Source organism: Poecilia mexicana, unplaced genomic scaffold, assembly GCF_051168715.1.
Source record: "Poecilia mexicana isolate PSO_F unplaced genomic scaffold, ASM5116871v1 scaffold_18, whole genome shotgun sequence".
NCBI lineage: Eukaryota > Metazoa > Chordata > Actinopteri > Cyprinodontiformes > Poeciliidae > Poecilia > Poecilia mexicana.
Genome location: NW_028263387.1, coordinates 2,296,400 through 2,584,757, shown reverse-complemented (window position 1 = coordinate 2,584,757; position 288,358 = coordinate 2,296,400). Strand labels below are relative to the sequence as shown.

General features: G+C 38.9%; 10 protein-coding genes, 2 long non-coding RNA genes and 1 pseudogene across 19 annotated transcripts in view; 7 read left to right on the top strand and 6 right to left on the bottom strand.

The window, feature by feature from the left end:
* sf1 (splicing factor 1) overlaps positions 1-2,690 on the top strand; it is a 12,990-nt gene extending 10,300 nt beyond the window's left edge. The window contains exons 10-12 of the mRNA XM_014988089.2: positions 46-265; positions 501-665; positions 1,610-2,690. Coding sequence (XP_014843575.2) covers positions 46-265; positions 501-665; positions 1,610-1,941 — 717 coding nt within the window. The 3' untranslated portion in view covers positions 1,942-2,690. The remainder of the gene's footprint in view (positions 1-45; positions 266-500; positions 666-1,609) is intronic.
* LOC148153861 (uncharacterized) overlaps positions 1-67,829 on the bottom strand; it is an 82,039-nt gene extending 14,210 nt beyond the window's left edge. The window contains exon 1 of the long non-coding RNA XR_015766001.1: positions 67,638-67,829. This is a non-coding gene — a long non-coding RNA (uncharacterized LOC148153861). The remainder of the gene's footprint in view (positions 1-67,637) is intronic.
* On the top strand, positions 4,523-23,589 carry LOC106918387 (glycogen phosphorylase, muscle form-like). 2 transcript variants are annotated; one of them, XM_014988090.2, is made up of 20 exons: positions 4,523-4,889; positions 7,467-7,568; positions 10,639-10,717; positions 10,785-10,888; positions 12,013-12,144; positions 13,991-14,102; positions 14,233-14,315; positions 14,807-14,950; positions 15,230-15,322; positions 16,578-16,724; positions 17,886-18,049; positions 19,136-19,250; positions 19,905-20,006; positions 20,090-20,237; positions 20,318-20,376; positions 21,111-21,252; positions 21,395-21,602; positions 21,891-22,025; positions 22,183-22,249; positions 22,507-23,589. In XM_014988090.2, exons 1-20 carry the CDS (start codon positions 4,647-4,649, stop codon positions 22,654-22,656), a joined length of 2,529 nt encoding a protein of 842 aa, XP_014843576.1. In that variant the 5' UTR covers positions 4,523-4,646; the 3' UTR covers positions 22,657-23,589. The 2 variants fall into 2 exon arrangements, with proteins under 2 accessions (XP_014843576.1, XP_087871499.1); XM_088015373.1 differs by lacking the exon at positions 4,523-4,889 and adding an exon at positions 4,968-5,852.
* On the top strand, positions 24,594-30,628 carry LOC106918388 (protein C-ets-2-like). The gene is made up of 8 exons (XM_014988091.2): positions 24,594-25,216; positions 26,793-26,912; positions 27,012-27,209; positions 27,638-27,709; positions 27,799-27,972; positions 28,950-29,171; positions 29,253-29,371; positions 30,292-30,628. Exons 1-8 carry the CDS (start codon positions 25,192-25,194, stop codon positions 30,514-30,516), a joined length of 1,155 nt encoding a protein of 384 aa, XP_014843577.2. The 5' UTR covers positions 24,594-25,191; the 3' UTR covers positions 30,517-30,628.
* Positions 35,608-38,927, bottom strand: LOC106918392 (bolA-like protein 2). Of its 2 annotated transcripts, none has more exons than XM_014988104.2 (4): positions 38,838-38,927; positions 38,574-38,638; positions 37,154-37,251; positions 35,608-35,852 (listed from the first exon to the last, which is right to left on the bottom strand). In XM_014988104.2, the coding sequence occupies exons 2-4, from the start codon at positions 38,634-38,636 to the stop codon at positions 35,753-35,755; spliced, it is 261 nt and encodes an 86-aa protein (XP_014843590.1). In that variant the 5' UTR covers positions 38,637-38,638; positions 38,838-38,927; the 3' UTR covers positions 35,608-35,752. The 2 variants fall into 2 exon arrangements, with proteins under 2 accessions (XP_014843590.1, XP_014843587.1); XM_014988101.2 differs by having other exon boundaries at positions 38,574-38,642; positions 38,838-38,923.
* slx1b (structure-specific endonuclease subunit SLX1B) lies at positions 39,206-41,755 on the top strand. Of its 4 annotated transcripts, none has more exons than XM_014988098.2 (5): positions 39,206-39,566; positions 39,664-39,715; positions 40,875-41,201; positions 41,274-41,489; positions 41,564-41,755. In XM_014988098.2, the coding sequence occupies exons 1-5, from the start codon at positions 39,391-39,393 to the stop codon at positions 41,591-41,593; spliced, it is 801 nt and encodes a 266-aa protein (XP_014843584.2). In that variant the 5' UTR covers positions 39,206-39,390; the 3' UTR covers positions 41,594-41,755. The 4 variants fall into 4 exon arrangements, with proteins under 4 accessions (XP_014843584.2, XP_014843583.2, XP_087871467.1 ...); XM_014988097.2 differs by having other exon boundaries at positions 39,664-39,739; XM_088015341.1 differs by having other exon boundaries at positions 40,875-41,489.
* On the bottom strand, positions 42,133-50,414 carry LOC106918391 (uncharacterized). Of its 2 annotated transcripts, none has more exons than XM_014988100.2 (7): positions 49,967-50,414; positions 47,781-47,902; positions 47,580-47,690; positions 46,424-46,477; positions 44,717-44,887; positions 44,409-44,531; positions 42,133-42,949 (listed from the first exon to the last, which is right to left on the bottom strand). In XM_014988100.2, exons 1-7 carry the CDS (start codon positions 49,971-49,973, stop codon positions 42,902-42,904), a joined length of 636 nt encoding a protein of 211 aa, XP_014843586.2. In that variant the 5' UTR covers positions 49,974-50,414; the 3' UTR covers positions 42,133-42,901. The 2 variants fall into 2 exon arrangements, with proteins under 2 accessions (XP_014843586.2, XP_014843585.2); XM_014988099.2 differs by having other exon boundaries at positions 47,781-47,908; positions 49,967-50,412.
* On the bottom strand, positions 55,012-62,492 carry cd68 (CD68 molecule). Its single transcript, XM_014988096.2, has 6 exons — positions 62,385-62,492; positions 60,828-61,285; positions 60,601-60,720; positions 58,386-58,455; positions 57,946-58,116; positions 55,012-57,233 (listed from the first exon to the last, which is right to left on the bottom strand). The coding sequence occupies exons 1-6, from the start codon at positions 62,431-62,433 to the stop codon at positions 57,094-57,096; spliced, it is 1,008 nt and encodes a 335-aa protein (XP_014843582.2). The 5' UTR covers positions 62,434-62,492; the 3' UTR covers positions 55,012-57,093.
* Positions 67,830-68,486: 657 nt separating the features above from the next.
* ing2 (inhibitor of growth family, member 2) lies at positions 68,487-71,794 on the top strand. The gene is made up of 2 exons (XM_014988106.2): positions 68,487-68,783; positions 70,540-71,794. Exons 1-2 carry the CDS (start codon positions 68,639-68,641, stop codon positions 71,238-71,240), a joined length of 846 nt encoding a protein of 281 aa, XP_014843592.2. The 5' UTR covers positions 68,487-68,638; the 3' UTR covers positions 71,241-71,794.
* A 2,331-nt stretch (positions 71,795-74,125) lies between these two features.
* On the bottom strand, positions 74,126-78,261 carry rwdd4 (RWD domain containing 4). 2 transcript variants are annotated; one of them, XM_088015530.1, is made up of 7 exons: positions 78,060-78,261; positions 77,634-77,714; positions 76,501-76,610; positions 76,023-76,173; positions 75,623-75,731; positions 74,778-74,827; positions 74,126-74,658 (listed from the first exon to the last, which is right to left on the bottom strand). In XM_088015530.1, exons 1-7 carry the CDS (start codon positions 78,081-78,083, stop codon positions 74,548-74,550), a joined length of 636 nt encoding a protein of 211 aa, XP_087871656.1. In that variant the 5' UTR covers positions 78,084-78,261; the 3' UTR covers positions 74,126-74,547. The 2 variants fall into 2 exon arrangements, with proteins under 2 accessions (XP_087871656.1, XP_087871657.1); XM_088015531.1 differs by having other exon boundaries at positions 75,623-75,728; positions 78,060-78,259.
* Positions 78,262-96,590: 18,329 nt separating this feature from the next.
* On the top strand, positions 96,591-271,576 carry adam19a (ADAM metallopeptidase domain 19a). Its single transcript, XM_088016099.1, has 23 exons — positions 96,591-96,804; positions 120,069-120,148; positions 176,436-176,512; positions 213,798-213,879; positions 216,799-216,875; positions 222,003-222,186; positions 225,897-225,962; positions 228,542-228,613; positions 229,258-229,424; positions 234,964-235,048; positions 236,824-236,966; positions 240,102-240,279; positions 243,534-243,623; positions 244,473-244,668; positions 244,921-245,029; positions 247,287-247,491; positions 257,754-257,831; positions 262,765-262,873; positions 263,384-263,525; positions 266,710-266,809; positions 267,362-267,613; positions 268,797-269,002; positions 270,708-271,576. The coding sequence occupies exons 1-23, from the start codon at positions 96,678-96,680 to the stop codon at positions 270,754-270,756; spliced, it is 2,874 nt and encodes a 957-aa protein (XP_087872225.1). The 5' UTR covers positions 96,591-96,677; the 3' UTR covers positions 270,757-271,576.
* On the top strand, positions 168,198-169,753 carry LOC148153860 (uncharacterized). The gene is made up of 2 exons (XR_015766211.1): positions 168,198-168,718; positions 168,771-169,753. It is a non-coding gene; the product is annotated as an uncharacterized LOC148153860 (long non-coding RNA).
* LOC106911886 (uncharacterized) lies at positions 249,121-250,940 on the bottom strand (annotated as a pseudogene).
* Positions 271,577-288,358: the final 16,782 nt, after the last annotated feature.

Sequence of the window (288,358 nt, the reverse complement as noted above, 5' to 3'; positions counted from 1 at the left end):
GATTGGCTCAGAGGAGTGTGTTCATTGACTCGTTTTGTTCTACAGAACCGGCCGCCATGGATGAGCTCTGGTCCCTCTGAGAACAGGAACTATCCTGGCATGGGAGGGCCCACGGGGCCTGGAGGCCCTCAGAGCTTCCCTCCTCCCATGCCCAACATGGGAGGACCACCTATGCCTCCCAACCCTAATGGCATGCCTCCACCCTGGATGCAGCCCCCTCCACCTCCAATGGGTCAGGGACCGGCTCCTCACGGACACCCCATGGGTGAGACTCTCATATTCTGCTACATTAGTTTCATTTTTGACGGCATTTTGTATTTAGAAACTATAAGCAGATCTGAGGGCCGGGCCATGGCTTCAAGCAGCGGACCTCTGAGATACATTGCTCTTAGTTTTGTGTTGAAAGGTCAGAGGTCAGCCACAGAGCAGAGGCTGTGGAGCTGAAACTCTGGTGTGTTTCATTAGAGGGAATTAATCGTGACTTTTTCTCCTCCATTCAGGTCTGCTGCCTCCTCCCATGGGTATAATGCCACCCCCACCACCCCCTCCTGGCAACCAGCCCCCTCCTCCTCCGTCTGCTCCCCTGCCACCATGGCAGCAGCAGGCTCCACCCCCACCCCCTACTAGCAGCATGGCAACAAGTACACCTCTACCTTGGCAACAGAGTAAGAGTTTCCACACTGTTATCCAGAAATCAGGTTGAGAGTATAGAATTGTGTGCTGCTGTTACACTGGGACTTTATTATGAAATAAAGGAGCACATGTGAAATTATTCTGTAAATATTGTAAATGTACTTGCTGTCAAATTCATGTCTGATCAGAGCAGCTCAGCGGTCTGTGAAATAATCTAGTAAAAATCAGATCACTTCTGGTCTTTGAGCTGACTGACATGGCTAGCTAACGCCTGGTTCACATGGCAACAGCTTCAGAACCTGAGACCACATGGTGATCGAACATTGTAGCTATAACAGAATCAGTTTTAAAGTATGTGGTGTTCAGTCACATGGCAGGAGCAACATACCAACTGGTTTCACTCACCAACATTCATGTCACACAGGAAATCTGGCAAAACCTCTTGAGACTAATGTGAGTTTAGAGTAAACAAACATGGCCGACTAGGAAGAAGGAATGGCAATAGTTTGTGGATGAGAACATAAAAAACAATACAAAGACGTCTCCAACGTCCACTGGACTTGCAGTTGTTTTGTCTCTGTGTTGGATTCCCACACAAACAGTGTGTGATGTTCTGCGCTCAGAACATCACACACTGCGCCATCAGGCCAAGACATCCAACATGTTCATTATCCGCAGTTTGAGATCCTGCCAAGCAGACCAAATCGCACTCAGCTCACCACACACAGCAAGAAAATCTTTTAAGATTATCCAGACGGTTGGTCGTCGGACTTCTCCCTCTTCCTGTCAGATTGTTGGCAGATGAAGGCCATTAGCACTGAAAAATTTCTAAAAATAAAATGAAATAAAATCTTTAGAGCCGTCTTAATCAGGGTGTCATTGTCAGAAGATCAAAATTGGGTCTGAAATCATCATAAACATTTTGTATGTGTTCAGGCCCAACCTGCAGCTCACATCATCTCTGATGTTTTTACAGATACCACCACCACCTCCAGCCCCGGCTCCAGCAGCCTGCCACCATGGCAACAGCCCCAACAGCCTGCGGTGTCTGCAGCCCAGCCGCCGCTACCCATGGGAACCCAGTCCATGGTTCCACCTCCCCCTGGAGTGCAGCCCCCACTGCCCCCTGGAGCCCCCCCACCGCCACCTCCTCCACCTCCAGGCTCAACCGGCATGATGTATGCCCCCCCACCACCACCACCACCCATGGACCCTTCTAACTTTGTCACCATGATGGGCATGGGGGTACCTGGCATGCCGCCCTTCGGCATGCCCCCAGCCCCCCCTCCACCTCCTCCACAGAACTAATCCTGCCACAGAAAAGTTTTCACACCCCCTTGCAGAACATTACGCACCAGCTATCAACTGACTGATGCTTCATCCTGAACGTCCAAGTACTCAAAAGAAAAATCTACAAGCAGTGCTCTAATTTTATTGGTCCTCCATTTTGTTGCTGAAACAACAAAGGTTCTGTTCATAAAGATTGTAAAGTTGTGGAGTTTAGTTTATTCTCTGTTTTTAAAAATGGAACACGGGTTTTTGTGTGGATGTGAGCACAGGTTTCACCAAGCAGTTAGTCGTCATCTTTCTCTGCTGAATCCATCAGACCGGGTTCTGCAGTCAACTTCCTCTGGTTTCAGCTTGCATGATTCACCTGAGACGCCTCATACTCTGAAGTGACAAGTTTATATTTCTGTCCTGGCTTTGAGCTGAATAAGATGAATATTTTTGTAATAAGTGAAGTGTATGTTACTTGTGTAGACCATTTGTAGTTCTGAGTGGTTCTGAACAGGAAGGAGAGTCCAGTGTTTTGATGTTTGGTTCCATGGTGATGTGATGTGGCGTCCTGCTAACATCCAGCTGTCTGAGAACGTTCTCGGTCCAGCAGCTCTGCTCTGACAACAATGTTCACTGTCTTTCTGTCGCTTGTGCAAAAACCTGAATGTTTTTGTCCCTCAGGTTGATGGAGGAATTTTTGTTTTTCTGGCATAACCCTGTGTTTTGAATGAAAACCTGTTGAAACCCTGCTTGGTTTAGTAATAAACTTATCAAAGTAACCTTTTTGTGCCCCTGGTTTCTCTTTTCATCCTTGTAAGGTCCTTTGTTTGCTTGCCAAGGATTTTTCCCCCCCTTTCCTCTTAAGGAACTCTTGGCTGCCTTTCCAAATGTTATGTAACAACAGGAATAGTTTTCTCTGTTCCTGTTGCTTTTTGACAGCAGACTTTGATTTTCATTTTGAAGCACTTGCCTCTTCATCAAACCATGTCAACCTAAACTACATAAAGAATGATTACTGACACTTTTTGTTTTGACAATGTGTGAAATAGCTGCAGTGACCTCAGATTTAAGTTCTGATTCTTATGACTGACTTACTTTTTGGATATATTTCCAGTGATTTCAGGCTTAGTTGATTTAGTTATACAAATACATAAATTTGAGCATTTTGAGTAGATAATTTATTTCAACAACTTAATCACCAAGTGAAACACATTGTACACAGACTGATTTAACACTTTTTTCTGTTAATGATATTCTGCTAACGGTTAATGAAAATATGACATTTACAGTTAAAACTGATACCTTGGAAATCAACTCATGAACTGAAAGCAGATGGGGAATTTTAATGCATAGATGCCCTCATGTGCTGCTCTGTTGACCAGCTGCATAGGCACAGTTGGGGTTGCAGAGAAAGATGTGGCAGATGAAGCGGTGAAGAAAAACATAAATACTGACATGAAGCAAACATGTCTCCCTGTTTCAGGTGTTGTAGACATGCTTTGTTCAGAATATTTTCAGCAACAGACTCCCTCAGATTCTCCAAGTGTGCCACAACAAAAATTAAACCTATGTAAAATCTCTTTAAAATCACATTATTAAATGTAATGTGATTTTTGGTGATTATTTCCCCAAAGTTTTTTTTTTTTTTTCACACCTGACAGCTCAGTTCCCAGCTCCTACTTAGGGAACCAATCTTTGGTTCTAAATAAAACATCTTCGCTCATTTGCTGGGTTCCTTGATATTTATGTCCGTTTATTAATGTTTCCTAACAAACCTTTACTGCATAATTCTGATTCTGATCTAATTACACACAGGAGGGCTACATTTACTAATTAGGTGACTTCTGAAGAAAATGATTGGACTTGGTTTTATTTAGAGATATCAAAGTAAAGGACATTGTTGATGCTTCTCTTCATTTTTATTTGTGAAAATATTTGACAAGCATGTTTCCAGTACCAACATTCACCCACCATTTTCTTTCTACTTCATAATAATGTTAATCTGTGATCTTCTATGATATCCAATCCTACAAATTAATATATCAAGAGATGGCCACATGAAAAAGAGGGTCAGATTTGGCCCTTGGGCCTTGAGATTGACACATAAATAATAACCTTCAAGGTAAAAAAATAAAAATAAAACTTTTTTTTTCATAGTCGATCAAAAATTGTATTTTTCCAGAAAAGCAGAAACTATGGATAGTGAAGAGTGACAAATTATAAGTAGATACCTAAAATAATGCAGTCAGCAGCCCTGATCCCGCCCACTGAGTTTGATGGGTAACGTTGGCATCTTAATTCATGATGTGTTTCATGAAGTAAGTTAAAAAATTATATATAGGTTGTTTTTTTAATGAAATACATTTAAATAAGGCACATGTAATTAATTGTATGTTTCAAAAATTTATTCTGTATTTATTTATAGATTTAAAAAATTGACACATTTAAATTATTTCATAATTAATTTATTCAATGTAATTTGTAACCTTTTACTCTCCTTAAAAACATAATTCCGCCTTACGCCTTTAATAATTTAGCTTTATTGTGAAAGGTTTGCCGGAAAAGCTTATGCTTTTCTTGTCAACTTGACACAAAGGTTATAAATACAGCAAAAGCGGAAGGTTCCACTGGCCGGTTGCTGTCATTTAGGAGTCAGGGAGGACAGGGCAGTTGTTCAGTCGAGGATTAGCTTCACATTCAGTCTAAAGCAGGTAGCACCGAGCGAGCCTCCAGCCATGGCCAAGCCGCTGACAGACCACGACAGGAGGAAGCAGATTTCAGTCCGGGGACTGGCCGGGGTGGAAAATGTAGCGGACCTGAAAACTAATTTCAACAGGCACCTCCACTTCACCCTGGTGAAGGACCGAAATGTTGCAACCAAACGGGACTATTACTTCGCCCTGGCCAACACGGTCCGAGACCACTTGGTGGGCCGCTGGATCCGAACGCAGCAGCATTACTATGACAAGGACCCGAAAGTAAGCAGCTGATGCCGCAGTCTGCTCCGGCACGTACACACAGCTGATGAGATGAGCGGTGGGAGGGGCTGAGGGACCGCGCGCTGCTGCTGCATTGTCACTATTAGCTGTGCGCGTGAGATGTTTTATGTGTTTGAGTACGTGCGCGTGTATGATCTGCTCCTTGCATCCATTTATAGTCATGCGCGGACTTCCTGCTGTTGACGCATGTGTGTGTGTGTGTGTGGTGGGGGGGGTGTGTGTGTGTAAGCAGCTCAGGTACATGCAGACGCCTTCTCTCTCCATCGGCCTTTCTAACCTTCAAAAGACCGTCTTCTCCACCTTCCCTCCCTCTCTGTCAGGCACGCACGCACACACTGCTGCTAAGGACAGTACAAGTAGAAATCCGCGGCGAGTTCCGGTAGAGACGCAACTGGTTGTTGGAACGTGATTGCGTAACAGCGTTCATCCATCCCCCCCATGAGCGACCGCATCACAAAATGGCCTCGCCACAATGCTGTTTGAAGGACTGTTTGAGATCAAATCTATTTTTCTATTAATAGATGCTGTCATCGACAGAACTCTCCGCTGCCTCCTGTAGTTGGTGACAGTTGAATCCAGAGGGTTTCCTCTTGATTGAAGAGAATGACTCGCTCATGTGCAAAGCATAATTTAATGTGCATGACTTGGATCTCAGAGAAGAATCTTAGTGTTTTGTCATTTGTGTGCAGCTGTAATATGCTGTAATATTTTTTATGAACAGTTTAATTGTTGATCTCATATAAGTGGGGTTTACACATTTTTGTTAATTGATTCCTATTCATCTAACTTGTTTAGTTTGGATTATGGTGCACGGTTTACCTCCGTTTTTCCAAAAGTTAACTTTGTAGGACATACAAGGACAATCTTTCACCAGCCAGCGAGTGTGACCCAGCTTTTACCGTGAGGGAGGGGTCCTTTAAAAGGAGGACAAAGCCTTTGAAGGTGGGAGGTGGTTTCACCTTACATCTAATTTAAAATATCATGAACCATTTATAATGTGCTGTAAATACTACTGGAGTTTATGCATGATCAAGCTCACACTGATGCTCAGTTTTCTGAGTCTGACCTGCTGATTCTGATATTGACAGGTCTGTTTTTTATTCTACAGACTTTAAGACATAAAGGAACAAGAAGTCATCATATTCCTTGATTGTTGTTTTTCAATTTCAAAATGAACGCTAACTTAAAACTGGTTCTCAAACCTTTTTAGGCTCATTTTGCAGTTCCCAAACCACCTTCTTACTGAAGTACACACAAGCACAAAAAAACCAGTGCATCAGAAAAAGGCAACAATAATAGAAAATGGAAGAAAAAACTTAAAACCTACAAATCAAATGCAAAAGAAAATTCTGCCACCACAGGAAATGGAATCAAATGGCAAAAACAGCAGCAAGTATGAAGCGCTGCAAACTGGCTTCACAAAATGGAAGTCTTCCAGACCATGAGGGGAGTATGATATAATATTACCAAAGTGAATACTGTAATTTTGTAAAAGACTTCATATTTGAAATGAAGAGCATAATGCATGCTTTCTTTCTTCCTCCAACTTTCTTCTGGACATCCAGTTGAATTATGACATCCTGTCTTTACTGAGGTTCTGGTCCCATATGTTTTTGAGGTTGACTCCCCCTAGTGGTCTGGAGCACTTCCAGCTTATGGGACAAGTTTACGATGTTTTAAACTTGGTGTTTTGCTATTTACAGCATTTTCCCTTTTGCAACATTTTGCCTCTTATCACAACATTTTTAGTTTGCAGTGTTTTTTTGTTGCATTTGTTTTTTATGTTTTTGTGTTTTGGAGTTTGCATCATTCATGTGTTTAGTTAAGTAATAAGAATTAAGAAAAGTGACATAATGAGTATAAAATATATCAAGTTTCAGCTAGGTGCTGTAACTGTGTTGCACCTTGTCATATCACCATGGAAACGGCTTTGAATGAGTAGTGCGAGAGCAAGTTTGCATTGCAACACTGGACTTTACATTCCTGCTTTCAGTGTAGATATTAGGAAAGGACTTACCACATGTTGAAACTTTGTCTGAAGATAGCGTTTTGACCTTGGCTCCTCTACAGCCCTGCTACACATGCATCAGCTGCTCTTGTTCCTGAACCTGAGAAGGTCATCTATTGTATGAGCCAGGCATTTGTTTCACAAAATGTTGTGCATGCTTGGTATGTCACTTATTTTGCTGTTTTATAAATGGCAAATGGCTATTCTTTAACTTTTGTTTCTTGTTTTATCTCCACATCCTTCAAAGATGACAGGAAATCTTTTTAATGTATGTGCTGCATATAATATCAGTAACACATCTAGCTGCTTCTACCAGTATGAAAAAATTTCTGAGGAAACAGAAGGATGTTCCTTTGATGCAACTGATACTGCTCTAACTAAACTTAAATACTGACCAGTTTTTACTCTGTGTAATGATAATAATAGTGATAAATAATAATTGGATAAAAGTGTAGATATTTGCTATTAAGTCGACTCTGTTCTTTATACTAGAGTTATAACAGATGGGATTGGAATAAACCTACTGGTTGTTCTCTGGTTTTCTGCAGCGTGTCTACTACCTCTCCCTGGAGTTCTATATGGGTCGGACTCTGCAGAACACCATGGTGAACCTGGGCCTGGAGAACGCATGTGATGAGGCTACCTACCAGGTAAAGGAAATCACTGATTTCCAGCCATGTCTACCTGCATTTTGACAAGCATGTTCAAAACTAAACTTCAGCTTTGAGGAAAACTATCATCTATAAGAAGCATCTGAGAAACACCCTAAATTCATAATGTTCTGTATTACGAGACAAACATTTAAGCACCTGACAGTTTTCTTCAGTCTTCTCTAAAGGCTGTAGTCTTTCTGAACAGATGATGTTGAGATGTTTGCTACCTGAACCGTGTCAAACATTTACAGTAGCATAGAAAAGGATCATAACCAATGACTCTTTCCACTTTTTATCATGTTTGCAGCAATAACGAACCAACCTTGCACATACATACATTCACACATATCACAGTGCAGCATGCCATCATCATGGCATTGTTTAGAGCTGGAATAATCTTTAACACTGCCAATGATGATCCTGCAGTTGCTTTAACTTAGGGGTTTTCAACTCCAGTTTGCATCACCAGTGTCCTGAAACTTTTAGATGCATGTCTACTTCAACATACCTGAGTCACAATCTGAGGGAGCAGGATTCTGGTGACTTTAACTGCACCAAGGAGGTGATTGAGGTGTTTGACTGAAGTGTTGGACCAGGAATCTGGAGAGCCCATCAATGTTCTATCATGCCCAAATACAATGTTTATGACTATGACGCTGTTCTAATAAACTGTTTATAGACATGCCATAGTTCTTGAAACTAATGATTTCATTTCACTAGTCTAGAATGTAATATGTTTTAAACTGAATGCTGTGCAACAGGGTCAACCACAGCTCATTACTAAGACAGGAAGTTCAGTCGTCTCCTCGCTCAGTCACGCTCAGCAGCTGACTGAATCACTGTTAAGCTAGAACTCCTTAGCAGGAACTTGTAGGCTTAGATATGAGCTCTCTGAGAGAACTCTGAGAGTCTTTGAGAATATGGACCCTGAGATTTATGAAGATGGGACAAGAAGAAAGAAAGTCATAAGATGAGCAGTTTATTAAAAGCTGTATAAAAGTGGAAATCGGTTCACTAGTTCCATTGCAGCTTCTTAATTTCCCGTTTTAAACAGAAACAGTTTCATTCTTTAGGTTATTGTTAACTGTAGGAACAAAACAGACACTTTTTAAGTCATATTCAGGAAGATCAGCTACCTGCTTTGACTTTTGATTGAGATAACAGGAAAAAAAGGAATGGGAAATACCCTCAGAAACCCCAAACAAGAGTCATTTTGTTGTTGTTTTTCTTTTAATGGTTGAGTAGTAAGATTCTGTATCTGAACCAGGAAGAGAAATGCAAACATGTTGGGATGAGACACATAACACCATGCAAATATGTTATAGATGAGGATAAATAAACAGAGGGGAGGCACAGCAGATGGGGTGGAGTGGAGGGCCAACGGCAGGGCTGTGAGCCATGAGCAAATGCAAGCTTTATCAAAAAGGAAGTTAGATTACACACGTGTGTTTTTGCAGAACTCTAGGAGTTCTGCAAAAACAGGTGCAGAACAGGTGCAGAACGCCAACAGGTGAGGCGCTCTGCTTCTCATTCTGCCTTCAGAAACCACTAAACTTTTAAGGGGCATTATTATGTAAAGCTAAATATTATGTCTTCACCAAAAACATAACTGGAATGTTGCCTCGACTATTTCATGCATGTTTTAGAAATCCTTTAATCTCCATTTCAACCATTCACTGTGTAAATTCACTGGGTGGAACCAAATGGCTCACAGAGCAACCCTACCCCATGACTCCCTCACTTGACTCCTTCAGACTAGCCAACAGCAATTAGCAAATGCGTCTGCCGAGCTCTTTATAGGAGCTACTTCTTAGTGTAATACTGGTAAAAACACTGCTAAAGTGTTAATAGAGGAGCCATGTTGCGATGACTTCCTGAAGGCAGAGTTTCAGAAAGAGCTGGGGATCTTAAAGAGACAGAGGCCCAATTACAAGGTGTTCAATTACATAATAAAATTTTTTAAGTCACATTTGATGTATTTCTATAACAACTACATTTAATCTTCATTATCAACCATTTTCTTCTATCCTTCCTTGTGTCCTTTCTTCAATAGTTACTTGATTGTGCTACAAAATGGCACTTTGTTGCCGGAAAACGCACAGTACTGCTCCTTTAAAAGGCATTCAAGGTTAATAGGTTTCTATACTGTCATCTGATAAACTAATCATGAATGTCAGGGCCCATATTCACAAAGAATTCTAAGGCTAAAAGTAGCTCCTTGTGACATAATATTAAGAAAAATCTTAGAATTTTACCTTGGTAAGATAAATGTTATTTGCAGTGCATTTTAGGCCTTAAGAAAGCTGCTGCAGTGAGGAGTCTAAGAATGTGTGAAAAAGGAAACATGGTGTAAGGTCTGCCAGAAGAGCTGTAAAATGGATAGAGGTGTGCCATCAGCAGGCTCTTCTCCTCTGTCCTGTTTTATTTTCTCACACTTTTTTTCTGTTGGTCATTTTGCCAGATAAAAACAAGCTTATAGAAGCAGCCAATCACAATGAACTGCTGACAGCTGAGCCTCCAAATAAAATCAAACAGATAAAATGACCAGCATAGAGAAAAGCTGTGATAAATTATAAATGATGATGTAAATGAAGTGTTGATGCAGTCAAGTAATTGAATTCTGCAAACATTAATCATCATGACTCACTTCTTTTAATCCAGTCTAGATTCTATGATTGGTTAATTTCTATCAAGTGATGATGGGGGCATTTTTTTTTTTTGAGTGTTTTGTTTAGTGTATCAACCAATCACAGTCCCTAGAAGACAGCATATCCCCTAGCAACGGGTCAACCACACCTCCTCATTAAGAGGAAGTTGTCATCTCCTCGCTCAGTGAGTAGGACTCACTGGAAGGCTGAGTGAGGAGCACTGAGAGGACTCTGAGCATGTTTCTCTGGTGTTTCTTTGTTCAGTAGCTCCATGCAACATTAAAGCTGAATAGACCAGTGAGCCTGAAGTATCTTCTTGTTTACCATGTAGACCTGAACAATTCTTAGAGCTCTGTCTGGGTAATGGTGTCGGGGCAACACAGTACCTGGTTCTGCTGTAACAATGTGTTGTTCCTCAGCTGGGTCTGGACATGGAGGAACTGCAGGACATCGAGGAAGACGCCGGCCTAGGAAACGGAGGCCTGGGCCGCCTTGCTGGTGAGTGTTGGGTTAAATCCTGACGGACGTCTTCCAGCTCACAGACTCCTGCTTGTGTTCTCTGCAGCTTGTTTCCTGGACTCCATGGCCTCCCTGGGGCTTGCGGCTTACGGATATGGAATCCGTTATGAGTTCGGTATCTTCAATCAGAAAATCATCAATGGCTGGCAGGTATGGACCAAAGATGAATGATTCTTTTTTCATTCTTCTGGACCAGATGAAGAAGCATCACACTCAGCTTGTCAGAATTCATATTAAGCTTTGTAACATAACTAAATTCACATAAAACAATTCACATAAAACAACCCCCCAAACAAACCTCTTACATAAGAGGTTTGTTTTCATAATTGTTATATTTTTATATTTTTAAAAGTTCATGTTATTTCCTTTAATGACAGCTGATTTCTGTTTCTTAGAACTCAGTTTAGCATGCTTGTCCCATTATACAGGAATAAATCTGTTTCTCAGCAGTAATAGTTAGTTTTCATCTGTCCACTCTTCACGCTGTGACAGGAGATAAATAGTCACACTTGATTCCACAGACACACTGAATGTAAGAGGTTTTCAACCTTTGTAAGAAAAAGTTTTTAGTCCAGATTGTTTCTACATCATCTTTACTGGACATTTCTAGTTATTTACTTGATCAATATTTGGTTGAACAAATGTATGAACAAATTGAAACCAGAAATCTCACTTCATTCGCTCACATCTGAACTTCATTCACATCTCTGAAGAAAACCAGAGGGACATCCTCCAAACTGGTTTTCTTCTATCCTTCCTTGTGTCCTTTCTTCTTTCCTCCTCTCTCCTAACCTTCCTTTTGCTGTATCCTTACTCGTTTTAGACCTTCCTTCTGTCCTTAATGTGTTCTTCCTCTCTCGCATCCTTTATTCTCTCCTTTATTCTGTCCTATTTTCCTTCCATCCATGTGTCCTTTTCCTACTCTGTCCTTCCTTCCTTCCTTTTTTCATTTCAGTTTGAAGCATACTGCCTGTAACATATCGAGTGAACTTTTGAACCGGTAGTTTATATTTTGTGCTGGTAGTTTGTATTTTAAAGTGGTCATTAAGTAGAAAGAACTCCAAAGATTTGAGTTTGTGAAAGTCTGGAATATCCATGTGGAAATGAAGGGACCAGGATATGTGAGTGGGTTTAATGTTTCACTCACTGATCCAAACTTCTGTGGTGAGGTGTCCACTGGACCACTGTAGCGCGTGAAAGGCAGCATGAAGACATATCAGTAGTGAGTGTGCAGCAGTAACAGCTCGTGGTGTTTCCTGACTCCCTATCCACAGGTAGAGGAAGCGGACGACTGGCTGCGCTACGGGAACCCCTGGGAGAAGGCTCGCCCTGAGTACATGCGTCCGGTCCACTTCTACGGCAGGGTGGAACACACACGTGAAGGAGTGAAATGGGTCGACACACAGGTTGGTTGGTGCAGACACAAAATGGTGCAGACACAAAAGTCACACAAGTTCTGGATAAAAACTGCTCCATTTGTTTTTTATTCTGCTATAAATCACTTGTCTTCAGAAAAAGAGAAAAAGTTGAATCTGTTGTTTGTGATTTAGGATTATGAACTGGGCTACAGTCGGTATCCATTCCCAGATAGTTTATTTTGGGCATCATGTTTCTAACATCTGAACTGACTTTAAGGTTTGACAGAAATAACTGGAAACACACCAAGACAGTGTCCTGCTGGGATCTAAACCAAATCCTGGTATACTGATTCTGCTTCCACAAACAAAGAATTTCAGTGTACTTTTGTTTCATGTGATGCTGATATTTCTGGAGTATCATCATCTCACCCAAAAAGAAACTTCATTAGAAAGAGCCCTTTCAAATCCATGGCTCTGGTTGCATTGAAATAAAAGAAAGAAAAAAAAAACTTCTCCACAATAAGATATGCTTTTTATATCCAGACATTTATAAATGCCAGACTTTTAACTTTTCTGCCAGAAGGACATGGAATAGCTCAGATAAGATGTTGGACTTGCTCACCTTCACCCTCATGCAGTGATGGACAAATGTTTCTAACATACACAAAAGCCTCTGGACTGTTGAAGGACAAATGCCAAACCTGTACCGGTAACACTTTATTTGAAGGGATGTGCATAAGACTGACATGACACTGTCATAAACATGACATAACACCTGTCATGAACATGGAGAAGTCTTTATGAATGTTTATGACAGTTGTCATGAAGTGTCATTCAGTAAATGACACTTTTAATGCAAAGTTGCTCTAAAAGTTGCATTGAAAGTCCATTAAAAATGCCAACTTTGCATTAAATTATCATAATTTACTAAATCATGGAAACGGCTACCCCACACAGTAAAGCATTAACAATGGCATCAACAGTTCAACTGATTTTTCTTTAGTCTGCGATATAAAATAATTGCATTAGATCAACTACACTATGCTATTATTCAAACTGATTTTTTTAATATTGTGTAATAAATTCCTGAGGGTGAGACACAACCTCCTGGCTCTGATGGCTGTGAATTCCCACAGAATAACAGAGTTTCAGCTCCATACATCTTGATGGCTCAATTGTGTTGTTAATCAATACAGTGTTGATAATAATGGGCCTGACATAGAATATCTTATCAGCAAACTCACCCGACCTTAACACCATATGCTTTAACAAAGCTTCATTGTCAGGTCAGGTGAAACATTAGAATATTTTTCTGATTGAGCTGCCTGGCTTTACATTTTAGTGATGTATCTAATGTACATTAGATGTATCTAATGTTCTATTCCAAAGTCTTGGAATAGAACTTTGTCCTATTTCAAGACAAAGTTGTTTGAATGTTTGCAAATTTAAAACTTATTCCTTGAAACCACTTACATTTACAAGTGTATAGTTTATGACTGGGTTTGACTTAAAGAACAGGCTCCATAGGAGAGAATCATCAACTAATTTTGGAAAGAATTTCATGGGGCTTAATAAAAACACCCAAATTATTATTATTATTTTTATTTGGGAATTATTATTACATAAAATTGTATTTCAAAGCACCATCACAACAGTTCTGCTTAACAGTTTGAATCTTGGAGATGTGACACATGGGTTTATGGGAGGATTGTCCCTTTACTCAGAATTGGTGTATAAATACAAATTCAGTGGTAATTCAGTTCTAATTGTAGAAAGATCATGTTAAACCTTTTCTCACTGTGATCCCAGATGACTCCCTAAGATCACACTTTAGCTCACTGCAGAGAGCAACAGAATAGCCAGAGTAATGGTTTCTGTTGTTGTTTCCTCCCAGGTGGTTCTGGCTCTGCCCTATGACACCCCGGTTCCTGGCTACAGGAACAACATCGTTAACACCATGAGACTCTGGTCCGCCAAGGCTCCCTGTGAATTTAACCTCAAAGACTGTAAGCATTGTTTGCATTAATGCAGAGGTTCCATAACATGACATGCTGAAAGCCTGCTCAGTGAAACATCTGAGGATATGTGGCTGGTACTGAGAGGAAAACACTGACCTGCTCTGCTACTGCCCCACAGTTAATGTTGGTGGTTACATCCAAGCTGTCCTGGACAGAAACCTGGCTGAGAACATCTCCAGGGTTCTGTACCCCAACGACAATGTGAGTCATTTTATTGTTTCTCGGACACAACCCAGCAACCCCTTTTCATTGTACGTTAAAAGCATGACATTGCTGCAGGGATGCACAATATATCGGCACTAACATGGGTGTCAGCCAATGTTAGTCATTTTTAGCATATCATATTGGTCCAGTAAATAAAACTGAACTGATATTAACCCCCTAACTGTTGTCCTCAAAATACTTGCATATTATCCACTGGGTCCTCATGACAGCTTTAAATTTTTTGAGGTTTATAACAGTAAGGGAAAGTTGATTTGATATGATTGTGGATCAGTGCTGCCCCCAGTGGCCTAATGTCATTAAATATTTCAGTCATATTACCAACACTTGATTCAGAAAGAATCAATAGCTATAAATCCAAAGCAGGTTTGTTAGCACAGTATATGGGATGTTCATTTATATATGCTGCTATATATTTTTCATGAAAGAGAAAATAATGTGATCATAACAGCTCTGTGTTGGTTGCTCAGTTTTTTGAGGGGAAGGAGCTGCGTCTGAAGCAGGAGTACTTTGTTGTAGCAGCAACTCTTCAAGACATCATCCGGCGATTCAAAGCCTCCAAGTTTGGCTCCACAGAGTTTGTGCGATTAGACCTGTCTAAGATGCCAGACAAGGTGACGGCCTCATCACATTCTCACATCCATCCTTGTTTATCCATTACCTTTTGAGATATTCCACTTACAATATAGATACAATATAGATATTGTATTGTTCTTGGTCCTAATGCTGCTTTTTCTTTGTGAACTACATGGATAAATCTTAACCATTCCGTATGTTTCTTTTGGGATCATCAAGCATATTTAGCTCCACATGCTGTCAGATGTGACATTCACATTTGATGTGGTCCATAATTATCTGTCCTCTTGTGGTTTGGTTGTGTGTTGTGTGTGTAGGTGGCCATCCAGCTGAACGACACCCACCCTGCTCTCGCTATTCCTGAGCTGATGAGGATCCTTGTGGATATTGAGAAACTTGAGTGGGAGAAGGTAGATGCCATTAAGGGGATGTTCTGACACTAAATTTCAAACTGGAAAAGTTCCTGATACTTGATTAGAGTTCTGTCTAATAATGAACTTAAAATATAATCAATTCCAGCATGATCATTTAAACGCCTTAATTATTTAAGGCTAGAAAAATCTAATATAAAGATGTGGGTATGACATAAACAGCAACATAGTGGGAAGATGACACTCTTCTCTCAACATACCATTTTAGACGAGTTTTAAACTTCCAGCAGCAGCTGCTCACTATCTTGATTCTGAGGTATGATGCTGCAGGGAGGGATGAGGAGCTCAGTGTTTGTGTGTGCAGCACTTTTAAGTGAAGTTGTGTTCTGCCCTGGGAAAAAGGAAATAGTTCACTTTGTTTGAACTTTGAGGCAAATCAGTAAATGTAAGGATGTATATTTTAATATAATTTTTTATCAAAGCATTATTTATTTTGACAACTCTATTGGAGAATAATTTCCATTGGTTTTACAAATCATGAGTTAATTCCACAGCTTATAGGCTTATTGGATCTGTATCATTTTAACAGTTTATTCTGTTGTGGAGTCATTTGGCTGCTTCACAACAATTCTGTATTTCTACCAGGTTAAGGTCAGCAGTATAACTGGGCCTTTGCAGCACTGGTTCAACTATACTGCTGGAGATTTGTTGTTGTGCTTCAGTATTGCCTTATTACACGACCCTATATGTACAAAATGTTTCACACGTGGATACAAGAACCTGACTTGGCACAGATGATACCATCTGTACCAAAAAAAGTTCTCATTTTCAATTTTGGCTTCAGATTTTGCTACATATTACTTTAAAGTTGCATGACCATAGTAAAAAACATATGATGTGACATGAAGTTCACCCAAGTTATGAAAATGGGTAACATTTTATCACAATAATTGGTTAAAAAGTTCAAAAACGGCAGCCGTTTTGAAAAATGGCCATCATCCTGGAATTCAAGTGGCTAATGTAAAATGAAAAACATATGATCTGAGAGGTCACGCATAATAACTGTTATACTTGTATCCTCAGTTGGATACACTGAAAACCTAAAATCACTAAAATCAGTGAATGCTACATGGCTTTCTCTGGAAATTCCTCCAGAAATCTTGTTTTGTTTTAATGCAACTTTGAACCATATATTCATGCTGTTGTCTTTTGAAGGGTCTTCCTTAAACCTTTCCGTATAATCCGTACAATTTTAGCCTTCCTGACTGCTCTGTCATACTGTCATGGTTTGCAGGCTTGGGACATTGTGATTCGCACTTGTGCCTACACCAACCACACCGTCCTGCCTGAAGCTCTGGAGCGCTGGCCTGTCGACTTGTTCCAGAACCTGCTACCTCGACACTTGGAGATTATTTATGAGATAAACAGGAGACATCTGGAGGTACTGGGGGAGGCGCAGATGTAGTAGGACTTTAAAAATTAGTGATCCCGGGGTGTTGTGGTGGCAGAGGGGTGAAGCACAACCCATATGTGGGTTGTGCTTCACCCCTCTGGCTGGTGACCTTTGCCGGATGTCTTCCCCCTTCTCTCATTACCCACTTTCCCGTCAATTCACTATCAAATAAAGGTCACTAAACCCACTAAAACCTAAAAAAATTGTGATCCCAGTCTTTTACTAAACGAAATGCCTACAGTATACTTAACTGTTATTTGAGGCTGATTTCTTTAGCACCAAAAGCCAGACCAAGCTACCTTCAGAACAAAAAGTATTTTCTTTTTAGTTATACAGTGCCATTTCATAATAAATATAATCTCAAGGCACTTAACAAAAAAAGTAAATTCAATCCAGACATACAGATTAAAAGTTTGTTACATCCATGCCAATTGATTCTAGTAATCAAACAATGCAGTCAAGTTTAGTTTATTGCTCAAATAGGTTAAAAGAGTTTTGTAAGTAAACGCCAAGGATTGCATCGAGCCTCTGACTTGCAGAACCAGCACTGAGCCAAGGCTCAGACTTGGCTCAGTGTGACCAGGCATCTGCCATCACTGACCAGGGCAGATGCACAGAGCATACACAAAAAAGATGCAGAAGCACTGATCCAGGAGTACTTTCAACGTTAAAAAGAAGATCAGATGGCAGTAGCAGCTCCTTTAGCGGCTTCATCTTGGACGAGTCAAGACAGAAGTCATCCTGCTATTAATGCAGAAACAGAGGAAAGTAGAGCATACATAAGAGTGTGACATGAGACAACACCCTGCATGGTCACGTGTTGACACCAGCACTCATTATAGACTGCAGTCCATAGGTGACACACTCTCAGCACCAAAATAAAGTGTTAAGTAGAAACTTAACACTTTATTATTGCAGTCCTTTTCCACAGAAAAGGACTGCAATAAATAAATCCAACCCTTCTACTGATTTACACCCCTCTATTTGGTCCTGTTCCATATAGAAATGGAACATAAAAAACAATCTTTTGATTGGTAATTTTGGATTTTTGGATCTTTACAAAATCAGGTTACAAAATGGATCTGGTTCTAACTTTTGGCAGAGGTTAATGCAGAGTGATATAAAATCTCTATTCTTCTTCCCCTGTAGCGCATCTCTACCGTCTACCCTGGAGATCATGACCGTCTGCGCCGAATGTCTTTGATCGAGGAGGGAAACGTGAAGAAAATCAACATGGCTCACCTGTGCATTGTGGGGTCTCACGCCGTCAATGGAGTGGCCCGCATCCATTCAGAAATCATCAAAAACACTGTGTGAGTAATAAAACCTGAGTCCATCTTCCTCTGTAATTATCAAGTCTTTGAATTTGATGAACAGTCATGACCAAAGTTTAGACAGTGCAACGGTTGTGGTTGAATATTTTTTTCAAATGTGAATAAAATGAGAATAAAATACTAAAAATACAACTTTTTATATTTTTTCAAATGACTTTTATTTGTAAATGCATCAAATGAATGAAAAGAGAAGGATTATATTGATAATTTTTCATATTCTGTAATTTGTATCACTGGTGATCCTGCTGTGGTTTGTGTTTATTCCAGCTTCCACCTACTTTTAGAGAACTGGCCACAGATCGTCAGTGATGTTAAGATCTGATATTTGTGACAATCTTCTCCATCATGTTGGAAAAATACGGATCATCAGATTGTTCCTGGATTATTTGTAGATGTTGTTCTTGGAGGATCCCACTATTGGAGTTGTGAATCAGGCCACTCCCTCAGATAAGAAGCAACTCTGAACTGTTCGTTATTCAATCTGAACTGGTGTTGGAATGACACAGGATTTGTGAACTTTTCTTCTCTGACAAGTGATATCCAGACTTCTCTAACAACTACAAAGATGATTCGTCAGACAAACTAAAAACCTGACCATTCTTCTGCTGTCTATCTTTGTACTTTGTACTGGATTTCAGTCTTTCCTTGGTAGATTCTTAGACAGAAGTTAGTCGCTGCCTTTCTTGTTAAAAGGCTGTTTTCCAAAGGAGCCAGTGTGCCTGGAGAGAACCCCATATGCACAAGTGGAACATGCAGAAACTCCATGCAGAAAGACCTACTGCTGCAGTTCAGTGCAAGATTTATTCACCCTCATGGGACAATTATCTTCAGACCTTCTTCTGTGTTGAAACAAAGTGATGATGGCTGCATGATTTAGGAAACAACTATGGCTAACACAAGAAAACTGATTTCAAGCACATCTTTTGTATCTAATTAGACTGAATAAGCTTCATCTGGCCTGATGACATGGACTTTTGGCCATGGCTCAATTTTTTTTTATTTTCTTAATATTTTGACCTTATTTACAAAGAAACACATCTGAGTGTGGTTGGACCTCTTCTCCAGGTTCAAGGACTTCTACGACTTGGATCCTCAGAAATTCCAGAACAAGACCAATGGGATCACACCCAGGCGATGGCTGGTCATGTGCAACCCGGGCCTGGCTGAGGTCATTGCTGAGGTGTGTGCTGATGATCTCTCAGGATTATATGGAAAGTCATTTTAGTTTAATATTTGAGTAATTTACCTAAAAAAATAATCGAATTCTAAATCAAAGCCTTTTGGCTAACAATTGGTTATTTTCTTCCACAAAAATTATATTGAAATATGAATAATAATGAAGAGTTGACAGAGTGACAGCATAATGTTTTTAAAGGATGAACGAACTGTGTGAGTTGACCCCAGCTGTTGCTTTATCTTGGGAAGGTGTTCCGTCTTTGTAGACCAATGACATGATGATGATCTGTATCATCTGTTAGAGAACTACAGGAATTTCCTTCTTCAGTTCGACTCATAAAGTTCTTTACATGTGCCTATATCTTTGAGTTAATTTTTTTTTGTGTAAGGTAATTTTATTTATATAGCACATTTTCAGCAACAAGGCAATTCAAAGTGTGAACCTTTCTCAGGAAATCTATCTCTGTATTGGTTTTATAATTTTATGATTAATATTTTGAATGAGTTTTTATTGGTTTTACTTTAGTTAAGGTTTTTATTGTAGTTCTGTCGTACTTTGAGATTTACGTGTAAAGTGCATTATAATTAAAATCGTTTTATGTTACCGTGTTATTATTTAAATTTTTTTGACTCACTCTCTGACCTGCTTAACTTCCAGAGGATCGGTGAGGATTACATCCGTGACCTGGACCAGCTCAAGAAGCTTTTGGATTTTGTGAATGATGACGCCTTCATTAGAGATGTTGCAAAAATCAAACAAGTAATTGCTGAATAATTAAATCAGGGTTTATTAAATTTATTCTGTTTGGTTTTTACATTGTGTCTGTCTGCTTGAACCTTAAGGAGAACAAACTGAAGTTTGCTGCCCACCTGGAGGAGCACTACAAGGTGAAGATCAACCCCAACTCCATGTTTGATGTGCAGGTGAAGAGGATCCATGAGTACAAAAGGCAGCTGCTCAACTGTCTGCACATCATCACATTCTACAACCGTAAGCTGTGCAGAAATGAATGTAGGTTTTTTATTTGAGGAGAAAAAAATGTAATGTTAATGGTGGTTTTTTTCAATCAGGTATTAAAAACGAGCCCAATAAGTTATGGACCCCTAGGACTATCATGATTGGAGGAAAGGTGAGCAGCTCTGTTCTTTTCTCTGAAATATACTCGCATGATAGTTGCAGAAGATTAGTAATTAAACATAATCAGTGTCTGTCCCCACTACATGCAGGTCAGGTCCCCTGTCTATAACCCCGTCCCCTCAGAAACCTGAAGCCTTTACTCCAGTTTTGATACCTTCAGTTATAGTCAGCACTGTTAGATATTGGTATGTTTCAGTTTTCCCATCACTATGTAAAAATAATTTCATGGACAAGTAAGATTTGTACTGTGTTAAATCTTACTTGGTCTGAACTGGTTTGCTGCATTTTTCAGTTGCATATCTGAGCAGATGGTGCCTCCCTAATTGGCCTAGTTAAAACCAAATGCTGTATAGAAAGACACATGACATTTTAAAGAAAGTTTATTCCAATTTAATGTCAGACATTGAGAATAAAATGGCTGTATGTCTTTTAGTCAATACTTGTAAATCCCTGCTTTCTGTTCTACTATACATATTTAATATATGATCATTTCCTAAATATAGGCTATGAGACTGCCTGCTAGCCTACACCAAGCTAAGCTAAATGTCTCTGTAGATCATTTTTAACTAACCAATATTACTGGCTTCATTTCAAAGTTTTGAACCTTTTTCAGGAACATATTACTGTACAGTTGAGCACAGAATAGTTGATCAGTTTTATCTGTCTGACCTGTTGTGATGCTTTGTCTTTATTGTTTTCCATTATTTTTGGTTGCTATGTTTCCAGGCAGCTCCAGGCTACCACACTGCAAAAATGATCATCAGGCTGATCACAGCCATCGGGGATGTTGTCAATAATGACCCTGTGGTGGGTGACCGCCTTAAGGTCATCTTCCTGGAGAACTACAGAGTCACTCTGGCTGAAAAGGGTAATTAATAAGTGGTGCTTTAAAATATAGAAATCCATATCTGTTATTTAGTTGGCAGCTGCAGTACACAGACTGGTCCTGTCTGTGTTGTCTGGCTCCTGTGGAAGCCAGAGTTAACTACAGTGTGTTCCATACGCTTCAGTCATTCCCGCTGCGGACCTATCAGAGCAGATCTCCACAGCTGGCACTGAGGCCTCTGGCACTGGGAACATGAAGTTCATGCTGAACGGCGCCCTCACCATCGGCACCATGGATGGAGCCAATGTGGAGATGGCAGAGGAGGCTGGAGAGGAAAATCTCTTCATCTTTGGCATGAGGGTGGAAGATGTGGAGGCAATGGACAAGAAGGGGTGAGTCTCAGCAGGGTCTGTTACCTTGAATAAATATGACATCTGGTCATAAAAAAACGGGTATCCTTGAAGTTTTTATTTATACTTGGAGTTTTATTCTCCTGTCTTTGGAAATACAGTAATAGATCAATCTAATCTATATTTATTTTCTCCAACAATCTGGACTCTGTTTGGATGCTTTATGATTGACATGTTTGTGTTTCTTTTGTTTCCATATCTGAATATTGATGTCTTGTCAGATGACATGCCATGACCTTTTGGTTTGCTTTGTCTGTGTCTTGTCCTCAGCTATGATGCCATCTGTTACTACAACCGTATTCCTGAGCTGAAGCAGGCCATGGACCAGATATCTGCAGGCTTCTTCAGCCCTGGAGAGCCTGAGCTTTTCAAAGACCTGGTCAACATGCTGATGCACCATGACAGGTAATGTGGAAAATCTGTGGAAGTTGTTGGTCACACGGCTACTTTTGTTGAATGTTATCAGCAATGTGAAATGGCATGAAATGATCATCTAAAATCATGACGAACATTTGAATAATTTGGCCCACTTCATGACTCTCCGTGGTTGCTTGTGCTGCAGGTTCAAAGTGTTTGCAGACTATGAAGACTACATCAAATGCCAGGAGAAGGTCAACGCACTCTACAAGGTCAGTGGGTCAACACTTAAAGAAATGTCTTCACTAGGGCTGGACCGACCGCAATTATAGATCAAAGCAGAGTCTTGCGTAAAAATGGTCCAGTCAAAGTCTAGATCCAAACTCAACTGGGAATCTGTGGAAAGACCTAAAAATTGATATTTGTAGATATTCTGTCTAATGTGAAGGACTTCTTGTATTTCTGTTAAATAACACTCACACACAGAGTAAGTGTTGTTTTTGATGTCTCCCTCCTCTCTGTTTACCAGAACCCTAAGGAGTGGACCAAGAAGGTGATCCATAACATCGCTGGCTGTGGAAAATTCTCCAGTGACCGCACCATCTCCCAGTACGCAAGAGAGATCTGGGGGATGGAACCCAGTTTGGAGAAGATTGCTGCCCCAGATGACCCTCGCTAAAGCGCGACAGCTGCTTCTATCCTCCACTGTAGCTTGCCATGTGCTTAGCCTCCCCCCACACCCAGCCCCCACCCTGTAGCCTCCTCACTTTGCACTGTGGCATTGCTTCCTGACAGGATGAGTCTGTCCAGCCTCAATGGTTCCTGTTTTCTCTCTTCACTGGAAGAACATCTTACTAGGCAGAGAGAGACTTAGTTTTTAACTTTGAAGTGATTTCAGTAAGATGATAGAAACTTTGCTAACTTGAGTTGTTGAAAATATCCTCTATCTGTTGTTGTTATTATTATTACAACAGGAACAGTAAAGACTTTCTTCCCTTTTCGGTGTTTTTGGTTAAACACAGGGACGTTTTGACCTGGATTCCCACATTCCTCCACTGAAAGCCAGCAGATTAACCTCAACACTTTTCTTCCAAACATGTTATGTCTTGTTGTAGACCAAGGAAGGGAGGGAAAGGTCAAAGGGCATCCCAGTCACATGACATTACAGTGACTGGATGGCTTTAAAGGAAGCCATTTTTCCATATTTGCAGCATGTCCATGTTTATGTGAGGACTTCATATTAAAGAAATATTGACTGTTCAGTGTTTTCTGGTGTTAGCTGAATGTAACCATTTCTCTGTAATGATATGAATATATAACTATAGAGGAGAGCTTTACTGTATTTAGGTTGTGATCTCATCAGCATGTTTGTGTGGCTCATTCATGTTGTCTTCCTAAAAGTGATCCGTTATAAAATAAAACTGCCTTGTTTAACAGTTTTCCTTTGGAAGATGTGTGTATTATCTACTGTTGGTGTGTGTGTGTATGTGTGAAACGGCACACTGTACTGTAACTTCATTCTGTTGTACCTTTGCAGCTTCCACTTGTCTGTCTGCTGCAAAATGGCTAAACAATCAGAAATCTGTTTTGTTTTAATAAATGATGAAACTTGGAGGACTAGTGGACTCACATTTCAACACTAGGCTACTGATTTTTGTGAAACTCCTGAAATTAAATCAAAACATGGAAGATTTCAAAAGTAAAGTAAAGCCAAATATTTCAGGATCTCAGTCAGGCTAATCTGACTTCTGGAGAGCGTGTAGCTTTGACCCAACGATGGGATGTTACCGAATCTGATATCTGATCAGTTTTCACATGGGTTAAATTAGTTTAAATATGTAAAACATTTTATAAATTCAAAAATAACTAAATGATAGAAAGTTGTCTTGATTTGCTTTCTGAAATTTGAACCAATTTACAAGTTGGAGAATCCTACTACATTTTCATCTCTTTATCAATCTCTGTTAGCTTTTCTAGAGATGTTTTTTTTTAATGAATTTCTATGTCTGTAAAAATCTGCAAAATTTTATATCAAACAGGAATAAATTTGTTCATAAACAGACATAATTAGACGCTGTACTTCAACACTGTCGATCCTTTACCATGAATTGGAGCGCTCATAGAGATTGTCTTCTCACCTGTTTAATTAAAAGAAATATTTCTCTTTGCTCACTTGTGCCAATGTAACCTGAAATACTGATCGACTCACATACACAGAGAGCTTGTTCACATCAACCACATTTAACAATCAGGTGCTGAAGGTGAGTCCTGCTGGTTCTTTTTAGGCAGCAGTACCAGTCTTACCTTCTAACATAATCATCCAGGCAGGAGCAGGAGAGGAAGAGAGAAGTAGGAGACACAGAAAACAAAACCTCTCCAGAACCACAGTGATCAAGACAACTCAGATCTGTTGATGATGCTCTTGAATCTCCCTTTAATAAAACAGAACCTGTAGCTGAGGCTGGCCTGCTTCAGTCAAACAATTGAAAGAGAAACTGCTTCTTAGACACTATGATTTCATCTTCTTTGATTCTTTTACTATCTGAGTTTTTATTAGTTTTATTTCTTTCTTTTTCCTTAAAAAAAAAAATATATATATATATATATATATTTTTTTTTTTTTTTTTTTTTTGCATTGCTGTATTTCTATTATACAACATTTTGGATTAATTAAAACAGTCAAGATGCACTTTTTCACTGCTCAGAATATTAATAACTGTTGGTTTTTAAACTGAATTTTGTTCAGTTCAGTTTATTCACAGCACAAAGCTAAACCAAAGTACTCACTTTGGTTGAAGATAGTAACACAAAAATCATCAGAAGACACTTTGCAGGTCAAAAACAAATGAGTCTCCTACAATATATGTATCTCCTAAATAATAAATCAAAAATAAATTAAAAATTACCCTTAAAACTCTTTACAATGTGGACTTGAGGATAAAATAGTTGATCAATCATCAGAATAGAGATTACTAATGATTTTTACCATATTTTCCCATCATTCTGGGGACAAAGGTATTAATCAAATCATGACATCACATCATATTCCCTCTTTGGTTTCCAGGATCTTCACTTTGCTTTAAATCTTTGCCTTTAGTCCTACCCACATGTGGATGACTGAGAGTCACAGCCTGTCCCCACCTTCAGACCCCACGCTCAGATTAAAGGCTCATTCCGCCCTGCAGGATCTCCTGCTTCCCTCCACCTGATCTCCATGGAGATGGACTGCCATGCTTATGGTAAGACTTATCTCTTTCATTTCATTTCCATAGGATAATGCATTTAAGATAAATTTCACATTATTCATAGTCTACAAAATGTTGAGCAACAGACTGCTTATGGATCATAATAATAACACTAAACTATGCAAACTGTTTCAGAATAGTTTTTACCAGTTTCACCTGGTAGTGCATTACATCATCATCATCAAATATTAAATGATGATTAATATCATAACATCAGGAGTGTTTTGCAGTGTTGACCAGGTTGTGTGTGTGACTGTTTTACACACTGACAATAAAAAAATCATTTCATTAGAAGTTTAATGCGTCACTCTGCTGATGTTGTGAGAACGAATCTGCTCTTTCAGCCTGTATTAACGAAACCAATAAATTAACATAACTCACACTGTTAAATTTTTTAAACAATTTCTAGGTGTTTTATATTGAAAATAAAAAGACAGTGGTCAGTTTTTATGTTGGGACTCAGTCAATAAAAAATATCTCTAGATATTAGAGTGATTAAAAAAAATCTAATTAATTGCAGGCTTTGGAATTAAAGAATCATAATTCATCACACTTAGCTAATAGCTATTTAAATTCAGTTCAGTTTTGTTCCACTGCTGAATCAATAAACAGAAATATGTTCATCAATGTTTACAGTGGAAAGTGGAATTTGTAGTTTTGTTTGCATGCAGCGGTTTGTCCAACCTTCAACAAACAGATGTACCTATAATGAAAATGTCTAACATAAGTAAAGTTGCAGTTTTACTCTTCATATATTTCTAAATCATCCAACTATGATAAGAAAATATTATTTTGTAATAATGGTGCAGTCATTACAGACACTGCATTTTATTAGAAATGTGAGATTACAGGTTTCCTTTCTTCTCGGTCTGAATGCTGCATAATTACCCAAAAGGCAAAATAAAAAAACAGAAATCATTCTGCAATAAAAGCATGATAACATAGCAACACTGGCCTGATCATCCTAAACTCTGTTTTCTCATCTTGTCATTGTCACCACATATATCAGATTTGAAATGTTGTGGCTTTGTGGTAACATTTACTTATAAAATCTACCCTCACATATGCCGTTATTCTTATGATCATGTTGATCATCTCTCCATCCATCACTGTGGTTCATAGCTTCATGGCTTCATGGTGTTCTGCACCGGCCATGGATCATAGATCAGGCCAGTCTATCTATATTATATTATATTTATACTGAACATTTTATTTTTATCACCATCTTTGTACACCTGTAAATACATATTTATACCCTGTATAGCACTTTTGGATAGATGCAAACTACATTTCGTCCCTTGTACTTGTGACGGTGCAATGACAATAAAGTTGAATTCTATTCTATCATTTATTTACACTTGAACATCTGAGGTTTACATATTCAAACATTAATTCAGATGTTATATTTTTACACTCTTCAGTATGATGAAATGCATTAACTTTTTTTTAGTCTATTATAAAAAAGAATATTCTTTAGCAATTAACTAATGAGAATTGATGGGTGAATGTATAATGGCTGATTCACTCAGCTGCCTGGTACCCTGTCTGGTTGTTTTTTCTTGTATCCTAGAGCTAGACTCCATAGATGTCCCTCCTCTCACCCCAACCAGTAAGGAAGTCCTGAGCAAGGCTGTTCAGGCCAGTTTCTCTGGTTTTGCCCAGGAGATTATCAACCACCACTTTCCACAGGGTAAACTTTCTACAACCTCAACTTGGTTTATTTCTGGGTTGTTCTATTTAAATTGATTTGTATTAAGACATTATGTACCTCATGTATCTACATGTCTAGATCCAAGCTTGTGGTCAGAATGGGAGGTGAGCCACTGGTTGGACTGGTGCCAGGCTGAGTTCGGCCTCCATGGCTCAGAGCTGAGGGGTCTGCAGGGCAGCCAGCTGTGTGGGCTGGACAGGGAGGCCTTTCTGGGCCTGATGGCTGACTGCACTGCAGGAGAGATCCTGTGGGAGCACCTGGAGACCCTGAGGGGGGGTAAACAGTTCTCAACTCAACACATCAAGCTGTTCACCAACAGCTGGGCTGCATGTTCATACAAATATAAATGACTGATTCTGCTGAGTCCCACTGCAATGACAGGACTGCAATCTTATCATTGAAATGACAAGATTTGTCACAACAAACACATGATGATGTTTTCCCTTCTGCCATCTTGATAACATATAGCATATATAATAGATAGACAGACAGACAGACAGACAGACAGACAGACAGACAGACAGATAGATAGATAGATAGATAGATAGATATTCTCCAAATCATAGTACCAGACATTTTATTTCATCATTTCTTTGTATTAAACTCTAAATCATTTTTTAAAATCTGTTTAAAGTTGCTGATGTTGCTGTGAAAGCTATGAGGATCACAGTGCAGCTGTTATTGTTTTAAAATAACTCCTCCAGAGAACGACCATAACTTCAGCTCTTCATTAAGCAGCAGCAGAGCGTCATGTTCCTACCAGCTTCAGCACACAGGTAGCTCTAGATTTCTCTTTCCTTCTGGCTGTCAACAGCTCGTAGCTGGGCTCTGACCAGCGTTACAGTTCAGTATCTTTTCCCCTCAGAGAACTACTCAGACTACATCCAGGATCAACAGAATGAGAGACTTCACTATCATTCAGCTCACAGCTCAGACCTCCACACTCTGGATCCAGTTTCTGCCCCACGTGAAGGTCACAGTCTGATGAACGCAGAGGAATCCATCAGTTCTGCTTTTCTGATACCAGAAATACACAGAGGTAAAAAAACCATCATTCATAAAAAAACCCTCATTATTATTTCATTGTTGTCATTACAGAAGGGCTACATCACTTTCTACAGTGAGACTGTTCACTTTCAGCTAGGAGAACTTTGTTACTGTTGCATGTCTGAGTGTGATAAAATCAGCACAAAGCAGAATAGATGCAAGCTTAACATTTACTTCACCAACATGCAGAAAATCTTCATGCTGACGGACATCTTTTATTTACATTCTCCTCCCAGCCTCCAATACACGAATCTTAGCATTTGCCTTTTTTGTGCTACATTGAAAATAATAAGATTTTTTGCGATCCTTTAAGTAGATTTAAAAACAAAGTTAATAACCTTCAGCTGCTGATTTGGCTTTTGAAAACCTCCAAGTTAACAGCTACAAAAGTAATGAAAATAAAATGGAATTTAATTTAGTTCACACTTCCATTGCATCTGTCCCTGCAGTCTGACTCACTTCTCACATAAAAATCACTCAACACAGTTTGTCATGAGGTAAGAACATTTGATGAAAACATGCAAAAGCACAGATCGGAACGTCAGGGACACATCATTCATGAATTTAAATAAAGAACAGTCCTGGTGGAAAACCTGTTAGATGATCAGGTTCAGCAGGAGAGTAACCTTAAACATACAGACAGAGTTAGAGTGAAATGTTAGATCAAAATAAATGTATGTGTTAGAGTGGCCCAGTCAAAGTTCAGACATTAATTCAATTGAAAATCTGTGGAAAAACTTGCAAACTGAGAAAAATGAACAAAGCCCAGAGGTCGTCTCCCTCAGGTTAACAGCTAAGTGCCTCAGCTGGAGTTTCTCAGTTAGAGAAGAGAAACATCACATTAACAGAACTTTACATAATTCTTTCAATAAAAATAGCATTTTTAAAGTTTTATTCTTTGAACCCATATACTTTATAAAACAGTGAACTCTGACCATATCTTGTGTTTCTGTCCCTGCGTTCTTGCAGAAACACACTTGGAGGAGAGGGTTGCTGCCAGCAGACGGCCCCCCACCGTCAGGCCACGGGCTTTGACTGTTCCCCTCACTGATTTACAGCCTCTGGACGACAGAGTGCCTGATGATGCCTTCATGCTGCCGCAGAAACACGGGAGCTTCAAAGACTATGTAGGCAGCAAAACACATGTGGGCAAAGCTGTGATACCAGCAGCCATTTTAGCTGGTTACACTGGTTAGTACAGCTGTGGGGACAGAGACACTCATTTTGTCTGTCCAGGTTTATGCATTGATCAGCTGATCCTTCCTCCCACAGGTAGTGGGCCAATCCAGCTGTGGCAGTTTCTGCTGGAGCTCCTAACAGATCGCAGCTGTCAGTCCTGCATCAGCTGGACTGGAGATGAGTGGGAATTCAAACTGACCGACCCTGATGAGGTAAGAACCTGCTGATCTTCCTGTTGGTTCATCTAACCATCTCTGCTGATCAGTAACAGGAAGGTGACTCAGTTTAATGTAAAACAGAGACTCCTATCAGAGGGACTGAACAGCTTCACATAAATACAGAGAGCAATGGATCCAACAGTGATAGTTGAGATATTTCTTTAGGTGGGGTTCTGTGAGTAGCTATGAGTAGTCAATAGCCTCTTTCACAAAACATTCCTGTTGTAAACCTGATGCCTGAGGTTCCTCTGGCCATCCATAGCAAACAGGTGGAGCTTCTGAAATGAGCAGGTCTGCTTCTCATGCCGGCCATTTTACAGTAACAATGGAGGCTGAAGTCAGTTTAGTGGAACTAAACTGACCAAGTGCTTCTAATTCCTTCTAGTTCTAATTCTAAAACTAAAATATGTTTTCCTTTCAACTCTTCTCATTGGATTCTGAGTTTTGTTTGTGCTTTCAATAAGTTAGCTGATGTTAGTCAGACTTTTCTAGAGGCAAGCTAGCTTCTGCAGGTTCAAGTCAGTTAGCCTTTACACTCTGGACCTCACTTGGTGAGTCTGACCCATCAGATCTTACCCAGAACACAAGCAGACGAGATACTGAAAGGTTCATTAAAGTGTTTTGGTGGAAGGAGCTAAAATCTCTCTTAGTATCCCCTCTTCTGCTGAGCAACAAGACTTTTTCATTAGATTCTCACCACCAACCTGTGACTACAAAACTTCACTGTGCTGAACCACACACATTGTTGAGGTGACCAAACCATGATCTAAAACAGTCACAACAATTTAAAAATTAATAAAAATGAAAAATAAATAAATAAATAAAGTAGTCTAATTGCATTGTTCTTGTACATGACGGACACAGATTGCATTTGTCACATTGTGGATGTTCTCTGATGACTATTTGTTTCCCAGGTAGCTCTGCTTTGGGGAAAGAGGAAAAACAAACCCAAGATGAATTATGAGAAACTCAGTCGGGGCCTGCGCTACTACTATGACAAGAACATCATCCGCAAGACAGCCGGCAAGCGCTACGTCTACCGCTTTGTGTGCAACCTGCAGGGCCTGCTGGGATACGAGCCAGGGGAGCTGCATGCCATGTTGGACGTCAGCAGCAAGACGAGCTCAGGAAGGCAATAACCAGAGACCAGACCAGCAACTCTTTTTCTAATAATATTTTATTATTTTTATATGATTGTTGGCAGCAGAAGTGGTGGATCAACATGCTCAATACATACTCTCTCTTTCACTGCAAAAATGTCCAAAGAAATAAACATATTTATATTCATGTGGCATTATTTTTTGGGGTGAAGTTGAAGTAAAAAAGTTATCATATCATAATTATTATTATTGCAGGAGTTCCTATGTCCCTATGTAGAGGGATCCCTGCTCCAACACAGCTAAAACAAATAGCTGAAATATTTCCTCAGCATGAAGTCAGGTTATGCAGAGGTCTGGTCATTTGACTGAAATGTTCAGGAGAAGAGATGCAGACAGCAGCAGCTACCATGTCGCCTTTTATCATTATTTTGACTGACCAGCTACGATTATGAAAATTATTTTATTAGCTAGAGGCTAAATTAAGAAAGACACTTTTTGAAGTGTTTCTGAAGTGAAATTCAGGGGTTGTCTGAATTTCCACAATATGTTGGACAGTCGGCTTTTAAACTATATGACAGGTAAAATATTTAGAGTTCCCTTCCACAAGGTTTTCATAATAGTTGCTGGAATTTAAACACACTCCTCTGTACAGAACTGGTGGAACTGGGTTAGGTTTGTAGGTCACTTTCCTCACACACTCCTTAAGCTCTGTCTGCAAGTTATTCATGGGAATAAAAATCAGTACTTCGTGTTGGAGTGGCTAATTTTTTAAATCTTTTCTGGCTTGAGACGTTGCTTCACTATAATTAGATCCAATTCAATGCACTTCATTATACCAATTCACAACAAATGTCAAGGTCCCTTACAAAAAATCACTTCAATTCAATCACACATACATTCCAATTGATCCTAGTTATCATACAATATGCTTATTTAATTATTCAAAGCAGATTCAAAAGTTACTATAAGGAAACCCAGCAGAGCATCAAGTCTGACCTGCAGGGTTCAGTCATCCTGGTTGAGAGAGACAATCACTTGTGTTGTCTCATTGACTTTACAGCAATCCCTCATACAGAGCGTGCATGTGGTGACAGTGGAGAGGAAAAACTCCTATTTAACAGGAAGAAACCTCCAGCAGAACCAGAACCTGGCTCAGTATAAGCAGCAATAAAATATATTAAGGTAAATATTATAGATCTCTCTCATTATTTTTAGCATTTAGGAAATAGAAATAAAACTTTTTGCAGTCATAGCTAATTTAAAACAGAAACAGTTTAATATAAACTAAAGTAACAGAAATATGATGTGTGAATATTTCTGGGTTCCAGTTTTTATGAATGTGGCTTAGCAAAAAGGGGTTGCCGCTTTGTTTATAATTTTTTGCTTGTTTTTCAGTGTAAACATTCGTTCCTAAACTTAAAGACTTTTGTACATCCACCCAGGGTGTCAGAATGATGGAAGAGTTCTGCATGAGGGTGGAGCACAAATCAAGGGAAAGGAAAATGTCTGAATGCAGTCATTTATGATAATGAATCCTTTATTCTGTTTATTCAGTGTCTACGCAGCCGTATGGAGAGATCAGAATGTCTTATTTTAAAGTACCAGCTGACTTGTGATGTGATTTTCTCCATCACAGAGCAGGAGAACTGAAACAGGCGGAGGGAGGATTACTTCCACCACTCACCCTGCCAAGAGCTGCTAATGGAAGAGCCGAGTGTCTGGTGGTCAGCATGGCTGCCACTCAGAACGGAACAGAGCTGAACAATCACATCATCCATGTCATTTACTCTAAAGGAGGGGGCCGGGGGGATCTGAGTCACAGCAGCAACAAGAGGGAACCACAGAGAGGAGCTAATGTTATCCAAACCATCTCTGGTTTTACCTCATGATGACACATCACTACATGTACCTGTAGAGCACACAGTAAGGCCCAAAGGTATTCCTCCCACAGAGGAATTAGATTTAGGTTTAAAGTAATCTTTTAATTTGTCCACAATGTGTCTTCTGACTGGAAATAATAGTAATGTTTTGGAACGAGAGAGTGGAATCTAAAAGGTAAAGATAGCGCCGAGCCTCAACGTAAATCCAGGTAAATAATCACAATACCAGTGGAAACATTCAAACAGGAAACATTCAAACAGGCGTTTCTATTGATTATTGAGAAAGGTATTAATTAATTTTGACTAAATAGCATGTAATCAAAAATAGTTACTTTAGTTTTTTCGTAACTGCTCTTTCTTTTACGATGTTTTATCATCTTTGAATAAATGAAAATCATTTTAGGGGAGGTTCTCCTTCGACCCCAAACATACAGGGAAAATTTAGATCACAGCAGATTAATGTGTTCAAATAATGTAGTCAGAATCCAGATTAAACCTGTAATTTGTGATAAGACCGTAATGATCACAGATGCTCTACATCTGATATCTATCTAAAACCATGAAGACTTATAATGTCTCTGCAAACAGCAGAAAGCCTCTGGGGGTTTAATTAAGCAGTTTATAGCTAATATAGTTGCTGAAATAGTCACTGGCCGCCTCAGTCTGTCCAAGTCAGCTGGCACAGAGTAAGGCCCTGAACAACCAGACTCGTTTTGGGGTCCGATCAGGTCGGGTGATGGATGCAGCAGTTGGTACCTGTTAAAGTTAATGATCACTAACTGTGACCCTGTGACTACAACTGCTTCTCCAACTGACGTCTTTCCTAGTTGGAACTATGCAACAAATTGATGGCATGAGTGACACTAAGTGCGACATGGAGGTAAAACACACCCACTTTGGGGCAAATACAAACCAAAATCTTTTACTTGCAGAAAAGGTAGTGTGCTTATCCATGCTAGCAGTTCAGAAGTACAGAAAAAAATGAAAGAGTGAAACAGTGATGTTGTTTAAGCAGCTTTGAGTTTACTGCTGGACTGGCTTGTTTACATACTCTCACATGAATTGTTATTATTGTTGAGTTGATGGACAGTCCAGTTAGGGACTGTGTGTCAGATCGAAATCAAAATCTGATCAGATGCAAACTGTGTGTTTTGGGCTTAAAGGTTGAAAAAATGGCATTTTCATTTCTGACATCTTTAAGGTCAGAGTATTTAGCAGAGATTCAGGTTCGATTCCCGGCTGAGCCAGGTACAGCTGGCTTTTCTCTTACTGCCTTTATTCCTGTTCAGTTAAAGTTGAATAAAGGCCACTATTGCCATAAAAATCTCACTTTAAAAAAATGTGCTGTATACAAAATTGGTAAAATGTTTGTCTGCAGGCTACTGCAGATAAACAGTAGCCTGCAGATCAAGATTTTTTTTATCAAGAGTTTTCAGGAGTAAAATGAGGCACCAAAATCCACAGGTGGAGAAATGAACCCATGCTGTATTATGTGTTAGAGGGCAACAAATCAATAAAGCAGCCTTGCCGTTGTCTCGGGTATTAAATGAAACTGCTTGGGCTCTCTGCAGGAGCTGCTGGTTGCATTCATCCAACACAAACAGCCACATCAGCACTGAAGTGAAAATCAGTGAATTGACTGAACCAGTTAGGTTCCATTAGTTCAGCCACCACCAGCTGATCTCACTGAGCAACCACTCTGGCTTTCTGAGCCCCCTGAGTCTCAGCAGGGGGTTCGCCTCATGCGGTTATTTAGTTTCTGGCAGGGATCACTAATGTTCATCACATTCACAGTGGAAGATCTGCTGTCAGCTGGGACATGGGATGAACAAGTCCCACTTTGTTAAAGAGCTTTAAGCACTCAGCCTTCCTGACAGTGAGTCCTCCATAGAGCTGCACTTACTGTTTCCAGTTCAGCTTATTGTCTGCTGGCAGTATCACAGCAAACAGGAAGTATATTTAGTAGCATGAATAAATACTTCTGCATCCAGAATCTCTCCAGTAAGATAACATAGTGACCCATGTTAACATATGAGCCATCCAGTCCTGAGCCATGTGTTGGATGGTGAGTCAGTTACTGTCTGGGTTCAGGTGTTGGTCAGGAGTCTCTCTGCATTTAGAATCAGAATCAGAAATCCTTTATTGTCATTGTGCAAGAAAACAACAAAACTTTAGAAATAGCTTTAAAAAATGTGGTATTCATATTCCACAGGCAGAGCAAAAGGCCCCATATTTACCTGTGAATAAACAGATGTGATTTATATTGTAGAGTATTTTGACATTAATATTTATGATCCTTTTAGCATGCGACTAAGACGACTGTAACAGCATAACAGTATAAAAGCTATTTACAGGTTTCTGAAGACAAAGCATGGCTGCACATCTGAGATGTGAATGTTGCTGTTGCATCATTTCCCAAAGATTCTCTATTGGACTGATCAGGAAGAGATGAACAAGGTCGACAACGATACTCAGGACATCAGGTTAGCTGTTTAAGTGATGCTAAAATGGCCCACAGCACCTGCAGCCTCAAGATGGATACATGTCTTTGCTTTTATGCTAAACTGGGACACAAAGATCTGAATGATCTCCTATTGTCAAGTTTTAGTGAGTCTATGGAAACTGCTGCTGTACTTCATCTGCTTCAAGGTTCAAGATGCTACAAGATCAGATATGTTTTAATTTATTTGTATTTCTGGTCAAGTGCCTTGACACTATATTTGCTGTGAATTAGCACTACATAAATACACCCGACTCCTCTGAGCTCTGACATCAACCAGGCAGATTCAACTGCAAAGTTGCTGCTCAAACTACATTTCCCTCTTTTGGACCAACTTGAGACGGTTGCTGGTGAAGACCTCAGCCAATCATCAGTTTGTGAAAGAACTAAACCAGAGGATCCGGACAGATTTCCCATGTGGCAGTCAAAGCGACTGAGATATAGATAACTGTATTTTTATGCTGTAAATTACTTTTAAATATTCTAAAACACACTTTCCTTCTTAACATCTGATAATTTGATAATTTTTATTTAATATGTATTTATAATATGAAACATATGTTTCAATTTATTCTAAATGGTATTTGCTGTTTATAAATCAGTTTGTATCCCTGCTGTTACAGTCGCCTTCCCTGAGGTGGCAGCAGAGAGCACAGACAGATCCAATCATTCCATCAATCCATTATGAAAGATTTACTGAGTGGGTCTGTTCTTCCTTCACTAGAAAATGAATTTAAGGATTTACCCAAGTGCAGAAAAAGGAAGGAAAGTGTTTTATTTTCATTTGCAGTAGATTAGTATCAGTGGGACAGACGAAGCAATTAGGTAGTTGGACCAGTTGGACATTTTCACATAATCCAAAAACAAGAAGCAAACGGAAGCAGGTGGAAATATGTCACTGTTGCTTCATCTTGTCCCAGTGTTCTGGTGTGAGGGTCTTCTGTTCAAACGCATGGATTGCCTTCAGCTCCTCTGCAAGACACATGTTCACCATCCTGGAAACACAGACAGCACCAGTTTAAGGTTCCCAGGGAGAACGGCTCAAAGTGAGATGAGTGTGTTTACAGCAGAGCTCAGCAACAAACACCTGCAGCTTTTAGTCAAACTTTGAATGTTTTCTTCTGTCTGACAGAGACTTCTCTAGAGTCATCCTCATACTCTGGTTATTCTGCAGGATGGTGAACAAAAGCTGCAAAGCACACGCTTGCTTAGCTTGATGATTTTAGTGTTTTAGATCACAGCATTTCCTTCAGAAGCAGACAGTGAGGAGAAGTAGATCACAGCTGTAAATAATGTGTAAATGAGGCTGGGTGGACCTCAGGGACTTCTTTAAATTTGCTTAAGTGGAGTAAAACATTTAACTGAACTTCAGAAAGAAGGCTAATAACACGTTAATCTCACATCACAGATCTTACCCTCTGATTAACTGATTTCTAATCCAGTCCAGAATCCTAAAACCTTCAGAACGCCTCCTGTCTTTTCTTTTATCTCCAAACTACACACACTTCCAGCTTCACCAGGAAATGAGCAAACCACTGGATTCTGCTTCAGGTTAGGCATTTTTTAACATATTGGTCTTATAAATAAAACTGGCAGGACATTAACAACCAAAGTTTTTTTTTCTACCCCGTTGCCATTTGTTGGGGGGCTGGCTGGACTGTGGGGAGTTAAACTGAAGCAGAGAAGAAATGTATAGTTTGATTCCAACTGTTGAGACCTTTGTTGCATGTCTTCACCGCTTCTCATAAATTCAGGTCTTTGGAATTTATTCCACATCTCTCCTGATTTTTGCAGATTGTGAAGGAAACCCAGGTTACATCCTGGCAGGTTTCAGTACCATCATGTAAACCATGTCATCCTCTCCTCCCTGTGCATCGTCTGTGGCTCTGGATGGATGAGCTCAGGTATTTAAACCAGAAACTTCCTCTAATTAATTTTAACATTTTATTTCCCATTGGAATGACTAAAAACATCATTATGAAAAAATCTGAAACAAGGATTTGAACTAAACGTGAACGGTAGCTTAGATCGTTGAATGAGCTATCTAAGCTAACAACGTACTTGCAGATGTTTGGGATGTTGCCCTGGAGAGACATTTGAATTATGAGCTTTAAATCTCTACTGATAAATGGACTGTGTTTGCTATAATATTCTGGTTCATACACAAATATTTTATTCTAGCATTGATCGTAATGCACATGGAGAACTAGATTTGAAATGTGTAAGTAACCTTCCACCATGTAGATATCAGAAACTAATAAAACGTTCCAGCAGCAGCAGCTCCGCTGAATCCCACCTGTGTCTTTGTAACAATGGTTTCCCCTCAAACTGCGCCGACACCACCAGGACTTTGAAGCTGGCTGCACATCTTTCTGGTGAGGTATCCTCTACGTCCTGAAAAGCACAACATCAACACTTACTTCACTGACCAGCATCAGAAAAACAGACAATATGATCAGAAATCTGGTTACTGATTAGATAAACTGTCCATAGAAATGTTCCCTTTGGGAAAAAAATAGTTACTGGAAAAGTCTAACTGAACAATCTTTGTGTTTATGGGATAAAAAAAATATTCTATTTTTTTTATTTAGCCAGTAATTCCACACAATAAAGCTGCCATGTTTACAACAGAGGATGAAGGAAAAGGCTGCACAGAAGCAGCTGTCAGGTTCTCTTATCACCAGGGTGCTCCCCAAAGTCAACTATGTATTTGCAGGATGCAAGTAATGCTGCAGCTCTGCATCTCTCACTCACCATTTTCCCTACTTTGTATATTAATTCCTTCAATTCATTAATACTTTATTTTTTTCAAAGGAAAATTAAATATTGCTGTAGCTCATGACATCTAAGGATCTTTTCCTTCCAGCTCTCAGTGCAACGTTTTTTCTCTGCTCCTGCCTCATTTGCTTTGCCTCTCCTCTTTAAGTCTCTGGCTGTTTGATTAGAGAAATGTTGGAGTCCAGGGTAATGCCCAGATGTTAATTTTACAAACGCTGATCAAGATCAACGGTGTTAGAATATGACAGACAGACAGAGCTTATATAATGGTTCCCGTAAAGGAGCTTGCTGTTGTTGGGTGCTGCTGACTGAGGGAATATGGAATATGGAGAACTGGTCCGTTTTACAGGTAATCAAGTTTGAATGTCCCCAAAGCGAAAATTGTCCAGATGGCACACACTGGCACAATGTTGACAGTTCAGATTGGACTCTGCCAGGCAGAGTGGCAAAATCTAAATCCAATTAAATACATTAAAGCTCATTTATTGTTTAAATTTAGCATGTTGCTTTTAATTCTTCCAGAATGGACATAGAACACCGCATGCTACAGGACTGGTGATCGTCTACCCAACCTACATAGGGCAGAATAAGTCTGAGATGTTTACATACAAGCACTCACTGAGGATTGATGATGTATCAGGTTCTGAAGGGAGCAGCCCATTTCTCAGTGGGATAGTCAAAGTACGAGTGAATTTGTGTGCCTAGATGCATGGGAAAGCCAAGTGTCAAGCGTTCCTTTGGAAATGGGATTCAATCCAAAACCCTGAACAGCAAGCCAGAAAAAGATTACAACCAAAGGGTTGTTGTGACCCAGTTAAAGCCACAACTCAATCTGATTGGCTAAACTATTGCTATGATGACTACTGAGTCTGATGGTAGTGACTGAAGCAGCTTAACCACACATACAACAATCAAAGAAATTACAGAGAGAGACCTACCACATGCACTGCCTCGAGCTCCTTAATTAGCTTCTCCCGGATGTGATCTGCTGACACTGCCATGTCTATCTGAAACAATACATACAGAAATACTGACTGTAGATCAGCTTAAATATATTTAATACGGTTTTATTCAAGACACAAACAAACAAACAAAAAATTAGAAAGTCAGCGTCCAAAGACTTCCTGTATTAAACAATTTACATGACAGTCCATGTGTGTGGCTCTCATAGCACAGTAGAAGCATACATAACTAAACGCTACCTGTGATCTGCTGATTTCATCAACTGGACACCGTACAACCGGTTACGTTATTATGGCCCAAAAAGAATATCCAATTGACTCTTGGCTATGACCATTTTTAGCCAATCGGTAGCCTTCTAAGCCGTGACGCTATTTTCAAAACAACAAATGATCATCGAAATAGGAGTCCATACACAAAAGACAACAAAATTCTTTTTAGTGATTGTTGTAAGAATAATTTTAATTACGTATGTTGACAGCAACGTGAGAGTATACTTTAGATACTTTTTTAAAATAATGGGATTTTTTTTCTTCTGCACATAGAGGGGGTTATTTCCAACGTATTTGATCAGGCACCGTAACGGTCCACTAAAGGCTGACAGGAACTGAACAGGAACTAATAGTGACAGAACTGATACAGAAGCAAAACATTATGACATTACCATAACATGTTATTAGCTTTTAACATTTCCCCTAACTTTGTGAACATTATTTCACTCGTTCATCAACTATAGCCATGGGCCATTTCAATTAACGGTTGCCACCGTCTCATACGGAAGTTATTAAGGTTTTCATGATGGTCGTGGAGGTGGAGAGCTTCTTCGGTGTGTACATGCTTTACTGCACTAACCCAAAATTTAAAGGCCGTATCTACATCGGCTTCACGGTCAACCCTGAGCGGCGGATTGGACAACACAATGCCGGGAGGCACAGAGGGGGTGCCAAGAGAACCAGTGGCAGGGGACCTTGGTAAACATACTGTTATTCAGTTGAATTGTGTTTACAGTTGGTAATATTTAAGAATGACCATAACTCTAATATGCACCTGTTCCTCTGTGTTGCTTAGGGAGATGGTACTCATTATCCATGGATTCCCTTCAGATATAGCTGCCCTGAGGGTGAGTCCAGGTTCCAGAGTTCAGGTCTGCATCACATTACAGTTAGTGATGTCCAGTGTAGGAGATACACACTGTTGCTCCGATTGCATCTTTTACAACCCAACAATCTCTGCAGGAATTTACACTATGCCAGAGAAAACCAGCTTGTTCATCTATCCATTATCTATCAAGTCCAGCATATGTTCCCAAATGTCATCATCACAGTGACTCTACTGTGTTCTGTAAAATTTTCCTACATATTCTGGAAAAGCCTTTAAAACAATTGTCTCATTCATTCATTCATTCATTCATTCATTCATTCATTCATTCATTCATTCATTCATTCATTCATTCATTCTAACCCTGTAAGATCCAGTGTTGTAATATTACAGCATCTCTATTTCCAACACAAAAATGAACAATGTTTATCCAAACTTAGAAATTCAATCATATTCTTGGAATATTATTGAATATGAAATGTACATATTTCCCCACACATGATCAAAAACTACCACACCTCCAAAATCTCCAAAAATCTGAGTGACTGTGCCACATTAATCAAAAAGGTTGTAGATAGGATGTCTTGGTTTTTTGTTGTTGTTGTTGGTCATTACAATGTCTTGAACATATGCATGTGTAATTTTTGTGCAAGTTTGTACAAAATATTTTTTTAAAAGTGTACAAAAAGTTTACTTCATGCCTTTAATTTTTAGCGTGACTCAAAAATAATTATCCAACTTCCTTAAGTCAGCACAGGGAATCTGTTAAAACTAAAGATGAACTTTTGTCATTTAATGCAGTTATTGTGTGTTGGACTGATCTCTAATCCACGCAGGATCAAATTATGCAAACAGGTTAAATGTCCATTAGCACAATCTTGAGAACCCTAATGGAGCAGATCCTGTATCATGCTGTATAGTTCAGTTTGAATTTGTATTTGTTTTTTTCTTGATTTGCATTCTTTCAGATCACAGTGAGTTAAAACTTGCTTAACTGATTGACAGGAACACTGGTCTCTGACCTTGAAATGGATAAATCAGAAAAACACTGAGATTGCCTGGATCATAATCCTCATATATAGTTATATAGTTTAACTTGTATGTGTAATATTGACCATGTGTGGAGAAAATGTGGAAAACTAAAATTTTTGTGATTAGTTCATGTTGTCTTTTCCTGGCAGTTTGAGTGGGCGTGGCAGCACCCTCACTCTTCCAGACGACTTTCCCATGTCTCCCGACGTTCCAAAAGAGAAACAAGCCTGCAGTTCCACTGGCGCGTCGTCTCCAACATGCTGCGGGTGGCGCCATGGAGCAGGCTCCCTCTGACTGCCCGCTGGCTCAGACAGGAGTATAGGATGGACTTTGACCCCGGCCTGCAGCCCCCACTGCACATCCCCATCGCCTTCGGCAGCGTGAGGGCCAAACAGAAGCAGTCGCTGCCATCTGCAGGTGAAGATGAAGATGAAGATGTGATGTCTGTGTGTTTCCTTTGCAAGGCGATGGTAAAGGTAAGAAATGTGTCCTCAATAAGCTATTTATCCACGTCTGGCTGGTTTGCTCCATCCTGTCCTCCTCCTCAGGCGTCAGAGAAGCTAAGCTGTTTCCTTCCTTCCTGTGGGATGGTCAGTCATGTAGTTTGCCTGGCCAAATATTTTCTGAGGTCCGAGCCGTCCCACCTCCTGCCTGTAGAGGGACAGTGTCCTTCCTGCCATGGCTTGGTGCTGTGGGGGAGCCTCATTCGCCATAAACACGGCTGCCTCGGAGACCTGGAGGAGGTCATTTCCTCCACATCACAGGTCAGATTGGTACTTCAGTGAAACCCCTAAAGGCTGTGTGTTTGCTCACTAACTGGTGTTTGTTGCTCCTACAGAGCCACTGGGCAGATGAACTGCAGATGTGAAGAAAAGGAGGCTGCAGTAGAGACTATAAGAGTGAACGCCTGCCATTAGTGCTGAAGAGTGTATATAAATTTTACTGTCTCATCATGAGGTTTTTAATTCTTTCTTAGCTTTGTATTATGAACAATCATTAAATTTTCCCACATAAAAGATTAAGGAAATAATTTTATTGCTTCATTTCAACAGGATGTGTTCTATAAAGCTCTGCTGTTGAACATGTTTTCTATAGCTAATGTGAAACATGTCTTTTTTTGTGTTTTTGTTGTTTTCGGGACCTGAAAAGAATAATTGAACATTTTCTTTATTTTGTCTGCTTCTCTATTTAAATGTATGTATATAACTTTTATTGTAAAATAAGTTTTTAAAATATTTGTTAAACTATCACCATGTTGTGACAATATGAGACAGTGCTACACTGTAGCACTCGTCCCAGTGTTACAGTGGCTGTCTGAAGAAACGCACCGCTTCCAGTCAAAAACAGCCAGGGATTAGCATGTTGGATGGATGGATGGATGGATACTCAGATATTCACTGTTTCACATTTCAAGTATCAGATCAAAAGTTCATTTGCAATATCAATGTTTGTTTATAATACATAGTTTTCATCTTTTACTGGGCACACCCTGCACAGGATGCCAGGGCATTCTGTGCATGGGCCTGTAATGTCCATGTTATTTTGGGCATTACAGGCCCAAAATAAACATGACATTTATTTATATTGATACAAACCTCAGGTTAGAATGGTAAATGAGACGAGGTGAATGAAAAAAAGTTACAAGAGTTATTGGGAACTGTGTATGCATAGAGACTCATTATTCTTTCAGCTGACTGTGTTTAACAGAAATTTAAACAAAATTTTCCTGCGGAGGAAATGGGCTCTCCCTTAGAGATGGGGTGAGAAGCTCGGTCATCCGGGAGGGACTCAGAGCATAGCCACTGCTCCTCCACGTCGAGAGGAGCCAGTTGAGGTGGCTCGGGCATCTGATCAAGATCAATCTGACTGAATGCAGACCTGTTTACATCCATCTTACAAAGGAATATTTCCTGCACTTAGCGCAAGCTGCATTCCATCAGGCCATTTCAAAACATCTTCAGTGTTCAAATGTTATGCACTGTGTGTAGACTTTCTAAAAGACTGAAAATGGAGAGCAAAAAAGGTAAAGTTATATGTGGGGTAAAAACTATAAGTTCGATATTTATATGTTTTAGGAGTGCATTAGTGGTTTGACTTTAAGCAAAATAATTAGAACTATAGTTGGCATAAAATAAGGATTAGTTGAGCTTTAAATCTGCAGCTGCACATAGTCTGGTCATCCTTCTTTCTGCTGGTCGGCTGGTGATTGGATCGTGATCACTGGCTGCGGAGGCAAAAAGAAAAAAGAACATTTGAGTCTTATAATAATATTGTTAGCTTAATTTTGTTTTTATTTCTGAAAACTAACATACAATACCTTTAAGATGTTTTTATACATCTAGAACATATCTACATTTAGGTTTAACTAGAAAATACATTGAATACTTAGAATATTAGATTTTATGTTAGACAGAGCAGTAAATAATTGTAATTTCAATTATTTTTTGAGAAAAAATAATTAGTGGGATGAATGAATATGTATTTTGTTTAATACAGTGGAATGTTTGTCAATTGTTTTCCTGAACCTGAGATGTTTGAAGGTTTACATTCTGTTTGATAAACCAAACCAGCTTTAACTCACAACCCTCTGCCTGAGCTGTGTGTTCAGCTAACCGGGGTAAACCAGCTTCAACTCTGGAACACATGGCTACGGTGTTCCAGATTTTTGCCTTCAGCTAAAAATCACATTTTTGATTATATCTGTTAAAACACTTCATTTTCCAGCAGTAAATAAACAGGATTAGACATTAATATGTGTGAGAGGGCTTCCTATCTTTTCCTGTGACTATATTGAAATTAAAGTGACCCTCAGGCAGACACTCTTATCTCCAATTACGTCACTTCTGAAGTGAATTGGTTGCATTGAATTTTTATTTTAATAAAGGGGGCTGAGTCAGCAGTATATAAATCGAAATGAATTTAAAGCCAAACAATTTTTAGATTTTTATTTGTAGTAAAATTTCAAAACCATGCAGTCATTTTCCTTTAACAATGTTGGAGTGCATTGGAGTACACTGTTGCTCTGACACAAAATAATCCATTTAAGTTTGGTAATGTAATAAAATAGGAAAGAAAAAGTCAAAGATTATGAATATTTATGAAAGATACTACAAGTCTTCCAGGAAATGTGGATGTGCAGCATGAGTGTTGTTTTAGAGGAGAAACATTTCATTATATTTCCAGTATTCAAATGTTCAACAAAATCAGGACAAAAAGTGTTGAAAGGCCCTCTGAATATGGCAATGCATGTTAATTATATATTTGTGTTTTGCTTGTTGAAAAAAGCAGTTGGTGAAGCAGTTTATTTGTTATTCTTTGATCAACAATTACCAAAGTGACTGGACCAGAATATGAAATGGACCAGTCCGATGGATGCTCCTACAAAAACCACTGAATGCTGAAAATGTGTACACTACAGCTTTTTATTCTCTTAATATTTACAAAAAATATAAGTAATCAAATATCAGTTTTCAGTTGGAATGTACAGAACAAATATCACAGGAGAAATAAATAGCCCTGAAATGACTAATTATGCCCTCAGTTTTTCTAACCTGACATTTTAATGGGGATTTGTTTTTTTCTTATCTTTCCTCCTGAAAAACAAATAGTAACACTGAGCATAAACAATCTACCTTGGGAATCTTCATTATTGGTTTACTAAGTCAGTTGGTTTGTGAACTCACCATTTTGCTGGCTGCTCCACAACAGTTGACCACCTTGCAGCAGTAGGCAGCCAGGGTGGCAGAGATGGCCAGCAGACAGGCCTGGATTAGAATCCCTCCAGCAAAGAAATGGGAATGGATGCTCTGAAAGTGGATAGAATGAGTCAGCATGAACTACAGCTAAACTCCTGAACTCAGACATCAACTCCTTTCATATGTTACACAATATCAGTTAACATCCAACATTCATTCTTCAATTCCTAAAACTGGACTTTACTTCTCATATGAACTTGAGGGTGTGGTTTTTAGGAATATTATTCAGCCTTTACCTCAACCTGCTGACAGATTGTGTTGTAATTATATGTACTGTTGACGGTGTTTCTCTCAAAAGAATTAAACCAGCAGTTGGTGGACGGGACTCCCAGCAGTATTATGGTGAAGATCATGTTCAAGAAAGAGGCAACACATGCCAAGATCTGCATCACCAAACAGGCCGTGAGCTGTCACAAAAGAAAGGTTTTATACATAAATATAGATTGCTTTGAACACATTCACATATTAAACAGCAAAAAAGAATGAACCTCTCACAGTAAAGCCATCATATAACAAGAGTCAGTGTCACCATAAGTTTCACTTCTGTTTCTCCTCAGCAGCTGGTTGCTGGAAACTGCTGGTGTCAGTTAGTGGGTTTTTCACAGTACTCTGATTTGCAGCAGTTTTGCATCCTGTTCCGATCATCTCTGGTTGCACAAGATTACCAGTACCAGTACTGCCAAATAAAGGAAGATGACTGCAGAGTCTTTTTAATAGATGCTCTATTAGTGTCAAGAAACACTTTTTCTGTGTTCAAAGACAAACAACAGCTTGTACAGCTTGGCATCTTATTGTTCATTTGTTGATATTTTCATATGTAAATCTGACCTTTCCTGTTCTGAGGCCAGTTCATCTAAATTTGTTTCATTTACTGAATAACAGAAAAATAAGACACAATACAAATTTTCTTAGAGTACGGAAGTTTAAATACTTACAATTTGGTGGATTGCATTAACTGTTAAACTTGTGTCAAACTTTTCAGATATCCTTTAATATTTGAGATCTTCCTCTCAGCCTCAGAAGCTTCCTTTTTTTTTAGTCCATTTTAGTCCAATTACCCACCAGAACAGGATAAGGTTTTTGCTCCTGACAGTATTTTCAAAGTGTAATCTGGCTTTTTATGCTTTTGCTGAATGTAACATGTAAAACATTTACAGAACACAAATCTAGTTTTGTGTTGCAACACACAGAAAAGAAAAATTACTTCTGCTATTTGAAAAATCTTTAGTTGACTTTCCTTCTTTGTTTCAAAAGACAAAGATCTGAAGAGGGATGTAAATTGTATACAAAGTGAAGCAATCTGAAATGTCAAATTAAAATTTAACAATAACAAAAACTAAATTTGTCAAGCTAAAAAAGTGCAGGAGCAAGATTGCCATGAGAGGTGGTTACAATAAATTGTAACCTATGTAGAAATTACTAATACCTTTTAGCAAATACTGTGCCTTAAACTACATTCCCAGGTGTGCCCTAATTGGACTTAAAGCTGTAAATTAGCCTGCTAAGCATTACAGAACCAAAACATCATCATCATAACAAACTATTTTAAAGACATCTTAATGTATGTAAGTTCCAGAAGTCAAAAAGGAAATGTCTAAAAGGACTCTAGTTATTCTGGCATTTGGCCAAAAGAAATTGTTTTGGTAAAATCAGGAATGGGAATTCATTTATTATTCCTCCAAAACATGGACGACCATCGGATCCAGACCAGCAAACAGTCATAGAGTTTGGATGATTATTTAATAACAGGTATTATGTAAACATGATGAAATTTCAGCTCTGCTTTAAGGAGGGAAATTGTTAAAAATGTAATAGCAGGAGGAAGGAATGTTAAAGGTGAAACTTTGAGGATTTTGACAAGTGTAACTGGTGAAGTTAATGACATGAAAAGTGACAAGAAGAAGAACATCAAGCTACGCTGCATTTGTTCAGCAATGACTTACTGTTGGCAGATGTAGGTTCTTTGCTGCAACAGCTACACTCCCAGCTACAATTACCTGCAATGACGAATCATGATCATAGATAAATTTAACATTTTTCTAGTTAACCCATCATCATAGCATTAAGCAGAGGAACACAGCAAAATATTGCATGCTTGGGGTGATGGAAGCATTATTGTTGGGAAAAGTGTTCATTATTCTCAGTGTAGTTGGGCACTATCATCCACTGGTTGAGGAAATCAGAACATTCACTTTGACGTTTTTGCTCAATGTACTGTCAAAATTATATTTCTTGTTAAATATACTTGTTTAAAATTTTTGAATTTCAAACTGAGAGCTAATTTTTCTGGAGTTTTGGGAGAACTAAAAAAAACCCTCCAAGGTGCATCCCACATTAAAGTATATAAGTACGTAACTAAACAGCGCTTATAGTCGGCACCAGGTGTTTGCTAATTGTTGCTGCCTCTAGTACATACTAGAGGGGGAGTTTTGTGGAAATAGGTGGCGCTTTGTGAGAGCAAGTGTTTAGGCACCCCCGAATGGTTGCCATGGGATATTCAAGGACTCCACAAACATGCAGGATGAACCAAAGCAACACTCCATCTGTGTTTTGATGAGGGAATAACATTATAACATGATATAAAGGACAGAAAAGTATATTTTATATAATGCCCCCTTTAAACCCTGACCTGCTTCCATGTCCTTGCTCAGTAACAACATCCCCATGGAAACGTGCAGTGTTAGTTTGGCATGTAGGCCAAATCATTTATTTTGGTCTCTAGAACTTTCGCCCCATATTCCCTATATCTCTGGGTCATATGACTATATGACTACTACTGTAAGGCACTGTATCCACTGTACCATTGCCAATAAACACCTTGTGCTAGTATCTGAGTGAGATTATGTCCAAGATGACTGGTTTCCATCTGAAAGGATGAAAACTATTATCATGCATTATTTTAGAATTGAATAACTTTGGATGAAAGCACCGTCTGTCCAACTCGTACTTATAAACATCAGAGTAATAAACAGTTTTTCTGCAGCTGTCATGTCTGGATGTGTGAGGTTTCTCCAATGGAAGTGTGTGGCTGCATGTGCATCAGTAAAGAACAGTAGAGGCTTCAGGTGAACCTCCAGTTTGATTCTACTGGGCACTTACCAGCAGGGAAAAGACGAGTAAAGGAATATCTGATCCAGAAGAACTCAGACCTTTAGCCCTAAACAAACTGAGACTGATGATCATATACACACTGAAGCAGATTTGAGTTATCTGTGGAACAAAGAAAAAGTAGTTCAATTAAGGCTGGAAAATAGTTGAAAAGCAAAGACTTAAACATACATAGACCCTCACACAGCATACCCCAAGAACTTTAGGCTCAGCTTCCAGATATTTCTCCTTCCTTTTGGCATTCCTCTGAAACGTGACGGCAACCAGCGGGCTCTGGGCTGGGTTGGCCCCTTGCTCCACAGCTACTGTCTCATCTGAAACTAACACTGCCACGTTTAGTCAACAGCCTTAATTGCAATGTTTGATACTTTCACTGTGCATATTGTGGAAATTGATATGATTAATTTCAGCTTAGTTAGTTTAACACCACCATAGAACAAATATTGATCGAACCATTAACAAGACAAATAAGATGTCATAACATGCAGTTGTGATGTCACTTCAAAATGGGTGTCATTTTTTCATCCAGGTTGAAAAATGTTTCATTGAGATGAAAATATATTTCTGGAGAAGCTCTTGGACACAAAGGCAGCAACACACACAGCACTCTACGCTGTCAAAAGTTTCTGCTCGTCTACCTCCGCAACTTGAGTTTCATTCTATTTTTATTCCATAAGGTTTCATGAGATGTTAGTGTAATAATTTCTTCTGTAACAACTTCAGCTCTTTTGGAAAGGCTTAGTTTGTAAAAAAAAAAAAAAAAAAAAAATATATATATATATATATATATTCTTCTTGAAGTGTATTTCTTTTTTTTAATTGGCTTTAGTGGATCTATTTTGAGAGTGGTCAGACAGAGAAATGGGTAATGAGGCCGAAGATATGCACACAGGTCATCAGTTTGGGACTCAAACCTGTGACCGCTGCATCGAGGACTAAGGCGTCCATACATGGGCGGTGCTTCACCTCTGTGTCACCACAGAACCTTGAAGTGTATTTATAAGGTGCCACTCTGATGTTCCATAAGAAAGCCCTGTCTCTTAGGTCAGGACTCTGCACAGGTCAGTCAGTTTTCTCAAACCTCAAACTCACTCATTCATATACTGGCCCTGCTTTGTGTGCTAGTATAAGGAAGGGGTCACCTCCAACTGGGCCCCAAAATTTGGGAGTATAATGTTGTTTTAAAACTGTATTGGTATGCAGAAATGTTTAGATCTGTTCCTAATACAAGCAAGCGGCTGATCGCAATTCCTGGAAAAAAAACAAACTAGCAGGATCATCCCTCCATCAAACTTTATCCTTAACACAATTTCAGTCATGCAAGAGGTGATTTCATGATAATTGCCAAACTCCAGGCTTGTTGACTGGATTAGCAGACAAGAGGCATGATGCAACATTTCAAAGAACATGTCTCTACTGCTATGGATTCTGGTGATTATATACTTTACATCAAATTTCCATTTGGAATCACTAAAGTATTTTTGAATTTACATTTGAGACTGTGCATTGCCTTGGTTATGCAAGGCTGAAATGCAGCAGCCTGGCCAATGAAACCCGCTGCATGAGGCTCTCTGCTTTTCTCCAATCTAAAGGCCATATGACGTTTGGAGGACTGAAGTTACTGACTGCAAAAAGCTGGTGACCTCTACACAATAATCTGTGATTTTACATGGCTGGGCTGCTGTTGTTCCCAACTGCTTCCACTTCCACAACAAAAACAGTTGACAGGATTATTTAGCAGTTAAATTTAATTCACAATTGGCATCCTATCACAGTAGCTGGAGTTCACTGAGCTGAAGCAGGAGGGCCACAGCTGGATTTTATCCAACTGTGGCCATGGAACTGATATTTCTACTGATGTAGCAATAGTATAGTAAAACTGATAATCTGTTACAAAACAAATGCAGATGATACAGGTACAGTCTAACAAAAGTATTCATAACCCTATTCCATATTTTGTCACATTACAACCACAGGCACAAATCTATTTTATTGGAATTTTATGTGAAAGACCAAAAAAAGGTCATATACATCTAAGAGGTAGAAAGAAAATTATACATTTTTTATATTGGTAAACTGATGTAAAAATACAACTTGACAGCCATGTACTTTTCTGGTCAGTCACGTAATATTTCAACATAATACATCGTTACAGACGTAGTAATTGTATTGTATTAACAGTAGAGGGTCTTATGACGGCCTGATTAGTCCATTATCATCCAGCATGAACCGTTATCTGAAACAAGAAGCAGTTCATAACAACAGCGACAGAGCACAATCTCTGGAAAACAGCGGAAACTAAGCGTCTCAGTTTCTCCAAACAAAACAAAAAGTTTCCCTCACTGGTATCTGTAGCAAGCGCGAATTCTCCTTTTTACCTGCCATGATCACAGAATTGGACTTCGCCCCGGTCGCCTTTTTCTTGTCTTCTGTTTAGATGGAAAAGCTGCGGGTGTTTTTCTGCGTTGATCTTCGCTTCCAGTCGAAGGTTTTGCAATCTTTGGCTGCGGATGTCTGTGGGACACGGAGTCCACGCCCCGCCGCCCCACGTCGGGGGAAGAGAGGAGCCCACTCTCAGCTGGGAACCGAGACTTCTGCTTTCTGATGGTTCGACTGCACAGCCTGTTCAAGTTCCTAACTGACATCTGGTCACTTATAGTCACACTGCTTACACACCTCATTTTACACAGAAGCTATTATAAAATGCTCCATACCATCAGTGTCTATGAAAAGTATTCACCCCCCCAAACTGTTCTACCCTTTTATTACTTTTTACAAATCAATTATGATAAACAAAACTTGACTTTTTTGACCAAAAAAGACAAAAAAACAAAACAAAAAAAAAACAAACATATTAATGTCAAATTCAAAAGGATTTTTTTTTACAAAAAATAATGACAAATATAAATATGTAACATACATATTTACATATCTGTTCAAGTCAATTTAACAGATGCACCTTTGACTCCAGTCCCAGCAGTGAGTCAATGGCTGTCAGTCTTCTGGGCGCTGCAATTTTCCTCCATTCTTCCTGTTAAACTCTTGCAGCTCTGTCGGGTTGGGGTGGATCACCTGTTAACAAGTCCAGTCACATTTTCTCTATCAGATTTAGATCTGACCTTTGACCTCTCTCAAGCCTCATTCTAGCCTCAGTAACTAAAGAGGCTGAGGTGTCTCTTTAGTTATGCCACTAGGCTGCTGGAGGAAAACTTACCACTTTTCCTCACTCTGCTACTTCTTTCTTCTTCTACTCTTCTTCAGTTTGTATTATTTTCTCTTATTTCAACTGTTTAAGTTTTCTCTAAGTTTTTTTCTCTCCATAGAAGCTACATCTGGTCTGGCATTGTCCAGCTGTGGTTTCATCCTAAAGGAGAATATCAGCTGAGATAAAAAAGTCAACAATTGTTCACCCAGGTGGATAAAGCAGAGAACAAAATGTATTCTAGCAACGTACTTCAATACTGCCAACAAAAAGTCTCAGAGGATGAGACTTTTTGATTATAATGTATAATAATTAGAATGTCTGATTTATGTTTCTAAAAATTATATACAGGTGCTGGTCATAAAATTAGAATATTGTGATAAAGTTCATTATTTTCCATAATGTCATGATAAAAATTAAATTGTCATATATTTTAGATTCATTGCACACCAACTGAAATATTTCAGGTCTTTTATTGTTTTAATTTTGATGATTTTGGCAAACAGCTCATGAAAACCCAAAATCCCTGTCTCAAAAAATTAGAATATTATGAAAAGGTTCTCTGAACGAGCAATAAAAATAATCATCTGAATCAACAAAGTAACTCTAAACACCTGAAAAAGATTCCTGAGGCCTTTAAAAACTCCCAGCCTGGTTCATTACTCAAAACCGCAATCATGGGTCAGATTGCTGACCTGACTGCTGTCCAGAAGGCCATCACTGACATCCTCAAGCAAGAGGGTGAGAAACAGAAAGACATTTCTGAACGAATCGGCTGTTTGCAGAGTGTTATATCAAGGCACCTCAGTGGGAAGTCAGTAGGAAGGAAAAAGTGTGGCAGAAAACGCTACACAACGAGAAGAGGTGACCGGATCCTGAAGAAGATTGTGGAGAAGGGCCGATTCCAGACCTTGGGGGAAGCAGTGGACTGAGTCTGGAGTAGAAACATCCAGAGCCACTGTGCACAGGCGTGTGCAGGAAATGGGCTACAGGTGCCGCATTCCCCAGGTCAAAGGTCAAGCCACTTTTGAACCAGAAACAGCGGCAGAAGCGCCTGACCTGGGCTACAGAGAAGCAGCACTTTGGACCACTGTTGTTCAGTGGTCCAAAGTACTTTTTTCGGATGAAAGCAAACTTTGCATGTCATTCGGAAATCAAAGTGCCAGACTCTGGAGGAAGACTGGGGAGAAGGAAATGCCAAAATGCCAGAAGTCCAGTGTCAAGTACCCACAGTCAGTGATGGTCTGGGTGCCATGTCAGCTGCTGGTGTTGGTCCACTGGGTTTTATCAAGGGCAGGATCAATGCAGCAGCTATCAGAAGATTTTGGAGCACTTCATGCTTCCATCTGCTGAAAAGTTTTATGGAGATGAAAATTTAATTTGGTCTGGAATCGGCCCTTCTCCACAATCTTCCTCAGGGTCCGGTCACCTCTTCTCGTTGTGTAGCGTTTTCTGCCACACTTTTTCCTTCCTACTGACTTCCCACTGAGGTGCCTTGATATAACACTCTGCAAACAGCCGATTCGTTCAGAAATTTCTTTCTGTTTCTCACCCTCTTGCTTGAGGATGTCAGTGATGGCCTTCTGGACAGCAGTCAGGTCAGCAGTCTGACCCATGATTGCGGTTTTGAGTAATGAACCAGGCTGGGAGTTTTTAAAGGCCTCAGGAATCTTTTTCAGGTGTTTAGAGTTACTTTGTTGATTCAGATGATTATTTTTATTGCTCGTTCAGAGAACCTTTTCATAATATTCTAATTTTTTGAGACAGGGATTTTGGGTTTTCATGAGCTGTTTGCCAAAATCATCAAAATTAAAACAATAAAAGACCTGAAATATTTCAGTTGGTGTGCAATGAATCTAAAATATATGACAATTTAATTTTTATCATGACATTATGGAAAATAATGAACTTTATCACAATATTCTAATTTTATGACCAGCACCTGTATTAAAATTTAAACTGATGTGTTCATTCTGGTATTTTTAAATGACAAAATTAAAACAGGCAGAAAAACAAATAATAGAGATTTTTCACAAACCAAAATCTTCAGTCACTTTTTATTTATGTTTGAACAAAACATGTTTCTTCTTCTTCTTCACTTAGTGAAGGAAGCAGAGGCATAATCGCCAAAACATTGAGCTAAAGTATTGTGTCTTTAAAATAATGTTGATGTAGGTAAAAGAGAAAAAAAATGAAGCAGCAAAACTACTTATCCTAAATCTACTCATGTAACTTTTGTAGACTATATGTAATCCTGTAAAATTCGCTGTCTCCAGAATTAGAATAGCGGACGAATGGAAAAGATTTTAATCTAGAAAAGCAGGCCTTCTCAACAGTATGTGTATGTTCCATATGTATTCAGTACTGGCTCAGGGTTCTGCTGCAAGCTGTGGTTCTGCTGAGGTGTAATGGAAGTCCAGCTTGCTTTAACAGCTTCCTTCCTCTCATCTGCATTGTTGGCTCTGCTCTCTCTCGTCTTCTTCTTGGTAACAGTCCATAGATCCCCGTAAGGCAGCTGTCTTCTGTTTCTCCCTGTTCCCTGGACAACTTCTACTAACACACACTTTCCTTCTAGCTATACATTTATAGTGCTAATTTACAATGTTAGCAAAGGAAATATTTCAGTCCAGTTCAATATATTGCACCAGTTTGAAACAAATGTCATCTCAAGACATTTATCTACTTTACTATTTAGACTATTTGTCTACTTTACGAGACAAATAGATCAGGGCCCATTGTCTCAGAGTGATTTTGGGGCTGGGGATGGGAGACTTCTGTCCTCTGGAGGTTTTTTATAGATGGATTTTGCTTTGAAAATGTGATCCGATAGCTGCTTTTTACTTTTAATAAATCTTTTTATAACCACAAATCCTAGCATCTGAGAGTTTTAGTTTGATAAGTGTCCTTCAGTTTATATCACAAATTTTCTGGTTCATGACTGAGTCATTATTAAAAAGCATGTTCTGAGATTTTAACTCTACTTTTATTTTTAAAGGGTCAAAATCCTTAGAGTAGCTTTGTGTTAATGAACCCCACTGCTCCAGTAAACTTGTTTGGGATTAATGTCCTTCTTGTATGATTGTAGAATATATGGAGCTGGTCAACCGCAAGGCCTTTCAGCATTAACTGAATAACAAAAGCACACAAGGGTTAAATTTGACAGCAAGGGAGGGCCTTGGGTCAAATAGGGCCGTAGTGGCTGACTTGACAATTTTGTACATTTGGTTATATTTCTTTGAAAACTAATTAGATGCCATTCTTTACATTGTTTATGATTTACATAAACATGTATCTATCTTGCCCTGCGACAGACTGGTGACCTGTCCAGGGTGACCCCGCCTCTCGCCCAGAATGTTAGCTGGAGAGGCACCAGCAACCCTCCCGACCCCACTAAGGGACAAGGGTGTACAGAAAATGGATGGATGTATCCATCTTTAAAAGGGATTAAAATACTAACAAAAACCAAACTGTTCGGTTTTATGTTTGTTTGAACTTGAAGAAGACTTCATTGGACATCTGCTACATCAGGAAGTGAAAGTATTTTTCATGTCAGTCAGAGAAACTTCTCCAAAGCAGAGCATTGCTTAGTCAGCAATGCTCTGCAGAATCAGCAGTCAATTTCTTGATTATTTTAACACAAAAAAATAACTTAACTAATACAATTATGGTATGATCCTTAGGTGTTAGAATTTTGGTTTCCATTTAAGTTTCTGTTTTTGATCATGCTTAGATTTACCATTTTAGTTTATCGCCTGTTCATGTATTCTTATTTTCCCTTACATTCATGTTTCTTTCTGTTTATGTTGGTTTCAGGCCTTTCTCCTTTCAGTTCTCTCTGCTTTGTTGATCTTTCTTCTTTCCCTCAGCCTGACACTTGCTCCCCTGCTCAGCTGTGTCCTATCTCCTGATTTCCCCTGTCAGCTTTCACACTCCTGCTTTTCCTTCTCATCTACTTTGGCTTTGTTGTCACTTCCACCGCTCCCTTAGTATTTAAGCTCCTCAGTTTGTCCCATTCCTCACAGGGTCCTTCAATCCTCACCTGTTCTCCAAGCCGGCCCATTGCCCTGTAAGTGTCTTGCCTTATTTCATTAAACCATGCATTCCATGGACAATCGTAAAACCTTATCAAGCAGAGTTTGATCCTATAAGCTTACCAAACATTGATCCATTATTACACGCATCATTTTACATCTGAATGTCTCACAATAAACACAAACACTCTTTAGAAATATTTGTTTTTATTGGCAAAGGAAGCCAGGAACTGATAATACAGTTCATATGCAGCAAATACATGATCATTGCTGACATACTGTAAATCCAGTGGGGATCTGTACACATACCTGCATCACAGTGCATCAACTTCAGGACCTGGAGGGTATTAATAGTGTAGCATCAAGATGTTTACAAGAAGAACGTACATTGTCCCAAACCACAGCATGCAAGATTTCTATTATATGTAACAATTCAAATGTTCTCAGTGAAAATGACGCATCATGGCTTAGTTTCATAAAACATATTTTAGAAGAGCCACCTAGGGACTTTCTACATTCAAACACGACACTTTCTTGAATCTCACAAGAAAAATTCAGAAAGCATTTGATTAGAAATTATAAAAGCTTTTTATTCAGATGATTTTTTTATTTGTTTGATTTTTCCCTTTTTAAATGAATGACAATTGGAATGATTCCTTGCAAGAAATTCCCTTCAGAGTTTGTTAGTGGATTTTTACAATTGCATGTAGAATCTTCTTCATTTGATCCAACAGTAGAAAGCCAATGATACATCAGCTGATGGAGATAATATGCTGCATCAGTCCTTAGAAATACATTTTCTGCTGTGTAATATTTTCTCCCATGATCAATAATTTGGAGCGAAACATGATGTGTCTGTATGAAAAACTTTCATCTCGAGAGGAAAATGTAACTATCTAAAGCCAAAAACAATTTGACCAACAAAAACTAGATCAAATATGCATTAAATGGCATTCTGGGGCAAACACAACCAAATAAAAATCATATGCAAATTAACACTCTAGATTTAAAAAAAAATGGATGTGAAGTTTATAAAATGACATGTCTGACTGCATGGAAGTGTTTGTTTGATTGGATTCAGACTGGCTCAGGCTTCAACAGTCCAACACTTCCTGCCCTGCTTCCTGCTTTCCTGCCTGGAAGTGGAGGGGGGGAGCAGCACCAGATGTTAGCAGGAAAGCATTTCTTAGATCATCAAGGCAAATTTCCAGCACATTCATTTTTGACTGACAAAGAAAAGATGTTGGAAACTGTTAGAATGTTCTGCAGCGAGCACTGGAACCAGAAACGGTTAGTTAGAAAGCTTGGAATCACAACTTTTCATTTGAACATTTTCATTTCTTACTACTTGTAAAATCATGAGTGCAGTCTCACTGACTAACCTCAAGTCGTCCTAAAAACATCTATACCTAGACTGGATTTTTTTTTTTACATTACAAGTTACAATTTTAAAATAAGGATAAGATTTTGCAGCAGGCAATGCTCTTTAAGATTAGTCACAACATTTAAATGAAAGGACAGTATAACTCCACAGAAGACAAGTGAACAGCAATCAGTGCAATTAACGTCAAAATAATCCCTTTCAGTTTTCTCCTTAATGTTAGTTATTATTTCACAAGTGTAAATCAACCCACTTATGTTCTGAATGCCCAATGATTACAAACAGGAAGTTACCTTTAAAAAAAAATCAATAGATTTAAGGAGACAGTTAATCAGGAATATGCTCATTAAACCTGGTTGTAAATTCTGGATTAAAATTTAATAAATTTCACCTTTAAAGGTATAATGCTCAGGACAGCAAAAAAAGAGCATTAATGTTACATCCAAGAATTTAATGAATCCCTTATTGATCTGTTTTTTAGTAAAACAAAAATGGTAACTGGAGTCTTTTACTTTGACTTCTCAGTCAGTTTTTATGACAGTGTCAGTTTAAAGAGAATTTAGTGTCTCATAAAGTTGTACATTTTCAATTTGATGAAATTTGGGCTCAAACTTGTGTAACATTGTGTGGTTGTATGTAAAAACATATAAAAGTTATCTACATGGATTCATTAAAGAGTCTATAATTAAGTGTGTGAGTTATTTTTGACCTGTGTGTTTAAAGTTGTATTGTATATCTTTGGTTCAAATGTTATCAATAGTAATACATCAGAAAAACAGCAACAAATAGGCTTAGTAAAAGGGGATGGGAGGCGGCTCAGTGGAAGTGCCTCTTTACCCACAATCCCTCATTCAGAAGGTCACTTGTTTTAGACCTACGGCCGGTCAGTCCTCAGAGCGACTGGTAGCCAGCTGTCCTCTTTCTGCGGCCCAGCAGGTACACTATCAGCACAATGACAATGAGCACCAGCAGAGTCACTCCCACTGCGATGGCAACGCGGTAGTCAGGCTGGTCAGCTGGGCAGGGGTCAGCTGGGCGAGAAACAAAAGGCACAAAAACTCGGTGATTTCATATGAGTGCTTTAACACCAACATCAGAAACCTAACTTAACATCTGATTGTCCCATTTAAACTATGGTTCAATGTGTGGGTGAATATTAACATGGAAGATCCTTCTGAACTTAACATGCCAGTCAGAAGATTTTTTTTGGCAATCCAGTTGCTAATAAAAACAAGCTCTGTGAAGAGGCTATGAGCAGTCACTATCTTACCAAGATCAGACAACACTCAGCCAACCTGTTCACCTTCTCACCTGTGGTGGCATTACGCCAAGAAACACTGAAGGAAGTGACACAAAAACCTCTGAAGAAGATCCTGAACCTAAGTTCAACTCATGTAAACAACAAGTGGAAGGCTTAGAGACTGGTTGACTTGTTAAACCCGCTTTTCCTGAACTGCAGCATTTTGTCCAAAGTGTCGCAGATCATGAGACCGTCAGAGCAGGCAGCACCTCCATGAAGCATTGCAAGAAGCAAAGCCCACTCAGTTCTGGCCTGGGTTCACGTTTACATATTTTGAAATATTATTTAACATGATGAAGGGCTTCAAGACATCAGCAGGTAAATTACTGTTTAGAATTGGTATTATTCATTCAAATGGAAGGGAGTGAATCATAATGTAAATGTATAAATCACAGTCTCATAGCTTGGGTTTTGAAGAAGCTGTCTTTTTGTGTTTCACTTACGACGGCCAAATTCATTCTTAGTGACATTGAAGGCTTGCAGTCTGTTGTTAGAGACTTCAAGGCTCAGTCCGTTTCCCATGAAGATAGATTCATCCTTGCAGGAGTAGGAGTGTCCGATCTTTGCAGCAAACAGATGCACCGAGTCATTCTTTGCACTGTACTTCTGAGTTTCTGCAACATCATGACAAGGAAATTCTCAGGTGCCGGTCGGAGATAATATAATGATGAGATGACATTTAAAGCAAACTTGTTGGACTACAAAAAAGGTTGATAGTTACTGGCATCACATGCTTTTCAGACACATAACAGAGAAAGTCTAAATTAAGCCACAAACACAAACCAGGAAGAAAGCTGACTTTTTTTTTATCCTGTTGAGAATGCAGTGAACAAATGCAAAAAGTCCAAAGTCTAATCAGCATGACGGAGTGTCTTCAACTCACCTGACTTTGTCAAGGGGTAGGACAGACCGAAAGACACAGCATTTAGATAGGCGGTGTTATTAGCAACACTCTGAGGAAACAAAAGAGAATAACTCGTTATTATTGCTTTTGTACACATGAAATTCAGAGGCTGATAAAATACTGGAGATGCTAATTAAAAATAAACAAGCCGTTTTTGAAATTAAACTGAAATCCAGGGAATCTACGGTCCAGGATTTCAAATTTTAGTTTATTCTTATTTCTTTACATATTTTTCAAAAATGTATACAGAAGTTTATATTTAGTCTCTCTCATACAGAGATAAAAAGTAAAAAATTAGAAGCTGGGATTTTAAGCCCCTCTGCTGGAACAGAACAGAACTTCCCTTTCCACAGCTCTGCAGAGTGACCTGCCCATTGTCCAGGTAACCGTGGTTCACATTTTACCCACATAGCGAGGTGTTGTGAAAGGTTTGTCATCACAACATTCTGTCTGTGTGTTTAGACTAGAGGTCAGAGAGCATTACAGCCAGAGCAGCCATTTTTGCCTTGGGTACAGCAAAATAAAATGTGAGTAGACCTACAAAGGCAACACAATCCTTCAAAACTAACAGCTTATTTTTAACATTTTAGCTATAGGAAATTTGCTTAGATATTTAAGTAAAAGAATAATAGTTATATTTTAGTTATAAGGTTTTAAAATCAAGAAAATCGCAAAATTCTTACATAAATAAATAATTTTTCTTTAACTGATTGTTCAAATTTAATAGAAAATGACATAAAATGACTAAGACCTAACAGGCCCACACCCCCAGTTTAGGCCAACATTCTGTTATCCTCCCATCGGCTGCTACACCAAACGATGACCAGGAGTTATCTTAAAACAATTCTCTGTTTTCCTAAAGAAAAAAAAAGAATGAAAAAAATGTATCTAATCTGTGTTGACAGATTAGGTAGCCACAGCTGTGGCTACTGATCAGTAGCTTGCCACTATCAGTGTGTGAATGTGTGTGTGAATGACTGAATGTAGTATGAAACACTCTGGGGGTTCTCTGGACCCCCAGAGACCCTGGATTTCAGGGTTCTCAAAGAACTATACAAATAAAAGCCATTTACCATTTTCTCATATTAATAATCAGTTATCCTTAAAGAGTTTTCTCATCAAATAGTCTTATGTCTGTGGAATAATGAGCTTCAGGAACACATTTAACACTAAATCAGCTCAACTAAAGTATAAAATGCACCTGTAGCTCTCTAAACAAAGTTAGTTAATGATAAGGTCAACTGCTCCACACACAGTTCCTGTTTACAGATGTCAAGTTGAGTTCCTCCTCAGCTGACCTGTTACTTCTGGAATCTTTTCTTTCATGAGTTCACGATTCATTTGCTTGACTGAATTCTACTTTACTGAATTGATATCTACTTGACCCCAATGTGTTTCAACCAAACTCCAGCACTGAAGCAGTCAGGAACCTGTTTTTCTTCTCAAGCACAGTGGCTTCACCCAGTAGTATCATCTCTCGTGTTGTTTCTTGTTTGATTGGAACCCAACCAAGCTTCTCACAACAGAGAATGGAGGAATGAAGAAAACCTGCTTACAGTTAGGGCATAGGATCCTTTATCCGGGAAACACAAATAGCACAAAAAAATTGCCTTTTTTCATCATAGTGGAAAAAAATCAGTGTAACCTTTTAAAGCAATTAATTTCTCAATGACATATAAGCAAAGAGCTACCAACTTTTATTCAGACTGGATTATTTAAACCACTGAGTGAATCCCAGAGATCATTGAGGATAAAGCAGTTTGCTGTAGCTTTGCCTGCGTGTGTTTTTAGAAGCAGTTTGCCAAATGTACTTCCCTTTTTTTAAAGCATCTTTCTCTAATTCGAGTTTCTATGAAATAATCTGTTACAAGTTGGCTTGTCATCATCATTTATTTACATAGATGAACTTCTGTAGTCAAGCTACAATATACACCAGCTTAGTGGTGAAGGTTGATTCTCTCAGAAACACCAACTGGTCCACCAACTTTCTGAAAACCAAACCTGATCTTTACAGTACACTCACTACTCCTACAATCTCCATATCTAGGGGTCACAAACATTTCCATTTTACGCTAACAGTACTAATATGATTCTAAAGCTGGAAGTGGAGTCTAAAGAGCAAAAAACAAGGGATGTCTTAACAGAGTCTAATGACTTAATGAGACATAAAAATGAAAGAGTGAATATTAAGTACCTTATTGAAGAGGAAGGTGATGAAGCCCTGTTGAAAGGTAAGGGTCAGGTTGGCTTTGGTTTCCTTGCATTCACCACTTGCCGTAGTTTGGTTTGGTTTGATAATGAAGGTTCCATTGCCCTGAAAAAGATGAAAATGATTTTTAAAAATCCTTTTTGATTTTGAAGACTTAAATTAATTAAAAAGACTTTAAGCAGTCTTTGTTAGTAATAGTTGATGAAACAAACCTTCTGTGAGGAAAGTTTGATCTTTAGCGCCATCTGAGCCATCAGACAAACCACTCCTTTGTCTTTGGTCAAATTGTAGTTTCCTTCAGTCAGATTGGTAGTTGGAGTAGGTGTAGGTGCTGCTGTGGGAGTGGTTTTAGGAGTCGTGGGTTTAGTCGTGGGCTTAGTCGTGGGCTTAGTCGTGGGCTTAGTCGTGGGCTTAGTCGTGGGCTTAGTCGTGGGCTTAGTCGTGGGCTTAGTCGTGGGTTTAGTCGTGGGTTTAGTCGTGGGTTTAGTCGTGGGTTTAGTCGTGGGTTTAGTCGTGGGTGTAGTCGTGGGTGTAGTCGTGGGTGTAGTCGTGGGTTTAGGAGTCGTGGTATTAGTTAAAGGTTTAGGAGGACTTGTATCTTGAAATGACGCCGCAGAACTCATAGTAGAAGATGGTTTGGATTCATTTGTGTCTTTGGCCAGTGACAGTGCTAAAAAGATAGAAGAAAATAATTTTCAGTTCACCTGACATTTAACCTGCTGAAGCATAAATTGTGAAGTGGCAAACATTTAGATAATGCAGAAACTAGGTTGGCCATAAATTCCCTATGCACACATCATCTTTGTTACAGATTTCTGATTGCATGAGGCCATAAATGTCTGTTATGTTCAGTTGAATAACTTTCTCATACAGGTTTTCTTTTACATTCTCACAGAGTATCTGCCTGATGTCTGATCTTGACAGCAGACAGTGAAAGGAGGCAACATTTCTTCTAGACTGTACAATTTACAAAATTGTAATAAAACATGATGAAAAGAGTAAACAATGTACTTTGATTTTGTTTATATCAGCGACAAAATGTCCTGTATTTATTCAGAACACTGAATGCATTAACTACGTGACAAGCACATTTATGACAATGTTTCTTAATAGCACAAGGTCAGTCTATTTATGGTAGCTGAAGTGCTCAAGTTTATGTTGCCACTTTCCTGTGAGGCAGACAAAGATTCTAAGCATAGGAGAAAAGTAAATAGAAACTAGTTCTGCATAACAGACCAAGATGAAAAATGTCAATTCCTTTCTAGAAGATGACTTCACTTAGCCTGAGCAATCTGGATAGAGGTGAAATAAAGAACAGCTTACAGTAGACAATTCCATGTTGAATTTGACAGTCAACATGGAATTGTCCACTGTAAGCTGCTCTTTATTTCACTCCTACGACATCAGCAAAACAAGAACACTGATGCAGAAACAAACATCACTCATCTCCCAGCAGTCATGTGACTCAGAGCTGTGACTCCAAACGAAAGACTGCAGAGCTCAGAGTTTTAAACAATCCAGGAAGTCACAGAGGGGTCTGCTATCATCTCAGGCATAAGTTCTTACAGCAAACATATCAAACTCTGCCATACAGTAATGAAACTCCAGCACCGGCTCACTACTCTATAGAATCACACAATATGTCAGGTATTCAGTAAAGTAGCAGAATATTCTGGTTTTACCTGTATACCATTCCACCAACTTTTTACTATTTGTTTTTGATATTTTTACTCTTTTCTGGCCAAATGGACCCAGAAGTTTCTCCTTACCTGTGAGAGCACAGCAGGCAACAAGGATCAACACAGCAACTCTCTGCATGGTGACAGGTCTTGACTGACGGCCTTGTTCACTGTTCTTCACGCCAGCCTGATATGCAAGAAGAGGGAGGCACCTCTTTCCATAAATACACGCCTGAGTCAAGGCAGTGCAACCACAGAGGAAGCACAAACAGCATCCTTCAAAATAAAAGCAACACCCGTTAATGTGAGCTGTTTTAAGTTTAATAGCTTTGTTGCCTATTGCAATAAAACTTCTCAAAATTAAGGATGGAAGTGCAGACTAGGTAGAGTTAAAATATCCATTGGTTACCTTTTAGTACATTTTGATTTATTACTTTTGTCAGTTTCAAGTTACAGCAGTGACTTTGGTAGGCTTTTCAGTCACACACTCACACTCTCTTCCAAATATTGCTCTTAACGTTACTTACTAAGCGTTTTGCTGTAAGTTATTGTTTGCTGTTTGTCACTGTACCTTGATTACGGTGCAAATGATGGAAACTCAAATCAAATTCTTTGTTTGTATTTGCAATGCAGTTGATTCTCATTCTGATTTACAAAGGGGTACCAACAATTTTGTCCACATGTGTAAAAACTCATCAATTTGATACTTATTTTAAAACAATACACTTAGGTAGATCTATAAAGCTCATTATAGTCAAATTTAATTAATGAACTCATACAAAGCATTCTGAGCCACTCCACCTATCCTGTCTTTCAACAAACGCAGCCACTTAATAGTGGATTAGAATATCTAACTTAGCCATAGTAAACAGTGCATATCAGTATTTCAAATGTAGAATGGTGTCTTTAGCTCCTCAGAGTTAGAAACAGATCGATTCCAGTTACAATGCAATCCAGTCAGATTAAGTAAATTATGAAAGGTCCTTTAGTAAAAATCTGTCTGAGTATGAAACAAACTGAATCTTAACTTTGTTCCCCCTACCTCATTCTGAGCAGGTTTGGGGCCACAAAACATGACATGAAGTTCTCGACTGTACATTATAGAGAGGAAAGTGAGCATGGCAGAGTCAGCTGGTGAAGCCACGAGTCTCAGTCCATGTTTTCTCTTTTAATTCACTTGATGGCAAATAAAACAGACGGGGTCCTCTTGAACAGGTTCGGTTGTTTTACTTCAAACTAGAAAAGATACAAATGTAAATTATCATCAAAAACCAATAAACAGTAACAGAGTCACATGAATCAGGTAAAGACTGTGTAGCTCCACTCCAACTGCCCGACTCACTTCAGTATCACCAAACCTCAATGGCCATCTAATAAACAATTAAATATGCAAGTTTACTAGAAGGCATTGAATAGTTTCCAATATTGCAAATCCTTATGCATAAGAGTTTTTTTGACTTGTTAAAATATCATCTTGTACACATTTTAACTTGGAAATTATGGACTTTAAAATTAGATCTCTATAAGATATACAAACTTAAATTATTATTCAAGTTTTAATAAACTGAAGATAGGGTCCTATGCCCTCATTAAAATTTTAAGTGATAAACCAAACTACAGAACTTTCCTTTTGTTTCTCTCATTATAGACACTCATCAATCTGAGTTTACAGCTGCTGTTTTGCAGACTAATAAAAAAACGCTCATTAAAATCCATGAAGTTCTGGGTTACTCTAGAAGGTAAGACATATTTTTACTACCTCTATCAAGTTTCTCTTTTAATGATATCTAAAAAAAGAGTAAAAATGTACATATTGCTATGATGTAATAGTGTAATTTTAAGTGTTATGTTTTTATTAGCTGAAAGTGAAAAATCATGTTTCACCTAGGGCTACATTTCCTAAAATAAATGGGCTTTTCAATAATATTTTCATTTATCAAATGGGTCTGTACATATTACAGTAAGGTGTCATGTGTCATAATTGAGGAGCTTTTATTTTGACAGTGCAGAAAAGGAAGTTCCTCTGCTCATTCTGAAGTTCCAAAAACATCCGAAACTCTTCAACAGACAGCAGTATTGAAGAATCGAAACCAGAGTGAGAGCAAAAAGGGCAGGAGGAGAAGCTTTCAATGAAATGAAAGTGGACTGAATAAACCAGAAAGTTTCTCTGGTCTCCTCACATGATTTCCCCACAGTGCTATTCAAAAATATCAAGCAGCAACACACACTTTCAGCTGGAGGAAGGGTGTGTGTTAGTGTTAAAACTCTGCTCCTTTATGTTCGAAGGCTCGAGCTAACAGTCAGCCATGATGAACTTTTGTTGCGTCAGAACTAGAGTGTGATCAGTTTTAAACATCTCTTCAAATCTTGAGGTCATAAGTCAGTTTATGTTGCTAAGTATTAGATGTTTTTCACATTATTATCTTATGGGTGGTTGAATGCAGTTGTTAAAGGGAGGATTTTGCATGAGATTGTGGTACCAATCCTGCAGGTTGTCAGTGTAGCAGCAAGTTATTCAAAGAAATGTAGCTAGTACTGGGCAGCAGCTGCAGTTCTCTCAGCAGTGTCTCTGTAACAGTTGAATAGTTTAACAAATGTAATTCCAGTAACAGTAGCAGAAGTAGTGTTAGTATTATCTGTATCAGAACTAAAAGACTGCATGTAGCACTTTTCTGCAATTTGGGTTTTATTCAGCTGACAAAACTTGAAGGATATTTTCTGACATCATGTGACACAAAAAGAGGAAGTAGGGTTTCTTAACCACACATTGTGACAGAGTTTAACGTTTGTCCTGCTGTCGCTGTCAAACCTGTTCTCAGCTCAGTCTTATGACTGGCTGAACATCCTGTCTGTCAGATGTGCAATCTCTAACACAAGTACTAACAAGTCAGGCTTTTGTCTCCATGGGTTTCATTTGTTTATTTGGTATTTTCAGAAGCGGAAGTAAAATCTGACCTCACAGAAACCTCTCTGGAGATTTCAGATTTGAGCAATAGAAATATATGATGAATGTCTTAAGTACATTTATGGCCTTAGTAGGCCATGTGAGTTTTTACATAGTTACAAAGTAGAGAAATTAGGATCAATTTAGATTAATGGAACTTAAATAATGTTAAGCTTTAAAAACTCTAAAGGTCAAACACATTTTTCTTTTTAATTTTTGTGTGTTAATCTTCATCTTAAAAACTTAGGACAAGTTTTACTAGCCTGACCATTGCCTTCCTGTGCAATTCCACTCAAAAAGGTTCTCGCTTCCAGGACAGTCTGGTCTTTCTCCCCCTGACCCAGATTGTCTCCGGTCGATTTTCTACCAGGGGCCAAACAGCGAACAGAAGGAGAACATATGAACGATGACGTCGATTTTCTGCGCTGTTTTAGAATTGTAGTTTGCTTGTTCTGTTTGCAATGGCAGCGGAGGAAGTGAAGAATCTGTTCGGTCCGTGTTGGCCACGCTTCCAAATATTAAATTAACATGAACAGCCACCTCACAGAGGAGGATGGCTGTTTACAGCGCAGAACATTTCTGGTAAGCTCCTTAGCATCAAGCTAGCGCATACACTGTAGATGCAAACATTGTATTTAATTGAAAACAGTAAGTCTTCTCATCAAATTAGTATCAATACTCACTTTTCGTAAGTTACTTGGACTTTGTGGAGGAAATGTCTCACCAACTCACTCTGCATGAGCTGGGTTAATTTTTGATAATTGTGCTTTTTCTGTTTTGGAATGCACTTTAACAATACTGCATCCAACAAAGTGCTTTTTTTTCTTTCCATGCTATTTTCTACTTCTCCCCTCACTACATTTCAGTGGGAAATATTGAAACTTTACAAAACTGTAACACTTCAGCTTACAAATGTGATTTGCCATGGAAAAGTCTGGACCAAATGCCTTATTCTCATATAACTTGTAATGTCAAGTTATATGAGAACGGGCCTACGAACGCCTTGGGATTCCCCTGTAGGAGATGGAACAAATGGCTGGGGAGAGGGAAGTTTGGCCCTCCTTACTTAGGTTGCTACCCCACAACCCAACTCCAGAAACAAGATAAGGTTTTTGAGGTAATGAGTTTGCATAATTTTCTTAAGTAAGGTCAACTAATTAAATTCTACAGTGTATGTCATGGGCAAACATTAGCAATTCGGTAAAATTTAAAACCTCAACACAGTCCAACCTCCAAAAAGCAATCGTTTCTCAACAGCCAAGAGCCCAGATTCTCTGGACAAAGCAAAGTGTAGCTCAAGCTGGTTTTTAACAGGCTACATTACTACTGACAGAAGTTTTGAAAATGCAGCACCTCTTGCAGACGAAGAAGTGTTGCAAGAGGACGACTTAAGTTCCTGGACTCTTCCAGCCTGAGCAAAGAAGAGGTAAATAAGAGATTTGAGTGTTAGGGTTGATTTGAGATGGAAGACTTGCAATGATGTGGTGAGGAGATATTGGCTCTGACAAAAATCAAAAGGACGAGATATTTTGGACATGTGCAGAGGAGGGATGGTGGATTAACTAGAGGGAATAAGTGGAGATTGGAGCAGAACAGAGAAAAAATTAAGAGAACACAAGATAACACCCTTGAAGTCTGCTTTAACACCTGCAGCAAATAAATAAAACTGAGAACTGAGAAACCACAGAAACAAACAGCATAACAACAACAGTCACTGGAAAGTACAGAGTATTAACTAAGTTGTAACCAAAGATATATTTGGTGACAACTGCAGTTCAACACAGAATGGGTAGTAAACACATGAATCCAAACAAGTATTTATGACCTTTCATTTTTTAACAGTTGGGATGTTACAATTCATTTTATTCATATTATTAAGATTTTATTTGATATATCAACATAAAGTAGAGCATAATAGTGGATCATTTTTGCCACCAAATAAAATCAAAAAGATACATAATTATTAAATAAAGATCATTTGAGTATGATTTACTCTCTGTATAAATCTGGATATGAGACCTAAGGGACTCATTACTTTTATTTGTGCATTTTATAAACATGCATCATTTCCACTACCTCATCAGTTATGTACTATCCTGGGTTAATCTATCTAAGCAACTACTTCTAAGTTTGTTTTTGTAAAAAAAAGGACAGAATGTGGAATAAGTTCAAGGAATGTATAGGGTGAGTGTTAAAAGGATCCAGAATTAGTTGAACATGTTGGCCTAAATATGTTGCAATATTCCATCCATCCATTTTCCTTCACCCTTGTCCCTCAGTGGGGTCGGGAAGGGTGCTGGTGCCTATCTCCAGCTCATGTTCTGGGGGAGAGGCGGGGTACACCCTGGACAGGTTGCCAGTCTGTTGCAGGGCAACACAGGACAAACAACCATGCACACACACCTAGGGGCAATTTGGAAAGGCCAATTAACCTGACAGTCATGTTTTTGGACTGTGGGAGGAAACCGGAGAAAACCCACGCATGCACAGGGAGAACATGCAAACTCCATGCAGAAAGACCGGGGCTGGGAATCAAACCCAGAACCTTCTTGCTGCAAGGCGACAGCTCTACCAACTGCGCCACTGTGCAGCCCTGTTGCAATATTCCTATTACCTAAAAAAAAATATGATGTTTGTGATACCCCAAAACTCATAATTACTACAAAAATGTACATCTTTTGTTATATTTTTCACCCATGGAGGTTGGAATTTTTCACCGATGGGTAGATGACGCATAATGGTAAATTCTGTACTGGAGTCTACAGAGTAAACACAGGAAGGCTAACTTTACCTGAGTAACTTTACCTCATATTGCATTTGACTGGTGTAATTTTAGAAAATGCCACACTGTCACTATCGATCGATTTCAAAGAGTGTTACTAATCATTGTTTTGGCTGGAGGAGCCAGACAGTGAGACCATTCCACATCATTTACCCAGAATGAATTGTAGCGTGAACAAGATGGTGACACTCCTGTGACAATATTTTATTAAAATTTTTAAAAACTAAATAACCTACAGTATTATTACTGTATTGTTTTACATCTAAATTTCCCAAAATATTATAAAAATAGACCTTGTATTTCCCAAATAAGGTCTATTTTTATAACTAATCGTAGATTCCTTTAAAGTAAGTAGGATGTCGTGTTTTTAGGAACAATCCCATCGAGAACTTCCAGCTCTAAAGCCCCGCCTTTAGTGACGACAGCAGTAAGAGGAAGCTGTGCAATACCATAAAAGGAAAATTTCTGCGCATGCGTAGTTGTGTGAGTTTTGTTTGAAGTGAATTGCTGCTTGGAACTGCCCTACAAGCTGCAAAGTCGCCAAGCATTTTTTTTTTTTACAACACATCTTTGTAGTTTGCTCAGGTGTGTTTGGCGCTTCTATGCATCGCAGAGACGATGTTAGGCCATCATTATCAGAATGCGGACAAGTCGCAGCAACTAGTCAACTATGTGGAGGATTACCTGGAATGTGTGGAGTCCCTGCCTCTGGACATACAAAGAAATGTTTCTCTGCTTCGAGAAATTGATGCAAAGTATCAAGGTACCGTGTCTGCATGTTTTCGCTTTTGGTCCAGTTACGGGGGTAGAATCGGGAAGCATTGACAGCTGAGTGGAAATGTTTGTTGAAATGGAGGAGCAGGCGCGAACCTTGCGTTCCCATTTTGTGAGAAGCTTGCCGTCCTTGCTTCTCCCCACTCTGATAAACAGTACTGTTTTGTGTTAGATGTGGCCAAACACACACCACGAAGCAAATGCTTCAGAAACAAGCACCAAATCCGCCAGCGGGAATATGTTTGTGTTCCATTGCTGTGCTACACCAGACCTCATAAACTGGAGACGGTATTTAACATTCCTTTATCGCGGCTCGCACATATAAAAGCTACGAGAAGGAGCTATATTTATCTAGAAACACCTTTCGTCAGTTGCAAAATCGGCTCAAGTATATTGGAGAAATCACGGCTGTGTAATCGAAAAATACAAACTTTCTAAGTAGAAATCCGTAATCCTGAACGCCATAAAGCTACCGGGAAGATTATCACTGAAAACAACGTTTAAACTTAAAATGTGTATAAAAAAATATAGCTTTGATGTTTCAAGTAATGCCGAAGTTGGAAACACACACTATAGACGGGTGTGATGCTTATGAATGTATTAATTTCCCAGCGTAATCTCTTCTATGACGGTATTTACTATAATCTACAGTCTTCATCATGTGATCTGGTCCTTAAGTCTATGTAGGGGCAACCGCTAGTGCGCTTCTTATTTGCTGCGAAACATTAGGCTCTTAATTTCAATAACAACGAGACAGGGAGGGCCAACACGGCTAAGGTGTTGCTTCATCACTGCAGACTGGTGAATACAAAGCACACATTACAGGAAACAGAACCTCAGTCGTCATTGTTGCTTCGAGTCGAGGCAGGGTGCCGAGCAGACTCTACACAGAAACGTCCCCAAACGGCGCGTGTCGGGACGGATACCAACACACCCAATTGATTGTGATGGCTTATAAATCTTCGGGGACTTGAACATTTCCAACTCTCTTCTCCGTTTGCTCCTTCTATGAACCGCAGAGCAGGACAGGCTCTCCTAAACAGCCCCCCACCCCCTCACAGCATCTGGGTGCCGTCATTTCCTGTAGGCAGGGAATTCATTGCGGTTCAGCCCTCCTTCTTTTCTTATTTGACCGTTCTTACTGGTAAAGTCCAGCTCCTGGTTGTCCCGTGTGTGGATGAATCTAGAGAAAACCCCCTGAAACTATTCTTCCATCTGTTGACTCCCAGGGTCCCACTTCATGTGGGGACCAATGAAGACCTCTGTGTCTAATGTTGCCTCTAGAATATTTACTGAACTGTGAATGAAATATCTGCATACGGAAATTTACATTTTAGAACAACTGAAAACTTAGTTTTAATTTAGTCTAGGGTGATGACAAAGGTGTTTTAATGGAATGAAAGGTGTGCATAGTTATTCTGTAAATTCAGATTTTGGAGGTTGAGTATTGTTGCAAAAATAAACGCCCTCCTTACTTGGCAAGACCCATGTAGACCCTGTGACCTTCATGGCTCATGAGGTACTAGGTACTATTGCTCTTCTATGCAGTTCTGCTTGATTCACATTTCCCTTCAGTGGTCCATCTGGGATTTGTCCCATTGAGCTCAATTTCCTAGGATACATTTTATTGTTATTGTTTCAAATTTCTTTGTTTTGGCTAGAAAAGGCCTAATCCCTAATAAGCAACTGTAAACCTGGTAAGATGTTCAAACATTCACATTAATTTATGTACTTGTCTTTTGCAGAGGTGCTGAAGGAGGTGGATGAAGTGTTTGAGAAATACAAAGGTGAACAGGACTCGGCTCAGAGAAAGCGGCTGCAGATCCAGCTGCAGAGGGCACTGATCCTCAGCCAGGAGCTGGGAGATGAGAAAATCCACGTAGTGACTCAGATGACCGAGCTGGTGGAAAACCGTTCCCGCCAGATGGACTCTCACTCACTCTGCCTCCAAGAGCCCAGCGAAGCCGAGCGGCTCACCACGGAGCGACGGTCCAGCATCCAGGAGTCCCCGGCCCCTGAACGTACCTCCAACCGGCGCCCAAGACGCCAGCGGAACAGTGAGAGCCGCGACTCCACCCACCTGTCTGCTAACGGCTCCCTGGTGGATGATCCCGTGGATGAACTGCCCCTGCCCCCACCACGAGAAAAGAAGTCTAAGTCTTCAAAGAAGAAAAAACGCAAATCCAAGCAGGAGCGAGATGCCTCGCCAGTGGACTTCACCATCGACCCCAATGAGCCCACCTACTGTCTGTGTGAGCAGGTCTCTTACGGGGAGATGATCGGCTGCGATAACGACCAGTGCCACATTGAGTGGTTCCACTTCTCTTGTGTGGGTCTCACCTACAAGCCCAAGGGAAAATGGTACTGTCCCAAATGCAGAGGAGACAATGAAAAGACAATGGACAAAAGCCTGGACAAGAACAGAAAAGATCGCAGGTCCAGGTAGTGACTCACCTGGAACTCGTCTCCATCCTGAGGAAAGAACAGGTTCTGCTTCAGGAGCACAAATGAATAATTAGCTGCAGCACTTAGAAATCAAGAACTTGGATTAATGAACTGGTTCCTGCAGGCTGCTGGGAGCCAAGCGGCTTTATATGAAGTTGCCCTCTTCCACACAATTGCTGTTTATAAGATTTATTTTAGATTCAAGATTTGTTTTAATTTGAATAAAGTATGAAGACAATGAAAGCTTCCTTAGACTTACTTAAACCTTGTTGCTCTGGACTATTCCTGTGAAGAAAGATAATCCAGTTATTCTTAAATTTTGGCCGGATTTTTTCTTTGAGGATTTTTAATAAGTTCTACCTGATCAGAATCTGTGTTGAACTCTCCTCATACATTGAATTCTAAAAGATAGGCTTAAAAGTTAAGTATGTTCATCAGAGACTCAGAATTTCATTTGGGAAAAGATTGTTGATGGGAGATTGATATTAAGTTGTTTGTGTTTTCACCATTATGTATTTTTGTTTTATACCCATTAAAACAATCAGTGGTCACTAACTTACCATTCACTTTTCATTTGCTGGGGAAAATCCCAGAGGAACCATTCTCCTAGAGTACTAAAGCTGTGCTGCTGATGCATGTTGGAATCAGTCTCCTCTTATGACTTGTAACTTAAATACAATTTTGTTAATCTTTCGATAAGAAATAATTTCTCTGTAGTTTCAATACTGAGAATTTGACGAGGTTCCCATTTGCTTTTAAAACTTTAAGAGATAAATGTTTTCAGGGAATTTTGACATTTTAATCATATTGCAAATTCTTTGACTGGTGAAAGAATAAATATTACTTTCATACTGTAAGTTTTTTTTTTTTTTACTTCTATGCCATATGCTCGGTTTCAATTTAGTTATCCATATAGCATCAATTCACAGCAAATGTGGAACTTTAAAAGTCATTATTTCAATTGACTGAATTTAAATAATTTCAATTCAGTCATACATGCATTTCAATTAATACTTATCAAACAGTACATTATGCTCAATTTATTATTCAAATTAGTTAAAGTTTCTAGGGAAACCCAGTAAAGCTTTGAGTCGTTGACCTGCAGCATTCATTCCTTCAGGAATAACACAGTGACAACAATCACTTGCTTTGTGTTGAGTTTTCAGCAATCCCTCCTACAGAGCATGCATGGAGCAACCCTCCCATGGTCTTAATTTGGACCCTTCTAGTTTTTTTTCTCTATGCGTTTCGAGGTTGTTTTTTGTGTGTCCCGGAAACTAATGGTCTGACAGTACAACCTTCCCTGCTGTCCGACCATAATGTTTTGCCACACTACTCCAAAGACCGTGGGAGGCTTAACAGGAAGAAAACCTCCAGCAGAACCAGACAGACCAGAATGCACAAGAAACGGTTTTAGTTCAAATTAGTTTTAATTTAACCCTTCAGAATCCATCATCTACTTTGTTCTGTTTAACGAGGTCATGTTGCAGAAGGAGGTTGTGGACTTCTCCCCAGAATCAGTGGATCCTTAAGGAAACTATTAAAACCACTGAAAAAAAATCTAAGATTAAAGTCAGAAATCTTTATCTTTAGTGGCCCTAATCTTCTGCTGTAGATTCTAGTGGGTTACTGTATGAGAACAGAAGCAGAGTTCTGATTAAAGTCTTAATAATATGGAAAAAAATAAGTTTTAATATATATTTTAAGCTGGATCTTAACTGGGTTGCAAGCTTCGACCTGCAAAGATGAGTTGTAGACAAACCAACAGTTTGTAATTTATTAAAACAAGCATTAGTCTCAAACAGAAAGTTGAATGGCTTCAAGAGATATTATCCTAAAGATCTCTGGAAAGCCTTACTTAAAGCTTATGCATTTTAGCAAAAGCTGCTCTTTCTTTGTGAGTTAACTAGTGGTCAAGCAAAAGAAAGTAATGTTACATTAATGACCTGGAGAGAAACAACAGGGATTGTTCTGTTCCAATGTAAGGAAATCATGGAGAACAAATAAAATAATTATTGTCTGTAGTTTTGATTTTCATTAACATGTCAGAACATTGAATAAAGTTCTTGTGTTCCCCACCGCTAGAAGAGCTCTTAAAATAAAATCAAATTTCATCTGATCACTCTACAAAGCAACAACCACAAAATCAATTTTATTGCCAAAAACTGAATTTTTGTTGTAATTTATGAAAGATAAAACATTAAGCAAAAAACTTACATTAGTCGGATTTAAAATCTTTAAATTAGGAAGATTTAATGAGAAATGTGTTGTAGTATTTGTATTTTAACAGCTGTCTAAATTAACATCACTGATGTCTCCCACTCCATGCATGAAGCTGTTGGTGAACTGGAGAGCTCCTTCAGCGGCAGACTGCTGCATCCTGGGCGCACTAAAGAGCGTTATCGGAAATCCTTCCTCCCAGCAGCTGCTACAATCTAGATCCATCACTGCTCTCAATGTGTTTACATTATTGGAATTTGTTCAATCATTTGCAGTTTTACTCATTTTAATGACATTTCTGCTATTATTGCATCTCATTTTCTGCACTGCACTGATATACTGTATTATAAACAGTGTGTTTACTTTTTAATATAAAATACACATGAAAATTATGTACATTTATAAAAAGTTATAGATCCACATCTCTTGGGTTGGCGTACACTATTTCCATTTCTGAGAACCATACACTGTTTTTTTGTTATATTGTACAGTATATTAATTCTGAATTTTGATATATTTTTAAAACTTTAACTTTTGTGTGAACCTGCATAGCTCAATGCCTGTGTTACACCCGAGTTTCCCCAGTGTGGGGCAATAAAAGACATTTTTATGCTATTAAGCTAAGCTGCAGCAGCAGTGAGTCTGTCTTTAAAAATAAACAAGAAATTGACAAAATGTGGGTTTATTTATATATATAAACATTTCCAGATTCACAATTTATAAAGAAAACAGGAAAATGATGAGTAATATTTTCTGTTGCATAAAAATGTCAATTCTTTAAGAAAGTCACACAGCACCTTACAGTAACAGCGGAACACTAGTTTAGAACCAACATTAATGTGTTCAGTGAGTAACGCGAGACTGAAAACATGGCAGTGACAGCAAGTGTGAGCAGATGAAGCTCTGCCTTGATGGACGAACAGCCTGCTCAGCTGACCGGAGCAGGAACACCAGTGATGGGGTGAGTTTATGGCAGCAGAGTGTCCCATGCCACTGCAGCTGATTGTGAAATCATCTGCAGCACAACCGCAGCTGCAGCTGCATCAGCAGCAGCAAGTTTGGAGTTCAAGCATGTGACAGCTTCTGCTCTAGTCGTCATCCTTTCCTCCAGTTTTGCTCAGCTGTTCATGGACATGAGGGAAAATAATGAGGTCAATTATGAAAATATAATCGCTTAAGAAACTAGTTGTACTTACATGCTGGAGGTTGGTGAAGCAGTCATTTTAAAAGGAACAGAAAAGGAAAAAGTCAACATGAATGAGAGCTCAAAAAGTCTTCAGTTTGGCCATCTAGTGGAAAAATACGGTACTGCATATACCTTAATCACATCAACCCAGTTCCAGCCTCTTGGCAGCTCCCCTTTATGGTCTGAAAGCATTAAGAATACTTTAGGAGTGGACTAAAGAATAAAGACATAGGAAATATGTGAAAAATAACTATTACCTTGGTTGTACAGCTTAAACCCTAAACTACAGTTAAGAGTCGGGGGAAAAGTCTGAATGCACATTGTTTTGTTTGCCAACATTGAATGTATTCTAAACAGAACTTAAAAATCATCTTCAGTTTCCTTTCCAAAGCAATATCACTTTTTCTGTTTGACACTGAATGCACCATAAGCAGAAGTGGGAATGTATCATTATCATTGTTATAATATTATTCTGCATTAGTTCAGTACTAATTGCATTTTGCCACTTTACAAACCTACTACATAAACTCATGGCAGCTCTGGAGCAGCTGCAGAGATCTACAGCTCAGGTGGGACTGCAGTTGTCAGGACAACGAACGGTGATGCTGTCCACGATTCAAGCTGGAATGGTTTACATCAAAACGTGAATATATGTTAGAACGGCCTAGCCCAAGTCCAGACTTGCCTAAATCCAACTGAGAATCTGTGGCAGGAACTAAAAAACGATGTGAACAGATTCTTTCCATCCAATCTGACTTCTCCAGTTTTTTTCACAAAAAAAAGTAAAGATTTCAGTCTGTGGATGTGTAAAGGCAGACTCAGTAACACTGAATACATGGACAACAGACTTTTCTGATTTTTATCTGTAGTTACATTTTTATGCACTACATCATTTTAGAGTTGCTCAGAACTAGCTTTCATCAGTTACTCGTTGCATTATTATTCATTTCCATATAAAACATGAGTGAATGTGCCACCTGTTCTGTTGATCATTCTTCTTTTCTGTGCTTTTGTGAGTTGTTCCTTCTTTTCTCTCTTCTTTGCTGCAGAGGGAGTCGTCACCTCAGTGTTGGATGTCAGGGTCTGCTACACACAAACATTAATGTGCTATTTTTATAAAACCCCAACAGATTATATTTGGAATCTTTTACCATATGACGTTTGAAAAAAAAAACAAAAAAACAAAAACAAAAAAACTATGCAACAAAAAAGCAAGGTTGGGAAAATGTTATCTGCTTCCTAAGCTGCCTTTGCAATTCAAAAAAATGGATAAAAAACTCAAACATCTCGAATAAGTGAGCAGGTTTACTGGAACACAATCCCTGCTGCAGTCACTCTTAGAAAAACAGCAGAGGGATGAAGTTTAAGCACACTGACCACAGCATTCACAACAGGCCTGTGGTTCTCCATGAGCTCCTCCTGGTTCTCCTTTGCCCACTCAAACAGAGTGTACATCATGGCAGAGCCCAGGTTGGCCTCCACCTGCTGCTCCAGCTTCGACAGGATGAGCTGCTTCGTTTCTGCAGAGCTGTTAGCAAAAACAAACCACAGCAGACCGTCTCCTACAGTACTTTACTAGGATTTTATGTGGTAAACCAACAGATAGTAGTGATCGTAGGAACAAGGAAGGAACATGATGAGTGGTTTTAAAATAAATCATAAATAAAGATCTGAAGTGAGCGTGACAGGGAAGCACCCTGACTGGTGGGTATGACTAGAAGAGAGTGATGTCAACAGTCCATCTACTGGTTGAACTGGTTCTTGCGGTCTGCTCAGAGCAGTTCCATAGTGGAACATGAACATGACTACTATCAAAGCGGTTTTCTTTGACTGAACCCCACTGCTTGCAGCTTACATCCTGTTGTTGAAAAAGGCATCCAGGGAGATTTGTGGAGCCGTCTCTGGATACCTGTCCGGCCAGCTGATGTCCAGAATAAATGCTTTTGTGTCCTCAAGGTCTCCAACCTGTTACACAATATTCAACCAAAACGCCAAAGGTAATAATCAGGAAATGGACCATAGAAATTTCAACAAATTTGCTATGATTTGTCTGTCTAACCAAAGGTTTCTGCACTGGAACAAATGTTGCAATTTGTGACTCCAATATACACTATGTTCACAAATTGTGTTGGCATACTGAAGAAAAAAAGAACTAAAAATGTATACATATTGCATGTAATGAATATTAACATTTGGACTAAATCCATGGTTCTGATGTTTGAGATGGTTTGTTTCACCGGTGGATGCGCTCTTGGACATCCTGAAGTCTTCTTCTTTACTTACCACGAGTTTTCTTACAAGTGAGGTCACTTTGAAGCAAAGCAATGATGGTTGCACACTTTTCTTTGAAGGCAACCGTTACTAAGAAAAGACAACAATGATTTCAAGAACATCTATTTAGGGATGAACCGATAAATTGGTCCTAATTTCCTTGATTTTAGGAGGTCAGTGTGAGACTGATCTTAACCATCAGTTTTTCTTGCTCTCTGCAATGGTCTGAACGTCAACCACTGTTTTCTTCTGCTCTGCCATGAGGCAGGGCTGAGGTCTGCGGTTAACAACAGTCACCCCACTGTTGGTGATTTTGCTAAAATATTTAGCTACTTTTCAGACAAAAAAATAAATAAAAATCGGCAGGTCAGGCTTTTCAAAGGTCAATGATCAGCCAGAAAGCTGTCATTGGTGCACCCCTAAATCTGTTTATTCTGCAGCACATAGTCTTACTAGGTAGTCAAAACAAAATTTCACCAGGATTTTGTTTATGTGCTGGTGATATAACTATAAATGAGTGAAGATTGCTAATCATTTTTTGCTTCTTGAAGCTTAAAGCTGCACAATAACAAATATACATCAAAACATGCTGAACAATAACCTGATGGTGTTATTGCCAGTACTTGAACTAAAGTTGCAGAGCTTATAAAGTACAACATTTGAGTCGCTGCGAGTGCAGGAGCCAGTGAAGGGAACAGAGCAGAGGATGGTACCCACCCTGAACTGGAAGGAAACTGGACTGATCTCCTTGAAGCACTCATCCCCTTCATAGATGGAGCGAAGAGCTTCCAGCTCCATCTTGGAGAAAAAAAAGGACAAGAATTTTATATTATATCTGCAGCAGAGCAGATCATCTGAAAATGTGACTTTTTTTTATCAAAACAGCAACACAATGTTGCAGAATAATAATGTTGAAACACGACTCATGTTTCTGTAGATGTCGAATTACGGTAAATGCCAGTAGCAATCTGCCCTTAACTTCATTAACAAAGGTGATAACGTCCTGTGGTAGACCTTTTCTGGCTAGTTCTAATCAGCAGAGCTTTGCTAACAGCTAACCTGTTTGCTGTCTGACGCTCCAGTGTATTTGTACAGTTTTAGCATCTAGCTGCTAACAGCAGCTAGCCTCCAGCTGCTTCATACCTCCTGATCCTCGTTAGCTGTCATGTTGCTCCTTCGGCTTCTACGTCATATGGTCCACGCGCACAGTTTCACTCTATAATAGATTCAGTTAGCAACCCATTGCAGTCTTTACACCGTCACTAGTAACCGTAACTGATAATGTTAGAACTTCCCAAGCCGGGTGCAATCAGGAGTCCCACATGACAGCGCACGCATGCGTAGTTGAATGCACATGGCTGGGACGTCGAGTTTTAACACAAAAATAGAGAAATGGATTTTACGCCACTATTTCAGACCTGTGAGAACACTGTTGCAGTAATCAATGCGACTAAAGATAAATGCATGGTTGAGTTTCTCTAGATCTTATTGGGACATTAGTCCTCTAATCCTGGAAATGTTCTTCTGGTGATAAAAGGCCGACTTTGAAACTGTATGACCTAAACATAGACACCAGATGGCGCTAAAAGCTTTAATTTAAAGTGGTCACATTCAGAAAGCCTAACTTTTGGACCAGTTCCAATACTACTTTTTTCCTCACATGGTTCTGTCAGCAAGAATGCTGACAGAAACTAAACAGACTAAAAACGTTTAAATTGTCTTAATCTTTAAGAACTAATTAAATAGTGGACTAATTGATGCACAGAAATTTAACAATTATTGAAAGTCAACAATGCAACTTTCTCAAAATAGTTGCTGACATTTAAGTTGTTTTTAAACGTGGCAATTAATTTAATTGATTTCAAGCAAGAAGTACAAATTGTTTCATTGACATAAAACGGATACAATGTTTGTTATGAAATACACTTTGTTTGATCAGCTGTGAACAGCTATTTTTGAGTTCAGCCATGGATTCTCTGTCAGACTGAACTCTGGGCTCTGACTGGGCCACTCCAGAACAACCACCTTGTTGTCTTCAAACCATCTGTGTACAGCTTTAGCTGGACGCCTTGGCTCGTTGTCTTATTTTAAATAAATATTATCTTAAGTTGTAGTTCTCCATTAGAAGATAGGAACTAATTGTTCTTAAGAATTTCTCTAAATTTTGCATTCATTTTACCTTCTACCTTTACAAACCTTTCACCTGGTAAAAAAATGTTCCAGTGGCATGATGATGATCTTTGCAGTGGAGATGTTCTGCTTGTATTTGATGTTCATCAAACATTGTCTGGTCACCAAAAAGCTTCATTTTGGTCTCAAAAGACCAGAGAACTTTCTTCTGTTGGATCATGGAGTTTCCTTAAGATTGGAACTGACTTTTCTTTAACAGTGACTTCCTTAATGCTTTCCTCCCATAATGCTTTGACTCAAGAGATTTCAAACCAACTGAATTTGCCCTGACCTTCCAACTTTAAAATAATTCAGTTTGCCCTGCATGTCCACCAGATAATAGGTCAACATTCAATGACTATTTCTTTGTTTTTCCATTTCAGAGGCACCAGTTTCTAGCAATGTCATATATGGCTGTTTTCTGTTCAATCAGAGAACACACTGGATGTTGTTTGACTCTGAGAAGTGCTCCAAATCTTTGCCATCTCTTTCATGCAGTCTCAGTGGAACCCCTTCCCACCCATTTATGGTATGTACAATTATCCTTCCCTGCTCACAGTCTTCCTCATCAACCAGCTCCTTAACTCTAGATTCCCAGTGCGCCTTTGCTCCTCCTCCTCATCCGGTAATCCAAACCCATAGACCTGGAGATACATCACTTAGAGAGCCAAGGTTGCCAGATTTGTACCAGGGAGTCAGGATGGTCTACAATAATTTAAACTACCTCGCCTGCTCTGTTTCCAGCTGCAGAAATTTGCAACTTTGCTTCATTTGAGGTGACAATCATGACAAAAACTCCTTCCCCACTGGTTGACATCTCAGGTGGACTGATTAGCAAATCACCTCACTCCATCCATTGCAATAAATGTCCTTTCATCCGTGCTTTAGAATAATCTCGGAAAAGAGTTTGTAATTTTATTTTTAATCTGGTTTACAGAAGGAATTGGCCTAAGCAAAGAAATGATTCCTGACTCTATAAATCAGTCATAAACCTCCAGCTTCACCTTTAGAACTCAATACAATTGACTTTCTCCTGACCAAGGCAGTTAAAAATGGTTTTATGATAGGCATATTCAGCAACCCACCTTCTTCTGTCAACTCTGTCAGTACAATAGTGTCAGCATACAAATACTCAGTCAAAAAGAGTTCCAATTAAAGACCTGTTAGCTCCACACAGTTCAGATACTCCTAGTATTAACAGCATCATTAAGTTAATGACTTTTCTTATCATAAGCAGATATTGACCATGCCATCACTATCGTCCATTTGGCAGATCATGCTGTCTCTCCAAAGTAGACTCCACCAGCACTTTTACCCATTCACCCAGACATCTGGCACTTCTTCCAAGTTTTTTGGAGGGGTGCCTAGTACTTTTCAGAGTGAGTTAATTTTGTCTAATGCATCCTTAGATGTATTTTAATTGTCTTCTTAATGTTTGATGCTATTTCAAAAGCATCTGAAACTGAAGCACCAAACTTCAAGAAGATTGTGTTGACAGTGGCAGGAGTTCATCCTGTAATCGGTGGGTTGCTGGCTTGATTCCTGCTCTGTCCATCTTCAATGAAGAAAAAAAGGCAACTTATATTATACTATTAAAAAAAATATATTCTGTATCTAGACACTCTGGACACCAAAAGCTTGTTTTTTTTTTTCTTCAATAACAGTAAACATTTCCTCTTTTGATTTTTGTTTTCATTAAGGTACAGCAAAAACAGGCAGATGAGAGGAATATTGGAAAAAAAATATTGATGTAGAGCATACATGTGCACAGTAGATAAAAGCGTCAGGCATCTGAAGAAAGATGTTTTACAACTTTTTGTGAACGTGTAACTTCCCCTGGGGTTTTTCTGGTTCTACTAGTAGCAACTCATACACACATATATATAAAAAGAATAGATGGGCTTTGTAGTGACTAAAGATGAAATTTTCTTCAACAAAATTTCATCTTGTTGAAGAAAGTCCTGACTACAGTAGAAAGGAGATTTTTAGAGAGAAGAATACAGATTTTCTAGATACTTGGACATTGACCTTGTTGCTCTAAAGCCACTTTGTGGCTAATTTGGTGCTACGGTTGTTAGAGTAAAACAGAACGTACTCCTGGATCAATGCTGCTGCTTCTTTTTTGAGTGTATTCTCTGTTCTCTCAATCTCCCAGTTAGTTGTGACAAATGGCACAAGAGCCAGATTCTGGTTCTGGTTCTGCTGGAGGTTTCTTCCTGTCAAAGGGGAGTTTTTCTCTCCACCATTGCTACATGCATGCTCAGTATGAGGGATTGCTGTAAAGTCAATGATACAGTGTAAGTGATTGTCCATTGTAGCAACATAGTCAACCAGAAGTGAATGCCAGATAATCTTATATAAGCAAAACTGAACTTGTCTGCATTATTTGATAACTATGATTAATTAGCATGGGTATATGATTATTATTAATTTTTTTAAAGGTTTTATTGGCTCTAGTGACCAATATTAGATAGTGAATTGATAGGAAAGTGTGTAATGAGAGAGGAGGAAGACATGCAGCAGAGGTCATCAGGCCAGGACTCAAATCTGTGACATCAAGGATCAGAGCCTATTATTAACCAATTATCCACAACTGTTATTTTACATATTTCCAAAGTGATGATCGAAAAACTGGTTCAGGCATCTAATGTAAACTTGATAGCTGGACATAAAAACAAGATGTCTTAAAGCTGCAGTGTGTAACTTTTATAGAAAATATTTGTTGAAGTTGTCACCATGTTCTGACAGTACTCTGCCTTCTCCCAGTGCTCCCAGTGCTAACTAAAAACAACCAATCAGAGCCTGAAGATGCTGGCAGTCACAATCTCATGTGGCGCTGCTCACACCCCTCCAGTATCTGCCAAGGCAGATACTGTTTAGGCTAGTTAGCATAGCCACTAATATTGGCTGATAAAAGCTTTTCCTGTAACAGTAAGTTGTTCGCCATTAGCATGTTTAGTAGTAATTACATGAGTTTGATGGACAGCATTAAGACTCTCCTCCTGGCTCTGATTGGTTGTTTCTGACCCGGTGGTGCATTTTTTCAGTTGGCAGGGGGGAGTTGGAGGAGAGCAATATTTTCACAGATTATCTCTCTCGCTACATACTGTCAAGACATGGTGACAGTTTTAACAAATATGTAAAAACATATTCTTGATAAAGGTTATATACTGAACCATTAATGCATGTGTGTGACACTGTTCCCAGAGTAAGCAAAAGGCTTGGAAGAATAATACTTATTATACAACCTTATGATGATATTTTAGAGGTTGTCTGTCCTCCTCTGTGTTCTAACAATGAGTCAGTGTGATGAAGACAGTCAGATGAGAGAGAATGAAGGGCGACACATTACTGTCAAAGAAGAGGCCCAATTAGCTAGGACTGATCTATCCATTCTACAATTCAGAGAGAGAGAAGTACTTGCCAGAATTAATTAAGACTCTTACCAGATGAATGTTTTGAAATAACTTTAAAAGTGATCATAAAGAGTATTTTTAATAATGTGGGTACAATTTTGATACATGAGTACAACTGACTAAAACAACCATGGTTTAGTGAGTAGAGTACCAGTCATCTTGCAATTAGAAACTATAAATTCCATCTTTCTTCTATCACATGTTGATGCTTCCCAGAGCAAAGCATGTGGTAATAGTGTGAATAGTTTACAGGATCCTTATAATTATTGACCCACTATTTTGGATATTCTTCTTACTTTCCCATACACAGAATAACTCTTCACCCACAACTAAGTGCTATTTAGAAGGGCAGTTAAGCTAACAGGCATGTTTCTGGTTGACAGGAGGAAGCCAGAGTATCCAGAAAAAAATGCTGCATGAACCAGGGGAACATAGAAACTCCACTCCAAGAGATGTGAAATTGAAATACTACTGAAAACCTCCAGTAGCAACACCACTGTCATGATTTGTTTGTTGGGGGAAAGAGGTGAAACTAGACTCTCATACAAGGAGTGGTCAGAGGTGGGCAAAGTTTTATCCGGGTGTTCATCTACTAAGAAAGTAAAATGTTTCTCTAACCTGATGTCTAAAGAACATGCTTTCTTGACAACTTTATCCCTCTACTTAGCATTGCCATACATCTGCCTTCTCTCAGTTATAAGGGTCATGCTCTGTGGTTTGATCTAAAATGACCAAAGAAAGTTTGGTCACTTTAGTCTTCAGATTTCCAGTGAAACCTCTGTAAAATATGAGTTGCAGTTTAAAGTAGCACCTCTGCCAGGGCTTTTTATTTAGCATAGATTTTCCTCAATATCCTTTAGAGGAAAGAGGAAGTGCATTCCTAACAAACCTACCTTTTAGCAATAATCACTCCCTCTGTGTTTTTATTCATATATGAATATTATCCTGATAGAACCAGCCATTTCTTCAGATTCTGCGTCTCTGCTCCTCCAACCAGACAGTTACACAAATGGGGATGTGAGCAATCAGCCAAATGACCTGTCCAGACACACTCCTCAAAATAGGTCATGAGTACATGGCAAGCCATTAGTATCAATAATAAGCGGTACGTTAACTTCTTGTTCTAAACCATAAATAGTGGGATAAAAAAATGTTTCTGTGTAAATACATTGTGAATTTCAATACAATGTGTGGTGGCCTAAATAACGTACGGTATAATCATGTAAAAAAATGTGCTGTGGTGGTAAATAAGGTGTAGAGGGATTTTATGCATTGTCATGCTAATGACAGTTCAGAACAACATGTTATTATTGATAATGATGGCTTGCCATACACTGGTATGCCTATTGCACGTGTTGCCTTGCTCATAGACAGAACGATGACCATAAATCATGTCTGTCTTTGTCTTTTACAGTGACCAAGTGTTTCCCTATATCAAGTGTGTTGACCTTTAAATCACCTTGGGTGAGACTGAGGTAGAGCAGTCAACGCTGCTCTATCCACTCCTCCAGGTCTGCACCTGTTAGGGGATCCAAATGCAGATCATGGTCATGTCATGGTGAACATTTAATGAATATTACAAATGCATAAGGAAGTAGCAGAGAAATTGGTAACAGTTGTGAATCTGTGAGGGAACAGGATGATGTGACAGCATATAGACTGAACACAGGTTCTGGATAGAAAACAGCTGGAGCACAGCTCCCTTCCACCAGCATGCTTCCATTCCCTAGAACGTCCAGGCTCCTGAGCCCCAGTTTCCACATGCTTATCTTCAGACTCTTTTCATCATACCAGCATCATGGACACCGTGTTCCCTGAACTAAGCTGGGTGGGAACGTCCTGTCTTGTCATACCACTGCACACTTTAAAAACCCTGTGAGATGTCTAACTTATTGGCATTCTCTTTCTGAAATGTTCCTCTAAATCATCACATCCTCTCTGTTTTCATAAGGACGTCTTATAAAATTAGTTTCTGCAGTAGCCAGATAGTAATTACCTATTACAGTGAGCCACTGATCTTCATTGCCAGACATCTGCCAGTCAAATTAATGTACTGCAGCCTGCAGTGAGGTATTTTATATTCTTTGTATGCCGTCCATCAGAACACACCATAACAGTGGTAATTATTGTACAGCAGGAGGCAGATACAAGGCCGTTATCATTTTCTCCCTGTTCTTAATTAACTTATCCACTCAGCACAAGATTTCTGGCCTAAAGGGCAAATTGTCAATTGGTTGAGGGAAGCATTTCTTCTCTGGAGATGTGATACTTCAAATAAAGCTCTCCCACACCAGCATTGCTCAGAATAACTCTTTGTTTCTCTGTTATGTTTTGGAGAAAAAGAACTTGTGGGGGAGCTTTGTTGTTGTCTCTAAGCAGGAGAAGGGTTAATGTTAGACCTTCTGGTGGTTGGGGGATCCAGCTAAGTGCTGATTTACAAAGCTGGGCCTGTGCTTTCAGAAGTGTGTCACTCTCCCTGGTCTGCTAATAACATAAGCAGAAAAGACGGAAACGTTTGACTGTATTTTACATACACAGGATGTCACGTGCACATTTGGTTCCTCTTCTGAAAGAGCAAAGCAGACACACAGAACTCTGGGAAAGCAGATGGCCTGTATGACTGAGGCATTTTTTGCAGGCTAATGTTTTTTGTTTTTTTCCCCCAATTGCACAGTTTTGTACTTGAATGATGTGAGATTTCATTAAAGCAGTGTTAGAATATTTTCCTTCTGCTCACAACTGTTCAGAATCTGTTAGCTTCTAATCGACTGTTAGAGTTCTGTAGTATGATTCAGTGGCTCAGGATGTCACTGCAGATGAACCCTGCCTTTGGTGGAGTTCTGTTAACTGTTTCCTGTTGAACAGCTGCTGGGTGCAGCCACAGTGCACAGCTTCCTGTTGCCTTATTGTTGCATAGGCTGGAAAGCTGATACACAGACTAGATGTGGAACAGTGAAGATGTAAAGAGTAGATAGACTACTTATGTATGGACGATCTTATGTATCCACTGTCCAAAGAAACGGGCAGTCGTAAAGTAAAAAGGAGACTGCAGGAAGGGTGAGGAGGTCAAGCTCTGATGAGACTCTATCACAGCTTGACTGTATAAGAGAGAAAGTCAAACCTCTGCATCCAGTGTACTAAATGATTGGACTATTCCCTTAGGCTGCTGACCTTAGAGCTTCTGTATTTGACAGTTAGTATATAACACACTTTATGGATGGAAAACACAGCTTGAATTGAATACAGAAAAATATAATTTTCAGAAGAGTCTTCAACTTAAAATAACTACTAAAGTGACTGTATTTAGCATATTTAAATGTGTAATCGAACTAAATAAATATTTAGTTTAACTACATATTTTGTTTGGAGCTATATAGCTTGCTCACTAAATATTTAGTTTATTTAGTTTACCAACTAAACATTTAGTTGGTAAACTAGTTATTTAGTTTGATGCTAAATATTTTGTTTATAAATATTTAGCTTATATGTTAATCAGACTGAGTGGAACAGTGTTATTCATAGTCTTTCCAACTATAGTTAGAAAACTTTAGTTAAGCTTTCTAACTAAATATCGAGTTAAATTTAAAACTGACATTTATGAATGACATAGTGAAAACATGACTTTTCTTTTCTTATGAAAGGCTAAATGACCCAAATTGTTAATGTTAACTTTACAGACGTCACCCCATAGTCCACCAGTTCTCTGTATTCAGCTTCTTGTCTGTCTCTGATCCACCTGACAACTGCTGTCATCTCAATTGTAAAGCACTATAATTTTTTTCTGCAGTGGATTTTCCATTATGGTTTTGACCACTAACACATCCACAGGAATTGGATAACAGACAAAGAGATAGCACCTGATGATATAACAGAAAGTAATTTCCTGACGCATGAACTGGAGCCCTGCTCTGGTTTCCCTCCACACATTTGCTTCCTCTGCTGACATGAAAGAAGAGGCTGCTTGGGACAGTCCACCTAAACTCCTTTGTTTTCTACAGATACTAAACCCACATTAAAATAACGTTCAAAAGCCAGCCTTGTTAAGTTACTCATCAGTTGCACCAGCTTTATCCATGCTTAATAAATAAATCATTCAAATGTATTTTGCTCTGTATGTTTTCTGAATGATAAATTGGTGAAATTGTCCTCTTTTAGGGGCTTAATAATCCTGCATGTCAAATGAACACCTCCAGATCCTCCTACTGGTATATCCCAGCTTTCCGCTAATTTAACATGAATGTCTTTCAGCAGAAATTGTACATAAACAGCTTGTGGATCCCTGCTGAAACAGATGCTACTTACAGTATCTTGTGTCAAACAAACCAGCTTAGAGGGATGCTTTCTGTAATGGCAGAGTATCTGTTCACTCAAAAGGCCTCTTGACAGCTTCATCATCGCCCCCTCACACCACGTAAGCCAACATTTAAGCCTACATTTTACCTTCCTGTAGTGTTTTAAAGATAGGCGTTTTTAAATTAAATGCATATTAGCAAATAAACAACTGCTGGAGTTTTCTTTGGAGCTTTTGTTTCATTGTGTTGCTGCTATTATTTCTTGCTTGTCAGAAATGTGTTATTTTGCTTTAAGATAAAATATTTGCACTTTTCTTTGTTTATTCTTTTAAAAGAAAGAGGTCCAACTAAATATCTGCAACATAAGAGACTAAAAGGCTATGTAATTAAATCAATGGCTAAACTTCAATTTCCTTTGAAGACTAATTTATACTATTCTTTGAATTGTCACCTCAGCTTGGTGGAGGGTTTGTATGCTCTCATGTAAACTGGTCACAATGGAGGAGTCAGACTGAATGTGAGAGACTAAGGGTCTTTCTAGATCTAAAGCTGTGTTTAGTTGTGGAACTTATCTTTAATGCTTGTCTTCAACACAGTGTTTGTGGTTGAACTGGTGGGTTGCCAGCCCCAATGACTAAATATAGTTTAAAGTACTTTGGAATCGACTGGACAAGTGCTATCTATACAAATACAGGTCATTTAACTATACTTTTCCACAACTTTTTCTCTCATTTGCTTTAATTGTGTACTTAGTCTTCATGCTGTAATGGTAGCCATGCATAATGTAGTGAAAGGACCTGCCAAACACAATCACTTAAGACACACTCACTGCACTCAGGTGATCTCGATTCAACTCACTGTAACACTACTAACACCAGTTGGCTGGACCTCTGTAGAATTAGGTCAAATACTTTAAAGGGGGTGAATATTTATATAATCACTTGTTTTATGTTAAATATTTCAATTTAATCATCATTATTTTGTAGAACTCACTATTTATTTTAACATTAAAGGATATTTTGTAAACTTTGTATCTAAAAAAACTTTTTTGTTGTTGATTGATTTGTAAAAGCCATGAAAAGGTAAAATTATCCAAAGGGTATTTTTCATAGGCACTGTATTGGGTTGTTTAGCCTGTTATGTCCCTGGCTCCGATGCTGCTGGCCCAACAGATGATGTTCTTTCCACAACAGACTTACTGATGATCTGCAGCATCTTCCTGTAAACCTTGAAGGATCTTAGCTTCCTCCACACTGCTGTTCCATCTTATAGACGCTCCACTGTTGCCCAGATGAACACCGAGGTATTTATATTCCTCACCTACCTTAACTTCTTCTCCAAGGATGGAAATAGGGGTTGACCTGACCCTGTTTCTCATGAAATCAACAACAATCTCCTTTGATTTCTTTAAATTCAAGATGAAATGACTGTTTCCATATCTTGACACAAAGCGTTCTACCAGCTCTGTGAACTCAGCCTATTGTCTCTGATACACCCAACAACTGGAGATTCATCTGAGTATTTCTGTAGATGACAGAAGTTGGACCTGTGCTAGAAGTCTGAAGTGGTGACAGGACAGTGCCCTGTGGTGCTCCTGTGTTGCTGGGTGAGTCTTCAAGGCAGGATGTCTTCCACAACACTGGTAGGGTTGTGGAAAACATGTAGATCTTTCAATGAATATCTATCACTATCACTGAATAACCAGAGCTTTCACATCATTAAGTTCCAGGATACTCTCAGGAACATTTCTAACCACACAGGCAGATGTGTGGTTAACTGTAGAATAACTGACCAAGCAGTTGGTTGAAAACTCCTCATGGACTACTTTTCATTAGGTGAGGAATCAGTTGACTGAGCTCCACAGCACAGGTGTGATTATTGTCAGGCTGCAAGAACCACCAAGAACAGAAATGCATAGAAAATTATGTAAAAATGGCAGAGATAATATCAATTGTTTGTACTACTCAAAAATAAATACGAATCTAATGTAAATCAGAGGTGACTGGTTAAGTGGCTGCAGCATCTGCTCAGCTAAAATGTATTTAAAAGAAATGCTGATCAAGAATCAATATGGGTGAGATGAGTTTCCATAATCTGTCTGCAGTTCATTGATTCATATTCTCTCAGAGATTGGTGCTAATCAAAGCTATGAAACAAATGAGTCCATTAAAAGAGTGCTGTGAAGAGACTCTCCATTACAACTGTATCTCTAGCTTCAAGTTGATATTATCTGATGGAAACCATGTCTTTCATGTCTCCTGATTTCCTCACTTGTTATTAACACACAGGGGATTGAGTGCTGGTGCTAAAGTATTGCTCATTTAATGTACGAGGAGAAGCATTTAACTTCTTTTTAAGATGAGGAATGATGAATGAAAACAGCTAATAAAACGGGTCCCTGAATGCCCACAATTAAAAACTGTGGAATGGTCAGTGGGCTTGTACACCCATGTAATCTGTAATAATCATACTCTATACTAATAGACCTCAAGCAACAGGATAAACGACTGCTATTCTAGAGGGCCTGGTGGATTTGCCAGCTAGTCTTATAAAACAGTAGTTTATACTGAAAATCTGCAAAAACTTAATTTTCTTTATATTAAGCAAACCCCATATAAACAGACTGGAACCTAACCAGCATATAATGATACTGATGATATTTATGAAGCTCAAAGCCTTCCATGACTTTTTTCACTCAGCCAGGATCTGCCTGGTCTGGTGGAGTGGGAGCAGTCTGCAGGGCTTCACTGTGCAAACAAGAATTATCTTGGTGAGATATGGAATTGACTGATTGATTTATACTGATCAATAAATGCTATTATTAACCACACAGTAATAACCTATGCATTACAACGTGCGTGTGTGTGTGTGCATGTGTGTGTAGGTGTGTGTGCGTGCGTGTGCGTGTGCATGTGCGTGCGTGCGTGCGTGCGTTTGTGTGTGTGTGTGTGTGTGTGTCATCCCAGTAGTTCATGGTCCTCTGTTCCTTTTAAGTACCTTTCTCTGCCTCTGTCCTCTCCTGTTATCTATTCTCAGGTTTGAAGGTTTTGGGGTCTGTTGCCTTTAAGTACACTGTAACTTTATTCTATGATGATGTTGAAATTAAAGTGAGTTTTATTTTTCCCATTTGAGCAAAATTTATTTCATAAACATGTTTCAAATATTTCATAGTTTCAACCGGGATATACTGATATTAAATTAAATTTTGGGCTGATATATGGATATCCAATATAAGTATTGCTGTTGCAGTAGACTTATATATTTACTGTTTGATCTGGTTCTTGACATTGCTTCTCTACTTCAGTTAAATACCCCACATCCTGTACAGCGTCTCTGACAGATGCTCTAAATCTATTGATGTGGAAACACAGTGGGTTCCATTGGTGTTTCAAGCAATTCCTTGTTGTTTATTCATGTTTGTTAGGTCTTACGATACTCCATCCTTTCTTTCTGTGGAATGTTGGTAGAATGCTGTTCCCATGAGATCAGCTTTGTTCTTTTTGCAGTTGAATTTAGTTTTCTTAGATCAGCATTGTTCTTTTCTCCTTGATTTTTAGTTTTTTGTGTGTTTTAGTTCAACTCCCTTGTGTTAATTCTCTTTTCCTAAATTTCTCTACTTGCATTCTGCTACAGCTGTTCCTCATTGCCTCTGATTATTTCGTCTGGTTTCTTTGTCACAAAGGTTCTTCCACACCATCAGCTTTAGAGTTTCCCTCAGCTTCTCATGCTCCAGAGGTTCGCATTGCACAGCCTGTAGTATCAGCACCATCATCTACTTTTCCTGTAACAACACAAATATCTTCATCGTCTTTAACTCTGGCTCTGTCTTGATCATTGTCATCATCTCAACCTCCCGTTCAGTCACCAATCTCACCTGCACAGTATTTAAGAACTCCTCTTCCACCTTCTGTGGCTCATCTTCAACCTCACAGTCCCCATCTCTGAGGGGTTCAAGGATGACCCATTTCAGATTCCTTAAGAATAGTTTTTCTCTTTCTCCTTTTTCTGAGTTTCCGAAGAGGGTCTGGGACAATTTGCCTCCAGGTGGACCTGAACACACCTATCTCTGTTGTTTACTGTGACAACTTGTGACTAAGCACAAGTTGACAGAGTGCTTAAGTCACACCCCTCTGAGTGATTTGGAAGGTGCTCTTGCAACCACAGAATTTTCATGTACAAATACCGATTTCACCATATTTATACTGTAAAATTCTTTCAACCACAGTTGCAGTTATTTTACTGTAAATTTAAAGGATTTTTTTAAAGTGTGGATTAAGAAAAGGGTATCATGATGACGAGACTAAAATTTAATTAATTAGAGTATATCTCTCCTCTCTTTCTTGCCTTTCTGCCATCTTCCCGGTTTAAGACATTATTAGACTCATTACAAGTCCTCCTAACAATCTGTCACTCTATTAAGGCCAAAGGTGATTTGTGAATATTTTATCTTACTGAAGTAAAATTATAAGAAAAATCTTAGAATTTTCCAAATGTAATCTCACTAGGAGCTACTTTTAGTGTTAGGATTCTTTCAGAAAACAGGCCCTGAAAAAAGCAGTGCAGAAAGGTTAGGCCAGGTCTAAATACGGCTGCAAATCAAGGTCAAATCATCAGTTCTGCTGATATGCTTTCTTATTTTTCTCAACACTGCTTCATTGTCTGTGTTGCTTTTACTCTTTAGGTGTGATGTATTTTGTCTCCCTAAGATTCTGTTTGCCTAATTTTATTTTATTTTTTTATTTTTACCTGATGTTTTTGTTCAAACATGAAAAATACAACTTTTGTTGTAGTAATGTTTCTATGTAAATTTATACAAAGTAAACTGCAAGTAGTGACTTAGTAAGTGTTCTTTGTTGAAGATGCAGAGAAATGTTGCTCTGTGAATTGTTTGATAATCCATCAATGGCTGAATGTTGATGCAAAAGAAAGTAGAAACGAAAACTTGCATGTCACACATTAGCATAATAAGATACAGCAAGCTGTAAAAAAATACGACTGAGTCAGTGAAGGACAAGTAAATCTCCACCTACTCTGATGCCTACCTGTGAATCGAAGAAAAAAATGAAAACATTTTGAATTTAAGCCTTTGACTCTACTGTGCAACAAGTGGCATTACCGCCTTAACAGAACAAAGCACAAATACAGTAAGTTCTCTGTGAAATAGCTCACTGAACAAGTACAACAGTCAGTTTCCCTACAGGCAGGCTGCAGAGTCACTGGACTGGCTGTGTGGCAGCAGAGACACTTTCCTGATGAGGTGAAATAAATCCATCTTATCCAGAGTCCCCTCTTGCCAGCTGAGTCTAAATCCCATCCATAATTCCAAAGTTAAAGACGCTGAGCTTGACACCACCACACTGCTGCTGCATATAGAGAAAAGACAGACAACGACTCTGCCCTTTATTTGGACCCACCAGAGTGCTACAAATACCCATATTATAAAGTCAGCAGCTCAGCAGCACATGATCTGAATCCCCTGGAACAAACAGAAGGCCTTTTTGCTTTACACCAGCTCTGGATATCATTTTGAGAAGATATGATAGAATAGAGAGCAGACAGTTAGTAAGCTTAAGTTCATTCTGTTTGATTTTTCACAAAACAGAAAAAAAATGGAGTTTGGGTTTTATAAAACATTCCTACATTCCTGAAAGTTAGAGCTTGTATAAATAAAAATACATCCTCGAGGTATAAGAATGGAGATTTTCTTCTGTGACTGATGACTTCCTTCCACTCAATAATTATTCTCAAGTAATTATAGGAATTTATCTGCTCCACAGTGTGCTCATTTCAGTTTTTAGATTCTTTTCAGTGAGTTTCCCTGAATGAGGAGTTTGTAAGAGTAACAGTACACAAGCATCAGAAAAACATATTCCTGATGCAGATTTGCTAACTGAATATGTTATTGTCATGAGTTGTGGGTGATGGTGGTGAGAGAGAACGCTGAGACCCAGATGATGAATTTAATAAAGAGAGCTCAAACACAGTCCAACACAGGCGGCAAGGCAGAAAGGTTTGCACACAGCTAAATACCGGTAGCAACTGAAAGACAGAGAACTGAAAACGAGAGCTGAACCAACACAGGACTTTACAGTTCGACTGTGGTGGCAAGCAGAAAAATGACAGATCCGACAAGAGACAAAAACAACAGGTGGACTTAAATACACATGGGGTAATCAAGGGAATGAGATACACCTGGGAACAATCAACAGGAAGGACAGGACATCACAGAGACTCAGGGAACAGGGACACAGAAAAAAACCAAGAAATTAATACACAAAAACACAGATCGTCACAATTACTTGTAGTGGAACTATTAAACAACTTTAAATAATTTGACTGAAACATAGTTTTTAACTTCCTTTTTATGTACAAAATAACTTTAACACTGCAGCTCAGCTAGTGGCTTAAAGAAGATGACAAGAAGTGGTTCAAACTGCCATCAGCCTCAAAAGTTGCATTCTTTATAATTCTGTTTTTTACATTTTTGTCACACAGCAGGAAGACTGACCTGTAAATCAAGAGCCTTGCTTTTTGGTTCAACTTTTTCTTCAGTACAACAGACTGGATCAGTGTGTGGATTACTGCAGACAAAGCCCAAATCTATATCTGTCCATCTCCTGTTCTATCCTACCATGACTTATGTACTAGATACCCAGAAACTTCAGTGAGTAATGTACGAATCAGACCTTGAAGACGCACCACAACACGGACCACAACCCGGGAAAGGTTAAACAAGTTTTATTTATTTAGAATGTACAAGAAGAATGACAGCTTCTTCTTCAGTTCAGCTTTCGGGTCAGACAGGTAGGCAGGCGACTGGAAAAACAACAGGAAGTGTTGTGTACCTGGCAAAGGTGGATTCCAAGGGAGTCCTCTACACTGACTTGGACTCAACAATCTTGAATTGTGGGAAATGTAACCGATGAAAAATAGAGGATGTCCATTTACTGCAGATTGTTTCTTCCACAGGACCGTTTAGAGGTAATCAGTCTATATACTGAAAACCGTTGATGATGTTGTCACAGAGTGTGGAAAGTCGGGTAGCAGGTTTAGGTTCACATTCACCTCACATTCATCCATGGGAGAAGGAGAAGTTACTTTGTCTGTAATCCACTCTGTGAAAAGAATGATGTCAGTTTGGCTCTGAGTGAGTCCAGAGCTTACAGCAGCAAAACCGGTGGGAGCAAACAGCAGCCAGCAGGAAACGCAGGAACATCATGACAGACTCCTCCACTTCAGGAGGGGTGGTGGTCAGTCTGCCTCTAAGTTTTTCTGTTTGAGAACCAGGACCTCAGATTTACAGGAACTGTCTCTCATCAGTTCAGTTCAAACTGGAGGTCAGAACCTGAAGAAGTCAATAGAACTACTTATTCCGAGAAAAACAAAAATGAGATCCTGAGGTCCAAACCACATTTCCTATTCTCTCACTTCTCCTCACCATAAAACAGGAACAGGCTCCTTTGTGCTAAGAATGTGGACACAGTGTAATATTGTGAAATGTATATTTTAAAACATTTATAACGTAAAGGATAATCTTTTATAACATGCTTATGAACAGATGGTAAACCTCTTATTATGATTATGTTAAAATTTAAGGAGTACAAAAAAGAATTTAAGATTATTTATTTACTTATTTATATTTTTCAGAAAAGTGTTTCATGAATAAAAACTTTTTAGGTTTTCAGAAACAACAGAAAAGGATTCTGAACTTTGCATGTCATCTTTTAATCCTTTTCAATAATTTCTCTTGTTTCTTCATTTGAGTATCAACAACAGTTTGTTGCAAGAATGTGAGACCAACATATCAGAGTCAAAGATGACACCTGGAACACATGAAGACTCTTCCACTCTTACACACACACAGTAGCTCTGGCAGTACAATAGGCCACACTCTACAGCACAAATGGATGTCAGGTTAAACACATTCACAGCATGAGCATGAACATTAACTTTCTTCAAAATAAGAGCACATGTTAAAATATTTTCCACGCAATTGCAAAGTTTAAAATAGAGCAGAAAACCATGTCTTATACGGTTCTTATAATATTTTTGCATTCAGTTAAAGTAAAAAAAAGACTTTGATTTGCCTTGAGCTAGTCAGTCTTTACAACAGCAATGAACACAGAATGCATTAAGCAGAAAAAACCCATCCACTCAGTGCAGTGTTTCCTTAGCTGTTACTATGAATAAACAAGTGTAAAATTAACTCCACACCTGTTTATCTGGAAAATAAACTAAGCAACAAAAATGTATATCGTAAAGCATATTAACATCATAGATGTTAGAAGAGCTAAATTCATCTCTTACAAAAAGTCAAAATATTATTGTTGCTCTTATTTTAACTTTTAATTTTACGTTTTCTCTTTGTTGTTTTAGAAGCTCCATCTGGTCTTGTGTTCTGTTTAGATGTGGTTCCTTCCTGGAGGACATCGGCTGCCAACAATCAATTGTTCTCTCTCTCTTGCCATTAACTTTTGACTTTTCATTAACGTAGAAAGTTTTTCTATTTGTTTTTTGTTTTCTCAAACCCCTAGTTGGTCGTGACAGATGGTTGCTTGTACTGAGGCCATTTCTAGTTCTGCTGAAAGTTTCTTTTTGTTAAAGGAGAGCTTTTCCTCCTCACTGTCACTACATGCATACTTGGTATGAGGAATTGCTGTTAAGTCAAGCGATTTTCTACTGTTGCTACGTACTCATCCAAGAGAAGTGAATGCAGCAAGTGTATGACTTGATGCTATCGGCTGGTGCTTTTTTTAAAACTAATTTTAATAATGAACTGAACTTGAAACAAATGATTCTGTTTGATAACAAGAATCATTTTTGATTCCTTTATGATTGGATTGAAATAATATTTTTTTGTAAAGTGACTTAAAATGATGTGTTGTGAATTTGAGCTATATAAATAAACTGAATTCAACTGAATTAATGATATTTTTTGTTTTTATTACATATTAATGTTTTATCTAACTTTGTAGAAGGCCTGGATACTTCACTAACAGGTGTGGTCACAACTTGCGTCCACTGTAATGTTGTAGGTGAGAAGCTGAAACTACTAATCTGCTGTATGGTTTTCTGTTTTTGACAGCTGGTTCTGTGAATACTTGTGGAGAAGAGATTAGTTTATTTGGTCAAAAATATTGTTTTATTTCTATGTAATGGATTTGGAGTAGACACAAGACAAACATGCAAACTAGAGGCAAATTTGATTTAACAAAAAATCTTATGCTGGCTCTTATTACATGCCAAACAAAATAACTGGAATTCCAGCCTGAAAATTTAGAGATTTCTCTCCCACGTTATCCTCAAAGAATGTTGACCGAGTGTATAAAACACAGTAATACTATTTTCAACAGTAAATCATTTAAAGATTTTTATTTACAATTCTATAACTTTGTGTCTCATTCCATCCCATGTTCTTCCTATGGTGTCTGAATGCAGAAAACGCTGAAAGATGATTTTTAGTGGCTTGTAACATATAAATATAACATTATAATGCAACATTATTATCAGGACAACTTAAATATATAAAACTAACAATAATAATTTTTAAAAGTCACTTAAAATGACTCAATTACTGAAAACTTTCTGTTGTACTACCATTAATACAATTAGTTATGATTGAATTATCAAGTTTTCTCCCCGCTTTGTTTATGAAAGAGCGAAGCTTATGTCATTTAAAGAGACAAAGCTCGTGGGATCTTCTCGTTTTCCATTTCTTTCATGAGACTGACACTGGGATGAATTTTATGTCGAAGCCGCGCAGAGGAAGTGCTCTCTCGCAGTTTCTCTCGGTTTGACGCTTGGTGGAGGCGAGAGGGAGGCAGAGTAGGGCGACGGCGGGGAAAGGGAGGACTGCCGGCGGGGAGCCACCGAGGGAAACAGGGATGTACAGTAAACACAGGCAGAAAAATGCCCAAATATCACCGGCAAAAAATGGACGTTTGCTGTTTTTGCTTTTTCTTCTGCTGAACGGCCAACTGGAAAGAGCCAGTGGAGAGACAGGAGAACAAGGTAAAGAAAAGAAGGAGCGAACATGCTGCTGGAAAACTTCTTCCAGTGGCTGCAGTTTCCTTTAGAGCTCCGTGGCTTAGTGTGGAAACAACTAGATGTAGACAGTAATTTGTGTAGCTTAAACAAATAGAGTAAGTGAACTGGTGAAACGATTTAGAGCGACAGAGCTCCAACTTTTATCAAACGGAACGAGCGCCCCAAGTTTCACCCTTCAGATTTTCTCGTTCAGAAAAGCTTTGATTAAGACGCGAAGCCGCGAGAATCTGACAGCCTTCGATGGGATTTATCAATCTGAGGCCGAAACACGGGTTCATAACCGCACAATAACCGCTGCTGTCTTCATCCGCTGCTCTCTCTGTTCCACAAAGAGGAAGAAGGTTTTTAAAAAAGTTTAGGCGGTTATGGCGAAATTACGCTTTAGAGTTATTCCATGATATCACTTTTTTGTTTTCAGAAATGAGCAATCTTGTTTATAAACGGGAACCAAACATTTTTCGTTCTCTGTTTCGCACTAACACTGTTCAAATTTCAGCTGGATTTGAATATGCGTTACCATCTTCGAAACATCTAGAGACACTACAGTTATCTTAACAACTGAGTCACTTTATGAAATATGCCTTAAAGAACTCGCTTCTTTACAAACGTTCAAACTTTTCCTTTAGTTGAAATAAGGAGGCAGCTCCTTCCACTGTGTCCATAAAAGGCAGAGTTCAGAGTGAAGCTGACACACCACTAAGGAGCACAGATTCCCATACAGCTGAGGGCATTTTTTGACAGTTTACTGATATTTCTGCCAACTCTGAAAATGTATTTTGTCTTTATCTCTGCTTTGTTGCAAGTTTACAACGTCTATGTTCTGTACTTCTGTACGTTACTATGCCATAGTCTACAGCTCCTCCCTTTACTCAGAGAAAGCTAACTGTGTAACCGAACAGCATCATGACCCTCTAGTCATGTGAACCTAAATACCACAGAGGTTCACAACACTTGAACAATATGCTCTATTGAAAAAAGAAGAGTATATATGATGTAGTTAAGCATGACCAGCGTGAGGCAAAGCAGACTATGTTGCTGCTAAGTACCCCATCAGCAGCATTGTGCTGTTCTTTATGGAATAACACTGAATCATAATCAGGCTCTCAGCAACACTACCACACTCCAAGGAGGGACTGGTACCTGTCTCCAGAGGTCATTTGGTGAGTCCATTGCAATTGTGCAATGATTCTCCATGTTTTATTTCCATACAACTTAATTTGTTTTTCTTTTAAGCAAGGCAGGGAGGGACCTTCCTTCAGCCGTCTGTGTTCGTCTTGCTGAAACTCTGAAAACACTCTGAGGTTCTGCACCAATAAAGTCCAAGATGTGGGGACTTGGGTGAAAGTAATAAATTATTGTTATTAAGTATGACCTAGACCTATGTTCTGTTGCTCTTCCGGCCATGACAGTCAACTGCTGTCTGAGGAACAGGAAGTCTCCTGAGCTGAGCCCACAGCATGGTGGGTTGCTACAGCTGTGGCTGGTGTTTTATTCACATTGGAGGAGTGTAAAGCCAACACTGACTTGAGTTGGGAATTGGACAATTTAATATACTTAATCAAAGTGAATTGAAAATGAATGAAGACCTGTATGAACCCCTCCCCCCCAATGCTGCTTTCTGCTTGTCAGTTGTACTTTCCTTTAATCTTGGCCGTCTCATCAGAAAGGTTTAAAAAGCCTTCCGAACTCCTAGTGCACCCTCTTGGGTTTTCTCTACAGTATCTGTCTGCAGCATGGCCCATTTAGCATCAACTGTGCTCAGCCCGGCCAGAGGATGGACTCCACATGCTTTGCAACGCTGGTTCTGTTCTCCGCACCCACAGGAATCTTTCTGGCAGTTTTTGAGAACTGTTGCAGGCTTTTTTATTTGTGGGGTTGCTGGAGGTAGTAAACAGGGACTTGCTGCGTAGCTGGCAAAAAAAATGTTGCTGCTGGTAGAGCTGTTGTGTGCTTGTTACTTGTACAACCTTCAGAAAGGCTTTTCAAACCTCCTCTGGTCTATGCTGTGGCCTCCTCTGGTCATTATCCAGTTTCCTGCTGTAATCTTTATGCTTAGTGAATCTTCAGTGTGTACAGTAGATGGAGAACTTCCAGAGAGTTTCTCGCTATGCTTTAATTCTGTAATAAAAGAGAGCTTGAATAAGCTTGAATTTTGAAAATATATAACATTTGTCATCGTTTTATGCATTAACCAGCCTGGGAATACACAGATATTTTGTTAAGTGGTTTTTTAATGTGTAAATAACCAGCCACAGTTCAGGTTTAAGTGCTCCAAAATAACAGGATATCTGTCCCTGCAGACTCACTGTCTGGTTCACTAACTGTCACTAAAGTAATGAGCTTAATAAGGTCTTGGATAATAACAACTAAACCTGTAGCATCATTGAACTTCATCAGTTTGCTTTGCATGTTGAACAAATTAGTTTTATGACATTTAATACATTTCCTGGTGTTATTTTTAAAAGGAAGCAGCCTATAAGCACACAGATTCAACTCACAGCAGAGTTCGTCCCTGGAGACTTGAATGTGGAGATGTGATCTCTGCCTTATGGAGACATCAATGGTTTGGTTATATCTCCTCCCTGGAGGAAGAGCAAAAGGACAAGCCACACTCAGCCCAAAGGAGGGGTGCTTGCATCTGATTTTAATGTGTGACCTTTGTGTCTCTGTTGTGTAGAGACGGACACTTTAATTCACTTTTTAGCTTTATTGAACTAACACCAGACCCCAACATAAGCACTTACAGGAGGGTAACTCACTAAGCCCTTTGTTTTCTCTCGGTGTAACATGCAAGGCGACATTGCAGGAACAGAAAATCTCCAAGGGAAGAAGAAAAAAACTCAGATTTATGACATTGATTGGTTATACTGAGTAAGTGAGAGCTTAAATACCCTCAGACTCAGCTCATGTGGTAAATAGTGCATACAGAAAGGTTGTGTCCTTTTCTACACAGCAGAACACAAGATCAGCCTCAGACCATTTTGCTAAAACTAAGGTAAAGAAAATTTTGATTTATTTAGTCAATTTTCTGACTCAATTAAAAAGGAGTTATCGTTTCACTGAGATACTATCCATTCATCGCCTGATGAATATTATCTTCAGGAGTCGGCAATATTTGATTTTTTTAGAATTAAATTACGATCAGAATGTTATTATTAATTCTCTCTACAAAACCACAGCTTTTAAAGTAAAAAAAACAAAGCAGTTAGAAAAACCTTTCTACCTTTTTAATTAGTTTGTACAACTTTGCCAACTTGTGTCAACATGTCCAGCTAACATTTCAGAAATATGGTGCCAGTCTTAGACCCACTAAGACTGGCACCATATTGTTTGCAGTAGTAATTGAAATATTTTCATAAATTCACCCTATTCTCACCAAAATATCTCCTTTATAAATATTTGTTGGGGAAACTAAAGATGGTTATTAACATTAGCATGTCTGACATTGCTAGATTTTATTTTCATTGTTTTTACTGTTTATGTTTGTGTGTCTGGAGTGGGGAGGGTGTTGGTCACATGGTGTTTGTTTGGTCATGTGACAGTGATAGCGATGCAGTGCTGAGTGGCGGGGTGCTTAGCTGAAGCAGAGAAGCAATGCCTGGCAGAGTTATCGTTTTCTCAGGGTAAATATCAGTTACTGGTGACAACTACCAGCCCAAATGGTAGTTGGGCTGGTAGATCATGATCACAGATCATTTCTGTGATCTATGGATCACAGAAATATTCTGTGGGTAGATTACTTTAGGTTCAGAGCTCTCTATATGCCAGCATGTGGTTTTATAGCCACCTAAAAATAGAGCATTAAATCTTCATCTTATTGTTGTGGTTGTCTTGCTGAGTGTTATCAGATTTTATGCTGGTTGTCTAACACATTTAAGGAGCTGGTAACCAGTTAAGCCTTTTTTTTAAGTTTCTAGTGGCCTGTATTTGAAAGTGCTATGAAAGGAAATAGGGTAATGAAAGAGAGGGAAGACATGCGGCAAAGGTCACCAGACCAGGAATCGAACCTGCGAGGGCCACTTCAAGGACTAAGGCCTCCTTATGTGGGCTGTGCTTAACCCCTGTGCCACCACAGCACCAATAACTAGTTAAACTAGGCTATTCTGAATAGTGCTAGCTGTTTATTTTCTTACTATTAGTTGCTAGGCACCCAGTAGCAGCTGGAGGAGAGTAGTTTTTTATTTAGTTTTTTTTTTTTTTAAACTCTTGTAGTTTTCCTCTGTTCTGAGTGAGGACACAACATCTTCAGAAATGTTGCTTGTGCAGCTGTAAAGTCCAAAGTTCAGAGACATAAAACAGTTATTGTTCTTTGATGGCTGAAATATCATTTCCTTACCTTCACTTCTGTCAGCTGCAGCACATCTGAGATGATGCGTTGGCTGGGCAAGTAGAAATTGAGTTTTTAGAAATCATGGTCATAATAAAAATAAAAAATTGTATTTTTTTATTTTCAATCAAAAACTATACTGATACTATACTACTTCCATAGTTATCATTAAAACCAAAGTGGGTTTTTTTTTTTTTTTTCAAAAAAAGAAAGAGGAATAAAAACTAAACTGATACATCTGAACAAGAGCATAGAACTGCTTCATGTAGAATGTGTCTTACAGCTGTTCTCTAACTGTACAAGGGGATTGACCACAATGATGCATTCAGGGACTGTTTGAAGACTAAATAATCAGTAAGGTTGGAGTCATATTTAGGCATACTAAGGTATAAAAAACAGGAATGATCATGCATGATTGCATTTAGGAGCTTTTAATCAAGACAGCAGTAAAATGTACTAATGCACCATCCTGACACATTCACATATACAGCAACAGAGAGCTCTGTAAGAGTGCAAACCACAATCAATCAGCCCAAAGCCCAGAGATGCTGAAGGATTAAATTGAATAGAAAACATAAACCACTGATATATAAACCATTAATTTGGGAGCTTAAAATAAATGTTTCTTCTTATGCACTGATCCCATTATTACAAGAATATGACTTTTGTTTTCCATAGATAACAATATAACCAGTCAGTTCTTGCAAGCAAATGACAGAAAAATATGTCTAAAGGAGAATACATGCAACTGTAAATAAGAGCAATATTAATTAAAAAAAATGTCATACTAAAATAGTAATAATAGGGGTAAAATAAATGCCTTCTCCGGGTTGGGGGTTGTTTCCTGCCTCAAGTGGAGGAGTTTAAGTATCTCGGGATCTTGTTCACGAATGAGGGAAAAAGGGAGTGGGAGATCTACAGGTGGATTGGTGCAGCGTTTGCAGTGAAGCGAGCGCTGTACTGGTCAGTCGTGGTGAAGAGAGAGCTGAGTCAAAAAGCGAAGCTCTCGATTTACGGGCCGATCTACGTTCCTACCCTCATCTATGGTCATGAGCTTTGAGTCATGACTGAAAGAACGAGGTCCCACATACAAGCAGCCGAAATGGATTTTCTCTGTAGGGTGGCTGTGCTCTCCCTTAGAGATAGGGTGAGAAGCTCGGTCACCCGGGAGCTTCTCACCCCAGGTAGAACTGCTGCTCCTTCACGTCGAGAGAAGCCAGTTGAGGTGGCTCAGGCATCTGGTCAAGATGCCTCCTGGACGCCTCTCTGGTGAAGTGTTATGGGCATGTCCCCCCGGGAGGAGGCCCCTGGGAAGACCCATGACATGCTGGAGGGACTATGTTTCTCGGTTGGCCTGGGAACACTTTGGGATTCCTCCGTAGGAGCTGGAGCAAGTGACTGGGGAGAGGGAAGTCTGGGCCTCCCTTCTTAAGCTGCTACCTCTGCGACCCAACCCCAGATAAGCGGAAGAAAATGGATGGATGGATGGATGGATGGATGGATGGATGGATGGATGGATGGATGGATGGATGGATGATGGATGGATGGATGGATGGATGGATGGATGGATGGATGGATGGATGGATGGATGTTATTTCTTCTATATCTCTGCCCATGCTGCATTAATTTGATTGATCAGCAAGCAACTGCTAGCACGTAGATTATAACTGAGGATAGAAGACGTTCATTCCCGGACTGAAGTTCTGATCACTGCATTAATCAAATTAAACTTAACTCAATGCCAGTTGTTGCTTTACTGTTTGGGATTCGCTTGTAAGACAGATGACTGCACTTTGCATGGCCAGTGTTTTAAAAACACAACATACGTTCAAGTGCAGAAGTTTGAAAACTGTATTGTAGGTTTTATATATTATTTTGATGATGGAAAGAATCAACAGTTTCTTTTATAATCCACGTATTAATAATCTACTGGTATAACGGGATGTAATATGTAACATATTAGTTTTAAAATACTCATTTAAGTTGTCAATTCCATTCACACATACTCTCATACAAACGATGCAGATTTCACAATGTGTTTTGAAGAGAAACAAATTTGTACCAGCTAAAATCAGGGATATACCCATACACAAACAGGCTTAGGGTCTGCTTCCTGTTCTACTGTGCTAACTCCAAAAACCACAAATAAACATACACTCTGAAGGTTATTATATTATTATAAATTATTTAAGAGTATTACTCTTGCCCCTTAAGTGATTTGAAACTCTCAGTTTCTTAAGTTTTCTTTAAGAAGCCGAAGATCAAAAACTAATGACCTTTGACCCAAGTGTTAGAAACCTTTTGAGAACTAGAGACAAACAGATTTTCCTTTATTACCATTTACATTTGAACCCGTCGCTAAAAAGCAGGTGTTCACAGCATATTCAGCATGGAGAAGCCAGACTGGTATTTCTGTCCAACTTATCTAACTTTTAGAAACAGCAATATTCTTTTTCAGGATCTCTCACAAAACAGCTGGTAGGTTTGAGACAAGGAGATCCTAACCTCATACAATTATCAGCATAGGGACGGTCAAAGCTCTTATCCCATTCTGAGTGATCCTGACTGATTTCAGTGCATATCACTGTTTCAATGCTGGGAAAAGTCCTAGAAAGGAAAGAGATATGAGGAAATCTCCCTCACCTAGATGTTCATTTAGTGTGGCACCAACTTAGAAATCCATGGATATAGAGAGGTGAGATAGAAGAGAGAAGTGAAGTGACAAAGTCTGAGGGGATTTGTGGAAATGGGAGATTTCCACAAAAATATAGATTTTTGTGGAAAACATAGATTTTCCACACAAAAAAAAAAAAAAAAAAAAAAAAATATATATATATATATATATATATATATATGGTGTTAAGGTTGAAATGATCCTTACCCCTCAGGATATTTAGGTCTAAAAATAATTTTCCTGACATGAAGAAGTTTGTTTCTGATTTGGAATGATGCAGGTAGCTCTCAAGACAACGTAAAATGACTACCAATTGTACTAATTCTGTTTTCATGTTTTGGAAAGATAATGTAATAAATACCTTTATCAATAGCAAATGGAAAACCTTCACTGGGATTGTAGCTTTTTTTAAAATAATTTTTAAGAAGCTATTTCAGTGTCAGTGCATTCTGTAGCAAACAAATATACCAAGAGATTTTGAAGAAAATGACTGCCCAAAGGTGCAGTTGACCAAAGCTCCGGTGCGCTCATGGATCGCCCACATTCCCACATTCCTGCCTGGATTCACCCCACTTAGCGAGGACCACGCTGCCAATGCATACTGCAGCTATAATGTCTGGATGGCTTTCATAAAAATATGTTGTTTTTTTTACATATTTGTTAAAACTGTCACCAGATTATCTGTATCATGCTACAACATGATACAGATAATCTGGGAAAAGAAAGAGATCTCTGATTGCCTCCTGATTTTACGTTCACGAGGTCAGTCAACTTCACGCTAAAGGTGCTAATGGCGGAGAATCAACTCCGCCATTAGATAGTAAAAACAGAAAAACGTTTTTACCATCGTTATTGGTGGCCATATTAACATAGTGACAATTTCACCAAATATTTGAAGAAATGTTTTTTATTTATTTATTTATTTATTTATTTATTTATTTATTTATTTAATTAATAAAAGTGAGACTATGGAGAAGGGGCTTTAGTTTTGAACAAGGCACTTTTCCTGTTAGGAAAGGTACTGCTGATTTATGGTCTTCTTCATTTTTAAAAAGGCATTTTTAACAGTTGAAGGGTTTTGAATCTCTGGGCTGCCAAGATTTTTAAACTTGAACAAGGCACTCATTGCTCCTAGCAATCTTTTAAAACATGGTGCTATCATTTTTCCTCCACTGGCTTTTTTTTTTTTTCTTTTCCATTTTTTCTAGTTATAAAGTCCTCCTTCCTCTATTTTAAAAAGCATAATACCTCATTTTGTTAAACCTGCCTCTAACTCTTGGTATATTTGTAATTTTCTTTACTCCACACACAAAATGAATAACATTCTTTATCATGAATTTTTTATGAAGAGTAAGTTAGAGATGGAGTCCTTTTTTTAATAAGATATTCTGTGAAGGGGATGTGAGTGCATTTCTCCTTGGAATAGTTAAGTAATCATCCTGCTTGTAAGAAAGAAAGGTGCTTTAGGGAATGGCCATAATTTAATAGCACAGTGGAACGTCTCCAAGCAGTACCCTACTTACACATGTTGAGAGTGTGAGTGATGCACTGTGTGGTTCGCTTGTTATATTTTGACATGAACTGGAATTGAGCGATGGAAGCTTAACTAAGTATTCCATTACACTGCAAAAACACAAAATCTTACCAAGTAGTTTTAGCTTAGTTTCTAGTGTAAATATCTTGGTATGCTTGAAATAATACAAAACTAACTTATAAGTAAATTTTAAACAAAATATAAAGGCCTGTTTTGAGTCAGTAATTTCTTAATATTGACAAAATTGTACTTGCTCTATTTGACAGATTATTTCACTTATAGCATGGAAAAAATGTTTTGTTTTAAGTGGAACTAGTACATTTTCATCAATATAAAGGACACAATTTGTTGGCATGCCTGGTAAAATGTGTAAAAAGCCATAAAGGTAGTTTATTTATTTATTGCAGTAGTGTAACCTTGAAAATTTAACAAAAATCACACTATTGCATGTCTGATTTTTATTTCAAGGGACTAAAATGTCATGAGAAAATAAAGTTTCATCATCACCTTACAGTAGCTATGTTGACATGTGCAAAAAATTTGTATAAGATTAAAATGTATTCTGATGAAATAATCTAAATGTGTCATTTAAAGCGTCATGGTCATAATCAGTGCACCTAAGCACTGATCATGACCAGTGCTTAGATGCACCAGGCGTTATACAGAGTAGAAGCTCTGACTTGCAGATTTGTAAAATTTCCTAAAAAAAATATAAAAGAAGAAGTTGTACTTCTGTCTGTCCTGAACCTATAAACCTTCAAACTCAGCAGAGTGTTCGTTCTGTGTCTTCTGAGTGCCCAGAATGGAACCGCAGCAGGTTCTAATGCCAACCTCAACACATGCTGGAGGAAATAAACATTCTTCAAAGTTTTGCCCCTAACAGACCAATCAAAATGTGACTGCATGAAGTATGTGGGCTTAGCATTTGAAAAGAAGAGCATCATTCAGGAAACATTGCAAAATAAAAGCATACTTGCTAATGTTCTTTTAAAAAAATAATGCTAGAAAATAATTTGTATTAAGATGACAGTGTTTTTGTGATTGTTTGAACCCAAAATCTGTTTTTGTTCCTATTTTTGTCCTTTGAACTCCATGTCCTCCTAATTGTGCTAAAACATACCTTCCACTCAGACTGATTTGCAGCACTGCATGGACGGAAAGGGTGCCAAGTACAGCTGGGTCTGCATGATATGGAGCAGGAGTCACTCAGTCAGTGCAAAGATATCAGAAGCCATCTGTTTTCAGAAAAGTTAACACTGCAAGCAAAGGCAGTTTTAAATTTGATAAAATATCTGATTGGTTTCCTGAGTTGTTAGAATCTACTTCATCTCCTTCTCCTGGGCCCACTCCATGCTGCTCATTTCTCTACAAGGTAACAAATTTACTATGTACAGTATTATTCTTCCTCCCCTTACTCACACTTTTTCTACTATGTTCCACACTTTATATTTCAGCCATGGAGTCACTTGACAGATATAGATGCCTTTCATTGTATTTTTCTTCTCTGCAACCCTCCCTGATAGCTGCTTGGATGACTGCCGGGAGTGAGCGCAAATCCTCCAGCTTTATCTGTTGGCTGGCAGAGGTCCCCTAAGGATCACAGAGCAAGGAACAGCATGAGTGAAAAAACACTATATATGAAGTGTGGAGAAGGACAGGTGATGGTGCTTTAATGACTAAACTGGAAACTTTCCCCACCCCGAACTCTTCACTCTGCTAATGCAAGGGCATAATTTGCATAGTCAGTCAGTCCTTTGACGCTTTAACTCCAGTTCCTAAGGCTGTAACACTTTCAGTAGCATAACCTTTTAGAGGAGCCATGCTGCGTCCTTTTCAGGCTGCAGGAGGTGGACATAACAAAATCAAAACATTGTGAGCATCATGTTTGAAACTCCTGAATATGTTCTACTTAAAAGAAGAGACATGATTTGTTCCTTATTTTGAAAATATATTATTATTATTATAATTATATTAGTTGAAAAGGGTCTCAAAATGACAATAATATTGTTTCTTGCTATAATTTCTGGGGCAATTTATCGTCCAGGAAAATGTATTATTGTGACAGACTGAAGAGAGCATTAAGTGAAGTTTTGATGTGGTTTCATGGTTTTATGGTGGTGTTCAACCTATCGAAAACCTACAAAAATTCTTTGATGATTTGGTTTGACAGAACCAGTGAAAAACCATTTCAGACACCAGCCCTGGTTTACCACTAGAGTCTCTGCAATGACAAAGCTCCAAAATAGATGTGCTTTAAGCTCCTTAATGTTGACTTTATGACCTGATTTCATGAATTTCAGCACTGAACAAACATTTGGGTTCTATCAGTGAACACATAGATAGATCTTTTTCTTTCTGTCTTATCTAAAGGGACATCTTAATTATTTTGCACCCCAGGTAATCTAGAGAGGTTGAGCTTTACTAAACATGGCCTGTAGCAGTGCTTCCCAATCATAATTCTCAGGACTGTTTACTTTATGTTAATAGAGCTGTGTTAGTGGTTGAATTACCTCATTGGCATGTCATCAAGTAAGAGTACTTTGGAGCAGAGAATATCTGAAAACACAGGAGGCTGTAATTGCCAAGAACCAAGACTAAAACCCCTATTTTTTTAATCAGTAATTTGTTCTGCAGTTTTCACTAAAGGAATGATTATGCAGTGCTTTGTAAGGAAAGCACAGTAACATAGTTATCTGACAGACGTACACTAAAGCAATAACACAAAGGATTGCTTTTTTACAGTGTCGTCTATCGCTAAACAAATATTAGTGCAAACTCTTTGAGGTCCACAGAAGGTCATCCAGTAATCAAAAGGCGATGAGAAGAAATGACTTTCATGTTTGTTAAATTAATCACATACGAACAAAATGGGCAATCTAGGTAAATAGTAATAAGATACATCACCAAACACATTGTCCATAGAAATTTTATAAAATATGATTTGAACACTCATTTCAAAGAGTGACTTTCCAAGACACATAACTATGATAGTATTACTTTACACAGATTGTTAGGATCCTGAGTTGTTTTGAGGTTTGTTTATTTTGTGTTCCTTAGTTTCTTTCTTTGATCAGTCTTGTTTCTGTTTTTCTTTAGTTCAGTCCTTCCTTAGTGATTCTAGCTTATTATTTTTATTTCTTGTGTTTAGTTATTATTTGTAACTCCAGTTTAATTGTGTTTCTTAGGTTTAGTTATTCTTTAGTGTTTTAGTCCACTTGAATCTCTTGTGTAATTTCTGGGCATGAAACCAAACTGCTGCTCACTGATCTTAGCCTCACTTTAACAACTCCCTGCACTTCATTATGTGGCTCATCAACTTTATCCCTCTGTAATTACTACAACTCTGTACGTCCCTCTGGTCTTGAAAATCATACCAGCATGCTCCTCCCCCAATCACTCAACTTCGTCTTACTCTCCAGAATGCTGTCAAACTAGCTGGTCCAAAACACCACTGTGCTCTCTACCAGGCATCTCCATTACTATACAGTTGTGTCATTGAGACCAAATGTCTTTCTACACTTAATGCTCTTCAGAGCAGCATCTAGCTCCATCCTTACTAATTTTCCTTCCTTCCTTCCTCTTCTTCCATTTTCCATCCCCTGTCCTCCTCCTCTTTCTCTCATTTTTCTCATTCATCAGCTGCCCAAAATTCTCCTTCCTTTTTTTAATGCTTTAGCTTTTATCAGCCTGACCTGTAGCCAGTACCTCTCTAGCTTGTAGAGAGGGATAGATCATTTTAACCTTACTTATTGTCTGACCTTCTCGCATTACTCTTCAGAATCCTTCTCCTTCTGAAGAGCAGAAGGCTTTCCCGCTGCTCTCTTTGCTACTTTCATTCTTTGAATACTATCCAGCACCCCATCATTCCACGCCAGCTTTTCTTGTCTTCTTTTCTCTGATATGAACTTCCTTCACTCACTTTCCTCCCAATTTGTCTCACCACCTTAGCCGTCCTTTCTCAGTCCTCTTGTCATGATCCAGTTCCCTTCCTCAGCTCTGACCTGAACGTTTTGCAACTTTTCTTCTCCAGTTCCAACTATCTAATCCTCAGGCCTGTCTGTACTCTATTCCTCTTCTTTGCTTCCACTTTCATCCTACACACTACCCCTCTAGGCTAATTTGCATGACTCTCTCTGTACTACTTTGTGATCCTTACCCTCTTTCATGTGGCATTTCCTGCAAAGGATATTGTCCACCTGTTTGTGACTCTATGTTCCTGCGTCTTCTTAAAATATGTGTTGATCACCTTCATTTCCATCCTCTTTGCAAAATCCATAACTATCTGTTCCTCTGACATAAGAGCTGCTGGATTTTTTTTTCTTGCTATAGTCATTTTTTCATTTATTAGAAGAATACGGGTCACCCATTTTTGTAAAGGCATCATGTATTTAGTCAAGTTTAATGAATGAATGCAATCAATGGATGCTTTTCAGTAAAGACAATGGATGATTGTGGTTCTATGGATTAAAAATTAAAATGAAAGCAAATAACATGAGTAATAAAAGGCAATGTAAATATTTTTTTATAAATAATTGAAATAACACAGGTCTTGACATTTAGCTCTTACTCATATGGTTCCCAAATCCCATTGTTGTTTATCTTCAGTTTTGGTGTACACTGTGAGTCTGTGCTGTTCTAATTGCCTCAGTGCAGCTGTTCTAACCAGGTAAATTGTGGCACAGAGCAGAAGTGATTTCTTAACTCTGATGTTGGATATCACGTTTGCCTGGTGTTTATTACACCCCAAAGCCACAGTGAGTCGCAGTAGATCATTTAAGGGGAGCGGCCTGATGGAGAACCTCATCCCATCTAGCCTCTAATGTGTCTGCTGAAGCTATCAGCCAGCCTGAATGTTTTCTTCAGAAAGAAGGCCGCACTGTCATTCTCCAGATCTGTGTCATTTGTTGGTTTTGGCTATAAGTGAATATTGAAAGAAGATGTTTTCTTGGCCACATTGTAGGCCCTCCCTTTAGGCACTCCTCTAAACCAGTAAAAAGAGACAAAATCAGAAGATTTAAAACATACACAGAAATTCAAATGTGAAACCTTTCAGCGTAGATATAAACTAAATGTAACACCTTTAGTATACAGTTTGTATACAGAGTTTCACTTCTGCTTTTTGAACATTTCTGAGAGCTCACTGAAAACCACTAAAATCATTTCATGTAAGCTCAAGTGGAGTGAGTGGGCACTGTTACTCTGGCTTTACGTTAAGATGGAAGCTTCGTGGGCGGAGAGTCGATCATTGTTGGAGCTGAAGTGCACTCACAGATGCACAAAATCATCTATTTACTTTGCACACCACACTTGTTTTAATGCTGTACACATAACACATAGATGAAAGAGTTTCTTATCAAAGTGCTTCATACCAACAATTTCAGTGAACCCTCAGTCAGTGCTTGAGAACATTTTGAGTTTTTCTGTGGATGAGTCTAAAACAGCATCCCCATTGGATGAAGTAATAACATTATTGTCCTAGACCTGGACATTATGTCCAACTCCATATGTATTTTGACAACTTCTTAAAAAATGTATAACAAAGATTTTGTGTTGTGCTATAATCTAATTTGAAAGATTTTCCTTTTTGTTTTGTGAAGCCTCAACTGTTGCTTTTCACCAGATTTTCTCTAAATTACAAAATAAATCATTGTAGAGCAGTGCTTCTCAATTCCAGTCCTCAGGCCTCCCTGCTCTGCTTGTTTTAGATGTACCTTTACTCCAGAACAGCTGATTCAAATGATTGCATGACCATCAAGTACTGCAGAGGCCTGTTAATCACCAAAATATTCAATCCAGGTTGAATGGCATAAGGGAAATACCTAAAACATGCAGGACAGGGGGGCGTGAGGACTGGAATTGAAAAACGCTTCAGTTAATAAACCTCATTTGAAATGCACATCCTGTAGAGTTGAGCTCGTTGTCAATGTTCATGTGATAATGTTGCTCAAATGAGTTACAAGCTCACAGCATTATCAGGCACTTATTTATATATTTCAAAGATAATCTGTGAGGATTTCCTTTTAGAGTTGATTGACTGAATTTATGGTCTTTTGATAGTTGATCATATTGTGTTCCACCTTTCATGCATCGAAATTCTGCTGTTTCTTTATATTATAATGTAATGATTAGCAATTTGTATTGCTGTATTTTTATGAGACTTTTTATCTTAAGGAGTTAACTTTTTGCTCTCTGTGTAAAATGTTATGATAAACAAATAAAAAAAAGTGTAAAATCACAAACAAAATAGCTACTTCCAAAAGGTTAGCATGTTAGAAAGGTTAGCATCATGAGCCACCTTAGACATATATTGAATATATATACTCCACTCAATTTATTGTTTTTCCCTTTTCCTTTTCAGAAATCTCCAAATGTCACAGAAATGTTTCCCTTTTGTGCCTGCAGCCATCGTAGGCCAACTGCTGCTGACATTTCATGTATTTCTTTCAGTGCTACCAACGATTAATGGTGACCTTTGCCTGTGTGGCTGAAAGCAGGTGATCTTCTCCAACCTGAAGAAATAAAGCTATCAGTGTTAGAATTTAAAAAGTCAATTTAGAGCAGTTCACCCTTATTATCCTTTTGTTGTAACCAAATGTTTCATGTATTCATATCAGGGCAAAGCCATTGTGAAGACCCCACATTGCACAAATCATGCTAAAACAACAAAAGACTTAATGGTTTACTGTCTTGGATGGGTATAGGGTGATCGGTGCTTTTTATTTGCACATCTGACCAGATGGAGGAAGACTGTGATGGCCTCTATGCTGCGCACTATTGTTAAAGCACTTTGATGGATGTACTTGGTGTCATAAATTGGAGTTGTAGGTGAGGACTGATGCGGCTAGACCCAGGGTTGAGGTGCAAAAATTATGGTTTTAATGATAATAAACAAGGTGTACAGAAGTCCAGGCAGCACAGGTGAGCAATGAGACTAGGAACTCAGACACTGGTAGCACTGGAAACAAGACTGGAACATGACATGCAACAGTGACATCTAAGACAAGAACCTGACAGGGAACAAGAGACACATGTAGGAGTAAATACAAAGGGAAGGTAATCAGGTGAAACAAGGGACAGCTGGGGGCAATCAAAGGGAAGACATGGCAACACAAGAACTAAATACAGAGAAAACCAAATCCTCACACTTGGGAGGCTCTTAGCCCCATTAGATGCTGCCTGAAGGGTAAACGGTAAAGAGAGCTGAGACCTTAAGTGATCTCACATCAGAATGGATTAGATATGCTTTTAATTCACTGATCAACTCCATTTATTTTTTCGTTGGAACATTGATTATTTTTAATGGATTGTCCCATCTATAAATGCATGAACACGCATTTTGTATGTGGCTAATTTATTTATGGAGAATTATGTAAAAGCAAATAACTCAAACCTACATTACCTGCGCTACATTACACACTCCTCACCTTAAATTAATAATTAATTTAAATAAAGACAATTTATTCCAGTAACTTAATTCGCAAAGTGAAACTGGTCACATTTAATGTAGAATCTTTTTAAGCCTTTATTTTTGATAATTATGGGGATTTCCTGCTTATAGCTGATAAAAATTTGTAGGATTAGAAAATTAAATCAGACCAATTAAAACTGTTTTCAATACAGAAATATGAGCAGTGGTGCAACTGCACATTATTCAGGTGAATTCGAAAACATAAATCGGCCCCCCCAAGGAAGGAACGTCAGCGTAGAAAACATACGCTCGCGAGATTTACCTCATTATGTGCGTAAGGTGAAGGAGCGTAAGGAGCGCTGAAGTGTATGGGAAAACATAATCGGCAACCTCCAGACGGGGTTTTGGCGCCCCCTCTGGTGCTTCGCCCCTATGCATTGCATGCGCTGCATACCCACTTTTTGCGCCACTGAATATGGGCATAATGAAAAGTATGTTTAATACCTGATTAAAGGTAATTTTCATTTCATTTCATATTTTCAAAACATCTGACAATACATTAGAATGTGCCTCATTGGAGCACATTATTTGACTGACGTGCTTTGAGAGCAGTCACAATAATAACACTTTATGCATCTACTTCGAACATCAATGGAGAAAACATTTTCAATAAAAACCTTTTCTACGTTTAAAGTGCCATGAATTAAATAAAGTTAATACAATTTACAGCGTCCTCTATGCTAATAAAAATGCAGTGTGAATTCTGGGTACATTGTGTGTTCAGGCTGCACTGCTACTGTACTGACAGCATTTCATACAGAGAACATTGTGAGGATTTTGGTGAGACTGTGAAGAATGAATAAATGTGAAAAGTTCTGCTGCAACCTGTAATAATAGTTACATTGTTGTTGAAGTTGAACTGTCAGATGGGATGAATTTGTCCATATACAGTTACATATTGTCACCTTCCTAAAATAAGGCCTGGGGTCATTTCTTGCCAAAAGTAATTTTCTGCCTCTTTTGGAAACAAAGAAGCGGTAATTTTTATTTTTTATTTTTTACCTATATGACAGGATTTTAGGAATGTGACAACATAGGTATAGGTATAGGTAGCAATAGTTACATTTACCTGGGTGGCATTATTTTATATCGAAATTCCAATAGGTTGTCTTGAGATTATGTTCTGTGTTCTTTATGTCTCAAGAAGAACAACATATAGTTTATCCACAGTTAGTGAAGATCTTTTCACTTTTTCACAAAACTGTTTGAGAAGTGGGATGAGTTTCTTTCACCTTTCCTGGACTTCCTTTGGATATTGGTCATTCATCTCGTAAGTTCCTTTTAATTCCCATTCACGACTTTTAATTAATTCCTTTTGCTTAAAATGTTCCAATTTGGCCACAATGGGTCTCGGTTTGTTGGAGTTTTTAGTGCTGATGTGGGTTGGTGCTATAGATCACTATTTGTGGCTGTGTCTGATGAACACAATGAACACCTTAGAGCATAGAGTCTGAGATACTCTACTGTGAAATACACGCACATGCACACGCGTGTGCACACGCACACACACGCACACACACACACACACACACACACACTTATATATATATATAATTACTGCTGTGAGTGCTTAAAATCTAGGACAAAGTGTTGTCTTTGTATATAACCTTGGCCGATAAATTCTGATTATGATCCTGAAATTCTTATACTGATTCATGTGGCTGCCTCTCACCCGAAATGTCTTGCTGGAGATAGGCACCAGCACCAGCACCCCACCCCACCAGGGACAAGGGTGTAAGAAAATGGATGTATGGATGATTTCTGTAGGGAAATTTGATTGTAATCTTACTGTTAAAAAAAAAATCATGCTGTATATGATGTCTTTCATGTCACCTACTCTGTCCTGCCTTAAAAGAGATCTCTGGTGAGGTTTCTCATCTTAAGCAAACATTATAATGCATTGTAAATAAGTGAAATGGATGTTAAAAGGCTTCTCTGCAGTTACATCAAACCTTGTTAATATTTTATTGGATCTAATGGAAAGTTCTTTAGACAAACACTGTGGCCCCAGCTTTACAATTGAAAGTTGCAATACATTAATTATCATTTATTAAACCACAATTAATAAGTCACTTAAATGTGTTCATGGTAACCAAAGTCAGGACTGAAATGTATCTACCACTGTCAAGTTAACTTAGCATCGCTTTAATATATTTATCTCTTTAGCAGATTTTTTAATATACATATTTAAAGAACTGATTTTCCTCATTGTCTTCACTAAAATAAGTTGTTAGTTTGTCCTTACACCTTCTTTGTTGTGGCTTACTGAACTGATCTGGCAGACATGAAAAGAAATGAACCTTTGAATGTTCTCTGAAGCTGAAATAAAAGCTATGAACAGGCCTTTTTTTTACATGTTCTGTTTTTTTACTACTGCAGTTTAATGGTGATGTCCTGAGGTTATCTGTGATTGAAAGTATACTGAGCCCTACCTTGATGCTTATGAATCCCTCTCTTTTAAATTCAACATGTAGAGAAGTGTTTTGTCAATTTAAAGAAAGCTTGTGATTCATCTGTGCTAATGTAGTTGTCCTGTAGAGATCCCCACTCACTGTTTCATCGACTCAGATCAGTCCTGTGGGATGGACGTAAAAGAGCACTTCCAGAAAAAAGGTCTCCCAATAAGTGAATAATTTATCTTCAGCTTTTAATTAGCTTTTATGAAGATTTAGCTGAATGGACCATCAGCAGTGATTTTATAAGAAAACTAGAGGGGAGGAGCTTCCTCAAGAGAAATTTATGACAACTAAATAGTAATGGAATGATATAGTACAGAACATTAAACATTATGCTGCATTGCATTTCAAAAAATATCTGTACCCTTTGAACTTTTTCAAGGTGTTTGAAAAGATGTGTACTTTCTATTGAAATTGATTAAAAACATGTTTTTTTCATCTATAAATTGTGACTTTTTTGTACTGAGATTCTGGACCCAAATGGAGATTGTCAAAATAATTGATATTTTCATAAAAACCAATCCCAAGATGACACTGAGTTTACCCCTTTATTGTCTTATACAAATTATCTGAATAGTAACGTTTGATAATCAAGCTAGTAAGCTGGTGCTAAACATTAAAAATATTTCATAGCATGACATTATATTATGTTCATCTGTCTTTATAACACGCAATTTAAAAAAACAGAGGTAAGAGCATAAGCATTGTTAGAAGGAATATTCCCTATGAACCAGATGAACAGGAATAGCTAAAAAACAACAACTGATAAGGTCATGTGTAAGCTGTGCTATTGCAGGGCTTCACTCAACGACCACAACATACTTGGATGTACTTCACTCTGCGGTCCAGTGGCATCTATCCAGATGTCCACTGGACAGGTCAGCACAAAGATCCATTTGTACGACTGCATGCATACTCGGTGTCACATAATAAACTTCCCGGTGGGAAACAGTGTTCAGGTGGAACAATTTCATATTCAATAACTGTTGAATATGAAATTTCATATTCAATAACAAGCTGATAGGTTTGAGAGTTGGCGCAACTATTTGCAAGAACGTGACACTGACAGGTGTGTGGTGGCTGCTATCATGAAGAGATTAGACACCCAACTAGCTCATCGAACTTGCTAGTATTCATTTTTAATTCTGGGAAATGAAGGAATTTATCATGAGATATATAGGAAATCTGTATGCTTGACTGTAAAACCTCAAATGTGTGTGGAGAGTGTGCATGCTTCATAGAATATGCACAATACGTTCATATGTGGGAGCCTTAAGTCACCTTAGTGCATTTTTCAAAAACTGACAGATTTTCTGACTTATCTAAACTTATCTACAATAAGATGATGTAATCTGTTTTATTCTTTGTAACTTTTTGATTGCCCCCTCACAACTGTCTCTTGGCAGGTACACATTGATTCATGGTTATTTAACATCTGAAATATTTGATGTAAAACAACTAGAACTATAAAGATCCAAGATGGTTAGAAGTCAAAATGATGAGCCCTACCCTAATTATCCTAAGTTCTCTGTACTGCAAATAGTAAAGGAATTATTATTATTATTATTATTATTATTATTATTATTATTATATGCTTTAAACATATATGCTTTACATTTTACCATTAACAAATTGTGCTGGTTTAAAATTTTGTGTTTGATTTTTTTTAAGGCTCAGACTGAACAGTTTCTTGAAGTTGACAAGAAACTGTTTAGAACCCTAACAGGTTACGCCTCATATGCTTTATCGTGTATATATCAAAACAACTCCAAGTTTTCAATACACTTTTTATTATTTATTCATTTACAAGCTGTCCCTTTTGATGGAAATGTACTAAAATGTTAACAAACTGAACCAGCCAGCATGCTTTAAGACAAGACAATAAACAATATTGTTTTCCTGAGAAAGACATGAGATTCCAACAATATTCCTTATAAAAATAAATAAACACCATATTTTGTTTTTTGAACTTTCAGGTGATGTTTCAGAGTGGAATAATCCTGTTCAAGTACCGTGTTTCCCCGATAGTAAGACACCCCCGATTGTAAGACGTATCGGGGGTTTCAGGGGGGTCGGCTAATATAAGCCGTACCCCGAAAGTAAGACATATGTCTTACTTTTCGGGGAAACACCTCTCATCTAGCTGCGCGCCGCCTCCTGCCCACGTCCGCACCGTCCCCCTCTCCATACGTCGCCGCGTCTGCCACCTCCCTCTGATCCAAATGAGCGCCGCCTCCTGCCCACGTCCGCGCCGCCCCCCCTCCATACGTCACCGCGTCTGCCGCCTCCGTCTGATCCAAATGAGCGCCGCCTCCCGCCCACGCCTGCGCCGTCCCCCTCTCCATACGTCACCGCGCCGTCCCCTGCACTTGTCATTGCCGTTAATTTTATGGTTAAAACAAAAAATTCGACAATTTTTTTCCAATATAAGACATACCCCGAAAGTAAGACATAGTGGGGCTTTTGGGGATAAAAAGAAAGTAAGACACTGTCTTACTTTCGGGGAAACACGGTATCACTAGTCTAAGTTCTGTAGACATCATCAAATGGATTCCAGATTCTTTTTTAAAAAAGAAAATCCTTTGCATTACTGCCAAATGGAAGTGCTATACTTAAAATTTTCTAACAGGCAATCTGTTGCTGAACAAAATGTTCATCTCTTTTCATCCATTTTCTTTACACCCTTGTCCCTTAGTGGGGTCAGGAGGGCTGCTGGTGCCTATCTCATACCTAGGGGCAATTTGGAGAGACCAATTAACTTGACAGTCATGTTTTTGGACTGTGGGAGGAAACTGGAATACCCAGAGAAAACCAACACATGCACAGGGAGAACATGCAAACTCCATGCAGAAAGGCTGGGAATCAAACCCAGAACCTTCTTGCTCCAAGGCAACAGCTCTACCAACTGCACCACTGTGCAGCCTTCATCTCTTTTCCTTACAGAAAATAACCCTTAATGTTTGAGTTTTCAGACAACTTTAGGTGAAACATTTTTATTATTAGATTTTTGTTTTCATTTAACAGGGAAACCAAAAACCCACTTTTTATTCATTACAAAATAAAAGCCCCAGTAGATTTAAAAAAAAAACACTCCTGGATTGGAGTCACAGGCTGACAGAGACTAGATGATGCTTTGCTAGAGAGAGTTCACTTTGACAAGAAACACAGCGCACCTTTTTAATATCTGGATTCCTTATGGGATCAAATGTCTTTACATCCTTTGACAATATTGTAGAAATGAAGCTAAACAAACAAAAAAAAATCCTGTGAAGACTGGCCTTTATTATAAAGTTATATAATAGTGAGACATTGTATGGAGACTTGTAGTTCTACTTTTGCTTTCATTCTGTGATTCATCCAACCAACAGCAGCTACATTAAAGATGTATTAAAAAAAAAACAGGATCTTTCAAATCCTGTAACTGTGTGGGGGGAAAAGCTAAATACTTTCATATAATGCAGGACTTAGTTTCTGTTATTTAGTTTCTAGATTGAAGAGCTCAACTTCTTTCTGTGTGACCTTGGACTGTCACCGCATTTTAGTGAAAATATGCTTTTTGAATCCTTTATATGTGCTCACCCTTCAGCCTGAACCAAAATGCAGCAAAATAAAAAATAGGGAAACTTTCTAGATTGAAAACATGTTGGCATAGCAACAGCAATACATGTTCAGTTGTACTTATTTTCCTCTCACCTTGTCAGGATAATTCCGCCACAGATTCTCCGACTGTAGATTTTAAATGTTGGGTCTCTGTGGTAACAATTATCTGTGACATTTTCTCTCAAAAGAAATGTTCAGTGGACTTTCCCTCCTGTTATCCAGCTCTGTTTACTGGCATAACCACCATTAGATGGTGGGTTTGGGTTGCTGCCTTTGGTTCTGGTTGCTTGCCCTTCTCCCTCCCTCCACCTACTACCACACATACACATACACGCACGCACGCACACACACACACACACACACACACACACACACACACACACACACACATACACACACACACACACATGTTTGTGTTGCTATCTTTATGGGGACTTTCCATTGACTTCCATTCATTTCTACAGCTTAAACCTTACCTTTACCCTTTTCCTAACCCTAACCATCACATACCTAACCCTAACCCTAACCAAACCTCAATTCATACCTTAGCCCTAACTCTGACCTCTGACCCAAAAACAGGGTTTCCCCTTGTGGGGACCAGGCTCCAGTCCCCACAAGGAGCAATTGGTCCCCACAACGTAGTATATGTCAGGAAAATCGTCCCCACAAGGTATTATAAACAAACGCACACACACACACACACACACACACACACACACACACACACACTACCCCCAACAAACACATGAGGGAGGGGGAAGGACACAGAGCCGCATCTTTGAGTTTTTGTTGTGAGAAAGATAAAAACTTAAGTGGAGGTGAAAAGACACCTGTTGCTCAGACTCAGACTGATTGTGTTTATTAAATCATTGATGGTCTGGTAAAGTTGGCCATTATTTAAAAAAGGATTATGTTTTCCTTCTGTAAATTCACTGATTTTACCTGAGGATTTTTCAGATATTACTCTTCTCTGAAGCCCTTCTTCTCCCACCAGCTGCCTTTTAGTCTATGTTTGAAAGCCCTCCTGCGCAGAAAAAGACAAAGTTAACAGTCTTTTTTCCTTCCTCTTGTTCAATGACACTGTGACACCTCACTCTGCTGCAAGTTTACCCAGCCTATGTAAGCAGTCCAACATCACATTAATCTCTATGCTGCTTTGTGTTCCCCAGGGCTGCCCGCGGGAAGGACGGTGACAGCACAGTGGGTTTCTCAAGGTCGAAGCAGGAGGGCGGCACAGAACACGACACAGGTCAAAATCTCTGCTGATTTCTCAATAACCTTTGCTACCAGAACATATCAGTATGATTCATGCCAATATTTTAATTCCTCATAATTTGTTAGAGAAGTCTGACTGCTGGAAGAGTCCAAATTTGTCTGCCGTCTGTAGACTCTGGGGTGCAGATTCTATCTTGCAGATGGATGTTTTTGCATTTTTTCTGCTGCCTCTGCAGGGGTGGGAGCAAAGAAACAATATTGAGGCATCCATAGCACATTTTCACTCCAAACATGCATCCATATTTGTCTTTTTTGGATTTTGCAACTTGAATATTTCCTCACAGCTCAAGAACTTCAGAAGAACTTGCTTGTTTTCCAGCCCAGTCTTTCTCACACTGCGGTGTTAGACAAATGAAAGACGTCTTTTTTCCTGTCCTTCTGTTCTGGTGTCCTGAGGGGATGCATGACTTCTGTGTGATTGGAGATATGGAGGTTTTTTTGTTTCCTGCATTTTAATTGCCTTCTACTCCAAAGCCTTTTCTCTGGTCCCTATGCAGCTGTGGGTGAACACACACACACATACACGCACACACATTCACACACACAACATTATAGATGCAGGTGTAAAGATGAGCTAGTGTGGCTTTTAAATAAAGTGGGAAGGAGTTTACAAAGTGTGCACAATGGAGCAGCTGCATTCACTTAGTGTCACATTTTTATGTTACCAAACTACTTTCCTCTATAAACACTGATTGAAATGCTGGCAGACGTTCTTCTGAGTTCTTATCTTTTTCCCAGTCCAAACTTAATTGTTGGAACAAGTTTCTTATTTCAAAAATCTTTTTGATTAATTGATATTCAGGGCTACATTATCAAATAATTTTTCAATTAGTTGATTTATTTAAACAACTATTTCCATCCAAAAACACTATTTTATATTTTTTTCTTTATTTGTTATATTAAACATTCCAGTTTATCACTTACCACAAAATGAGTAACAGATTTGCACATCAAAGTACAAAAAATATGCAAAAACAGCCTCTTCAAGATAAATAAAATTGAGTTTTTCTGTTTATGTATTTATAAATAAACTCTGCGTGTTCAGGATGTTAAATATGATGAAATTGAATTGAAAGTGATGAAAAGGTTTCAGTTCCTTTCCAAAAGAAAGGAGAATGCTCTTATTGGCCCTTCAGTTGAAATAACAATAACTAACATTTCCATTTAAGTTACAGATGACTTTTATTTAATAACTAGAATAGAATAGATATATTCTTAATTGACTTACAATGGGGACATTTCTGTTTCTTTCTGAGATTGTTTTGAATTTTATTAACATTAAGTAATTATGTTAATTAATTATATTAAATATATTAACATTATTAATTATATTAACATTATTTGCTCAGTGAAGTTGAGTCCTGGACACTGGTGTGTCTGACATGCTGACTAACATGTAAATGTTTTGGGCGTGAGAGGTTAAAATGGGTTGAAGTTAAACCATGTTGTTTCAGCCTTTTGCTTTACTTCTATAATTTTGATAAAAATCATCATAAAAGTATTTCCAGACATCTTTACCATAGGGAATAAGGCTGATTCTTCCTTAGTCTAATTGAAACGTGTCACGAAAAGACATTTCTATGAAGTCCTTCATGTCATGCTTCATAATAACATGTGACTTGGTTTTAGACATCTATGTGCTTCTGACTGTATGCACAGCTGAGATGTACATATAGTCAGAGTGAATGCTGGGAAGGATAAAATATAAATAAAATTTTTAAATTAGGTCTGGTGGGACTTCCTACATTCTGAAAATTATTTTGAGCATCACATAGGATGCATTATGCAGTGTGGATACTGGTTGGAACCAATTGGAGTTCAGATACCCCCTCATTTGAACTTAGTGCTGATAAATGTTCCACTAAAGAGAATAAAGCATCACTGACAGCTGTGGGTGGCCTAGCAACCAGTGACACTAGTATGTAAGGTTTTGGACACTTCAAGGTCAAAACCTAGAAATTCAAATTGCTTACTAACAGATTTGAAAAAAAAAAAAAGTACTTACTCTTGATATTTATTTTTTTAATTTATAAAGGTACATTTGTGCTGAAAAGAAACATTTCCAATGCTATATTTAAAAGCAGAAGCAAAATTGCAGGCATAAATAGACTCAAATCGCTTAATTAATCATATTTATGAGATGCGATATGGAACAAATCTACAATTTTTTTTATTGACGCATTGTATTTATGTATGTCAGATTTTCCACATTCTAAGAAAATCAAATTGTTCCTTAGGGCAATCCGATATGGCTATTGTGGATTAAGAACATAGAGAAACTTAGTAAACTATTAAAATGTTTATCTGGACTTACAGTAGACGGTATGTTTTACATTTAACCAGCAATATTCAACCTGAACATTATGATGAACCTTTGGCTTCTAGCTCCAACCAGTCTACTCCCTGCAGCGTGGATGTCTTATTCTTCCCTGTAACTTCCTGTATTATCGCCCCCTAGTGTTAGCAGTAACGCATACTCACACTCACTTTTTCTCTGTATGCCCAGCTACATAAATGGATTTCATGAAATTTGTTTACAGATCCATAAGCAAAAACAGCTGCTTATGGATCTCATGTCCGGGACGGAAGGACAGACGATTTGTCATGTTTGTCACTCTGGATCTTGTACACAAAGAGTCGTGTGAATTTATCCAAACATGAATGGAATTATGGCTCAGTGCCGTGCTGGACAGATGCTCCTGCTTGGCCTGACAGCTTCCTTGGCAAGGAGCGGAACGTTTGGGATGTGTTGGAGGAAGTGAGAGGAAAACAGAGGAGAAGGCCAGAGTTTGGAGAATGACACCGTCAGAGCTGTTATTCTTATCCAGGTTCTGTGTTCAATGAGGAGAAAAAAAGCTCAGATTTTTGCCGTTTGTTCTGCTGCCACAGAAATGACAACTCTGACATAAGGCAGTATGGTTTTAGTGTTTGACCACTTTAATATCTTAGGAAAACATAGCTAAAATGTTATTACATTTGGACCAAATGCCTTTTAGAAAATGTTTCAAAGTAACACAATTACAGGAAAGTGACTTTATTCTGTTTATTCTAACTCTGTTAGAGACTAAAAACACTAATATTACCTTCATCTAAAGAATTTCAGAGATAATTTTACAGCCATTTTTTTGCTGTTTTAATTTGCTTCTCATAACCGTTGGTCTGACATGTGGGGGTCAGAGGAATGTGAGGCGCTATGGGATGAAGCTGAACCTCAACCACAGCAATACATGAGGTCATTGTTAGTTCATCCACTTGTTCATCATTTGCTGACAGGCAGGAGAGGCCGTGTAATAGACGGTGATCACTGAAGGCATCTGACTACCTCTTGTGCATTTTGATACTTACTGAGGAACATAAATATGGAGAACAACTCAGTCATTGTTGGTGAATCACGTGGGATTGATGTTAGAATGCATTCTAATGTACTGTACCAGTGGTCTTGAAAACAATAGGAAAAATGGTGTTAAAAACATGTGCCTCTTTGTGATGAGCTGTGCTTCTCTTAGTTTGGGCTCCTCTAAAGGTGCCACACTGATCCCAAACAGATCACCCATACTTTCTCTAAATAAAACAAATGTCACACAAGAACACTGGTCAGTTTTAACTGACTTTCCAATTCTATGCATTAACCTAGGTCTAAACATTTTTTTCATCACCAAAACCTTCAGAGCTAAACTGTACCTATCAGGTATATAAACCCTGTTCTAGTAGCTAAACAGTGAAAGGTTTACAAATTTAACATACACCACACAAACCTTTCTCAGGAACACATGTCATTTCACAGTTAATGTCATAGGGTGGTGTGGTAGGTGGTGAGGAGAGACGCCGAGACCCAGGTTATAGTGATGATGAGTTTAATGATGAGCTCACAGTCCGGAAAACAGGCAGCACGGCAGAGAAGCAAACAGCTAATACCGGTAGCACTGACAAAGACTGAAATTGCAAGCTAGGCTAACCAGGACTTAGCAGTTCCACTGGAGAGCTTCGACCTAACAGACAGCAACACAAGACAGCAATTGACAAGGAGGAACACAGACAACAGGTGGGTTTAAATACACACGGGGTAATTAAGGGAATGAGACACACCTGGGAAACAATCAACGGGGAAGACGCAGAGACAGACTCACGGAACAGGACTACACAGAAAAACTCACAAACAAACACACAGAAACACGGATCGTGACAGTTAATAATAATAATGTAAAGTTTCTGTGTTTTCGAACATCTTTCATCAGCTTCAGCTCTGACAGTTCTGTCTCTTAATAATCGACATTGGACCTGCTAGAACACATCAGACATCCACTGACTCAACATGGTGTGGAGTGGTCAAAGTTGGCAACAGTGAGATGACTATTGTGAAGCACACACAAAAATGAGATGGTAGCTGAGTTTCAGACCTTTGAGAAGGAAGATAAGATTGGTTTCTCATGTAAGTATCGGCCGATCTACCCAAGGTAACAAACTCTGGACTGATTTATCGACCCATATTAGTATTTTTAAGCAAATAGAATAATCTCAAAGAGGCAAACTCTTCTTAGTGACTACATACAATTAGAGTATATGTTTTCCCTGATACAAAATCACAGTTTTGCAGCAAGAAGGTTCTGGGTTTGATTCCTGGCCCGTGGTCTTTCTGCATAGAGTTTGCATGTTCTCCCTGTGCATGTGTGGGTTCTCTCAGGGTACTCTGGCTTCCTCCCACAGTCAAAAAACATGACTGTCAGGTTAATTGTTTTCTCTACATCTCTACATTCAAAATGGACGGATGGACAAAATGACAGTCAGATACCATGTAAAAATAACTTTTACATTTTTATGCAACTGAAAAGCTTTTGTCTCATTTTAGTTCATTTTAAATAAGTGATTTCTTATAATGTTAGACTGAAACTATTTTATTCTTTTTTATTTATGTTCTGGGGATCACTTGGTCCACTGTGGTGGGAGAGTAAATAATCATTTTTGATTCATCTATGTAAGACATGGGTCAGTTGGTTAAACTCAATAATCTGAATGTTAATTAATGACTTAATTGGAATTTGAAAAAACAGTTTATAGTGAACAAATGGGGTCACTATACAAACATTACGTTAAAACCATGTTATGTGGTTCTACCTAGAGATAGAATTAAAAGAGCTGATCGTAAAGCAAGAGACCATCGACATAGTTCCACCAAAGCGTCTCATAATTATTACATCAATAATAGATTTATAATTGCATGGCAGCTTTATGGCTCATATTGGAATTGAATCAGGAAGACTGCAGATCCCTTCCCACAATGAACACCATGAACACACTGACATTTCACCACTGCAATAGGGAATATGCAGTAATTTAACTCATCAGCTAACTGTCTATTTGAAGCAATTTTAAAGTGTTTTTTATTCATTTTCATAATTACCCTCAGAAAACTCCCTCCAGCCTAGGTCCAAAGTGTTGTTGATTTTTAAAACCTTTAAAGAAACTAATTTGTTAAAACATTTGCTCAGTTCACATGCTCTTTGTAATTATGCCCACTTAAAAATCAGTCTGTGTAATGGCTGAGTTATACTCCATATTCTACAAATAAAACAAGGAAAATGACAAAGCTCATGCTGCCAATTCCTTAAAAGTGTTAATATCCTGGCTTCTTCAAACCCTCACAAAGGGAATTCAGTTTCCAAGAAGTTCACTTACTGTAAATGAAAGAAAAGCTCTACTCTGTTATTAGTTAGAACAGCCTCAAAAGTTTAAATGATTCACACAGAAACTTAAAAATATTGAAGTAATGAACTCATCAGGGTTATTGATGGTGCCAGTGTTATGAAGTAGGGGATGGAGATAGAGTATCAAAATGATATGATATTTCAGGAAACAACTGTTTTAACATTTTTATGACCATTTAGCAAAAAGTTACATTATTCTAATAATACATTTGCTTAAATTATTAATTTATAAATGAATAAATAAAGCTGGTAACACAAGCAACATTGTCAACCACCAAGTATTAGATGTGTACTGAACAAAAATATAAATGCCCCATGTCAAATATTGTTGCCATGTGGAGTTAACAACTGTAAATGGGCATTTGCTGACATTTTATTATACAAAAGTAATATTTCTCTTGATTTGTGTATAATTTTTAATCCAACCTGCTGTCAGAGAGCATTACTGAGTGAGTTGTTTTTTTACTCAGTGCATTTGCTCAGTTCACATGCTCTTTGTAATTATGCCCACTTAAAAATCAGACAAAATGAGCAACAACTGGACAATCCTTGACCGGGGAAAATAAAACGCCACATGTTGAGTTTCTCTATATATTGCGTAACCCTTTTGGGTTACGCAATATATGAACATTTGAACATTTTATGAACATTTGTTCATAAAACTCTTATATTTGACATGGGGCATTTATAGTTTTGTTCAGTGTATTTAGTAGCAGAGGCATTTAGAATCTATCACATTGTCAGCAGAAGAATAACATTCAGTAAAGGTCGGGACAGACAATAACAGAAGCTCAATGTTTATTGAGAATCAGAAAATGATAACAATGACAAGGTGAGGCTTTGACATTCTGTATGTCAAACAAGCAGGTGAAGCAGGAGTATGATGGCATCTTCAACTCCAACTCCAGGATATAAGCAATCTACAGCATATGTGCTTGATTCTTTACCTTGGACTCTCTCAAGGACCTTCATGGTGTGAGATATCACAGCAACAAGTTTTTCTGCTTGCATTTGTTGATGTTGTTGTAATTTTATGCTGTCGAATCTTCAAACCATTCAACAAAAGTATGTTTTTTTCTGAAGGCTTACTGCTCGTGCTTTCTTCATGTCTGAAAATGTTCCTGTATTTAAGAGACAGATTTATGGAAGTCTCATACCTGCCTTGAAATGAGGAGCAGACTCATTTCACTGACTCAGTGAAATGAGCAGTCCGCTGACTCAGTGGACTGCCAGCTGGGCTTCAGCCTAAATGCTGAGAGAAGACACTGTTGTGGTTCTTTTTCTGAGCTCTGATTCATATGTGACATAATGTCAATAGTCTTTGTTGGAATTGTCTTTATTATATAAAACTCTGACCATCTATTTTTATAAAGTTTTCTGGAAAAGTTGATTGATTGCTTTCTAGAGTCAACGTACATGATGGTTTAAAAAGGTTACAGGTCCTCAACATCTTAGTGTTCCAAGGACTTAAAGGACTGTCCAAAGCTAATGTTTTTGCTGCAAAACAAATATAAATGAACAGGTAAAAGTAAGATTAAAACCTATCTAGCTACATTTTCTTTATCTAGTTGTTGAATTTAAGCCAGATACTGAAAACGCTCACAGGCTGTAGATTTCCTCATTAGCTTTTGTCCTGCTGTGTGTTTAGCTAGGCGGTGTTACTGCTGTTACACAGCACTCAGCTGACAAGTGTTTAGCTGCCTCCATTTTCTCAACCTCTTTGTTACCACCGGGATGGGGTGGAGTCACATGACTACAGACTGTACACTTAGCATAGCATCTTAAAGCGACATTAGCATAACCTAACTATACGCGGCCAAAAAAGACAAAAGGCCCATTCTTTTCATTTCTTTAAGAATACTGACATGGGCAAAAAGATCGGTTTATTACCCAGGCCTTTTCGAAATATATAAAACATTCCTGACTTCATTGCTAGATGCACAGACAATTCCAGGTTTACCTCTGCTCAAAACTTACAAGCTTTTGTTGATGACTTGTTCTAGGGAGATGAAGAAAAAGCAACACATGGAATTGTCCAGGTTAAGGAGGAATGCATTTCAGTGGTGTGAGACCAAAGATATGTGTGGTAATTTGCTTCTGCGATAATGAAGAGCTCTGTGGCCATAAAATAATTCAGATCTATAATTGTGTGACCTTCTTCATCACTGACCAACCAGGGTGAAGTGAAAATTGTTTGTTTCCAGGATTTAGCCAAATAATTAGTGCATCTTCAGGAAAAACAACATCACTATCGCCTTAATGCACAATATAACAATTCAGGCTTCTCATTCTGAAGCCAGTAAAAAAGCTGTAGGAGGGGAAAAAAAGGAAAGCCTGAGAGAAAACTTTCTCTCATTTGCATTCGTGCTACATGACGTGTTTATTTTTATTGTAGGTTGAATGTCCTACACATTTTATGCCATTCATGAGCGACATCCTCAGAATTTGATTGGCTGGGTTAGTGTGTGTGAAAAATCACAGCCCCTTCAGACACCAGGACTTCTTTGGTATTCCAACAACATCTGTTTCAATTTTTGTTTCATCTCCCTCAGCTCTCATCCCACAGCCCTAGCTTGTTGTCCAGCCCAGCTCAGTTACAGGTCTGGTCTATATATATGGTACCTGATTGTCTTCCAGGTTCTGTCACACTCCCACACTGCTTCAAACACATCTTTATGGATATTTAGTGCTGATTTTGAAGAATCTGTTGCTGTAGTGTTGCACTAAGCAAAAAAATAAAAAAAAATAAATGTATATCACCAACATGTTTCCCTAGTTTTTTAAGCATTTCAATAAGACATATCATCTTTTAAGGCTTTATTGACTCTAGTGGCCTTTATTTGATAGTGAATTGGTGGGAAAGGGAGTAATGAGAGAAGGGGAAAGCGTGTAGCAAAGATCGCAAGGCCGGGAATTGAACCTGCAACAGCTGCAACCCTGGTGGCGCAGGGTTGTGCATAACCCCGCGCCACCAGGACACCCTGAAGACATCTAATTTATAAGTAAAACAATATATGCAAGCAATAAATTGACCTTTTCTTCAAGGATGCACATTTGACAGATATGCTTTTATTGACTTGCATGTCCAGTCAGCAAACAGGTGTGATTTGGTGACCATCTGTTAACCAACAGCAGCAACAGTTTTATAACTGTGACCTTATGTTCTCTGTGCAGACACAGCTGACACATGTCAGCGTGGGAGGCTTCATGTTCTACAGCTTGCTGTTGAAACTTTCTTTTGGTGCCTCTGTCCTTCTGTTTGTCAGGAAAGTTCAAAGACTTGCGTTGGCCTCTTTCTTCTCGTCTGGTTTTTCTTTTTATCTTTCCGTCTTCTTAAAGTTTCACATCTTTTCTTTCTGTCTGCCTGGTGATTAGATTATTTCTCACCTCAGCAGCCCCCTTGAGTTGCCAATGACATTCACCCCGGCAAGAATGGGGAGACACACGCAGATGGAAGAAGCCTTTTCAGCCTTTATTCTCACAAGCTTCTGCATTTCCCCTTAGACGGTCCCTAACAGGGACCGTCTAAGGGGAATTGCTGCCCTGCATTGCTGATGCCAGCTCAAGCTCTTAAATCTCAAATATGATCTGATTTAATTGTAAATTATTTGTGACTTTCAATGAGAGTTACAAAAATTTGATACACATCAGAGTGTTTCAGATGTATGACAAATTAGCACAAGGTTTGCATGAAACATCCCGTGGAAAACAGTTTCATTTTGTGCCAGAAACATTCAGGTACTAAACCTAAACCAAATACCACCAAAACAACCAAAGTGTATAATAATTAGCAGCCATAATAAATGTTTTTCCCATCATTAGCAGGATTGAAAAAGACTTAAAATATATTTTAGATTCCTCCTGCTTGGATTTTTTTTCTTGTGGTGATCATGAGTATTAAGGACAGTTTGATCACACATGCTTTTATAGGAACAGGGAAACAATCTCAACAGCTTTATTTGTTGTGTCTTCTGGAACTGCACCTGCTGTTGATTGTTGATGATCCATTTCTAATTCAAATATTTTATCCAGTAGTATGAGCATCCATTGTGCATGCATAAGGCTTACCACATTCATGCATGCCTTCAGTGTCCCTGCTTACAAATTGAAGACATTTTTAGTCAGATGAGATATTTTCATCTCAGATGGATGTGCTTTGATGATCTCTGCTGTACGGGATCCTAAACATTGAAATCAGTTTTCTCCAGGCAGGGCTATCACCACTGTTCAGATAATGTTCAAAACTCAAACAGAGTAAGCAAATGTACTTGATTTGTTTCAAAATCTAATCACTTGTTATTAAATTATATAGATGACTATTATTTGTAATACTCATGGTATTTCACTGACTCAGTCTATATTGCTGAGCAGCTGAGAGACATTGTGGGAAAATGTTCCTCTGTGTTGAACCTGAAGACATAGATATGAACCTAAATGATGTGTTTTGTTGTTGTGAATGCCTCCCATCCCTTGTCCCTGAGGGATGCTGTAAGGCTGCAGCTTTGCTATATTCAAAACATTGTTGCTAGGTTTGCTTCCATTATGTACATGTGGGAATGTTTTGCTCCTCTAAATGTATGTTTTGTTTGTTTAAAGCAAAGTCAGCAAAAAGCTTCTAATTGGGTACTAGTCTAATCTTCCCCATGCTGTACGCTGCTCATCTATCTCATACACATTTCTACAGAAGAAACAGAATCTTTCACATTCAGTGCATGCCTCAGTGCCGAATGATGGAAATCTAGTCTGTCCAGATGAAACAAAGATATTTGTTCTTCCAGGTTTGCTTAGGCAACAAAAAAGGCAAAAGACAAAGTGTTGTTGCAAAACATCCTTATTTTTGCTTCCAAACAACCAAGAAACTAATGGAACATAAAAAGTTGTGCTTGAAAACTGGCTGGAGCAGTAGTTTTCCGATCTCTCTGAAGGATACTGATGGGCCTTTTCCACTGAAAGAGCTCTCATTCTTGAGTTGGTTTGGTTCAGTTGCCTTCGATCTTTGGTGCTTTATTGCCCATTTCCACTAGTTAGAGGAACCATTTCTACCTTGTCAACAGTGGGTGTTACACATCATAGTACCAAGATGTCGGCGCTGGCTGAGATGTGTACACGACTACTTTATTCACATATCTTCTTTTAATTGAAGAAGAGCCACAGACATTTCCACTCATCGTCAATACAGTGTTCTCTCTTTCTGCACACATCAGAGAGACTAATATTATAAAACAACGGAGAAGTTGATAACTGTGGTGGTGTTCTCACTAGGCGATAGTGGAGATGTCCCTGATTTTCAGCCCAAAATAAAATCAGCTGCTGAGTTTCCTCAATGGACCACTGTGGTTATTAGATGGTGGGGGGTTAAATCACTGGACAACACACACACTCATACCTAAGGACAATTTAAAGAAACCAACTAAATTAACAGTCATGCCTTTGGACAGTGGCAGGATGTCAGAGCACTCAGAGGGAACTCATGCAAGCACAGGGAGAACAAACAAGCTCCATGAAGAAAGACCCCAACCATGCAGGGCCAACCATGCTGCCCCATTGGTGACAACATACAGAGAATGTAGACATGCACAGCAAATTTGGAAGTGTCAGATTTCCAGTGCAAGTGTTGTATGTTAAAAATACAGTGTTAATTCAACAACATGAGTGTTAGAGAGTGTTAGTTTCCCTAACACTCACTAAAGAGTTCCAAAGTGTTAAACAAAAAGCAATCCAGTCCAGTTTTGATTTCTAAATTAACTCCAACAGTCTAACTCAACACTCAGTCTGGTGTTGATTTAGAAAACATCAGACAGTTCCTCCCACAATTGTAACATCACATCATCAGGGAAGGAGCAACAGAGAAGTTAGAGTAGAGTTGCAGCAGGGGATCCAAATGTTTTCTATAACATCTGATGAGAACTGTAATACAGAGCCCTCTCCTGTTAAACACTTTATTATTGGGCCCGGTCATTAGCCCCGCCCCCCGGCCGATGCCCGCTTGTTGCGCTACTGCGTCACATGTTTGCCTGAGGAGTGGAGGCAGCAGTATGACGTCTTGTCTGGAGCTTATTATAACAAGGTAAGTTCCATGTTAAAATGATCATGTTTTTGACTATTTTTTATGGAGACATTATTTTTCCGTTTACACACGAGTATCGATTCATATACATAGCTGCTGTCAGTGCTGTTTGATGTTTTGAAATAAAAGTAAATTATTTTCTGCGAATTGTGCTGGTGTTTTTGTAGCATCTAATGTCTTAGATGCTCTAGGCTCTAGTGTAGCCTAGAGCTTTTTAATTGCTCTAGGCTACACTAGAGCAATTAAAAAGGTTTTAATTGCTCTAGTGGCTTTTATTTGGTAGTAAATTGACAAAAAAAGTGAGTAATGAGAGAAGGGGAAGACTGAGAAGCGAATCCATGACAGCCACATTGAAAACTAGAGCCTCCATATGTGGGTTTTGCTTAACCCCTGCACCACCAAAGCACACCCTGCCAGTAGTATTTCAAAACTCAGATTTCTATGTTAATATATACTTTATATCAGGGGTCCCCAAGATTCGGTCCGCTACGTCATTTGGTCCGGCCCCCTGAACAATGCCGGATCTGTCCCGCCTCCTCATACCAGAGAGCATTCAGTGTTTTTTTTCATATATTGTATTTTCTGGTTTATATGTGGATTTTTCTTCAACCACCAGGGGGCTCTTGAGCAGATGTGAAACTTACTTTCCCTCAATGGAATATATACCAGTCAGTACCAGTCACCGTTTCACTCACGGTTTTTTCCATTTGCATTCTGGGTAAAAATCTATCTAAAAGCGCGAATGTGTCGTCGTCGTCGTCGTCGTCCCCCTGCTCGACAGTTTCAAAGACAGAGCAGCCGCCTCCCCCCCCCCCCCCTGTTGACAGAATTTTCTAAGGTTTCTTTCTCCAAAAACTAAGACCGGCCCCCGACCAGAGAAAGGAACAGCTATGTGGCCCTCGCAGGAAAAAGTTTGGGGACCCCTGCTTTATATTGTTAAAAGTTAACACTATGAACGTGTTAATGTAACAACATTAACACATTCATAGTGTTAACTTTTGACAATATACACTAGTTGTTGGGTAGATTAACACTGAAGTATATTTGATTTCAACTACTGTGAGTGTTCAACTCTATCACAAATAACACTTTCAAAAGTGTAACTTCTACACCATCCGGAGTGGACCAAAATAGACACTTTCAAAGTGTTGAATTTAACTCTCTAGGAGTTGATGGAACATTTCCAAATTTGCTGTGTGGATTTTGCTGAGTTCTTAGTATTTATGTTAGTAATTCACCCTTCAAAACACTTGGTAAAGGTGAATAAATGGCTTCTGCACAGACAATAGTTACCTCAGTGTTTTGACCTTTTGTTGTAGGAAAAACTATGTTTAATCAGTAATGGCAGGAAATGATGCGGGAGGCAGAGAATACCTCTGACAAGGTGACATCACAAGGAGATATATACTTCAGTATTTCAAACAAAAATTTCAACTGAAGCAAAAACTGGCAAAGTCAAGCATGTCATCAGCAAGCAAAATCAAACAGAAGATCAAAGGGAGAAGACATCACAGAAGTGTTTGCTCTTTGACTGACAGTGCGTCAGAAATCATTTCAGGATAACATTTGGCTCTAGGAATGAAAGATGCAAATTAGATGATTAGATTATGCAGATTATTCCTCTTTTCTCAGTCTGATGAGAGATGATGGATAAACTGGAAATTTGGCACCCAAATACACACATTTTTCTAATCTCATGTTGGTACTTTATATGGGGCAGGCATACTGCATGTGTTGAAGTGAGATGGAAATGACCCCCTGTCCTTTCGGTTGTTAACTGATGGAGACACAGCTGAGGTGGAATTCTGTTTTCCTGCCTGACTGAAAACGAGATATTAAGCAGCGTTGGGGTGGCTCATCCCCAGGCTGCATCTGCTTCCTTCCTCATACCGCCATTGTTGAGCAATAGCATTGTTAAGTCGTCTCAGTTAAACCACCATCTGGACATGCACTAATACCACAACTGGTCCAATCCACAAGTGCCTCCCTTAATCATATTGACAGTTGAAGCACCTGTAACTCGTAGGCTACACTCATGCATTATTCTGGAAGGAATATTTGTAAAATCTGTACATCTCCATCATTAATCAGACTTGTCTGCAGCTGTGTGAACAATATTCTACAGTTTAAAACAATTACTTAAAGATCAGATGCTCACCCCTAACATCTGTTAGAAATATTGAAATTATTCAAGGTCATTGATATTTAGGCCTCAGACCATTGAGGGAACTTCAGCAAAAGAGAATATTCAGTCATTAGTTCAGCTGAGTAAGTAAATATTTTCAACTATGTAATAGAAGCATCATCTAGGTGCGTGTATGTGTGTGTGTGTGTGTGTTTGTGTATCTGCATGTACACTCGTGTGTTAAATTAGCGCACAGCTCCTTCTCCTGTTACTGGTAAGCTTCTCACCAGTGTGTTGTCTCTGTGGTGCTTCATGTAGCTCTGATTGGTTTGCCTGGCAGGTTTATCTAACCAGATTTGTTCATTTTTGGGTAAATTATCCATTTTACATTTTAATGACTTGTCTTATTTCACTATGCGAGTATCTCTAACTTTGACTTTCACTTGCACCTCTTTTGACCCTGGTGATTGTTGCTGTTGTAGTAATTTTCCCTGCTTTGGAATAACACATTAAACTGTTTAATTTACTGGTTCAGTCAAAACTCTAGATGTGCTGTGGTGGCACAGGGGTTAAGCACAACCCACATATGGAGGCTCTAGTTTTCAATGCGGCTGTTGTGGGCTTGCTACCCAGTCTTCCCCTTCTCTCATTACTCACTTTTTTTGTCAATTTACTACCAAATAAAACCCACTAGAGCAATTAAAACTTTTTTCCCCCAGAAACTATTGGCCATCTTCGCCAAGAATGGCCATCAAGTGAAGCTAGAAAAACACCAGCACAATTCACAGAATATACACTACTTTTATTTCAAAACATCAAACAGCACTGACGGCAATATACAACAAAGATCATATATTCATGGTACTTTGCACTGAAGGTGAAGTGTGCTTTGAAAGTTAATTGGAAGCAGCCATGGATGGTCTTGTGATAACTGATGGTGAAGTGTCTTTGGTGCTGCTCTTGTTTTTGCCAACATGAAGGAGGAAGACTTCCAGCCCGGAAGGAAAAACAAGAAATATAGCAGAAACATTAGGATAATAAATAAATATTTTAAAAAGTAGTGTGAGCAAAACTAATCAGACTCACCTGTGTATGTCACGGTCATATTCATTCAAATTGCTCTGCCCACCTGGTTTACAAGATAAAGCATAAAAAAGTCAGAACAAACAAGAAGAGAATAATCTGATACAAGCTTTAAAGAAAAAGTCTCAGGGGTTTGCACACTGATGCTGATTTGCTCGAGTTGCAACATCCAATTTAACTCTTAGAGAAGCACAGTTCTCTAAGCCATTTGATTCTTAGAGTCAAACATTTAGGCAGTTTTTAGATGTGCCACAGGTACAAAATACCAGAGTCAAATGGCTTAATTGCCTCCTCATTGTGTAGCTATGTTCTCCAGAGTCCTGCTAATCACCTAATTATTGTATTCAGGTGTGGTGCAGCAGCGGCACATCTAAATGTTGCAGGACAGTGGTCCTCCAGGACTGGAGTTTGACACCTGTGGCATAGATCAAGCCAATGGTCCAGCACAGCCACCCCCCCCGCCCCCCATTTTGCAGTCTACAGCCAAAAACTTAAAGAAAACGACCCCGCAGCTAAATAATGCTAATTCAAATGGCCTCCAGATTTTCCTGACAGTTTTAATGTTTGGTTAAGATAATAAACAGTTGTATATACCGTGATATCCAAACAAATAAACGTACGTTAAGCGAACTATGTATGTGAATCGATACTCTTGTGTAAACAGAAAAATAATGCCTCTACAAAAATAGTCAAAAACATGATCATTTTAACATGGAACTTACCTTGTTATAATAAGCTCCAGACAAGACGTCATACTGCTGCCTCCACTCCTCAAGCAAACATGTGACGCAGTAGCGGAACAGGCGGGCATCGGCCGGGGGGCGGGGCTAATGACTGGGCCCAATAATAAAGCTCATGATAATTTAACTTTACAACATGCCCGCAACAGCGGGCATGTTGTAAAGTTTCATCACCACAGACAGCGACTATATCATTTTGAAGTCCATCTGACATGAAGTACAACAAACCAAGAGAAGAACAGAAACATCAGGCTACTGGTCACTAATGATGAAACAACATAAATTCAAAACATGTTAACGTAATCCATAGAAATGCTCTAGCTAGTTTGCCATTTGTTGCCAAGTGACTGATGAGGACGTTGGTGACAAGCTTTACCCAGAATGCACCTGGAGACAATAAGGACGATTCATTTGTAGTTTTGTGTGTCATAAAGTTAAATATAAGAGTGAAAATAAAGCCAGTCATGTGGCACAACATTTTACTCAATATTTTACACCCACTATGTCACTAAAAGTCAGTCAGTCTGGTAAGGTTTTAAGCAACCATGAGTCAACAATGAGGCACCCTACTATATTACCTACTGGGGATTATATGCAGTTTTTAACAGGAGAGGGCTCTGTATTACAGTTCTCATCAGATGTTATGATCATTTGGATCTCTGAAAGCATGTTGTACCTCCCATGTGGGACTTCTGTATGTCTGGGCCAGGTTCCTGCTGCAGCCCTACTCTATCTTGTCTGTTACTCCTTCTCCTATGATGTGATGTCACAAATATGTTACATTTGTGGGAAGAACTGTCTGATGTTGATTTCTAAATCACTCAGTCTAGTATTTCTAAATCAACACCAGGCTGAGTGTTGAGTTAGACTGTTGGAGTTAATTTAGAAATCATGTTGTTGAAGTAACACTGTATTTTTAACATACAACACTGCAAATCTGACACTTCCGAATTTGCTGTGAGTGGATTCATTCTACCATAACTGTGAAACAGACACTAAGCTGAGCAGAGATGTTAACATCTCAAATGTTGAGAGGTCAAAGGGGAGGCACTGTCTTTAAGGAAGAGGCATACAGAATGATGATTTGTAGGGGAGGAAAGCAGCTAACTGGAAAAGACAATAAACAGAGATAAAAAAGAAAACAAGTAGGTGTTATGACTCTTCCCAGAGTGTACTTGGCTGTTGCTCAATGACTAATGGCACCATCATCAAATTTTAGTACATGGCATGAACTAATGAATAAATCTGGACCTGTCAGGTGGGACCTGGCCCTTGTAAAATATAAATATTGAAATCAGCCTTTGGAACTTACTCACTTATTATCTGAAAATATCCAACAATACGTCCCGAGAGAATAGAGAAAAACAAAGAAGGTGCTTTTCTATTTATGACTTGTCAAAAGTAAAAAGCATAACTTTGATATCTTAAGACAAGCTATTTAATACTATTATTTATTTTTGGCTGCACATGCACCTCCCCATCCAGTGAAGAACTAAAAAAAGCTTCAAGAATGAAAGGGTTTATAGTTTAAATATGTGGTGACAGGTAGGGAAGAGAGACGTCAACAAATGTATTTCTAAGGCAAAAAACAGAGGTTGGATTAATCCTCAGGAAGCCTTATTTTGATGACAGCAGGTTGAGCTTTGTGAAACATGGAGGAAGGATGCTGTCAGGGTGTCATTGATCAGGCTCTCTTTGGAATACAGAGACATCTTGGACAATACTCAAGGAGATGTCTATTGAGATTTGTGAGTAATATTTCAAGCAACAACAAGACTGTCTGTTGTCAAAGAACATTTCCAGTTTGAATTTTAACCAAATGCCAACATGTCGTGATCCTGTGGTGCTTGGGTCCTACTTTCCTTCTGTATTTGCATTTTTCTCATTTCCTTGTTGTTATTGTCATCTTTAGCTCCTCACTCTAATCCACATGTAGCCTGGTATCTTGGAAAACAAATATATTTTTATTAGTTTTGGCCTTGTATCCACTTGAAAATTCAAGTGGATACAAGTGGATAGTATCACATCATCACAGTGAAATTCTGTTCAAAGTTTTTACTAAAAAAAAAAAACTTTAGTAAAAGTTTTAGTAAATACTGTATTTTGCGTGTGTAATTGGAAAAATGAGAATTATGTTCCTGTCACAAATAATGCACCAATATATCCACATTCATGCTTGGACATGATTCTTAATCAACATCAACTTGTGTTTTAATAACTTTACATTTCAATATGCTATTTAAATGTATTTTTTTCTTGTGTATCATGTGTTTTCTATGTCTCTGAGGAACCTGAATCTGTTTAATACACTGAACAAAAATATAAACGCCTCATGTCAAATATAAGAGTTTTATGAACATTTGGGTTACGCAATATATAGAGAAACTCAAAGTATATTTTCAGTAATTACTGATCTTCATATCTGCATTGATAACATTGTGGTCTGGCCATTTATAGCAGATTAACAGACCTTTGAACATGATAGGGGTCAGGTTGAGGAATTTGATTTTGTCCAAGTTGGCTTCTCATAGGTTACGGACAGTCTGAAGTGTGATGCGTCTGTTGTGCAGACCAATAGTCTCAGCTGTGTGTGTCGCTGGTCTTAGCCAATCCTGCAGATGGACGAGCCAGTTGTAGCGATCTTGTGCTGGAGTGGTCACATGTGACCGACAAGGATGAGGTCGATTTGCAGTAGTGCCAGTCTGTTGGAAACAAACTCTTACACGGATTGTTTAAAGGAGATTAAGCCATGCAGCTACTGCTCTGGTGGACATCCCTGCATCCAACATGCCACTGGCATGCTCCTGCATAACTTGCAACATTTGAGGCATTATGACTTGTGACATAATTTGACGTTTTAGGGTGGCCTTTTATTGTCCCCAGTGCAAGGATTGTCCAGTTGTTGCTCATTTTGTCTGATCACCTACTGGTCATGTCCCACCCATTCACTGAGTAAAATAACAATTCACTGCGTAATGCTCTCTGACAACAAGTTGGATTAAAAATTATACACAAATCAAGAGAAATATTACTTTTGTATAATAAAATGTCAGCAAATGCTCATTTACAGTTATTAACTCCATATGGCAACAACATTTGACATGGAGCATTTATATTTCTGTTCAGCATAAATAAATCTATACATCTGTCTAAACAAATGAACCTCCTGAGGACTGTTTCACAAAAGTAAGTTTAGGAAATCCAGGATGAGATAAAGCCAGGCTTGACATAGCGCCATCAGTTCATCCTGGCTTTATCCGTTTCAGTCACACTCAGGAAGTGTGACTGTGTTGAGCCAGGTTTAAGTAAATCAGGTGAATGCACATCCACAGATTTCTCCCAACAGACCATGAGATCGAGCAAAGTCACTGATGCTGCACTAGATAAATTGCATACTCCATACCTCACACAAAACAAACAACATCTTTTATTGAGGATTATGAGGAAGAGAAACACATCATATCAAAGAAAGAAAAATGTTCTATTAAATGCATAGTTTGCCTAAAACATACATTTCCAAACCATTCTTAAATAAAAAAATGTTATAATCATATGTGTTAATTTCTCAAATAAACAACTTTAACCTAATAAATTAACTGTAGAAGTCAGTATTAAAACATTTTGAACCTGACAGTGGATTTATTCATGTTACTCTTTTCTGTTCCACATCTTATCTATATTTATACAGAACAAACATGACAACAAGTCAAAATTAAATATAAGATCATCTGGGAAGTATGTGGATATAGTGTTGACTACAATGTGCAAATGACTTACTAATAACTTAGAAGATACAAGATGTATATCATCTTTAAATAATTTTACTTATGGTTAACTTCATGTTGAGTTGTGATGCTTTTGTTTTGAAGGGAGAATTTCTTGTTTAACTGTTTAACTGGTGAAGGCATCTTAATGACAATGAAAAGACAGAAAATAAATTAATTATAGATACAACAGGTATGCATCATGTAAATAAATCCTTGTTTTAAATGTGTGATTTAAACTGTATTTGTTTAATTATGCCAAAAATAAAGTCAGAAGTAAAAGTTATTTTAAATTAAGTTGAAATGAATCAGTAAAGTTGTAAAGTATGCTACAACTAATATGGCTTGACTTGATTTGACTTGATTTTCTCTAATCCCCACAACACTCTCTATTAAAGGTTACTGTCAAACTAGAACAGCGGTCCTCAGAAACACAACCAAACTGTAACTGTCCATATGGGTCATTTTGGTCTGGAGCTGCACAGGATAAGTCGCCTTGGTAACTTATGTGTCAGTTCTTTTTAGAAATCAAATTGAGACTTAAATAAACCAAAACTAAATCCCAGTTTAATTTGCTACCCTGGTTTAGTGAAACAGTCCTATTAGGAAGATGTAATTTCCCATTAGGAATGAGAAATTGTGGTTGTTTGAAGCAAACTGATTGGCGGATTTAAGTTTTATATTTGTGCTACACCTATGCCACCCATAGGGTTTAAACCATGTTTAAAACTGCGCTCAGTTTCTAATCCCTAAATCTCTCAACACCTACTGGAAACTGTTCTAAGCAGCTTGCCCCAACCAAATGTGTAAAGCATTGAGGTTCTTTAACATTTCTGGTTGACACCATTTTGTAAAATTCATATACTGGTACTGCTTAGTTAGGAGCCCTGTAGTGATAACATCTTCCAACTAGATATTCTTGGAGTCCACAGTTCTGGAGTGACTTTTTTACTATAGGAAATGAATAGCTTTTGGTTTTATATGGAGAATTCAAGATGGGAGAAAACAAAAAAGAAAATGTAAGGAAGAATAATGGAGATTGTTAGAGCAAACTGAGTTGGGGGTAATTACAAGTGGCCTCGCTTTCCTCAGAATGGATTAGATAGAGATTGATACTGTAACAGTACTTTCATTTCAGTTTCATTTCATCTGTCCGTGTGTGTACTCGTGTGTGTGTGTGTGTGTGTGTGTGTGTGTGTGTGTGTGTGTGTGTGTGTGTGCGTGCAGAGGGTTTCTGCCTTTTTTAATACATTTTCTGTATGAATGAGGATGTGCATATGGAAGTGCATTAATGGGTAAATGGTTTACAGGGAAGGTCTGTGGATAGGATACAGCAGAGAATCAATCATAGCAGTGAAATGAGGTGAGGAGAAAGATGGAAGCAGCACATTTGGCTGGAAGTCTGAGAGAAACAAAAAAAGCAGTTTAATTTTGGGATGGTGCTTTATCAAAGGGGAGACAGTGGCAGAAAGCTGGATGGGGCTCGACTCTTCTGTGTTCACATGTTATTTAGTGGAGAAGATGGGATTTATAAATGTAGGAGTTTCTTAGAGAAGGCATTTTGTACAGTTAATTTTTTATATATACATTTGGTTCAATGTTCGAAACCCTTGTAGCGATTTCACTTTGTATGAAAGATGTGTTGTTACCGTTTCTTCCAAATTGAATTAGTCACCTGATTATATCTCAGAATATATGGCAGCAAAGTAAAACTGAAATAGCTACATTGTAGGAAATGTTCTCTGTGAGTAGCCCTCAGTGTTTAACATAAAATAGGATCATACACCATATGAGAAGTGATTGCTCAGTAGCAGGTTATCATGTGATAACCTTAAGGCTGTGTATCTTGAAAATGTGTTATTTTAAAATAAGTGAAGAAAAAAAAACTTATATTACATTAAATTTAATGTTTGTTTAATTTATTCTAACAAATAAAACTACAACATTTTACTTTTTGTGGGGTTAAAGGTCAGGTTAGAAGTTAGCCCCCTTCTAACCTGGTGCTTTTGTCAACCACATGAATACACAAAACCAGAAAAAAAATCCATAAGCAACACCCCCCCCCCCCAAAAAAAAAAACAACAAAAAAACATGTTTAGAATTCCATAAAACACAGTTTCTGTGTGGAATGGCGTTCTGCATAAATAATTTAAAATATTCCTGTTGTTGGAAAAAACATTCATCAGTGGATGGAGCCTTTAGACCCAATTTTATCAGTTATTGGGGCCTGCCATAGCAATGCATAGGGAGAGCAAGTCAGTCACTGTCAGTCACTCCATGCATTTTTTTTTATTTCGGACCGTGAGTAAGAACCACATGTGCGAAGCTTACAGTCGTCAGTCTCGGACTGAATTTCATTGTGCATGAGGTTTAGCACTTGTACTGTTGTAGTGAATTGGCAGGGGAGATACCATGATCATGAAGGATGGCTTTACCCCTGGCTATGCCTGGTTCCCGTAGGAACACTGTGAGATTTGATTTACAAAATGGAATGGAAATGGAACTCCAGTTCAGCCGCCTCGTTCTGCAAAAAGAGCTTGGATTTTTACCTACACAAATGGATTATATCTTTGCTCTACCTGGAAAAAAGACTTTTGAGGTAGTATTTACCACCAGTACTTTCTTTGAAAAATGTTTGAGATCATTTGAGAAGCTTAAAGAGACAAGACCACAATTAGCAAACGTTGGAATGGTCTCCCTTTCTCAAACAGAACCTAAGACAATTACTATTCTTATGTTTTCGGAGCAAGTCCGTATGGAAGACATAAAGACATGGTTGCAACAAAGATGTACAGTGGTACATGGATATGAAATGAGAGACGAAGACGGCATTAGGACAGGGGGCAGACGTTTTTTTGTTCAACTGAAGAGAGATTTAAGAACTGGAGAAACGTATCACCTACCACCTGTGATTCAGCTGGGATCAATTAGAGGTCATGTGTTTTACCCGGGGCAGCCGAAAGTTTGCCACAGGTGCGGCTCCCAGCAACACTTGTTGGCCGAATGTCAGAGTCAGAGTCATTGTAAAAATTGCAAAAATGGCGGACACCTGACTAAAAATTGCCCGTATCCTGTGAACTGTAATCTCTGTGGAGAAAGAGGGCACATCTTTAAAACTTGCCCCAAGTCGTATGTTAAGGAAGTTCCACCACAACAAGAATCGGATTTGGGGGACCAGCTACTATTGCAATCAAAAGTGACAAAACCAAAACCAGACGTTGAGCAACAGCAGGAGGATGCAGAGGAGCGATTGGATACGAATGGAGGAATTAAGCCCACGTCCCCACCCATGACGAGGGAACCCAAGTCAACGGGCTCGCAAGAACTGGGAAACGACCAGCTCAGCCTAATTACATCTGAACCGCCTAAACAGCAGGAGTCATTAACAGAGATGCCGCACTTAATTTCTCCCAGCGGACTCACTGCAAGTGAAACTTTGAAGTCCGTGGAAATGGAGGCATCAGCTGCCGAGAAGACGTTGGCGGCAGAACAAACAGAACTCCAGGATAAGGAGACGACTACCCATCTGGAAGATACTCAACAAAGCACCTCCCGCCGTGTTGTGGCAGTAGGTGAATGTGGCGAAATGTTGGATCTTATGATGATGGACCTGATATCACTACAACAAGAACCAGTACCAGGAGATGACACAGAGGGGTGTAGCGCATCCCTCTTCCCAGAGGATGAAACATTATCGGAGGGGAGTCACCCCCCAACTCAGGCTTTTTTCTCTGACCAAAGCTCTAGAAAGCATTCTCAAGCCCCCTCCACGGATTCTTCAGGGGGGCCAGACATTGAAAATTGGCCAACAACACTTCAAAATTTGACACCCTTTTTGGAAGAGGAAAAAGTGGAGTTTCTCTCTGGAGCGACCCAACGGACGACAGGGGAGCCAGAGGATGAGACGGACAGGAACCAATTGGGAAACTGGAAAACACAAAGGAAGAAGAAGAAAAAGGTAAAAACCAATGACTAACGTTAAATAATAGACTCTTTATGGACTTTACTATCCTACAAAAAATATTTTACAACTTTATATTACAACAATTAATACGAGAGGGTTAAATGATGTGGTCAAATGTCAAACGGTTTTTGATTATTTGTACAACAGTGGAGGTGACCTTTTTCTTTTGCAAGAATGTGGATTACCCTTTATGGACAATTACAGTAAATATAAAAAAAGATGGTCTCATGGTCAGTCGGTATGGTCAGGGGATAATCAAAATAAGTCTACAGGTGTAGTGGTCTTGTTTAATAATAATACGCTTCAAGTGGAGCGAGTAGAGAATGTGGTGGATGGCAGAGTTCTACTAATAGATATAGACAAAGAGGGGTTTAAAATTAGACTAATTAATGTATATGGACCTACAGACCTGAGTGAAAGAGTGACTTTATTGCAAAATCTTCAGCCTTATATATGCAGTGGGAGGAATGTGATAGTTGCTGGGGACTTTAATTGTATATTAGAAAAAAGATCTAGAAATCCACTAAATCGTCCTGTGAACAGAATTGATTCAAGTTCAAAGGTATTAGATAATCTAATAAAAGACTGCAAACTTACTGATGTCTTTAAAACCCTTCACCCAAAGGAACCGGGTTACACTTGGTCCAACGGGAAAACGTCTTCAAGAATAGACTTTGTATTGACATCTCATATGATTATACCAACTGTATGTACAGTGGACCCGGTTCCTTTTTCCGACCATCACAAACTAACTGCCTCATTTAGTATAAGAGATTTTCAAAAACAAAAGGTGGGATTGTGGAAATTGAATACGAGTTTATTAAATAATGAAAAATTAGTAACAAGATATGCATATAAATTTAAACAATGGACGTCATTATGTCCTTTATTTGAAACAGTTGGTGAGTGGTGGGAGGAGATAAAAGACAGAACAAAGAAGTTTTTTTAGCAAAGAAGGTAAAAGGATAGCAAGAGAAAAAAGGAAATGGCTAAGGAGAAAACAAATTAAACTTCAAAGATATTATAACTTACTTAATACAGGTTTTCAAGTCAACGAAGGAATAGTGAAGCTCAAGAAAGAAATGATGGCAGAATTGAATGAAAAAAGCAAAGGAGTATTGATTCGGAGCAGAGTACAGCACATGGAGGAAAATGAGAAATGTACACGGTATTTTTTTTAGGAAATTGTTTAGATCGCAACAACAAATTAATACATTGGTTAATGAAAATGGAGAATTAAATGATAATGAGAAAATAAATGTTGAAATTTACAATTTTTATAAGAAATTATATGATAATAAACAGACAAATGAGGAAGAGATGTCCTTCTTCCTATCTAAACTGACTAATAAATTAACAGAAAAAGAGAGAGAGAGCTTAGATCAGGAAATAACAGTAGATGAAATAACAAAAGCCATGCAGAGTATGCAGAGCAATAAAGCTCCAGGCCTTGATGGTTTGCCAAAAGAGTTTTATGCCACTTTTTGGGACATTTTAAAAGCACATTTACTTCAAGTTTACAAGGAAGCCTTTAAAAAAGGTATATTACCAAATACAATGAACCAAGGCATGATTTCTCTGCTTTACAAAAAAGGCCCACAAAACAACTTAAAAAACTGGAGGCCTTTATCACTACTGGGAATAGATGTAAAGATATTATCAAAAGTCTTATTCTTTTGTGTGCAAACAGTTATTTCAAACATAATAGGGAAAGAACAGACGTGCGGCATTCCTGGAAGAAAAATGACTGATAGTCTAGCTTTGATCAGGGACACTTATTGTCAAGAGAGGAGACTCCCCTTGTCTATCTTAGGAATAGATTTGAAAAAAGCTTTTGACAGTGTCAATCACATATTTTTGGAAAGAATATTGTCTCACTTTAATTTTGGTAGTGTCTTTATAAAATGGATAAGGGTTTTGTATAATGAATGCCAAAGCGTAGTGGTGGTGAACAGGAAGTTAACTCCGCCCCTTGTAATAAAGGCTGGCGTGAGACAGGGTTGTCCACTGTCTCCCCTACTGTTTATTATGGCTATGGAGCCGTTAGCATGTACAATAAGACAAAATAAAATGATTAAAGGAACTATTCCCCCTGGGAACTTTGGAAAGGATATTAAATTAACTATGTACATGGATGACTTGACCCTCCTTCTGGTGGATAATTTATCCATAAAAGAAAGTTTAAAGGTATGCGAAATATTTTCTGCAGCCTCAGGTATGAAAATCAATAAAATCAAAAGCGAAATAATGTATAGAAATTGGAATGACACAAATGTAAATTGGGGATTAATAGAACAAAGTGAATCAATAAAAGTCTTAGGTGTTCAAATAGGAGAGAACATGAAAATAGATAACTGGAAGTCAAAATTACCAAAAATCCAAGGCAAATTGATGCAATGGAAGGATAGAGAACTATCACTAATAGGGAAGGTATTAGTCATAAAAATTGAAATGATCTCAACTTTAGCTTTTTTAGCGTCAACATTCCCGTTACCTCATAAGATAATGACCTTATTACGGAAAATGATGTTCCACTTTCTATGGGGAAGTCAACACAAAAAACTAAAGAGAGAAATCATGTATAGACCTTTGAAAGAAGGAGGGAGAAATGTACCAAATATTGAAACAAAATTCAAAGCGATGTTCATAACGCCTATTTTAAGAACCTGTTTGAATGTGTGCCCTGAGCCCATTTGGGCGCCTTATGTTAAATTTTGGTTAGGAAGACGGGTGATGAAAACCTGGGGAAAGAGAGTGACTTTACACTCACCCTTTTCTGATGGATACCCCGCACTGTTCCACATAGTGGTTCAGGAGAAAAGAGGTTTAGGAGAAGTTACACCAGAACTGATCAAAAGACAAACCATAGAGATCAAGTTATCTCCTCCTGACAGGTTAACACCTATAGGAAAATTGAATGAAAAGAACGTTAGAATAACATGGAAAAACGTGAACAACAAAAACTTGACAAACACTCAAAAAGACTTGGCCTGGCAGATGGTCAACCAATGCTTACCTACCAGAGATCTTTTGTATAAAAGGAACTGCACAGCGAGCCCAAAATGTCCGAGGCTCAGATGTGGAGACAGTGAGACAATTAAACATTTGTTTTGGACATGTCCCATATCTAAGAGAATATGGAGTTTGATGACATCATGGTTGAACGATTTAAGTGAGGAGGAGATAACCTATGAGAAAATTATTTATGGTTTGCTAGTAGAAGAAAGTGGGAAAAAAGAACTGATGTGGTGGATTGTGATTAATTGTGTTAAAGAAGCGATATGGAAAGCTAGGAATATTTTTATATATAAAAAATATGAGATAACAGAGACTAATGTTATAAAAATTGTGGGTTCATTGGTTAAAGACTATATGTGGAAAATGAACTCTGGAAAAAAAAGAGAAGATGACATTAAGATATGGAAAGTTCCAGAAACTTTATACAGTATTGTTAATTAATTTCCTTTTTTGTGTGTAATGACCTTTTTTATAATATTGTCAACTAAAGTATTGCTTCTACAATTTTCTTTGTATAATGGAATGATGTATAGCAAAAATAAATTTTTTTTTAATTTTTTGTTACAATTCATTGTAATGGCATTTAATGTGTGAAGAATTAATAAATACTCCTTGAAAATTGAAAAATTGATGACATTTGCCAGGACCAACACTATGGTGATGGTCCTGGCAAAAGCTTCAGTTGTTGCATTTTGGTGATGAACCATATCAGCATGTAAGTATTGCACATGTGCTCCTGGACAAGTTCAACTGTGCAATCTACAGCTAGAACGCAGGGTCCGAAGTCATGGGCACACTTATGCAGGCCCCGGTTAAATTTCTTCAGGAATTTTTCTTCCCCAAGTTTTCTAGGGGAAATCTTGAATTTATAATTTTTTTAGAATTGGGGCTTGCCTTAGCAATGCATAAGCAGGCACCTATTGTTCTACACCTCAAAATAACTGCCTCTTCCTAGTACCGTTAATGCGGCTCATACCACTGGGCGCCCCGCCCCGTTCACAATCAAAACATGCGGCTCAATCCCGTGAGGGGAGCTATTGCTTTTGTTGGCATTTTGAGTAACTGTGGTTATATAATTAACACAAAACGAGCCAAATTAAACTCAAAACAAAAGTCTGACACAAAACAGTGCCACTCAAAATAGACGTAGACTTTTGTCTGCACCTCTGAGCTGCTCTTTAGAACTACAGACATGGTGGAACACTCCGTTACTAGTCCTTTTCCTTTTGTGTTTTATTTGCCGTTGTCATAGCAACTGAACTAACGGGTGCTGGGAGGATAAAGAGCGACGGCGGTTCTAGTTAGCTGAGGTATAAACCTACTGTACAGGGGCTGAATTGTTTATATGTACAGATTGCTTAATAAACCGTTAGTTATCAGCTTTGAAATAAAACGGTTCGGGAAGTTGTTGGAAAGTAATATTGACATGTTTAGATTGTTTTTTCGTTACATGAATCGAATCTGTTTAGCTATATTGTGTCTTTCTGTGAAAATGTTGGTGCACAGAAAAAAAAAACCCCAAATATATTGTATGTTTTTTATGCAGGAGCAGATGGGGGTTATTCTGAGACTTAAGTGTGTGACATAAGCTGTACCTTTGTATTAAAGGATCTAAAACTGTTTATTACAGGAATAAGTATATTGTCTAGAATGACAAAGAAAATAACGTAGACACAATGATTATTTTGAAGAAAGATCAGATATGGTGCTGATTGGAAATGTTAACTATTTAACTAGAACAGATTCCAGGAGGATTAGTGAAGCACAGATTTGTTTCTGCCTCATCACTCCTACCTGTTCTAGACTTTTTACAGGAAAATCAGCATCTGTTACATCGACACCAGCCCTGATGTGTGTAACACATGCTACAATCTTTCATATGTTTTCTGGAGATATTGGCATCAGGGTCGCTGCTATAAACTCATTGCATCTCTGGCATCTCTGAATAGTGCTGCTTATGTTATATCATCTAGTGGTGGAAAAAGCAACAAAAAAACTATTATGCTATGTACTTAAGATGGAATATATGCATGTATATTCATGAAATGCTTTGATTAAAGTAATTTATCCTCGGTGCAATTCCAGTAACGTAAAATTAACTTTACACCAGGTGAGTCTCTCACCTGAGAATGTGAACCTACTGGGCTTATCCTGTGCCTTCAAATAATTTTAATGCTCCTGTAGGAGATTCATAACTTAAAAGTTACAGGAACCTACAAGTTAACTTATAAGGAACAGGTCTGAAAAAACAGTCTGTGTGCTACACTCAAAAGAGAGATTCCTTTGTTGCATCAAAGAGTGATGTCATCACTGATGATGTCATTGTTACCATAGGAACTAAACATTCTAATGGTGCATTCACACCAAACACGTTTTGAGCATCAGGCGAGTCTGCTTTATATTCAAAGTCTATGTGAAGTATTTGATGTGCTGGACATGTCAGACGCTCCAAACAGTTTAAATGGTGCCGCGCTAGACGCTCGAAGAGCGGTGCAACGGCCCTCGACGCGTCTCCACATAGAGTTTGAATGTAAACCAGATCATTATATAAATAATGATGATATAATGTTAGGTTGTTTTTCTGCCTATAGACCCTTTTCACAGTGACGTCAGACAATGGCCGCCATAACTCAAACCTGGGTATCTTTACTTCCGGTGTGATTTTGCCTTGGGAACCAAGCTGAAAAATTTCCGCATTCTCATAATCTTAAGGAGATAATAAAAGGTAAGTTTAATAATAACAGCATTTAAGTGTTAGATAGCTGTTATTAATTATTGTAAAATCAGCATTCTCTAACTGTGTATAAAATAAACAGCCTCCAATCGGAGAATAAACCACCTAGCAGCAGCTTTAGCCACATTTAGGAAAAAACATACTCTCTGTCAGCGCTGTAACGTTTAGAGGTTCACTTTCTGTATTTTATAAAACAGTGTTTACGTGTTAGATAACCGTTATTAGTCATTGTCAATTTACCATTCTCCAACCAGCCTCCGATCATGAGTAAACCAGCTAGCAGCAGCTTTAGCCACAGTTAGGAAACATATACACCGCCGCCTGTCAGTGATGTAACGTTTAGAGGTTCATTTTCTGTATTAATGGAAAATAAAGGACATAAAAATAACTTTAATCTGATTACTGGATTTGAAATACGAGCTCGTTAGATTATTCGTTACCGGAAAAAGTGGTCCGATTAGAGGAAGGCATTACAAAGCAGCGGCGGCACCGGACATCTCTGCTTATAACAAGCAAACCCCTATTTTATGGGATGAGTGGCAACTCCAGTCTATAATTTAAGAATCTGATCAAGATTAGAGCCTAAAACGTTATAGTTAAAAAAAAATAAAAAGTTCTGGTTAAGGAACAGTTATGTCACGTAGTTAGCTAGCTAACAAAATTCACTAATGCTAAGCTAACGGTTACGCAAAACAAAAATACCTACCTTCATAGTCAAACAGGTATTGTTCGGTGAAGAATTTCTAGCCTTTGTCTAATTTAGATTTTGTTGTCAGAGAAAATTGGTTTGCAAATCGTGATCTATCTTCAAATCTTATTTTAGGCAAATGTTTTAGAGACTGTGTAAACTCCATGCTCCGGTGTTCTGTCTGATCAACATATGCTGTCAGATATATATATATATATATATATATATATATATATATATATATATATATATATATATATATATATATATATATATATATATATATATATATAAATCTCTCTTTCTATATATATGTCTCTATATAGATATATATAGATATATATGTGTCCATTTTACATATTTAAATATGAAATAGACAACTTTATCGTTACTTACTATGTACACCGGAACTAAGGATACACAGCTTCGAGCCAAAACGGAGGTTGTGTGACGTCATGTGAAAAGGGTCTATTGCATAGCTGCTGTACACTAGTAGTCTAATGTGTTGAATGTGCTGAGACACATTCAACACATTAGAAACCAATCAGAACCAAAAGTTTGCCTTTTGGTTCTGATTGGTTGTTTCTGGTTGTAGCAGAGCCAAATGAATTTTCACAATTTCTTTGTTTCGTTTGATGGATGATGGATGAATGATGATGATGGATGAATGATGATGATGGATGATGATGATGGATGATGATGATGATGATGGATGATAGATGATGGATGAATATTTGTTAAACAGTTTCAGGCATTGCCAAATTTGTGCAAAGCCTCAAATTTTCATAACGCAAAGTGTTAGCAAAACCTGGGCTTGGATAGTGACTTAGGTTAGTGCCACCTGGGTGTGGGTCAGTGTAAAGGCTGAGCTGGGCTTAGCTTGGCCTTCGTGCCAACACCAACATGAAGACCCCCCCATGCAACCAGTGGAGGTTCATCGCATGGATGTTTGTCTTTCCTCAGACCTCCATGTTTGTGTGTGTGGACTCCTCTGTTTGCAACCTGAGTGTGGGTCGGCGCAAAGGCTGAGCCAGGCTATGCGTGGAGACCCCTCGTTGATTGAAGGTCTGTCTTTCTTCAGACCTCCCTGATTGATTGGAGGTCCGTCTTTCCTCGGACCTCCCTGGTTGATTGGAGGTCTGCCTTTCCTCAGACCTCCCTGGTTGATTGGAGGTCTGCCTTTCCTCGGACCTCCCTGGTTGATTCAAGGTCTATCTTTCTTCAGACCTCCCTGGTTGATTGGAGGTCTGTCTATCCTTGGTCTCCTCTGTTTGTAGGGAGCCTTCTCTTTGCAGGGGGACCTCCGGTCGGGTGGAGACTCTAGGATGATTGTTTTCTAGAGCAAGTTTCAATTCAACCTTCAGGTCCGCAACCTGACCCTGCAGAGCTTTCACCGTTTCCTCCTGAGCCTTAAATTTATAAGCTTGCTCAGAGTGACTTTTGAGCTGCTCCTCATATTTGAGTCTCACTCGGTATTCTTCAACCATTACTTCAATCAGACCTTTATTGCGGGAGGTGTATTTTGCAGCCTTCCACTTGAAGTACTCCAGCTGTTGAAGAACATTCTTGTCAGTTGTAACTTTGGAAGAGCAAGAAACCTGTTCAACCATTTAGATTATTTTCATTCATACATAATCTATTTTTATATTGTATTTGTGTTTAAAGCATAAAAATCTTTTGGAAAATTTAAAAATGAAAGTTTCTGATGTGTTTTGTAAGTGAAGTGTTTCAAACAATCAGCAGAAGCAATAACTGAAATCATTCATCAGTAGAGTGTGGGTGTAAAATAAACATACCTGAAAATAGTCTTTAAAAACCATCATATTAGCTTTTGATTGTGGAATGTAGATTGGTTCCATTAAGTAAATTGCAATCTTTAAAAGTGTTCTTGAGGGAATTTCATCAACTCAATACCTATTAGAGTCTTGTCTGAGTTTAGAAAAATATATGGAGAAAAATCTCAGCTTGTTCCTCTTTTATGCTCCCTTCCAGTGTGAGAGATTGCCTTCAAAATTTGCTTTCTACTGCAGTGGTAAAATATGGTCGTATAAGCAGATTATATACTTTTATTGAAAATGAAGAAACAAGTGAAAGAAAGTTGGAAGCTTATATACTTAGTTTATCTATCTTCCTCAGCTTCATCCTACAAACCCTGTACTACTGATGAAACTGAATGAAAAGGTTTTGTAGCAGAAAACACATGTGGTATGTTTTATTTTGTCTCCTCATCTGCCTGCTGTTTGCTAAAGTTCATTTAGCATACCGTATTTTCCGCACTATAAGGCGCACCGGATTATAAGGCACACCTTCAATGAATGGCCTATTTTAAAACTTTTTCCATATATAAGGTGCACCGCATTATAAGGCACATTAGAATAGACGCTACAGCAGAGACTGGAGTTACATTATGCATCCACTAGATGGAGCTGCACTAAAGTGAATGTCAACAAAACAGTCCGACTCCGGTTGGGGAGGAGAGCCTTCTGCGACTGGGCTGGGGCGTGGCCGGACGATGGTCACCCTTCGTCCGGCCACGCCAGGACGAAGGGTGACCATCATGTTCTCCAGCATGTTCTCCAGCATGTTCGTGGAGAACGGGGTGCTAAATGACCTGCAGACGACCTTATTCTAGACAGTCGGTAGGTAGATAGGTCAGTCAAACTTTATTAATAGATTACAAACAACGTTCTGCCAACTATCCCAGCATGCACCGTGCGCTTCTTCTTCTACGGGCGAAAATGAAGTTGGCACCTGCTTACCGTAGTTGCTAGACCTGTTGTGGCTCAATTTTGGTCCATATATAAGGCGCCGGATTATAAGGCGCACTGTCGGCTTTTGAGGAAATTGAAGGTTTTTAGGTGAGCCTTATAGTGCGGAAAATACGGTACACTTTTTTACACTTGGCTCCATTTTATAGAATTTTATTCTCTAACCTAACGTTGACTTTACCCGTACATGTGATCTAAACTCAGGAGACCTTGAGTATCTTCTCACCTGGATAGTATGTTCTCCTTAACGAAGCTGCAGAATCTTTTTTCTCTGTGTCCTCATCATTACTGTAGGATTAGTACTTGGTTCCATGAGTCGTTTTACAATGAAGATTAGGTTTAGGACTGCCATAGTGAACTCTAATCCCATCATAGAGAAACAGGATTAAGACTTTGAAGAAGTGAGTTGATGTCACACAGCATTTCAGTAAGATCCCTGTTTTTATACACTAAGTTATTACTGATTCAGTGCCTAGAGGAAGTGGCTCGCCAGCCAGAGCTCCGCTCACTGGAAACCAACCACTGCAACACTATTATCACTGTCAGAGCTTTTTTAAGTTCCTAAATTCAGGACATATTACTTATGCAGGCACATAGTGGCATTTTATAGCACAAATTATATTATCATCAGTTGTTTTAAAAATGCTGTATATATCTAAAACAACTTGTAATAAATTTGACTTTGCATCATTGGCATATCTGATGTGTTGAACTTGACCTCTGTCTCTTTAAGAACCTTTGACCCTTTCTTACGCTTCCCCTTCAGCAACGTTTCTCCTTTCTTTGGCGCGTTTCAGTTTGTATGATGAGCTCAGCAGACTCACAGTTTCACCAGGTTTGCTAATTGCTGCTGCTGCTAGTCTGCATGAGCTCTGTGTGGAAGGTATAAGGGAGTGTTGTGTTTGGCAGGGTGGAGAATCAAAGCAGCACTCCAGCCATGTTTTTTTGATTAGGGAATAACATTATAACTTGATGTAACACTCAAAATGTTAATTTCTCATAATATCTACACACACACCTAAAACCCTTTTAACGAGAGAAGCCTCTTCAGATCAGGACCCGAAGTTCTGTTAAGTCTTGAGCTCCTTTCATTTTATACTTTACATCCTGTATTCTGTATATGTGTATAATCCCCATTACATATATCGTTTCAAGATACTCATTAACTAACTACTATGTTTAGACAAAGTTAGTTCTCACCACACAACCAACAGCTTTAAAGCCAGTTTTAATGATTAAAGTGGCTCATTAAAAAAAGGGAATATTTATTTTATTTTCCTTTATGTACAAATTAGTGAGTTTATAGTGATTAGCACAAGTCATTTTTTGTTAAAATAAACCCTCATTCAAAAAAATTCTGAAATCAAAGCTAATTTTAAAATTGTTCTTTTTTCATTAATGCAATTTTATCTGTATGATTTCCCCTTAGATATGCCTTTCTCTGTATAAAAGCAGAATAGTGGAGCACAGTGACTCATCTCATTAGTGGCAGTGCTACAGATGACACATGACACCAACAAACAGTCTGGCCATTTGGAGTTGGAAGGAAGCTCTGAAGAGAGGATCCAAAGACAATTTGTGAGAAAAAATACAGAAATGATGAAGACTCAAATGTTGACATGCGTTCATTGAAGGTGCTGTGAGTTATTTTACAGCAGACACACATGCATGCCATTACACATTCGTGATTTATTCTTTTTAATTTGAGTGCTAACAGTTTGAGACCTATCTGACACATTCAAGGCCAAAGAACTGAAGCCAAACGGCTGTTTCTGTTTCTCTACACAAAGACACGACTTTCGTATGTGTGTTTGTGGGTGTGGGTGCGTGTGTGTGTGTGTTTGCCTTGGTGTACTTCTATGAGCGCTCGTAGAAATAACACACTGCACCTGCTCCTGTTACTAGTAAGCTTCTCTCACCAGTGTGTTGTCTCTGTGGTGCTGTGTATTTCATGTAGATCTGATTGGTGTATTTGACATGTTTATCTAACCAGCCTTGTTCATTTCTGGGTAAATTAGTCATTTTACACTTTGATGACTTTTCTTATTTCACTATCCCTCTGATGCATAAGTAGGTCTTTTTTGACCTGGTGAGGTCTTTTTTTCAGTATTTTGTAATGAAAAGTTTTCATCACTTCATATTCCAGCTATTCCACAAAAAAACATGTTAATTTTATCATGTAATTAAAGTTTTTGATTTACCTTTTATACATTTTAAGAAATAACATGTTTTCAATTACTACCATATTCTTCCTGTAAGTGGGCCAAAAATGACCTGCAATCATTTCCTATGGAATTTAATGGGAATCTTTATCTCTTACCAACTGTGACTGTCAAGAAAACATTTTTTGTGAACCATACACACCAAAGTGTCACCCCTATTTTACACAGCAAGAACTCTTACATATAAGTATTATTTTTATTTTTTACCTCACAAATGTGTGTGTGTGTGTGTGTGTGTGTGTGTGTGTGTGTGTGTGTGTGTGCGTGTGTGTGTGTGTGTGTGTGTGTGTGTGTGTGTGTGTGTGTGTGTGTGTGTGTGTGTATGCGTGTGTGTGTGTGTGTGTGTGTGTGCCAATCACGAGTACTGTGACAGCGTTATTGTCACGTATCAACATATTAGCCTACTTTGAAGTCAGCTAACACTAGTTATCTAACCAGGCTAGCTAATATTACTGCCTATATTTTAGTCAGGAATATTAGCTAAAATACAGGCAGTATTTGTGTGTGGGTGTCTGAATGTGTCTCTTTGTGTGTCTGACACCCTGGATGAGAAAACCAAAAGAAAGAGAATGTGTTGAATGACATCAAAACCTGTTGATCAATGTGTTCAAGGTTCTTTATTTTATCATCTAATAAATAAAATGAAAATTCATAGCTATATAAATAAGTGCAATAATAAATGAGCTGGAAAAGGATAGAGTGCCTTCTATATTTCGGGATTGATATCCTGCCCCAAGTGGAGGAGTTTAAGTATCTGGGGATCATGTTCACGAATGAGGTAAAAATGGAGCAGGAGATCGACAGGCGGATTGATGCAGTGTCTGCAGTAAAACGGGCGCTGTACCAGTCTGTCGTGAGAGCTGAGTCAAAAAGCGGAGTGGTGATTGTTGCTGTTCTAGTAATTCTTCCTGAGTTGGAATAACACATAAAACTATTTAATTTATTGGTTCAGTCAAAATTCTAGAAAGTTGTCAAGTTTGATCTGACAAAACTGATCATGTCTTTGAGCTAAACTAGCTAAAGATGACAATCCTGATTCAGGAAGGAGGTCTGTGTAACACTCCATTCCAGTTACCTCGGAAATCGTAACACTGAGTTAAGTTTGACGTCACACCCGAAGTAACAGGGTTCCAGGCGTCATAGACAGAGAAGTTGGGATTTAAACTTGGCGACGCCCTCGTAGACATTGTTCACAATACCTTTGACAAACTTTGTTTTAAGTTTTACTTTTCATAAGCAATCCGCACTTTTAATTTGTTCAGTTAAAACTGTAGTCACTGAAAGTAATTTAAATATTAGCTGCACTCACATCAGTGTGTCTTGTTAAATAAACATGTTTCCACCACAGTTGACTACTGTTGGTGTGAGGAGCGGCCATTGTTGACCACCTTAGTTGACCTCTTTTGATGCTTTGGAGCAGCAGCTCTTGTCCAACTTCTTTGATGAGCTCCCTGACCTTATCTGACCCCAGCCACACTGTACCCTATCTAGGATCTCATTATTTTGCCCATTACTTGTTTTTCTTGGCTCTAGATGTTGGTTGCTTGTGGACCAATAAATTCTGAGGTTTGCCAGCTTCTTCCACACCACAGCAGACCATAAAAATGCTTACTGCAGATCAAGTCCTTATGTTACTATCCATCTCTAATGGTAGGGTTATTTTTATTTTTCCTTACTTGTTTCTCACAATCCATGTTTTTGTGTGCAGTTTTCATGTGGTGTTTCAAACATAGATAATAAAAACAGAATACTGCAATAAGGATTTGCATGTAAATGTAACCCTTGGCTGTGAGAGTCGAGTCCTCGTTGTTCCCTGGACTCTGCGTTGTGTACTCTTTAAGGTTTTCGTCGGAAGGAAACAAGACTCTGACACACACTGCGGTTTGGGATCGTGGTTGTGGCCGTTTATTCGAACCACCTGACAGCGATGCGGCTTCACCCTTTAGAATGCAGAGCAGAAACTGCTTGTCAACTTTCATTAACGCAGTTATTTTTATTTTATTTTTTTTTTTATTTACAGATGCAGAATATATATATATATATAAAAGAAGAAAAGAAGACAAAATGATACAAAACTAACAATGATACAAAACTAACTAGCTGAACATTAAAAGTAACATTTTGTTACATTGAGGAGCTGGCGGTCAGTATTGCCTACCTTTAGAATGCAGAGCAGAAACTGGCCGTTGTATTACCAGCGCACACTAACGAATGCCAAGTACGGTGTCCTTCAGAGGACATACTCCACAAAGCTCCACAACACAAAGAGCAAATCCAACACTGACATGCGCCGACACATTCAAGCACTTCCCTACATAAACATGAAATAAAGGCGGACTGATCATCCAATACAATTAAACTATTTTTTTTTTGCTTGTATGTGCTTGACCCATTTCTTTTGATTATATTAAAACACATGGCATCCACACAACTTTAGTCAAATTATTTTATTTTTGCTATAGCTTCAATTCATAAGTCAGTTTACAAAAAATAAGTCAATTCAATCCAGACATACAGATTCCAACTAAATTGCAACCGACTTTGAAATTGATCCTAGTTATCAAGCAGTATTGTAGTATTGTGGCAGTACTGTTGAGTTTATTATGTATTATTTAATTTCACTTAGGGATCAATAAGGTATTTTTAATTGAATTTTTTTATTGAATTCTGTCTGGTTAAAAAGTATTCTAAGGAAACCCTGCAAATTGCTTCGAGTAACTTCTTCCTACATCTTCCTAGACGAGTTCAATGTTTTCTGGTGGAGAAGTCTGTTCCTGTAGCTTAACTCTGCACTCATTGAGGACAAAGCATCATTAGAAAACTTTCCTATATAGTTGTAAAGCCCAAACTACAGCATGGTTCTCTATGTGGTTTAATATTCTGTCTCAACTCACACAGCTTTCTGCTGCAACGCATCTGAGACAATGGACTTGATGTATAATCTAAGAAATTTAGATTTTTTTTAAGTGTGGTCACTAAATATTTTTTTTCATGGTAATTTTATTTTCAAACAGTAATACTAACTGGTCCTATTCTATGTTCCTGCCAATTATTCAAACCAGTAATCATTTTATCCCTGGATGAGAAAAGTTTATGTTGAAGGAAAAGGAGGAAAACAAAACCAATGCATCTGAGCAAGGGGATAGAACTACAATACATAGAATGTATATTTGATAATGTTACAATTGGCAGATTGCTAAAAAAAATTCTAATGTAATTCTGGCAGTTCATCCACAATGCACAATATATTAAAACTTTTGCATTATTGCAATGAAGAGAGCTGATTAGATGGAATATTTGGTACAAATGTACATACCAGCCATGCATGCTAGTTCTGAATAACAATACCATATCTGGGCTGTTAGATGGACTTTGACTGTCCTTGATACTCATACTTGATGTTTATAGTGGCCGTGAAGCTGAAGCTCATACACATTTTGTAAATATTGTGACAAAAGACAAGGAGGAAAGAGTCAAGAAAATTGTAAAAAATAAATTTTTCCAAGTTTAAAATTGTAATGGTAAATTACATAGTGATTATTCAACTGTGTTGAACAAAAGTACTGCAGTTACATGTTTTGATGATATCCTCAGCCTTATTCCCTATCAAAATCGTCTCAACACTCTGCAGAGTTAGTTGAGATGCTTTATCCCAGTGTGGTATGGCAGCTGCAATAGGACAGTTACCTCATGAGGAATGCTTGAACTACAGATGGTTCACCACTGTGAGGCCTGCATGAAGTAAAGAAAACGGAGCAGCCCACTGTCCAGCAGTTTTAGCGTTTTTGGGGTGTCAGATTTCTATGTAACACAGTAAAATTTTGTTTACAGTTATTTTGATCAATTTGTAGCTCACCAGTTCAATGATCACAGAACACACAAGGCAAAAACCTCAAAAACTTCCTTTTCTGAACAAACTTTATTCAAGTTCAAAATGACCCACCAAAATTAGCAGAAGAGGCCTTGACATACTGTTGTCGTAATAACCTAGGAAACACACCTGAGTTAGGAGAAAACACCTTAAACAAAGTTTGCTGCATTATGCTTTTATCCATTTGTGTTTTCTATTATCTATTTATTGATTGATTTTTGCTGTAATGTTCATAATGACATAGCAAATTGTCAAGAGCGTTGAGGATGTTAGTTGACAATGACTGGATCTATCTCTAATCATCCATTGTAAAACTATGAGATTGATCTGCTTCATAATGGGAGCCAGTATGAAGCAGGTGAAGCATAGCGGTGGGGCCAAGCTTGAGCACAAAGTAGATGGACGTAGTATGTGAGATGAAAATGCTCAACAGCACAAGTTATTGTTTGTTCGTGTAGATATATGCACTCACATCAGTCTCACTCGCAGACTGGTGACACAAATGCACAGAAGAGCAGTTTTTGAGCAGAACAACATGGAAAGTGAGGATGTTTAACTATTTCACCCGCATCCTCCTTGGGTGTGATGCCATCAATGTGTTTCTGAATCTGTTCTGTTGTGTGGTGTTTAATGTTCATTAAATCAATTAATTGGATTTGATCTGATTCTGTAGTTTATGTTGCACTTTATGAATATTTCCAAGACTTGGAATCACAACTGAGATTCTTCTCACTTATGCGCAACGGTCTCTGGGGGGGGAAAAAATCAGAAGAGCAAGGTCTGACCTCAGTGAAAACTGGAAACCGATTCTGGTCAAGAAAAGCCTGATCAGTGTCCATTCTTAACCCCTCTGTCGTCATCACCATCTGTAGATGCTGCATCCTCCCCAACCAGTCATCTTAGAACAGGAACTTCTCCACATGTTCCCTTCCCACCCATCCATTAATGCTGCAGGCCTGAATGTAGTCACTCGCCTCACTCTGGGCCCCCTGGGTAGACCGGGGGCAAATATACCCATTGTCATGTCTTTCTACTGAAAAATAGCTCCACTGTGGATTTTGCTGTTGCTCTAGTTTTGAAAAATGTGTTTATGCACAAGTACAATTTTCCTCTCTATACCACAGCAAACATTTCACTGGCCCTTTATTATTGTGTTGCTCTCTAAGTATATGTTGAAGCTGAGTGTTTGATTGAGTAGTGATTCAAAGGTTTGCTTCCATGCAGCTTTTTTAAGACCAAATGATAGTGATTCTGACCCTCATACACTGGGTGCAATCTCTGCAAGCAGAATTAGGAACTCCATGAAGCCGCCAGTATCCTGATCACACTGTGGGTTTTACATTTTCTTCTTTTTCTGTTTTTTAGATTGCTGTTATTTTGTGGCCAAACAACAAACTGCTTGTCCTCCCAGAAATCGGGGTTTGGGAAATAAAGAGTACAGAAAAAGAGATGAAATAAATACCAAGCTGTGCTGACCTAAATGTGGCTCTCATTAACATGGCTCGCACACAAGAGGACAAGCATGAGCCAAGAAATGGCCTCCTGCTCCGTCTATTCCCTCCTTTTTCTCTCTCATGTCAAAGAAATGTCTTCTCTGCCCCATTCTCTTGGGTTCCCTTTATGCATTCTCTCATTTTTCTTTTCTTTGTCTCCAGTTTCACTCACCCCTGCCTGCTTTCTTCCTTCGCTCTGTTTTCCTCACTATGCCTCAGCTGAGAAGGCCCACTGTTTACATATGAAAGATTTCACAGAGAAGTCTGCGGACAGCCAGAAAACCAACGTTACTCCATAGCAATAAAAAAATATATTAACAGTAAAATTTGCTCCTGAGGTGCTATTGAATGTTGCTTTCCTTCAAGTTATTTCTTTAAAGCTGAGGTTGTAACTTCTCCCATTCTACGTGACATGTAATGTTGTTCGCAGCCTGAAAAGTGATTCAGCGTTAACACGCATATTAACGCCTGACCTACTTTTCTTAGCATCGATAGGAAAAAGACCAAACCAACAGCAAAATAATGAAAGTGTCAGCACTGCGGTTCCCCTCCTATCAGCCCAAATAATAATGCGATGAGCAGAAAGCAAGATGGAGTGAAAGCAGAAAAAACGGGGCTGTAACAATTTTCCACTCAGCTGGAAGGCGTCTGAGGTCTCAGCAGACAGAGCATCCAAACAGGCCATTAACATCAGAGCCTGATAGAATCATGCAGAGCACAGAACAAACGTGGTCTTCTCCTGCCTGTCAGGGATAAATGGAAAATGAAAAGACATGAAGAAGTTTGGGGGAAACATCTGTCCTACCTGTTGCTGTTTATCCTAGTGGACAATTTATTTCTCTGTTTTCACATGTCTGAGTGACTGCAGATGAATAAGTGTTTGTGTTCAGTCAGGGTCAGAGGGAGGAGAGTGAGCACCTCTCCAGAGATTAATCAGCGTATTCATCCGAAGGCTAAATGAATTATTTCATTACCACCTCCATATTTATGCAGTCCTTTTTTCATTTCATAAATTAGTTATGTGCCAAAAACACATTTAGGAAATGGAGCCACTTTCAAAACACCAAAAAGATATGACTGAAACAATTCAAGCTGCAAATACTAAACAGCTTTACAACAACACTCTGTGCTTCTGCAATGTTTATTATTTAACATTCCCTTTTGAACTGTCTCGTCTGATTGTTTCTGTCTGTTTGCATACATTAGATCCCAGCTGAGCGAGTCGTCATGCTGCAGCATCTGGGGACCCACAGAGCCATCTCTGTCCACCCCAGTACGGTCCGAAATGCAATGAAAACCCTGGAATCAAACCAATAATTCAGACCATATTAATTCGTAGTTTTTGTTGTCAAAAAGCCAACCTCTGTCACTCCTGACTGTGTGTGTCAGGGCTGATAGCACTCTGGTGCCTTACCGGACTTCTGGCATACGTGTGAGAAAAAATAAAAGATTTATCAGGTATTTCTCTGAATATACGAGAGGGGAAGGGCATGGGGAGTTGTGAGGGAGGGTTGGTCTGTGGGATGGAAGTTCGGCTGGAGACTGCAGCTCGACGGCAGAGCTTTGGATAAATACATTGTATGAGCAAGTGTTTAGGCACCCCCGAATGGTTGCCAGGGGAGATTCAAGGATTTCTCAAACATGCATTAAAGAATCAAGGCAACACTCCAGGTATGTTTTTGATGAGGGAATAACATTATATGATGTAAAGCTGAAAAAAGTCAGGTTTACATTATACCTCCCCTTTTAATAATGTCACATACTTAGCATCTCATCTTCACCTGTTGGGAATGGAAAATTATTTTTTCCCCACTATCAGCCCTTCTGTGTGGAAGACAGGACAGGACTTCCAGCTACAAAATTATGATTTTCAGCAAAACCACCATAACCAGTTTTTTTGTTATATCTTTTGTGCTTTATAACTTGATTAGAGTCACCCCAAACCTCATGAAACAGTGTACTGTTGCAAACGTGGAAAACATTTTGCTGACACAGACCTCCGTTTTTAATCATGTTTGGAGCAGAGTGCAGACACACAGCAGATGTTTCAGCATGTCTGCTTCTATCAAAACTTAAAAATGGTTCATGATCCATATTCCTGAGAGGCTCTTGTTGTTTTTATTAGTTTTTAAAACAGCAATCAGCAGGCTGCAAAAACTGAACCTTTTCCGCTTGAGAAACACGGTTACATCTATTTCTGAGCTGTGATCTGGAAGTGTTACTCAGCATTTGATCTGTGGACCTCAGCTCTGGATGGAGTATAAGGATGCAACAGTTCAACGTAGTGGTGCCACACTGTTAAGGTTGTTTCATAAACAATAAAAAATTTAAGAACTGGAACCTCAAAAGGAATTTACTTTAGGACTATACAGGGATACTTTAGATGGAAAAAGTACCTTTTGGTCTTATACTGATGTGTCTCACTGGCAGGTTTCTTGAAAACCAAAGGGTGTAAGAATATAAATAACAAATACCACTGACATTATGAGATTGACTGTCCAAATACAATACATTCTGTTTTATTTTTATTCATATTAGGAAGGTTTGCCCTTCAAGAATGTCTTACGCGACATCAAGAGAATTCTGACTAATTACTGCGATGATTAGGTGAATCTGAAGTTAGTCAAAATAATATTATTTCAGAAAAAAGGGAAGCCTAGAATGAAGCCTTGATGTATCTCACAGATTAAAGCAGATGTAGAAGAAAAATATTTTTCTAAATTGGCAGAAAAACTTCTATTGTGTCATGACTGTTTAACACCAACAGAAGACACAAGACTTATTTGCTGAAATACTGATTAGATCAGTAATTCAGGGCTTAACCGTGTTATTATGGAATAATGTCAACAGGACAGAAAGAAGGCCACAGGTACTGAAATGTTTTAGCTCTCTAGCTCAGGGGATCATGAAGGTGAGGTAAATGTATTAAGGATTGCAGTGGAAGGCAGTGTCTATAAAAACTATCCAACACCTGGATGTTTTACCCCTTTATTACTTTTATAAATCAGTCATGGTTAACAAAATTGGCCAATTTTGATTAAAAAAAAAATACAAAAAACCTTTTAAAGTATAAATTGGTATCTACAAAATAATGACAAAAATATGTACCATAAGATAAGTGATTTGATAAATACTGCCCCCTTCAGTCAGTATTCAGTAGCTGCTCCTCTGGCTGCAGTCAGTCAGTGTGGATTCCAGTCAGAATGCTCAGCTGGACTTTTCCTTCATTATTACAGATAAACTCTTCCAGTTCTGTCAGGCTGGGGGGATCAGCTGTGAATAGCTCTATTTGAGTTCAGCCAAAAATTCTCTCAACTTGAGGTCTGGACTTTGACTGGACCACTTCAGAACAACCACCTTGTTGTCTTCAAACCATCTCTGCGTAGCTTTAGCTGGATGCTTCGGCTTGTTTTCTTGCTGGAAAATAAATGTTCTCTGAATCTGCAGTTCTCCTGCATATAGGAAACAAAGTGTATGAGAGGCCCCATGGGCCAAAACTTACAAACTCTCTTACACTCACAGTCAAACTCTCTTACATTCACTATCAAACTCTCTCACACTCACTATCAAACTCTCTTACACTCACAGTCAAACTCTCTTACATTCACTATCAAACTCTCTCACACTCACTATCAAACTCTCTTACACGTACTATCAAACTCTCTCACACTCACTATCAAACTCTGACAGAGTTTGATTGCAATGGAGGTTAACTTAAAATTTCAGTTTCTGATTGGACCCCAGGGAGGCTTTTCAAAATAAAAGCAGACCTACGGTTTATGTTTAATTCATGTTTCTCTCCTGCGGCTTTAAAAATGTAAAACTTTGTGTTAGTTGATTTGCTAAAGGAAATCATGTATCTGAAAATAAATTAAAACATATTATGTGGGCAAAAAATTCTGTAAACCACATATGTGCTACTTCAATCAAAATTGCTGACATTTGACAAGCAAAAAAATCTTTCAGATTACATAAACAATACCTTACCAGGTACTTCTCTCACTTCAGGATGACACAGGGACACCTATAAGACCAATTTTAACTGAAGTTGCACATATGTGCTTTACAGGATTTTTTGCTCACACAATATTTTTTTTCAGATACATAATGTCGTTTTGCAAATTAAAACCCTCTATTTCTGTACCTCACGTTGCTCCTTTATTTTATTTTTTGGGGGGAATGATTTAAAATACCTCTAGACATATTTTTGTCCAAATAAAAGAGGTATTGAGGTTCATGTGACCTTTTACTTAGAAGAGGAACAGTCCTTTTTATGAAGCAGAGGTGGATGCTACACCTTGCTTACCATACTTGTAAGTTATGCATCACTTTTCTTCATGTTTAAATTTGGGTCACTCTAACTAAAAATATTTTAATATCTGTGAGTATGTAAAGAAGCATTATAGATAATTTCAAGACAATTTTTTTTATAATTTATATGCTAAAACTGGGGTTGCACAGTGGTACAGTTGGTAGAGCTGTTGCCTTGCAGCAAGAAGGCTCTGGGTTTGATTCCCAGCCCCGGTCTTTCTGCATGGAGTTTGCATGTTCTCCCTGTGCATGCGTGGGTTTTCTCTGGGTACTCTGGTTTCCTCCCACAGTCCAAAAACATGACTATCAGGTTAATTGGCTTCTCCAAATTGCCCCTAGGTGTGAGTGTGTGTATGCTTGGTTGTTTGTCCTGTGTGTCTCTGTGTTGCCCTGCGACAGACTGGCGACCTGTCCAGGGTGACCCCGCCTCTCACCCGGAACGATAGCTGGAGATAGGCACCAGCAACCCTCCTGACCCCACCAAGGGACAAGGGTGTAAAGAAAATGGATGGATGCTAAAACTGTGTTTTTTTGTTTGTTGCCTCAGGGCAACATTGCGCTTGCTAGGGCCCTTTTGCTCAGACAATATTATTCTAATGCGATGATATGCAATTGATTACAAAATAATTATCAAAGCCAATTTTGTTACTTTATTATTGACTAACAGCAACAGGAGATAGATGCAAGATCATTTCATGGACAAAATGTGCATGGTTCATAAGCTGGGGTCATTCCCAATGAAAACATGAGGATCCATTGTACAACCATTATTTCATTGTTTGTTTATCCTCAAAACTAACTTCAGTCCCAAAGGGTGAAGAGCTGGTCATCAGTGAACAAATAGCCCCATTCCAAGGCAGGCAAAGACTGAAGCAATACCTGCTAAACCCAAATATACGGGTCTGCAGGGTACTTCATATGGCTGGTGCAGATGGTGTTCCTTACAACTTGAAAATCTACACAGGGCGAGCCGTACCACCACCAAATCTACCAGATATGGGAGCTGGTGGAAATGTTATCCTTTGCTTGGCTCAAATTCTACCAAAAAAATCAGAACTACAAACTCTTATAAAAAAGAACCTGCAGCCCTAAGTCCTGTCATTGATGTGAATCTGGTCGCTACAACCCATAAATAATCAGATAAACAGATGGTGATTCCCAGGTACGCCAATAATCAAGTGCCAAAAATATGATACACACTTTTTTTCACATCAGCAAGCAATTCCTTCCTGATGTTTAACATATAATAGGGAAAAAGACTGATTTCAACATCCTTAGTGATTCTAACTCTGCCAAACATACACATGTACAAACACACAAATGCTCATTTTAGTAATTTGTGCAAATTGGATAAACTAACTTTCATTAATGAAAGTTAGTTTATTTTATATTTGGTGAGTTGGAACCATGTCTGATTTATTTTTGTCAAAAAAAGTTTTTATGAATATAGTTTTTGTTTGATTTGTATTTCATTTCTTATAATCACTGTAGAAAACTTGGCGTTTTAGACCCCTTGTAGCGCAATGTTGCCCTGAGGCAACAAACCTAAATCCGGTTCCGGGAGGTGTCAGGGTCCAATTTTATGACTGATATGTAATTAGGGACCAAAAAGCTCCCAAAGAATGCAGGAAAATATTTTTTCCCCAAAAAAAAAAGTCATGCCATAGAGGGTTAATTAACACAAAGCTTTAGGCTGTTATAGCCGCCGGAGAGAAACTTGATGTGTGAATCAAACATAAACTGGAGATGCGCTTTTATTTTGAAAAGAGAGCTTATCCATAATCATTCAAGTAACTGTGCTTTGAACCTATATTTGGATTAATGTTTAATATAATAATGGTGTGTAAACTAAACATACAGTGATGGTAATCACAAGGTGATTCACATTATATGATGTTATAAAGTACATCGTTCAGAATGAAGGCAAAGATAGTCTAATCATATGTCCCAGAGTGTGTCTGAATATGACACACATTGTTTGTCATCTCCACGCAGGGCATCCGTTTCAATTTAGCACCTGAGTCTGGAAACAAATTATTATTTTCATACATATTGTCAGAACTGATTAAAAGGTAAGTTGAACAGCTTCAACCAGCCAAACATTATTGCGCATCTCTAATAAACTGTAAAGATTCAAGACATTATTTGCTGTAGAGCTGTCATTCTATGGCTATAATACTTCATAAGTACTGGGAAAGCATATGAGGAAAATATTAATGGCATTATTTCATCTGTTTTTTCCATATTCTCTGATGGAAAAGGGTGATTTTCTTGCAATTACTATATGCTATTGGCAAAATGTATTATCTGCCTACATTAGCATGCATTGACAAAATGATCAATAAACAATAATGTAGCCTCTAAACAAAGACATTACTGGAAATTCATTTCCCTGCTACACATGTAAAACCCTTGTTTTACCTCACATGGCAAAAGGCCAACATTGGCTGCTCGGTAAGCTCAAAGTTCCAAATGTTGTTACTTATAAAGCCCCTCATGTGTCAAGTCGATTGACCCGTTCCAGTCTGTCTCTGGAAGAAATCCTCTCCACATCATGGCTGTAGTTCTCATCACTGTCGTCTAGCAGAACGTCACTATGCTGCTGTTATTAAAACTGGACTGTTTTCCTCCTGCTGCTCTGCCCTCTGTTGGCAGAGCAGCAGAAAACTATTTGTATTAATATGTTTCAAAACCAACTAAACTAACTTCTTAGCTTATGCCAAGTTTATATTTTTTTATGTATTTTTAGTTGAAACCTTTAGACATGTCAAACTGCTGAAGAAGGAAAAACATTAATGTTAAGTGTAAATTATTTATTTTGCTGACGGATAACAGTGGATTACCCAAACAGAAGCAAAGGTTGTAAAAATTGTGCTGAATTTTTTCATCCTGAATAAATACCAGGAGTTACTGGTGACTATGAAATTGTAGCTCTCTGTTCCTAGACTGCTTGAATGGCTCTAATTGAGTATATTTGTTGCTCCTTTGAAGATGGGATTGTGTTCGCACTGCCATTACCGTTGCCAAGAAGGATTTTCATTTGACTTAGAAGACACATCATGCTGTGAAGTAGCTCTGTAAAATACTCCATGCTGAGTCACAAATAGAGTGGATTAGTCAGGGGAGGAGGCATGAAAATGTATGTCCTTTTTGGCTCTAATGGATTTGATTTATATGGAAATGACTTTGGATGAATTAGGACTTTCGACCCCCACGGTTTTGGAGCATATGATGTTTTATGATTGAGTCTTGAACTTGAACGTAGTACTTGTGTGATAAAGTAACTGTACAATGGATTTTAATCCTTATCTATTCATAGTGGAATATTCTTACGATTTAAAAATTAAAAGGCAGATGAAAGAACTACCTTATTGTAATATGTAAAGATAAAGATGATCCAACTGATCAAAGAAAAAACAAAAACAAAGTGATGATTAGTTTTCTTATGTTTTTTATTTACATTTTATTAAAAATGGCATGTTGAACATTATTTATACCTTGCTGAAGAAATAATGTATTGCCATTGCAGCAATCAAACTGTTATTGCTGAGCAACTTCTTGTGAGTTTCTTCTGATTTTGTTTATTTATCTATGGTGATGTGCTTAAAGCAGGGGTCCCCAAACTTTTTCCTGCGAGGGCCACATAGCTGTTCTTTTCTCTAGTCGGGGGCCGGTCTCAGGTTTTGTAGAAAGAAACCTCAGAAAATTCTTGTCGACGGGGGTGGGGGGCGCGACGACACATTCGCGCTTTAACATAGATTTTTACCCAGAATGCAAATGGAAAAAACCGTGAGTGAAACGGTGACTGGGACTGACTGGTATATATTCCATTGAGGGAAAGTTAGTTTCACTTCTGCTCAAAAGCCCCCTGGTGGTTGAAGAAAAATCCACATAGAAACCGGAAAATACAATATATGAAAAAAAACACTGAATGCTCTCTGGTATGAGGAGGCGGGCCGGATCCGGCATTGTTCAGGGGGCCGGACCAAATGACGTGGCGGGCCGGATCCAGCCCGCCACGCCTCCTCATACCTCTCTGGTATGAGGAGGCGGGCCGGATCCGGCATTGTTCAGGGGGCCGGACCAAATGACGTGGCGGGCCGGATCCGGCCCGCGGGCCGTAGTTTGGGGACCCCTGGCTTAAAGTCTCAAGGTTGGAAAGCCTCCTTGACATCACCCTATTCACCAGATCCTATCAGATTTAAGTTGGACTCTGATTCCAAAATGTTGATATTGCGTTCGTCAGGAGAGACCAGGGATGTCAAAATAAAGAACATCTTGATAAAATCGATACTAGAAAAAAATAATCATTCAAAGACACTCATTTGCATCAAAATTAATATAAACAGACCCATTTATATCTGCTCAAAAATCATATCAAGTATGTTTCTTAGCATCTGTATCAAGTTTAAAATTTTGGCATTGTGGCAACTCTACAAGAGACAGTGAACCAAAGTAAGAGATTTCCTTTTCATTAATGATTTGGGGCTAAACTGTATGTGTCTGTGTTGAATGGGACAGTAGGGTTTTGACTGGTGTTCAGCGCGACTGCTGACCTTTGCACGTGTGACCCAGATGGATCTAAGACTAATTCACTGGACAAGGATGAGCAAAACATTTGAACCCAAAGAGAAGAGATGGTAACACTTTATTTGAAGGGGGGTGAATAAGACTGAAATCATGACTGTTTAAACTTTACCTTTAATAACATAAAGTTACCTGATTTTTAAAGTGCAATCAGTAATACTTTTATAACAAATTTATACCAGTAATGATTTCTTGGTTAATGTCAAGTTGTCATAACAAAGACATTTTGAATAATGTCAACTTTGTATTAAAAGTGTCATGATTTACCGAATGACTCTTTATGACAACAGTCATAAATATTCATGAAGGCTTATTCATGTTCATGACATGTGTTATGTCATGTTTATGACAGTGTCATGACAGTCTTATTCAACCCCCTTCAAATAAAGTGTTACCGAAGAGACAACAAAGGACTGGGTTAAAAAAAAAACATAAAGATAAATTAAGCTTTTAATAAATGTGCACAAGTCATTTCAGCTACACTAGAATGATTGACCTTTTTCTTAAACAGCAAAACACAACATGTTCATAAAAACAGTCAGTTCAATTGATAATCGAAGGCACATAGAAGCATAGTGTTTCTTGTCAAACGTACAATTGAATGATGCTACTGTAGTTCATAGATTGGCTCTGGATTCTTTGATATGTGTGATTAGCCTGACTCCCATGTCTGTCTCAGCACAAGGCGGCTTCAGAGCCACAAGATCCTGAGACACATCAAACCGCTTCCCAAACAAGCTGAAACCAGAGCGCATGCAGCTGTCGCCTCATGAAGGATCTGATAGAGGTTCCTGGGTAATGAACCAACAGTGTGTTGTTTTTGCCAAGACATGGACTTTTCTCCTGTGTAAAAAAGCTGAGATAAGCTTTTAAAATTATATCTAATGCAAACAGTTTTCATATTTCTTCAGTGGATGTTCTAAACCAGAATACTGACTTTACTACAGTGCCTGTAACACAAGGATTTATAAGATAACAAAACAATTTGTCAACAATACAGTAATGGTCTTGTTGCTTACTCACACAACTTAGCAGGTTTATGTTAGTATCACACTTACCTATATCCCACAGTGGAGGTGAGTCATGCTGATCTTGATTCGGTTTGTGGATCAGTAATGGATACCTTGCTGCCTGCGCCCGTCCCCGTCTTCATCTCATCCTTCTACTGCCTTTCACTACAGGACCTGTTTCATTATGCCAGCTTTGACAGAGATTAATTATAGAAACACTTGATGTCACTGTAGAAGAAAATCCTTCAAGGTACTTTTCCACTGTAACAAAGAAGCCTAACCCTGAACTGTCTATCCTTCAGCGTCCCACCACCCTCCATTCCCTTCACACTTCAGGCTCTCTTAAGTTTTCAAAGTGATTGCCTGTGCTTTCAATACTTCACTTGCTCACACCTTTCCTGCACCGTCTTCATGCTGCTTGAATGATTGACTGGAGAAATTGCACTAGAGTTGACAGTAGTCCTTCTAACCATTTCGTGGCCTAGTTTCACCCACTTTTCACAAAAAAGCAATGAAGACATGAAGGATCCATGAGCATTTATAACAGCAGCTCAAAGATTATTTCTTCTAACGTTTATTTGCATTTTTAGTCCAGACAAACGGATCATTGAAACTATTTGTTGAACTTTTGATTGTAGGAGGCTGACTTTTCCAAACACATCTTACTATGAACTTGAAAATATATGAAAAGGAGTTCAGTTCTATTATGATTTCAGGTGTGGTCAGCACAGAGGAACATCTTTTACTGAATGATGACACTCAAAGAAATCTTTCACTGCCTTCTCAACAGAGGGCAGTGATATTATACAATATATATATATATATATATATATATATATATATATATATATATATATATATAGCGAGCGAGACATCGACTCACTGATCCACACCACCAGGATCTACAGCACTGACATTGGGATGTCATTCGGACTAGAGAAGTGTGGCCGGATGGTTACAAAGAGAGGGAAGGTCGTCCGCACAGAAGGGGTCTCACTCCCAGAGGGAACGATAGCAGACATAGAGCACAGCTACAAGTACCTGGGAATACCACAAGCAAATGGCAACCTCGATGAGGTCACAAGGAAAGGAGCCACAGCCAAATACCTCCAACGAATAAGGCAAGTCCTGAGAAGCCAGCTCAATGGCAAGAACAAGATCCGTGCAATAAACAGCTATGCCTTACCAGTAATCAGATACCCTGCCGGAATAATTAGCTGGCCAATGGAAGAGATGAAGGCCACGGATGTTAAGACTCGGAAGCTACTAACCATGCATGGAGGGTTCCACCCCAAATCCAGCACCCTGAGACTGTACACGAGCCGTAAGGAAGGAGGCAGAGGACTAGTGAGTGTGAGAGCCACTGTCCAGGATGAAACATCTAAGATCCATAAATACATCAAGGACAAAGCCTCAACGGACGATGTGCTCAGCGAATGTCTCAGGCAATGGGGAACAGAGGACGAGGTGCTGGAGGAACCATCATGGGAAGACAAGCCCCTACATGGGATGTACCACCGACAAATAACTGAAGTGGCTGATATCAGGAAATCCTACCAATGGCTGGAGAAAGCTGGACTCAAGGACAGCACGGAGGCCCTCATCCTGGCCGCCCAGGAACAGGCCCTAAACACCAGAGCAATAGAAGCTCAGATCTACCACACCAGACAAGACCCAAGGTGTAGGTTGTGCAAGGAGGCCTCTGAGACAGTCCAGCACATAACAGCAGGGTGCAAGATGCTGGCAGGGAAAGCGTACATGGAACGACATAACCAAGTGGCGGGCATAGTGTACAGAAACATCTGTGCAGAATATGGACTGGAAGCCCCGAGGTCAAAATGGGGGACACCCCCAAAGGTGGTGGAGAATGACCGAGCTAATATCCTGTGGGACTTCCAGATCCAGACAGACAAGATGGTAATGGCGAACCAACCGGACATTGTGGTGGTGGATAAAGAACAGAGGAAAGCCGTTGTGGTGGATGTAGCAATACCAAGTGACCACAACATCAGGAAAAAGGAGCATGAGAAACTGGAGAAATACCAGGGCCTCAGAGAGGAACTGGAGAAGGCCTGGAAGGTGAAGACCACAGTGGTGCCTGTGGTCATCGGGGCCCTCGGGGCAGTCACCCCCAAACTGGAGCAGTGGCTCAAACAGATCCCAGGAACAACATCAGACATCTCAGTCCAGAAATGTGCAGTTCTAGGCACAGCCAAGATACTGCGCAGAACCCTCAAGCTCCCAGGCCTCTGGTAGAGGACCCGAGCTCAGAGGATGAAAGAGACCACCCACAGAGGGTGAGAGGGGAATTTTTTTATATATATATATATATATATTTTTTTTTTTTTTTTTTTTAAACTACCACAAGGTGGAAATAATACACCAAGCGCTTTGTGGGGTTTCTCTCCTATGTCGGGTTTACTCTGGGCTATATATATATATATATATATATATATATATATATATATATATATATATATATATATATATATATATGTCTTGGATCTTGGATGTTTCATCCTGTCCAGGATGAAACATCCAAGATCCATAAATACATCAAGGACAAAGCCTCAATGGACGATGTGCTCAGCGAATGTCTCAGACAATGGGGAACAGAGGACGAGATGCTGGAGGAACCATCATGGGAAGACAAGCCCCTACATGGGATGTACCACCGACAAATAACTGAAGTGGCTGATATCAGGAAATCCTACCAATGGCTGGAGAAAGCTGGACTCAAGGACAGCACAGAGGCCCTCATCCTGGCCGCCCAGGAACAGGCCCTAAACACCAGAGCAATAGAGGCTCAGATCTACCACACCAGACAAGACCCAAGGTGTAGGTTGTGCAAGGAGGCCTCTGAGACAGTCCAGCACATAACAGCAGGGTGCAAGATGCTGGCAGGGAAAGCGTACATGGAACGACATAACCAAGTGGCGGGCATAGTGTACATGAACATCTGTGCCGAATATGGACTGGAAGCCCCGAGGTCAAAGTGGGGAACACCCCCAAAGGTGGTGGAGAATGACCGAGCTAAGATCCTGTGGGACTTCCAGATCCAGACAGACAAGATGGTAATGGCGAACCAACCGGACATTGTGGTGGTGGATAAAGAACAGAGGAAAGCCGTTGTGGTGGATGTAGCAATACCAAGTGACCACAACATCAGGAAAAAGGAGCATGAGAAACTGGAGAAATACCAGGGCCTCAGAGAGGAACTGGAGAAGGCCTGGAAGGTGAAGACCACAGTGGTGCCTGTGGTCATCGGGGCCCTCGGGGCAGTCACCCCCAAACTGGAGCAGTGGCTCAAACAGATCCCAGGAACAACATCAGACAGCTCAGTCCAGAAATGTGCAGTTCTAGGCACAGCCAAGATACTGCGCAAAACCCTCAAGCTCCCAGGCCTCTGGTAGAGGACCCGAGCTCCTAGGATGAAAGAGACCACCCGCGGAGGGTGAGAGGGGAATTTTTATATATATATATATATATATATATATATATATATATATGTATTAGCCACTAGCCCAGAGTAAACCCGACATAGGAGAGAAACTCCACAAAGCGCTTGGTGTATTATTTCCACCTTGTGGTAGTTTTAAAGTCAATTTCAAAGGTACAGTTGCATCTCATAACCAGAGTCCCAATGACGTTGAATAACCTTTTCTATTCCCTCTTTTATTCCTACCTGATGTTCTGCCTTAACTGTTAATTGCTATAAACTTTACAGTAATCTGCATTTTGTGCAGGAGTCATTTGTTTGCATTTACAGCTCTGAGTGGAATTTAGAATCACTAAATATGAAAATATTAACTGTCACAACATTTCCTGACTCCTGGTAACAGATCAAAATAACTAATGTAGTAAAGTTTTTGTCATGGTGTTATTTTATATTCGGATCAAAGATATGAAGATCAATCAATCAATCAAGTTTTATTTGTATAGCACATTTCAGCAACAAGGCATTTCAAAGTGCTTTACATCATAACAAACAAATCTCATATATTTGTATGTTTGCTATGTTTTAATACACCTGTTATTGTGGAGAAACAGAAAATTTTCAAGGCCCTCCTCATATTCTTAGCATCCAGAATAGACCATCTTTGATCCTTCTAATGAGCCCCGTCTGGCATAGTGTGTAGCTCAGCAGTGAGGAAACCCCATGTTTATTTGTAATTCGAACCCGACCAGTTTCTCTGCCATGACTTCTTCTGACTTTCTTCAACTGCATTTTTTATTTCTTCCGATTTGGTATCTCACAAATCTCCTGTCTCTTTTCTTCCATCCTTGTGTACTGTCAGTTAATGTCTTCTCAAGCAGCTCTTTACCTCATCCTTTACAGGATTGCTTCCTCAGTCATTTTTCAAGTAACTTTACAAACTTGCCATTTCTTTCATTTGCCATGGTCCATTATGATCCACCCTGTAGGCTAAAATGTATGTCTCTACGCAGGCTACAGAGTATTACATGTTATTACAAAGGTCATATGTCCTTGATGCTTCATTAAAATGTAAGTGCTTTGCCTATTAGAACAAATTCAGCCTAGGGAATGTGAGGACTTAGATCACACTTGTTTTTGATCACCAAATGTACAGATAAAGCAGAACAAACTCAGAGAAACCTCTGAACCATCATTTTGAAGAATGATGAATGATGTAAGCCTGGGAGTTCTTGGAGAACCAGTGGAGTAAAAAGTGAAATAGAGATGCCTTTCCATGAGGCAAAGTAATATATTTAACTTTTTAAGCTGCGGTGAAATCCAGGTTGGTGATTTAGTTGCTGGCCTGTTTCCTTGCAGCCATGTGTATCTGTCTGGGGTCAAAGATTCTTGCAAAGTGCAAAGTTTCTTGGAAAGTTCTTGCTGCACTTTCAGCCCTGGGACTCTCCTCGTGCTCAGCTTGGTGTCTGCTTTTGCAACTTAACAGTGTATGTAAATGAGCCACTCATTGTGTTCTGATACATTTTGAATTGAAACTGACAAAGCAGAATGCTGCGTTAAATGCTCTGGCCAGGTGTCACATCTCCTGGCTGCAGACTGCAGAAACACATCATCAAATGATGAACACATCACATCCAAAATATTTCTTCAAAAGAAAAATTACTTGAACATGATAAAATATTAAGTTTGAGATATTCAGAGTCCTTAAATCATCTGTTCTTAAGATTTAGATTTGATTTGATTTTTCTCCACATCTGTGTGTGTTTTTGTTGATTGCTCTCACCTGTTTCCAGTTGCTCCCTGTAGTGTTTAAATGTGTGTATTTCTGTTAACTTGTTGTTCGATCGTTTGTTGTTCTCAGGTTGCCTTCATCCCTGATTCTTGTGTTCCCTCAGATGTGACTAATATTCAGTTTATTAAATTATTAACTCTTTTCAAATCCGTCTACTGATGTTACACTTCAGTCCTACACCATCACAATACATTACACTGAATAGTTTTGTAAGGCACTGTAAAAACATATGTTGTAAGATCAATGCAACAGTAGCAACATGAAAACAATAGAAGAAAATCAATGTAAATACAATAGCTAGGTATATTTGACATCTTAATCATCTCTGTTTTTCAAATTCTTTGCCGTCTTGTCAGATCGCAGCATCCTGAACATTTCTGGAATCCATACACTTTTGGATACCATTTTCACACTTTTTACCCACTCGACAGAAATGTTCTTTGATCACTAGTGGTTTTTCCAGCTGTAGAAAGAGAAACTGCACCACCTAACAATTTCTGAAGGGAAGTGATACAAGAGAACAGGAAGCTTTTCACAACAGTTTGCTGGTCTGTCAGTCAGGTTTGTTGTCACATTGGAAGCCAATGAAACACATTGTTTGTGGCTGTAACATGACTAAAAGTGAAAAAGTTCAACAGAAATGAATACTTTAAGAAAAGTGGACTATGGTGACTATGGTATGGTGCATTTTGTGACGCTAACAGTGTTGCCTGACTGAAAAATTACATCTCCTCTAGAAAGCCACATTTAAGAGTGTGAAATTGATGATTTCTAATTCTCAATGCTAATTGTGCAAATGCTTATTTGCCCCTTGTTTCTAGTATCAACTGTTGAAGACTGGTAAATGTGAGTGTACTTAACCTCTTCCCTTTTCTTTTTTCAACAGGACCAGTATCCGGCCAGAGGGGAAATCGTGCTCTCATCCAGTGACCTCCAGCTGGTGCTACAAGTACAACTTAATCAGTAAGAATTTCTTCTGCTACATCCTAGATTGCTGTACCCTCAGTAGTACCCTCCTCTGCCCTCCACATGAGGAGTGTGAAAATAATTAAGAGATTAAACATATAGGCAAAAGAAGTGGAAACACCAATCATGTCGCTCGTCTATCCTTCTGCTTAGTTTTTGCGTCGTCTCTGCAATACTCCGTATAATTCTCAGCAAAGCTCCCTGAATCCCTGATGCTCTGTTGATAACTTCTCTGAAAGTGTCACCATGGTTTCCACCAACATCATTTGAAGATTTTCATATTTCCCTAAAGGTAGATAAAAATCACATTAATCCTGAGTCACAGCTTATGGATTTACTTATTTCTTTGTAATAGAAGAAGGAAGCATGTAAGCGGCCCTGCTCTGGCACAACGTGAAGCAAGGCTAATCAGGATGAACGGGCTGGTCCCATGGTGATCATGCAGAACAAGGCTCAAGGCCAGCTGAGGTTATGATGTTTCTGTGATAACAGCAAGGGGAGTTCGGTCTGCTGTGTGCTCATCAGAATCAAATGTGTAGAGACTCCCTAAGTGGGCCTCTTTAAGCCTGGAGGCAGAGAGAACCTGAGTACACACTTTATTTCTTCATCAAACCCACAATATCACATAAAACATGGAAAGCACATGTGCAGATTTTAGTTAGGAAGTGTGGATCTAATTGTAGTTTGACTTTAAAGTATGAAAGTCACCAGCTGAATTTACAATGGCAACAGTACACAGAGTAAATGAGATGAATCAAAATTTCAGTGGCTCTGCAGTTTATTTTTGTTTAGATTTCAGCTTCAGATAATCCCAAAAACAATGTACGGTAGCTGACTACAACAACTTCTGGCTATTATACTTCAGCAATTATATCTGCTAGTTGACACAAAAATAATGTGACTTGAGAGTGTGAGCATAGCTGAAAGCTAAGAATCTGTGTTTTTGATGAAGGTAGTAAGCATGTTCAATAAACTACACATTTTTTACCTTGTATAAAAAGTTTTTTTACAGACCTAATGTTATTTCATGTTTAAGTTATTACAATCAAAAAGTCTTTTCCACCGTGTGAGTTCCAGTGGTTGTTCAGAGGGTGTGTTCCTTTGAGTTCCCTGGCAGCTATACCAAATAAGAAGCAGGTGTCTCTTAACACCAACTTTATTTTAGGTTGAAAAACCCAGGGGATGAGAAAAAGGTTAAAAAGAAACAACTGTCTGCAAAAATGTTTTGTTGAAAAGCATGAGTTTCACACCAGACTTTATTCCACTTTAATCAAAGTCTGGTTTGTTTGGCTGGACAGTCCGGTTTGTTTGGGGAAGATGTAAATGCGTATTCAAACTTGGGCGCCGACCAAAAAAGTGAACAAACTGTAACTGAAGTCTGACTCCACTCCATTTCTGATTACATTTTGTGAAGAAGGTAGTTGCAACTACTGTCTTCTTCAGATATTTTCATGTTGTTTCCTCTAGTGGATTTTGGTGTAGCACCACCACAGATGATGGGGGGAGAGGTCTTCCAAAGGGTTTTGTTGGTTTGACACAATGTAGTGTTAAGGAGAACTGCAGCAGATGAAAATGGAACAAATGTTGCGATTTTGTCCCAAATCAAGCAGAGCCTACCAGGTTAGCAGGTGGGAAAACATCCTAAGAGCTTCAAATTGATAAAAGGGCACAAGCTCATGTTGGCTTGCTTTAGGGTGAGGGATCAAAGTTCCTACCTTCCACTGGATGCTGGAAAAAAGAATCAACTGATGGTGAATACAGCTGATGGGGTCTGTAGGTAGATAGCTATCTAGTGATACAGCTAGCATGTGGCATTGTTTGTTTGGTTTTTTTCCTGTCCTTCGCGTCATAGGTAAAGTGCCTCTAAACAATGTTGTGTTTCCCTTGTCAGCTAAAGAGTGTCACTGGGGTTTCTTTCTGGATGTGCTCACCATGTTTGCAGTGTTTAAAACTCCCAATAGCAGTTCATTGAGAAGGAGAGGGACAGTGTGTGTTACCGCTGCACTTCTACTAGAATTTAGTAACTAGAAGAAATGTAATAATTAGGGCAAATGTGCCACTGGGACTGGAGGAAAATACCAGTTAACATCAATTTTGATGCACAAGTATCTTTGAATAATTAATTTTGCTAGTATCAATTACAGGGAGGTGATGATATTGATTATTTTTGACAACCCTACTTCTTATTGCCCTATGCTATATTCATACAAACATGTTTATCATTGACATTAATACACAATAAGTGGAATAATTGTGTAAATTTAAAGGCATAAACCTAAATAATTTCTTGCTTTGTAAGTGCTATACATACACAGAGGTACAACCATTACGTTTTTTTCAAGTTTCTTCTTTTAATGTCCAGTTTTAGTATTTTCCATGTTTTCAATGTCTTCACGACTGCATGTACTTAATTTAATGCTTAAAGGAAAGGAAAAACAAAATATATACATTTATGCTTTTATTTTTTAAGTATGTCAGTTTTGGTCCTCCATTAGTATTCAACATTGCAAATACATTTTTTGCACTAATTTAAAAAACTGGCCTTAACCAAATTTTGCTAAATTTTCTACGGGACTTTAATAATACTTAGCTTATTATAAGAAGATACAAACTAGATAGGTTTAAGATTTTTGAATTAAACAGATCAGGCTTTGCAGATTGGATGTTTTAGGTTAGAATAATGCAAAAGTAGAAAATCACAGAAGCTGCATCAGAGAAGAGCATTTTATTCTGACAGAACCCTGTGGTTTTAAAAAGAAATCTGTTCTACTTTCCAACCACTCTGGGATCCTGTAAGCTCAGTAATTCTGTGTATAATGATACCTACATGTCTCTGTTGTTTCTAATGGAAACAGTTTTGCTGTAATATAGCTGGGCAGGTTGTTGAAGCACATTTGGAATTCTAAGTGCTTGACATTGACGGAGATGAGTGAGTTTGAGATGTTTCAGAGAGTGCTACATTTAGGAATAATTCCATATTTCAGACTTAATAGATGCACAGGGCTTCAGTTGCTTGGAAACAGTTTGATGACTTGGTAAGAGGAGACCAATGGAAAAACTGATATAGACTGGCTGACTTGAAACACCAGAAAGCCTAGAAGCTCTGGTGGTATAAATGAAACACTGAATGATACAGAGAGGAGATGGAAATGAAAACAGAGATGACTGCTGATTGTACTCAATCTGGACAAAGGTTTCGTGGGCAGGACAGCAATTGTAGCAGGTATTAATTTTAAAATCCCAACCTACCAACTTATTTTGATTCTTGCTTTCACCAATATTCCTGCATGTCCTGCGCTTCATCAAAAGTTATGAAGAATGGTACATCAATAATGATGATTTTCATGCATAGGAAGCAGTATAAACATTATAATATATGCTGTATGGCTACATTCTCCCATCAATCATTTAATTTAGCGGAAAGTAACTGATAGGTACTTTTTCTCGAACCTATATAAAAGACCACAGACAACGTATATGAATTTTATGACAAAAACTTTTGCAAAAGGAGAGATCTCCATCAACAACTTCATCAGCCGTTCACAGAGAGTTCTGATCTCCTTCCACGCGAGCCCCTGTTTTATTGTCCAAGCAGAACAGCCAAAAGGGGCAGTCAGGAAGAACAACAAAGGTCGTAAAACTTCTAACCTAAACAAACCAGCCAGGTGTGATATCTGATCTACGGTCTGAGCCCAGTTCAGCTCTAGGTCAAACTAACACAAGAAGAATTTAAGGTCTGGGAAACACAGAGTTAACTGTTTCACATAAAGATGAAACAGACAGTCCTGACCTCCAGGTCAGTTCATACACACATAAGGAAGAGAATACTTTAAACAGAAAATTACAACGATCTATAGACTGAATGTGAACTAAAGTAATAACAAAATGATAATACCGAAAATTCTCTAACAGTAACGGTCTGAACTAAGCTAATCTCTACAGAAAAGCCTTAGATAGATTAAATGAAAACAGCCATTTGGGGAAAAAATAACTGTAACACAAAACAAAAACAGTCATTTATTCAGTAATTGAACTGGCACACAGTCAGCTCGTCTCTCTCAGAGGATAACGTTACAGGAGGTGTGTATGTGTGCATGTGTTTACTCAGTTGCTAAAAAAAGTCAAACAAATGTGTACATTACTAGAGATGAGCCAGTGAGCAGAATAATCATCACACAATAAATATTAATAACATCAAAACTGTTTGCCTGTATTATTCAATTAGTTTACTGGTGACTGTGGAGCTCTGTCTCATAGCTTTGGTATTTCACACACCAACACAGCTCAGGCTGTTGCTATGGCACTTAGGGACAACATTTCATTTTAAATGCAAATTTTCCATTGAATGTTCTGAGATTAATTGTAAGCTGTTTTTAGGTAAATGAAAGTCTTGATTGTGGTGCCACTGCAGGATGTTATGTGATGAAATAGTTGATACCTGCTTTATCCTGCTTGTAGTGAAGAGGATGGCGACTGAAAACCCATCCGGCTGAGCTGAATGCAGTGCAGCCGTTAAGGAAGGCTTCAGACTTGGCAAGGATTTAATTAGGATACAAATCCTAAGAGAATCCGATTTTACAAAGATAAATTCACACTCAGCTAAATTTGAATGTTTATGACTGTTGTCACTCCTGGTCATTGCACCTATCATCGATTTTTCCACAACAACTTGGTAATTTCCATGTCTCCATATGAATTGTATTTGAGATCAGCAGCTGGTTTTGTTTTGTTTGTTTTGTTCTTTAATATGTTGGGATTTCAGTTTTAATATCTGACGGCTTCAGGGCCTGGTCCAGCTACTGTGATGCTTTGTGGTGAGCTCAGTTTGGCTACACTTTGCCATAGTTGTACATAATTACTTGTGTTTTTGTGCTAAAATATGCTAAAAGTTACAAAAAATCTGATTTGTACACACAGGCAAGATAATTTGGAGATAATAGCATGTGATGCTAATGGGTAGGTGATTTATTTATTTTTTCTTTCTTATCGACTGCATGCCAATACTATAGCACGTTAGCAGACAGACTCCTGTTTAATCAGAGTGTTGTGACTATTTTAAACTGTTCAAAGCAGTGTGATGTTGCATGATGTTGGTTTGGAATTTTCCTAGTAAAACTTTTTATTTGCCAGCAGATTTTGGTGGATGACCTGGAATGACAGAGAAATGGCAACAATTCTCTGTTTACAGAAAACCCGCTAATTGTCAAACAATGCTGTGTTGTTGTTTCTTACCATTGTCTCGACTCATTTCAGCTGCTCTGATTTAACTTGCTTGTGGTTCACTGGGCCACATGTAATTCTTGTAATTTTCTACTGAAGCTAAAATATGGCTAATATAAAACTGACCATGGATGACAGCACAAAGAGCAACCCTGAGCTGCCACCACACCTTTGTTTTCAGCTACAGCCATTAACGCTGACCCTGGAACAGTCTCAAGGAGTTTGTCTGCACATCATAGATCTGACAGACCATGAACAGGCCAAGGGGCCAATTAGAAGTGGTGTGGTGAACACTGAGGGTTCTGGTTTCCCCAGTCGGAGACTGTGTCCTGTGGAGTGTGCTTACTGGACCACAGAATCTGTCTGGGTCACCTTCTACATTTAGGATTTTTTTTGAGTTATCTTAAACATCACCAAGTTCAGTTTGTTACAACAGCACAAGTGTCTCAAATTGTCATAAATTTACACATAGACATACTGTAACATAGCGAAGAAATTATATGTTTAATTATATATATATATATATATATATATATATATATATATATATATATATATATATATATATATATATATATATATATATATATATATATACCACAGCAATTATTTATTTATTAAACATTAATTTATTAAACATTAAGCCTAAAACATACTACAACAACCGAATTAATTTACTTAATTAATTAATTAATTAAGTAAATTAATTTACTTAATTTACTGTGTGCAAAATTCTTGAATGTTTTTTTGGTGTTAAATCCTAAAACATGATGTGGCATTGTTGACAATTGCTATGGCAACAAATCTGCGTAGCTTGGCAAATACAGATAACTTTGTTGTGGATCATAGCACGAAATCAATATCTACATTTCTAAGTTTCACTGAGTTAACGCGGCTATGGATGACATGTAAATGATTAGTCTTTTTGCCCTCCAGCGTTGTATGCATGCGCGAAATTTCCATACGTCCAATAATATTTGTGGTGTCTAAGTCATAAGTCAGTGCCTCACCAGCAATGAACCTCACCGCACGTCACTGATATATATATATATATATATACATATATATATATATATATATATATATATATATATATATATATATATATATATATATATACATATATATATATATATATATATATATATATATATATATATATATATATATATATATATATATATATATATAATTCAGTTGCATTTTTGTAGCAACTGACAGTAAAATAGCCAGTTGATTGTGCTATAAAATGGCACTTTGTGCCTGGAGATTACATAATACTGCCCCTTTAAGGCTCTCCTTTATTCACCCAAAGCCAAACAGGCGACGTAGTTACAGATCGTTCATCTGCATACACTCCTTTCATACACCTGGGGGACTTCCTGCTTCAGTATGCATCCTCCCCTACTCGCCGGGGTTCCTACTCCCAACCTGCATCCTTAATTTACTTTTATGAAATGGTCTGACTGTTCCTGCTAGATTGCTTTGGAAAATATATTGGGAACAAGCTGAAATAGTTCTCATACCTGTCTGTAAAACAAACTGGCTGGCTCAGCTTGCTGGGTTTGGCAGAAAGGAGAAGGCAGCAGGCTTGTCATAGCTTTATACTGGCACCAGATGTTTTCCAGTCCTGAAGAAGTCTGATAACTATGGCCTTTAATATAAAAATATTGATTATTATGGTTTTAGTAAACAACAGCCCAACAGCAAACATTTTCTTTCCACTGCAAAGTGAAACACATGATGCAATTATTGTGTGTTTGATTGAAGCAGAATCTGGCATCTGACCAGCAAGTTATGTTTATCCAGCTATCTGAGAGAGGACCAGGAGAAACTCATGATTACATTAACTGCTGCTTGAATATTGATTTTTTTCCCCCCCTCTTTCTTTCAGAAGCCATTAACTTCCCACCTCAGGCCCATGAACAGTGTAAATATGATAAAAGTACTTGTTTTTCCCTTGCAGTCACCATACCAGCGCCGTCACCTGGCTGCTGCCTTATCACCTTCAGCTCTTCCTGCTGATGTGATGAATGTCTTCTCTCAGCACTCCTGGAGACCCAGAACAAAATGCTTAATTCAGACACACAGCAATCTTTCAATTACACCTTCTGGTTTTCTCTTTCAGCCTTGTTAGAAACACAGCCATTTTTCTTCTGATGAGTGTTTTACATTCCTCTCCTTTCTTCCCCCTTCTGCAAAAGCCCTTTTTATGGTCTGCCTTATTTAATTTAATTTGCAGTGGACTTGGTTTGTATTTTTCAGGAATATATAAGGATAGCTGAGAGGTTTGTTTCTCTGTTCATTAGCTGCTTTAAACAGAATGGAAGGAAAAGAAAAGGCAGCTTTGAGGCCCTTGTATTAGTCAGATGTTTATCATCTTAGCAGAAGTGACTCTTAGAAATCTCCTAGGATCTAGGCGTTGCTACGCACTGTAAAAAACGTCAGTAGTCTTTGGTGTAGATATACCACGTGGATATTATTGGCACAATAATCTGGGCCCTTTGAGACTTATCATGTGAACATGATATAAGAACATTATTACTGTATTTCACCTCTCTCTATAAGATTCTGGGTCAGATTAGTCAAGCTTTATTTACTGCAGCCTTGAAATGCTCTAAGTTTTATCTAGGAGTAAATGAAAATGATTACAGCTTTTAGCGTTGCCTTCTGGCAGAGATTACCAACATGCCTCAGCAGTAATAAGAATCAAAACTGATGACCAGTGATCATTTAAGACAGAGTATAATTTGCTATTCAACTTGTTGTTAATAATAAAGTGCAGCATTGTTCTTGAGCATTGCTCCGGTGATTCGTACTGTGAGAACACATCCCTAGAGCAGAATTTCCCACAGTGAGGACTTGTGTGGCAGCAGGAGAAGAGTTAACGTCAGGTTCTCTTTGCCATCTTGAGGCATTGTTTGGTGTCTGGATGTGAAAGCAGGTTCTCTCTCACTATTTCTTAAGGCTTGTATGGATCTCTATGTGTCCGTTAGCAACTTGTAAATGCATGGAAACTTGTTCATACTATTTTTAGCGTCACAGCTATGTTTCTCACAGAGATGTACAGTTTACCCTAAGTGGTGATAATGTGCTAAAAATAATTAATATAGTGAATTCTCACTTTAACAGTTCACACTGAGCCACTCTTTAATGACATTTTTGTTGCGATCCAGTAACTCTTCTACATGGCACCAGTGACTGGAGTCTTTCACACCGGCACTTTGTGAAACCGGGTTTCAGATTGAAACTTTTCTGTAGCATCCCCGTAGAGGTATGAAATTTTCTGCAGGTCTGAAAGCGCACATGTGCAAAATGAACAACAAAAACTTCTGCAGATAGAATTGTTTTGTGTGTTGTGCTACTTGACCTGCTCAGTTTACCACAATTTCTGATCAGGGATAAATGTGTGTTACATGTAGGTGCTGTGGTGACACAGGGGCAAAGCACAACCCACGTATGGAGGTTAATCCTCGACGCAGATGTCACAGGCTCAAGTCCCAGCCTGTTGACCCCTGCTGCATGTCTTCCTGCTCTCATTACCTACTTTCCTGTCTGATCACTCTCAAATAAAGGCCAACTAGAGCCAATAAAAACTAAAAGAAAGAAAAAAAGGTGTTAGATGAGCACTTTGTTCATGGGAGACATAAATGGATTGTTGTTTATAAGATAAACACCTGCACATTCCATGACGTACTAAAATCATAACCCCATATGGTGGTAACTGCAGCAGACTCAAGGTGTTGTGAAGGTTTATTATATTCAAGGCAGCAAATAAGGAGAGGGAGATTTTGAGATTTTCTCTAAATTATCTCTGCTACTTCTGCTAAAACTTAGGTCTTAGTCGTGAATGAAGGACCCTCGGTGTTCACCATCTGTTTTGTTTGGAGTCACCCTCTCCAGGAACCCATATGGTGTGATCAAAAACTCCTTCGGTTTACTGGTAACAAAAGAAATAAAATTGAATTTAGAAAATATTTTGATGTTTTTTGCTTGTTTTGGTTTGTGTGGCATAGGCAGTGGCTATTAAGGCTGTAAACACTAGATATATATTTTTGTTTTACACTGAAAGATATAGATGACTGATATAAAGTCACTGATGATAATGTCTTCAAGGTTACACAATTTAACATTAATTAATGCCTGACCACACCTGTCCCCATTTCACTTCTGACCTCATCATTCTTTCCAGCCAGTGAAGGCAGGAATCTTAAAACTAACTGTAGAAACCAGGACAGGGTTTGGCTCCTTCAGAGATCCCCAGTTTGCTCTCATTTTTAGCTACAGAGAACAAAACCAAATTATTTCTGCTATAAAAAGTGCTTTTAGGAAATAGATGTTTTCTCATTATATCATTTCCCTTTGTCTGAGGGAAAAAAACTATTTTGATTATGGTTTATAATTATTTAGTTTGTGTCTTATATGCTATTTAATCAGAATCCTCATGTTTCTGATTGGTAGATCCTTGTTTAAACTTCTACATAGCTTTCAGTGGCTGTACAAGTGAAGCTGCATTCAAGTAGTACTTGTACACACCATAATTCATACTAAATTAGACATAGCAGAATAATCTCTTGATCTCATCAGACTACTTTATTACTGTTTTGCTGAAAAACTGGTATAAGCAAACATCACAGTAGTCTCATCCAGCTTCTCTTCCTGTCCCATTTTCACCAACAAGAAACAGCTTCTGAAAATTAAGGTTTTATTGTCCATCTTTCTGAATTAACATATTGGACCTGCTTTGACCTGTTATCTGGAACTGCTTCTACGGATGGGCTGCCAACTGATGGTGTATAGACACAAGACATTATTCAGCTGATTTTATCTCAGATCAATTATCTGATCTATTTTGACAGCCTAACAAAAGTAATAACATACTCCAACCCTGAAATAATAATGATTATTATCTATGTTTCTCGTGATAGGGGACAGAGTTTTAATCCCCTTTTTTTTACTGGTTCTGCTGTAGGGTTGATTGTGATTTGTTGGTCAACAGGACAAGATTTTTGTACTCAATCAAATGTAGTGACTTTTTTTATGAAGTAGCCTAATTGGTTGAGTTAAATTTCCACTTTCTTGTTTTGATAATTACACATATGCATTTAGAGGATCAAACATGTCCTTATGCCTAGTGGTTGCACCTTTTGCTAGAAAAGGCTGAATCAGATCCATGACTAGTTGTCACAACAGAATATTTTAGAAACATTCATTTCAGAAATAGCAATACAGTAAAAATACTTTAGGTTGTTTTTTTAATATACATTTAAATAAAATATTGTCACCTGGAGATCACCATGTTTTTAATACTGCAGTGAATCCTGGGTAGATAAGGTAAGGTGCTGTGATGCTAGATGGCACCACTTCCGTTCCACTGGAACAGTCATTTTCATGCCAGTGAGTAACGCTCAGACCTTTGAGTTTGAACTGGATCACGTTAAAATAGAAGACAATTCAGAAATGGCGAAGGGAAAAGCCAGAAAAGCTGCTCTTTGTGTTGTTGTTTGGAAATGCTAACACAGAATGAGAGCATGTGTTGCAAAGTGCTCTAGTTTCTAACTTAAGTTGTTTATGGTAATATATTAGAACACTGATTTACAAAGACTTAAATATGCTTAATTTTAATTTGCAGCTGGGCTGAGCAAATTTACTGGCTGATATTGCGTATTATGGCAGCATTGACACCAGCTCTTTGGAGTCAGCTTTAATTGAACGTTAGTTCTCTTGCTGGTTGTTTTGTTAGCCTGATAAAAACAAGCCCCACTTTGGTTCGTACAGAGGTTCTGGCAAACAATTACTCACTCAAAATTAGTATGTGGTTATGAAGAGAAAATATTTTAAAAAGACAAACACCAAAACCCATTACTGGTCCTTGCTATAGTCCCTAAGGCCCACACAGAGGGCACAGCAGGAAAAGATAAACTGGCCTCTCCCCACAGCTGTAATCTGCAGCTCCAAAGCACAGCAGAAAAATCCTGTCAGCTGTCATCAGGATTTTACATATTTTGAATTCTGCAGCTCTGCAAAAATGGATTAAAAAAGGACAACAAAAATCCTGATTTAAAGACACAAAATCTTCTCTTGAAGCTTTTCCATCTCTCTTTTACAGCCTGCAGTTTAAAAAAAAAAACAGCCATAGCACATTGTTCCCTCCTCTTTTTTGAAAATAAATCTGAAAATAAAAATAACTTAAAAACTAAGAAGATGAACAGAATAGGTAACTCCACTTGGCTTTGTCTCTTGCTTTATTTTAAAAATGTGTCTTAAAAGAAATTATGGTAGACATATTGATGCTCACGTTTCTTTCCTTTTTTCTGTTGCTATGCTTTTTTAACGACTATCAGAAATAAACGATGTTGGTGAACATCACGTCATACTTGAGTTGTGTTGAAGGAGCATATAAAACTCAGCCACACTCAAATGTCAATTAGTTTGTATGACAGTGAGTTCTCCAGCCAGGGTCTGTATGGTGCTTTATTATGTTTGTTTTGATGGCTGATTCACAGGTCTTGTGGAATGAGTTATACTATGTACTCATCCTCTGGCTGTTAGCACTGGTACAAAGGTGACATCTTCACTACTTTGTAAAATTGCTCTGTAATAACCTTTGAATGAACTCTGATAAATTTTTCAGAAGATTGCCATGGTGCCAGATGCTGACAGAAATTACCTTGATCAGTGCTCTCCAAAGAATCTTGTTAAATGTTTGCTTTATCAACAGAAACATATATTTGATGGATTGGTACAAATTTTAGAAAATATTCCACCAGTTCTCTGCGAGTTTTCTATGTAAGGTATTTGCCTCTTGTTTAGGTCAATGAAAGACAACATTAATATTGGGATGTTTCTGATTATTGTTGTTTGCTGTGCCTAAAATAGAGTTGATTTTTGTTTTAGGTCATAATGTACATAGGCAATACATGTTACAGGGATTATATAATCTTCTGGGCTTGGTCCTTAGGCAAGGCCTTGATACTTACTGCGATCGTGGTTCAGTTCTCCCATAGTCTCCTCCTTCCATCTGTGTGTTTGCAAGAGACAGGTATAGAGGTAGCAGAACAGCAAGAACAGGATTTCAGAGTCCTGGAGGTCTGTCTACACTGCTAAAAAAGTTACTGCAGAATTTACAGTAACTTACTGGCAGTAGGATTGCCAGCCAGTTACTGTAATTTTTACAGTAAAAAAAATCACAGTAACCTTATTGTAATTTTATTACAGTTTTATTGTAATTTTATTGCAGGTTTACTGTAATTGTTCATTGTTGATACAACAACAGCAGATCTTTAATGTATTGTGGGGCAAAGCCTTTCAGTGATTTATAACTAATAACAGTATTTTAAAGTCTATTCTCTGAGCTACAGGGAGTCAGTGTAGGGACTTTAAAACTGGTGTTATGTGCTTCATATTCCTGGTTTTAGTGAGAACGCCAGCAGCAGCACTCTGGATCAGCTGCAGCTGTTTGATTGATTTGCTAGGCAGACCTGTGAAGAAATTGTTGTGTCTTCATAAAAGTATGACTGTTGTGACACTGTTGATTGCATTGTGACTGCATTGATTTAGTCGCAATCAATGCGACTGAAAATAAATGCATGGATGAGTTTCACTAGATCTCGCTGAGACATTAGTCTTCTAATCCTGGAGATGTTCTTCAGGTGATAGAAGGCCGACTTTATGATTGTCTTTATGTGGCTTTGAAGGTTCAGGTCAGAGTTCATCACTACTCCCAGGTTTTGGGCCTGATTGCTAAGTTTTAGTTGTAATAACTGAAGCTGTGCATTGACGCTAGTTTGCTCCTCTTTAGGTCCAAAAATAATAACTTCAGTTTTGTTTCTGTTCAGCTGGAGAAAGTTTTGGCACATCCACACATTTTTTTGTTCTAAGCATTTATTCAGTGATTGGATGAGTTCACAGTCACCTGGTGACATCATGATGTAGAGCTGTGTATCATCTGTGCAGTTATGGCAGATAATCTTATTTCCTGTTATAAATTGAACTAGTGGGAGCATATAAATATTGAATAAGAGGGGTCCTAGGATTGAACCTTGGGGTACACCACATGTGACCTCTGAACTCTTTGATGAGAAGTTTCCAAATGAAACAAAGAAATCCCTGTTCCTTATGTAAGATTCAAATCAGTTGAGCACTGGACCGGAGAGTCAGACCCAACTTTCCAGTCGATTCAATAAAATGTCATGGTCAACAGTGTCGAAAGCTGCACTGAGGTCCAACAGAACCAGCACTGTGGTTCTCCCACAGTCTGTATTTATATGGATATCATTGAACACTTTTACAAGGGCCGTCTCTGTGCTGTGGTACGCACAAACTAATGAACTAATGAAATATCTAATGTAATATTAACGCCTTAAAATGTTCAGATTAATCAAGTGCACTAACACGTTAACGTTGACAGTCCTAATACATATATATGAGAAAGAAAAAGAAAAAAGAAAAAAAAAACAAAACAGTTGAGGCATCCTACCCTCAAACAACTTCTGCAAAAAGACCAAATTATAGCTATCTGCATATTCTGGGTGAAAAATATTATCAAAACTGAACTAAAAAGCATTTCTGTTGCACATAAAGCAAGCTAAGAAATAACCAAAGCTATCTTTAGCATACAATGTGATAGAAGCTACACTATCTCAGTATAACCACATAAAATACATTTTTGTCCACAAACACAAAACTGTAATACAATGTTTTTTAAAAAGTATTTAACTGGTGAAAGTCATTGTTGGCATCGCCCTCTAGCCTGTGAACATTTGCCTCCAGCCGGTAAATATCCCAAAATGCAACTGTACATTTAAAATTTACACTACAGCTGTAAATTTTTGCAGTGTCTCTTAAACCTTTTAAGAAACCAGGGGAAAGTTCCAGTGTTGTGACATCCTGCCTTTTTATGGTACCAAAGAAAGCTTCTCCTTCAGCCCTCAAAAACTATACCTGTTTCCATGACTACCACATCATGAAGTTACAAGAGTCACTCCAGCTGTCCCACCTTAGCAAACAAACAGAACTATGCTCTCACCTTTTCACTATATAGGCCTCAGACAGGGCCTTCTTATCTGCAGGTTACTCTGCATTTGTTAGGTGTCTCAGAAATGAACAAGAAGGACAAGAGTGCAAAGAGCTGGTGAGTCAGTGTATAGCATCTCATGGAAACAGTCATACTGTCTTGACAGGGAACAAAGCAAAGGATGACTGTAAAGTTCATAAGAAGCAGGAGAAGGTCAAAGGTATTACCAGCATGGGAGTAAATGGATCTGGTGAAGGAATATAAATGCCTTGGACTTCACCTGGATAACAGACTGGACTGGAGACTCAATAGTAAAGCAGCAGGAAAAAAGAAGCGAGAAGATTTTATTTCTTGAGGTTCTTTGGTGTTTGCAACAAGATTCCACAGATTTCTATAAGTCTGTTGTAGAGAATGTAAGGTTTTTGTCATTATCTGTTGGGGTAGCAGCATCAGAAAAAGAGATGTGAAAGGCTCAACAAGCTGATAAAGAAGACTGGTTCTGTTTTGAGGAATGGTCTGGAACTCATGGAGATGACTGCTCAAAGGATTATTTTCTTTATGAACTTTGAGTCACTATCAGTCACTGTCTCCTGCCTGCAGACCTGACCCCACCCATTGGACCGCTGTGGGGTCAGCCTAGGTTTGATGTTCCTACCAGAGTGACCAACCCAACCACATTGGCAGACTTATGATGTCCCACAGCACAGTTCATAAGAGTATGACCAAGCTGGTGACCCCCATTAGATGGGGGTGCCAGGATTTTGTGGTTCTCTGGGAGTTTTCAATGTAAAGCTGATATAGAGCTTTACATTGGAAGCTTTGTTAGCCATCCAATGCAATAAACAGCATAAAGCAACAGCCAATAACAGAATAAACTATTTTTCATAGCAGTAACAAAATTACTGAGTGAAAAGTACCCTGGAGTAATGTTCCAGCATTACTTTTTTTCTTTACTTCATAAGTACTTAACAGCTTCACATCTTTTATCAGCAGTGGTGTTGGGGGTTGTGGTTAGTAACATATTTCAACTGTTTCAGAGAAAAGGGACCTTTGTTCCATAAGCTATGGTGAAGTCAAGCAATGTAGCAATGAAGAGATGTTTTTAAGGCGGATGTTGTTCTAATGATGGGGATTTTACTTGACATTTCTGCAGCTCTGCATCAATGCAAACATGAAGAGAAGCAGCAGCTGAGCAGCAAGAGGTGTCTGTGATAAGAAAAAAGAAACACCTTTTGAGCACTTCTCACTTCCCTCATATCTGTAATAGAATTTATGATGCACTGAAAGCATAGCTTCCTGTTTTCATGTTTCCTGTCCCTCTAAATCTGTCATTACATACTTCAGCAGCCTCTTTCTGTAGATCTAAACTGATTAGGATTTGGCTTAAATTCGCACACACTGAGTTTGACTTGAGTTGGCTTTCAGAAGCTGTTTTTAAAAAAAATCTAGAAAAATATATTATAATAAATATTTCGGAAATCTTGTAATGGACTCTCTCCTCAAGGTTGTACTTCTCTTGCCCAATAACCTCTTTAGATAAGCAACACTATTCCATGCTGGGACCCTGGAAGGACAAGCTCATGTATACAGTGGATGGATCTGAGAAATGCAACTATGTTTTGGGAATTCCTGTTTGGTAGAAAATAATCCCATCCAGACTTAGCAGGTATAAATATGAGCCCCAATGTCAAGGGACTCAAGGTTTTCCCCAGAAAACCTGCTGAGCCTCGTGGTAGAGGCGACATCCCACCACTGTCCACCACTGTCTCCCACTGGTCCACCAGCGCCTACCAGTGGTTCACTAATGGTCCACCAGTCATCCACCAGTTAAAAACAATTCGAAAATATGACTCGATATGTGTTATCAGTTACTGAAGCACTAACTATAGAATCTTAAAAAGGCACATTGAATTACAATTTAAATAAACAATGTGAATATTTTGCACTTCATTTAAATCCTAATGAAGTAATCAGCCGTTGGGTCTTAAAACAAGCTATGTAATGCTGGTCCCATTTAACAGTAAAAGCATTTGTTTGCATAGCAAAATATCCATAAGGTACAAAATTCAAATATTGTGTAAAGTTTTTTGTGTTTTCTTAAATCTTCCTATTTTATTTTGTGATGTCTGCAGGTTGGTGCAGTATTTTGATTTGATGGTTGTGATTGTTATTTATCCAAGCAATGCAGTATTTGCAAAGAATATTCTGGATTAAAAATAACCGTGTGTTAAAAGTAACGTTATACATAGTCTGGTCCTAGAACTTGATGTGAAACCCCTTCTCCTCCTCCTTTCCTCTCCCATAGAGAACTTCGGGACAGTCTGATGGATCTGACTGAGAGACTTTGAGACTTTCAGTGCACAAGTACACAAGCACATCCTGTTCATTTTTCACCGTTGCTTTGCATCACGTCGATTCTCCATTGGGACCCTGGAAGGACAAGCTCATGTATACAGTGGATGGATCTCAGAAATGCAACTATGTTTTGGGAATTCCTTTGGAATTACCTTTGGAAGAACCTGCTTCCTTTTTGGGATAATCATCCCAGATGCTAGTTGGGTTAAATAACTCTGTGTGTCCATGATTGTTTGTCCTGTGTCTCTGTGACGGACTGTTGACCTGTACCCCACTTCTTGCTCATCAACCACTGGTCATAGGCCCCAGGATTCCATCCATCCGTCCATCCATTTTCTAACACCTTTGTCCCAGATTATGTGGGAATAGAAGTTTGATCAATCAACAGATCCAAATGATATGATTGATATAATGAGAATTGCTCATGAACATGTTTTAAATTGATTAAATGTCAGAAAAGTGTTACAAATAATTTTTATTTTAACTCCCAGCAATTGCTGCTGTGAGGCTCTTCTCCCAGCTGAGCAACATCATCAATCAAGTCGCTGGGCTCCCAGAATCTTAAAAGGTAGAAAAACATTTGCCAGTTTTAAAAAATAGGCATGAAAATAATATAAAAGAGGTTTAACACTGTAATTGTAAGCTGAACAATCGTTTACCAGAGTGGCCATTATTTTGTATCACATTCTTAGCTTTCTCTCTCATGTACAGTTTAACTATACAAGTAAAAATACTGATTGATTCTTTCTCCACTACCTTGGGGCACAGTGTATTGAATACCAGTGCAATGCTGTGAAGGCTCATTAAGTTTGCTTCATCCACAGAAAACATAAAAGTTTTAAGTAAAAACTCCCAACAAAAGGAAGCAACATATAGTTAAAGGTATGTTCAAGAAGACCCAGGTGCTTTATGGAGATAACTGCTGCTTGAAACAGAAAAATAACACTGATAATAGAGATTAATACAACAATTAATGCATTTTACAGTTAGCTCCCTTTAGCTTTTAGGACCTGTTCGTTGTGAGTTGGAAACTATTTGGAAACTCAGTGCTTTTAGCTCGGAAGGGTCCAGAGGAAGTCAAAGATGTTTCATGGACAAAAATGAAAGGATTTAGCCCAAAATCTGGACTGTGGATGCTGACATTAGCTTTGGAGATGTCTGTGCTACTGCTACATATTTAGCATTGAGATGTTATTTTAGGCTTGAATAGCTTTTAGCACAACTTGAACACAACATAGTCTTTTTCAGCATCCAGTTAGATACATTTTTGAAGCAAAGACTAACCTCTAATGAGCCAAGAGAAGAGTCTGTCACAATAGGAATTGTATTTGCTTAGCAACTGTCATTCACTAGACCTTGTAGAAACGGACATAACTTGTTCAAAGAGTAACATTAAAGATTTGTGAGCACAATACATTTAAATAATCTGCAAATAGTAAAGGGAGATGTACATTGTCCATGTAAAGCATGTCACAGAACATGGCTGTCTGTAGACAGACTGTTTGTGGCTGGCTGCTGACCAGCGCTCTGTGGTGTGGAAGAGTCACCAACTCTGCAGCTAAAACTAACCTACCTATAGCTCAGGTTTGGTCTCACCGCGCTTCAGTTCACTTGCTCAATGTGTGACATTAGTGAGAACAGATGCATGTCAAATTTCTCACCACAATGGAATGATCCCAATAAATATGACCAGTCAAGAGTGTGCATCCGCTCTGTATTGCTTGATTCAATGCTCACGCATTGCAGTAGTCCATCCACTGAAAGTTTAATCTGCATTGAGCTTGTTAGCACAGAATAGTCCAATGTAGGTAGAACTGTGACCAACACTTCCTGTAGTGCACTGCAAACACTGACATGGTAGAACATGATCCACTGACAGCAGTGGATCATGGAGATCTCAGGAGACGTTTTCATTCTGTCCTGTGTGTGTGTATGTGAGCAGTGTGGCAGAAACCAACAGTATTTTGGGTTGCCATAAAATGGTTATCAATTCACAATACCATTTGCATTGTCACCTTCATTTTCTTTCCATGTCCTTTCCACCTAAGGTTATGTGTTTTGGTTCAAACGAAGTAGAAAGTCACTGCTGACATGCAGGACTGAATTCATCTTACATAAATCAAATAAAGCACAGAGCCAAAGCAGTTAGTGAAGGAGTTAGTGAAGCAGAATGTTAGAGAAAATGTGAGTTAAAATGAGCAGCAATGAAGGTCAAAGTCACTTTGATGAGCACCAAATTATTTTATCCAGAGATCATTTGTGAAATGGCAGGGGATGCTGCGGGCTACTGCTGTCAGCAGCAGGGAGTACACCCCTGCTGAGGATGAAGCCTTACGCAGTCTGCGGCATTTAATGATTGGATCAGGTTCATTAAATCTATCTTAACTCCTGGTTTTTGTTGTTTGATCCTGGGCTTTGTTCTTATGAGGTCTGCTGCAACATCAAACATTACAGTCATCTGGACGTTGACAACAGGTCAATGATTTCTTTCTGCAAGCTGAGGTGTTTAAGTGAAGTAAAGCTGCTGAATATATAAAATTGATATCCAGATATCGCTGCACTCAGAGTTGCAGTTTCATAGGATTATTTTAATGCAACATTTTCTTCAGTTGGCTGAACAAAATCAACGTAAAATATTCAGGTTCATAACACTTGGAGAATATTAGTGAATAGTTATTGCACTCCAAATAGTATTTTGTGATGTGAGTATAGCAGTATAGCACACACTGATATGGTGATGGTGAAATATTCACTATAGTTCTAGTTTTTATTATTTGTACGCCATGATCATCAGAATGACCAAAAAAAGGTTTGAAATATTTTACTCTGACATGAACCTGTATTACATTAGTTTCACTTTGAAATGAGTCACAAAAATTATTCAGTATTGTTACAAAATTCAAATTTCTTTCAGATGTGTTCAAGATCTTTAAATATTTGTGTACAATTAGAATAGAATATAAACAAGCAACAACCTTTCAGAATGTACTTTCTGGAATGTAAATACAAATTTGATTTTGCTAAGTAGTTCATTGAAGTTACATTTAACACTAAACTGTAGTAACAAATTATATATCCTAGAGTGACATATTGCCATATTTAAAACATAATGATCAATGGGAAATATTTTTGTGCCCTTTTCTGAGGTTACTAAGGCAAACAATGTCACTTTTTAATATTATGGTAATAGTTTTTGTATTTTCCCTCTAAACGATGCTGACGGCCTGTGATTTCTGTCTCTCTTTGTTATCAAGACTCCGCTTTTTAAACATGAAAGACTCCAGTCCTGCTGATCCAACATTTCATAAGATTGGGCTTTTTGAATTTAAAGTTGCGAATGCCGGAAATGATAGAGCGGGTGTCAGAAAGCAAAAGATGAAGCTGTTAATATTATCTAAGTTATGTCTGCTTTTGCACTTTGTTCGCAGATGAGATTCCATACAAGATCCTGTAAATTAGAGCGAGCGTTCCCATTCGACATATTAGGGTGAATAATTTTTACTGTCTCATTAGGTCAGCATGTCTACCTATGTGAGTTTCAGTAGAAAGAAATAAACTATTGGAGACCAAATGTAGATTCTGAAATTGTCCAGTTGCATTTTCTAATCCTAATGTAATCTGTGCAATATCTATATTTCCTATATTTATTCACAATCTGAAGCTCACTCTACATTATCCCAAAGCATTCAAGGGATCGAAGTCTGTCCAGTCAGATCTGATCCCAGAACATTTTTATCCGCCCAGAGAAGACAAGACAATTAAAAAGAGAATCAAAAAAGTAAAGTATTCTTTCAATCCTTCACGAGAGTCAGTATGTAAAAAACTATATATATATATATATATATATATATATATATATATATATATATATATATATATATATATATATATATATATATATATATTAGGGATGTGCCGATCAGGTTTTTTCCTCCCGATACCGATCACCCATGAGGGCCGATACACCGATACCGATCACCGATACCGATCACATAATTATTATTATCATAAACACTACTGGTTACATTATGTGGAAAAAGGAACCATGAATTCACCTTAATTTAGACAAAAACTTGTTTTTAATAACTTTTTCCAAGAAGAAAACTAAACAAAACAGGCATTGTGCAAATTGTACTGCTATTGGTAATACTATCTTTAACAGACTGATAACATATGAAGGCTCTGAAGAGGCTAAATAATACAAAGAGCCAAAATAAAACCTCTCAACATTGCCAAGAAGTTCAAGTATAAAACTTTACATTCAAAGGCAAAAACAGGATCCATTACAATAAACAATCCAGAGTTACTGAATGAAAACTTCCTGATAGCATGGTGGCTAGCTGATTACTGCTAGCTCTGATTGGCTGTTTCTGACTGAGCGGAGAAATTATGCAGAACAGGGAGGAGATCGATTATTTTTTCAGAGATTATCTGTCTCATGTTAGGACAGCGAAAGTTTTAATACATATGTAAAATGTATTTTTTAAGTTAGATGCTGCAGCTTTAAGCAGGTTCGGTGTGAGAGTCACTACCAGGTGGAGCAGAAGCGAAGCTCCGTCTGTGAAATATTACTACCTGTAGCGTAGCAGCGGTTCAGCAGCGAGAGCAGAACCAGCGTCTTACTATGAGGGGCCGTTTGGGACAAAATTTACGTTTTGTCTCTCACACACTACCAAAAAGTCTCGCATACTCCAAAAAAGTAGCCTCGCATACTCAAAAAAATTACGTTTCGTCTCTCACACACTACCAGAAACTCTCGCACACTCCAAATAAATAGCCACGCACACTCAAAAAATACTAAAATGTCACACACACACAAACGTTAACTTTCTCGCACACATACACTACCAGCTCGCACATTCACAAACGTTAACTGTCTCGCTCACATACACTAACAGCTCGCACACACACACACAGACGTTTATCTCTCACATACACAAGACTAAAGTTGAACACACACACACAGTACTAAGACTCGTTTTTTGAATGTGTGAGAGCGAGACTTTTTTTGAATGTGTGAGATTGTCACGGAAGAGGCGGGGCATAATTTTTGGATCAAACTGCGCATGCGTAGATCCTAAACTATAATTTTCCACTTTTGACACACTGTATGTTGTATTACTTAGTATATTTGTGCTTTTAAATATATATAAATATATTGAAACTATATTTCAATAGCTACCTTATATTAAACTATGTTAAGGACAAATGTCAAACATAGTGCAAATATTTTGAAAACAAAGTAAAAGATCTTGCAGGTATATTAATCTCCTTCCTCCTTCATCAGAAATGAAAAATTATAAATGCACACTATGTGTTGGGAACCTGTGTTTGTTGACTGACTTTTATTTGTCAGGCTTACGAGACAAAAGCTGAAAAAAGATCGATTTTCTTCGCTTTCAAAATAACACAAAACAGCGAAAAAAGACCTCCACACCAGACCTCGTTTATTTATGTATGTATTTTTATTTTGATAGCTGCCGATTAAACTGAAAGTTACACATTGATATGATCATACGAGTAGTTTTTACCGAGAAATCGATCAGAAGCGCCGTGAAAATGGTCAGATTCACCGGATCCACGTCTCTGGCTGCAATGCGCGCTCCCGTCACAGGGGGAACAGATTTTCACGGGGGAACAGAATTTCTCACAAGACCTCTTAATAATTCCTGTAATGCTGGCACCCAGTGGACAGATTGTACTACAGCAATTTTGCTATTTTTAATCAATCAATCAAATTCATTTATTTCTATAGCACGTTTAATCTACAAGAAAGTTAAACGTTCTATATATATTTAAAATATATATAGCACAAATATACTAAGTAATAGAACATACAGTGAGTCAACAATCGAAACTTAAGGTTTAGGATCTACGCATGCGCAGTTTGATCCAAAAATTATGCCCCGCCTCTTCCGTGACAACTCACACATTCAAAAAAAGTCTCGCTCTCACACATTCAAAAAGAGTTTCGCTCTCACACATTCAAAAAACGAGTCTTAGTACTGTGTGTTCAACTTTAGTCTTGTGTATGTGAGAGATAAACGTCTGTGTGTGTGTGCGAGCTGGTAGCATTGTATGTGAGCGAGACAGTTAACGTTTGTGAATGTGCGAGCTGTTAGTAGTGTATGTGTGCGAGAAAGTTAACGTTTGTGTGTGTGTGACATTTTAGTATTTTTTGAGTGTGCGTGGCTATTTTTTTGGAGTGTGCGAGAGTTTCTGGTAGTGTGTGAGAGACAAAACGTAATTTTTTTGAGTATGCGAGGCTACTTTTTTGGAGTGTGCGAGAGTTTCTGGTAGTGTGTGAGAGACAAAACGTAATTTTTGGAGTGTGCGAGAGTTTCTGGTAGTGTGTGAGAGACGAAACGTAATTTTTTTGACTATGCGAGGCAACTTTTTTGGAGTATGCGAGACTTTTTGGTAGTGTGTGAGAGACAAAACGTAAATTTTGTCCTAAACGGCCCCTCATATCTTACATCGCAGCACGAAGACAAATAATTTTGCGGGTTATTTGTTTAGCTTTCTGACCGTCATGCTAATCCGGGTGAGTGTTTGTAGCTGTGCGCTGCTTTACCTGCTGTCTGATCCTCCGTATGTCTTTTTTACTGCAGTGAGCCTCGATGTAGCCAATCTCCGTCAAGTATGGCTTTGTTTTTATGTCGTATTAGCTTCGTTGTGTTGATGCATTTTGACCTGCTTCAATTTTCCGCCGCAACACGCAAACTTCCCCATTCATTCAGTGCGTTATAGTTCCACATCGCTTAGGATTTGTTGCTGCGCGTTTGCGCAGTGTGAAGGAAAGAGGAGACCAGCTGCACAGGCAGGCTGCGAAATGAGATGATCGGTATCGGTAAAAGAGGCAATGATCGCCGATCACCGATCATGCACTTTTTCACGAAAATCGGCCCGATTGTGATCGGTGACCGATCGATCGGCACACCTCATATATATATATATATATATATATATATATATATATATATATATATATATATATATATATATATATATATTAATGATTTGCTGCAGCAAATCAGAAACTCAGACATCAGTTCCAAAACAGGAGTCAAAATTGCTTCTTATGCTCTTAATGGTAGAAAACACCTGCAGTCAAAATGCTAACCAGCGAGTCTCCCACCTCTCCCTGGTTAAGGAGGGATGAACTTCTGTCTTCTTCATTTAAAAGAACAAGACCATGAAACAACTATGAGTCCAACTGAAAGTACTCTCTGTCTCTAATTAGTAGACTGATTGCTATGAAAGAAGGTCAGGATTGAAATTATTGTTGTCTTTTGTTTGCAATACCTACCTGCAAAAAAACATGCTTCTAATACTTCTGCTTAAAGAAGTTTCTGGATCATCAGAACTCTAAGTGAAAGGTTCAGTTGTAAAGGCGAAGCCACTGGATGTTTAAGAGTTCCATTGCAGACTATGAATTGATTTTTCTACTGTTTCAGAACTTGCGTAATGTTGGCAGCAGGTGAGTGTGAGTACCTCTTAATTTACACTGTGCTGGAGAGTTTTGAATAACAAGAAGGGTAGCAGAGAAGATGCGTCTGTCCCAGAAAAACAAATTCATTAAATGATGTACAGAAAATGATTTATGTAGAAAAGAAAAGATGAGACCACAAGTCCTGTGTCCTGAAATTACTGAAGCATCCTGCTGCAATCTCTGTGTTTCTCTTCTCATGCACAAGACTGTTTACTCACAATTCTACCCAAGAACACTGTCCTGAATAAAGAGTGGGATCAAAACGTCCCTCAAGAGTAACTTCTTCTAATGATTCAGAAACAATTTGGAGATAATCTGTGGAATTTGAAGAAAGGTGGAGTGCTCTGTTTGGCAGGAGGGAAAGTACGTGGCTCAAGGATCAGAACATTGAACATTTTTGTCTGTTGCCTTGAAACTAGTCAAATGTTAACCTCACTAGCTAGATTTACATTACAAGTTTGCGCAAAACTTTGCAATTTTGCTAATGTTGAAAAAACACCATTTTGTAATTGCGGTGTTTCCTTTAAATAATAAATGCCATTAAAATCACATGTGAATAACTTTGTTCACACAATAAGCCATTCAAAAACATTGCATGGCATCTAAACAGTTACAAGAGATACATTCATCTATCAGCCATTAGAGGAGACATTGACATCTTGAGGTGTGGTAGCAACAAATCCCTTACATTTGCAGTTACATATGCGGTGTTTTGGGAACATTGTAGATGATGATTCTACAATGATGGTTTTAGTTGCCCTGTTTCCATTAAGCAAATTTATCTTTAGAATTTCAATTTACACAATGTTGTGGTCAATGGAAATGCAGTTACTGAGAACCAATGATCAGCAGAGAAATACTCAGGTACTAAGGAAACAGGAATGGGTCACTACTGGTCAGAATCTGTCCGTCATTCTCCGTGCGCTGACGATTTAAATGTGCATTCAATCTGCCCAGACTGTGAGTGACAGAACACAGGAAATGACCTTTGTTATTGTTAAGCAACTGTTCACACAGGCATGATCAATCACTTAGCTAACACCGTTAGCTATTGTGATCAGCTTAGCAAGTGGTGCACTCCAAGCAAGGTTGACCTGAAACTTTTCTTTGTCTTGTCAGCAAGCAGTGGTGGAAAGTGTACTTAAGTACAATTTTCGTGTATCTGTACTTTACTTAAGTAGATTTAATAATGGATAGTTTCTACTTTTACTCCACTACATTTTACAGTAAATATCTTTACTTTCTACCTAACTACATTTCTATAAAACTGTCGCATTACTCGTTACATCTAACTCGCGTTGCGCTTTTTGTCCGTTAAAATGTGAAGTTCAGGGACTGAGGGATATTGTTGTTCGGATCGATGACTATTGATGTGACGGCTCCACAGACAACATTTCACAAGTAAGATGGACATATTATTGTGTATATATTGTGATTAGAATATTACTTTACTGTATTTATGTCCACCGGCGAGATACCAGCTAATATTAGCTACAGTGTTTGGTGTAATACGGGTTCAGCCCCGCTATGAAGGCTAAATCTAAAAAAAATTATTATTCTCTAACATTGACTTAGATTATCTGACACAAGGGCCTATGTTAGTGTAACGGGTGGTAATTCAATGAGGCAATCAGGTTTCGATGAAATCTTCTTTTTTTATTCTGGAGAAGAAGAGTAAAACAATAAATCAACTTCCTCTTCTAATCTCCTTGCACTCCAGCCCACAGCAGCGCAGAACAACGCTGTGTGGGAAAAGGGGGAAGCAGAGATGCTATGAGGGCGGACCGAGCTACGGAAGCCCAGGAGACACAAACGAGGCAAAGTGTAGAAAGGCGACCCCCGCAGGCAAAACAGCAAATAATAACTAAATAAGATAAAATTCACATATTCTCAATATAAAATGAATTACAAATTATAATTTTAAAAAAAGTACATTTGTAACTCTGTTACACTCACCCCCACTGAATTTTATCGAATACGAGCATCAACCACACAGCGTACATCACTGAAAATAACACAAATCATAGATCACCTGGGGTTGACATTGAGAACACAGACAACTAATGTATCCCATAAGGATGAAGTGGTATGAGGGTAACGCTTATCCCCCAATCCATCAACTGCCTATAGGGTGCCTTGTACACCCCACAAGACCCCAACACAGTGTAGTACAGGCTCATTACACAATACAAAATGAAAATATCACGTCCAGACAAAAAAAAGTCAGACCCAAAAGATTATAGGCTAGCCGGTGAAGAAATCAATCAGTAAAGGCGGGGAACATTGATTTGCAACCAGCTCAAGCATCAAACTTGTTCTGAACATCTTGCCTGGACATAGTCTGTATGAGCCTGTTCACAGGTTTGACTAGGCGACCGAATCTAGACCTAACTTCCGTCTGTGCAGTATAGTCATCATGGTGCACAGTTGAGGTCTGGTCAACAGTGTGCAGAATAGCAGAAGCACCAACTGTATGGCCCACACTACTAAGGCTGGGGTCTGGGCCCCTTATGTCCACCGGGACGTCCACAACAGTCATAACAGCAGAGTCACCTCCCACAGATTGACTCGTCGTGTAGCCCATGGCCGAAACTGAACAGTCTTCAGGACTGGAGGTCATGCTCTTTAAGTCCACGACATCCCCCACTGATGAATTTGGCTCAGACAGCTGTGTTATCCATTCAATGGTTCTCCTCTCAGAATCCACATGCTCCGGATCAGGCAAAGGATCCACCACCCCTTCCAGAACTCCAGGTAAGTCCCCAACACTGCCACAATCAAAACCAGCACTTGTCTCATGCAAGGTTCTGTCGTCACTCTCAAGCGACATTTTCTCATCTCCTCTAAAGCCATCTGCTTCCGGGACTGAGGATGCAGAAAGTGAGATGGCAGAAGTAGAATCAGATATGTCATATGAGGGATCCACTGGGAGGAAACTGACCTGCATCAACATGTTCCTGTGAACCACCTTTTTCTGTCCAGTGACTGTGTCACAGATCTTATACGTATGTGTCGTTGGATTAATTTCCATCACAGTGTAGATGGTCGATTCCCACCGGTCAGCAAGCTTCCTCTTACCCCTCTCTTTTCTGTTAGCTAAGAGCACTCTGTCGCCGACAGCAATACTAGTGCCTTTCACTTTCCGGTTGTACAATCGAGCATGTCGTCTCTGTTCTTTTGAAGCATGGTCCTGAGCAATTGTCATTGCCTCCTTCAGGTCATCGGTAAGACATGCCACATACTTGTCATAGTTCCCCACAGCAGAGTCATCAAGGACTGTTTGAAAGAGGACATCGACAGGCAGGCGAGGGACCCGGCCAAACATGAGGTAAAAGGGGGGATAACCCGTTGTCTCATGAACCGCACAGTTATACATAAAGGCCAGTGTCTGTAAACGTCGTGGCCAGTCAGCTTTCTCTTCAGGGGACAGTGCACGGATCATGCCACCTAAAGTTCGATTGAACCGCTCCACACTTCCGTTCCCCATCGGATGATATGGTGTCGTGTGCGTCTTTCTGACACCTGAGACTCTGAGGAGCTCACTTATCAGCTGACTTTCAAAATTAGCCCCTTGGTCACTATGAATCCTCTCAGGAAAGCCAAAGACACAGAAATATTGGTCCCAGAGAACCCTTGCCACCTGCTTAGCTGTCTGGTCTCTACATGGAAATGCTTGAGCCATTTTTGTGAAGTGGTCAGTAATCACCAAGACGTCAACAGATCTGTTTCTGGAATCTTCGGCTGACCAAAAATCAATACATACAAGTTCAAGCGGTCTGGTTGATGTTATAGTTTCCAATGGAGCTCTGCCCTCAGGTTCAATGGTCTTACTGACAATGCATCGCTGACAGTGTCGAACATGGTCTCTGACATCCCTGTCTAGAGTCAGCCAGAAAAATCTCTGCCTTGTCAAGCCGAGGCTCCTGAACTGAGCTTGATGGCCTGCTCTGTCATGAACTCCATGAAGTACCTCAGTCTTGAGCGAGTCAGGTACAATATACTGGAATCGTTTCGCTTTGGTTTTCTGGTCCCGAGAAATCCTGTATAGCACACCGTTTCGTACAGTTAGTTTATCCCAGTGCTTTAGATACTTTGTCACAGAGACTGACTCTGTAAACCTCTCTCTTCTAGAGGGTCTTCTACGCCTCTCAACATAGTGTAGAACACGAGAGAGAGTTCTGTCTTCCAACTGTCTGTCACGGAGTTCACATTCAGTGTAGGTGGGTAAGGTGTTTTGACCAGATGGAATGAGCTGAGGCAGATGATGGACCATTTCAACGGCACGGGTTCTCGCACCAGCATCCCACTCCACTTGTGAGTGTAACACAGCAGACACATCCTCCATTGCAACAGACTGAGGGAGGAGTTGTAGTGGGCTGCATGTTGACTGACTGTTAACACTCACTGAGGAAGATTCTTTCTGACCACTGGACGATCGAAAGGCAGTCTGTATTGAGGAGTTTGAGACATCTTTAACTTCAGCGAGAAGACTGGCATAGGGTTCAGTGAGCAGCCTGTGGCCAACAGTCTCCCGAACAAATGGCTCACGACTCAGAGCATCTGCCACAATATTCTGTGGGCCTGGGATGTACTTGATGTCAAAGTTGTAACTTGCCAATTTAGCCACCCAACGTTGCTCACAACAGTCCAGTTTAGGCTTAGTCAGGATATGAGTTAATGGATTGTTATCGGTCCAGACTGTGAATTTATGGCCTTTCAACCAGTGGCTGAACTTGTCACAGACGGACCATTTCAATGCCAGAAACTCCAACCTGTGAGCTGGATAGTTCTTTTGTGACCGGGACAGAGACTTGCTGGCAAAAGCAATGGGCCTGGCTCGTACCTCACCCTGCCGAACCTGAGACAGAACAGCACCTATGCCATCCAGGGATGCATCAGTGGACAACACGAAAGGACAGGTGAAATCCGGGTGGGCCAAGACAACACTTTGTGTCAGTGAGGACTTCAGTTGTTCAAAGGCTTGTTCTTGTGATGTAGTCCAGTCAGAAGCTTTCAACTTTCTGGATGGCAGTTTATTCTGATGACATTTGCCTTTCCTTTTGTCACCCTTTAACAAATCAAACAGCGGCTTGGCGATGGCAGAGTACCTGGGCACGAAATGTTGATAGTAGTTTATCATCCCCAGAAAGGATCTTATCCGCTTCTGAGAAGGAGTCACACCATCTGATTCCATGAGTTGAGCAGTTGTCATGTTGGTAATGACCTCGACTTTACTTGGGTCTGTTGAAACACCAGCTTCACCAACAATGTGACCAAGAAACTTGACAGATCTCCTCAGAAAGAAGCACTTCTTGGGAGCCAGTTTCAAATTGTGGCAATGCAACCTGGCAAACACCATCTCCAGGCGCCGCAAGGCAGATTCCTCATCAGGTGCAAAAACCAACAAATCATCCAAATAGCACAGTAAGGTCAGGTAGTTCTGGTCTCCGAATATGCTGGTCATCATGCGCATAAAGCTACCAGGGCTATTGCACAGACCCTGTGGCAGACGGTTGTATTCATATAAGCCCATAGGAGTGGTAAAGGCTGAATACTTCCTGTCATCCTCGTGGAGTGGCATGTTATAAAACCCAGAGGTCAAATCCATGGTACTGAACAGACTGTTTCCCCCCAATGCTGCCAGACAGTCTGCCTGATGGGGAAGAGGATGGGCATCCCTCAGGGTTCTCTTGTTCAACCAGCGGAAGTCTGTGCAGATACGAAGATCTCCATTCTTCTTCCACACTAGCACTAGAGGTGATGCATACTCGCTTGTGGATTTCCTGATGATCTCCTTCTCTTCCATCTCACTCAGGACTTGCCGCAGTTTCTGATACTGGCCAGGGGGTACTCGCCTGTATGGAAGCCGGAAGGGTCTAGTGTCAGAAAGGTTAATACGATGCACAAACCCCTTTGCTTCCCCACAGTCAAGATGGTGGCGGGAAAACAAACTCTCATACTGCAAAACAAGATTAGCCATTCTTGTCCTGCAGTCCTCAGAAACTTCACAAGACTCAATATCAACATCACTGAGCCCAACTGATCTGAGCATCTCTTTGACCAAACCGGCATCCGCAGTTGGTGGCATGACAGATTGTCCAAAACTAGCAAGTTGAATCTTTGAGCACTCTACACCATCCATGTCCTCCAATGCTACAATGGGGTAAACATCAGCTAGCTTTGTGTTGCGTCTCAATAACACAGGTCTTTCAGACATGTTAATGAGCTTCAATGGAACCCACCTGTCTCCCCATAATGAAGTCACAAGCTTAGCAACCAGAACACCCCGGGGTGCTGAGCGGGATGACGTGGGCTCTATCATGATGGTGCTACCTGGAGAAACAGAAGTGTTTCCGGGTAGTTTCCCCCACACGAGATACTCTCGCCCAGGCTCAAGGTAGGTAGCTGAGTTACACTTTACAGTACCAACCTTATCAGGAGCATTTCCATCCTTCCACGGATTAAGACCAGACAGCATGGACAGGAAACGTTCAGTTTCTGGATCCCCAGGAGGACACGGGGTGGACACCGTCTTCCAGTAGGACTCACACTGCTTGGATTGATGCAGGATGTGTTTTATGACATTGGTGCCTAGTATCAAGTCATCATGCTGACCTGGAACAACGAGCGTTGGAACCACCATTTTACAGCCATATACTTCCATCTCCACATCAAAAGCGCCCTTAGGCTTAACTCGAAGTCCGCCACATCCAACAAGAACCACATCCACATCAACTATGTTTTGGTCAGTTATCACTCCAGCCTCTTTCAGCTTCATTTCAGCTGCCTCACTGATGCTGCAGGCCATTGAACCACTGTCCAGCATTCCGCCCATTTTAAATGTCCCACCCATGTTCACAGAGGTGTAGAAAAGACTGTCACTGCTGCTAACTCTGTGAACATTCTGATAGACAACGACTCCTGAGCTACTACATAAACTCTTCTCCGAAGCGTATACAGTCTCAGCATCTGACATGTCATCAGTTTGGGAGTTGGTAGTGTGACCTGCACTGCCTCCCTCCGAATACAGGTCCACTAGTTTCCCTCCGACTGGGACTGGGAAGGAGTTTTCATGGGGCAGTTCAGTTTGGTGTGACCAGGGGCGAAACAAACAAAACACAGTCTCTCAGACATGCAGTGCGAAGTAGTGGTGTGACCTGAGTTATTACAGACTTTGCAACCTGCCTCTCTGCTGCGTTGTTCACGAGGCACATGCTGGAACCTCCCACCCCGGGTAGGGCGAAAAGTATTGCGTTGCGGCATCCTCTCCATCATCTGCTGAAACATGTCGACCATTCGATTGAGAAACCTCTCCTCTGATTGCTGAAGATGTTGTGTAACAAGGGGGACTGAGTCTGTGCTTCTAGTGTCCTGAGGACCACCCTGACAGGAAGCTGTTGTAGACTGGCATGAAGAGTGATGTTGAGATTGGAGAAAGGAGGGTGAAGGTAATGAGCTAGGAGGAGAGTAACAATGCTCATAAGCTGCCAGGCCAGGTGACACTGGAATAGGCTGCTCTGGGTTGATGGCAGCAACCTGGCTTCTTAGCTGTGGAGCACCAGTCGCTCTGCTAGCTGCCCTCAACTCTCTCTGGTAGTCATCAATCCTTAACTGAACATCACGCGAAGTCCACTCATGAGCTGGCTTGCACTTCAAAATGCAGGATAACTCTGGGTCAGGACAGTGTTTGACGAACATGAGAGCCACCTCATCATTCATGTTTTCCGTCTGCTTCCCACGTTTACGCTGACCCTCAAGAGCTAAGTCTGCTGCCTTGTTTAGTCTTATCCAATAATCAACAGGATTCTCCCTGTGTCTGGGCAGAGTAGCATAGAAATCGGCGAGGGGGAGACACGATGGGGTTTCACTGAAGTAATGGAGAAGAACATCATATATCAGTGCAGGATTCTTTTTAACATCAAGTGAAGGATCACTGCGTAATGCAATCTGCACCACATCCTTTGCTTTGCCCATTAAGTGACACATGATCTCTTCTCCTTGACCACAGGTAGGTATTTCTTGTTTTCTGAGGTGCATTTTAGTCAAGTCAATCCAGTCACGGATTGAACATTTGTCAGTATGGTCGCCTCGATATGTCTGAAGCACTCTATCAGGTTTAACATGGACTGTCACATGAGATAGTTCATGTCTGTCACTGTCACAGCATGAGTTCTGAGTGACACTAGAAGGCTGAGGTTCACTGTTCATATTTACAACACCAGCTGACATTAGTCTAGAAACAATTGATTCACCAATTCGTGCACCTAACTGCCCAACCATGTCTGTAAGGTGATGAAGGGCATCAACATCACTGCAGGGTGTGGAAGTAGGGGGATTCTCCCTCATGAACCCATCAGTAGCAGTACAACCTTGGCTCCTCCCTAGCCCTGATTCCGCACTAGCATCATATGTGAGGTTTGAATGTCCTACCGCTCCACTATCAGCAGTACGGCTGAACCACACTCCTCGACCTTTAGGCAATTTAGGAGTAGTAAACTGATCCATTGCTAACACACCAGCTACTTTTAACCATAAAATGTACCACAGTATTGCTTACAATCAAAGAAAAAAAACAAAAAAACAAAGCAGAATCACTTTTAATGGGATTGAAATAAAAAAATTTAGCACACCATAATATATATATTCCTTTTTGTTTTGTTTTTTTCACTCAGTGATCGTAAAAGAAAAGTGTTGTAATTCAGAGTCTCTTATTGACCTGACCACAAAAGGATCCCAAACAGTAGAATAGATCAGGTGCACAGCAACCACGGCGAAGAGCGTCAAGCTGATCTGTAGATCCAAAGGGTCACGGCACCAGTGTAACGGGTGGTAATTCAATGAGGCAATCAGGTTTCGATGAAATCTTCTTTTTTTATTCTGGAGAAGAAGAGTAAAACAATAAATCAACTTCCTCTTCTAATCTCCTTGCACTCCAGCCCACAGCAGCGCAGAACAACGCTGTGTGGGAAAAGGGGGAAGCAGAGATGCTATGAGGGCGGACCGAGCTACGGAAGCCCAGGAGACACAAACGAGGCAAAGTGTAGAAAGGCGACCCCCGCAGGCAAAACAGCAAATAATAACTAAATAAGATAAAATTCACATATTCTCAATATAAAATGAATTACAAATTATAATTTTAAAAAAAGTACATTTGTAACTCTGTTACATTAGAAATGAAACAATATAACACATATTATAAAACTTATATTATGTGTTATAACATTCACCGGCAAAGTTTACACAGGTGGTAAAGACTATTATTTATATTCTTTCACTCTGTCAAAAGTAAGATACATCCTAAATCTTCCGTTTTTGTTTTGAAAGTTTCCTAAAGACACGATGTGAGGAAGAAGAGGGAGATATCTATAAAGAGAGACAGATTCACTGCAGCACGGATGAATCTCGCATTTTGGACTCGTCGGCTGAAAAACATATATGTGTGTGTGTGTGTGTGTGTGTGTGTGTGTGTGTGTGTGTGTGTGTGTGTGTGTGTGTGTGTGTTATTCACTATTAATCATTATTTATTTGTGCCATTATTAATCTTTATTTATTAGTGTTTGTATAGTTATATAAATATATATTGATATTACTAAATAATTTATTAAATAAATTATGAACGGCTGTGTGCTTTGTAATATGCTCTTCATACATCGATATCAGAATATTCCATCCCTATTCTATTGTTATAGCCACTAAGCATATTTAAATATGATGAACTATGTATTAAAAACTAGAGGTGTGCCGATCGATCGGTCACCGATCACAATCGGGCCGATTTTCGTGAAAAAGTGCATGATCGGTGATCGGCGATCATTGCCTCTTTTACCGATACCCATCATCTCATTTCGCAACCTGCTTGTGCAGCTGGTCTCCTCTTTCCTTCACACTGCGCAAACGCGCAGCAACAAATCCTAAGCGATGTGGAACTATAACGCACTGAATGAATGGGGAAGTTTGCGTGTTGCGGCGGAAAATTGAAGCAGGTCAAAATGCATCAACACAACGAAGCTAATACGACATAAAAACAAAGCCATACTTGACGGAGTTTGGCTACATCGAGGCTCACTGCAGTAAAAAAGACATACGGAGGATCAGACAGCAGGTAAAGCAGCGCACAGCTACAAACACTCACCTGGATTAGCATGACGGTCAGAAAGCTAAACAAATAACCCGCAAAATTATTTGTCTTCGTCCTGCGATGTAAGACGCTGGTTCTGCTCTGGCTGCTGAACCGCTGCTACGCTACAGGTAGTAATATTTCACAGACTGAGCGCCGCTTCTGCTCCACCTGGTAGTGACTCTCACACCGAACCTGCTTAAAGCTGCAGCATCTAACTTAAAAAATAAATTTTACATATGTATTAAAACGTTCGCTGTCCTAACATGAGACAGATAATCTCTGAAAAAATAATCGATCTCCTCCCTGTTCTGCATAATTTCTCCGCTCAGTCAGAAACAGCCAATCAGAGCTAGCAGTAATCAGCTAGCCACCATGCTATCAGGAAGTTTTCATTCAGTAACTCTGGATTGTTTATTGTAATGGAACCTGTTTTTGCCTTTGAATGTAAAGTTTTATACTTGAACTTCTTGGCAATGTTGAGATGTTTTATTTTGGCTCTTTGTATTATTTAGCCTCTTCAGAGCCTTCATATGTTATCAGTCTGTTAAAGATAGTATTACCAATAGCAGTACAATTTGCACAATGCCTGTTTTGTTTAGTTTTCTTCTTGGAAAAAGTTATTAAAAACAAGTTTTTGTCTAAATTAAGGTGAATTCATGGTTCCTTTTTCCACATAATGTAACCAGTAGTGTTTATGATAATAATAATTATGTGATTGGTATCGGTGATCGGTATCGGTGTATCGGCCCTCATGGGTGATCGGTATCGGTATCGGGAGGAAAAAACCTGATCGGCACATCCCTATTAAAAACATACTTAAAAAATACAATTGTTTATAAATGTTGCTTTGATAGATGTTTGAATATAGTTTCCAGTAACAAAAAAGTGTGTTATGATCGATTAAATGCGCTGACACGTCATTGTGCCTGCTAAACACATAACGCTGAGTGGAGTGGTGTACCGCTCCAAGATGGCCGCCCTAAATCTCGTCAGTGACAATAGGCAAGAGCGATGCATGAGGCGTCTATCCTTATATTATGTCTATGGGAGAAGATTATTTCTTCTTCTTCTTCTTCTTCTTCTTCTTCTTCTTCTTCTTCTTCTGCTTCTGCTTCTTCTGCTTCTTCCAGCCAGGAGTATAGATTAGATGTCCTAACACCATAATCTTCCCATAATACCTGACTTCCTAAGAAAACTAAAAATGCTGTTAAAATACTACATCCTCAGATGATCTTTGCAGCGAATTTTTAATTTCTAAATTATATTTATTTCTATTTAACTCTCTGATTAACGCCTCTCTTTCCCACCTATATTTATTACATTCTAGAAAAATATGCTGCACTGTTTCTGACTCTCCACAATAACTACAAAAACCTGTACTATGTTTATTAATTATTTTCAGAGTACTATTTAGCCCCGTATGCCCAAACCTTAATCTGGATATAACATCCTCTTCTTTTTTTCAGATGTCTGTCTAATCGTCAGTAATATAATAACGCTGCATAAATCATAAGATATGGCGACATGTAAAATCAGCAGCGCTTCGCTTTCACAGACGGTGGGGATTTAGTCCAACTTTTAGCGTCTCTTGGAAGAAAAGCTTAAAGAAAGGTAAGCTCCGTGGACGTGATGCTAGCGAAGCTAGCTGTACTGACTGAGACATGTTGCATCTGCGATGAAAAAAGTTGTCACTCATGCGCTGAATTATTGTGTGGAGGTGTTGACTGACATGTCGCAGATATGGGACAACGCTGTGACCAAAGTGCAATATAGTGATATGACATTCAGGAACGATCCGATTCTTCTGGACGGATCTTGACGAAGTCCTATAGGGCTGAAGCCTCACTGAGAGCCATTGTAATGCTTTGCGTACACTGCAGTAGCTATTTTATCTTATTAAAATATATTTATATTTATTTAATTGGCGAATAAATAAAACAAGAACATAAGAACACAGAGCATGCTCATTGCTCTTTGTTTTCGTCACCTGTCATGGTGGCAGACATTGCAGCAGGAGGGAGGGTGAAAACAGTCTCGGTGCTCCTTCTGCTTGGTTACTTCTTGCTTATTGGGCCTTGGACAGTGTTCATAGTTGTGCGTTGTTAATTGCTATGTTTAATGGTGCAGACAGTTGTTATTTCTGACATGGGCAATCGCCCAGGGCGTTATTTTTTTTTTTGGAGATGGCAGGAGACCTCTGCGGATTGTGGCACAGAGATGAAAGCAAAACAGAATGAAGAGTTTGAATTGATACTGGTTAAATTTATTTCAGCTCTAAGTATTTAATATCTAGGTGTTTTTATGGGAATGTGGATCTTTCAGATCAATTTGAGAAGCAATTTTGATAAGTGCACTTAATTTTATTGTCATGTAGCATGGGGTGCTGGTCTTGATTTGGCCTTGGGTTCGGTGGTCTAGACTACAACTCTGCTATGTGGCTCCTTGGTTACATATCCTCCCCTGCCAGTTGGATTTCTTTCAAAATAAATGTGTGGCAAAAAAGTGAAGTTCATGCTATGTTAGGACAGGAGACAAGATGTTTCCATCCCTGAAATTATGATTCATAGAATCACATATCTAAGTCTAAGTAAACTACGTTACAGAGAGTAAACACAATAAAAACATGCTTTATCTGTAGCATTGTTCATTAAAATGGCACATTTCTGATGTATTAAAATTAAATACGATCGGTACACTTAATGATATTAGCGATTAGGTAATGCATTCAGCAAGTACTTTTACTTTTAATACTTAAGCATTTTTAAAAGCCAGTACTTTTTTACTTTTACTAAAGTAAAATGTTAATGTGGTACTTTTACTTTTACTTGAGTACATTTTTGTCTGTGTATTTGTACTTTTACTGAAGTACATTTTTTGAGTACTTTCTCCACCACTGTCAGCAAGGATGAGCTTTCTGTGGAGCAGAAATGTATTAACTGTTTTTCCATTAAAACAGACCCACCTATTTCACATTAATGTGTGCACAATACTGTTTACAAGCTTTGTGGCATTTTATTGTCATATACTAATTCACCACCATTCTCTCTCTTGTCCCCTCTCTTGTCTTTTTGTCTCTTAGTGAGCTTTTGGGACCAGAGTTTACAGAGACATACTACAACAAAGATGGACAGCCTGTGACAGTGACCAATCACAATTACACCGTAGGTATCAAACAGGACGCTTGTGTCAAGTGTTGGACATAATGTGATTTTGGGAAATATGAAAAATCAATGTCTTACTATAAACTAAGCTAATATAAACATAGCAGGTGGTCTTGGCTAAAACATTAATTCAGAGGTGCAACCTCCTGGTTTAATGTTTTTATAAATAAAATAACAATAAACTCAGTCCATAAACAAAAACTCACAAGACGGTCAGGGCGGAACCTGCCGTCGACAGTCTGAGGGGCCGACCACGGCGCAGGAGACGGACCCCAGAAGGAGGGTCCGGCGGACGACACACATACTTATTCAAAAAGTAGCAATTCCATAAAGATCCAGTCCGATGTTTCCACACTGTTTCTCCTCTGATTTTCAATGACCAATACAAGCCTCTGTTCCAACATCAACGGAACTCTTTCCTAGTGAGAGTGATATTCCATAAATGGAACACACATTGTTGTTTGCTTTTTTAAAATACTGGGACCAACATCCAAGTATGCCAACTCATAATGTCTGCAACACAACCACCCAGGGTTTGATTGCTAACCTTTAGGCCTTTGCTACATTTTGTCCCATTTCTCTTTTTCTCTGCCCATTTTCTGTCTGAATACTCCAAAATAAAGTCCAGTAGTGTCTTAAACAGAGGACTGATGCAAAATCTGTAATCCCCATCAACTTTTGGTTAATCATTTTGTAATATTCTTTCAGCTGGAAGTTCTTCACAGTTACAAAAAAATGTTTCCCATTTTAGGATTTAGGGATTGAGTATAACTGATTTAGTTTTTAAGTTTAAGGCACTTTTCCTCTGGCTTTTCTGCCAAAATCTTCAAAGAGACTTTTACAATCCTTCAAGACCAAAGAAATCTGGTCTGGTCTTCATATGATCCTCATCAGTTAGAGTTCTGCAGTCTGTGCTGCTTTACAAAGCCAAATGCAACCTCAACCCTGTGCAGCCCTCATTATGAACTAGCTTTATTAAATCACCATTCATAACTAACTTGTTTTCAGAACTGAACCAGGGATCTTGAATGATTACTACCATTGCAGTACAAGAACAGAGAAAACTCCAGACTGAAAAATGCCAGAGCGCTGAAGTCATTTCATTTATTTTTATTGTTGGTCACCCAGCTCATAATGTGGATGATATCTTGTCTGTGCACATGAAAGGTGTTTTCCATGCCGGAACCTGATACAGATGGCAGGTTATTCCAGCCTCCTGAGTGCTTCAGGACATTATCCACATTACATCCTGTTCAAGAAATCAGATTAATTACTGCAGGCTGGCAAGGAGAATTCTCACCGACAACTGATTGGTGTGTTGGCTCCAATAGAGCCTCGCTGCTGCTTGGTGTTCAAATGAAATGCCTCATTTCATGCTCCAGTGAGCTGACAGGGACGTTTGAATGAACAAAAATCAACATGCTGGCATAATTTCATTCTTCAGATGGTAAACCCTTCTTCAATATTAGCAGCGGGTCTTGAGGCCCGTTGGGAGACCTGCTTTTCAAAATCAGGAAAGGTCTCATATCTTTGTACTTGAAAATTTGAACGTTTTAATTTCTTGACTTTCTTCTCTGCTCCTGTAGCTTTTATCATAGATTACTTCAGTTCCCACAAAGGTAACTGAAGTAAACAGTTACCTCCTCAGAAGGAGTGCTTCCTCTTTAAGAATAGATCAGAAAGGAGGAGGCACTGTCTCTTCTTTTGCATTTTTAGTTTGATTCTTACATTTACTATTTGTAAATTCCAAAGTCTTGATTATTTTTCCAAATGTGAACATTTGTTCTGCACAATTAATAAGGAGTAGAATGATACACAATGTTAGTTATCTCCATTACAAATAAATCAGAGTCATGCAGAAGTATTCACAGCCCTGTTTTGGAACAAACATGTGAAAGAAGCCATTGGATGTGTTGAAAAACTAACCCTAAACTAGTGCCGGGTCATAAAACAATACTAATATTTTATTGGGGAACAAAATAAAATAAAAAATGACAATATTAATGATTAAAGTAGTCTTTAAAATTCAGTAAATCTAAAAAAATAAAAATAAAATACACTTACTTTTCAGGGGACGCTGAATATAAAGGGCATGCCACACCTTTCAGATTTGTATTCATTAAAAAATAAGTCTTTTTTTTTTCTTTTCACTTCACCTGCATTAAGGTCTGTCACTAAAACATGACAAAATTGGAAAGATTTCCATAAGTATAGACAGATGTGTAACATACCATAAATATTAAAATGAGTTTGATTCCACATACTATGATCTATGCTAGCAAAGGATTGTCGAAACAAATGCTGGCAATTAAGCTTTAAGTATATCAAACGTTGTGTTCTGTAAGTGTGATGTTTTTTCTAAAAGCAGCAGTTCCAGCTGTTCACCGTCTGCAACATTCAGGCATGTAACAAAATGCCTAAAAGGAAAGTCATCAGTGAGGAGCTTATGGCTGGCACACACTGCTATATAAAAAAGGACATTAACATGACACACTCTTCAAGCTTAATAGTGTCAATTTGTGATGATAACGAATTGACACTATTAAGCTTGAAGAATCATCGCTGTACGATGTGAGATTTAATGGCTGCCAGGCTGCTCTTATTTGCTGCTGCAGAGAATTCAGATTCTTTTGGATGGAGCGATATACCTGATTCTATGGCTCAGACGCTTTTGTTGTATCAAAAAAATTTCACGATTTGAAATATTAAAATGTGGTAAATAAGCCCAGCTCACTTTTTGCAAACATCATGTTTGAATAGACGTGTGAAGAGCTTTAACATTCACCATTTTCACAATGTTTAAATATTGCAGACAATGTTTTCCCCAGCTGAAACTGTCGTGAACAGAACATGATTTTGTTTGTGAAGACATGGACAGAAAAAAGAAAGAAGCACTGATTTAATGGTTTTGTCTTTCAGAATCACTGCTTCTACCACGGCCATGTCAGAGGACATCCAGAGTCCTGGGTGGCTCTCAGCACCTGTTCAGGAGTCAGGTACAGGCTGAGGACATCTGCAGCAGCGCTTCATTTTACAACAAATACAACACAAAAACAAAAGGATAGTTTTCCCACTAAAGATTCTGAAAACATAAAACGAGCTTTTTCTCAATTTAATATATTGTGGTGGAAATATCCTGAGATTTTTGGACTCTAAGATAAAACAACAGATTATTGGTTGAATTATTATTCTAAATTGTTGCAGGTAGTGCTCTGATTGGGTTTCCTGCTGAAGCTGTTTTTTTGTTTTGTTTTGTTTTGTTTTTTTGCTAATTTAACTCTGAGATCTAAAAGCTGATCAATCCAGCATGTCCCATATCAGAGCTTAAAACTCTAAAGAATTAATAGAAAAATGTTGATGTGCTCTTTTCAGTCTTCTTGTTGTCTACTAACCTGCCTTGACAGGTAGTGGTCAGCACTGTTAATGACTGTTAATCACTGTTAATGTTCTCTGATTTTAGAAATCAGTTCCATTTTACTGTGATATAATTCTAATTAATACATTTGTGTCAATTAATAAGGTGGTTTATATGTGGTTTAGTTTTCTGATCCACTTGAACATGTCAGGTTAATTTTTGTCAAACCACGAATATTTGTTAGCATTCCCAGATGTGCCATTTTATTCTCATTCTAAATATTTTAAATTAACATATTTTATCATAACCGGCCGATTTCCGTGAAAAAGTGTATGATCGGTGATCGCCGATCATTGTCTCTTGTTGCTGATCACCAAAACCGATCACCTGTATCTCACTTACAGGTGTAAGGTGTATCTCACAAACCCTAAGCGATGTCTTGTGGAACTTCAATGGTGAGAGTGAATGGGAAGTTTGTGTGTTGCGATGGAAAATTACTTTGGGGGTGAAGCACGTCAAAATGCATCAACACAACGAATATAAAATGGCATTTAAAAAAGAAACACTTGACGGACTATGGCTATATCGAGGTTCACTGCAGGAAAAAAAAAAAAAAACATCCAGATCGGTAAGTCAGCAGGTAAAGCAGCGCACAACTACTTTACCTGCTGACTTACCGATCTGGATGGTTGACCGGATTAGCTTCGCGGTCAAAAAGCTAAACAATAACCCATAAAATAATTTAACTCAACGAGCTAGTGGTGTAAAACGCTGGTTCTGCTCCTGCTGTTGGACCGCCGCACCGCGCTACTGGTAGTAATATTTCAGACTTAGTGCCGTTTCTACTCCACCCGGCAGTGAACTCTCACACCGAACAGCTTCTTAAAGCTGCAGCATGTAACTAAAACAAACAAACAAAATACTTTAGATGTGTATTAAAAACTTTCGCTATGTCCTAACATAAGACAGGTAATGTCTGAAAAATAATCGATCTCCTCTGCCTCCACCATGTGTTCTGCAGAATTACTCCGCTCAGTCAGAACAGGCAATCAGAACCAGCATTAATCAGCTAGCAGTGTTTTCAGGAAGTTTTGATTCAGTAACTCAGGGTTGTTTATTTTGATGCAATCTGGATTTGACTTTGAATAAATATTTAATCTTTTACTTGACATTATTTGATACAGGAGTTGTGAGATTTATTTGACTCATGTATACTTTAGGATACTTAGAACCTGACTGATAATTATTTTGCTGATTGCAGGTTTTTCAGTTGTCCTTTTGATTGAATAACTGCTGTATTGTGCCTGCAGTTTTTTTTGCATGTTTATGTCTAAATTAAGTGAATTTATTACCAGATCATTTTTTAATTTTGCAGGTCATATAGTAGCATTTATACCTAAAGCAAAAAATCGGTGATCGGTGGTGATCGGCCCTCATGGGTGATCGGCAGCAAAAGACCTCATTGGAGCATCCCTAGTTTTAATACTACTTATGTGATCCTCTTTGAGCAATTTGTTTGATATTTTCAAACATGCAAAATTGACCGTTTTAGACAGATTGGGGTATTATTTAAAATTTTGTTCTAAAGCTTGTTTTGTGAAACTAATCATTTTAAAGACATGTTGGTGTATGATGGAGGCTTGCTGCTCAGCAGTCATCAGGTTCTTTGTCCTGAGCCGGGAATGGAGCCAGATGCTGCTGTTGACAGCAGCTTTGATGGGAAAACTGCAGAGATGGAAGTGAAAAGAGCTGTGGAAGCCAGCAGAATGCAAATGCTTTTTTAACTGTCCAGTCATTCACACAGCAGTGAAAATGAGAACTAACCAACACTACTTTGCTGTTGGATGTGAGAAGCTAACAGGAATTTAATTAAGCCAGTAAATGTTGTTTAACGGTTCAGCTATGGAAAGTTAGGAAAGTATATTCATTAATAAAGTTTATTCATTCATTCATGAATGCTAATAGAATATTTTTAAATTAAAAATGCTTGCAAAAATAACATGTCCACTTTGTCTGTATGAAGACTATCATATTTCAGAATTCCATAAATGTTCAGAGGAACAAGCTCAGAATTCACTTCCTGACTATTCTAGAATTCTAGAGACTGTTACACTCATCATGTTTGTTGCACTACCTGTAACAAACATGATCAGATCCAGGAAAATTGAACCTTAAATGAACAATACCACAGAAAATATTACATAACATTAAATGTTATTTATCTTAAACTAAACCTAAATTCAGAAGCAGCTAATAGAGAAATGTTCAGGCCATTTTCAGGAGCTTCTAACCACCTGGTTTAGCAGTATCATCCTTTAGATCCCCTGATGAGTCCAACACATTGCTGTTAGATATTACTCTTTGATATTACTTCATTCAGTTTTTTAGATTTGATTAAGCACTGCTCTCCTACAGCATGATTATAGTTTGATTATGCTCTGTACGTTGACTAGGCTGTTAATACTGAACAGCAGGACAGCTGTCAGACTGATGTCTCCATGCTGAAGTTTGGAATCTTTACAGAAGAGTTCAACTCTTCTGTAAACAGTGTTCTTGTTAAACAAGCCCTAATCATCACCTTTCACCACCGTGCTTCCCGGTGTGTGTGCTGCTTCATCTGATTTGCTTATTTGGTTCTTTGGTTCTGACGGTACTCTCCATAGATGAGATTTTCCATGAATGCATCTCTCTCAAACAAATATGTATTTTGTAATAGATTCATGGTTGGTAGGCACATTTGACTTGGACCTTGGTTTGTTACTTTTTACAAAGGGAAATCAAACAGAACTTCTTGACAGCCATGTTCTTCACCTTTGTTTACCTCAGCTTACAGTTACCTTGCATTTCAGCTTCTCTCCAAAATTGGAACTTGAGTCTGGGAATAACATCACACCCAACTGCTGTGTTCCAAAAAAAGTTCTGGGAACTTCTTTTGCTGTGCTCAGAGACCAGGTCACTGACAAGCAAAATAATAACATACAGTAACAGTGCATTTCACATGCTCACTGTGTTGTCACATGAGATCTCTGCTCTCATGTGGTTCTCTAGTAGTAATTTTGTTATTTCCTTTCATATTTTTCTGCTTTTCAGTTCCCAGCACATTTTTCCTGTCACCAAATTTCAAAAAGGGTTTTTTTATGAACTCTGGTGGAATTACAGATTGTTTTTCTGGGAGTTCTCTTACAGCCTTGGAAACATAATGGCTGAAGAAAAAAAGAGAAAGCTACTGTATTGTCTAAAAGCATGGCTCAGAGCCCAGCGACAGTATGCCCATACGATCAGGCACTGTGAATGAACATAATAGCAAGCACAACTCCTTTTACAAAAAATAAATTGATTCCTTTTGGGCCTATTGTGTCTACTGTGAAGTAAACAGCAACTCTGGCAGAATGTTCACAGGCGAGGTGAAATACTTTTCATCCAGTCTCAGTTAGCAGTTATTATTTTCCATGGACAAAACAGAAATACATGTTAGAGTAAACTGCACTAGGTTCTAGAGTCACTCCATTTAAATTTAAAATTTACTTGTATTCATTAAAAACTGTCCTGTTGGGTAGAAATATTCAAAGTCATAAAGCAACATTTCATCATTCATCCATCCATTTTCTTTACACCAGGGGTCACCAACTCCAGTCCTCAAGGGCTTCCATCCTGCAACTTTTAGATTCCCCTCTGCTCCAAAATGTCTGAATTCCCTCACCAGCATTCATTCCTCTCTGCAATAGGCTGGAAACGAGCAGTTTATTTGATCCAGGTGTGTTTGAGCAGAGACGCATCTAAAAGTTACAGGATGGTAGCCCTGGAGGACTGGAGCTTCAAAGAGCTATTGTAGATAGTGATGGCTGTTGGCAGGAAGGATCTCCTGTAGCGGTCTTCTATTAAAGTGAATTTGAAGAAGCCTCTGTCTGAAGACACTGAGTTTTCCCAAGACAGTCTCATCAAGAAGATGATTAGGGTCAATCATGATTTTCTTGATTTTATGAAGAATCCTTCTTTGCAACGTCATCACCAGAGGTTCCACAGTTGTCCCCTAACTCTGCTCTTCCTGAAATCAACAATCATCTCCTTTGTTTTGTTCACATTCAAGATGAGATGATTGTTCCTACACCATGACACAAAGCGGTTCACCAGATCTCTGTACTCAGCTTCTTGCTCATCTCTGATACACCTGACAACAGCAGAGTCATCTGAGTATTTCTGTAGATGACAGAAGTCAGACATGTGCTTCAAACTATCTTTATCAACTTCATCTAGTTTTAAAGCTTCCTTGAGTTTTAGAAGAGAAAATGATGTTGACGGGATTGTGATATGTGTGTGTGTGTGTGTGTGTGTGTGTGTGTGTGCGTGCGTGCGTGTGTGTGTGTGTGTGTGTGTGCGTGTGTGTGTGTGTGTGTGTGTGTGTGTGTGTGTGTGTGTGTGTGTGTGTGTGTGTGTGTGTGTGTTGTTTTCCTGCTACTGCATGGAACCAGACTGTCTCTAGCTTGTTTTGGATTTTTATCCTTGGTATAAAACTGTGCCTGGTGGAACTTTCATTCTGCTTCATTACTGATTGACTTATAAGCTCTCTGTATTATACAAATAAACCTGGGTGATTTCATCTAAAAGTGCTTGGCAATTAATTTTTTCCACAACAGAATTACATCACTGTTGTCAGTGATGTAATTTCTTCAGAGCCTTAGACTGAGCGTTTGTTCTTCATAGGACTTCAGTTTTTCTAGCATCACTTCTCTCATTGTATTTTCTCTCCCAATCACTTTCCCTGATACAGGGGCCTGATTTCATTCAACTCTAGTGACACCTACTACCTGGAGCCAATTAACGGTGTGAATTCTTCCCACCATTCACTGTTGAGTGCCAAGGAACTGCGAATTCAAGGTGGAAGCTGTGGCCATGGCCATCACACCGCACAAACCAGCCTCATCTCAGACCTGGTGGTACCGCTTCACTCAAGGGTGAGTCTCCAAGACCAAAGTGTCCTGAATTGCCTCTGTTAATAACACTTTATCTGCAGTCATTCAGAGAACATCTGCCTAGGTCATTCAATACTCTTATGATTAGAGAAATAAAATTAATAGTTGGTGGCTCCCAGGAGCCATAACTTATAAACACTGATCAATTAATCATCAGCAAGTATGAGCAGCACTCTAAAAGTCAAGGATTTTATAGCATTTGTAGCATTTTGTGAGCTAACTTATTGTCTAAAAGGAAAGTCATAAGCAATGAAACAATATGAGACGCTACACACTGTCGAGTTAACAAGAATAAAACACAACAAAATGTTCATGTTTTCCAATGAAAGTACTTCAGAAAATGCTGATAGTGTTTCCCCAGTCCAGCAACATTTAATACACGGCAGCGTGTCGTGGTTTTTTTCTTTGGTGTACCAATTAGTTTTAGCCATTTTCCTGCACACAGTGTAAATTGTCTCTCCTCTGAACAAAAATATTATCTTGGACTTCTATATTGCTTGGATTATGTTTTTAAGAAGGTGTATTAGCTGTTCATTTATAAAAATAAAAATATAAAGCAGAAAAATGGCTCCTAAGTGGGCATTTTAGTGTCTGTTTGGACTGTAGGGGGCACATTTATTTCGCTAGTGTTATTTTATTTGTTTATTATCCCCATTTTTTTTGTTTACATTCGCTTGTAAACGACCTCATCTATCTGGACTCTTCATCTTCCTGCAGGGTTTTATCCTTCCTTCCTAACTTTTTATGTTCATTTCTACAGTAACACAACCTCCGGTTTTCCCAGTTCCCCCACAGCCACCTATTAATACTTGTTGTTATACAGAAATGCCAGTTTTAGCGGACCAGGAGACCCAAGGCTTTTGACACTCTTTGCATATAAAATCAGCAGTGTTTGAATACATCAGTGCATGTTATGGGAGTGAATGAGTCCAGTCTGTAGCCACAGCTCCACACAATCCATGCTGTTATTCAGATAAATATTGATTTAGAGTTTTCTGAATTACTGCTACTCTTTCCACACAACAAAATGTTCCTAATTGGATTTTTAACCCCATAAGCTTTTTTGGGGACTGTTTCCATGTTCTCCTAAGCAATTCAAAAGCATGAGTGAGTTCGATTGGTTCCTAATTGGCCGTAGGGTGGTGTGGGGTTCTGTCTGTCTCAGAAGACTAAAACTGACCACAGGTTACTCATTCTGCCTTCTTACCTGTTTAACGTGACCAGCTTGTTGGTTTCTGTTTCACTACCTGCTTTTTGAAAATTCACCAGAGATTCTTCATGTGATTAAAGTGGGTAGTATTATGTGTTTTCCTGGCACATAGGACCATTTTACAGCACACTCAAGTAACAATGCTATATTTATTAAAAATGACTTTAAAAAGTACTTTATTTAATGCCTTGAAATTGGGCTTCTGTCTCTTTAAAACCTCCTGCTCTTTCTGAAACTTCGCCTTCAGGAAGTCATCACAACATGGCTCCTATATTCACCCTGTAACAACATCTTTATCCGCATTACACTGAGAAGTATCTCACATGAGCTCAGCAGATGGGTAGTTCCCCCAGGTGTTTGCTAATTGCTGCTGGCTAGTCTGAAGTAATTGTGTGGAGGATTTGTGGAGGAGGGCTGTTCTGTGAAGCGGAAGCTTGGAAACTTGGAAACTGCAGCTTCTCCTCGCAGCTGCATCTGGAAGTTGGTGCTCGTTCCACCCAGGCTGTTTGCAAAGCTGAATGGTTGCCATGGAGATTCAAGAATTTCTCAAACATGCATGAAAGACTTAAGGCAACACTTAAAGTATGTGTTACAACACCATGCAAAGCTCAAAAAAGTTGATTTTACATAATACTGCCTCTTTAAGATCTTAGTAATCTTATAGTTCTTTAAGCTTTGTTGACACATTTGCCTTTTGACACTGAGTTTCATTAGACTGGAAGATCCACAGAATGTCTCCCACATTTTTACTTTTTAATATTCTAGATATATAAGACAAACCTGAATGCTGGCCAGTTTTATCAGAATTGTTGCTGCAAGTTGCTTTTTTGAGAACAGTTGGATCTCACCTCTTATTCATGGGAATGGTACAAGGTACAACTGTGAATAATCTCATGGTTTGGTCTACAAGCAACTAGAATGTCTGTTCTGTGGAGGCTTCCATGTCAGATTATAAGTACCTTTTAAAAATAATAGCCTTTAACCAGTTACTGAAGCTATTTTCATTAAGCTAACATTTCTTTATTAGTTTTTTTAATGGTCTGATGTAATGTTCTAACCTTAAATGTTGTGTTTTCACTGGCTACAAGCAGAAAAGCATCAATTTTCAGAAATGAAGAAAATCAGTGGAATGAATCTATATCCGTTTCTCTTTGTGATAGTTACAGAAATAATACACTTCAAAATCTGATTTATTACTTATTACTGTATATTGTATTGAAATGGTTCACATTTTCTTCTCTAGATCAGAATTGAAAAATCAGCAGAAAAACGTATTGTGCTGCAGTACTCTGGATGCTTCTTTTAGACTGCCCTTGACACATGGTCATAGTGATGATCATTGCACAATTTTTCTGCTGATATTGTGACGATCATGAAATGACAACTGCTGATCATTTTGTACCAGGTCAGACATATTTTGATACAAAGTAAATGGTACTTTGGTGGTTATAAATGGATGAGCTTATAAGACAAGGCAAGCTGAGGTGAATAACAGGAAGTAATCAAAACAGATGGACACACAGATGAAAACCCAAACTCAAACACTCAGGGATTATGACAGTCTCTGGAGTTTCAGGTCTGAGTCCATTTATACCCAGATTCCAGAAGCATTTAATGGCAGCATGTAGATATTAAACAGGAGGAATTCCAAAATGGAACCTTGGGGTACCCCACATGTGATTTTTATCAACTCTGATGTAAAGTTACCTATTGACATGAAGAAGTCCATGTTAATTTAATAAGACCTGAGCCGGTCAAGTATGTATCGTGGTCAACAGTGTCAACTGTTGCACTGATTGAATACTTGGACAGGGACAGTCTCCATAAGGCCCAGCACAGAAACTGGACTGAAGGATGTCAAAGGTCATTGCTCATTCTGGTGTAATTCGATATTCAGATGAATATCTGAATACAGCAGAGTTTATCATATATATTACAATGCAGCTAAAGTCAGTTAATCATTTAATGCCAGTTTATAAAATTCCAAATGTTGAAGGAAGCATAGCTGATTGAATCAATTGTCCTGATCAAGCATGCTGTGACAGTAGAAAGAAGAAGAAAGAAGAAGTCAGTGACCCTGGTTCATGGCCACTGACCCTGAATTCAGGCCTGTGAGACCAGCTGGAGGTTAAGGAGCAATTCTCAAAGGTTATATCAGTGTTCTCATTTCTATTGTGTAAAATATTGTATTTTTAGCTACATACATGTTTTCCATTTATAGTAAACAAAGTAAAAATATATTCTTTTACTTTTTAGTACCATTGGAACCAGCTCTTTATAAAATGCTGTACAAAAACAGGAGACTGTTCCCCAGTCATTTAGCAGTCAGGAGACTGCTAAATCATAATGTCTTATCATTTAGCAGGGTGATAAGACATTTATCACCCTGCTAAATGTTTTATCTGTGTTCAGTGTAATACATACTGCAGCTTGTGCTTTATGTATAATCATATTTTTATCTTCCATTATTCTTTGATATCAGGTTAAGAGAAATACCTGGGGTACGACTAAGTACATGGAGCTTTACATCGTGGCAGACAGCACACTGGTAAGATCTTTCTCCCCCATCCTACTCCGCCCTCAGGGGAATGTTCCTCGGTACAATCAATTGTGACGTTTGCCTCTAAATATATCAGGAAGCTATCAAATAAGGCTGGAAACAGGATTGGAAGTTCTACACAATCATTGCACTCAGGCTAATGGAGCACTTGACAGTTTTGAGCTGAAATAATAATAGTGAAGAAATGCATGTGGAGCGAAGCCAGAAGATTTCTTCTGATTAATGAGAGTAGATTTAGTTGGGATCTAAAGGTTAAGGGCTTTTAAACAGAAAATATGCCACAGTGATAAGATGCAGGATTTCTCTCAAATACTTCTGCTAGTGTATTAGTGCCATGGTAACAGAGTCCCTGAGCAGAGTGGTGGTCTTGTTCTGAAAATCCCATTTCCATAAAAGTTTGAACGCTTTGTGACATGAGAATAAAATAGCGCTGAGCATTGGGTTAAACTGGAAGCAGTATATGGCAAAATGTGTTTCTGTTTTATTAGATTTTTATTGAATTTCATCTAATAATGCTTGTCATTTTCCAAAGTATTGTCAGAACTCTTTTTAAATGTTTTACAACAAAGGTTTCCAGCTGCTTTTATTTTAAATAAAGTCTTCCGCTCCCACATTTTAACTTTTTAAAATTCTGCACATATAAGACAAACCTGAATGCTGACCAGTTTGAACCACCTTTTTTTTGTTGACTGTGTTCTGTTATATATTTAGGAAGCTGCTTCACACTGTGGCACCTTCAACAGCTGCCTGCCATCTCAAGCCCTAATAGTGGCTTCAAATTGTGAAATGTTCTATTCATTCATGACTTTTTGTTTTTCAGTGCAGTATGACTGAACCAGTACTGCTATACTTAATAACTTTTTAGAACCGAGAATTAGGGATGTACTGATTGCAGCATTCAAACCAATCACGGATCACTGATCTTTAAAAGTCTGTCCTGCCAATTCCGATTTTGTCCAATACCAATTTTCTTTGTCTAAAAAGTTGCTAAGTAAAGTGACAAAGTTGCTAATTTGGTGACAGTGACCCCACGTCTAACAGTGCATGTGCAGACGTGACCTGGTGGGCATTTAAACAAACTTTTTAATTAGTTTCAATTTTTTTTGAGATAGAGGGAACTTTAACATTGCTAGTTTGATTATCTAAAATAACACTAAACTAATGGGGTTTTGACATTTATTAAACAAGTCAAAATCGGCCATGCCATTCACTGGGAGATAGATTTTATCTCTAACATATCAGTATTGGACAAAATCGGAATTGGCAGGTCAGACTTTTAAAGATCAGTGATCCGTGATTGGTTTGAACACTGCAATCAGTACATCCCTAATTCTAGGTTCTGACATTAAGTCCAAGATCAATAAGATGACCTTCATGACGGACTACACCTCGTCAAGATAACTTCTACTGAGATTCCTTTTTGCTATTTGACAACTGAAAAAGTCTGAACTGTTGCCTGTTATCCCTGCATATCAGAGAAAATATGTTGCTTTAAGTTCCAGAATCACTTTACTAACATCTAAAACTGTAGCATTTTTTATTATTATTTTAAATTAAACCTGACTACCTCGTATTTTATTAGGACATACTGAAAAATTTTGTGGTGTAAACTACTCAGTGATGCATTATGTCACACATAAGCAACATCATTACAGAAATAAAGCAGTGACCCAATAATAACAAAACTTAATCTTATGCTGCCCTGCAAACCTGCACCTGTGAGAATTCACTCACCACAGCATGTTGAATGCTTGAGATTGTGATGATCTGTGTTTTTGTGTATTTATTTCTTGGTTTTTTTCTGTGTCCTTGTTTCCCCGTGAATCTCTGTGATGTCCTGTCCTCCCTGTTGATTGATCCCAGCTGTGTCTAGTTTTTACTGATTACCCTCCCTGTGTATTTAAACCCACCTGTTCTCTTTGTCTCTTGTCGAGTCCTCGTCTTATGTCGTCTAAAGTCAGTTCTTGTCGCATGACTAACGTCAATGCTCTCCAGTGAAACTGCGAAGTCCTGGTTAGTGTTAGTTCTCGTTTTCAGTCTTCTACCGGTAATTAGCTGTGTGCTATACTCTCTGCCATGCCGCCTGTATTGGACTGTTTGAGCTCCATCATTAAATTCATCATTTCCTTCACAACCTGGGTCTCTGCGTTCATCCTCACCACCTCCCATTAACCAAATCATGACAGAGATGCTCAGACTGATTATTTATTCTGATTTGTTCAGCTGATTATGTTCTGACTCTGGGAACGCAGACTGTTTATAGGTGACTACATTTTTTCTTAAGCCTGGCACTTTTAAAAAGGATCAGAAATATAAAGAATTAGTGTTACGTCTTTCTACAATGTCCCATAAAAAAGGTGTTCTTTTTCTCAGTTTGACTTTTAGACGGTTTTGAATTAGGGTTAGTAAAGCATATTTCTTTGACTTCAACAGTTAAATAATAGCGATTAGGTCTTAGGTTGTCATTGAGGGGTAGGGTTGTGATTTTACAGGACATTAGTTTGTGTAAAGAACAGACTGGAGTCTCTGAGTCATAACACTAATAATATCTATTCTCACTCTTGCAGTTCAAACGACAGGACAGGAACTATGAAAAGACCAAGGCAAGGATAATGGAAATTGCCAATTATGTGGATAAGGTAAGTTTTCTGGGATAATGTGCAGCTATCTGCCACTCTCTGCAGAGGATTTGATAAGCTAATAGAATATTCTCCTCCATTTCTTAACATCACACATTGCCACTGTACTTTGTCTTTTACCTTTTATAGTCCTTGTGCACAATCGGTAACTGAGAAGTTAAAACAAATATTTACCCTTCCATGAAGTCTCATTGGGATTTAATCAGTCGTGTCCCTCAACAGCATTCTGGAGGAGATCAAGGAGAAAGTGTTGCGTGACCAGACTCTGTTATAGGAGCTTAAAGGAAGACTGTGAATTGAACATGTGTGTGTATGTGTGTTTTAGCATTTATCAACTTGTAAGGCAGATTTTTTTCAATAAATACTACATTGTGAGGACCCACTTCTTCTTATGGGGCCCTAAGCCTTAATAGAAGAAGTGCTCTTTTATGGGTTAGGTTTAGGACTGGGGTGTGAATTGAGTTTATTCTAGGTTTAGGGTTAGGTATGTACTGGTAATGCTTAGGATTATGGTCATGGTTAAGCTATAGAAATGCATGAAAAATGAATGGAAGTCAATGCAAAGTCCTTGTGAAGATAGAAAGACGTGTGTATGTGTGTGTGTACTGTTGGACACTTACTGGTGGTTTTGTGTGTCTATTTAGTTCTACAGGGCTCTAAACATCCGTGTGCCTCTCATTGGCCTGGAGGTTTGGACTGACAGAGATCAGTGTATCATCTCAGAAGAACCAAATGCCACCCTCTGGTCTTTCCTCCAGTGGAGGCAGAAGCTCAAATCTCGTAAAAAGCACGACAACGCCCAGCTGCTGACGTAAGAAACACAAAGTTACTCCCCAGCTTCAGCAGCCTTGAAACAAGGGAGAACATGATGGAGCCCTTGCTAAAAATACACACATACTGTTATTGACGTTGATCTAACGAGGAAGACACAAAGAGTGATGCACATAGAATCTAATCTCACTCTATCAAATCTAATGTTAATTTGCTCCAAATTTAAATGAAAATAACTTGATTTTCTTTACTCACAGATTAACTGATTGTGTCAGTTATTTAAAGGTTTTAACTGCAAAGCTCAGTCTTCTACTTTTAAAAACTCTTTCACTTCATGAGCAAATTGTGAGAATTTGGTTTTGCTGTGTGTTTAGTTTCTTGTCTGCCCTGATTGCTCCCAGCTGTGTCTCGTGTTCCCCGATTCCCCTTAAGTGTATTTAATCCCACCTGTATCTGTGTTTCCCCTTCAGATTCTTATCTTAGCTGTCTTATGTCGTGTTGTGTTAAGTTTTCCAGTGTCAGTGTCTGAGTTTCTAGCTTCAGTGCTCACATGTTCTGCCTGGACTTTTGTACTATCTGGCTATCTTTGTTAAATCATCATACTCAGTTGCTGCTTTTATGTGGCACCCGAGTGGTAGTATTGATCTAAGTAAACCTGAAGCAGAATAGGACAGCAATGCCACCTAGTTAACCTAGGAATAAAACCAAAGTAATAGCAGGTGTGAGCAGGGCTTTAAAAATGAGTCAGGTAAAGTTGACAATGTTACAAACAAGTCACTAAAAATGCAGGGACAATGTCACAGAGTCAATAACAAAACAGAGTAATAGCTAAGGTGTGGGGGGGGGCAAGCATGATCCTCTCGCCACCGCTCGATCCTCCGCAGCCACCAGCAGGTTGAACCCCAGCAAGGATCCAGCCGCTTGGTCCTCTACAGCGACCGCCAGTCCTGTCGACCTGCCAATCAGCTCATTCCAACTTGTTCTACCTTTGTTCCAACTGCTGCGCCCTTGATCTGTCTGGCCCCTCTCTCCTTCTCAATGCTCAGATACCCTTTTTATTCATGGTACGCTGCCCAACTAATAGGGAACACCTGTGCCAGCCAAAGTGGGCGTCTCCGGCAGGCTGTGGGTGGTAACGCCAGCCTCAAAGGCAAAACACAAAAAGTCAAGGAAAACATGCAACACAGCAAACCAAAAATAAACCCAAAATAAATATAACAGCAAATGTGAGTAACTTCAAAATATCACAGCAAAACAAATCCAAAACAGTAAATATAAAAAAAACATGAAAATATCTAAAAAAATAAAAAAAATAAAAAAATAAAAGAGGCCACATTACCACATCTACCTCTGCTTTTGTACGGTGGCCGACAGGTGCAAATGCGCAGCAAAAGAGAAAACATCCAAACAAAAGAAAAGACACACCCCCGAATTAAATGCAGCAAACAAAAAAGAAGACACCCCCGAATGAAATGCAGCAAACAAAAAGAGAGACGCAAACAAAAAAGAAAACACCCCCGAATGAAATGCAGCAAACAAAAAAGAAGACACCCCCGAATGAAATGCAGCAAACAAAAAGTGTTGAAAACGGAAGTGCTCCAGACCACTAGGGGGAGTCTAACAAAAAATAGCTGTGTCCGAATTCAGGCTCTGCATCCTTTAAAGCGGGTGTTCAGAAAAGCAGCAATGGCGACAAAATATTTTTTGCTGTATTACACTTAAAATTACACAAAATTATTTTTTACAATGTTTTTAGGCGAGAATGTAGATGTATAGATCTGAAATATCTGCTCGGTTCATTAATAAATCACCTACTTCCAATATTGCTCCGACGTTTTCGGAGATGTCTTCTCCCGCTGCATTAACAGCCAGCTTCACTTGCAAGCTGTCAGCTGGCCGGGCGCTCCATGTAGATATTAAGTTAGGTAGTAGTAAAATATTTTGGTTAAGTAAAGTATTTGACTGATTAAAGTTAAGCCTTCAAACATAGTTTATTTAACTGTAATGTCTTACTACCTGAGATCTGGAGAGTTTTTGAAAATGAATAATATCCCTTGTATACATTAAACATTTTAGAATCAGACATTTTTTCTTTTTACTATGGAACAACCTTTATTACAAAAGGTGAAGAATAATACAGAAATAAAGAGTAAAAAACAACTGAGTCCGTTTTTTTTTCCTTCGCTGCTCTGTGCTTCACGTTGTCACGGTTGCTAAGCAACATAACGCCGAGATGGAGGCTAGGCAGCTAGCCGGAGGCTACAGCTTCTCTCTTCTGGTCGTCCATATTCGTGGCCTTCGAAGGACCCGTCTTCTGTAGATCGGGCCGTTTCTCACATAGACATAATAAAAGGACAGACGCCTAATGGACCGCTCTCGTCTTATCAATACATACTTATATAAGTATACAAACATAAATAAATAATCATTAATACTGAATAATATACATTAGGCTATGCATGATTATGCACACACACACACACACACACACATACATATAATATATATATATATATATATATATATAATGTTTTCCAGCCTACGAGTTCTGGTTTAAGAGTGATTCAGCAGCTGAGATTGGGTACAAAATCCGATACGAGATTCATCCGTGCTGTGCAGTGAATCTGTCTCTCCCTTCTTCCTCACGTCGTAGGAAACCTTCAAAACAAAAACGGGACATTTTCGAGTTATCTTACGTTGACTGAGTTAAATAATTAAATAATAGCCATTGTCATCTGTGTAAACTTTGCTGGTGAATGTTATGATTTTTATAATATTGTTTCATTTCTATAGTAGGCTCTTGTATCAGATAATCTAAATGTTGGAGAATGACTGAAACATTTTAAGATTTACGGAATCTCGGTTAGCTGTCAGAGCGGGGGCTGAACACCAAGCACTATAGCTAGCATTAGCTGGTATTTCGCCAGTGGACATAAATACAGTATAGTAATATTCTAATCACAAAAATACACAGTAATATGTCCATCTTACTTGCGAAAAGTCTGTCGAGCCCTTCACGTCAGTAGTCCGTCGATCCGATCAACAATATTCCGCAGTGCTGAAGGCATCTTCTGCTGTTTTGGTTGAGCAAAGCAAAGTGTATTTGCGCCGGAGCAGCCAATCGTGGGGGGGGGGGGGGGGTGTACTCTTTTATTATGTCTATGCTTCGAAGGATCAGTTTCTCAGGGCCCTTGAAAGGATGCAGAGCCTGAATTCGGACACAGCTATTTTTTGTTAGACTCCCCCTAGTGGTCTGGAGCACTTCCGTTTTCAACACTTTTTGTTTGCTGCATTTCATTCGGGGGTGTTTTCTTTTTTGTTTGCTGCATTTCATTCGGGGGTGTCTTCTTTTTTGTTTGCTGCATTTCATTCGGGGGTGTGTCTTTTCTTTTGTTTGCATGTTTTCTCTTTTGCTGCGCATTTGCACCTGTCGGCCACCGTACTTTTGGGTACAAACCTCTACATCCACAAATCATGACACAAATAATTATCCATTGATGGGAGAACATATTTATTTAGGATATTCTGGTCAACTGAGTTTGTTTTTTGATACATATAGATCAGATCACAATTCTTCTATCACAGACTTGCAACATTTTTGAAGCATAACTCATTAGACTCCATTATTTATTTTTCCATAGTCCAATCAGCATGATCTTTAAGCAGCCTTTTTTAGAACCGACTTGACTGTATACATGGAAATACACAAACTATCTTTCCAGGCTTTAGAAATCCACAGCTCCTCACCCAGCTTCAGCATTCTCAGCAGTGTTGACCCTTCAGGGTAAGATTTCTTTCTACAGCTGCAGGATGCGTCCTCCTTGGATTGCTCTTCAACAGTGAGAAGCTATCGGGGTTAAATAACTTGCCGGGAGATTAAACATATTCTCCCCGTTAGTGCCAGTGTGAGACACTGACCTATGTGGGTTGTATTCATATGATGTTTTTGCCTAGTGCTGTTAACTGCAAGATAAGTTGTTCCTTAGTCTGAGTTGACTGCTTCTAAACTGTCAAAGGCTGAAATATAGAAAAAGTGAATGTTGGTGCGTCACCTGTTGAGTCAGCAGCAGCACCTATTTTATGAAACTCTTATTTTTTGGTCATAGTATTGTAAATTCTGTTCCTAAAATGAAGCCTTATCATATCAAGTAAAATACTGTAATGATGAAGGTAGGACAACTGTATGAGTAAATACATCAATTGAAAGATGTCAAAATCAGTCAATTTAATGCAACTCAAACAATGAAATGAGGACTTTTAGTTTTAAAGGGAATGACTATTCAACATTAATTAGTGTAGTTGATTTTGACTGATATATAACCGTATGAAATCAGACTGTTTTATAATTGAACTTTTTTTTAATAATTTAAAGGTAAATTCTTGAGCCACTTGCCAAGCATTTTGTCATTTTACATGTGGATATGAATATGTGATGATTTGATGCTGCATCTCAGCATTTTTTCAAGGCCATTAAGGGAGGGACACTGGCAGAGTGAAACATCATCTTAGATGATGATGATGATGTCTCCTGAGAAAGAAGGATGACTTCCTGAGTGGTGCATCTTTCCTTCCACGCTGACAGACTGGAGTTTTTACAGGCTGCATAAACACACATCAGAAAAAATACTGAGAGGAAGAACTGTAATGTAAAGTTCAAAAAAGGACAGGGTCTGTGACAGCTGCCTGCGCCTGCTACCTCCTGCTACTGAGACACAGACGCTACTTTACTGGATTCCATCCACGGATTCATGGAGCTTCCACTGCTGCCACTTGGAAAACATTCAATTTAAAGCTTTGCATTATGATTTTTAAAACTCCCCACCCAACCAGACCGCAGGCATTTTCAGAAGTGTTCTATAAAACCTTCATTTCTCTGCCTCTGCAAAAATGACAGAAAAGCCCATATGGGAGGTGGAACTCTGGAAGGGAGGCTTTACAAGGCGGCAGTGAGAGCTACTGTCATTTGTGATTGTGATCTAAAAAGCAGAAAAAGGCTTATATTCTAAAACTAAAATGATAATACCATGAAAACCACTATTAAATAATGGAATCTATACAGTTTTAGAAATACTGTAGGTGTTTTTAATAATCTTGGTTTTATTCTTAAAGCCACAGGAAACGGCTGAAGCGGTGCGTTTTTATCATTGTAGAATTTTTCTCCACTAGCAGTACCGATCTTTCTCCGTACAACAGCCACCTCAGGAGGAGCTGACTGGTGAAATAAAATCCACCTCTTGGATTAATCATCAGGATTGTTCCTCTGCTAGAAATTAGAGTTCAATTTGACTCCACATAAACCTGTCAGCTTCAGGTCTTATTTTATATTTTCTGAGATCGTAAAGTGACAGAAGAATTTGATCAGGAAGTTTCAGGTGTTTTAACACACTCTGATGTGTAAGCTGTTAACACTCAGCAGTTGTATAAATCCCTCAGAGCGGAGGGATGCTAAAAAAGTATCCCTTTAACACACCCGTCATGTTTCTGCTGTTGCATTTAAAATCAATACACAGCCAAGTAGGGCAGGAGATTAAAGCCATGTGATTTTCCTGTGTGTGTGTGTGTGTGTGTGTGTGTAATAGCGGCGTGATTTTCAAGGGGACAACAATCGGGATGGCGCCACTTGAGGGAATGTGCAGCCTGGAAAACTCTGGAGGCATCACTGTGGTACGTGGCAAGACATTTTCCTTCTTGTTGCATTTTTACTGTCTCAGCTGGAGTCAGTGTTCTGTTGACTGCTGCTGCTGTTGGTCTAGCACAAAGTTCCACATTATCCACATTTTGCTTCAGGTTTTCCTTCGCAGTAAAGATCCAATTAAATGATTACAGTAAAGACTGAAGTTCCAGGTCCAACAGTTAAAAGGTCAAAACAGATCTAGAGCCTGTTGTATTTATGGTGACCAAATTCTACTCCATGATGTGCTAGAAAATAGAAATCAGTGAATGAAAAATTCAGAATTCATTCTGTGGTTCTGATGAGCAAAGTGTAGGCAGCTGGGCTCAGTTTTCTGCTGCTAGTACTGGTTCTATACTGGTATTGGACTGGTGCTGGTGGTGATGGGACTATGGACATCACTTTTGCCTGTACACAGCCTGTGAATACAATGCAGCTTACCAGCAGGACTTGATGCCTAATTAAATTTTTTTCTAAAAATGTATGTATTGTATGACCTCAAAGCGACCTTTGTGCACAGAAGAAGACGGTAAACATCACATCACACAGGAGCACTCTGTTTACAGCAGTAGTAATGGACGGAGTTGTTTCTAGATGGATTTTAAAGTTCTTCTGCAATGACGTGACTGTATGTATCATAAGATGATAGAAGCTGATAAAACAAAAGCACAGCTACAAGCGTTGGCTTTTTGTGGTGCATTGACTTTAACTTCTGTAGAGAAGTCAGTTTGAATGATAATAGAATGGAATTATAATTTCTGCCATTGGCTTCTTCTGGTGCAGGATTATGATGCTGCAGCCCAAAAGCCAACTTTTGGGGTGTAAAGGTAACCTGAATGTAGAGTAAAGCATTTTGGAGTTTACTGTATTTTATATTTATTGGTCCAATTTTCCACATTCCTTTTTGCTTGTTCTGGTCACTCTATTCTTGTTTTCATTCTGTCTTTGATTAAGATCATAGCTTCCCACTGCAACCAGACAGGGCTGTGGAGTAGATATAGGTATAAAAATGTTGGTCAGAAGTATGACTCAGATGCCACAGTAAAATCTTTGGGTTTGAGAGGTCACTCACACACTTTGGGCTGGTTCATGAGGAACTGGAAATCACACGTGGACAAGTTCCATCGTGATTTTTGACACCATAAGCAAATTGGGTAGTGGTGTACTTTTGCTCAGTAATGAGATAAATTTATTGTAAAATACTTTATGAAATGAAAGGGCTGGATGTAACCAACCAATCACAGCAAATCTTTCTCCATCTTCCCTTTCTGTGGGTTTTTCCCAGTCAGGCCTTCTCTTTGCAGCATGGCAGTGTCCACTCTGCAGCACTGCTCAGTTCGTTCAGCTGGATGTGTTCATAAGTGGTCAGAGAGATCGATAGCTTCTCCAAGCATGATTAGTTTCTAATAAGCTGTGATCTGTCCTGTGGGCAGCGGCAACCTGTTGAATCCAGATCTGTGTTGGCACACACACCTGACACTCGCGCTTTTTATTGTATTTGAAAGAGCCATAAGACTGTTACTTTAAATTTCTTAAAATATCTTGAAGGGATTGAGACAAAAAAAAATCAATTGGAAAATCCCCCAAAATATCTCCTAAAGGATCCACTGAGTTATATTGGTGGTGTTTTCTCAAGCAAAGGTTTAAAAAATATAATGCACAACACAATCAGTACAACTTTAGTTAGTGTTTGCACTGAGCCAAACCTTTTGGCTCAATGCCAAAAGGTAAGCATCTTGAAATACTTACTTCTGACTGCCTTCCACAGGACCACTCAGACCTGCCGATCGGAGCGGCGGCCACCATGGCCCATGAGATCGGCCACAACGTGGGCATGAGCCACGACCATGACGGCTGCTGTGTGGAGGCCAGCGCAGAACAGGGGGGCTGCGTAATGGCTGCCGCCACTGGGTGAGTGCCAGGCCCTGCATCAGAAACATGAACTTGGTCATAACTTCTCTTAAAACAAATCAGGAAGTTATTCATAATCTATCCACTGTTAAATTGGCAACAAAAAGTCTGTTATGTAATTAACTTTTTATATTACTGCTCTTCCCTATGTAATGCATGGCAGGCACTTACTGTTGTTCTTCATCCAATGGAATGTCTCTTTATTGGGGCCTGCCATAGCAATGCATGGAGGCAGTGATTGACTTGCAAGTCAGTCACTTGGCTGTGTCCGAATTCAGGGTCTGCATCCTTCGAAGGACCGGTCTAAGTAGGACGGGTCCTTCGAAGGCCGGGAATAAACTAAGACCAGAAGAAAAATATCTGTTGATTCGGACAGGTCTAGCCTTCACCAACTGTCCCCGCCCCCACCTCAGCGTAACTCATGTTGCCAAGCAACGGTGACAGCGCGAAGCAGAGGAGAAAAAACAACGGAGCCGAAGTTTGTTTTTCAGTCATGTATTACTGATTTCTATATTATTCTTCACCTTTTATAGTAAAGGATGTTCCATAGTAAAAAGGAAATTTCTTACTTTGATTCTAAAATGTTCAAATGTGTACTGCACTTTTCTACAAGGAATACAAATTATTCATTAAAATACTCTCCACATCGCAGATAGGACATTACGGTTAAATAAACCTATTATGTTTGAAGGCTTAACTTTAATTAATCAATCAAACCGATGTGCCTCTGCTTTGAAATACTTTATAAACCAAACATTTTCAACCAGACCTGTCTGAATAATATCGGTGTTTAACTCACACTCATTGGGGAAAGCTAGCGGGAGTTTTTATAACAATGTGCCAGAAGTTAGGCGTTTTCTCTCGGTGTACCGAACCTGGAGCGCCCGGCCAGCTGACAGCTGGAGGGGAGCTGGCTGTTAACGCAGCGGTAGCAGACAGGTCCGAAAATGTCAGAGCAATATTGTAATTAGATGATGTACTGATGAACCGAGCAGATATTTGAGATTTACACACTTACATTCTCGCCTAAAAACGTTGCACCAAATCACGTTGTGTCATTTAAAGTGTAATAAAGTTCAATAGTAGCTGTGTCCGAATTCAGGACGCTCTGCCTGAACGCCCAGTTGGAACCCGCAATGAATTATGGGATATCGTGGGCCGTGAAGGATACACCGGACCCATCCTTCAAATCTGGGGAAAAGAAGGACGCATTTGAAGGATGCATTTGAAGGAGTCTTTGAATTCGGACAGGCCTTGTCGCCACGCTATGACGTAATCGGCCTACAAATCCGTCCTTCGAAGGATGCAGACCCTGAATTCGGACACAGCTACTGCCTCCATGCATTGCATGGCAGGCACCTATTGTTATACACCCAATAGAATGTCTGTTTATTATAACATTTTCTTCCATTACCGTTAATGCGGCTCGTACCGCTATGTGCCCACCCACAAAAGTGGTATCAAAACGTGTGGCTCGATCCCGGCATTGGAGCTATTATTTTTATTGAGGATCGGAGTTACGACGGTGACATAAAAAGTGAAAAACGAGCTAAATTTCCAACTGCTGAAATGCAGAGTGTAACTGACACCAACTGCCGCTTTTTTAGAGTGAGAAACGGAGTGGATTTTTGACCCCAAAATGATTTTGAAATCGCTCTCATGGCAGCAAAAATTGCTCTATTGGTATGAAAGTCGGTCATGAAATTGATACGCATGCCTGCTCCCATAAAATGTTTTCAAAATTTCCCTAGGGCTTACGGTTTTCGGTCCAGGTGCTTCAGAGCAAAGTGATGGGACAGAACTAACTGATGCTCCACCCCAGTGTTTTACATATTTCTGAAAAATTTCTGAGCTCAGTGCACACCATATTTCTCTCATCACTGCAATTACTGTGAATGAGCTACAGATATGAATCGCGGAAGGACCGGAGATGACAAATAGCCCTCTCATATGCTTCAAATGGTTTTTGGATTGGCCTTACGGATCCTGAACGGGAAGCAGTTGTTCGGACTGCTTTTTTCATCAAAACTGACTGGGTGTCTCATAAAGATAGAAATCCTTCTCCACATTTCTGTCTCACACACACAGCAGTTGGCTGAGGATTAATCACTATAGCAACAGAATACAGAGAAAGGCAGAGCTGCTGGTTTGGACTACAAAGACTCTGTAGTTCTAAACATGGCGGAACACTTTAATACAGAGGGCAGAGCAGAAGGTCAGAACTACAACGTGGTGGAACACTCAGTTATTACAGAGGAGGGCTGAGCTGGGCTTTACAACTACTTGCTGTTTTGGGCGTTATATAGTTGGATTAACCAAACTACTGTTACACATTGGATTAGTGTGGCCATTTAAAATGAAGCTCACTGAAAATTTCAAAATAAAAGCTTTGACAATTTTTACATCAGGTAATTGCTCTTTTGGGCTTTATTTGACTGGTTTAAACAAACCACTGTTACAGATTGAATTAGTGTGGTTATTACAATGAAGCTTATTGAAAGTTTCAAAATAAAAGCCTGCATATACCTCTCACGTCAGTGAGATAATAATATTTAGCTTTTGAGCAGCAAGGCAGTTCATTAACATTAGCACAAACGTTAGCATTTCACTGCTCTCACTACTGCACTGCCTTGCGCAACAAAGAAGTACATTAGCGTTAGCATTTCCCCTAAGGTTAGCTATTAGCTAATTTTCTTACTTATTAACAATGTTTAGTATACTGAATGGAGTAAGTCAATGACAGACAACATGCGAATAATGCCCCACATGCTACCACAGTCTTCACGCTAACATTAGCATTTTGGGTAATTTTAGCTTTTGCATTAATTTTAACATACTGAATGGTACAGGTGCAGCTTAGTCCACATGCTTCTGCCTCTCCACAGGTTATTGACTATGATTTAGCTAAACTTAGCATTGATGATTATTTTTAGCATCAGAACGCTGGTTTCCAACCGACGGGCACACTTTGGCAGGCCCCGGTTAAATTTCTTCAGGAATTTTCTAGTTAATAATTATTATTTGCTTGTTTAATCAGTTTTACTACATACAGCTTCTATCTTAACACCATACATAAAAATCGTTTTTTGTGTTGCTTCATTACCATTAAATCATTTTATTGATTCCAAATTCCAGACATCCATTCCCTCGAGTCTTCAGCCACTGCAGCAAACGGGACCTGGACAACTACTTCCAGAAGGGGGGGGGCATGTGCCTCTATAACATGCCCAACATGAAGGATCTGGTGGGAGGCAAGAAATGTGGCAATGGCTTTGTGGAGGATGGAGAAGAGTGTGATTGTGGGGAGCCTGATGTGAGTACCTTGATTGGAATTATTTAAGGCACAGAACTCTCATACGTTGAATTCACATGAACCGCCTTTACCATTGTACGTGTAGCTTTTTCCTCTAAGCATTTAGTGTCCATTTGCGATGACTTCTGATATTGACGTTTTGCAGCTATGTCACCTCATCACGTTGAAGCACAATGACAGACATTGAAAGTGAGGGACAGGAATATTGAACTGTGATTGTTTTCCCAGGTTGTTTTCACCAGTATAGCCATGTCTTCTCCTTGTTAATGTTGAGTTAACTTGTCTGTGGAAGCAGCACAGCAGCTGGGGTTCGTAGACAGATATTTACAAAATTTGTAAATGGTTAGCTTAGAAACCGACCCATACCTTCTCTCCCCTGACGTGTTTATTGATTTGATGAAGTTGCTGACTTTGCCTAAATTAATGGGGCATGATTTCTACCACTGTGTCATGAACACAGTGATAGAAATCACAACCACTGTGTTGCTCTAGTGAAAGCAACTCTGCTTTCACTAGAGCAGTCTTAAAGTCTAGATGCTAGCCCATTTTTTTTCATGCATGCTAGGACACATGATAGTGGGTATTTTCTCCATGGTTACTAATATTTATTCGTACCTTCTCTATACTGCAATATTTTATTTCGTCTTGCTCATGAAGTACATGAACGTTAGTCTTTTTACTTTGTGAAAAGTGTTGGCTGCTTATCTGTGAATAAACTGAGGGCTGACAGTCCTTGTGACTGACAGCTGCTATCCATCTGCTATCCATGGGTTTAACCTCCCAGACTTTGTTGTAATCTGTAAAGCTGGTCTTGACTGCAGGTCTGTGAAATGGTCTCTTTATGGTTTTAGGTGTTAAAAAGCCGCTAAGCTCTCTGGACAAAGTAGTTCTTATCACAAAAACTGTTTAATCCCATATCTGAAGCCGAAACAATTAAAAATATAACAGATTTATAATGAGATGGCAATATTTATTGCTGTAATGAGGTGATTCCCTTGGTCACAGGCTAACTGAAGTGTTGGAGCAACAGGAGGAACTTTTCCTCCCTAAGTCTCACCTGAACCTCTTCAACTCAGAAAAGACCCATTACAAATTCCTCTGTAGTTAATCATTCATAGATTAAGCATCCCAGCATGCAACACAGCTGAAAGTTTCCTGATATCAGAATGAAGTGTTTGTGCTGGGTAAAGCCAGAGGTTAAGTAAACCTGCTATGGTTTGTCAAAGACGGGCAAATTGAAATGGAGGAAGCAAATTGTTAGCTGCCAGCAGCAGCGGCAGTGCTGATGAGTGTTTGTTATGACTCCCACTCAGAGCAGAGCTGACAGTCAAGATCACAGCGCTGACAAGCCACCTGTTCTTAGCATTGCAAATGAGACGAGCTGCAGAACATGGTTTAATGTTCCAACATGCACGGAGTTTCACACTTGAAGCAAGATGATTCCTGTCGTTAGATTTTTTTTTTTTTTCAGAAAACAAGTTAGAATCTGTTTTGTAAATCAAATTTCCTCTAACAATAAATATTTAATCATAAAACTGGAGGTTTTATTTATACTAAAAGTTAGGCCGATCTTTTTCTTTTTTTTTTTTTTTACAAGTCCACCATTGCTGCTCTCGTCTTTCTCAAATGAATTAAAGAAAATAAAGGAGTGATTTTTGTTGTGGGGTTTTTTGCGTTTCCTCCTTATTTCCTGGTGGTATAATTGGCTTTTCTTCTTCTTGCTTGAGTCAACTCTGAGCTTTGTTTTGAGCACAACCGTGACTCTCCTTAGGGCGCCATGGCAACTGGAGATGGTGTCTTTTGTGTATGCTGTATGACATGAGAGCGGCAACAAAGGCAGCTCTCTGGATGTTTTGTTTTTGTGCTTTTCCCTCCAACATCTGTTGAAACGGGGACTTGTCAGTCACAGCTGTCAAGCCTGTGGAACTGGCTCTCTCATCTGTCGGTGTTTCTATTTAAATATCTGTAGTTGATAGGTGATGAATACCTTCCCATACCCGCCACCATCACCTCTCCAACCATAATGCTTCATGCAGCAGCATTTGAATCCAAGTCTTTCAGAAAAATAAAAGCAATGAACTTTGTGTGACTGTAAGCAAGACTTTGAACTTTGGACTTTAGCTGGACACAGACACCATGATGCACATCTATATCTTGGGGATTGTAGTATTCTGGACTATTAAAAAGCTTGCTACCGATTTTTTTGCTGAAAGGTTATTAAATACAGCGACAAAGATAATAAATTGGCAACAGTGGAGTGAATATTAACAGCAAACATGCAGACATGACCTAGAGTGCAGGTCTGTCAGTTAAACTTCTCTCACTGCAGAGCAGAAGGGGACAATTTATTACAAAGAGCATCATTAATTAAAAGGTCTAGTTTGTAATAATAATATGTGCTGGAACAAAAATACAATAGTTATCATCAAACAACTTTTCAGTAATGTCAGAGCATCATCCATTAGTAATTGGTACCTCCACAGTGAAGTTCACCGCTGTTATCACTTTGTATCAAAGTGGCTTCATGTGAAAGGAAGCAACTGGTCAGAATGTTAGTGTTTTCAGGATTCAAAATCTTCAAGATAAGCAGTCAGTGGGAGAATATATGGTTTCATCATTCATCAGAGTCAAGTCCAGAAACAACTTCTGTTTAGAAGTCTTCTACTACAAAGCCACACTGACTGAAATCCTGCAGGAAGTACAAGCAGAAGATTTCACTGAGATTGTGTGGTCAGTTCTCAAATGGCAGCTGGAGAAAATCAAGCCAAGAGATCAGTTCTCAACAAGAAAAATGTCTGAGAATCAAGATTTGATTTATTTGTTAATAACTGGAGTGAATTATTGAGGTTCTGAACAAATGGGTCAAACACTATAAATGTTAACTATAAAAATGTCAAATTATTCTTCAGTAAACCATAGAAATACAAATACTGTTGCTGCCAGTATCATAAATCAAAGACTGGGAAATTTCTGTGCGCAAATAAATAAATTAATTTAACAGCAATAAATGAGTTCATTACATAGCTCTTCTGAGCCTGGCTTCATTTTGATTGGCTGCTTTAAAACTAGTTTTAAGATGTTATATAAAAATCAGAACAAATGAAGAATAAAGTTTTTACCATCCATAAATTTGTTTTAGAAAATAATTTTGTGTATTAAAAAACAGATATGATATATACTGCTGCTTTGTATTGCTTACATACAAGGTGTTCAGTTTTAAGGTTTTTAATGTCGGTGTGTATGATTATTTACAGGAATGCACCAACGACTGCTGCAATGCCAATAATTGTACACTCAGGGAGGGGGCTCAGTGTGCCCACGGAGTGTGCTGCCATGCATGTAAGGTAAGAAACATACAAAAACCCGTGGGGGCAAAGTTTGGAGAGAAATCCGCCTGCAGCTGGAGCTCTGTATCATTAGTTTGCTGTCAGTCTTCATGTCAGTGGATTGACACACTGCACCCATAACATGTCTGATCTTCTGTCACAGCATGGCTCATCACCTTCACATCACACTGGCACTTTTCATCTCAGCTCACATCTCCTTTTTAAAATGGAAGTCCTTACATTTCACTGTAATACATAGATGATTGAAGCCAAATTCCTCTGAGCTCCAGCCTGACAGAAGACACAAAATATTGAAAATGGCAGTAACAGAATGCAGTTTGCAGAAGAAATCCCCTGTCGTCTCTCATTCTTTCTGTGGGAGTGCTGTCTTTTAATAATACCGTCTTTGTAACTCTGCAGGCTATGTGTTGTGTGACAGGTGTTATATCTTTGCACACACAGGTTATATATAAGGGGTTGTTTTTATTACTGTACCATGTAAATTTGTAGATCAGACATTCAGATTTCAATAAAGGTAGAACCTGGAAAAGTAGATCATATGTAATAAAACCTAAGTATGAATTTCTATCCAGAATGCTTCTACGACTTTTCTAGTCTAGTCCCAGTTTTCTAGTCCACTTCTATCAAACCAAATCCAATTTCCATTTATAATCTATATTTCTCTGCCCTTATTTTCTTAAAGAGAAATTATAAATGACAGAAAATTTTAAAAAATGCTTTTTTTGGTCCATATTTAACATTTACCTTCAGGTTCATTATTAATAGTTCTTCTCATTTCACCTGATAAATCACTTCAAACTGTGTCCTTCTCTCCCTCCTCCTTTCTCTGCTTGCTGTCTCTGCCAGTTGAAGCAGGCAGGCACCATGTGCAGAGGACCAGCAGGGTCATGTGACCTCCCAGAGTACTGTACTGGGGCCTCTCCTTACTGTCCTGCCAATGTCTACCTGCTTGACGGCTCCTCCTGCCAGTATGGAAAGGCCTACTGCTACAACGGCATGTGCCTCACCCATGAACAGCAGTGCCTGCAGCTCTGGGGTTACGGTAATGAAAACACTGTTACATCTCTGCACTGACTACACCTCAGCCTCTCAGTATGTAAGCCATATGACGTTGTGCATGCCAAGATTTACAGTGTGTAGGCTGAGCATTGTCATCCTGATGGTAGACAGATGGCCTGCTTGGTTTGTAAATCAGCACATCAGCTTGTTCCTAAAGGAGAGGAAACAGGCCTTTCCCAGAACACCAAACCCCTGAGTTCATGTGACTTACTGATGGAAGGCTTTTCATTTCCAGGAGCTCAACCAGCCCATGATGCCTGCTTTGAAGATGTCAATGCAGCAGGGAATGCATTTGGGAACTGTGGGAAAGATGAACACGGCAACTACAAAAAGTGTGAGAAAAGGTATGTTTGCATTGATGCTAACAATCACTTCAATGTTTAAGACACTTTATGTTAAATTCAGTTGAACTATTTGAAGCAGAGGTGCTCAAATATCCTCATATCTTCTCCACCCGTATGATTAAGATAGAGTGCAAGATAAGTATGGAGCTACAGGGCTGCAGCAAGCAGACAAACCTTCTAATTGCTGTGTAGTTCTGAGCCCAGCTCTATCTTGGTTGGACAGTCAGAGACACAGTCACAGGGAATGGCTGGTGGCTATGAGACACCGTTAACTTTAATGTTTTCTACTTGCTGCATACATCATCTAAGCCAATTTTCCATTGTATGGGATTTCAAAACAGATCTGGGGTGCCTTTAGATACTTTAAAGTTAGGCTAATTTGCTTCTCTGAGTCAAGAAATCTGGTTCAGAATTATTCTGTACCTTGGGGGGTTATCTCCAAGGTGCCGGTACTAATTTAAGTAGATTCTGATTAAACTTAAAGAATAAATATGCACGTCTTACCATTTCCTCTAATTACATATTTAAAGCAAATATTACTATGTTTTTACTCAAATATTGGTTACAAAGATACCTTTCTTTCTATCTATAAAAAACCCATTGATGCAGAAAAATCCTCCGAGTTATGGGAACAAGTTATCTATAACTCAAACTCTTTAATGAGCAGGGACAGAATAATAATAGATTTGTCTTTAGCATCATATATTCGCAATTAGCAGTTGACATTACAACAGTGTTTTCTGTGTGAATTCCCTGTAGTGTTAGTAAACCCTTACCTGTGGTCTTCACAAGAATGTCAATATTTCATAGACTAGCACTTTAGAGGTTGAACACAAAGTGACTTTTCTACAATATCTAATTCTTTGTGTAAATACCACATGAATGAAAAGTTGATGTCTCTGTTGAAGAAAATATTTCCTTTCACCAGAAAACCTGTTGATCGATAATTGTAAAATTTACCAGAACCTTATCTTCACCATAAAGCAAATAACACTTGAGTCACTTAAAAGTGTTATTAATGCAGTGTTATTTCTCACTGTAATATTTTTCTGTTCATACCAAGACACAGTGCACCCACGGTCAGGGATTCTGAACACTCAGGCCACAGAGAGCTAAATTAGCTGTTTAGCAATGCTAATGAGCTAGTGGATTATAGTGCTTGATGGCTGTCTGCATGAGCCACTGATGCCTAAATCCATTACAGAGTTCCACATGAGTGATGGAGGTGTTACTGACTCACTGAATCGATTGAGGATATGTAAATGTGTCTGGTATTAAGACACATGCACAGCAGCACTATCGGTCCTTGGCTTCTAATGCTAAGTTTCATTATGCAAAAAGTTTAGCTTGAATTAGAAGAAAAACTTCAACTTCAAGGGTTTGAAATAGTCTAACAACTAACTGGTAATGAGCCACTCAATAGACCTAGCTGTTGATCATTCAGAGCACAGATATGACCTTGGCTCAGTTCTCCAGTTCTTTGTCATGAACTTCTCACAATCATATAAAGTTTCTTTGTTTTAACATGCAGAAGTGTTTGCACTTCTTTCTCTTTTATGCACACACTGACACACCAACAAGTGTGTGGTTCAGTGTCTGTCTCAAGGACTCAATGATAGGTGCAGGGAGTGTGGCTAACTGCCCATCTGTTGAGCTCCTGGTTCAGTGTGAGTGTGTGTTACTTCCCTGGACTAGTAGCAATAAGCTGGACTCGTTGGAGCGACTTTTTTCTGAACATTTCAGCTTTTGCCTCCTGGCTTACATAAAGGCTGCCTAGGACACTGATTGGTGGAAGTTATTGGGGGCAGGGTCTGTCAAGATCAAACACTAACAGATTCTGCTTTGTGGCATAAACATCTTTTACAGGTTTTTATGGTGTACTGAACAACTAAAACATCTGAAATCCTTTGATGGCTTTATTAATAAACACATGGAATTTATTTGTAGCCATTATATATAGTGTGGATCTTTCAACTTAAAAACATACAGTTTTCTCTGATATGCTGGATGTTATCCAGACACTGACATCTATATGATATATACACACACACATATAGACAGACAGACAGACAGATAGAAAGACAGACGATTAAAGTGAAACAAACATATTTAAAATTTTCCATTACAGTAGCTAGAAATTCCTTGATGTTTAGACCCAACTGACTGCACCAAGGAATTAGTTTTACCACCTTTCTGTGGCTCAGTGTCTGGAAACAATTGAAAATTCATATTTTTTTGTGCTTGTTTTTCTACTTAGTGATGCCAAATGTGGCAAGATTCAGTGCCACAGTGCTGCCAAGAAGCCCAAAGGCACCAACGCTGTTTCCATTGACACAACCATCAAGACGGGCGGCATTGAGGTTAAGTGCCGTGGCACCTATGTATACAGCACTCAGGACGGCCAGGGTGACCTGCCTGACCCCGGCCTTGTCATGACTGGCACCAAGTGCGGGGAGGGCAAGGTTGGTATACACTCCTGATCAATTTTAAGTGACCAGAATTCACATTTAAGTTTAAGACCATTAGCCAGAAGGACAAAAATGGACTCGATAATAAAAGCTCAATCTGAAACTAATAAAAGAAGAAAAGTCCAAGGTGACATATTATGGTGTGGTGTGTGCTTGTTTGCCCCATGTTAATGTTCACCTGGTTTATGCACAAATTAGTTTTTTTCAAGGCTGATGTCTTAAACTCTTATTCAGTTTGATTTAAAGTCTTGTTGCCGACCAAGTGAACTAGTACTTCTAAAAGCGATTCTGGCTGTATGCATATAAATGTATATGAGCAAAGTTACACTAATTAACTAATTATTTCACTTTTTGTTCCCTAACAGTTTTTGAATATTTTTATTATGTGGAAGGGTTTGTGCAGCCTAAAGATAATTGTCAACATTCTCTTTGCTTTTGCAGTAAACACACAGGGTTGTTTCTCAGTCCACCTCATTCAAAACAAAATGCCATTAGTCCTGTGGGAGATTGATCCGTCTTAGCATTTTGTCTAATTAACATTATTCTGTCAATTTGATTTATTATGCAGCATGCAAACTAGAACACTGGGTTTTAAAGCAAAACCATTTCTAGGCACAAAAACCCATAACTTTGTAAAGTAAAACTGATTTTATATTAAAGAAAAGGTCCGTATAAAATGTGGTGGTAATGCACCCTCTACCATTTCACCAGCAAAGTTCTTTTTTCCCTGTTTGTCTTATTTCCTTTTCCTCTGCATCGCAATCCTCCCTTTTAAATTCCATTTCAGCTGGCGCCCCAAGGCCTGACTAGCTCTGCATGAGTAATGTATAATGAATAGGCAGCAGATAATACTGTCTGCCATCTACCATGATGAATTTTGAGTCGTCTTATTGAGTTGAACTTTTCTCTGCAGTGAATGCACGCAAGCTCTGTCTCTAGTCACCCAGTCACATGTACACAGCAAATTTGGAAGTGTCAGATTTCCAGTGCAAGTGTTGTATGGTAAAAATACAGTGTTAATTCAACAACATGAGTGTTGGTTTCCCTAACACTCACTAAAGAGTTCCAAAGAGTTAAACAAAAAGCAATCCAGTCCAGTGTTGATTTCTAAATTAACTCCAACAGTCTAACTCAACACTCAGTCTGGTGTTGATTTAGAAATCAACATCAGACAGTTCCTCCCACAGTTGTAACATATTTGTGACATCACATCATCAGGGAAGGAGCAACAGACAGGATAGGGTAGGGTTCCAGCAGCCCCCCAGCCTAGACCTACAGGGGGCTCACATGGGAGGAAGAACATGCACTCAGGGATCCAAATTTTTTTTTTTTTTATAACATCTGATTTTTTTTTTTCTTTCGAAAAATTTTTATTGTTACTTAGGACATTTTATAGCATAAACACATTTATACAGAAAATCTTCACATAAAAAGACTAAAATACAATTTGTCACATTTCTCACTAAAAAGACAAGAACAAGGATGTTGAAAACCAAACTCTGTACGTTAAAAGTTGAGCAGGACCGGGGTGACTCCTTACAAAGTTCTGAGCCGTCCCGTCCTTCCAAACAGCTCTTGGTGCCCAGAGGAGAAAACCCCCCCTGCTGCTCCTTCCTTCCTTCCTCACCCGGAGGGCCAGGCCGCTGCTGGCCTCCGTCCGTGGAGCGCCGGCTCCTTCGTCCATGGAGGCGCAGGCGATGCTTCTTTGTGGCTGTGTCCTTGGCGCGCCACCTGCAGCTCTGATGTTTCCTCTTTTCGCTGCCGCCATCCGGATCACAGCCACGGGGGGGATCTGCCTGCGCCTGCTTACCAGCAAGTTTCTGGAGGTCCAAATGGCGTCTTTGATGGTGGCGAGGGTGAGCCACATCTCTGCAAAGTCTTTTTTCTCCATTTTCTGGTGGCTCACCCCGTACAGCACGAGCTGTAGATCAAGGACCTCCCTTGCTGGTAAGTATGGGAATTTCAAGGAGCCGGCCTCTGCCCACAGGTCCCTGGCAGCGCTGCACTCCCACAGCAGGTGCCTCACTGACTCCGGCGCGCCACAACCGGGTCGGGGGCAGATGGAGGTCGCCGACATGCCGCGGGAGTGCATAACGGCTCTGACCAGGAGGATCTCATGGGCCACCATCCAGGACAGGTCCTGGAGTCTGTTCGGAAGGACTGGATGGCCCACATTGCGCCAAACCGTGGTGGCGTCTCCACGCAGGAGGCCGTGCACTGGAGTCGCTGGTTCCCAGTCCTGCACAACAGAGATAATAAAACGATGGTTAGTTAAAATCCTGATCTCCTCTCCTTCCAGTTTAAAACGCTGTAAAAATTTCTGTATAAAAGCGTATGCTGGTGGGAGGTTAAAAGCTGCTGGTTTTTTAAAATCACTCTTTAAAAGTTTCAATTTCCTTAGATATGACCCAAACCAAAATCTATTCATTGAATTTGTCTTTGGATTGTTAAAAATGTCCATGGCTTGTTTAAAATGAGTGCTGATGTAAAGGCTGCCTAAAAACAGGTACAGGTCTGGGACTCCTTTCCCCCCTTTCTCTTTGGGTTTTGTCATGATTTCACGTTTTAGTCTTTCCCATTTTGAATTCCAGATGAAATAAAATATGTCCCGTTGCAGCTCTAAAAACACTCTCCTAGGAGGAATAAAAACAGAACTGGTTAGTAAAAACACAGGTAAAATCACTGCTTTTACAATTAAAATCTTCCCCTCTATTGTTAAGTTCCTCATTGACCAGAAACCTATTCTTTGTTTTACTTTTCGTGTTATTTCTGTCCAGTTTGTTTTTCCTTCGCCATTTTTATCAAATTTAACTCCTAAAATTTTCTGTTCTTCTTGGGTCACCTGAAGCTGAAGTCCTATTTTTTCACTGTTTTTCCATGGTCCGTAAAATTGTGCTTTGGTTTTTTCTTTGTTTAATTTGGAGCCTGACGCTTTACCGAACCAGTCTGTTAATTGGAAAACTCTATCTACTGATACTGATCTGTACATAAAATGTTAAAATCATCCATATATAAAAGACATTTCGCCACCTGCCCTCCACTCCCCGGTATAGTTACTCCTGAGATCAGTGGGTCCCTTCTCAAGATCTGCGCGAGCGGCTCGATGCAGGTCACGTAGAGAAGGGCGGATAACGGACAACCCTGACGGACACCGCAGTTCACTTTCACTGCTTTTGTCAGAAACCCGTTAACCATGAATCTGCTGGAGATATCTCGGTACAGCAGTCAGGAAAACCCATTTTTTGCAGTACCTGGAGAAGGTACTGGTGCGAGACCCGATCAAAAGCTTTCTCGAAATCTAGATTTAGGACTATCAGCCGAATGTTTCTGTCTCTCGCAAAACAGATGGTGTCTCGGATCAGTACGAGGCTGTCCGTGATCCTCCTTCCCGGCACCGCGCAGGCTTGATCCGGGTGGATTATATCCCCCAACACTCGGCGCATCCTGGCTGCTAAAAGTTTACTAAAAAGTTTACAATCAACGTTTAAAAGGGTGATGGATCGCCAGTTTTTTAGGTCTCTTTTGTCTTTGTCTTTATATAAAAGTGTAACTATTCCTGTTCTAAAACTATCTGGGAGTGTATCGAGTTTATTAAAATCAGTAAAAACAACAATTAAATCCGATGCTGAAATCTCCGAAAATGTTAAATAAAATTATAAAGGGAGTCCGTCTGAGCCAGGAGATTTTACTCTTTTAAAACTCTTCAAAGAATTAAAAAGCTCTAAAAGGGTAAAATCCTGCTCTAAAACACAAGTTTCTTTTAAAACATTTTCAAGAAAATTCAGAGTTTAGTTTATAAGAACTGTAATAGAGCACTTTCTCCTCTTCTGTTAAGAACTGTATTCGATACCCCAGTAGGTAATATAGTAGGGTGCCTCATTGTTGACTCATGGTTGCTTAAAACCTTACCTGATTTTAGTGACATAGTGAGTGTAAAATATTGAGTAAAATGTTGTGCCACATGACTGGCTTTATTTTCACTCTTATATTTAACTTTATGACACACAAAACTACAAATGAATCGTCCTTATTGTCTCCAGGTGCGTTGTGGGTAAAGCTTGTCACCAACGTCATCATCAGTCACTTGGCAACAAATGGCAAACTAGCTAGAGCATTTCTATGGATTACGTTAACATGTTTTGAATTTGTGTTGTTTCAACATTAGTGACCAGTAGCCTGATGTTTCTGTTCTTCTCTTGGTTTGTTGTACTTCATGTCAGATGGTCTTCAAAATGATATAGTCGCTGTCTGTGATGATGAAACTTGTTAGCTCCGCTGTTGCGGGCATGTTGTAAAGTTAAATTATCATGAGCTTTATTATTGGGCCCGGTCATTAGCCCCGCCCCCCGGCCGACGCCGTCTTGTTCCGCTACTGCTTCAAATGTTTGCCTGAGGACCGGAGGCAGTAGTATGACGTCTTGTCTGGAGCTTATTATAACAAGGTAAGTTCCATGTTAAAATGATCATGTTTTTGACTATTTTTTATGGAGACATTATTTTTCCGTTTACACAAGAGTATCGATTCATATATATATAATTCGCTTAACGTACATTTATTTGTTTGGATATCATGGTATATACGACTGTTTATTATCGTAACTAAACATTAAAACTGTCAGGAAAATCTGGAGGCCATTTGAATTAGCATTATTTAGCTGCGGGGTCGTTTTCTTTAAGTTTTTGGCTGTAGACTGCAAAATGGAGGTGGGGGGTGGCTGTGCTGGACCATTGGCTTGATCTATGCCACAGGTGTCAAACTCCAGTCCTGGAGGACCACTGTCCTGCAACATTTAGATGTGCCGCTGCTGCACCACACCTGACTACAATATTTAGGTGATTAGCAGGACTCTGGAGAACATAGCTACACAATGAGGAGGCAATTAAGCCATTTGACTCTGGTATTTTGTACCTGTGGCACATCTAAAAACTGCCTAAATGTTTTTCCTTTGTTAGTGTGTCATGTTGGTGACTGAAGCCTGTTATGATGACTCCAACACATTTCTTCAGACAGGTTGGCACGACGTTTAATGCTCTCCAAAATTTGTCTGTAAGCTGACTAATTTCTTTATTATTTCTGACTTTTTTATGCTTTATTTTGTAAACCAGGTGGGCAGAGTAATCAATCAATCAATCAATCAAATTTTATTTGTATAGCACATTTCAGCAGCAAGGCATTTCAAAGTGCTTTACATAATTAAAATAAAAATTAAAAAAGATAAAAACATTAAAACCCGCACCCCTTTTAGGACTTCAATTAAATGTTGTTTAACTGGGGCTCTAACCCTCTGGGACTTTAGTCAAAAACACCGTTTGACAAAGACTCCAAACTCTAGGTTTTTAGTTGAAACGCCGTCAACTGGGACTCTAAACCCCGTAGGACTTTAGTTAAACGTCATTTAACAAGGATTCTCACACCCCTAGATATAGATTCGTTGAACTGGGACATTTTCCGGGGGGGCTTTACATAGACAGTGTGAAAGAGAAATAAAAAGAATTTAATAACTAGATGAAAAGTAAAGATAGAAACATTAAAAACATCGAAGACATAAAAACTAAAGATAAACGCATTAAAAACATTGAAGACATCAAAACCCGCACTCTAACCCTAATTTAGCCATAAGCAACTCTAAACAGGTGGGTTTTAAGTTGAGATTTAAAGGCACCCTGTATTTCAGCTGTTTTACAGTTTTCTGGAAGTTTGTTCCAAATCTGTGGTGCATAGAAACTGAATGCTGCTTCTCCTCGTTTGGTTCTGGTTCTGGGGATGCAGAGCAGACCAGAACCAGAAGATCTGAGGGGTCTAGACGGTTGATACAGCAATAACAGATCTTTAAGGTATTGTGGTGCTAAACTGTTCAGTGATTTATAAACTAACAACAGTATTTTAAAGTATATTCTTTGAGCTACAGGGAGCCAGTGTAGGGACTTTAAAACTGGTGTTATGTGCTCTATCTTCCTGGTTTTAGTGAGAACGCCAGCATCAGCGTTCTGGATCAGCTGCAGCTGTTTGATTGATTTATTAGTCAGACCTGTGAAGACACTGTTGCAGTAATCAATGCGGCTAAAGATAAACGCATGGATGAGTTTCTCTAGATTGCGCTGAGACATTAGTCCTCTAATCCTGGAGATGATCTTCAGGTGATAGAAGGCCGACTTTGTGACTGTCTTAATGTGGCTCTGAAGGTTCAAGTCAGAGTCCATCACTACTCCCAGGTTTCAGGCCTGATCGCTGGTTTTCAGTTGTAATAACTGAAGCTGTGCATTGACTCTAGATCGCTCCTCTTTAGGTCCAAAGATAATAACTTCAGTTTTGTTTCTGTTCAGCTGGAGAAAGTTTTGGCACATCCACACATTTAACTGTTCTAAGCATCTGTTCAGTGATTCGATGGGTTCGGAGTCACCTGGTGACATCATGATGTCGAGCTGTATATCATCCGCGTAGTTATGGTAGCTAATCTTATTTCCTGTTATAACCTGAGCCAGTGGGAGCATATAAATATTGAAAAGAAGGGGTCCTAGGATTGAACCTTGGGGTACCCCACATGTGACCTTTGACCTCTCTGATGAGAAGTTTCCGATTGAAACAAAGAAATCCCTGTTCTTTATGTAAGATTCAAACCAGTTGAGCACTGGACCGGAGAGTTCCACCCAACTTTCCAGTCGATTCAGTAAAATGTCATGGTCAACAGTGTCGAAAGCTGCACTGAGGTCCAACAGAACCAGCACTGTGGTTCTCCCACAGTCTGTATTTATATGGATGTCATTGAACACTTTTACAAGGGCCGTCTCCGTGCTGTGGTGAGCACGAAAACCAGACTGGAAGGAGTCAAAGCGATTCATTATTGTTGGGAAGCTATTTGATTGTTTAAAAACTGCTTTTTCAATAACTTTGCTGATGAATGGGAGGTTGGAGATCGGCCTGTAATTTTGCAGTAGTGATTTGTCTAGATTGTTCTTTTATATTAGTGGTTTGATAACTGCTGTTTTCAAAGCCTGGGGGAAAATACCTGAAGAGAGCGATGAGTTTACTATTTGGATCAGATCATTAGCAACGACAGGCAAAACTTTCTTAAAGAAATGTGTGGGTAGGACATCCAGACAGCATGAACTGGAGCTTAATTGACATATAATTTCTTCTAGGGTTTTATAATGAAGTAGTTGAAATTGGGTCATTTTTCCTGTATTTGTTTTGTTTTGGCATAGCATTGGTACTGGCTTTGGAGTGGATGTGCAGATTAATCATCTGATCTTTTGAATTTTCTCTGAAAAGTAACTGGAAAACTTGTTGCAGGCAGCATTAGATTGAAGTTCAGGTGGCAGTGTCACAGGAGGATTTGTGAGCCTGTCAACAGTAGCAATAGAGCTCGAGCGTTGTTAATTTGAATGAATATGACGGTGACAAACACAGGTGAGTCTGATTAGTTTTGCTCACGCTACTTTTTAAAATATTTATTTATTATCCTAATGTTTCTGCTATATTTCTTGTTTTTCCTTCCAGGCTGGAAGTCTTCAAAACCAAACAAGAGCAGCACCAAAGACACTTCACCATCAGTGATCACAAGACCATCCATGGCTGCTTCCAATTAACTTTCAAAGCACACTTCATTTTCAGTGCAAAGTACCATGAATGTATGATCTTTGTTGTATATTGCCATCAGTGCTGTTTGATGTTTTGAAATAAAAGTAGAGTATATTCTGCAACTGGTGCTGGTGTTTTGTAGCATCTAATGTGGCATCTAATGTCTTTTAAAATGAATTTGGGGATTATTGATGGCCAATAGTTTCTGGGGACAAAAAGGTTTTAATTGCTCTACTGGCTTTTATTTGGTAGTAAATTGACAAAAAAAAACTGAGTAGTGAGAGAAGGGGAAGACTGGGAAACGAACCCACGACAGCCGCATTGAAAACTAGAGCCTCCATATCTGGGTTGTGCTTAACCCCTGTGCCACCACAGCACACCTTGCTACTAGGATTTCAAAACTCAGATTTCTATGTTAATATATACTTTACACCGTTCTGTGTTACTATGTGTTCCTCCAAAACTATGAACGTGTATTAACACGTTCATAGTGTTAGCTTTTAACAATATACACTAGTGTTGGGTAGATTAACACTGAAGTGTGTTTGATTTCAACTACTGTGAGTGTTGATTCAACTCTATCACAAATAACACTTTCAAAATTGTAACTTCTACACCATCCAGAGTGGACCAATATAGACACTTTCAAAGTGTTGAATTTAACTCTGTAGGAGTTGATGGAACACTTCCAAATTTGCTGTGTAGATCAACTCTGCAAAGTAATTTTATCGTTACCAATAACAGTACTAGTGCATATGCATATGACCATTAGCACCAGCATTGAAAAAAATCAACCAAACCCTTCCCTCTGCAGGTTTCTTTGGGTGCGTTCACATTGCAGCCTGAAGTGACCCAATTCCAATTTTTTGGCAATTCCGATTTTTTTGCCGGGGCCGTTCACACTGCCAGTAAATGCAACCTGTATGTGTTCTGCAGAGTGAACGGGCAAACGACCTGAAAGTGTCCCGCATGCGCAGCAGAGGGCGCAATAGTGTCAGCGTTCTCGGTGTTCTGCCAACCGCCATAAAAAGATCTGCTCAGTGTTCGCGGATGTAAACATGAAGGCTAATAGTGGAGCTTAGCTTACATATTTGAAGTTGTTGTCCGGCCGGAGCAGCATATTAACTTAATCCTCATATAGTCCATCATGGTTGTTGTTTTTCTTCCCGCTTGCGCGTATCAGGACACAGAATAGTGAGATTTGTTGAGAATCAGTGACGTTCAGTTCGGATGAAGGCGACCTAAACGTTAGGTCGCATTTGAATCGGATACGTATCAGATATGGGTCACATTCGAAAAAGAATCCGATCTGTGCTGTTCACACTGCCATGAAAAGATCGGATACAGGTCGCATTACGTCAAAACAATCGGAATTGGGTCACTTCAGGCTGCAGTGTGAACGCACCCTTTGTTTCTTTCTTTGGTTCTTTGAAGCATTACTCCCTGATATGAGCGGCTCGTCTCAATAGGAGAACCATTCCTTACCACTGTGGGTTCAAGTTTTGGAGGAACACTAAAGTAAACTTGAGCTGTTGAATGGTTCATGGAGGCATCTCGTTTTTTGTCCTACCACCCAAGGCATTTGTCTCTGAGCGTTTATTTTCTGATACCACAGCAGCCTGAGGTCACTACTGTCCTGACAGCAAAACGGAAAAGCAGCTAAACATTAGCCAGTTGATCTTAATCCTGTCTACTGTTATTCTGAACTAAAAGTAACAGACTTTACCTAAAGTAAATTAAACTATCACTTCATAAGATGTAATTTCTAGTCATCTTTTGTGTCGCTGGTTTCTTAGAATTGGGGATGAAATCATTGGATAAAACATTTATAAAATTTTACACTATTTCTGAAATTTACATCTGGAAAATGCCCTCATCAAGATTTAAGACAATATTAAAATAACTAATTAATATTTAAACAACAAGAATGAGAAAGTAAAGTAGCCTTATGTAGTTAATTGTATATTTTGAAAGATATTTTATTACTGATTAGACATTTGATTAACTGAGACCAGCTGAGGTCAAACTGTGAATTAAAGTCCAGAAACCCATTCGAGGGTTTATCAGGTTGGATTGTTAAATGATGTTTCCCTTTTGCCATGATACGAAGAAAACATGATCAAAACCAATAATCATTGCCTTATTAAATCTCAACACCTTAAAACACAGTTAGTGGAAAATGTCAATAGGGACGTGTTGAGTTTAATCAGAATGTGGGAGTATCTGTTGAGCTTTCCTGTTATGAAACTGTTTGTTTCTGTGCTGATTACTGTGATCAGATGTAACTCCAGGAGAATAAGCAGCAAACTGAGGGGAAAATATTGAAACTGCATTACTGCTTAAAAAATGGAAAATAAAATAAAAAGGACCCTGTGTTTAGTCATTTTGTTTGTCAGAACAGTGTATTTTAAGTATATTTTCTACCTACCAGCATTAAGGATGCTGGTAGGTAAAGGAGGCATGTTGCTGATTTCATCTAACAACACCACTATAAGTTTTAAAAGCATATCTGTAAAACTGCTCTTTTAATTAAAGATGCTGGTACCATTTCCTGATTTCCAAAGGCATACAAGTTGTTCCAGAGCCCAAGGGTGCAAATACAAGGCTGATCAAAGTCTGTATATGTGTGCTGTCATCTTTATCACAATCTGTGATTTTTCTGCTTGTGTTCTTCCAGGTGTGCAGAGACCGCAAATGCCAAAATGCCTCTTTTACCGAGCTGGAGTCTTGCCTTGCAAACTGTCACGGCAATGGGGTATCCGCACACTCACACCAATGTGCACACACGCGTACGCGCACACACACACACACACACACCCACACACACACACACACACACACACACACTGTGTCATGCAACATACTTAACTCACTTAGTTTCCAGGCACATCTACCTAATCTTGTTGTCTCTCTGTGTCCTTGGACAAAGGTAGTGCTCTGCTCTGCTTTCACCAAGTCTGTTGTTAAAGTCAGGAAAATAGATGACTGGAACACAACAGCAACTGAAGTGATGAACTATTCATTGGAACAGTAAGCTCCTTATCTGCCTCAAGCTTGAGGCAGATAAGGAGGGAGCATACATAGTTTATGAGTCTGTAACCAAGGTTTGGGAAGGAGAGTTTGGGGCGAGTCTATCACTTTCTTGGCCACAAGATAAGACTGATTTATCAAGGAATTAGGGAATTTGACCTCCAACAGTATTTATTGCCTGAGGTGTACCAACGGTAAAGCTTCATTAAGGGATCCTAAAAAATAAAATGCTGATGCAAATATATGTCTGATACAGGGAGAGTCTGGATCAAATATGAACTAATTAACAAACCTTTCCCCACATTTTAAAGTGGAACTTATGACAAAACAGAATCTGTTGGACTGACTCTTGTTTTGTGACGTAAATTCTTTGGGTTATGCTTCAACAACTTTAATCAATTTTTCAATCAGTTTGTATACTTGATTCAGATCATGTATATGCACTGAATTATTCTCTCTCAATATTTCCATTTATCTAGTTACAGTTGAAAACAGAACTTTGCATACTGTATGAGAACAGTTGCCTTTTCAATGTATGACAAAATCAGACTCAACTTTTCCTCTTTAGATTAGTTGGAATTATTAACATTATTAATATTAACATTATTAAGAGTTGTTAAATGCCAACATAATGAAGAGGAGAGTTTTAAGTGATGTCTTTTCTTACGTGTGTGTGTGTGTGTGTGTGTGTGTGTGTGTGTGTGTGCGTGTGTGCGTGTGTGCGTGTGTGTGTGTGTGCGTGCGCGCGTGTGTGTGTGTGTGTGTGTGTGTGTGTGTCTTTTCTTACGTGTGTGTGTGTGTGTGTGTGTTAACACATAGTAATAAAAGTTGCTTTGTAAAAAAAAAAAAAAAAACAGTCAAAAGCTTACATACATTTCTTTCCAATTTGGTAGCATGAATTTATACAGTATAACTTGTATCAATCCAAAACATTATCTTTGTTGCCCCTAACCTACTTTGTAACTAACTTGGTTACTTGGTGGTGTGCTCAGGGTCCTTGTCCATTTGGAAAACCCATCTGTGCCTAAATTTTAACTTCCTGGGTGTTTTACACATAAAGATCTTCCCCACCAAACCAGTTCCAGTGCTTACCGTGTTCATAAAGGGTGGCGCCTCCTCTCAGACACCTGTCTAAATGTCATGTCTGAAGTTGGATTGTATGTTGTTTTTGACGGTTGTACTGAAATATGTGAATTTCCCTCTGGGGTTAATAAAATTAATTCATTCATTTACCAAGCAGCAATAACATGTTGGCTTAGCATCAGAGATCTTTCAACTAAAGTTCATGTTTCAACCCCTAGAAAGAAAAATGTGCAAACATTTTTTGTGCAATCATGAACAATTAGGCAAATTATTCTAAAGACATAAAGTCATAAATACTATATTTGTTCTTGTGCCATTTAAAGGAATGAGTGAAGTTTTAACAATAACAGCAGCAGATTCCTGCAGAAGCTAACTTTGTCTGACCTACTTTGTGTCTGAAGCTGTTCTGTAGTTTATTTGACCCTAAGCATTTCAAGCCGACTCTCTCCTTCTCTCATTTACAGCACTGTAAAAGGAGATAATTGGCTTTAACACTAGCCAAGTCTGTTGTTTAACTAGGATTTGAAATAATGAGTAAAATAATAAAATCTCACTTCTATTCTCTCCTCTTTTAATCCCTTTCACCAATTACTTTGTTATTTTATGCCGTTTGTCCTCTTTCTGTCCCCTCCTCTCGGTGTAACAATACATGCATAATGGAAATTACTTTCGGCAAGGAATATTCTAAATATACATGTTTTCCCTCCTCGTAGCACAGGCTTTTCTCAAGTCTTAGGATCCATTTTTAATTCCATATTATCTGCTGATCCTGAGGCTTATTGAGTATGATTGATATTCATGCAAATTAAAAGTAGTACTAAGTTCCAGGAATACACACCTCATTTGGATCCTAGAAAGGAATTCATAAAAAAAATAAATTAAAAAAAAGAGGCTCAGCCTGGTTGTGATTTTTATGCATCTACTATATCAACAGGCCCTCTGAATGTTAAATGAGAGGTTAAGAATCAAAGAGTTGAATATGTGTTTGAGTCTTTACGTATTGGTCAAGTTTAAACTAAAATTTTTAGATTTATTTATTTATTTATTTTACAATTATTGAGGAGAAAGACTGCTTCCTATTTTTGGAGCAGCCCAGCCTGGATCCTAATTTGAATCCTGATAGGCCCCTTTTCCACCAACTCGGCTCTACTCAGCTTGCTTTGCGAGTATTTCCACTGGCTTTTGTTTTAGGCAGGTCCTGCTTTTTAGGTCCCTGCTTTGGATTAGGGCCAGCCAGGCCGGCCCTGCTTTCATGGGTGACGCAAGCTTCACTCCTGTTCACTGATTGGCTGTGGGCGTGGGCAGATGGAGTAGCAAAGAGAGAAGAAAAACAAAGGTGCAACATTTCAAACTTGCTGCAACACAGAAGTGATGGAAGCTACAAGCAAGCGGTGAACATAGCTAATATGTGAAGGAAGCTAAAGATTAGGGTGATAGCAAAGAGACCTTCCAACCTCAAAGTCTTAGAGTTTATCACCAAAGATAAATCATCAAAATATTAGAGTAGTGGTTCTCAACATGGGCGGTACCGCCCCCCAGGGGGCGTTCAGAGGATGGCAGGGGGCGCTGGTGGAAATTTTTACAAAAGGGGGGCGCTGGGATTCCTTTGGGGGGCGTTTGGTCGAAGGTAAACTTTACACCTTAAATGCACAACAATACCAGTTTAGACTTTGAGCAACTTGTTAAAATTGTATTGTGTAACATTACAACATGCTTGGCTGCAACAGTATCGATGGCAGCTCTTCTTCTATTCAGTGTTTGTAGCTTCTTGGTGCAGCTCCGCTCTCCTGCTACTAGTAGCTACTAGTAGCTTCACGGCATCACTCATCAGCTGATGACGGTGCTGTGATTCACTTTGTCTGGTATTTTTGTACATATGTTTCGGCAGTTCTATGATCATGTCAAAGCAGCAACTTATATTAAAAAGTGTTTTATTTCCGTTTGAAAGCTGCCCGCTTCCATCGAAGGACAACAGAAAATCGCTCTTATAAACATGTTATTACTAAAATTACGATACCCTCACTTTGTATCCCTCTGAAAAATGAACCCATTTAAATAAAGAAATCCCTCCATGGTGATACCACGATAGTGAGCGTTCATTTTATAGCATTAACACTGGTGCTGTAAGTGGTCCGGTATGAAACGGGTGTGATGGAACAAAAAAGGTTGAGAAACACTATTAGAGGAAGCCTGCTGAAAGGTACAAGCAATCAGAAGAAGGGTTAGGTTCCTTTAACGTCAAAAACAATTTTTCAACTGATCATCAAAAAATCTGTAAATACTTGTTGACGTGTCACTTTTTGGTCAAACTTTAAAAAATAACTGAGATTTTTTAAATTATCTTTTCAGAGACTGTGTGCTTTCCAATCAGAGACAAACTTCTTGGTCAAATAAACTTAAAATCTATAACAGTTAGGGATTTGAATAACTCTGCACTGAACTCTTACATTTATTTTCACGTCTGATATTAAAGTAGTTCAGGGCGTCAGGCCTTGTTTTTGTAACAAAGTAAAGGGAAAGAGTGAAAAAAAAAATCAGATGAACAAAAGTCAGAAATCCAATCCAGCTGTAGCCAGTAAAAAAACTTACATCAAAATCAAATTACTACCGATTAAATTTGACCGATTTAATAAGACTGATTTTCTTATTTGTTCATTTTCATTTCCATTTTATTAAGAAGAGAATGGAAAAACATGCTCTGTTGTATTGTAATAAATCCACAATGACAGCAGCAGCTTCATTAGAGACTGCCTTGGGCCACCAAACCAATATTAACATATCAGAATGTGTTAATATTCTGATCAGTTGAGCTCCAGGTTTGAAATTTTTCAAATGTCGAAACTCATTTCCACACATTGAGCATTGTTCCACTTTCTGGCTACAGCTTCACAAAAAGATTGTTCACATGATTTGTTTGTTCTTTTATTACTAGAGCTTATTGTTTTAGTTTGTTCCTTTTTGCTAGTTCTTGCATTTCTTATTATAGTTTGGACTTATTTCTTTAGATTTGTTTGATGATAAACATCAAACAAATCTAAAGAAATATAACAGTTGTAGTTGTTCTGCTCTGTTCATCTGTCACACTCCGCAGCACAGCTGTTATCTACATCGCCTCATTCTTCTCTACCTCCGCTCTCCCACAACTGTTCCCACTTCCCTCTGAGTAGCTCCTTTGCTTCCTTGTCAATTTCCACTCATTCCTCAATCGTAAAATGACAGTTCTGTGATAATGACTATGTTATACAAAGAACATGTTTCCAAATGTGACCTGCATTTTTGCATCTCTCTTCTGAGGTATTCTTATTTATAGTTAACAAATTTAGCCAGAAAAATTACCTCCCCAGATATATTATTAGGACACAAACAAGTCAGTAATGACTTTATGTGAGTGGTATAGATGAGAACACACTAGCATGAATTCCTCACACGTACATTGAGCTTCAGTCAATCACTAATCCTGAAACTGTTCCAAAAGCAATCTCCTGTATTTAGACTGTATTTTGCTCCACAAACATAAAACTGCAAAGTCTAAACAGTGAACAACTTTAACCAAACCTTTCTGATGTCTTCTGTAGGTGTGTAACAGCAATGGGAACTGCCACTGTGACAGAGGCTGGGCTCCTCCCTTCTGTGAGAAGCCTGGCCTGGGTGGCAGTGTGGACAGTGGACCTGTGCAGAACAATAGTGAGTAAATACTGATGTATTCTGTTTCTGATTTTATCCCATTTAAACATTTCAAATGACCAGTCAACCCTGGGATTATACATATAATGTCCAGCTCTGACAAATGAACAAAGTCAGAAGAAATCTGTAAGAAAGCAAATACCTTAAATTAATTTTCTTGTACCTTAAGTACAATGTTGCTCTTTCTTTAACTCATATATGTCTTCCCAAACCAGCTTCAGATATCACTGGCATTAACTAAATTAAACTCATTTGCACATGCAAACAATATCATCAGAAGTCTTTGATCAGAGTGGATCCTTCTACACACAGAGATGTGTTTCTTGTTATGGAGGTGTGTCCATTTCCTGGATTTGTTTTCATTCAGTCTGTGTGTGTGTGTGTGTGTGTGTGTGTGTGTGTGTGTGTGTGTGTGTGTGTGTGTGTGTGTGTGTGTGTGTGTGTGTGTGTGTGTGTGTGTGTGTGTGTGTGTGCGTGCGTGTGTGTGCGCGTGTGTGTGTGTGTTCACAGATCAGGTGGGTTTGGTGGTGGGTCTGCTGTTTGCGTTCCTGGTGGTCCTTCCTGCAGTGTTGCTGCTCTTCTACTGCTACAGAGTCAAGACTTCATTCTACCACAAGTGGATTTCACAGAGAGAGCAGAACAAGAAGAACAAGTACTGTCTCCCTGTCATGTCCTCTGTCTGTCTGTCCATCACTGTGTTCTTGATTTCCCTGGATACTGAGCATCCAAGGGATCTAAGATTTCACAAACATTTTGTCTCATCCAACAGATTGACTGATATTTGCCAAATTTTGAATATTGGCCATCGACTGAAACTTCAAGAACTACTGACTACAGTACTGACTACTGGCCCAGAGCCAGTAGTCAGAGCCAGTCTGACTACTGGCCTCTGGCCAGTCATCTGGCCAGAGGCCAGATTAATGATTATCCATCAGTCAGCTGTAGTTTAATGAGTAACTCCATCTGCCAACTGGTTTCAGTTGTATATATTGTAAAAAACCAGGGCTGTCAACAATAACTCATCAAAAAATAACTAATCAAAAAAATGTAACTCATCGCACCAGTTCAATAGGTAATGAATAGAAACATGTTTGGTTTGAGGCAATAAAATGTATATTTTCAAATTTTTTGTCAGAATATGAATACAACGGCAGTTTTTGATATGGGCTATATGGGCAGTTTCCCAGGGCGTCATCAGAAAGGGGTGGAGGGCACTCAAGAATTAGAAAATAAAATCTGTCAGTTGTCCCCCAAACAGGCTTACAACTACTTGTATGCATGTGTAGAGTAAGTTGCTATCGAGTAGTGGGAGACTACAGTACTTGCTGCCTTCTGCTACAAAAAAACAAATACATAATTGTTTGCATTTTAATTGGTTGGAGTGCGGCAAGAGGATGGGCTTGCCCAGGGCACCATTCAAGATCCATAACTGCCAACATATTTATATATGAAGCTTAAATGTTAGGCATAGTAATTAATCATGATTTATTATCGTGCCAGAGTGTGATTAATCTGAATAATTTTTTTAATTGATTGACAGCACTAATAAATACACAGATAACCTTTTTTTCTTCACTGACTTTATATCAGACTAATTTTCCTGTTTTGAGTCAATTCTGATTACAACAACAATGTGTTTGCTAAAGGTCAGAGTAATGAGAGATTTTTAAGAGTATTTTCCTTTTTACTTGGTACAGAAGCATTTAACTGCCTGCTTGGAAATAAATTCAGAAGCAGTATCTCATTTAAAGGAGAGTTTTTATTTAGAGTAAAAAGTTTCTCATAACAAGAAAATGTTTTCATTATAACAAGATAGAAAATTTGTTAAAATTAAATGTCTAAAACAACATCTAAAAATCCCTAAAGTGTTGTTTAACTGTTGCAAACTTTTCTGTTTAAAATAGCAGATATTTTGTATTAATTTACGCAAAGATTTTTTCAAAAGCATTTTTTATTGGGTATTCAAAAAAATTACATTTTTACAACAGCTAAATGAAAACTGCCCATGTTCAGCTGAAAACGTAAATAGCACTCCAAACAATGTAGTGCGCATGCCAGACCTATAGGTGGCATGTGACCTGTCTGATCCAGAGGTGTGTAATCTTAACCCTTTGCTTGTACAGAGGTGCATATATGATCTATATTTCTTCACTGACAGTCGGTGAAGAAATATACAGTCAGTAATGTCAGTGAGCAATGAGCAGAGATTGCCTGAACATGGCAAATAATCTGAACCGGCGCAGCATGAGTGCAGAAGCATGAAAAGATGTGACTGATGTCATGTTTTCCAAATGTTTTCTTGCATTGCATATCTAGAAAGTTTCACTCTGGAGCCAGTTAATGAAAATTTGTGTTTTTATTCAGCCAAATACAATGTTGCCATGTGAACGAGAAGGCAACACAAAGCCAAGCCTTAAATTCAGTATTTGACAGGGCTATCTTTAAAATGACTGACACGGGTCAGACATTCTCACTATTTTCCAAAAACAGTAATTGAATGGAATTTTGTCCCATTCCTCCTAAACTCCTCATAGATGCACATAGCTATGTCTTGTTCTCTTTCAGTAGACCAATACATGAACCAGAATGTGTTTACCAGAATCAATGGCAGCAATCAGAGCTACTGCTCATGTACAGCAGAACAAAACAAAATCCATGCCCTCATAAAGCCTTGAGCTTTTTATGAGTTGTGCCACATTCATCACCACCCACAGAGTGATGAAAGCAGCGGATGAACATGATATTCTAGGCTCTAGCTGTGATTTATAGAACCGTATCTGTTTGGAGATGATGCAACAGCAATTTAAAGATGCTGACCGTCCAAATAAAGACAGGAAGAGATGAGCAAAACTCTGATGATGCTGAGGGTGCTGGGCCTCGTGGACAGTTAGCACTAACTGCTGCTAAAAGGGAACAGATCATGGAGAAGTGAGGGAGCTGTATGGAAAGGTTTTTAATGAGTCTTCCAGTGCAGCAGCTGCAACAAGAACCCTCAGAGTCTACAATTTTACTTGAGAACTAATTCTCTGGGTTCATTTACAGTTCAGCTATTGGCTTCTGTGGTCTGTAGGCATATTTGAATAGAGTAGCACCTTCCTACACTTTTAAAACTGCAGCACACACAGTTTAATCACTGAATTAGCCAGAATGGGGTTTTTGGACTGTGTATATGATATAATAATGTAATAACTATTGACTTGAGAGGGGTGAATATTTATGCAAACACTTTGTTCTAATTGTCATTATTTTGTAAAAAATAGTTTTCAATTTGATATTAAGGGTTTTTTGGTAATTTTTTTTGTCAAAGACAAATTTTATTGCTAATGATTGATTTGTAAAAGTAACAAAAAGCACCAAACAAAAACTTTTGATAACGTTTTCTCTCTGCTTTAAGATTGTGCTAAGTGATTCTGAAGTATGTGTGTTAAAAGCTGTAGGAGTCAAATGCAATATGTGTAAAAAAAAAAAAAAAAAAAAAAAAGACAAAATGACCACCTTGATCCAAAATGGCCAACTTAGCTATTGGGTTTGGACCATTTCTGCAAGAGATTTTTTGGTAAGTCCTGACAAGTTAGAGATGTGTACCATATTACATGACTCTCAATCAAAGCATGGCTTAGAGATGTATTTTTTTTTAAGATTTCTGGGAGGTATAATAATAATAATACAACCACCATATATTGGGGTGGATTTCTGTTGGGCGGTGAATATAATCAGGCATAGTGAGTTTAGCATTCATCCAAGAGAGGAAGGATATATCTTGTCCCTTGAAGTAAAGCAAGATGTCAGGCACCAGGCTCTGGCTTATTTCTGTCTGTCCTTCTTTACTTTTTCAGGAAAGAGGCTTCAGTGGATAAAGAGAAAAATGGCCATCTGAATCCTGCCTTTCACCTGAAGGTGGTCGGCCCAATCAACAAAGCTAGTGGCCACAAGGGGGTGAGTGGAGAGATTTTGTGGCAACAATGGGAGAAAATGGAAGGAAAGGAGGATGGTGGCCTTGTTGTGGTTTGATGAATGTAAAGTGTCCATGAAGCTGACCTTCATCTTAAAAAGCTTTATTATTCAGCAGCTTGTTTTCTTATGTGACCACTTAGTCTGCCTCCTCCTACAGCCTCAACACTTCTCCATTATTTCATCAGGATTTTACTGCACTGTTCTCTTTATTCTTTTATTGGAAGTGTCAGTGGCAAGGAGAGAGAAATCAAGTGTACAATAGGGAGAAATATATAGCTGGAAGATGAGAAAAAATCTCATTAAGAAAACTATATGGCAACATAATGCGAAATGTATTATAAGACATTTAATCTCTCTATAATTGCTTTTAAAATAGTTAAATAGTACCTGGATGCAATGGATACATTTTGAAAAGAGAAGCAAACAGTTTTTTTAACTACTAGAAGTACCTGATATTATTTAAAACCATTCCTGTGTTTTTAAAGCAAATTTTTGTTCGTTTCAGTTTGGTTTTGTTTCTTTATTTAACTTCAGCTTTTACACACCAGCAAAGAGGTCCTGCCACTCAGACCAGGACTAGTGGCAAATGGCACCCAGCCAGTCAACATTGTGCGACCTCTTAGACCTACCGAGTCCCCCCAGGGGGCTCCTCGGGACCTCAAGGTGGTAAGACCACCCTTCCCAGCTGGCAAGCCCTCAACAGCCCCACCCAAGTCACCTCCCACCCCACAAAGACTCAGCCCTCCTAAGAAACCACTGCCCCTTAACCCAACACGTTCCCCACTGGTAAGAGCCTTTATTTACCTTTCATGGAGCTGCATGTGGATTCTGTGTTTTATAGAACTATAGCTAAATGTTGTACAACATTAACACAGAGAAGCCTTCAAACAGACCATGAGAAGATGGATCAATATGTAGGAAGAGATGGAAGGAAAGCAAAACTTAACAGTAACAACCATTTATCTCATATCAACCAAACCAAAATAAACATATTTAATGTATGGTACTTATTGGAATTTTCAATTCTGGTTAGGACTAGTTTGACTAATTAATTACATAGATTTATCACATTAAATAATTTAATTATTATATTGCCTTTTTTAATATTCCATTTACATGTTGCATTCACATGTTTCTGGTAAGCCTGTAAATCTGACGCACAAACTGCAAACAGCAGCAATGGACAACAAAGTTACTTCTCTTGACTCACTGGAGGTTAAATTCTACTTCAAAACTCAATCTTAGAAAAGACTATTGTTGTGTTCAAGTTGTGCTAAAAGGAGTTAGCCTATCAGCAAAGCTAGACTAGCCTAAAGTAGCATCTCAATGCTGAAAATGTAGCAGCAGTACAGGCATCTCCTATGCAAATGTCAATGTTTATACATTCAGATTTCTAAAGAAGTTCCATGAATCATTAGGAGTTCCTGAAACATTGGAAAGATGAATGAGTAGAATAGAACTTAGTTCCAATTTTATGGTTGAAGAACCTGAAAAACATACTAAACACTATAGATATATTTGTTGTTGAGCTCATATGTCTATTTATTCAATAGTTTAGCAGCAAAAATGTTTTTGTTTTTTTTGCTGCTAAGCTATATAGTTTGTCAATGTATAGTTTTTGATTAAAATATGATCCATTGACTACAGCCCCTGTAATTAACTCCATTAAAAAATGTAATTGAATTCCATCACTAATTCTAATTAAAACATGAAATTGCTTGAATCCAATGCATCACAAAAATAAAACCATTTGGAATCAAGTTTGAAGTTAATAGAAATGTTATTGAGCCACAGAGCCACCTTCAATGAAATGCCTCTAAATTACATCAATATTTCTAATGTTGTTTTTCTTATATTTGTTTGAAACAAAGAAGAAAGTTTCTGTGCTTTCTTCTTGGGAAAACCAGCGTATTATCTGCTGGTCAGATCTGGTTCCTCAGTTACCCACCGTGTCTCTGCTGTCTTGTAGCGAGTCTCTGAGCAGCTGTCCAGACCGGCCCCTTGTCCCCCTCAGAGACCTCTGCCCCTCAGTCCAGCCAGAGTAGCCTCCACCAGGGTGAGTCCCAGTCGCTCTTCTGGCTGCAGAGCCACAGGCCTGCTGGTCATGATGCCTCCAGCTCCTGGGCCACAACCTGTGGGGAAAGTGTCAGCCATTCCCCCTCTCAGAGTTCTCAGGTAGGAGAACACACATCATACTAATATGAAGTCCTGTATTATTTTCTGAACAGAGTGACGGTGGTAGATGTTTTCCCAGTGAAAGTCCAGACTTATTTCATATGTAGCAAGATCACAGTACGTAAAAAATGATGTTCATGGATGCTATGCATCCAATCAGACTGAGTTTTAGCTGTTTTGCAAAAACGTATTGGCAAATATTTTACTTTGCAGATGTGCAGAGCTGGTACAGAGAAACACCAAAAAGACTTCAGCTGTAATTGCTGCTGCTTATCTACACTGTAGTCTGTCTGATTTACACTAAGAGGTTCTGTTGAGTGGGTGGGAAATCAAATTGCCATCAACAGTAGCTGTCCAGAAGCTGTGCATCACTCTGTCTTCAGTCTGACACGACTTCCTGCCCGTGACACTGATTATTTAATTGTTTGTCCTCCAGTGGCATTCTTTGTGCCAGCTGCTTTTTCATTAAAGAAATCACTGTTTCACGTGTCAGCGGTAAACTAATTAGTCACTCTGATGGAGAGGATGGATCTAAAGGTCTGCAGGCGGGAAAGAAAGTTTCCCAAATGAAATGGACTGGAAGTGGTTTCAGCAGTGCTCACTAACTCACTTCTGGACCTAAAAAATGCATGAAATATTTTAGTCTAATTTTAAGTCAAACAGTGGTGAAAAAAAGTATTTTTATACAGAGTGTAAATATCTGCTTTACCTGCACCACCGTGAAAATGCTGTAATGTTGAAGTGAAAGTGATGACTACATACTGTTGCTGAAGCTGTTTCCAGTGTTTCTTGTCTTCTCTTTCTGAGCTGTTTTCTGCTCCAGACTGCAGTCCACCGACTCAGTTCTTGTCTGAAATTCAGCTTCCTTTTCATGGAAGTGACAGTCTCCTCTGCAAAGCTGTGTACTTTTGTCATCTGGTACAGATTCATTCTTGTTTCCATAAACGTACTCTGACATTGTAAAAGTGTCAGGATGAGAAATCTGCCAGGTATTCTGTGCCGTTTTGAAGCTTACACTGTACTTCAGAGATGAACATGGTGTAACAGTATGATCTCTTGGTTTTCTCCACAATGGGCCTGCTAACCAGATGCATCACAGTTGTCCTGACAACATCATCATGCTTCTTCTAAGCTCCTCTAGTTGTGAACAGGTTTGCACTGCTGTTTAGCTGATTTGATTTTAACTTTGATGCGATTCAAGTCTTTGAGGTTGGAGGACCACCTTTTCCTCACCCTAATCTTTAGCTCCATCCACAGATTCTCTTTCATATCCAAGTCAGAACTCTGGCTGATCACTTCAAAATATTCATTTTGTTTCCAGTCAGGAGAAACAGGGTCAAATAAAAAGATTACTCTGAACCTCCATCAGCCAGAGTTTAACATAATAAATCAGTAAAAGGCTCTCAATGCAAAAGCATTGCATTGACTATTTTGTTTTTTAATCCTGTTTTTAAAGCACAGTTTGTATTTGGCTCTAAATAAGCATCACTCTGTCTCACAATGGGAAGCAATTATTTTGTTCTTCAAAAAGCCGAGCTGAGAAAACAAAGTTTTTATCTCTGTGTCTCAGAAAACATATTTTCATCAGTACAATAGACATTGGGTTTGTTAAAATGACAAAGAATGGAACATATACTAAGTTTAGAAAATCTTAAGCAGCTTAGTAGATCTTATGCAGAAATCTTGTTTTCCCGCCTGTTTCTAGACCGATCCCAGGTGCCAGACCGAACGCAGCCTCGCATCCACAAAAATGACCTTCTCCTCGCCCCGCCCTGTCCCCCCGCCCCCCTCCCCATGCCCCCTCCCACCCCCTTGGTGAGGAGGCAGCAGCTGACAGCCTATTTGCACTAAGGAAACTTTAGCTGGTGAACACAGAGCTTTCACATGCAGCAGAGGACAAACAGAGCTGGTACCAGAGACATGGAGGAACAAACAGGACTCCAACACTTCAGATTTCTAATGAACCCCCCCAACCTCCTCCATCCTGCCCCTTCTCAGTCCTCTCACCTTATCTTCACCCCGTCTTCCCCCATTCCTGGTGTGTTAACATTACCATGACGACGCTGCGTTGTGTGGAGGCCTTGCAGACTGAAACATGTTGATGGTTATTTACCAAATCAGTTTTTAGTATTACTGTTTTTTTATCTATTAATGCTGTCCATTTCTAAAACTGCATTTTGTAATGTGTTGCTTTGTTTACAGTTTCCTTCATGTTGTGTTAAATGATTTGTGTTTTGTGCCAAAGAACTTTTTATGTACCTGCGGTGTGTCTGAATTGCTGTAGAATCTTGTTTTGTTAACAAGTCAGCCCCCCTCCCCCCCTTCCTTCTACTTTTAGTTTTTTTTATCATTGTTTGTATTTTACCTTATGAAGAATGTTTCAAGTTAAATGTGTCGGTACAAATGTCTATCAGGGGAATGATAGCCATTCACTCAGCAGCTTTTATCCACACTGTTTACAAGGTGGAGGGCTTGATGGAGAGCTGACAGGACACATCCAGGTCTTTATGGAGTTTTTATCTTGTTTGCTCTGTTTTTCATTTCAGCTGGTGAATATAAATATTTTTACAAAAACATCAAGTTTTGTTTTTTATTCAACTTATTTCTCCTTTTCCTTGAGTCACTTTGTTACAGCAGACCATCTTTCTCCATATCATCCAGTGTTGAACACATTCAGCCGTCTGCATTTATTTGTGATATTTCTAGCTATTCATTACTTCACCCACCTGGAGAGAAACTTACGGTAAGTAAAACCAGACAATGATGCTGCCATCCTCATGTTTCACTATGGGAATGGCGTTCCGTCTGTGATGTCAAACATACCATTTGAAATCTCAACGTATAACGCTGAGGTCCGAAAATCAGGTTTTCTGAGATTTTGGGAGATTGGTCCAAATTAGTTTTAACAATTCCAAACATTTGCACATTCATGCAAACAGGCATTTTATAGCTTTTTTGTTGTTGTTTGTTTTCTGTCTATACAGTGAACCCTCGCTATAACGCGGTTCACCTTTCACGGTCTCGCTGATTCACGGAATTTTTTTTTGTGCAGTTTTTTTTAACAATGCATTGTGTTCTGCGTCCTGATTGGCTAAACAGTCTCTGCGGTTCTTCTTTACCTGTGTGCCAATAATGTTACGGTATTTAAATATAAGTAATACAGCTTGGCAATTCAGGAGATGAAAACTGAAACTTTGAATGCCTGCTGGAAAAAACTGGCCAGAATCAGTGCAAAACCCGACTGGAGGCTCGCTTGACGAGATCCATCGCTCTGCCGTAGATACAGCTGTGAATCTCGCAGGTTGGAGGAGACGCTTTAATGACATTACTCCGGATCACATTAAGGCCCGATTGATGAACACGCACATCCGCTGACCTGAAAACAGGTTTTGTTCTTTGGTTTCAATTTAGAGTATTTTTTTATGCTATATAATTGTAAAAATCTTAGCGGATTTTGCTTATCACGGGTTATTTTTTGAACGCAACCCCCGCGAAAAACGAGGGATCACTGTATTTTTTTCCTCCAATGAATTGGCCTAAAGTGTACACAATATAAGTGACATTAATGACGGAAAAAGTTTTGAAATCAGTATTATTTCCAATATCTGGCATTTCAGACTGAGTATGTATATTTTTGAAAACCAGAAGATGTTACCATGACCTTTCGATTCAAATCCCCTGGCAGTGTATCCATGAAAGGCTGGAAAGATCAAGGCAGCATGGAAAGAAACTCGCCAGCTTTTAGAGCAACAGAAATGAGCAATGAAGAAACGATTCCAAATATTCTAATACTTCAACCTGTCCGGATCAAAGGTTGTAGAGACTACCAACGAACTCCCAGAGCTCTGGGTTCACACCCAGAGAAGCAAAACCAAAAGGGAAAATATCTGACGATTTTCATTTATTTATTTTGTAACAGATTTAGTAGAAAGAGCTGTTATTATCCACAGGGAAACAAGTCATATACCACCTTGTTCCCAAGGGCTGCTCAGAAACGAAGCCATCACTCCAAAGGTATGGTTACAATTGCAAATACACTCTGGAACAAAGAAAAATTTTTTTTTTTAAGCTGGATTTTACACACCTGTGGCCATGAAAATGACTGGAACAAATGAACTTAATGAGGGCTGAGTGAATATATTTGGCAGTTTAGTGCAGCTCAAGATAAAAAAGAAGATGGCTGATTTTGTAAGAGAGGAGTCTGGTAAATGAAATATCTGCCTTCTGTTCCAGTTTATATTAAGATTCATCATGTTGATCCTAAACTCCTGTCTGTGATTTGGTCAGACTTCAACCTCACAACACGACACTCATCTAATGTCCTTCCAGATATTCATGTAGATCAGATCTCACTATGTGTGTCAAACTGTGGATTTCCAGACTTTAGAATGGGTACAGATATTAAGGTTGGACAGGGCTCTTAAAAACTCATCAGCAGGACTTAGAGTGCTGCTGATCAGGTGGCTGATCAGGTTTTCTATGTGTCATGGAGACACAGAGAAAAATTTAAACTCCACAGCAACATGTCATTACTGTGGAGTTTGGGGAAAACTTTCACATCTATTTCAATTTGATTCAGTTGATTTATATATCATGGGTTTACAATGAAAGTCATCTTAAAGCACTTAATAAAATAAACTATATCAAAATATGTTTAATTTATGCTATTACTATCCCAACCGGTTAAAATTAGAGGCCATCAACATATAGCTTCATTCTATCATTCCATTGTATATAATACAGTACAGTCCAAGTGATTAGATCATACATTGCCAGTAGCTAAATACCCAGTAGTCTATGTTGGGACATTAGATCTCGACTTTGCTGCATCCCTCACCCTAAGCAAGCACGGGGTGACAGCTGAAAGAAACCTCCAACAGAACCAGGCTTAGTGTTACCAGCTGACACATGACAAATACTAAAGCACTGGCACTATACCCAACAATAATGGCAAAGATGACAAAAGAATGTACCTGTATGCACCTGTACCTGTCCTCCAGTCACTCAAGCTAATAAGAGGCATAACTTTGGAGAGTACCAAAATTATCCAAACCACCTACACTTTATCAAATAGGAAAGTTTTAAGCCTAGTTTTAAAAGTAGACAGGGTTTCTGTCACAGACTAAAACTTGATCTGGTTCCACAGGAGAGAAGATTAGTAATGGTAAAAGGTTTGTTTACAGTGGTTATAGTGATAACTATATAATTACGTAATTGTATATACAATAATGTTCTACCCCTCTCAAAAATAAACTCAAGTCACTGGACAGTTTCATGGCTTCAACAATCATTGAAGATCCATTTATTTAAACTAATCATAGCTTATAGACCCTCCATAGTAAATATGTCTTGAGACAAAAATGTCTTACTCATGAAATGTTCTGCTGTAAAGTTTTCAAAAAAGGGATCAGTTGACATTACAAGGAAATTATACATGAATTTGTCAAAAAACTGATTTTGTCTGTATAAAGTATTTAGGCAAAAATACAAAAAAAAATAAAAGCACATTATAAACCATTATTGCAGGTTTTAGGGTCCCTTTTCAATGTAATTTATTTGTCATAAAAGATTTTGTTGTGTCATGTTGATCTTCTGGTACATGACCTATTAGCCATTAAAAACCTTACATTGTGCTCTGACTCCGCTGTCTAGCACTCTTAATGGATTCTACTCTATTGGAAAAGAGAAATCTGTGAGAGGCAGCTCTCTTTTCTCTAGAGCACAGGTGTCAGACTCCAGTCCTCGAGGGCCGGTGTCCTGCAACTTTTAGATGTGCCTCTGCTGCACCACACCTGAATAGAATAATTAGGTCATTAGCAGGACTCTGGTGAACTTACCTACACAAGGAGGAGGTAATTAAGCCATTTCATTCCAGTGTTTTGTACCTGTGGTACATATAAAAACTGCAGGACACCGGCCCTCGAGGACTGGAGTTTGACACCCCTGCTCTAGAGAATAATGCATGTGGAGAGTCTGTGGTTCAAGTGGAATGCTATTGGACAGCAAGGAGGAATAGCCTCCTGGGAAGATATATCGATGCAGACGTTTTCCCAGTCCATTACCAGTTCACCGACACCCAAACAAACCTGTAGGGTGGATTCTAAACCAGACAGCAGACGTGAGCTAAATGAGAAGGGCAGCACTATTTCTGCAGGCTACTGTCTATAAATCAAGTTCTGTGCAGCCGCCGGCCAGAGCCGAGGTGTAATAAATATAATAATGTCTATCCTGAGGTTAGCCCTCAGCTGGTGAACTGCAGAAATGAATTGAATGAGTTAGAAAGACAGAGCCAACAACACTTGCTGTCTCCTTTTACCCTCACTGCCAGCGTGTTCCACCATGATAAAGTTTAGCAGCCCATCCAGGTTAACAGCATTTTGAAGCAGCAGGGGATTCTGGGTTAGTTTTCTCTTCTCCAAGCCAAAGAAGTTTCTTTCACCTGTTGTTTGTCAAAACTGACTGATCTCATCCTCTCACTTTACTGTATGTCACCATCAATCTTGTAAATATAAATTCTAAATAAATTAAATTCTGCTTTCCAAGGAAGCTTATCTGTTAGATTAATAGTACCTTTTGAAAATAACATTTAAAAAGGAATTAAACATTTTATCCAGGACACATTTGGCATTAAAAATGTTTTTATTGATCTGACATAATATTCTAATCTTAAATGTTGCTAAAAGGGAAACATCCTCAACTAAGAGAAATAAGGGCTTTCAAAGGTGAAAACATCTATCTGTATTTAATTAACGTAGTAACAGAGTTACTGAAATACATTAATTTTTCAATAGTATTCTCTTTTATTGGAGATGACTGCTATATATTGTGATTTTGGCACCAGTTCGGTGTGTACACAAAACCTGGTGCTACTACTTGTATCTGTAAACATGGTTATGTTCCAGGATGCTCCTGAAGTTCCAAACACTGATTTCATTTTTTAGCAGGACTTGGAACTGCTAAAAGTAAAAGTAACAGCAAAAAGTAACAGTATCTGTTGGTACTGTCATAAAACTAACCCTTGCAGAGTCATAGAGCTGAGAGACACCAGGACCAACAATGCAGATGAGATGAAGACTGCTAATCAAAGCAACCTGGAATTCCTGAGCAACAGGACAAAGGACAAAATGACCAAATATGAGTGAATATACTGTACAGTACATAGACAAACATTTTAGGAGCCCAAATCTCAGGATTAAAAATCAATTTTTATTGGTATTCTGTAATATTTAAATTGTCTAAGAAGCAGAATTTGATATTTTCTCCATAATAATAAAACTAACAGAAATAAATACCTTGAAATTGCCACTTGTGATAAAAAAAGTACGTATCTCACAAAAATTGTGATATAGATTTTTTTTCCCATAAGAATGACAAAAATGCTTCCATAAAATACATCTCTCTGTGTTATGAATTTTTATTATAACTTTGTTTTTCTTTTGCAATTAAATTACAAAAATATATTCACTTATAAATGATATAATTTTTAAATGCATCCGTTGTTTAAAATCCTCCATCTGCTGCATAAAAGACATGCATACACTTTTGAACATTATGTTTTAAAACAAAAATAAAACCAAAGTTATAAACTGTGTAAAATTTAACTTTACACAGTTTACATTTTCTAAACTGTGTGCTTTTCACGCTTTTCACTCTGAAAAGCATACAGTTTACTTCTGTGGGACAATTAACTCGCTGCTTAAAATAAACTAGTTTAGAGTGAGGTATGCAATGTTTATTTATTTATTTATTTATTTATTTATTTATTTATTTATTTATTTAAATTCGAACGAGCTGTGTCCTGTTTATTTTCCTGGAGATTTTTGCTGATGTTTGTCAGGATCTGGTAATATTGTTTGGGACTGACGCCATCAACAGGTGTTCTTAATTGGAGCGCGGTTTAGTGAGCGCGTCCACTTAGCAGCAGATAAGCTGCGAGGTGAAAGTCATTAACAGGTGACGAATTTTTTTTTTTTTTTTTCACTCAGTCAGTCTGCGGCTATTTATATCGCATGTGTTTTTCCGTTTTTGCCCATAACCAATGCTGCCCTGTCAGTGTCTTACAGCGAAGTTTAGCTTGTCACACTTAACTCTACATGTTAGTGAAACCTGTGACTGCTTACATTATCCGACCGTATGGTTTTCAAGCTGCATATAAAGAAGAGCTCCGGTAGTAACATGCCATACACCCAACCCATCAGCATTAAAAGTATTAAGCTGAACGACATGGAATGTGACAAGTTATACCTCAGAACCTAGCAAAACAGCAAGAGACATTGTAGTATGGGGAACATTTTCTGCCATAATTAAAGAGCACACATTTTCAGTCTGAAAGCAAGATTTGATGTCTTTTGTTCTCAAAACTTGTAATACTTGTATTGTACTCAGTGGCGACTGGTGGTTTTTATATGTATATATATATGTGTGTGTGCCTCACCTGTCATCATAGAAAAATAATATATAATAATAAAACCATTTATATTGCTATTTTCACCCTGTGGTTTGTACTATAAAGTATCTATTTTTTACTTAGCTTAACCAATTCTGATGATTTGTTCTTCAAAATATGTGTGTGTGTGTGTGTGTGCGTGCGTGCGTGTTTTCCACTACAAGGATTATTTTTTTATTCTTTGCCATTTTAACAAAAAATAGTGAGTATTGAGGCACCTAAAAATGCATACTTTATTAGCCTAAAGTATACACTGAGATGTAATTTAAAACATACTGAAATTAATCATTTAAAGTGCTAAGTTATTTTTTATTTTTTTTAAATCTACTTTGAGCATGTATTTTAAAATATACACAAAATATCTTTGACAGATATTTTAAAGATATTTAAAATATCTTTTTAACATACACTTGAGCAAGTGCATATTTACACTTGGGCAAATATATATTTCGCTCACTTAAAGTATACTTTTTGTTAGAATGGCCCTTAGCAGCTGGAAGAAGTAGGAGACTGGAGGCAGAGAAACGGTGCAATAAACAGGTGTTTATTCACCAACATTTAACACACAGACAACCCTGCTTACAAAGGCATAGGGTCTCAGCAGCAACCACAACTAATGTGGTCAACATGCAGCCTTTTATAGTCCCTGGCTGTTCCAATTAACAAACCCACCAAGAAACAGGGTAAAACAAAATACATACACACAAACAAAATGACCAAATCTTCAGAATAATATACATTACCAAATGCTAATCATTTTAAGCATCTCTAAAAACACATTTCTATTGATATAAATATAAATCCAACATTAAATTTATGAAGTGCATAGCTCTATTGCTCCCCCTCTTCCATCTGCTTTGGTCTCTTCCGGAACCTTTAAAAGGTGCTCAGGCCCCTGGGGAATCTTTTAGCCTGAACACCCTGCAGAGGAAGAGACAGAGGTAAGCCACACCCACACAAAGCCTTCAAGCATTTCAGTGCATTTCAAACAGTCACAATACTTATACACTCCTGATCAAAATCTTAAGACCAGTCATAAAATTGCAAGAATTTGCATTTTGCACTATTGGATCTAAGTAGAGCTTCACAATGTTAAAAGAAGAAATCAGCGTAAGAGACAAAAACTTTTGAGCGGGGAATTAATTGAAAACTGCATTTACACTCAAACATGATTTTTTCAGCTGATCAAAAGTTTAAGACCATGGCTCAAAAAACCCTGAAAACCCCCCAAAACAGAAATCAAAGTGTCAAAAAAAAGGACTCAGTAATGAGTAGCTCCACCATTCTTGCTAATGACTTCAAACAATCGTTTAGGCATACTTGATGCCAGTGTTTCCAGGAGGCTAGTGGGAACGTTGCTCCAAGTGTTGAAGATGGTTTCATGAAGGGCATCCACTGTCTGGAACTGATGTCCATTTTTGTAAACTTCCCTTGCCATCCATCCCCAAATGTTCTCAGTTGGGTTTAGATCCGGGGAACATGCAGGATGGTCCAAAAGAGTGATGTTATTCTCTTAGAAGAACTCCTTTGTCAGGCAGGCATTGTGAACTGCAGCATTGTCCTGTTGAAAAACCCAATCATTACTACACAGACGAGGGCCCTCAGTCATGAGGGATGCCTGCTGCAACATCTCCACATAGCCAGCTGCTGCTTGACGCCCCTGCACAACCTGAAGCTCCATTGTTCCATTGTAGGAAAACGCACCCCAAATCATGATGGCGCCCCCACCACTGTGCCGTGTAGAAAACATCTCAGGTGGGATCTCCTTGTCATGCCAGTAACGTTGGAAGCCATCAGGACCATCAAGGTTAAATTTTTTCTCATCAGAGATGACAACTTTCTTCCACCTTTCAATGTCCCGTTTGGTGCACCCTTGCAAAGTCCAAACGGGCAATTTTGTGGCGTTGAAGAAGACGTGGCCTTTGAAGACGTTTTTTGTTTCTGAAGCCCTTCTCTCGCAGATGCCGTCTGATAATTATTGGGCTGTAGTCAGCACCAGTAATGGCCTTAATTTGGGTAGAGGATCGTCCCATGTCTTGACGGACAGCCAATCGGATCCTGCGGCTCAGAGCTGGTGAAATTGTTTTGGGTCTACCACTTGACTTTTTTGTTCCGTAATCCTCAGGATCATTTAAAAAATGCAAAATGACTGTCTTACTGCGTCCAACCTCAGCAGCGACTGCACGTTGTGAGAGACCTTGCTTATGCAGCTCAACAATCCTACCACGTTCAAAGTCAGTGAGCTTTTTTGCTTTTGCCATCAGGAGGTCTTGACAGTGTAAAGACTTGACAGAAAATGACATGGAATCCAGATTTTTGCACAGCTTTTGGCTTTTAAAGACTATGGTCTTAAACTTTTGATCAGCTGAAAAAATCATGTTTGAGTGTAAATGCAGTTTCCAGAGAATTCCCCGCTCAAAAGTTCTTGTCTCTTGCACTGATTTTTTCCTTTAACATTGTGAAGCTCTACTTAGAACCTTAAGATCCATCAGTGCAAAATGCAAATTCTTGCAATTTTTTGACTGGTCTTAAGATTTTGATCAGGAGTGTATTATCCTTTGTTTTTGTATTTTAGCAGGCCACCACCAGTTCCAGCTGAGATGCCACTGCATAAAAACACACAATCAATAAAATACTTCAATCTGTTTGTATCTGTTTCATTTATCATTCAACATGCATTCCTTTTATCATTTAACACACATTTTAAGTGTTGTACAGCCAAGTAATTAATACCTTCATTATACTTTTATTTAATATATTTCTTAAAAGTGTATTTTGGTACAATTATACTTAAGTGCACTTAAAGTTATATAAAAATTGGTACAATCATGCTTTTAGTATACTTTATATATATTTATAGGTAGTACACTTAATACTTAGTATGCTTAAATTGTACTTACACAAATGTAATTATATTTGAAATATACTAAAGTATTTGTTTCACTATGGCAGGTTACTACCTTATTGTGAACCAGCAGGACTTTTTTTATTTTAATCAGAACTGTGTAGTTTTAAGTTTAAGTAAGCCTGTTGCAGCTTGTATTTCCAATCCAAGATACTTCCTCACAATCATTTATGAACATTATTCTGACCTGGTGTTAAGTGCGTTTATGCAATAAATGTGGAATTCATAGCACTCATTTCTTAAGACTGTACAAAAAACAATATCAGTAGACATAATGCCTTGTTAATGAGATGAGATGATGGTGTATTATATTTGTTCCCTCAGTCCCAACTATCAGTGTTGTGAAACGTTATCAGCCATGAGCTCCATGGTAACAAAGAGCCAAGCCAGGCAGCTTTTACACAACAAGTTTGTGGTCATTCTAGGTGGTTCGGGTGAGTAATAAATTATTGTTCAAAATTAGTTGTACATGTTTAATTCTACGAATCTCAAATGTTTTATTTCCAAAGCAAAGCACATATATTTAATAATTGTCTCTTGGCAAATATTTTTGAAAGTGACACAAATGTTTTTCCAACATTCTGGTGTCAAATTTTATGTTAATTTTTTAGATGATTCTGTGTTCTTTCTCATTATGTCTGTTTAAATATTGTATTCTAAACTTTTTTGGCAAAGCTCTCACTGTATTTTTGCTCACCATGGGTAATTAGACTGCTGGGAATTGGATTTGCAATTCAGCAAAAATAAATACTCTGCCATGCTAAGACTGTGGCAGCATAAAAAACATTTTTCTGAATCAAAAATAACTTCAGCGTGAAATGTTAAGTTCAGAGTTGGAAGATGTTTAAGAGTCCCAGATATGCAGTCAGAATGTTGCCACCAGAGCAACAGCAGCTGCAAGTTGGTGTGTGGTCAACTTCGACCACAGGAAGTTGACTACAACCGCAGCAGCAAAGAAGTGCTTTTGTCCAAGAAAAAGATCAAGAACAGACTGAAATTCTGCAGAAGATGCAGCACAAGAGACAGGCATGAAATTATGTTTGAAAAATCCTAGCTGATGGTGGCTCTACAAGATTGCTCAACACATTTAGAAAATCACTTGTCCAGTTAAGAAAAAATGAAGGCCTTCCATAAATCCTGTCCGGCATCCTGATGTAATCCATGTATGCATTTTTTGTAAATGACTGGAGATGGGTACTTAGAATTTTGTATAATGTCATTGATAAGAATAAACATTGGGATCAAATTTAAAATATAACAACTTTGTCCAACAATCCAGGAGCAATCTGTTAATGATCTGTGTATTTCCCAGCATGATGAAGCACCATGGCTTCACAACATAAAATTAGACTCTGACATAAATTTGGATATTGGTAATAAAGATGTTTTACATTTATGTTCAGTAAGTCATAGAAAACATTCTTTAAAAATAGTTAAAACCACAACACTTGTGTTGCAGCCAAAGCTTTTGGCCATAACCAGTTTAATGAGGCAAACTGCCAGATACAGTTTTCCAGTGTAGCAGCTGTGTGCATACTTTACATTCTCAGCTGCCTATCTGCTGTTCAAGCTCTGATGTTTCACTTTAACTGCTCTGGTCTGATTCCTGTTTGTTCTTCCATTCTAGTGCAACGCTCCATGTATAAAGGCCTGGTGGTGTTGCTTCAGATGGATCACCACCTGACCCCATCTCAACTCAAGTCCAAAGTAAATCTTTCTTCTCCCTTGTCTTTACCACAAAATGATTGAATCCATTCTACTGTCACACTTAAGCATAAAGTGTGACAAATACCTCACACATTAATCTTAAAGCTTAGATGTCACCTATGCCATATTCTGCCAGAAATCACACTCTCAACATATAACAAGAGCAGGAGCCTCACACATAAAAGAGTGTACAATTCTGGCTACTTGCAGGAACTGAGCCTTGCTAAAGATAACATTGAAGATTGTTAATAGTACTGCGCTGTTGAGGTTTTGATGCTGATAGCTTGCAGTCTCAAGATGCACCAGAGTGGCCCTGACCTTTAAAGCCATTCAACACTGCTTGCATCTATACATTTTATGTCTTTCGCAGAGAACAAAGTAATGCACAAGTTCTCTTGTACTTCTATTTTAAGAAGTTGGCCCTTCTAGTGATGCTTGAAAAACTTTTAATGAGATGGTACTTTATCACCATGGTTCTTAAATTTTTCAAGTATGTTGAGACCTTTAATTATGATAGTTTCTTTCTTAAAGGTTGTTTATTCACCCACAAATGCAAAACGGTTGTAAACCAAACTATTATTGGTTTTTCCAAATGATTTTGAAGACTTGTCCAAAACACCTTGTTTCACAAAACACATTCCTTCCATTACCAGGACAAGGTCGGAAGGTTAATAATCATATTCACTGCAGACAGAAAGAGGTCAAGTTTTGCTGATCTTTCTGGATGGACAAGTGAACATCTGTGGCTACAGGCCACAAGCAGTCTGTTTTTCTAGACATACTGTAGACTAGACAGGTTCTGACTGTACATGCACTTTTGACTTTAGCTTTAGCATAAGAAATTTCATTGGATTTTATGGTAAGAGTATCATCTGTTGTATGAACTGAAATAAGATAATCCAAATTATTTTTAACTTATCTTTCTGTGACCCAGGGTGAGTTTTCCTTTGAGAAGGAAACCATATGAACACCATATGCATCTTTTATTGTGATTTATTTGAAATAATTTTCACCATTTCACCGTTTCACCAATTTCACAGGTGAAACGGCAGGCTTAAATAGTCTCAGCTGTGTTGGATCCAACCACCTCCAATTCACAGGGGGATCTCACTTAACCAATCTCCACCTATTTAAATAAAATACATTTTACTAAATATAAACATTTAAATTTACTTTTTATAAATATTTTATATTTTATCTTGCACCAAATGAAACGCCACAAAAAACCCATAAACAATTCTCTCCCCACACTTTTCAATGGCCTCTCCCGGAACCTATAAATGGTGTCTGGACCCCCGGGGTAGTATTTGTCCAAACACCCTGGAGAGGACACAGAAAAGACAGGTGAGTCACTCAATATCAGCACTCCACACCTAACAAATTATGCACAAACATTTGCTCAGTTTTACCCACCAGTAGCTCATTGCTCTGAGTAACAATTATCCTCCCTCCACAGGCAACCACCTCACTTGTCAATGAGGAGCAGCTGTGCAGAGCCCAGAACAAAAGGCTACATGCTAATTACTAAAATACTCAATAAATACAATTAAAACTTCTCGTGTGCAAATTGTTATTTATGTGCAAATCTCTGCTTAAGATGCAGTGCTAAGTAAAGTGCTTGTTAATAAAGTGCAAAAAGTGCTTTTAAAGTGCTATACAGTGACTTAAGTAAAAACAGTCCCAGTAATGAAGATCTCTTCATTACAATGGAGTTTGCATATTCTATCTTGGTACCTTAGCTTCCTCCCACAGTCTAAAAACATGACTGGTCTCTTGAAATTGTTCTTAGGAGATTATATGATTGTTTGTCCTCTGTGTCTCTACTCAAATGGCCCTGCAATGGATTGGGGACCTCCCACTTAATGACTGCTGGGGTCAGCTCAAGTCCCCTCCACTGTTAACTTTGTGGTTTTAAACAAACATGTCATGGAAACTGGGAATAGAAGTGACGGCCTGATTCTTTTGTGTAAAAGTACAGAAGACAATCAAATTAAACCATGTCTCAAAACATAAATGACACATTAATCAACATTTTGATGTGATGGCACTTGACAAATTGTTATACCTCAATTGTTTACTATGTTGTATGACTTTGCATTTTTTGTGTTTTTTATGATGTGAAGCACTTTGAACTGCCATCCATCCATCCATTGTCTTCCGCTTATACTCTACTCTGAGTCCCTCCCGGATGACCAAGTTTCTCACCCTATCTCTAAGGGAGAGCCCAGACACCCTAAGGAGAAAATCCATTTCAGCCACTTTTGTCCACGACCTCGTTCTTTCGGTAATGACCCAAAGCTCATGACCATAGATGAGAGTAGGAATGTAGATTGACCAGTAAATCGAGAACTTTGCTTTTTGACTCAGCTCTCTCTTCACCACGACGGACTGGTACAGGTGCAGGCTTCACTGCAGACACTGTGCCAATCCGCATGTCGATCTCCCGCTCCCTTCTTCCCTCATTTGTGAACAAGATCCCGAGATACTTGAACTCTTCCACTTGGGGCAGGACATCCCCCCGACCTGGAAAAGGCACTCCTACCCTTTTCCGGCTCAAGACCATGGCCTCGGATTTGGAAGCACTGATCGTTATCCTGGCCGCTTCACACTTGGCTGCGAACCACTCCAGCGAGAGCTGCAGATCACGACCTGATGAAGCCAACAGGACCACATCATCTGCAAAAAGCAGAGATGTGATCCTAAGACCACTAAAACTATCCAACGGACTCTCCTCCAGGACCCCTGAATAGACCTTGCCAAGGAGGCTTAAGAGTGTGACCCCTCTGTAATTGGAGCACACCTTCTGGTCCCCCTTTTTGAACAGGGGGACCACCACTCCAGTCTGCTAATCCAGGGGAACTGCCCCCAATGTCCATGCAATATTGCAGAGTCGCGTCAGCCAGCACAACTCTACAACATCCAGAGCCTTAAGGAACTCCGGAATCTCATCCATCCCTGGGGCCCTGCCACTGAGGAGCTTTTTAACCACCTCGGCAATGTCGTCCCCAGAGACTGGAGAGCCCGACCCAGAGTCCCCAGGCTCATCTTCCTCAATGGAAGGCATGTTGGTGGGATTGAGGAGGTCTTCGAAGTATTCTGCTCACCGGCCCACAATTTCCGAGTCAAGGTCAGCAGCACACCATCCCCCTATAAACAGTATTGGTGCTGCACTGCTTCCCCCTCCTGACACGCTGGATGGTGGACCAGAATCACCTCGAAGCCATGCAGAAGTCTTTCTCCATGGCCTCTCCAAACTCCTCCCACACCCGAGTTTTTGCCTCAGCAAACACGTGAGTCGCATGCTGCTTTGACTACCAGTACCATCAGCTACTTCTGGAGACATATGGTCATCAATGAAATGATGACAGTCAATCATCAAACTGCAGCCTAGGGTGTCCTGATGCCAAGTGCACATATGGACACCCTTATGCCTGAACATGGTGTACGTTATGGACAATCCATGATGAGCACAGAAGTCCAACAACAGAACACCACTCGAGTTCAGATTGGGGGGGCCGTTCCTCCGAACCATGGCCCTCCAGGTCTCACTGTGATTGCCCACGTGAGCGTTGAAGTCCCCAGGAGGGGCAACTCTCCAGTACCCCCTCCAAGGACTCCAAGAAAGGTGGGTAATCTGAACTGTCATTTGGCCGGTAAGCACAAATGGTCAGAACCTGTTCCCTCACCCTTACGCAGAGGGAGGCTACCCTCTCATTCACCGGGATAAACCCCAACATACAGGCACCAAGATAGGGGGAAGCCAGTATGCCCACTCCTGCCTGGTGCCTCTCACCATGGGCAACTCCAGAGTGAAAGTATGTCCAGCCCCTCTCAAGGAGTATGGTTCCAGAACCTGAGCCATACGTCAAGGTGAGACCGACTGTTTCTAGCCGCAACCTCTCAACCTCACACACTAGCTCCAGCTCCTTCCCCACCAAAGAGGTGACATTCCACATCCCAAGATCCAGCTTCTGTAACCAAGGATTGGACTGCCATCCTAACTGCCACCACCCATCCCACACTGCATCCGACCACTTTGGCCCCTCCCACAGGTGGTGAGCCCATAAGAAGGGGTACCCGCGTCTCCTCTTTGGGCTGAGCCCGGCCGGGCTCCATGGGTAAAATCCCAGTCACCAGGCGCTCGCCAACGTGCCCCACCTCCAGGCCTGGCTCCAGAGTGGGGCCCCAGTGACCCGCGTCCGGGCAAGGAAACACTAGATCCATTGTTATTGTTCATCTTAAGGGGTCTTCAGGCTGTGCTTAGTCTGATTCCTCACCTAGGACCTGTCTGCCTTGGGTGACCCTACCAGGGGCATAAAGCCCCAGACAGCATAGCTCCTAGGATCACTGGGACACTCAAACCCCTCCACCACGATAAGGTGGCAACCCATGGAGAGGCTTTGCCAGGTCTCAGCAAAGCCTGGTGTGGTAAATGAAAGCCAGATCTTTTCCTCAACATCAGACATGTGCTACTAGTATCATGTGAATGAAATAATGAGCATCTTAACAGCTTGAGCTTTTCATTATTTTAACTTTTATTACCACACATAATTTAAAAAAAGCCAAAGTTTTATACAAAGTAACTTTTTTCTACAACATCAATCCTTACAGATAAGCCTATAACCTGTTCAGTTCACAGAACTCTAAACCTCTCTTTATTTTTAATCACAGGTATGGCCTGCAGAGTGTTGCTGAATATAAAGAGAACCTTATCAAGTTTTTTAGTGAGATCAAAACGATTGCTTGTCACAGTTGTCTCATCATTTGGGTTCTGGCCATGCCGCTTGGAAGGAAGATCAAGGGTGGATTCCTGACTCCTGAAGTAAGGGTCTTTATCAGCATGGTTTTAGCCTGGGGTCCCATTAAAAATTAGAGATTTTAACCATTATACAAAACAGTTTGTTGTTGAAACTGAACAAACTGTTCAGTTTCAAGAACAGTTGAAACTGAACAGTAGTTCTGCAGATATTGGACTTATGGAATATAAATGTTCTCACTGCTTAGAAGTAGGCCTAGGAGATACTGGACTTTCTAGGACAACTTGAGAAGTACGAATTACTGGCTTCAGTCCATGCTGCTCATCATCTGTACTGTGATTATTCTGAACAGACTGAACAATGATGTCTCCTCTGTCCATCACCATGGGGTTTGGCTCGGTTCATCCACAGAACAAAACAGGTCCAATCTGCAATGAACAATTAGGTCTATAGAGAGGATCATCAGGGCGGACCTTCCTTCCATCCTGGATTTGTACAGGTCAGAGTTTAGAAAAACTGCAGTTAACATCTCAGCAGATCCCACACATCCTGGATACAAACTACATATTTGTTCTTCTACAGCAGGGGTGTCAAACTCCAGTCCTCAAGGGCCGGTGTCCTGCAACTTTTAGATGAGCCTCTGCTGCACCACACCTGAATAGAATAATCAGGTCATTAAGGCTCTGGAGAACCGATCTACACAAGGAGGAGGTGATTAAACCATTTCATTCCAGCGTTTTTGAACCTCTGGCACATCTAAAAACTGGAGGACAGCGGCCCTTGAGGACTGGAGTTTGACACCTGTGTTCTACAGCCTGCCCTTATTTTATTCCCTTATATAAAAATTGGCTGTACATAACCATGTGTATATACTGTTCTTTAGTTTATCCCTCTAAATTTTATCTGTTCGTACTTGATGTCTGCAAGCTGTGAGCATTTAAAACAAAGGTCAAATTTCTTGTTTGTTCACACAGTCATACAGTCTGTTCAGATTTTGATTCTGAAAAGCATCAGCATTGATAGGCTTCAGCATTCACTGGATTTTTCCTGCATAGCTGAGGAGGAGAATGATGAGGGGGGAAAAAATCAAGAAATCAGACATAAAGCATACCAGTCATGTCATTTCTAATCTGTCCACTGATCACATGATCTGTATAAGACAGAATTAATGCTGAACTGTGGAGGACCGGACGTTTTATGCACAACTCTTAGCTTTTTTGTGTAAATATTACTGCTGGATTTTCTTTCTCTAATAATTATAAAAATTACATAAACCATTCAACTGCAAAAGAAATGCAGTCAGCTAATAGCAACAGTAGTAAGTAGAGTAATTTAGCAAGATCCCAGGCTGTCATATTTCACATGTCAGTAAAAAGTTTTAATTTAAAAAAGTAATGAGGGAGTGAGCAACTCTGACAGATCAGCAGTGCAGATGTTTAAATTAGCTAATCAATAACTGCTATGTTCTGAAAATCACTTATAAATGATTGCAAATGAACCACTAAGCATGAAAACATGATATTGTAACAGACTGTTCTGTT

Excerpts from the sequence above, each read along its gene's own strand:
- LOC106918387 (XM_014988090.2), top strand. The coding sequence starts at position 4,647 with ATGGCCAAGCCGCTGACAGACCACGACAGGAGGAAGCAGATTTCAGTC. Across the intron at positions 14,951-15,229 it reads TGTCTAAGATGCCAGACAAG|GTGGCCATCCAGCTGAACGA; the intron begins GTGACGGCCTCA and ends TTGTGTGTGTAG. Across the intron at positions 16,725-17,885 it reads TAAACAGGAGACATCTGGAG|CGCATCTCTACCGTCTACCC; the intron begins GTACTGGGGGAG and ends CTTCCCCTGTAG.
- LOC106918388 (XM_014988091.2), top strand. The coding sequence starts at position 25,192 with ATGGAGATGGACTGCCATGCTTATG. Across the intron at positions 27,210-27,637 it reads CCTGGAGACCCTGAGGGGGG|AGAACGACCATAACTTCAGC; the intron begins GTAAACAGTTCT and ends TAACTCCTCCAG. Across the intron at positions 27,973-28,949 it reads GATACCAGAAATACACAGAG|AAACACACTTGGAGGAGAGG; the intron begins GTAAAAAAACCA and ends GCGTTCTTGCAG.
- LOC106918392 (XM_014988104.2), bottom strand. The coding sequence starts at position 38,636 with ATGGCAGTGTCAGCAGATCACATCCGGGAGAAGCTAATTAAGGAGCTC. Across the intron at positions 37,252-38,573 it reads AGCTCGAGGCAGTGCATGTG|GACGTAGAGGATACCTCACC; the intron begins GTAGGTCTCTCT and ends TGTGCTTTTCAG. Across the intron at positions 35,853-37,153 it reads CCATTGTTACAAAGACACAG|GATGGTGAACATGTGTCTTG; the intron begins GTGGGATTCAGC and ends CTGTGTTTCCAG.
- slx1b (XM_088015340.1), top strand. The coding sequence starts at position 39,391 with ATGATGGTCGTGGAGGTGGAGAGCTTCTTCGGTGTGTACATGCTTTAC. Across the intron at positions 39,567-39,663 it reads ACCAGTGGCAGGGGACCTTG|GGAGATGGTACTCATTATCC; the intron begins GTAAACATACTG and ends TGTGTTGCTTAG. Across the intron at positions 41,490-41,563 it reads TCATTTCCTCCACATCACAG|AGCCACTGGGCAGATGAACT; the intron begins GTCAGATTGGTA and ends TTGCTCCTACAG.
- LOC106918391 (XM_014988099.2), bottom strand. Across the intron at positions 44,888-46,423 it reads AGAACCTACATCTGCCAACA|CTCACGGCCTGTTTGGTGAT; the intron begins GTAAGTCATTGC and ends CTTTTGTGACAG. Across the intron at positions 42,950-44,408 it reads GTGGAGCAGCCAGCAAAATG|CCAGTGATCACGATCCAATC; the intron begins GTGAGTTCACAA and ends TTGCCTCCGCAG.
- cd68 (XM_014988096.2), bottom strand. The coding sequence starts at position 62,433 with ATGCAGAGAGTTGCTGTGTTGATCCTTGTTGCCTGCTGTGCTCTCACA. Across the intron at positions 61,286-62,384 it reads TGCCTGCTGTGCTCTCACAG|CACTGTCACTGGCCAAAGAC; the intron begins GTAAGGAGAAAC and ends CTATCTTTTTAG. Across the intron at positions 60,721-60,827 it reads TCAAACTTTCCTCACAGAAG|GGCAATGGAACCTTCATTAT; the intron begins GTTTGTTTCATC and ends CATCTTTTTCAG.
- ing2 (XM_014988106.2), top strand. The coding sequence starts at position 68,639 with ATGTTAGGCCATCATTATCAGAATGCGGACAAGTCGCAGCAACTAGTC. Across the intron at positions 68,784-70,539 it reads AATTGATGCAAAGTATCAAG|AGGTGCTGAAGGAGGTGGAT; the intron begins GTACCGTGTCTG and ends TGTCTTTTGCAG.
- rwdd4 (XM_088015530.1), bottom strand. The coding sequence starts at position 78,083 with ATGACAGCTAACGAGGATCAGGAG. Across the intron at positions 77,715-78,059 it reads CAGCTAACGAGGATCAGGAG|ATGGAGCTGGAAGCTCTTCG; the intron begins GTATGAAGCAGC and ends TTTTTCTCCAAG. Across the intron at positions 76,611-77,633 it reads CAGTTTCCTTCCAGTTCAGG|GTTGGAGACCTTGAGGACAC; the intron begins GTGGGTACCATC and ends ATTGTGTAACAG.
- adam19a (XM_088016099.1), top strand. The coding sequence starts at position 96,678 with ATGTACAGTAAACACAGGCAGAAAAATGCCCAAATATCACCGGCAAAA. Across the intron at positions 96,805-120,068 it reads TGGAGAGACAGGAGAACAAG|GGCTGCCCGCGGGAAGGACG; the intron begins GTAAAGAAAAGA and ends TGTGTTCCCCAG. Across the intron at positions 235,049-236,823 it reads ACTCTGGAGGCATCACTGTG|GACCACTCAGACCTGCCGAT; the intron begins GTACGTGGCAAG and ends TGCCTTCCACAG.